Raw genomic sequence first — 212,500 nt, 5'->3', positions numbered from 1 at the left:
TTTTTGATTATTTGACTTTTTTTTCAAATTTCAGTGTTACATCAGAAATATGACAGTAGCAAGTCTTCTACATACAAGGCCAATGGAACTGAATTTCACATCCAATATGGTTCTGGTAGTTTAGATGGATACCTTAGCGCCGACACTGTTTCTGTGAGTTGGTTTTATATTTTCCTCAATGAATTTTAAATGCTAATGGATTGAAATTGAGACAATACCTACCCCTAATAGGACGAGCTGTTAGGCAAGGTCAGATATAGACGGCATTGTTCTGGTTAGGATAACTGGTGATGAAATACAAGCTGTACTTGGCCAAGTGAAAGCTAATGCCCGTGGTTTGGAAATGAGCCTCACCACCTCCAAAAAACCAGTCCTGTCATCGCTAATCAATCCAGACACCTAGTGGCCACTTATATTAGTTGGGATCAATCTGGAAGAGGTGCTTTAATTTATTTGCATTGGTACAACCATTGTACCATCTGGGGTTAATTCGAATTATTATGCTTAGGAACTACAAGGTCTTTCTTTGTTGATCTTGAGTGGTCACTAGTATTGGTGAGAAATCCTAATTTCTACTAAAGGGCATATGTATGTGCGGGCGATTCTTCTATATGGCTGCGAAATGTGTCCAATGAAAGCAGTTGATCTGCAGGTTAGATACATTTTATTATTCTTCTTAAATATCAAGAGTTTGTGCATCAAATTTTCTCTTTATTCCTATCGAATTATACTGGAACATTTTATCCTATTCCTAAACTAATATATATATATAAACAACATTTCATCGTATTCCTAAACTAATATACATATAAACATTTCATCGTATTCCTAAACTAATATATATAAACATTTCATCCTATTCCTAAACTAATATATATAATATTTTAACCATCTTGTAATTCTTCTCTTAAATCAACCAGTTGCAAATTTAGATGCTTTTTTTATTTACCTCCTCTTTTAACAATGAAATCAAAGCACAGTAATATCCTTTTCAATTATTTTGAGTAACTTTTCAGTAGATATATAACCTTTAGTACTAACTCAATTAATCAAAACTATCCATGTGGGGTCGCAGAAATACCTGTTTTAGGACTCTGGCGTGGGGCTAACCCTCTTGGTGCTGATGAACCCATAGATCTACTTGGGTCATCCATCCAGGAGAAGAAAAACTCTGAAGTTAAACCTGTACTACTGACCTCATATGTCTTGGCACTAAAAGGGGAGGGAGGCCTCTTAATCCTGGTTGACGATTTTCCTAGAGCTGGTGACTTGAAAAAAAATTACCAGATTGCAAACCTAAACTGCTTAATGAGTAGATAGGCTCTGCCTATCGCCCTACTTTCATACTCTTTTTTTGTTTATTAGCCAGGCGCAGAGGTGCGATCTTAGGGACTCCACATAAACATCCAATGGTTGATCTTGTTTCTTGACTAGGGCAATGAACACCGTTCCCTACTCTACAGGAGCCCTAACTCTTTGGTAGCACTAGGAGTGGCTGCTGCATCATCAGTTGAATAATATCAGGATGATTGTAGTGGCATGAAAGGGATCCTGCACCCATCTCCGGTGGGCTTTCCTGAGGCCACAATCTTGTAGACGAAAAGTTGGCTGATGGTCTACTTGTGTTGCATGTTTGGTATTCCACACAATCACGTTGTCCAGCACCTCTCACCCTAAACTGAAACTTTTAAATAAAATGGCAGTTCAATCAAACATTACGATTAAACCAGGCGTAAACTCAAACAAAACCTATCTGCCTCCTTCCTTGAAACTTGCATTCACGAATATCCACGGGCTTAGAACTAACTTAGATGATATTATTAAATCTTTTCTCCCAGCAAACACCCCGGATATCGTAGGATTAAGTGAGACTAACCTACACTTCTCCATCCCCTCTAACTACTTTATCATGCCTGGTTATCTCCCATTTTGCCGTAAGGACTTAGATATATGCATGAACTTGAAGTCTATATTCGAAACACCGTCCCCTTGACTAGAGGATTAAAATTAGAATCAGAAGACCAGGGCGTTAACTACTTATATTTTCTCTACTGCTCTCCTCAACCCAGGACTGTACCCTAATCAACCTAGTCTCTGACTGCATAGATACAGCATTGATACTAGTGCATGAATTTGGTGACTTTAATGTCCGCCACAGTAATTAGCTTTGTTTCTCTACTTACACAAATGCAGCTGACAGCATAACATACAGCTTCTCTGTATCCCATTCCCTATCACAGACAGTTATGTTTCCAACACGTTTCCCAGATCAGCAAGATCAACAAGCCTCTGTTCTTGATCTATTTCTGACCACATGTCCTGATTGTGTAACTAATGCCCATAGTCCACTTGGGAATGCTGATCATGCTGTGATAATGGTAGGAATCACCTTAAACTCTCTACCCTAAGCTGAAGAGCCATTACTCAAAACAACAAGGTACTATAAGAAGGCTGACTGGGAAGGCATCAAAGATGTCCCATGGCGAAATATCTTTTCTCTTTCTGCAGTGCACAAGGAGACCACTGAATGGTTTAAAGTGGCAATTGAAGTACATGTGCCCACATGAAAATTCTATAACAAACCCACTCTCCCCAGTGGTTTACTTCTACATGCGCAGCTGCCATTGCTCAAAGGTAGCATGCATACTGCAGATTTATTCAATGTAAGTCCAGTACTAACAAACAATAATTCATAGAAGCTAGAGGTAATTGTAAGAAAGAAATAACAACAGTTAAGAGAGAATACACTGAAACCACCAGAAAACGCATTGAAGCACAGAAATTAGGAACTTGTGATTTCTGGAAAATCTCGTACAACAGTCTAATAAATAATGAGCAATCAATAATTCCCCCACTATCCAACAATCATGAGGTTGTTTGCATGGCAACCGAGAAGGCTAACATGCTTGCAAGTTAGTTTGCCTAAAAAACTCTACAATGGACCTAGCAAACCACTCCCTCCCTGATTTTTCTTTGCGGACAGGCACCACACTAAATGATCTGAAAATTACCTCTTCTCAAGTGCATATCATAAAAAACAATGACACCTCAAAAGCTTGGCGACTCCATCTCATCCTAGCTATACCATTAAAAAATGCTCCACTGAGATTGGTCTAGTTCTCTCCAAACTTTTTAATAATTGCCTTAATGAATCTTGCTTTCCTGACTGTTTGAAAACTACTTCTGTGGTACCAGTTTACAAGAATTTTGGCAAAAAACTTACCCATTAAATTATCGCCCCCATTAGCCTCCTCCCTCTTTTTGCCAAAATATTTGAGTCCATAATTAATCAAGCTCTAGTCCACCACCTTACAGTTGCTAAACTTCTGCTGGCTAACAATATGGATTTAGGTAAGCCCGTTTTATTGCAGATATCCTAAATGTATATACCATACACTGGACAAAGCAGGAGAAGGTAGAGCAGTAGCCCTAAATATATCTAAGGCTTTAGATAGGGTATGGCATATATATATATATATATATATATATATATATATATAAGGCGAATGCGCACACGCATTTTTTGCATGTCTCGAAAAGGCTTTTTTCGCCGACAGTCCCGGGGGGGGGGGGAGGTACTATCACTTAGAACTGTTTATATAGCCCTTAGATAATATGTACTATTTGTGAACGTGCATCGCGTCTAGATTTAGTTACATTGACTTTTACAAAATTCTTGCTATTTCAGCTGGCCTCGTGTGTATGTTCGGCCTTTTTATATAAAAGCGAAACTGATCTGAAGCAAAGGTGTGGTTCTCAGCTTTCATGCCGGGAACATCCAGAAAGCAATCAGCTTTTCATCAATGTGGAGAGAAACCCCTTATGCCAGACGATTGCTATTCAATTGGACACTCCTTTCTGAAACATTTTTTAGTGGGGGGGGTGAAAATACTTTTTAAATACTTTTTATTTTTTTAAATAGTCTAATAGTTGTTTTTTTCTTTATAATAGAAATTTAACAAAATTTCAATATATTAAACATTGTAGTATCCAATACACAATATTTCCAAATAAATTGTTTTATTCATAAAATTTTTCTAACCAGTCAAGCAAAATTAGAAATTCTGCCAAAATCTAAGCAGTTGAAAATAACCTGAACTTTTTTTTTCTTTTTTTTTTATAAACATTGCTTGTCAATTTCCGATTTCAAAACTGGAACAATCTATTTGATAAATAGATTGTTTCTTTTTAACCAAAAAATTATAGAAAATTAATTTAGTAAATGATTTTTAACTGTTTCTTTTTTGCTTATTATACATTTTGCTGTCCAATTTCTTAGGTTGGATCTATTGCTGTAAAAGGACAAACCTTTGCTGAGGCGACCGCTCAACCTGGTATGGTTTTCGTTGCTGCTAAATTTGATGGTATCCTTGGTATGGGTTATGACACTATCTCCGTCGATCGTGTAGAGCCTGTCTTCTATTCAATGCTTGATCAGAAAGTTGTTGACACTCCCGTCTTCTCCTTCTACCTTAACCGGTAAGTTTCACTTCTCGATCAAAAAAAAAAAACACACACACACACACATACACGTATATATATTATTCGGCGTTTAAACATTTTAAATTAAAGCAAATTACTGTTGAATCTCTGTAAATTTCTATTACAAAAAGGATTATCAGGTTGGATAGAATATGGAATCTATGAAATCTAAAAAAAACAAAAACAAATGCAAGTTTCTTAGTTCATTGGTTGGTCAGAATCCGGTAATGATTTGTCAGAGGCATTGCTATTTAGGTCTTGGATAATCCAACCAATTTAATTTTATATATTAGATATATACATTATTAGAGGAAAACAACAAAACAAATTGTAGATAATTACAACTCCCTGCTTTGTTTATTAAAACTATCCAGAATTTTTTACTTTTTAGAAACTTGCTTTAATTATATTTTTTTTCTATTGGGAATGAGAATCTTTGTCGGATATACCTCTTATCAGTCATTTACGATATTTAGAAGAAACAAAGAATCATTATATATATAAGATTAAGTTTATAAGCCAAAAGCTTCTGTAAACTTGGAGTTAGTATTTATATAGTAATCCCAACCAAATAAAAAAAAAGCTCAATATCAATTTCATTTGCTAATATCTTTCCTCTGATGAGAATGCATTTCTTTGGGTTAAGGAAATTTCAACATATCTTATTTGAGTATCCTGTCTGACAATAAATTCATGTAAAATATATTTTTACACTCTTAAATTTGTGTGTGTGTGTTTTTTTTTTTTTTTTTTTTTTTTTTTGTGTGAGTGAGATAGATAGATATGGTTATAACAATGCAGGGAACCGGGTGTTAAAATGATGTATGAACAAACAAGAGGTACCTACTCCTTTTCCATTCTGGTTTTTACGATTTTTTTTTTTTTTTTAAACATTTCATTTGGCCCCTCTCTTTCTGAAAAAAGAGAGTATATTCTCGAAATATCAAAGACTGTTATCATCTCCGTTATTTTAAACAGTAAGTCTATTTTACTGCTTTGTATCTATGATCTGAAAAATAAATGGATATATGAATATATAAAAAAATACAAGCTCTACAAGATCCTCTTTCGTTTGCCCATTTTTGTCCATCACATCATTTTTACACCTGGTTCTCTGCATTGCTATAGCCTTCTTATACTCGTCCATTTTTATTTACCAGCAATGCTTTTAGCAAACTACTTTATATAATCTATCTCAGTGGGTGTATAATTGTTCTATTCAGCTTTCTAATTTCTATCAACATCTATTATTATTATATTTTAATTTTCAAAAATGTCTTCAGTTTAATCTTCAGGGTTAGGAAGCAATTGAAATTCAGAGTATCTTGCTTAATTTGGGGTGGGGTTTGACTTTTTCAGCTGTAATTTGGAAAGAAAACACTAATTTTAATGTATTCCTTCTAGAAATGACTCAATATTTTATTTTTACCATTTCTTAAGCTAATCTTTAAACTGGATGGGGAGGGGAAGAAACTCTGTAAAGGTGAGTTTAATCATGCTCTGGAGGCCTGCTTAATTTTATTTGGGTGGCTCTCTAAATGGGAGCAAAAAAATATAATAGTATTACATAATAGTATAATATTATATACATAAATATTCAGTATTACATTTGGTAAGTGGTATGTAGTAATCCATACATTATTTTCAATACATTAGAACAGATGTGCATTTTAAAATAAATGTTACACACAACTAAAAAAATTTTTTTTGTCTTATGGCATGCCGGGTACTCCTTTTAAAACGTTACTTTATTTACGTTTCTGGGGTGTTTAGATGAGGATTGGTTATTCATATTATTTGGATTCATCGGACTACTGTTCTCATCTTGAGTGTCATTTTTACAATGTTTCGGTCGATGTAACCTCCAACCTTCTTCAGGTGCATTTTGTCGAACTTGGGAATGTTTCTGTCAAACTTGGGAATTTGGATGGAATTTCTAACGTGAAATAAATATGGGGTCTCGTTCGAAATTACATCCAAATTCCTAAGTTTGACAAGATACACCTGAAGAAGGTTGGAGGTTACATCAACCAAAACATTGTGAAAATGACACTAAAGATGAGAACAGTAGTCTGATGAATTCAAATACTATGAAACTGTATTTTTAATTCAAAATTTTTTGTTTTAACTATTCATTTGTGATATATATGTGTTCATTTGTGATATATATGTTCATTTGTGATATATATGTTCATTTGTGATATATATGCATTAAAAAAAAAAAAAAATGTTTAATATTTAAAAACAGTTTTGAGCCACTCTACTATATAGCAAATATTATTCAGATCTAGAATCCATGTTTAGCCATTTTGAATTTGAGGAGAATAACCGGAGCAAACGCGAGTAAGTCACATCTAAGTCAATAGTCTGAAAATATAAAACAGTTTTTGATGGTCCTGGATATGACCTTAAACTATATCCAGTGGTGAGGCCCCATCTTGCGGGCTTTGGGGAGTGTGGAGCCACCCACTAATTGCCATTGCTCTCAGGTCCACTCTGACCCGGAGTGGTAGTACCTGTTAGGGTCCCAACTATGGGTTAAATAGAAACCAACTTAAAAACAACAAATATATTCTATTAAAAATTTCACAAAGAACTTACATTTTTTCTTTTTTATAAATGCATGCTTTTTTTTTTTTTTTTTTTTTTTTTTTTTCTTGAGGGTGCTATTTGGGTCCCTCCTTACACCTAGCATGCGTTCCAAAATTTATGATTGGTTAATTAATTTAGGAGTGAATTCTGTGCATACAGATATGTATATATATTTGATTTAAATCATTCAAATCGATTGTTTACAACTGTTTCAAGGCAGTGTTTATTTTAAGTTGTACAATGAAACATAAATTCTTTTTAAATGCAGAACCATCTTCAGAACCATTTTCGTAGGTGCTCTAAACAAAAAAAAAAATAAAAGCTGGCACAATCAATATCCATATACCAAAAATTCAAATTTTGCTAGAAATAAAAATCACTACAGATTCATTGTCAATTTTGTCAGTAAATACTGTTTATTAAAATGAATTCCACAACAAAATTTACCATATTGTTTATCAAAGATATTTTGGAGATAAGGATTGGTTATTTGTATTATTTGAATTCTTCAGACTACTGTTCTCATCTTTTAGTGTTATTTTCACAACATTTCAGTCAATGTAACCCCAAACTTTCTTCAGGTGTATCAAGGTCGGAGGGTATATTGACTGAAATGCAAGGACCCATGGCATAGTAGTTAGAGTACTCAATTGTAAAAGTGACCTTCTCCTGAAAGTTCAATTCTCAGTATTGATGAGTGAAAAATACAATTGCTAATTACGTAGGACATCTATTCAGTCATGGTGGGCAGAACAAGAGCATGTTATCCCCATGAAGTAAAGGATTCCATTTGAATTTCTGTATAAATTCTAGAGTTAGACAAGCATTCCAGAGTTCGACAACATACACCTGAAGATCTGAGGTTACATCCACCGAAACGTGAAAATCACACTCAAAATAAGAACATTAGTCCGATGAATCCAAATAATATGAATACAATTTGTCACTGCATTTATGTAGCCATTCAATATCAAGCAATAAAGATATAAACAAATACTGAAAAATCTAATGAAAATGTTTGAAAATATTGCTTAGAAGATTCAAGATATTGAAGGACGAATCATCTGAAATTGTTTTTGGATAATATTTTTTAAGATGTTTTTCTTTCTCTCCAGTAATCCAAGTGGAAAAGAAGGTGGTGAATTGATCCTTGGAGGTTCCGATCCCAAACACTATAGTGGAAACTTCACCTACCTGCCTGTCACACGTAAAGGTTATTGGCAAATCAAGATGGACAAGTAAGTTTTTTTTAAGTATTATTTAAATACTAGCAGGACCTCATGGAATTTCCTAATTTACTGTTTCATTATATTCCTTTTGAAATGATGTTTGTTGGAGTCAATACTATCTGAATAAAAAAAGTGACTCTTTCATAAAGATAGTTATTGTTAGGTAAATGTTTTTTGTTTTTTTTAATAAAAATAATGTTTTATGTTTATTGTAGCAATTTAATATTTGTGAAATAAATATTCTGAGTTGTTGCGCTAAAATAATTGTCAGCTAAATACTAAAATCAATGAAACTAATGTTACATTTTGAAATATATTTAAAGTTGTTGTTTTAGTCAACGTGATCGAATTTTTGGAATTTAGATTTTCAAATGAATAAAGTAAAAAATGTTTAACTTGAGGAAATCAAATTGTCTGATCAAAAATCATAACTAATCTGTTTTTTTTTTTTTTTTTAAATGCATGTGTGAAAGGTGATAACATATGACCATGAAATGCTTTAGCATATTATTAAGTACTTGTTTAGTTTAATCAAGACATTAAAAAATGAAAATATTGAAAAAAGAATTATATTGTATGTGGTCGTTGTGGAATTAAGTTATTAAAAAAAATCACTTAATTTGATCAAGTAGCGTTTTCTTTTTCTTTATTTTCTTAGAGGAAAACCAAACTTTAATGAGATTTATCTTGTCGCGGCCATTTTGCTTATTTCGTGAACGACGAGCGGGTGCCTTTAAACGAAAAAGGGATTAAAAAAGGACAGAAACTCTGTGAAAGAAAATATTTATCTTGATATTTTTTCTGCCCATGTTTCAAAATAATCTTGTCAAATTTTGACAAACTTTAAGCGGTGATTGGAGTTATCTCCCCATGGTGCCCCCTCTCCTTATCTGCAAAATAAACAAGATGGCCGCAACACAATCGATCTCATTAAAACACCTTTTTAAACTAAAAGTAGACAACTCCTACAGTGAGTATCTTCCTTGCTGATTTTTATTTTTAGATTAAAAAATGTTTCATATTAGTAATTGGCAAACTGGATTATGTAATATTTGAAATAAATTGTAATTAAATGTTATTATATTGCCAACAACACAGTACAACAATAACAAATGAAAATTGGCCAATTAGAAGCAAAGTTTGATTTTTCAGCTTAAATTTTATTTGGTTGGACCAGACTTTGAAAATAAAATGGACTAGAAATTGAATGGAAGTTTTGCTTTTTTGTGAAATTAAATTCATCATTGTATCATTCAAGATTCTGGCAGTGTTGTGTTTAAAACAGCTTATGTTTTTTTTTTTTATTATTTATTTTTTTTTTTATTAATTTATTTATTTATTCTTTTTTAATCTTTTTTTATACTTATTTTCTTGTCCAGAGTCAATGTTAATGGTCAGACCTTCTGTGATGGTGGTTGCAATGCCATTGCTGATACGGGAACCTCTTTGATTGCTGGACCCGTTAAAGAAGTTACCAAACTTAACACGGCTATTGGAGCTCACCCACTTCCTGGAGGCGAAGTAAGTCCCTCCCATTATATATTAAACCATGTTATTTGTACGTTGTTAAATTTAAAGTAGGCAACTTGGATTATATTCTTCAAATTAAAATGATTTTTTTTATGTAGTTATTTAAAAATGCTTTATATTAGCAGTCGTGTAATCCGGACTAATTTTTTAAAGTCGTAACAACAAAACATGTTATTATATTTTATGGCTAAGGATATGGTAACACAATAACTAGTTTGTCGAAACAATTTGATTTGTCAGCTGAAATACTATTTAGGCCTGATTTTGAAAAACTAAGATGACTTCATAAATAAAATAATGCCATGGTAATAAATTTATATATAAAAAAAAAACTAAAATAGATTTTTATTTTTAGGAGATTTTTCAAAAATGTCTCATATTAGCACTTCTCTGGATCAGATGAAGTAATTTCCAAAAATAAATTGTAATGTAGGCATCTCCAAACTGTTGTGTAGAACGTCCTCATTATATATATTAACAAGCTACATCGTCATTTCATGTATTTACTATAGTCTGGGTTGATTTCTGCAGAAATTAATGAATAAATAAAATGTACAATAAAAAAAATGGATAAAAACAATATAACACTTACCTTTTGTTAAACAAATAGATTTTTAATAATGAACTACACAGAATATAAAATTAATTTTAACCTGTTCTGTTGATACATGTATCTAAAGATGCTGTTGCTTACATGCCTCTGTACTTTTTTGGAAAAAAAGGCGCAAAATTTGATTATCACCCTCTGTCATTTTAAATAATCAAATCCAAAGGATTTTTTTTTTTTTTCCCCCCCCTCAAGAGTCATATATTATGAATATATCTTTTATTGGAAACCTCTTATATAAAAAAATCTGTAAACTTCATATCGTGTAATATTTGAATTTAATATCATTTAAAGTTTTTTTAAAATAATTATTTTTTTAGAATTCTGTTTTTTTTTTTTTTTTTTTTTTTTTTTAATTCAAATAATTATATTACAGAAAAAAAAATTATCAGGAAAGTGTTTATTTTTTTTACATAATAATACTGATTTTATGTCAAATTTTATTTACAACTTTAAGTGAAAAAAAGTAACCGAATTATATATATATATATATATATATATATATATATATATATATATATATATATATATATATAAAATAAACTATTTTTGAATTATTTGATATTTTCAGGTTCAAAAAAATGTTGAAATTTTTATCGACCTACATTTATTTTGTTTAGTTTTTGTAACCTGAAATATTGGAAGTAGAACACCTAAAAAAAAATTCCTCTAATATGTTTAACAAAACTTTTATGTAAGTTTATTTAATGATGAATAAATATCGAAAATTTCAGGAAAATATGACTATTTGATTTTTTGCTAGATTTTTAAAACCTGGGTATGTCTACGGCTTAAAAAATGTCATTACATAGGTTGTTTTAAAGTGTCGATAATGTAAACACGATTTTTGTCTCGCATTTTCATTATTTTTGTATGATGTAAAAAAATTGTTTTTAAATATCAGTTTATTTGAAGCTTCTTCTTTTAAGTGGTAAAAAGTTAGGATGATAATATTAAATTAGTTACATTATGTTACATAGGGGGGTGTTAAAACTGGCACGCGTTGGAGGTACCTATTGTAATGACGTACATTGTATTTAATTTTATTGCCAATAACATGGTACAATGATAACTAAATAGTCGAAAGCAAAATTTGATTTGTCAGCTGAAATTCTACTTGGGTCTGATTTTTACAAAAAACAAAGATGACCTCATAAATGAAAGATCATATTGTCATATTGTCATAAAATTTGTACAAGATTTTAGTATTTCTTTTGTATATTCTTTATTGCAGTATGTTGTTGACTGTAGCAGCATCCCCAAATTACCGAATGTGGACTTTGTTCTTGGAGGAAAAGTTTTCACTCTGAAACCCAGTGAATATGTCCTTACAGTGAGTTTATTTATTTTTAAAATTATTTTTATTTTATTTTTTAAGTCTTACTTTTAATAAGTTCTATAGTTAAAGAATGAGCTTACAATCTTTGGGGAGTTCCACTTGCTGGAATACAGATGACACGCATGGGAAAAGTAGATTGGTTCAATTTTAGCTATGTATTATAGCACCAACCAACCCGACTTAGCTCCAATCTATCTTTCTCCTTTGTAAAATATTCAAAACAAAAATTCGTCTAACTACAACCACTGCAAATATTTTTCCTTTGTATACCTAAAATGAAATGAACTTCCATGAGCAAAGTTTCTTTCCAAGAACTATCCATCTGTAGAATACAATACCACAGAGCTGATAGACAAATTCTAGTTGAGCCATCTAAAATGATAAAATTGTACGTGGTTTCAACCATCGTTATCAATCCTCACGGTGTAGTCTTGACATCTACCTGATAAACTCATTTACGAATAATGTAGTGCAACCACACGTATAGAACATGATCCCAATCTTATACGATTGATTTTCTACAGGTTATCTGTTGCTAAGGTCGCTGGAAAAATGGTTGCATCATTCTACTGCTCTGGATGCAATCCTCTGCCTGTGTTAGAGCCAAGTTCATCCTAAAATTAAGTACTGTTGTCCCATCCGGCCAGGAGTTGCTCAGAGCATCCTCTCCTTCCTTGACAATTCAAAACAGGCCTCAAAACTTAGTAGGTTTTCCTCCTCCCTGCAACCTCTTTCCTACAGAAGAGACATTGCAAGCCTGTCTCTGCGCTATTATTATTTTCATGGCAGGTGCTTGTCTGAACTTTAAGCTATGGTACACCCTTCACCCCCTCGCCAAACTGTTACAAAAAACACTCGGCTATTTACAACTACTATCACCCCCCCCCACACACACACTTTTGATCTGTGCTTAAATCTAAACACAGATTCCATGAACAAAGCTTCTTTTCTAAAACTGCTTGCTTGTGGAACTATTCTGCTGGGCTGCTTTCCAGTTGACTACAACATGGTCCTCTTTTAGTCCAATGTAAACAAGTTCTTGTTGAGCCACCCTCTCGAATAATCAAATTCTATCCAATTTCCACCACTAACGATTACTATGCTAATGTCTTTGTGACGACTGTACACTTATTAACCCATATCCTCGAGTGGCTTTTGGGCGTTCATAAGTGGTGATTCCTCTGTAAATACAACAAAAAAAAAACCTTTTTTGTTTTTTTTTTTTGTTTTTTTTTTTACATGGGGGGTCACCACTTATCAAGACCCGAAGGCCACTCAGGGATAAGGGTTATTGCGTGTATGGTAATCAATGAGATAGTATTGTAGTAATCATTAGTATTAGGAGTTTTGATAGTGTCTTACTTAAGGGGGCGGTTTGTCAGGAGTTTGTTTATGTTGGACTTGAAGACGTCCGAGTTGTAGTCAGGTGGGAAACCGGCGAGCGGCAGAGTTCCACTGACGTGCAGTTTTAAGAAAGAAGCTTTGCTCATGGAATCTATGTTCGGATTTAGGCACAAATAAAGAGTGGGGAAAATTATTGACAGTAGTTTCAGCCAGACGGGTGTTTCTCATGAAAGATTGGCGAGGGGAGGGGGGATTGGAGCTCAGACGAGCACCTGCCATGGAAATAACGATAAAACAAAGACAGGCTCGCAACGTCTCTCCTGTGGGAGAGAGGTTGCAGGGAAGAGAAAAGGGCATCCCCCACTAAACCACGAAGTCTATTTTGTACTCTGTCAAGGATAGGCTGTTTTTAGCAGCTCCTGCCCAGATGTGGCAGCAGTACTCCATCCTTGGACGTACTTGGCTTTTATACAGATAGAGAATTGCATCATTAGTGAGATATCTTCTGGAGCGGTAGAAGGATCCCACCATTTTCCCAGCGTCCCTAGCAACAGATTTGATGTACGTGTTCCATTTCAGATCAGGAGTAAAGGTCAAACCCAGAAGCTTGTCAAAACATGGAGCCTCCCCAAGACGAGAGCCATCCATTTCAATTGATGCCAGATGGGGATCAGAGCGTTGATGATGTAAAGATAAAAGCTTGGTTTTAGATGCATTAAAAGTGACCAGCCACCTCTTCTTCCATTTTACCACGCGCTCAAGATCAGAGGAGAGAGAATTAGAGAGAACTTTGTCATTTACGGCCTTTGATGTGTTGCCATAGATTGTTGTGTCATCAGCATAGATGTCAACGAATGATTTAAGTATGTGTTTTGGGAGATCATTGATGTAGATCAGGAAGAGAGTTATGCCCAGGATGGACCCCTGAGGGGCTCCAGCATTAATACTGTAGGCCTCTGATTTCTGCCCATCAACCACTACTCTTATGAACCTATCAGAGAGAAATGATTTAATGATTGAGAAAACATTCCAGTAATACTGTAGCTGGAAATCTTGTGAAGTAGGCCTTTATGCCATACCTTATCAAAGGCCTTCGATATGTCAAGAGCAATTGCCCTGGAAAGGAAACCTTTGTCAAGAGATTCACTAATCCTATGTGATATAACCGTACATGTACATTTTTTTCCCTGCCGATAGGTCACAAATGAGTAGCTAAACTAGAATATATTGTTTTTAATTTTCCAACCTTATTTCCTTTAAAATAATTTAGGTGCTTGTCCAAAATTCCCCCTATAAATAAAATAAACATCTGTACCTGTGATGGAAACTAAATTTGTTTAAAATTAATTTTCTTTAAAGCTACTAGATTAATTTACATGATTTTTGATGTATGTTTTCCATCACAAGTAAGTATATCACAAAATTTTCTTTAGTTTTGTTTTATTATAGGGAGAATTCTAAACATGGACCATGATTTTATGTCGTTATTAGTAGGTCTGTGACAAGAGAATATTCTTTTCATTGTTTTGACTCGAGTATATATCCGTTAATCTTATGTTTTATATAGACAGATGTGGTTCTCGGTTGATTAGCTGAGTCTGTGTCAATTATATACTCAAGAGTTAAAAGAATGTAAAGAATATGCTGTTGTCACAGCCCTAGTTATTAGTAACATTTACTTCTTTCCTTTTCATTTTTTTTAATTATTAACAATTTTGTTTTTAAATCTTTCAGATTAAGCAAATGGGAGAAACTATCTGTATGAGTGGCTTCATGGGAATTGATATCCCTCCTCCAGCCGGTCCTCTGTGGATCCTTGGGGATGTCTTTCTTGGACCAAACTATGCTGAATTTGATTTAGGAAATAACCGGGTGGGATTTGCTAAAACCAGACCTTAAGCTGAAGACTTTTCGATTTAACAAAAAAAAAAAAAAATAATAATTATTTAAAAAAAATAAAAAAATAAATAAAAATAAAAAACAAAAACAAAAATAAAACATCCAAAATATTTCTTACCCCAATGTCCGGCAGAGCTTGCAACACTTTCTTGCATGATTTACGCATGCATTTCATGGATTGTGTCTTAGAATGGGATTAACTCTAATCACTTAATCTTGTAACACTGAGGTAAAAAATAGATTTCTTTCGGTTTCATACTTTTTAGATTAGAGATTCTGCCGTAATCATCTGCAGATGCTTTGCTTTATATAAAAATGTTCTGTATATACTCACGTATCATGAGACTTTCTGAGATCTAATAGTTTTCCTATTAGGTCACACCATATACGTGATAAAAACTTTTTAGGCATATCAACTGGTCTAGAACTATTTACACATAAATTCAAGCAGCAAATCGACTAATAATCCAGTTTCACATGCGTTATAAATGTTTTATCGTATCACATATATTTTTCTAAACTTGTCTAATTAATAACGTACTGCAATTATGAAGTTAACAAATTAAGCTTTTATTATCATTGCTGCTGCTTAGCTTATCAGCAATTTACTTTTGCTGGTAAACTTTCATATCTTTATCTATTCTCCCATGTTTAGTGCAGTATTTTCGTTGGATACAACCCAAAATAACTCGAGACAAAAAAATTGAAAATCTGATGATTTGGGTAAATGGAAAAAAAAAAAAAAAAGGAATTGTCATAAGCTTGAGTGCCTTGCTAGAAAGAAATGATTAACAAGCTTGTTGTTTAAAGATTAGTGAGGGCAAATTCTTCAATAAGTGCATGAATTTAATAATCTTCAGCGTGACAAAACTAATGTATATATTGTGCGAAAGCTTATGCTTGAAAGTGTGTTTATAAAACCAAACAAAATAAATGGTCTTTCTGCAGAAACTTCCCCCCCTCCCCTGCTCTACCTCTTCAAATTTTACATTTCAAATCTGATATATATATATATATATAGCTATCTATGTATGTACCTGCTCAGAATGCAGTGAAATTAAACTTCTACAAAAAGAGAAATAAAATTTAGTTGCAAGAAAAACAATTCTTATATTCAATTAAAGATGTTATTTCCGCTAATGGTTTTGCAGAAAGTTTGTTTATTTAATCAACACTGTAATTTTTCTCATAGCAAAGTTTATGGCTAAACCACGTTAACACGCAGCTTCTCATCGCATTACCAAAGTTAAGTTCTATTTCTATGAGACTTTGAGCATAGAAAGGAGCTTGATTTCAAAAGCTATTTCTAACAATTGTAATTGGTGGAATTTTATGAGTCTGATTTCTCTTCAAGTGCCAGTTAATTCATTTACATTCCAATAAATTCTGCAGTCATCAATCTATAGTTTTAAGAACTGAGACTTTTTGCAACATTTCTCGTAAATCTAACTATTTTGTTTGAAATCAGATATATATATATATATATATATATATATATATATATAAATGTTTTATCTAGCCGGAAGTTTAGGTTTTGTTTGTTTGCAAATACTGTTAAACATTATACAAAAGAAATATTTTAGTTTTAAGGTAGACAATTCTTTATTTTCAATTACAAATGAGTTGTTCCCCTTGATGATTTTTGACTTTCCAGTCATAAACGACATGTTTCCATATAATCCAGGTTGAATGACTAAATTTTTTTAACTGTAGCAAAGTGATTTTTTTTTAATATATATTTCCAATAACATGGTGCAACAATGTCAGCTTAAATGCTATTTAGGTCCAACTTTTAAGATTTCGGAAGATGGCGTTTTATATTAGATATGTTAACATCAAATTATAACTGAACTTTATAGTCAAGTGACTTTGTCCAAGTTGAACTTGGATATGGTTCTCTTCAGTTGTAAGGTGGTCCACCCTCCCGGTCTGTATCTTTGAGAAAGGGGCCAGTTTATTGCTGAAGTGCCTCTATCAAGGAAAACACGTAGGGGCTGCTCAGGCATTTTGTACATCTTAGTGTGTTGGCTTCTCAAACTCACACCTGACAAGGAGGTAAATACTCGTGTTTTTAGTATCGCATTACCATACACACATCATTTATTTAAAATAATTTGTAAGAGACTGTTGGATGTTAAACTGGCCATAAAAGTGGGGAGGAGGACTGGTGTAAAAAAAAAAAAAAAAAAACTTGTAGCATGCATTGATGTTTGTACTTTTAATTTTTTTTTTCTCTCTCCTTCTCCCTTGTCTTGCAGTTGTGATGGTGTCTGCTTTTATTACTGCATTTTGTATTTGACCGGTGCAAACAATTTGCTCAGTCCTTCTTTAAAACTAATTTTCTTTCTTTGCATGATTTTTTTTTTCTCTCTCTCATATGGTCCTCCAAAAGAAATCAAATTTCCACAACAATATCAGATTGGAGTTCACACCATTTATTACACCAAAGAATTTTTTGTTTTTAATCAACTTGGTGCAAATTCATTAATTGAATATATATATATATATATATATGAGAAAGAGTTTTTAGTCTAATGGATACCCTCACATTTTATGTAATCTGCCATCTAGAGTTCAAATCCTATCAGATCTATTGTGGTCATTTAAGTTTTGATACTGTTTGGAAAGGTATGAATCCACAATCATTCATCCCCTCTCCAGCTATGGATAAAATGACAACTTGTATACAATGAATTGTTTACAGGGATGTTGTTTTGTGTGGTTTTTCTCACTAAATTTGTATCAAGCAACTAACATGACTCGAAGACTGGCCTTCTGTGATGAAGGGAAGGACGTGACTGACAAAGATCTGTGATGCTACTATTGCTAAATGGTCACTTTGATAATGACCACACATACAAAAAAAATGTCAAATTTTTTGCAGTAACTTTTTTTTTTCCCCCCCTTTTTTTTTTTATTTTAAAATAAGTTCTCGCATGAGAATCTATAGTTCATACGTGATCTGTCAAGTTAAATGGTGTGACCTCAAATTTGATGACTTTTGATGCAATTAGAATCACGGGTTCCATAATTTATGCATGTTTTGGCTTTTTATTTCAATTCCGGTGTTTTTGTTTGAAAAATATTTCTTAAGCATATCATTCTAAACTATATATATATATTTTTTTTTAATTATAAGACCAAGTAGATTTATAACTTTAGCCTCAAAACGGTTTGGTTGCGTTTTTGTATTAATAAAATTACATCCCTTAAAAATATTGATAATCTAATTTAATATATAATTTATAACCAAAGTTTTTTTTTACACAAGTAGACCCTCTGTCTCGTCCAAGAGATTGATAAAATATTTTTATATTTGATTCTGAAGAGACCATTAGTTTAAAGTCTTATCTAAGCCATCTAAAATGTTATAACTGCTTTTGTCCTGGAAAACTTTTGGATTCTTAATATCAATCATATCTTCTGTAAATAAATCAAGCGATAAACAATTATTTTGTAACAATTAGATTGTTTCTTTGATGATGGATTTGGAGGGGGGGATCAAAAAAGCAATGTATGACATTAAACTTTTTTTTTAATTTAATTGGGAATTTATTTTTTAAAAGTAATTCTGCTTTTATTATTTTGGGGTTTGTCAAAATTTCTTGCATTTTTTAAAAGGAGTTTTGGAGGGATTTTAATCAATTTCTTTGCTTTTGTATAAGCTTTTTCTACCTAATTTGCTTCTTTGTTTTTCCTGTCTTTTTACAGAAACTGATTAATTTTTCTACATTTTTTTTTAAGCAGATTACTTATACTTTTTTTGTTTTTAAACTAACATTTTTATTTAAAAATATTTTTATTTAAAAATATTTTTTCTGTCATTCTTCAGAGCTTTTACACTTTCTCTATTTAACAAAGCTGGAAACGTTACTGACTTAAGACTTTAGAAATTGATCAGTTTTTTGTACATGATTGCATTTTTTTTTTTTATAGCTTGATGTTGCATAGTGTTTATTTTCAAAGCTTGGATCTTGTGTGTGTGTATATATGCATGCAACTTGTATGATTTTTATTTTATAGCTTGATCTTGCATTTTCAAAGCTTGGATGTTATATATTTGCAGCTGATACAAGATGTTTCATGACTATACAAATGTGATAAAAACTTGCTAGAAGTTTCAAAATATGTTCACTTAAAGTTTTAATAATTCTGATCTCTCAAATGGTGATTTTTTTTTTTTGTTTAATAATATTTAGCTATAATTAGTATTGCTCTGTCTCCTCACAGGTATCACAAGCTGGACAAACTATTTGTTTGAGTGGTTTCATGGGTATTGATATCCCTCCCCCAGCCGGTCCTCTGTGGATTCTTGGAGATGTTTTTATTGGTAAATTTTATACAACATTTGATTTTGGCAAGAACCAAGTTGGTTTTGCTGTCGCCAAATAAATGGAGAGAGAGAGCTAAGAATAAAACGCATTTCCCATAGCACAAAATTCCTAAGATGTTAGAACCTCTGACATATTTCCTCCAAAAAAATTTTCCATTCCTCTCCCACTCTTAAATATTTACTAAAATAAAGATTTTTTTAAAAAAATATATATTTCGTTTTTTCTTTATTTTCAATTTTTCTTTTTCTTTTTTATGACCAAACAAAAAAAAATAACTTTAAAAAGAATATAATAACACCTTTTGGCCATATTCTTTTTTTTTTTTTTCACTTTATGGTTTTTAAAAGAAGTCTGTTTTTTAAGATGTCCTGTTAGCGCGGAAAACTAATCACACCATCTAAAATGTGTAGGCATATAATAAACTAGAATACTCATCCCAGCCGATAAAATTATCCTCCACTCCACTGTTATGCACCATTTTACGTCCTCATACAAAGATTAAAATTTAGATTAATAATAGTAAACTTGATGTATAGAATCTTTATTCTAATTTTACATTTTAGAAAATGTCTCAAATTTAAGTTTGTGGAATCTTGTTTGTCTAATGACTATTGATCAAATTTGATGCAAATCTGAAATATTTCAATTTTCAAATATGAGGTTGTTCTCATTTTTCCCCCCCCCAAAGCCCTTTTTATTAATCGATGTCTAATCGCTATTGTTAATATTGCAGAGAACATCTCTTTGCATAAAACTAAATGTAGCCCACTTTATCATCTTATGCCTAGCAGCTGTGTCCTATACATACAGATATACTTAATTTTATAGAGAAATTGTGCTTATTCAATACTAAAACTGTAAATTAAATTTGAAAAAAAAATTTTCTCATGCCCCCAAAGCACAGTGCCACTTGGACATAAGGGGCTACTATTTGGGACCAAATCTACAGGGATACTAGGTAGAGAGTTGAGCAACGAGATATCTGTTCACACTGGTTCTACATGTCAGTATAGTCAAAGAAGCAGGAAAAATACTAGTAAAATAGGCACAGATATGAAAGTTGGAGGTTGGCTTTTAGTGAAGCACCTATTAGATTGGAAACTCTTTTTTTGGATCCTTTCTAAGAGCCAGAGACTAGTAGCAGATGCAGCAGCCCAGATATGGGAGCAATACTCAATGAATGGTAATGGTAAAGATAGGATACTCTCTAGTGCGAGTAATTTTCTAGCATGGTAGAGAGAGCCCACTTTCTTTGCAGCAACCTTTGCAATGTCTCCAATGTATTTGCTCCAATTCATGTTGTAAGAAGTTTGAAGTAAGAGCTTTCAGGTAACATATTAGTCATGACAATTAGTGGTTGAAGGTTTCTTGTAATTATTAAAGGAAACAAGCTTCGTCTTGGCAGCATTGAATGTTATCATTCATTTACATTCTCATTTCACAAAACAACGGTTTTCCTCTAAGGTTTCAGCCATTGCCTTACATATGTCCATATGTGTTCATTAGTTTGCCCCCTTGTGTCTGTTATAGAGCATGGCATCGTCAGCAAATACACCCATCTGAAACAATTTTATCAGGGAGGTTATTTATGAATGAGGAATAATAAAGGTTCAAGGATCGCCCACTTATATTGTGTTTTTTACGTATGACCATCAAGAACAACCTAAATTTTTCTTTTGTGCAAGAACCTGAATTTTTCTTTTGTGCAAGAACCTGAATTTTTCTTTTGTGCAAGAACAATTTGAATTTTTCTTTTGTGCAAGAACAATTTGAATTTTTCTTTTGTGCAAGAACAATTTGAATTTTTCTTTTGTGCAAGAACAATTTGAATTTTTCTTTTGTGCAAGAAAAATTTGATTATATTAAGTAGTCGTCTAGTATTACCATATGCTTGAATTTCCATAGATATTTGTGCCAGATCCTGTCAAAGGTCTTAGATATATCTAGGATTACTTTTCTAGCCTTCCCCTGCCTTATTTAGTGCGTGGGATACATGCTCAGAGATTAGTTAGGATATCTGCAGTAGAATGATCTTGCCTAAATCCATACTATTGGTCGGAAAGAAGTTTAATATCTATGAGGTGGCTTGATTGATTTAGGAAATATTTATTTTGGTGGAGAGGTGGAGGTTAATACTGGATTAGTTCTTTCAGAGTTTTTGAAAACTGGCATCACAGAAGCAAATTGTTGAAAGGTTCAGAGAAATTTTTTTTTTTTTTTTTTTAAGTGTCTAGATTTTATGTGAGGAGTGATTTAGATTATAGTGTGGCTTCTGTCCGCAAAAGAAAATTTGGGAGGAAATGGAGTTGGATACTAACTGCTAGGCAAGGAGTTTAGCCTTCTCAGTTGCTGTGCAAACAACCTCATGGTTGTTGGATAGAAGGAGAATTGTTAACTGTCCATTATTTACTACACTTATACATTTTCCAGAAATTTATAGTTTCTAATGTCTGCAACTCTGATTTTGGCAAGGTCACTAAACCTTCTCTTGGCTATTTCATTCTTACAATTATTTCTACTTTTATCATCTATTTCTACTGGACATGTCTATAAGTCTGCTGAATGTATGCGGCTTTGAGCAATAGCAGTTGTAGAAGTGAACTATTGTGGAGAGTAGGGTTTGTTATAAAACTCTCCTGTGGGAACACTTGCTTCAATTGCTGCTTTGAACCATTCAGTAGCATCATTTGCACACTGTTCCACATTTCCTGGAGCATCTCTGATGGCTTCCCAGTTAGCCTTCTCAAAGGACCTCGGCATTTTGAGCAACAAGCTCTTCAACTTGGGAGTCGAAAGTTTAGTGTGATGCCTACCAATATCATGTGGTCAGAATTCCGAATGAGCTATGAACATCTGTTACACAATCTTTGAGAACTGGTCAAAAATAGGTCTAAAAGTGAGGCTTACTGATACTGTTTATCTGGGAAACGAGTCAGGAACATTACTGTCTGTGGCAGGCAATGAGATATAGAAAAGCTATCAGCTGCGTCTGTAACTAGAGAAGCCAATTACTTAGATGAACAAAGTCAAATAACTGCACTTGAGCACTAGTATCTAAGGAGAGTGCTGCATCTATGCTCACAGAGATATGGTTGATTAAGTTATAGTTCTGGATCAAGGAAGAACGGTAGAAAAAATATAAGTAATTTTATGTTGCAAGTTTAGTCTAAAGCGCATGGAGGCCTGGTCGTCTGATTCTAGTTTTGATTTTCTAGTCAAGGGAAGAATGTTATGTTACAAATATAGACTTCGCAAGTTCGTGCATGTGTTAGTTTTTACAAGTAGGATTTAAACATGTCAAGTTTGAAAGAGTTTTCATCGCTAAACATAGAAAATGAATGGAAGACATCCGAAAAAAAAACAAAAAAAAAAAAAACTGGTCAAATAGATTCTTTTATTTAAAACAAAACAAATTGTTAATTTCTGTTAAGGCTATCTATCCTCAATTCCAATTTTTTTTTTTTTTTTTACAAATCTGGCTGTACAGTTCGGCTACTACGATCCTCATTTTTCACAAAGTCTTTTAGCATGTTCATAACTTCATTGTCAAAGTATTCTGGCGTTGGTTTGGCACCTGTGAATAAGAAAAAAATCTTCTTGAAAAAAAAAAACTAAATTTGTTTACAGACTGTCCCTCCCTCTATAATAAAGATCAATGTGTATTTATTTTATCACAAAGCTGAGGTAGCCATGAAAAAATAGACATTGGTACTTCATTATTTTTAATTTGACAGCTGAATCAGTTCTTTATGTTAATCAAAATGTAGATTGTTACAAATGACAAGATTCTAATTTTTTTTTTATGTTGGTATACGTTCATATTTAAATAAATTTGGAAAAGTTTGTCTCCATAACACTGTCAACTCGAGGGGTCCCAGAAAATTTCTTTGAATGAGACTATTCTCTTGAGACGTTCCTGATGTGCACATCTGTCCTTTTTGCACTATTTTTATCAATCAAGTTAATCACTGAATACTTTACTTTGCTGCATTCTACAATGCCAGAATAATCACGTTGACACTGATATCCGTTAGATCACTAAAGTTAAGCAATGTTGAGCTTAGTTAATACTAAAATGGACCATTTGGGAATACCAGGTGCTGTATGTGCTCTCCGCTTCAACTGTTAAAATATAACAATTACGAAAGCACTTTGTCTGAATGCATGGGGGGGTCCATTTTACTTACCTTTCAACTTTGTGACAAGAAAACAAAAACACTTTGGTGTAGTTAAAAAAAAAAAAAAAAAAAAAAAAAAAAAAACCTGTCTATAATATAAATTTTCTTTTTAATTATACTTTATTTTTATCACCCAATGATGTCATTACTGGTGTGGTCCTGTCATCCATTCAAAGTGCTCCACATTGATGTTGATGGCCCAAAGCCACATTGTAGGCTGCTTAAAAACAGTGATTAGTTGATCATTTATATTTTGCAGTTATAAAATTTTTTTTTTTAATGATTAATAGAAAAAAAAAAAAATGGACCAACTGACCAGTTTTGCCCTCACTCGAACTGAATTGAATTTTATTCGTAATGGGGAAACTATACACACTAAAATAAAGCAGTGTTAAGATTTATTAAAGGCGAGTAAAAAAAAAAAAAAATGGCGGGAGGAGAGGCAATAAATATTTAAAATAAAGCTGCGTTATAATACAGATTGAAAGCCTCCAATCTTTGTAGTCATTTGTATGAAATCCATGGAGCTTGTGTATTGCAAGTTTTTAAACCCACTTCAGATATCATCTTTAGAAATGGATTATCAGACCATGTATTGAGTATTTTGTCATATTTGGGATGGTGAATCTGTATCCCATTTGAAGGTTCTTGATAAATTGTGAAAACATACCTGCAATCTGATTGGCCCGCTAGTCTCAGTCTTTTCTTCAAATACTACAATGGCATGTGTTCCTCAGAATTGTTTGATTTATTCCCTGCTCCCTTTGAGCTCACTTGAGTTGTTTGTCTAGAGGTTTCCACCAATTTGCCATTCTAACACCTCATTGTAATACAGCTTCCTTTTGCAGTCGCTTCTTTGTACTTAGTTTTCCTCCTACCTAGAACCTTGGTCTTTTCAAGACTAAAGTCTTGCGGTATAATTTGTCTTTGCGATAATCAACTTTTGTTCTTTTTAGCTCCTTACATCAAGTGGCTTCATGCAGTGTTTCGAGCGATTTCCACAAAAAAATAGAGGTGAAGATTGTATGCTATATTCCAGAGTGGGTCACATCAGAGATGCATATAGCAATAGAAAAATGTCCGCAGTTACAATGACAAAGGAGTGCAATAACGGGAAATATTTTTGTAGGTTTTTATAAGACCAGGTTTTGCTAGTACATATGGACAACAGACATCTGTAATAGAAATCTCACCTGTCTGTATGTCAGCCTAAAACTTTCGACAGAGGCGATGCATTTTCACGCAATCGGTATCGTTTTGAAGTTTGACCCTTCGGACAACAAATATCGAAAAATTGGCTAAAAACATTAATTCCTTCATCCTCAACTAGGCACTTTTCTACAGGGAGGGGAGGTCGCTTTTTTTTTTTGCTGATATTTTCAAAAGTCATCTCTTTTCGATTGACTAGCCTTAATTTAAACCTTCGGCACTTCCAGTTTGGTAATGGACGGAACAGCGAAGACTTTTTTTTTTTCACATTCTTTTCCTCCTTCGTGATATGGGTTCGAGCCTGCCTGCCTACTTCCACTTTTTTTTTTGCTCAACACACACTGCCAAACATCTGGGCACCAAGGCTAGTTAGTGGTATATGTTTGGCCAAAGGAAGAGGAGGGGTGCAGAAACCTGAAAATATCTCTAGCCAGAGTTGTCCGATATCCAAGAGATATTTTCTTTGTTTGATAAAATGTCTTATTTGATAGGGAAGTCATGCTGGGACTGGCCTTTGTGGAGGGAAAATAATTTTCCTAAATGGGTTTCAGATAAACTATTATGAATAGGACCATCTGTGTGGTTGTAATAGTGACTACCAAGAACAGAACTAGTCAAATACGAAGAGATCCCAAGAGAATGAAAGAGTTGAGCATTAGAGAGCAATTGAATTTCTGGAAAGATGCCAGGCAGTTGGCTTTTGGTGGTTCTCAAGTACAGATTGTCTTGTGTCGAGTTGGACTGGTGTTTTTTTTAGTTGGCCAAGATGAAAGAAATGCTCCCATTCTGCAAGTCAGTCATTCAACACCAAAAAAAAAAAAAAAAAAAATATCTGTTTATGAGCTCAATTCATGGTTTTGCTAGATCTGAGCATTCTTAGTTGCTGTTCTGACTAGATTGACGAACAAATTTGGATCGTGTAGTAGACGCATGACGATGGTGACACAGGAATAAAGAGGAATCGACCATAACACTAAAGTTCTTGGACTATGTCATCTCATCCATCTTCTAAATTAAGTGGCATATTGAGTGAAGAACCGACTGGAAAGTTGTTGCATTTGTTGACATTAAGAGACAATTTCTATAGGTTTAATCATTTTCAAACTTGGACGCATCTATAGAGAATTTTGAAATTACTTCTAGTGGCAATGATCTAGACATAATTGGCAAAACTATTTGGATCAAAACCAGAATAATTGTTTATGGCTATTTTGAGTATTTTTTTTTATATTTATGTACTAATAAGTTACCATCTATCAAGGCCAAAAGTCACTTGAGGATATAAGGGATAGATCATCAGTTAAATTTAAAACTCACCTTACACATCCATCATTTTTTGAAAATGATCAACGAAGCGAAATTTAATTGTTTATGAGGATGGTTTATGACAAATATTTGTCAACATTAGATTTGAAGACAACCATATTGTGGCCCACATTGAAAATCTCATAGTAACATGTTGCACAGATGAGAAGTTCTTTGAAAGAAACTCTGTTCATGGAAATTACATAGAAAACTGATAACTAAATCTATTTCTTTTTTCTCCAGATAAATTAGGCTAACCAATTCATGTCATTTAAAAGGTATTTCTTACCTACCTACACACAAGGTTATCCTGCATATACAGTAACTGTACATGTAATCTCTTATAAAGTAAAAATTCTCATCTATCAGAAAGATAGAGAGAGATAGGAAAAGAACAGACTAACCAGTAATCCAGTAATAAATATCCCAATCATTTGTCGGCTCATTGATGAGTTTATCATAGAGAGAGAGTTGAGTTTCGTTTAATTTGTCCAAGTATCGATCGGCAAAACAACTGTAAAACAAAGAAATTCACATGTAAATATTTTACGAAATTAATGCATTGCTTAGATTTCGATTTATTAACAACAACAGCAACAACAAAAAGGAAACATTCAATTCACAAATCATGCAAATATCGTTCCAATAATCATAGGAGCAACCGGACTCATGAAAAAAGAATTCTAAAAATGACATGGCAAATAAACTCAGTGAACCAAGAGCAGTAAAAATAAAAACGATTGCGTTTAAAGAATACTAAAATAAAATCTCAGTTGGAGTCTCTGAAAAAGCAGATGAATGTTTGGCATCCAGGAGGATGCCCCATCCCAACAAAAAGATAAAAAATTTGAAAAAAAAAAAAAAAAAAGTTACCTCCACCTATCAACTATATTAAGATTTAAACTGCTTATGTTTTTTTTTTTAATTCTATGACAGTTGAATGTATTGAAATACTGTGTGTGTGTGTGTGTGTATATATATATATATATATATATATATATATATATATATATATATATATATTAAGTAAAGTAATTTTCAATTTAAAAATTAAAAAAAAAAATTTTTTAAATTTAAAAATCAAATTTTAATTAAATTAAGGAACAACAACAAAGTCAATTATCTGTACGATCGTTTCGGAAATCCGTGCTTTTTATTTGTGGTATACATGAAGTTATGTAGAACAATTATATATATTTTTTTTTGTTAAGCACGGTCTCTTCATCAGCAAATTTAGGAGGATTTTTATTGAATTTAAAAGACACCATAAATAAACCTAGCATTAAAAGTAAGGCAGATGAATCTTTTAGTTTTTCTTTTTTTGAAATCAGGAACTGTGTTTAAAGTAGTCATTTAGATGTTTGCTATAGCTTTTTATTTTATTGAATAATTCAATAATTAGTGATGATAGTAATGATTTTAATAAATTTAGTGATGATAGTAATGATTTTAATAAATTTAGTGATGATAGTAATGATTTTAATAAATTTAGTGATGATAGTAATGATTTTAATAAATTTAGTGATGATAGTAATGATTTTAATAAATTTAGTGATGATAGTAATAATTTTAATAAATTTAGTGATGATAGTAATAATTTTAATAAATTTAGTGATGATAGTAATAATTTTAATAAATTTAGTGATGATAGTAATAATTGTAATAAATTTAGTGATGATAGTAATAATTGTAATAAATTTAGTGATGATAGTAATGATTTTAATAAATTTAGTCTTTGTCTTGGAAATTGCCAATTCGTCAATCCAATTGATTGCTTGATTTAGTCAGGGACCCACTCTGGTGCATCGAGAGAAAGTTTTTTTTTTTTTTTTTTTAAACTTCTGCATGTCAGTACAGTCAGGGAAGAAGGAAGGGAATTCTAAAATCTAGCAGTCTGAGGAAGAAATTATTAGAGTAGAAGGCTTTCTTGTTGGGAGTAAGTACATCGAGGAGGGGTTACAAGTGTGATATATATATAGACACTATTGTCTCATTAATTAATGCTTAGTAAAGCCAATTCCATAGTCAGCATAATTATCCATTACACAGATCATGCACAAAGCTGTTCATTGTGTCTGAAAGCGGGTTGCTTTACCTGAGAAGAAGTCCGTTTTCCAGCATCCCTCTTTTCCGACTTTGATAAAGTAGACGAGCACGAGTTGACTCTGGAGTTTCATTTTGGTACTCTTTGTTTGGTGGGAGTGGAGCTGTCAATTCTTTTTCATTGGAAAAAGAGTCTCCTTCCCCGGAAGTAGTTGACAGTCTTGCTATTGAAAGTGGCCTTTGCTGTGAAAAATAAATATACACTTATAACAACATAGCATTAATGATAGCTTTAGTAGCATATTCTACTTCAAGCAATACCATATAGATTACAATCGTAAATATGGCAATAACATAATAAATAATGAAACACAAAAAAATGATAAAAATGAAAATAATGAAAAGAAAACAATAACACAAGAATATTGTATTCTATTTATCGACGATATCACTTTAACGTATATTTTGTATTTGCATGATTACCTGGAGTTGCCCAGGGGCATGATCAACAAAAATTTTAATAAATTTAGTAATGATAGTAATGATTTTAATAAATTAAGTGATGATAGTAATGATTTTAATAAATTAAGTGATGATAGTAATGATTTTAATAAATTTAGTAATGATAGTAATGATTTTAATAAATTTAGTAATGATTTTAATAAATTAAGTCATCATAGTAATGATTTTAATAAATTAAGTCATCATAGTAATGATTTTAATAAATTAAGTCATCATAGTAATGATTTTAATAAATTAAGTCATCATAGTAATGATTTTAATAAATTAAGTCATCATAGTAATGATTTTAATAAATTAAGTCATCATAGTAATGATTTTAATAAATTTAGTGATGATAGTAATGATTTTAATAAATTTAGTGATGATAGTAATGATTTTAATAAATTTAGTGATGATAGTAATGATTTTAATAAATTTAGTGATGATAGTAATGATTTTAATAAATTTAGTGATGATAGTAATGATTTTAATAAATTTAGTGATGATAGTAATGATTTTAATAAATTTAGTGATGATAGTAATGATTTTAATAAATTTAGTGATGATAGTAATGATTTTAATACATTTAGTGATCATAGTAATAATTTTAATAAATTTAGTGATGATAGTAATAATTTTAATAAATTTAGTGATGATAGTAATGATTTTAATAAATTTAGTTATTATAGTAATGATTTTAATAAATTTAGTGATGATAGTAATAATTTTAATAAATTAAGTGATGATAGTAATGATTTTAATAAATTAAGTGATGATAGTAATGATTTTAATAAATTTAGTGATCATAGTAATGATTTTAATAAATTTAGTGATCATAGTAATGATTTTAATACATTTAGTGATTATAGCAATGATTTTAATACATTTAGTGATGATTTTAATAACTGGAGGAAGTTTATTTTGATGGCTATTTCGATTGATCAGAATTTTGTTAACAGTGAGAAGCTAATGCTGGTGTGATTGCAAAAGTTAGGAGTGAGTAGAGAGTTCAGGAAATTTCTGCCATTACTAACCAGCAGAGAATTACCAGTATCAAGGAAGAGTCTATCAGACATACAAAGTGTGATGATGTATGGAAGTAAAACTTGGCTAGTAAACTTTTAGGACATGCATTGCATGAAAGGCGCTGCTTTGTCAACTAAGCTCCAACCCCTGTCTCATCACTGCAATGTTGCATCCCTCTGCCTGTTTTACATGTATTTTAATAGAATGTGCTCTGATGAACTCTTTTTACTTGTGCCCCCTCGACGTACATATCCACAACAAACCTGCTTAGCAACAAAATCTCACCCCTTCACTGTTGAGGTGCCTAAATGCCAGAAAGCTTTCTACTCTTTGCGGACGGACGCTACACTAAACGATCTAAAAATCACCCCTGCTATCATAAAAAATCTTGACACTTCAAAAGCATGTGGACCTGATCTCATCCCAGCTGTGCTATTAAAAAAGTGCTCAGCCGAAGTAGCTCCAGTTCTCTCCAAACTCTACAACAAATGCCTTAATGAATCCTGCTTTCCAGGCTGTTGGAAAACCGCTTCTGTGGTACCAATATTCAAGAATTCTGGCGAAAGAACTGACCCATCAAATTATCGCCCCATTAGCCTCCTCCCACTTTTCGCCAAAATATTTAAGACCATAATTAACCATGCTCTAGTCCGGCACCTTACAGATGCTAAACTTCTGACTGACAAACAATATGGATTTAGACAAGCCCGTTCCACAGCTGACATCCTAACTGTAATCTCTGAATGTATATACCATTCACTGGACAAAGCAGGGGAGGGCAGAGCGGTAGTTCTAGATATATCTAAGGCTTTTGACAGGGTATGGCACAAGAGTCTCCTCAGGAAAATTAAATCATACGGTATCACTAGTAGAATACTTAAGATAATTAGATCCTTCTTAGATAAGAGAAAAATCCAGGTTGTCCTCGACGGTCAAACATCTAAACAGTGTGATATAAATGCGGGAGTGCCTCAGGGGTCTATTCTTGGACCTCTATTGTTCCTAATATTTATTAATGACCTCTCCAACAAAACTGCCTCTGAGATGTCTATATATGCTGATGACACTACACTCTATAACAGTCACGACAGAAAAACAAATGAACACATATCTAAAGAAATGACAAAAACACTAGAGGATGACCTCCAATCTGTAGTGGAATGGGGACATAAATGGATGGTCACATTCAATGCTGCCAAGACTAAACTGGTTTCCTTCAATAACTACAAGAAACCTTCTCTGCCACCAATAGCAATGGCCAGTGACTCCCTGTCTGAGAGTACATCTTTCAAACTGCTTGGCCTAACGTTCACAGGAAACATGAGCTGGAACAATTATATTGAAAACATTGCCAGGGTCGCTGCAAAAAAGGTAGGCTCTCTCTACCGTGCTAGAAAACTATTGACACCTGAAAGTATCTGTATCTCTATAAGGCCACCATTCGCCCATGTATGGAGTATTGTTGTCACATCTGGGCTGGTGCGTCTACTACTAGTCTCTCGCTCCTAGACAAGGTTAAAAAAAGAGTCGCCAATCTCATAGGCCCTGAACTGGCATCTAAGCTTCAGCCTCTGTCCCATTGGCGAAACGTTGCATCCCTCTGCCTGTTCTACAAGTATTTTAATGGTGAATGCTCTGACGAACTGCAGACACTTGTGCCCCCACGATGCAGACACCCTCGACAAACCCGACAGGCAGCTAAATCCCACTCCCACACAGTAGAGATCCCTAGATGTAAAAGATCTTTCTACTCCAGTAGTTTCTTCCCCAGAATCGCTAGACTCTGGAATTCCATTCCAGGTCCCTGCTTCTCTAACTGTACTGACATGCAGAAGTTCAAGTGTAACGTGAACCGACATCTTGCTGCCCAAATCCCAACATAGTGCTCCAGTAGTTGCTGCCCTTGATAGTAGCCCCCTACACCAAAGTGGCAATGTGCCTTGTTTGGGGTGAAAATGTAATAAAAAAAATTTAAAAAAGAAATAAAAAAAAAACTCTAATAGCTTCTTCTCTCGAACAGCTAAACTTTGGAATTCCCTTCCTGCTACCTGCTTCCCTAACTGTACTGATATGCAGAAGTTCAAATGTAATGTAAACCAATATATTGTTAATCTTTCTTAGGCATGGTTCCAATTAGTAGTCGCTTATGTCCAAATGGATGGCGATACCTCTTGAGGAATAATATAAGAATATGATGTATGTGTAATGCAAGTCTAAAGATAAGACTAGATCTGATGACCTTGGAGAAAGATTAAATTTTGGACACAAGAACGTGTGTGAAAAATAGGAAATTTTGTTGGTATGATTGTGCAGATTAAATGGATGAGAATAGATGTAGAACAGTTGAGGTAACAAGGTCAGTTGGCAAGGCAAAGATCAATGTAAATATGGGGGTGATAAAAATGTACTTTAGAGAAAGAGGGATAAAGAAAGATCTAGTCGAAGATAGATTAGTTTGAAAGTCAATTTCTAAAAGCTGTCCAATACATGTCAGCATGTAAAATGGATGTTAAACTGAATATCCTTGTTTGGACTGAAAAAGATTTTTGAAAAAAAAAAAGTCAATTGGGCAAGAAAAACATCAGTGAACATAAGGATGGATTTGAGAAAAAAAAAAGATAAATAATGACCTGTCCAGAAATAGATTAGTTTGGAAGTCAATTTCTAAAAGCTGTCCAAGACATGCCAGCATGTAAATGGAGGTTATGGTTTTGTTACAAGTTAAGGAGTTAGCAGTGTTTCATAGAAAATGAAAATACTGCTGTCATGTCAATATACTAATCATATCTGCTCCAAATTTTGGACTGATTGTCAGGTCCGTCATGTCACCTAATCATACAGAGGAAAATTGGACAAGGGTGTGTGGCACAGGGCCAGCAAAATATCTACTAGTGTCGAATGCCATGTAAACTATCAGAGTATTTATTAGTTTTCCTATGAGGGTAGGTTTGTCAAGAGTGGTTTAATGGAAGCAAAGTATCTTTGACTATTTGGAGATTAAAATAAAAAAATTCTCAGCATAATTAAATCAACTCCTGCTATTCTTTTTCCGCAATATGAGATGTTCAATTTCGGAAAATGGTTTAATACATTTTCAGTCTTTGTTACAAAAGGAAAAAGGTTGAATTCATTCTAACTCAACCTTGTTATCACATTTTATCAGAATTAGTCTCACAACATAGGGTTTATATACTTGATAAAACAAAAAGGAATAGGCAGGGTGCCATTATAAGTTGATAACACCAGTAGATTAATTTGGATTATTACTTCTATTCATCTTCAGTGTTATTTTCACAATGTTTTAGTCGATGTAACCTCCAACCTTCTTCAGTTGTATCTTGTCAAACTTAGGAATGTTGCTCTTAAACTCCGGAATCTGCACAGAATTTCAAATGGAATCCTTTATTTTCTTCATGCGAGTAGCATGATCTTGTTCCGTTAGCCATGGCTGGACAGAGGTCCTAAGTAATTTGCAATTGTATTTTTCAGTCACATGCAACCTTCAAGATAACATCACTTTTACAACTGATTTTTCCAGATACTCTAACCATTGCGCCACGGCTCCTTGCGAAAATTCTAGTATGAATTTTATTTCTAGATGCAAATATCACTATTTATTACTTTAGAAACTATTAGAGTAGAAGGCTTTCTTACATCTAGGGATCTCTACTGTGTAGAGGTGGGACGTAACTGCTTATCGGGGGTATTTACGTTGCGGGGGTACAAAGGCTTGTAGTTTGTCGAAGCATCCACCATTAAAATACTTGTAAAACAGGCAAAGGGATGCAACATTTCGTCGATAGGACAGAGGCTGAAACTTAGGTTGGCGACTCTTTTGAACCCTGTCAAAGAGTGAGAAACTAGTAGCAGATGCACCAGCCCAAATGTGACAATACAGCATACATGCGTGAATAGTGGCCTTATAGAGGTATAGGATACTTTCAGGCATAAATAACTTTCTAGCACGGTAGAGAAAGCCCACCTTCTTCGCAGTAGCCTTGGCAATGCTCTCGATGTACCTGTTCCAACTAATGTTCCGTGTGAATGTTAAGCCGAGGAGTTTGAACGAAATACTTTCAGGTAATGTATCTTTAGCTATTGGTGGTTGAGAAGGTTTCTTGTAATTATTAAAGGAAACAAGCTTTGTCTTGGCAGCATAGAATGTTATCATCCATTTTTGATTTCATTCCACTACAGATTTGATGTCTTCTTTTAGGGTTTCCGCCATTGCCTTAGATATTTGTTGGTTCATTTTCCCCTTGTGCCTGTTATAGAGTGTGGGGTCATCAGCAAATATACCCATCTCAGACTATTTTATCAGGGAGGTCATTTATGAATGTCAGGAATAATAAAGCTCCAAGGATCGACCCCTGAGGTACACCTGCATTTATATCATATTGTTTAGACGTACGACCATCAGGGACTACCTCGATTTTTTTTTTTATTATATGATTTGCTATACTCAACTTTTCAATCTCTCTACGTACTATGGCTTTTTGGTGTTCTCTGAATCTTAGTTTTAGTAGACATGTCTAACCTTTGTAAAGTTTTCCACATCTACATGGGATCTCATCAAAAAAAGTAATACATGAAGTAGAGAATGAGAGTTTTATTTTTGACAAACAGAGTCGCCCAGCCTTGCCGATCATAAAATATGCTTAAACATATTTTAATTTATGCAGATTTCATATTTATTACCACACGTCTAATTCCCTATTGATTATTATATTGTACCTAATATAGAGTAGTGATTTCAAAAGTTTAAAAAAAAAAGAAAAATAACTTGGGGTGTCATCAGTTAGAATTGAAACCTAAACATTCAGTACTCCAACTGCATTCCCTCATTTAGCCCTTCAGTCGCATTCTATACCGTTTGAGCTAACCCGATAGATAGATAAGAAAGTTTTAAAATTAAACCATTTTTAACTATGATTAGTTTACGCATACACAAACAAACAGAAACATGTCGGCAAGTTGAAACGAACATTTTGCATGTCAACTTGCCGATATATTTCTGTTTTTTTTAGGGTAACAATTGTAAGAGAAAATAGATAAACAAGTAAAGTAAATTTTCTGGGAATGGAAAACTAAAAAGAAATGAGCAAATGAAATACAGACCCGAAAGGAGATTAAAATGATCCGAATTTATTTAAAAGAAAATAAAATGTTATGATTGATTTTCCAAAGCTCAGGTTTTAAAAACCTTTAAGGTAACATGAAATAAAAAAAAACAAAGAACAAATACAAAACAAAAAAAAACAATTCTTACTTTAAAGAAAGGCTGAAAGGAAAATAAAAATAAACAAAAAATAGAAAATAGTTCTTTCAAGTCTTTAAATTCAGTCTTTCAACAAAAAAGTTCTCTTCTCTTTTTTAGGAAAGAAAACATGCAAGACTGATTTGCAAAGTTCTTTCTAAGTTTTTTTTTCTTTCTTCTCCCCTGTCCGTTTTTTTTTTTACAAATAAAACTTTCAAAAGTTTTGTTTTTTTTAGTTTGGCTGTCTCTTCATAGTATGGAGTGTCTGAATGGAAATCCTTTTCTCTGAAAAAGGTTGTCTTTTTCTTCTGAAATGATATTCCCTTTTCTATGAAAAGGGTTGTCTTTTTCTTCTTCTGCTTCTTTAGAAATGATATTCCTTTTCTCTGAAACGGGTTGTCTTGCTATTTCTTCATCCGTCCGAACGGGGACAAAGAAAATAAATCACTGTTGACGAGTCTCTCATTCAACACTTTCGACAAAAATAAATTAAATGGTGTCAGTCTCTGCCACACTTTATCTTTTCAATAAATGGTGGATTTTAGAACAATTTCAACCACTCAATAAAGGCTCTCATTCTTAGTGAAGTGGCTGAGTGAATTTGTCAGTGGTCTCCACTCGATGGAATCCCAGAAACGAGACTTGCTCTCACAAAGTTTTGTCCGGAACTGATTTGAAAAAAGCGCAAGAAAAAGGGGTTTCTGGGTTTTTTTTAGAATAGCCAATCATCATCAAACAATGATGATGGAATACTACTAAGAAAAAGGAAAGACGCTAAACAAAGAGAGAAAGAAATGTCTGCAAGGAATTACATGACAAAAGAGAGAGAGAGAGAGAAAGAGAGAGAGAGTGACGCACGCTCGCACACACATTCGCCAGCTGAAAAGGCCTTTCAGGTACTAACGACTGCTAGACAATGAGGCCAAGATGAGAAGGGTTAACATGAATGCTACAGGCTAACCAAAACGGCTGACATTCCCCCACTTCTCTTTGCACTGCTGATGGCGACATCGATAAAAAAATAAGATTCCAACACAAGGTCCATTTCAGACACTGCAACTTCTTACCTCCCCATTCATATCCGTCTGTGATGGTACCCCTTCTTGTTCTACTGTATATCTGGCCGCATGCACTGCACTTCATTTTGCCTGCAATTAGTTTTTTTTTTTGGGCAAAAGTCGATCACACTTTCGGGCATCTGCAACTGCTACTCCAAGACTGAAAGATTAATTACCTCCATAATTTGCATGTAACAAGTGTTTTGCATGCAACAAGTGTTTTGCATGTAACAAGTGTTTTGCATGTAACAAGTGATATTTTTCTTTTGTTTTTTTTTCTCTTCCATATTTATCCAAAAAGTTGTTTGCTACTTGCATGTGCGCCGCCACCGCCTTGTAATTCGGCATGCTGCACTGTGATTGGCTGATCAACGTGTTACATCAGACAGCAAATAAACCCAAGCTGCTGCATAATCTGGCTGTTGACATGTTCCAGCCAAAGCCGAGTGAATGCTGAAATATGTCTGTTTTGCAATATGCACCAGTACCGTTTTTGTTAAGTCTTGGTACCATTTGCCATATTCTGGTTGTAATTAAATACTTTTGGATGTATGAAGCAAAACGAAAAATGAAAAGTTTCGTTTCATATTAAAAAAAATGAAAATAAATTAGTAAATATTTTGAATGAAACGAATTTAACCTTGCAAAATTCCACCACAGGTAGGTAAAGTTTGAGGTGTTATTCCGAAATGGCAGGCAATAGGGACTGCCAAAAGTCACCACAGAATTACCCCACCCTATATGTAACACGATGTAACTTTATAAATTAATATTATCAGTATAACTTTTGTATCATTTAAAAGAAGAAGGGCAAAATAAACCAATAATGATTAAAAAAATTTTTTTTCATCGAACGAAAATAATGAAATTGCAAGACGAAAATCGTGTTTACATAATTGGCGCTTTAAAATAACGTTCCCATGTAGTAGACATTCCAAACGTGAAAACATACCCGTATTTAATAAATCTAGCAAAAATCAACTAATCGTGAAATTTTCGATACTTATCCATTTTAGAAGTAAATTACATATAAAATGCAGTTTTCGTAAAATATACGAGGGGAAATATTTTTTTAGTGCGTGTCCCCCCCCCCATATTTATTTTTTTCGAAATTCGAACAAAATATATTTAAATCTATCGAAATTTCTATTTATTATGAAACATAAGAGTTCAAATAAGTAAAAAATATTTTTTAAAAATTTAAATACACATACACAATACAAAAATTTACCTTGAAGTTGCAATTAAAAAATTTATATAAACTTAATGTTTTTTTAAATAGCGTTTTTTCGAATTAATATATACTATAATCAGTTGAATTGCCAAGAAAAAGAAACTTCGTAAACATTAATTAAATTTTAAAAGATTAAAACGATTAAAATTCCATTATTTCAAAATATTCCGTTACAACATAGATTTTTAATTGTGTTTAAAAAAATTTTAAATATTAAGTTTTAATATAAACATGACTCTTGTCAGCTATTTTATCACCAGATTAAAACCAATTTGAAAATATTATTGCACAAATATCAGCATTTTGTAGACCCCCCCCCTCGTATTTTGTTTGTCTCTCTTTACCGAACAAAATATGGAACCCCGTAGGTAACCAAAAGAACATTCAGTAAAACCGTAAACTGTGTAAATCTTAAAACCTAACAAAATTATAACAAAGATTAATTATTAATTGCAGTTTGAAGATGATAAAGGTTTTAAAAAATCATTAAGTCGCTTCTGCTTTTCCATAGTTCGTATAGTTAACACAAATCTGACGTCACGGAAACATGCGGTCCAATCTTCACACTCGTTTAGCAGTCCCTCCCTAGCAGGCAAAAATCGATTCACAAGCGGTAAATAATTCCACCATTAGCAGGCAGATTATTAACGACAAGGCAAATGCCTGCATATCTCTAGCTGCCCTACTAGCGCTTTAAATTAGGGGGGGGGAATTCGGTCGCCTTCTAGTTCCTATTTACTTTGCCTCTCAACGAGGGCAGAGTTAGACACCAAGGTCGTTTTTTAACGTGGAGGAATTGTTGTGCGGATCCGGAGATGGCCTGTAAAAGTGAATTATCTCCCCTTTACCATGTTTTCTTCAAATTATTTCCCTTAAGGTTTTCATTTTAGGTTAAAAAAATTGAAAAAAAAAAGGTCAAAATTCAAGGAGTGTGATCATAAATAGATTAAATAAATTGCAAAATAAAACGTTAATATTAATTTATAAAGTTACATCGTGTTACATGTTCTTGTTAATCTTCAAATTGAATTGAATTTTTATGGTATCTTTTGCTCATCAAATTGTCAGGTGAAAGTTCAGAATAGTTAAGAAAACATCCAACTCCCTATGTTAAAAATAGCATTATTATTTCAGCACGATCTGTAAACTGCAGAAATACCAGCAATTTAACAAAATTAAAAACAAAGACGGAAAAATTAAGACACTACTTTAAAACATTAAAAAAAAAAAAAAAAAAATCCGTCACCAAGCATTTTTAAAATAAAAGCTAAAATTTCAAACATTCACTTAAAGTTAAGTTTTCAATATAAAACCATACATTTTAAAATTGAATTTTTATTTCAGGACAATACAGTTTCAAATCAACGTCATTGTTATCCAACATTTCGATGGAGCCAATGCGAAATATGTTATTCCAACAGTCCCTATACTACAATTGAACCAAGTTGCGTGCATAACAAATATATCATTAAACGTGATTACCAAGTAAAGTCAAACATAATTTATTTGGATTTGAATAATCTCTTCTTACAGACGACCTTGATACTTGCTATAAAAATATGCTAAGATTTCCAACATATAAAATGATTAAAATGCGTTTCCTGATTTATGTAATACGTTTTTAAAAGATAATTATGTGTTCAGAGTTTAAAATTTTAACAAGGTTAACATTTTAAATTTTAAAATAAATTTATAAATATTAATACTAATATTTATAGGGCAACCAATCCTATCCAGATGAAAATATACGAGATTGATCGGTGAAAGGGCGAAGTAAAAATTTTGCAAATCGCAATTTTCGGTGATTGGTGCCGTAATATTTTTTTAAAAAGTATTTTCAAGTTTTACGATATTTTTTTATTATTAAATTGTTAGGTGAAAGTACGGAATAGTTACAAAACACCTTCCCTAACCATGTTAAGAATAGATTTCTAAATAATAACGTTAATATTTCAGCACGGTAACATAAGTGCCTAAGTACCCAATTTTCAATATTTATTATTCGAACCTGGGATACAAAATAAAGATAATTATTTTTTAGGTGAAAGTGCACTGGGGGATCACCCCAAGACGGTCAACGTGCACTCACTGGTTGTTCAACCTACAAAGGGTGTTTATTCCGAAAGTCATTCTTAACATGGGAAGGTTGGGGGTGTTTATTCCGAAAGGCATTTTCTTATTTTCAACCTTTCCGTAATCAACTTCTTAAAGGTAAGTCTTCGGGTGGTCCCCCACCCCCAGTGTACTTTCACCAAAAACCGCAAATGTCAGATATAAATGGTTTGTACCTCTAAACGGAGCGAAAATAAAATAAAAATTCGCTAAAAAGTAAACAAATTTCGATATATTTTAAAATCACGTTCTTTTTCTTTTCTTAAATTATACTGCAAATAAAACTTTAATATTTATTTAATATTATATATAAATCTAAAATATTTTAGTTTATATAATGCTTAAAGGTTATGTAACTAAAATTACGTAGACATTCTGGCAAAAGTGTAGTGCGTGTATAATATATATATATATATATATATATATATATATATATATATATATATATATATATATACGTTTAGGAATAATCCTGAAATAAATTTCACTCTAAATAATTTAAGTGACTAAAACAGGAATTTATATTTTAAATATAATTTAGTTTTTGTTAGTTTCATGCGGTTCCGGTTCTCTTGGTAAACCCATAATGAAAACATTGCTCTGATAAACTTCTTTACAATGTGTTGATATTATTTATTCTATGCCATAACAATTAGAGAAGTTTCTTAAGTGTATCCTTGATATTTTTATACAATAGAAAAACCTACTTACAGGAAAATTGGAACTTTTAATTGCAGCAAGCCGAACGAAAAGCGACCTTGCAGCCATCTTGTAAACCAGTTCGTCTGCTCGTGTTTCCGCCGGAAGTCACGATCTCCTTTGGGAGAAGTTAGGAAAACCCACGTGTTAATGCTGTCATGGCGTCGTTGAAAGAGAAGCGAAATTTTCGCAAACGTCGTTGTTCTTCATCTTCCGAAAGCGACAGCGAAAATGAAGAGAAAACCATTGAAACAACGGAATTGGTGTAAGACGGTTTCATTTAAGAAATTTAAATGTGTTGATCTCAAGCCAGGGTTACTTGTTTATACATGTGAATGTAGAGGGACTACTACAATTTTTGTTTAGGTTTCTTTTTCATAGGATGTTAATTAAACGAAATGTAATTATCCCCCCCCCCGCTTTCTTGTACGTTTATGATTATTCTTCGCAAACTTTTATTATTGTATTATGGTTTTTATCATAAAAATAATTAAAATATAAACAATGTTTGATGTCATTTCGACATCAGCATTTTAATGATCGGTGCTTCTTCGTTATGAGAGGGAAAATCGAAATATTGAATTTCGATTGAAAGCAATGTTATCAAATAAATTGTCATGTCGAAATTAGTAACATGTCCAAATATTACGGAAAACGATAAAGTAGAAAATTAATTATTAATGAAAATAGTCTTCAAATAAAGTTCAAGTTATACATAAATAAACAGCATGAAGTCAGGGGAAGTAACTGCAGTCTGTCTTGTTACAACTAATAACGGATATCACCGTGGCTGATTTATGGAATCGTCAAAGTACATGTTTTATGTAATACAATAATATTTAACTAATTACGACATGACAATCAAGTTGATAACATTGCTTTTAGTTGAAATTGACATAAAAAGTAAGATAACATTAATTTTTGATGAAAATTGATTTTTTTTTTCGACTTTCGGTCTAATATCGAAAAAGCACGAAATTTTTATAGAGTCCAAATAAATGGGGCATGTTTGACTCTAATAACAGAAGAAAAAAAGATATGGGTAAAAAAAAAAAAAACAATACAACAAATAAATGTTACCAAAATGAAAAAAATGGAACACTTACATCAAATCTGTTGCCAAGTTCGCTGAAAAATGGTGGGATCATTCTGCTGCTCCAATAGATATCTCACTGCTGATGCAATTCTCTATCTGTATAGGAGCTAAGTACGTCCAACGATGCGAAATCTGTTACTACATCTGGGCAGGAGCTGCTAGAAAGATCTTAGCCTGCATTGGCAGAATTCAAAATAGACTTCGTAGCCTAGTTGGGGATGCCCTTTTCCCTTCCTTACAACCTCTTTCCCACAGAAGAGATGTTGTGAGCCTGTCTCTGTTTTATAGTTATTTTCATGGCATGTGCTCGTCTGAGCTCCAATCTATGGTTCCCCCTTGCCAAACTTTCATGAAAAACCCTCCTCTAGCTGAAACCACTATCAATCCATCACTCTTTATCTGTGCTTAAACCTAAACGTAGATTCCATGAACAAAGCTTCTTTCTTAGAACTGCACGCCCAAAGAACTCTCCTCCATTTTCCTGCTTTCCAGCTGACTACAATATGGTCATCTTCAAGTCTAACATAAACAAGTTCTTGATGAGCCATCCCTTTAAGTAATCCAATTTACTGAATTTCTACTACTTATGATTACTACGATATTGTCCCATTGACTACTTTATCCTTATGTGGCTTCTGGGCCTTGATAAGTGGTGACTCCTTTGTAAAAAAAAAAAAGAAGTAAGTTACACTTATACCTACCATGATAAGTTTATCTGTGTTTTAATATCCAGGGTGGAATGATAAAATTATTACTATAGAAAAGACAACATTATTCCATTTCCATTTGATGAAAAACGGTTTTATTTTTTTTTTTTTATAGACCATCTACTAATTGGCCAGTTGTGTACAAATTCCAAGAGTGATAGAAGCCTTCTATCATGTCTGAAAGTGACACAATATTCAATGAGCGAGATCGAAGATATGCCGCTGTGCAGCTCATGCTCTCTGCCCATCCAAGTTATGACAACAGGAGCCTTGTAAGCACTCTCAAAATGCATCGCTGGGTTGGCACAAATAACAGGGACATACCCAGGGTGATGAAAACAAAGTTTCCAGTCACGTTTATGGTCTTTGGTGTGGTTTCAAGTGAATGTCAGAATGTCACATCTTCGAAGTCGGTTTGAAAGTCAACATCAAAGTGTACCTGGATGTGCTGAAGAGTGTGGTGATCAGTGGCAGACCCTGGGTGTGGCAGCAGGACTTGGCGCCGGCCCACAAGTCCAAAGAGACCCAGGCTTGGCTTTAGAAGGAGTGCTATGACTTTGTACTCTTCTCTCACTGCCTCCCCTCCTCCCCCGACCTAAACCCGCTGGACTACTTTGTTTGGTCATACGTCGAGAACATCAACATGACCTCCCACAGCACCAAAGCCAGCCTGATCGCTGCCATCCGCCAAGTTTTTGCTGAACTCCTATTGGCACTTGTGGAAAAGTCATGCTCCTAGTTTCGGACCAGTATCAAGGCGGTGAGGCTGAAAACGGCTACATTGAATAGATGTCACCTCTACTCCATAATCAAGTTACCTGAATTGATTTTTTTTTTCAATTAAAGTTTTAAAACAAAACTGTAGTGTTGTTTTTTTTTAGGGTGACGACTTCTATTGTTCCACCCTGCATTTCAAAGCATTTTGTTTTTCAAGTCAAACAGTGTCTACTCTGTTCAGTTAGAAAAAACGAATATGGTTGCCATAAGCATTGCGCAAGGACCCTAGAAAAAAATGGAAATTAAACAAAATACTGGTATGAACACGTTAAATAAATGTCACCAATTGTGCAAAAATGTATCGTTCTACCATTCCAGTCATAGTATGAAAGAAGTTGCAATCTATCCTTACAAAGTTATTCAACCATTGCTTAAAGGAGAAATACTTACTATCTACTTGTAAAATATTCTGTCGATCTACCCAATATTGAAAAATACTAGGCAGACTGGTTTTCTCTATTTCAGTACAGGCTGATCCATCTCTTGTATATTCTGAGTATGTTGTTTGAATTTGTGATAAATCAAGACGTTTTAAATCTCTTTAACAAAAGCTATCTACTTAGTGACAAGTAGTGTAAAACGGTAATAGGCCTTTTGGCCAAGATCAAAGTGTAGTATCTGTTCTTCAGATGCTGCACTTAAGATAATTTGTACCAGTCAATGGAGGGGAAACCCTCTATACTGGGACATTTATTATTTTTGGTAACCAGAGTGCCCCCTTTTTGCCTACTTTTAGGGGAGCTGGTTTTTACCTCACATTAAAAACGGCCTTGTGCCTAATTTGCTCAGTGGGGGAGCAAATAAATACCATCTGTTCTTCAGATGCGGCACTTCCATTTCTCGTTCTCTTTCAGTGGAGGAGAAATCCTTCACGACTGAGACAATTTTTATTTTTGTACCTTTTCTCCACGTTAAAAAACGACCCTGGTGTCTAACTCTGTCCCGTGGGGAGGCATTGTAAATAGGTACTTAGTGACAAGCAATATGGATTTTGTCTTGCAAAATGAATTGCTGACACTAATATTAAGAAATCTATCATTGAGGGAAGGGAGAACTTTGTTTCAAAGGCAATAACTCTTCACCTTTGATTATGGTCTGGCACAAACACCATATCAACTTACTAGCTATGGAATATCCGGAAATGTTTTCAACTATTAAATCATTTCTCTATAAAAGATCTATAAAAGTAATGTTTAAATATGTGGGTATTTTCTGATAAACGGTTATTAAGCAAAAGTTTGCAACAATGGTTGTTGTGACTTATGGCGTAGGTAAGAAATAAACACCATGTCGGTCGGGTAACGTTAATAATAGTGTTGGGACGATTCCTAATTTTTATACGATTCCGATTCCGATTCCAGGAAAATATTGATTAACGATTCCGATACCAAGTACGATTCCGATTCCGATTCCTAGGGAATTTATTGTTTTGAAATATACCAGGTAGTTTTATACTTATGGTCGGTAGTTCCCAAATATGTTCCCTAACTTTGGAAGAGATATTTTATGTCTACACCGTCGTGTTTTGGTTTAAATAAAATTATTATATAGTAAACTAAACGGAAAAATTAGCAAAATTTATTTTAGAGAAAATTTATTTTACTTAATTGGAATACAGAAAAAAAACCTCAAAGAAAATAGAATTTATCCTTCAGAGAAAAAACAAATAAAATAGAATTTATATAACAGAACAAAAACAAGAAAATTAGAGAATAAATACACACGATTCATTATTTTGTCCTCATAATTAACAGATTTAATGAATTAAATAAAAAAATATAGCGGAAGAGAAAGAAAATATATACTAATTAAATATAAAAAAGATAAATATTTGATTTAATAATTTATAAATGAACGTGCGTAATGAAAAAAAAAAACAATATACCACGTGACATGGCGCCGTAGATACAAAATAACCTTTCCAAAGTTAACGACCATATATGAGAAATACCATTAATCGAAAGTTTTTGTGTTTTATACCAAAAGGTAGGTATAGCGAAAAGTTACAATTAAAGGAATTTCAAAAACGATTTTTTGTTTAGCTATTGATAGTTGTATTTGTGACGGCAGTTCTTCAGACCTCCATAATTCACAAGGAGTAGTTAACACCTATTATTTTTTCTTACTTTTTCATTGCTTTTACACGTTGTTTCTAACGTGAAGAATAAGTTTAGCCAAACTAATTTTGAAATAGGGTATATCAAAGGAACACATATAAAAATGATACCACTATAAAAAACAAATGAAATACTAGATAAAATTGAGCAAACATAATTACCAAAATTACAGAAAAAGATAAAAAAAAACAAACAAAAAATGGTGAAGTTTGTTGAGTGAAATGAATTATTGAAAGAAAATTAATTGAACTAATAGAAATGTTAAATAAAAAAATGTCACATTTCAATATTTTTTTAATAATTAAATTCTCAGGGTTGTCGAAATTAAAAATTAAGTGATTTTTTTTTATTAGACTTCTTTCGAAGCTTGTTACCTTGAAAAATACATTTAAAACCCAGTTTTTTTTTAAAATAAATTGAAAAATAAATGCAATTAAAAAAATTTAATTGATAATTGAAACTTTAAAAACATATTAAACATTGAAAAATTACTTATCTCACAAATTAACGTCCAATAAAGTAGATCCAGTCTTCATACAGGAATTTGGTTATAATAAATATATCTTTCCCAAACTTAAAAATTAAATCTTTTTTTTTTTTTTTTTTTTGAGAGAGAGAGAGTGCTTTAAAATCGCCGGGGAGTGCCGCCTAAAATTTTAAAGAAGTAAATTTTAGGAGTTTAGTGCCTTTCAAAGACGGTTATCATAATTTATTATCATCATTTAATTTCCTTTTTTTCCTCTCCCCCCCCCCCCACACCTTTCCACGTGGTTCAGTAGTTAACCAGTGCTCCTGTTGCTGTCAGTCAGCTATCTTTACCTAAGTTTTAATTTCTAGTTAAAAGAATTTTTCATGAATGGAATCAGCATTTTTAAAAATTATTTTTTTAGTTGTATATATTGTATTTACTCTTTGAAGTTAAGGAGGGTTAAAAAAAAAAAAAAAATGGTGACACCTAGATGGTGACGAAGGCAAAAAAAAAAAAAGAAAGACACTGCGATTTCGACCCTCACTAATAAAACTGCTCTGAGTGACTAGTTGGTAATTTTTTGTTCCTTTTCTTTTTTATTTTGCTCCTCCAATTTATTTGGATGCTTCATAGTTAAATGTTTTAACATGTTGGTTGTGGTGATGTTAGATGGTTTTATTCCTCGCGATATTTTAATTTGACAGACTTTGCAAATGGCTTTCAACTCATCATCTTCAAAAAGACTTTTTTTTGGACTTTGGGCCATATTAGAAAATTCAGTTTATCTGTAAACAAACAATTTACTATTAAATTTTGTTTTAAAGCTAGTCACTTATTTGGATAATTAATTGGAAATAATCCGCTAAAAAAGACAAAAAGAAAAAAATATAAAGGGATGGGGCGGTAAATTGTACCAACCGGTAGTTAACAAAAAAACTTATAGAATTTAATTTTTGAAACCAATGTATAAAAGTTTACATAATGAAATGCAAATATGCATTTTCGGGTTTGTATTACTGTACACATAGATTCGAAAAAGTTGTCAAAAAACAAATATATAACAAACAAATATTATCAAAGGCAAGATAAGTTACTTTTCTACCAAACTGGGTAATTTATTTTGTTTTTATTCAATGTAACATGTTTATTCAGCTCGAAAAACATGCAGTGTTTACCGATGTATTGGAAAATTCAAAATGGCGCCCGACACTCTCTTTAACATGGTAAGTTCGGGAAAAGGTGTTATAAATAATAAACTAGACCAAATACTATTAAAAAAACACCGAATATATGTCAAAATATGTCACGGTAACATATATTGAGCGAGATTCTAGCAGTATTTTGTATAGTTTATTATTTATAACATCTTTTCCTGAACTTCCCGTGTTAAAGAGAGTGTCGGGCGCCATTTTGAATTTTCCAATACATCGCTAAACACTGTATGCTTTTCGAGCTGAATAAACATGTTACATTGAATAAAAACCCGAAAAATATATCCAGTTAGGTAGAAAAATAACTTATCTTGCCTTTGATAACATTTATTTGTTATATATTTGTTTTTTGACAACTTTTTCGAATCTATGTGTACAGTAATACAAACCCGCATTTTCTTTTGAATTTTTTTTTTTTGGTTGACTGTGTTCAATTCACACATGGTTGATGCGGTTCAATATTGCTAAACTATAAGTCCTTAGTAAAATTCTATTTATAAATACTTTTTAAAATGAAATTATTTAATTAATCGTAAATATTATTTAGACATAAAAATTAATTGATTACAAAACCTTTTAAAAATATATATATTAATTTCTTTTTCGTTCGGCAAAAAACTGCGCAAAACACTTTTAATTTTCAATTTAAAATTCTAGAAAAAAGATTATATTATTCTGCTTTTAATATAATCAAATTCAGGGTTTTATCTTTCTGGAAAAAAAAAAAAAAATAATGGATTTTATTTCAATGAAATTAAAAAAAAAAACCTGACTGAATTGAATTAATTACCCTTAAATTAACGAAGGGGTTATTTAATAACTTTAGGTTTGGAAGAGATAGGTATGGGGTCGATTTTTTTTAAACTTCAAAAGAAACCGACTACTGTCAAAACTTTGCGAAATAATACGTGATCAATTTCATTTTAGAGATATTTCTTTCAAAAGCCTTCTTTTAAAAACAGAAAAAAAAAGTATATTGTTCTATTAAACCTTTTACTGTTTAAATAATTTGACTTTGCTCGTTTTATTTTAAGAAAATATAAGTTGAAAAAGCATTTTCATTCACTATTAGAAGATTTGTCAGTAAAAAAAAAGATAAGCGTTTTTTTTTATTTTTACTCGCAATGTAGAGCCCTGCATACTTCTTTTCAAGTTAACTCTTTTGTAGTTTTGATTACAATAGATCTGAATGAATGAACCTTGTAAGGGAGGGGCACTAAGCATTGCCCTGTTAATAATGAATTTCTTTGGTTTCTTTTTATTTCTCTCTTGCGGTTAGAAATATCAGGAATTTTTTTTCTTTTTTCATCAGACTAAAAGAATCGTAATGAAGGAATCGGAAAATTAAGGTATTTTTTAACGATGCGATTCCGATTCCGATACCTCCCAAAATACACGATTCTTACGATTAACGATTCCGATTCCGATTAATCGTCCCACCACTAGTTAATAAGGTCACAAGTCTTCTCGACATACAATACTGGACTGATAAAAAAAAACGTCCGTCCGTCTGCACAGTCAGACTTTTTATAATCAGCTTGAAGTGAACGTAACAACTATCAACAACAAAAAAAGAGTCTGCACTCTCACAAATATTTCTTTTTAGTTCCAGCTCTTCCGAGGGTGCTGGTAAGTGATATCAACCAATTCTTTTACGTAGAACGATATGTTTCCCGATAATAAAATTGATATGAGATAGGCAGAAACCCTATATAACATTCAGAACATTAATGCAACTCTTCACAACCACTGCAGAGAATTTTACTTTTATTCCTCTGTGTACCTGGAATCAGACGAAATTTCCATGAACAGAGTTTCTTTCCAAGAACTTCCCATCTTTGAAGCACATTGCAATGGGACTGCTTTACTGCAAACTACAACATGATCGTTTTCAAGTCGAATGTGAACAAATACTTATTAACCCATCTTAAGTGTTCAAATTTTGTCCTTTTCATTCATTTTTTTTTCTCAACCTTTTGTTGCATTGTTCTTTATTCAACGAACAAGAGAAAGAAGGATAAATAAAGACCTGGCCAGAGATAGGCTAATTTGGCAGTCAATTTCTAAAAGCTGTCCAAAATATGTTGGCATGTAAAGCAGATGTTACACCAAATATGTTGCAGAGACGAAAGGTTGAACTTTGATTCCTAGGCTTAAAAGAATTTTGATTCCAACTCCTAGAATTTCAAAAATCTGATTCTGACTCCTTATTTTAAATTCTTCCCATCTATTGGTTCTTCAGGGTTCTTAAAACATCTGACTTTTAGCATTCATGTTTGTCTCCTTCCCAAACCTTCGATGCCACATGTTGTTAGAAGATCTTAGGAGACAAATTTCATAAAATGATGTCAATCTATTAAGCATTTGTATGCAGTGTGGCAATGTATGGAAATGAAACATGGCTAATGAGAGTTGAGGCTATGCGTTGCATGGAAAGAAATGATATGTGAATGATGCAATGGATATTTAATGTGAATATTAAAGACAAGCTTAGAGTTGACAGAGGTAAAATATGGACAGTGTAGTGAGATGTGAGGAGAACAGGAGACTTTGATAGTTTGGCCACGTTGAAAGAATGGATAAGAGTTCTTGGGTTAGTAGCAGTTGAGATAGCAGGGTCTGTTCACAAGGGAAGGCCAAGGAAAAAAAATGGGAGGAAATGATAAGAATGGATTTTAGAGAAGAGGGATAATTAAAACCCTGGCCAGAGATAAGTTGGTTCGAACATATATGTCTATGAATCATTTAATACATGTCAGCATGTAAAACAGACAATCAACCGAATGTGGTGATGACTCCTTTGAAAGCAAACTTCTAATCGGAATATATAAGGTTCGACACCTACGATTAAAAAAAAAAAATTGAACTCTGGCTTTTGTTTAGAATTCCCCATCTCTATGAAAAAAATAAAAAATAAAGAACAATCTGTATGATGTATGTACCTGTGATGGAACAAAAATACCATACACCAAAAATTATGTAAATTGATTAAGTAATTTTATTTATATAATGAAAATCATTTTTAAGTGAATTTGAGTTTTTCCAATGTGCCTCTCCCTATATTAAGAATGACTTTCTAAAATCTTGAAAATTTGAATTTGTTAGCGTTATTTCCCCATGTTCCTTCAGACTGTTTTCAAGATGGTGTAGCGATATTGTTGCTGTTCATTTAGTCACAAAATTTGATTTTATTTAAAAATAAAACTATTTGATCAATTATAGTGATTTTTGGAATATGATATTTTCTTTCCCTCATCATACAGATTTTTCTTTATTTTTGTTTTTTGATGGAGAAAGGGGGAAGTTCTGGAGAAGCACTTATCTTCAAATATTGAAAGCGTCTGATTCTTCAGAGATTAAAAAATCTGATTCCAATTCCTCCCACAAGTTCCAATTCTGTGACACGTTGAAAGCAAATATTAGGAAACACTTTTACTAAACTAATAAAACCTTTTTTGTGTTCCATCTTAAAATCAATTTTTCAAAAATGTCTTTCTCTATTTTCCAGATATTCAGTTAATGATATCAAGAATTTACAAAAACTCCGAGAGAAACCAAAAGGTGTGAATGCCCTTAGTTTGGCATTTGGTAAGAAAACAAAGAAAGAAGAAACCGAACCTGTAAGTTGTGCTGAAACAAAATTTTCATGACGACCATATAATATGGGCCAGTTTGGTCACATCTATCTTTATTAAACATAAAATGAATCATTGTCTGTGTTGTTTGTTGTTTCATCTCGCTCTACATCCTGTGGCGTAATCACTGTTATCAATCTGATACTTTGATTAATACAAAATTTTGATTGAAAAGTAAACAAGACAATTTTTTTTCATTGCTCATCGACAAGAGTTGCTTCCCTTTATATATAAAAGATAAGATAGTTTTTGTTATAAAAAAAATGCTTTATATGGAAAAACTAACTTTGAAACTTTTCATGTTGATCCATTCTCGGCTTATCTGTCTTTCTCTCAGTCTCTATCCTCTCCTCTTGACTGGTTTGCTAGTCATCTTTTCTCAAATAATCACTCTGTTAAATTAGATATGTTTACATCATTTGACATCAGTTCTGCTGTCATTCTTTGTCATCTAATTTTCAATCACAGATTTTTGGGACAATTACATTTTGCAATCTACTGATGTCATGGACAAGGAATGTTTCTACTTTGCTATTTCTTTCCAAAATAATTCGTTTTTTTTTTTTTAATATTTATATCGACCTTAAATCTGACTGTTGACTTTCAGATTTTTAATCCGTGCCTCATTCCTAATAACGTCACAATCCTACAAAATTAAGACAATAAAAATTCTCATTTGATTTTATTTGAATGAATTTTAACGATCGAAGAATTAAATGTTTGATTCATAATTTTTTCCATTCTATGTTGCTTTCTTTTTCTCTTTCAGAGTGATCCTTTCAAAATGAAAACTGGTGGAATGATCGACATGAAAGTTTTAAAAAGTGGCACGTAAGTCAGTTTTGTTGAAGGTGAAAAATAGAAATTGATGACCAAAAAGGATGCAATTCTAAAACGAATAAAATCATTTATTGTTGTTTTCAATGTTATTGTTATTGTTATCAACATTGTGCTCGTAAAGTCTATAATCCACTAAGTTCGAAATGAATGATAAAACACATCACCCAGACTTGACTTAAGCCTTTGCAGACATTTTCTACCTCAACAGAAGGCTCCTCTCAAGATTAATGCTAACAAAATGGGAAAAAGTCTTGCTCTGAAGAAGACATTTTTGACCGTTGAAAGGCTCAGCTTATAGAAAAGTAATAATAATTATTGCATTAATTTTAAATTTGCATCATTTTTGACTTTCAATTTCTATTTTAAATATTCAAATATTCATATATATAAATTTGTGTTCCTGTCTGTCTGTTTATTTGTTCACAATTTGATTAATATATACAAAAGGCTAATTACTTTGTTATTTCATTCATTCCCACATATATATATATATATATATATATATATATATATATATATATATAATGATTCTTGCAAAATATACGATTAAGAGGTGACCTCATTTGCATATCATATTCAGGAAAATCGACTTCAATAAATAGCGGCGTATTAGTTATTGTTTATAGTGAGAGAATTGTTTTAAGTGTTCTATTTAAGTTTATTATTTAAATTTGATTTATATTGATAATATATCTAATTTAATTTATTTTTACCAACATCGATTTTTTTTTTATAAACCGGTTTGAGTTATTTCCCCTGGGCGCCAACTTTGTTCTTTTGTTTTTATTTTCTTTTTCGGCGGATATTAAAACTAAAAACGTTCAAGCATTATTTTTGGAATTAGTTTAAATAAAATCAATTCCGTGATTTCGCAATTAACGTTGTGGTCCAGTGGATTTTTATTTTAAAATAAACAATCCAATTCAACTACAATTCTTTATTTAAAACAAAAACAAAAAAAAAAACTTTCATTTACATTTTTTTATCAGTTTTTTTCTTCACATTTTTTTGACATCGTAATTGCTAATTGTTTTTTTTTTAATAACATGTCATAACTCATCATTTTTTTTTTACATCGTAATTGCTAATTGTTTTTTTTTAATAACATGTCATAACTCATCATTTTTTTTTGACATCGTAATTGCTAATTGTTTTTTTTTAATAACATGTCATAACTCATCATTTTGATAACATAAAAATGTGTATTTCGGTTAACACAAATTCTACTTTGGTATTTTGGAAACTGAACTATTTACAGTTTGTTTTCATTGCAACAAACCGTAAAGCAAATCTTTCTAGACTGAGGTAGCATAAAAGAAATTTGCGTAAACTGGAATATAGTCATAGAAAGGTGCTCAATATTTGGAGAATAGCTTCTCTTTTTATCCCTTCTGCCGAAATATCTGGTGGAGAGTTTGTCATATACTTTTTCTTTTTTCGGGGGTGGGGTGGGGTGGGGAATTACATTTTCGTGTTTTCATTCGTTCTTTTATTTTTGACATTTTTGTTGGGGTAACGATGAAGTTGATATGTAATAATGAAAAACTGCTCAATAATCTTAGTATAGAAGGTGTGGCAAAACCAAACTTCATGTCGACCCTGGCAATGCTGGGTATCCATGCTAGTATATATATATATATATATATATATATATATATATATATATATATATATATATATATATAAATATATATATATTTAACTTTTGTTGATTTAATTTGGAAAAAAAATATGGAGGAAACCTGTAGTTTGGATAGTTCTCTAAGACTGATTTTCACTGCAGATCAAAACTGAAAGACGTATATCCAATCTCTTGCACATCTAAATCATTCCAGAAAGTATTAAACTTCAGATGCAATCCTCTACTTATATAAGAATCAAATTTTCCTACAATGGAGTTCTATTGTCAAATTTTGTAAATTGCTGCTCGTAGCACTTATTTTTGTCTTGATAGAATTACAAAATTGACTTTAAAATCTAGTGGGAGGGGGATGATCTCTTCTCTATTTTTATTTCTGTGGTAGGTGTTCGACTGAGCTCAAATCTCTGGTTCCTCTTCATTAGACATATATTTTGTGTTGTTGAAATTTAGGGAAAAAAACCCTTTTGGAAACAAACGTTCATTAACTCACATTTAATGTAATAATAAATAAATAGCAAATGTATGCGGCGCCTGGTGAGGTGCTGTACAGCAGGGAGTGGGAAGAGGAGAGGGCAACAGGAGACGACGAAGGAAGCAGCTCCAAAAGGTTGCAGATCCCAGCACACCATCCGCCTTCCTGTGCCCATGTGGTAGAGACTTCCATTCCCGAATAGAGCTCTAGAGCCATGCTCAAAAATGTCCAAAGACAATCCGCTGAAACATCAAGGCGCATATCATTATCTCTCGAGATAGAAGATTGCTTGGGGAAAACAAACACATGACATTTGCTTCATTTTACAAATTTATCTCATCGAAATGTAAAGGGAGAAAACTCTGTTAAATTTATTTTTCCATTACAGGTTCATACTTTCATTTTTTTTTTTTTTTTCATTTTCATTGTTGATCCAGATTGCAACGTTTTTTTTTTTTTAAATTATTGACTTAAACTCTTTAGTAAATTATTGACTTTAACTTTTTAGTAAATTATTGACTTTAACTTTTTAGTAAATTATTGACTTAATCTCTTTAGTAAATTATTGATGATTAACTCATCTGACTGCAGGTCATCATAAATGTTTATTATTTGTTAAAAAAAACCCTCAGATTTTCTGCAATTTTTGTTTCTTTTTTAAATAAATTTATTTTATACATATTTATCAAAAATATACTTGCTTCAAATAGAAATATAAAATCACTTTTTCCTTGAATTTAGTTGAAAACGCATGTAAAAAAAACTAATAAAAGAATTTCTTTTTTTATTAATTTTTTATCTGATGCCAAATCACACAAGTAACAAGTTTTCGATTCCAAATATTGCATGCTTGTATTTTTGTTCTATCTGGTTTTAATGAAGGCATAAAGTCGTCACATGTTGCATTTATGCCTTACGCATTTGATGGTAGATTCAGTTCCCCACCTCATTGTATGCACATTTTCCACCCATTCTATGACAATTGTTAGTTGCTACAGCTCTATAAGTTGAACTCTGAGCAACTAATTTTGGAAATTTGCTTACATTCAATACACATTTGACATTTTGCTATTTCGATGTATTTTATGCTTATATTTTATACTTATATTTTATGCCAGTTGATATTCGTTATTCATTCTAATACATTATCAAAATTGAATTTTATTCAATTTTATATTGTTTGCTTTTTTTTTACAATTTCTTTTTCTGCAGGGCTTTACAAGGAGAAGATATAGAGTCGATTGGAACAGCTTTTGCTGCAGAGACCAACATCCGAGATGAAGATGCTGAAATGTAAATTTCTTTCTTTTCATTTTTCTTCCTAGACTTAAAATATTTAAATATAAAAAATAAAATATTTTTATACATTTAAGATTAAAGGGGTGGGTCAGTGGTGTGCATGGCGATGACCCTCAATTGCATGCGCCACAGACTCTAGTATAAGTCTTAGAACTGAGAAATATTGTGATAAAGGTAATTTGAACATGATTGGATGCCCAGAGCCACTATCCTCTCTACACACGAGTGAGGTGGGCATTATTATATCTGATTCAATAGAATTGACATTTTAGAGCTTATCAACACTATTATTTGTTTTTAATTATTATTGGAGAAGCCATGTTTTTTCTGGTACAGTATTTACCCTGGGGAAGAGGGTCATCTGGTTTCCCTTTTCAAGAAGAAAATTTCTAGGGAATATTACATTTACAAACTATTCTGAATCGCATGTATATTCTGGTCAAGGGAGATGATTTTAACAATGTTTTTGGAAAGTTTTTTTTTTAATTGTTGGGAAGTGTCACTGTCCTCCCATATACAGCACCTGATATTCCCAAATGGTCACCCATCTAGTACTGACCAGGTTCAATGCTGCTTAACTTCATTGGAGATTTTTTAGTATTCTCAGTTGTATTACGTCACATTGACTCGTTATGTTGAATTTGATGCTATTTTGTTGAGTACTTTTAGAGCCTATACATAACAAACTGACAAATAAAAACTGCTCAATAAATCTATATTCATTGTTATTTTAGGAGAAGGATAGAATGGATTATTACCTTACCCCAAGATTTAAAAGTGACCATTATATTAAATATTATTATAGAGTTGTGATTTCAAAAGTAAAAAAAAATATTTGGGTGCCATCAGCTAGAATTGAAACTGAAAGCAAAACTGTAGCATTCAAAGCTGGAGATGTTACCACTGCACCCATGTAATCAATTTTTTAAATATGTCGTTTTAAACACAAACAATATTACATACTTAATTGTCATATCAAAAATAGTAATATATCCAAAAATTACGAAAAAGCATCAAGTAGAAAGTTATTTATAGTTAAAAGTAAAATTGGGTAAAATCACATTTTCCTTAGATGGTATAAAGTAAACAGTAGGAGTCTACATGCAGGGGACATAATTCTGAAACGAATATTTTAGATTACTTGTTCATGGCTGCAATATTTGTTGTCTATAGCAATAGGCTTTATTTTATTAAAAACACAATAGCAGTTGTTCTATTTGATGAACTTTCATAATTTTTGGATATATTACTATTTTCGACGTGACAATAAAGTATGGAATATTGTTTTTGCTTAAAACAATATATTTAAAAAATCGATTTGTTGACTAAATCTTAACAAATGCCAAATTATCTGCCTTGCAAAATGGCGTTGAGAGCTCATCGATCACTGTTTAGCCATAAAATTAGATATTATTTTTTTTGAATAAAACTATTTAATCAATTTACATGCTTTTTTTGATGTACAACATTTTCTGTCAATCACGGATGCATACACCATAAAGATTTTTTTTAATTTTGGTATTTTTGTTTTTTTTTCATAGGACAGCGACTTCAACAAAAAAAAATGATTTATTTGTTTTTTTTTTTTATAATCCAGGTTGAAATATGTGGAAGAAGAATTGGCCAAAAAGAAGGGTCATCATACTTTTAGGACACAAGAGAAGTAAGTAAGCTTCTTTCCAACGACTACAAAGTTGTGGAACTCTCTTCCTGCTCCCTGTTTTCTTTCTACCTACAGCCTATAAGCATCTCCTGTCTTTACAATAATCATCTTCCATTCTTTAGCTGCTTACATCAAGTGGCTTCATGCCTTGTGATTTCCATTTTAAAAAAAATTTCTCTGTGGTATCAAGTTTTAATTGATTTTTTTTGTTTTCATCTCATCTCAATACACTTATGGGATCTGTCATATCATATCCAAATTAGAAAGATCTTCAGTTTCTGTAGCATTAACTGAACAAATGACACTTACCAACCTTCATGGCGGCAGGTTAGTGGATCTTTTCATTCGATGATAATGGCACCTGGTATTTCCAAGTGGCCACTTATTTAAGCACTCAAACATTCCTACAAGGATCTGTAACTATCTGCCTTGAAAGGAGAAGTGGTTTAACGCTTCATACTGATGTCTTTGGATTTTATTCAACATGAAAACTACAAAGGAAGAAATAGATGACATTCAAAATAAGGGACCAGACAATACATTTCCATGCAAAAGTAGATACAAAAAGAAAATGAACAAATTCAAAAAATGGGCAAATCATAATCACACCATTACCTTATTTGTTAGCAGTGATTTGAATAAGAAGGTATCCATCGATTTCATCCCATTTTCTGTTTGAAAAGTAAATTAGGGCAGCACAAACTCATGAAGAGGGTTAATTATCACGCTATTGAAACTATTCCAATAACTAGCTATTTATGCTAAATATATGATAAAAATGTATATCATAATAATAATAATAATAACTAGCGGGATCTGTGGAAATTCCACAGTGGACTTTTTCATATTTAATATATTGATGTTGGCATTCTGTGGATGTTCAGCTTAAATGGAGATGCTCTGATATTATTGTAGCTTTTTTGTTAAAACTGCAAAAGTATATATCTAAGCTAGCAGGGACGCCCAGCATAGCCTGGTCATAAAATATGCTTAAATATGATATTTTAATTTATGCAGATTTCGTATATATTACTATAATTTTCGATCCATTCTTATATATTACAAACTTGTGATTCCAAAAATAAAAACATATCCATATGGCTTTGGGGCATCAGCTTGAATTGAAACTGAAACCAAAACATATGAAGAAAAAAAAGAATGTATGTATATATAACTTGAGTTCCTTCAGCTATAATCGAAACTGAAACCAAAACTTATGAACAATTCTTGGTAAAATTATTTATTACAAGAAATGGAAAAGCATAACAATTAAACGACAGATATACTCGGAAGAAAAAAAAAATGTGACACACAAAATAACACACACGCTATCGCATTAATAAATAAATTAAAATATTTTATAATAATAATAATAATAATAATAACAATATATAAAAAGTTCATTTAGTGACCCATATACAATCTTTTCTTGATTCAGTTTTAGTCTTTGATGGCAACATCTCATACATCCATTACTATCTATGTAGTCTGGTCTAAATTATTGACATTAGCCAGGTTACATACGGTTATATCGCTTTACACATTCAAAAACGCATCTTTCTTCATCTTCCATGCTCTCTGGTGCCTAGGATACGCAAATATGTTATGAAGATGTGGCATGCTGTACATGTTAGGACTACTTGTAAAACTGAGTGCGCAAGATGCCCCTAGCTCATGTATCTCATATATATATATATAATGGACTCTCCCATCGATTTCGACGTATGAGGTTCCGCCAAAACAACTAAGTTGTTCTGGAAATCCACCACACAGATGATTTTTTTATAGTGGTGAAGGCTATGTGTAGAACCATCCACACTTTTTGGTATTACTGCTAAACTCTGTCGGAGTCTAGGCAACATGGTGAATATCATGGACACATTATTATTATTTTTTGTACATTTTAATATTTAGGAGTGTATCTATATAAAGTTAGTGACAGATATGCATTTTAGGTTGCCAAATAACCTCAAACTCTGGCACGACAAAAAGGGAAAAATATTCGTTACATCACCTATTAAACGTAAATTAGTTTCATTTTTTTATTTAATTAAAATTTAAATTGATTATGAATGTGTATCTGTTTTTTTATGCACTTGCGAAATTTTTTTTTTTATATAATTTTCAATAATTTTATCATTTAGGCATTGAAAATATAATGTATTTTATTTTTTCCTTTTGTTTTAAAAAAGAATTTCAATTTCATTTGGTTTCGTTTTTCTGTTTTTATCATTCCGTTTTTCAGAAAAATTCTAATTTTATTTGTTTTTATTTGTTTTGTTTTTTTAAATTCTAATTTTATTTGTTTTTATTCTGTTTTTTTATCCTTTCTTTATTGCACATTTTTCTTTTTTTTTTTACATTTTATTCGTTTTTAGTTTTTGCCATCAAAATGAATACTAATATTGTGGATGGAGTAATCAGTAATAAATTAAGGAAACAAAGTTAACCTTTTCATAATTATGTAGTTTATTAAATGAGTTTACATGATTAAGATATAAAACTTTTTTTTTTTAATTTATACATTTATTGGTTAAGATTAAGAAATAAAATAATAAATTGTTAGTTGCTATTAAGTGAAGAAAAAAAAAAGTGAAACTAATTTAGGTTTTAGATGGTCTAACTAACATTTTCCCCTTGTTGTCGTAAAAGGGTTAGAAGCTATTTTGCAACCTAAAATGCATATCTGCCAAGTTAGCTATATGTATATCTTTATATATATATATATATTGTTGTACAGAATAAATTCTGCAATTAATCAATTATAATAAATTTTGGAACACAGATGCTAGGTGTAATGGTGAAAAATAGCTATATTTAGTTTAATTTAGTTTTATGCAAAAGGAGGTGAAGCCCTTCATAAAAATTCTGATACCTCCGATTTTTGTGAAATTTTAACAATAGATATTAGATATCAATAAATATTGCTAAAATTCCAACTTCTTTGAATATTTGAGAGTTTTTTTAGGGAGTATAACATGGAAACAATCTCTAATTTGAAAATTAAAATATTTCAAATTTGCATTAAATTTGATCCATAGTTGTTTGATTGTTAGTTGGTTGTTTTTGTTTTACGGCATATCAACCCTTTTCGAGTTATTTAATGCCGAATTTAGTTATTTTGCAGGGGGGCAGTTGGCGTATTCTAATGCCCCACCGACAGGGGCGCATAGTTGTTTGAAAACATCATAAATAAATGCAATACACTCCGTTTAGTCTTAAGAGATAACGGATACCCTCTTTAAGGGTAGTTGTGCATGTAATTGTGGGGCAATCCCCCAACCACATCTCTCTTAAATCGGCACTGCTTGAATTCAGTGACAAGAAGAATTACAGGACGACCAGAAACAATGCCAAGATAAGTGGAGAGCACATACAGCACCTGGAATTCCTAAATGGTTACCCGTTTTAGTACTGACCGTCGATTCAGCATTGTTTAACTTTGGTAATCTAACGGGAACCAGTGCATCAACGTGAATAAATATTTGAAGATATTAGAAAACTTGAAGCATAGAAACTTTTACCAAAATTACTGGATTCGACATTAAAAAGGGTTGATATGCTGTAAAATATAAAAAAAAAAACAACCAAACCAAAGTTATTGCACATAATTAAACAAAATTCTCTGAATTTTAATTTGTTTGTTTTTTAAAACATTTAAGCTTAAACTTTAAAATTTAAACATTTTCTTGAATCAAAATTTATCATGTAAGGGATTTTAATTAGAATTGGAATAAGCATTCTAAACATCCAACTTGTGTTTATATCATATAAAATGTTTCCTTCATTTGTTGCAGAAATGTTCCTGCTGAAGATGCCCTCTACCAACTACCGGATAATCTGAAAGTTGAATCCTCAACAAAAAAGAGTGAAGACATGTTGTCCAACCAGATGCTATCAGGAATTCCCGAAATCGATTTGGGAATAGAGTAAGAAAATTGTGCTTTCCTTTCATCATGCGATTATATACCCATCAACATTGCTATTTATTAAGAGTATGCAGGAGTTATCTCCCTTTAACTATAATCTAAGTTATCTCCCCTGAACCATAGTAGCCAACGATAGAATGCACTTTGTATATTCCAAAACCAAAAAAATAATTCCAATCAGCATATCATTTTAACATCTTTCCTAGCATGATTCCATTAATAATCTTTTTTTTATTTGAGTTTGAAACAAAATCTTCTACAGCTGGTAGTAATGATAAAATAATAAATATATATTGTATTTAAAACTAAAATCTATACATCCCCTCCCCCCAAGTTTGGGTTTTACATTTGAGAAAACATCTGCACATTTACATGTGTCGGGAAATTGGAAAAAAATAACTTTATAGTTTAATATTTAGAGGTTTATAAAGAATCGAAATAGAAAATTTAGTACTGAATCGGGGAAAATATTACAATTATCCTATCACTAATATATATATATATATATATATATATATATATATATATATATATAAGGGAAAGAAAAGAAATCAAAACTGTAAATTAAAATTAACAATTAAATTTATTGTTCGACAGAATACTCCAAAAACAATTTTTTTGAAATTTCACGGAGTTTCAAAGAATGTTATTCTCGCTATTCTTCTCATCAGAGAAAAAAAAAGAAATTAGCAAATTATTATTATTATAGCAGAGCTTAAATTTGTTGGTTAAAGCATTAAATGAAACAGCAATTTATGATAGTTGGTCATAAATTGCAAAATAAAAAATATATCTATATAAGTTTATAGAAATAGTCAACAGTATATACCAACTTTATATGTCTCCCCTTATAAATATGGCAACTAATAAAATTATTTGTATTTATATATGAAAACTGAAAAAAAAAAAAAATTGTTTGTATGTTTATCAACAGTTAACACTTTATTCAAAGACTTTCTCAAGTTAAATAATTTGAAAGAAAAATATAGAAGTTAAAATTTGAAAATATGTTGTGCGTTTATGACATGGAAAGAATGTTTTTTTTTTATAATTTTTATTAAAAAAAAACCTAGAGATTAAAATTCAAATTATGTGATGCGTTTATGGTTTTCCTTTATCAGTTTTTATTGCTTTTGATTATTAATTAGTCGGCATCCAATTGTCTCTCCATTTTTTTATGCTTTTTCTGTCAGATTTATTTCAGGCTTGTAGTTTTTTTTATACTCCCAGGCATCTCACCATCTTAACATGCCCTTTTACTTGTTACAATTACATGTTCCTAGATATCAATATATTAGTGTTGGGCCGATTAATCGGAATCAGGAATCAGAAAAATCAACAAATTTGGGGGTATCAGAATCGGTATCGGAATCAAAAACATTAGTGCCTATTTTCCGATGCCAAAACGATTATTTTAATTGTCTTTTTTTTATTTGATTTTATTTTAAAAAAATCTTTCATTGCTGGTAATAATGATAAAATAATAAATATTTATTGATTTTAAAATACCAGTAAAATTAAAATCAATAGATCATCCTCCACAAGTATGAATTTACGTTTAGGAGAATATCTGCATATTTAGCATGTGTTTTTTTACAGAAATCAGGAAAAATAACAACTCTAGTTAAATATTTAGAGATTTATAAAGAATCAGAGTTTGTAATTATATTGGAATTGATAATTTACTACGGAATCGGTAATTGTATCGGAATCAAGAAAAATATTGGAATCGTCCCATCACTACTATATATATAAGAGATTATGGTTATAAAAAACAGATTTATTTTTAAACATTTCAAGAATGTGAGCAGTATTTACACCTACATTATCCGTGCATGTGTATTTGTTTCCACATCTAACAGGATTGTATTGTTTTCTTGAAACTTTTAACGAGTTGAGCTAAAATTTTGAACATTTACCATTCATCTTTCGAATTGCAGAGCCAAAATCAAGAATATCGAACACACGGAAGATGCGAAACAGAAACTGATTCAAGAAATGAGAAAAAAGAAAGACAGTGAAGTTTCAGAATTTGTCCCTACCAACATGGCCGTCAATTTTGTGCAGCATAATCGATGTAAGTCGCTTTGAAATTGCTTTCTAATCGATACTTATTTTTTTTTTTTACATAGGAGTCACCACTTATCAAGGCCCAAAAGCCACTTGAGGATAAGGGTTAATGAGTGTACGGTAGTCACTAAAGCAACAGCATATTAATAGTTAGTGGTGGAAATGGATTATTGAGGGAGGGCACACAACAAGAACTTGTTTACATTGAACTTGAAGACGACTATATTGTACTCAACTGGAAAGTAGGCCAACAGAACAAAGAGAGTTCCACAGGCGGGCAGTTCTAGGAAAGAAGCTTTGTTCATGGAATTTGCATTTAGATTTAGGCACAGATAGAGATTTGGAGAAACTGTTGATATCATAGTAGTTAGACAAGTGTTTTTTGTGAAAGTTTGGCAAGAGGGAACCATAGATTGAAGCTCAGACAAGAACATGAAAATAACAATAGAAAAGAGACAGACCTCTAGAACGTGACTTGGGAAATTGTTGATGAAAATAAAGAGAGTTGGATCTGGGATTGATCCCTGACCTCCACTGAATGGATGCAAAGAATGCTGGGACTTATTGCTGCTCAAATTCCAGTGAAGACCAATGGTTGTTGCCAGCAAGAAATCAATGGTAGACAGCTGTTGTGATAATGTAAAGTCATTTGCAAAGATTATCAAGACAGGTGGAGAGTTTTGAACATTTGGAGAGACTTGTTGTCACCCAGATTCTAGGGAACACCGCTAGATATTATGAGTGAGTAACCCCTGATGATGACCTGTATGAGAACTCTTACTGAATAATAAAAAGAAAAAGTAAAGAGACTCATTATGTTTAATTATGAGGAAATTTTCTTAATAGATATGACACAGTGCATGAATTTTAAAATAAAATCAAAGTAGAATAAATGTGACAGTGGTAGCTGAAACAATAATGTAACTTAACAGAAAGATACGGTAATAAAAAATAAAACGCATATTTGCTCTACAACAGTATTGAGCACTTTCTTCAGTTTTTATTAATTACCATTTCCACTAAATATATATATTAGTGTTAAGATGATTAATCAGAATCGGGAATCAAAAAAATCTGAACTTTTGGAGGTATCAGAGTCTGAAAAAGTTGTGCCTATTTTCTAATGCCAAAAATGATTCCATTAATAATCTTTTTTTATTTGATTTTGTTTGAAACAAAATCTTCCATTGCTGCTAGAAAAGAAAAAATAATCAATATTTATTAATTTTAGACTAAAAGTAAAAATAAAATCTATACATCACCCCTACCACCCTCAGTTGCACATTTAACACATGTCGGGAAATTGGGAAAAATAAAATCTTTATAGTTAAATATTTATTTATGTCGGGAAATTGGGAAAAATAAAATCTTTATAGTTAAATATTTAGAGATCTATAATGAATCAAACTAGGAAATTTAGTGCTGAATCGGGAAAAATATTGGAATTACATCACTAATATATATATATATATATATATATATATATATATATATACACACACATACACGCCAACTCTATATACACTCTTATCATTGATATTGTGTCTCCCTCTCCTTATAAATATAGCAACTAATAAAATTATTTGTATTTATATATGAAAACTGAAAACAGAAAACAACAAAAATTGTTTGTATGTTTATCAACATTTAACACTTTATTCAAAGACTTTCTCAAGATAAATAATTTGAAAGAAAAATATAAAAGTTAAAATTTGAAAATATGTAGTGCGTTTACGACCTTTGCCATAGATGGTCGTGTCATCAGCATAGATGTCAACGAATGATTTTAGTATGTGTTTTGGGAGATCATTGATGTAGATCAGGAAGAGAGTTGGGCCCAGTATGGACCCCTGAGAGACTCCAGCATTAATACTGTGGGCCTCTGATTTCTGCCCATCAACCACTACTCTTATGAGCCTATCTGAGAGAAATGACTTAATGATCGAGAAAACATTTCCAGTTATACCGTAGCTGGAAATCTTTGCCTTTATGCCAAACCTTATCGAAGGCCTTTGATATGTCGAGAGCAATTGCCCTAGAAAGGAAGCCTTTGTCGAGAGATTCGCTAATCCTATGAAATATAACCATTAGCGCATCTGCTGTAGATTTAGCAGAGCGGAAACCATATTGCGTGTCGCTAAGAAGGTTATTTCTGCTGAGGTGGTTGACTACTTCTCTATTTATTGTGGATTCCAGCAACTTACTCATGACACACAGGAGACTTATTGGTCTGTACTGAGAGGGGGATGACTTATCACCTGAATTCTTAAATACAGGGCATACTAATGAGGTTTTCCAGAGTGTTGGGAAGCACTTCTCTTTAAGGCAACGCTTAAACAGTTTGGTAAGTAAGGGGGCAAGTTCTGGTTGTAATTTTTTTAACACTATAATTGGAATACCGTCGGGACCAGTTGCTTTACTGGAGTCAAGGTTCTTGATTAGCTTGGCGACCTCACACACAGATATCAAATGTTTATTTAAATAATTTTAATTAAAACTAGCATTTCAGCCTGGCATTGCCCGGGTGTTTGGAGGTGTGTGCTGAGCAAAAAACAAAAAAAAAAAAAAAAAAAAAAAAAAAAGGTAAATTTTTTTAAATTTGACCCCTATTATGACCCCTTAACATTTATTGTTTTGGGTTCAAATCAAATCAAGTTATTAAGTTAGGTCAATGTTCAAGGAACCTATATCTAAAATTTCAAGTATTTAGACCCCAAATTGTGGGAGGAGTTTGGTAGAGTTCTCAAAGGTCAAATCGTTGAATTTTGACCCCTTTACAGCCAAATTTTTGGCCGAAAACCGATCACATCGATGTTCCCAAATTTCAGTACCCTATATATCAAATTTCGAGTCTGTAGATTGAAAATTGACAAAGTTATTGCGAAGGAAAATGTACACAGACACACAGACATATTCACTTTTATAGATATATAGATTTATCTTCACCTCATATATGTTTCTCTTAAAAGTTTAAGTAGGATTATTTATGAAAATAAAATATTCTTTAAAGAACATTATAAAAAAACTAATTTGGCTTGAAAACAATCGAAACTTCAGTTTTTACTTTTGTGATCATAATCTTTTCAGGAATACACACTTCAACAAAATATTTTTTTCTTTCTAAATAATATTGTTTTGTTTATAAATATTTTTTATTTCTTCAGTTACCATTGAAGAGAATGGACCACGACTCAAAAATGCCCCTTCAGCATTGAAACCAAAACTCTTAAGAGTTGGTGACGCAGAGAAAATTGGCAAAAAAGACTCTGAGAAAATCGGTAAGTATTTGGCCAGAGCTATAACCTTTCTATTTTAACATATAAAAGATTCAAGTATTTTTCCAAAAGAGTTTTATAAATAAAAACACATAGGGACATGTTAACACTGAAACGCTGGTCAGTCCATGTAGGTTCTTCATAATGCTTATATTAATCACTTATTTATAACAAACAAGAAAAATTGATGATGACAATAAAAATTGAATAAATTACAATATTTATAAATCCATGAAAAAAATCAAACAACAAATTAAAATAAGGAAAAATCCTTAATTCATGAATTCTCAAAGATGAGCTTTTTGCAGTGTGTGTGTGTATATATATTTTTTCAATTTGTCTTTATATAAGCAGTAATTTGTTGCTATTTACGAAAGTGGAATTAAAATAATGTTTTTTTTTTTAATTCTGCTTTTGTAAATAAGCGTTTGTTACATGAAGAGGTCTCTTGTTACTAAACACTAGAAGACCGAAACATGCTCATGACTGTGTAGCAACAAATTACTGCTTATGTAAAAACAAATTGAAAATGTAACTAGCTCTACTTTCGTATTGAGCACTCTTGTATTAACCTCGTTATATTTCATTGGTTACCCTACTTTTGAAAAATAGCAACTTCAAACTATATGTATATATATATATATATACATATATATATATATAGGGTCTTTGAGACAAATTTGACACTTTTTTCGGAAAGGAAGTTAAAATATCATATATAGGCTAATAATTGCTCTATTCTCAAAATTCAAAGTTCATCTCTTAGAGGTTCTTATGTTTCATCATAGCTCATTTGAGGAAGCTGCTCTAGGCCTTTATCACTGCTCATATCAAATAGAATCCGAACCATGGTGTTCTTCAAGAGACCAATTTGATCCTTGCGATCAGTTTGTCCTTGGTGTTTTTCCCAACTGCAACCTGCGCATAATAATTGTCTATGGGGTTGCAATCTGGAGGGCCAGATGTTGAGATTGGTAAAGTAAACCTGGTTTAGATTTCATAAGATTGAAGCAGGACATAGAAAAAAAAAATAGATTCATATTTCATCAGTGCCTAAATTACAAATCTTTATGTATAGAGTTGTGTTTCAAGGCCATGACAAACATAACTCATTACTAGGGCTGTGACAACAGCATATTCTTTTCATTCTTTTGACTCTCAAGTATATATCTTACACAGTAAGACACGGTCAATCAACTGAGAACCACATCAGTCTAAATAAAAACATAAAAGATATTAGCGGATATATACTCCAGAGTCAAAACAATAAAAAGAATATGCTGTTGTCACAGCCCTACAGCTCCAAGCAAACTACTTTATTGTTTGTAAAGAAAAAAAATGACAAGACATAATTGTTGAATTAAAAAAAAACATAATTAAATAAAAACATCCAAGGAACGATAACCCTTATTGAAAGAATTAGTTATTCACCTTAAATTTATATAAATAAAACGGTAGCTGTATGTATGCGTGTATGTTTGTCTAGATATTTAACCACTAAACTCTTAAGCTACTGGTCATATAACAGGAAATAGTAATCATGCATCACGGATAGTTTGTAACGAGTAAAATCTTTGTTAGGATGAATAATATGTACAAAAAAATGTTCATTTCAACTTTCCAGCATATTTCTATTACCTTTGTGCATACACAAATTCATTCAGGTCTTGAAGTGGTTTAATTTTAAATCTCTTATCTATCTGTTGATAGCTCAAATGGTAGGGGATGTGGTTGGAGCAGTAAATGTTTTGTTTTTGTTTCTAGCTGATGGCATTAAGTCATTTTTTTAAAGTTTGGAAATCAGTACTATATCTATCTAATATTCAATAGAGAATTGGCTTTGTAATAATAAATAAAAAATCTGCATGAATTATATTTAAGCATATTTAAGTTATGTACTCTATTTATCTCCTATATAATATTTTGATTGCAGAAATTTCCCTCTGGACTAAAATACCATAGGTTTGCAACAACATATGTCACATACAAATTTATTATGCTTAGATTATTAGCCACTATCTTATGTAACTTTAGAACAACATTTTAGATACATTTAGTCGTTATAATAAATCCTAGGAGCAACATCATCATAATCGCAACATTTTTAGACAAAGAAGTTCCTATTTTTCTTTCTAAATCCAAAGTCCTCACACCGCCCCCAGTCATCACCAGGAAAAAATATACACATTATAGCTATATTGTCTTGGCACCCTTTATAACTCATAGACATATAATTATTTTCCCATTTCCCAAATCGAAAATAATAATTTCTTCCTTCTAAAATTCTGGCAATTCTTATTGGCTGAGAGTTGAAAAATCGATTATTCTGGGTTACACACCTTATTACAAAAACAAATGCATCTAACCTTTAAAAATATGGCGGCTCTCTCTACACGAAGCAATCGTTTTATAAATATTAAACAAGATACAAAAATATTAACTGCTCATAATAAAAAAATTACGTATTATCACGCAACTACCCCTCTACAAACAAACAAGCAAACCCTGAAACAAAAGTGATGCAAAAGATTAATCTGCAGCAAACAGTATTAGATAAAAAATTTACTTTATTTTTCTAAAATAAAATTTAAAGAAATCAGTAAATATTTTATGAAGTAATATAGTTTATATATTTTTTTATAATACTAAAAACAAATTCAAAACAATAACATTTTATGTATTATTTTATGCAAAAAATTAATTAAAGGTAATATTAATTTTTTATAAAAGAATTAATAATAAAAAAGATAAAGAAATCAATAAATATTTCATAAAGTAATATATCTTCCTATATAACATTTTGACTGCAGAAATTCTCCTTTGGACCAAAGTATCGTAGGTTTGCAATAACAGATGCCACATACTAGTTCATATGTTTACGCTATTAGCCACTATCTTATGTAATTTTCAAACTTAATTTTAAACGCATTAAGAAGTCGTTATAATAAAATGCTATATTGCATCCTAGGAGCAACACCATCACAATCGAAACATCTATAGAGGATGAAATCCTTATTTTTCTCTATAAATATTTAATTCTCCAACTGCTACCAGTTGACACCAGGACCTATTCTACATTTTCCTACAATACTTACAATGCACCCATCGTAACTGGTTATTACTTACATACCCATAACATAATCTTAATCGATTCAAAAATAATAAATTCTCCTTTCTCAAATTCCACCCATTTTGATTGGCTGATATCTGACTATTTGCATATTCAGGAATCCACTTCTACAATAAATAAATGAACACTCTAGAAATTATACAATACGCCGTTGTTCTCTACAGAAAAATATCCTGCTAAAAAAAACTAACTAAATTAAACATTAACTAATTGACATCACTAAAACAACAAAATTAAACATAAATAAACGATTGTCATCGCTCTCTACAGATTCCGATCGTGCTGAAAAACGAAAAAAAAACAAAATTAAACATATTAACCGATTGGTGTCGTTCTATTCAGAAGACAATAACTTTGTTTATATAGTAGCTCCACCTCCACAATTTTCTTTAAGTTGATGACTTGCATAGGTTTTCGACGATGCTGATTATGAAAATCTCATTTAAGTTTGGCAGAAACAAGTAATTTTCGATGGTTGGGAGTGTCTATTCCGAAAGCTGTTCTAAACATGTGAAGGTTAAGGACCAACAACCATACTTTAATTTTTTACAAGGGGGTGGGGAGCAACGGTTAACAGGTCCTGCTAGTTTTTTTATAATACTAAAAACAATTTCAAACCAATAACATTTAATGTATTATTTTATACAAAAATTTATTAAGTATAATATGAATTTTTTATTGGATAGTGTTTGCTGCTGACTTCACCTTATCTTCTTCTCTGGTAACATGTTAAGATGATTTTCTTATCTGTTTGACCATGTCTAATTATCCAGCTAAATGGACAGCAGAAACTGGGAGTAAAAAAGGGCAGACAATTTGACTATAACTTATTTTTTTATTTAGGAATTTTTATTCAAAACAATTAAAAAACACAAAAACAAAGAATCTTTTTTAGATTGACACAATATTAAACATTGTATTTACAAAAAAAGGAAAATATAGATAAGTTATCTCCCTTACATTATCAACCTGTAATCGATTTATTGACATTATTATTTTGTAACTTAAATTTCAGGAATTAGGTAAGAAAATTTTTTTTCCAAATTAATTATTTCCTTTACTAAATAGTCAAACAAGAGTTTATGTGACCTTAAAAAACAAAACAACCTCTTCACTTCCTCCTTTGTATCAATATTAATGCATTAAGTCCAAGGTATCTAATGTTTTTACTATTAAGTTAGATTAGAATACATGAATTAGAAGGAAAAAGTTATTTACTTAATTTGGAAAGCAAAATATTGACACTCTTATAAATAAGACATTGGATACATATTTTAGAAGTCAAAAGGTTATAGCTTTAAAATAAAATTTATACACTACGGTAAGGAACAAAGCAGTTTTCAAAAAGAGTTCTGCTGCACTTTTAGCAATAAGTTAGCGGCTCACTATTGCAAGACTCGGGTCTGTATTACTGTACACATAGATTCGAAAAAGTTGTCAAAAAACAAATATAGAACAAATAAATGTTATCAAAGGCAAGATAAGTTACTTTTCTACCTAACTGGATATATTTTTTGTGTTTTTATTCAGTGTAACATGTTTATTCAGCTCGAAAAAAATGCAGTGTTTACCGATGTATTGGAAAATTCAAAATGGCAGCCGACTCTCTCTCGGAGAGGGTACGTTTGGGAAAAGGTATTATAAATAATAAACTAGACAAAATACTGTTAGAAAACAACCGAATATATGTCAACTTATGTCAGGGTAACATATATTGAGCGAATTTCTAACAGTATTTTGTCTAGTTTATTATTTATAATACCTTTTCCCAAACGTACCCTCTCCGAGAGAGAGTCGGCTGCCATTTTGAATTTTCCAATACATCGGTAAACACTGCATGTTTTTCGAGCTGAATAAACATGTTACACTGAATAAAAACAAAAAATATATCCAGTTAGATAGAAAAGTAACTTATCTTGCCTTTGATAACATTTATTTGTTCTATATTTGTTTTTTGACAACTTTTTCGAATCTATGTGTACAGTAATACAAACCCCAAGACTCCTTTATATGAGTTCATATATCATTGAACAAATAGAATTTTAGTAAATTTCACAAGAATTTTTAAGAAGGCTCCAACAACTCTTGGAGAGAAGTTGATGAATGTAGATGAATTTTATCCTTTCTTCAGAGTAATTTTGCAGTAGGCAGTATTATTATTATATATTATTGTACAGATTTTAAAAAGAAATTGTTTGGTGCTCTATTCATAGGATAGTGGGATCTAATTTGTTAAAAACATTTATCTTATTGTATAGGTTTCTTATTGAAGAGTTGTCTCCCCTTGTTTTCCAGCCCCAAGAACAGCAGTTGAACCCGAAGAGAAAGCTACTGATGATTTCCATTATGAACGATTCAAGAAACAGATGCGAAGATACTGAACGATGTGAATGACGAGCATCCATCTCTTTTTCAAATCATTTCAGTTGTGTCTTTGATACAACAGAGGCGCATTCAAAATTCATATTTTCCTTTCATCTTTGAAGCACAAATGGTCTGTTCAAAAAGTTCACCTAAGCCTTTTAAACTTTAAATCAAGTCAGAAATTACTTAGTTAGGAGTTTAGAGGCTTCGAAATTACTTTTAAGTTTGAACGGCTCAAGATATAATAAACCAGTGATTTTAAGTTATTACGGATTAAAAACTGGCTGATTAGTCTCCCATTGTGGAACTTCAAAATCCATAAATGCTTTCGATACGTTTAAACCAGTGAATAGGAAATAATTTCTGATTTGGATTAAAATTTAAAAAGCAAAAAGTAAAGTTATTTTGTACTGACGTTTCTAACTTTTTGAGATTAGGATTGGTTATTCGAATTATTTGGATTCATCGGACTACTGTTCTGATCTTGAGTGTTATTTTCACAACATTTCGGTCGATGTAACCTCCGACCTTCTTCAGGTGTATCTTGAACTTGGGAATGTTTTGGTTGAACTCTGGAATTTCAAACGGAACCCTTTATTTCATGGGGGTAGCATACTCTTGTTCCATCAGCCATGGCTAAGTAATTTGTAATTGTATTTTTTAGTCACTCACACTGAGAATTGAACCTTCAACCAGTACTCATACTTCTTGAAAAAAATCAATTGTAAAAGTGATATTTTCCTGAAGGTTGAAGTTTCAATTCTCAGTATGAGCGACTGAAAAATACAATTGCAAATTGCTTAGACTTCTATTCAATCCTGTCTGGCGGAACAAGAGCATGCTACTCGCGTGAAGTAAATAATAGGTTCTGTTTGAAATTCCATTCAAATTCCTGAGTTTGACAAAATACACCTGAAGAAGGTCAGAGGTTACATCGACCGAAACGTGAAAATCACACTCAAGATGAGAACAGTAGTTCGATGAATCCAAATAATATGAATTATTTTGTGTTACTAAATGAACAGAAACCATAAATCTTATCTCATCAAAAACAAAATTACAATCATTAATCATTTTTTATTAATGCATAAAAAATCATGTATTAAAATAAAAGATGAATTCATTTAATCTCTGGAATCCAGATAAAACCAAAATCTTTTTTTTTTTTTTCTTTTTTTTTTACATATCAGTTGAAATTTTGATGGCATAAAAAAATTCATTAAATACATAATTGCTGCTTGTTCAGAATTTCCTGTATATTTAAAAACTAAAAAAATCTGGGTATGATAGTTGTTCTTGTGACAGAAAGAAAGTATCATATTCCAAAAATCACAAATCTATCAAGTAGTTTCATTTTTTAAATAAAATCAAATTTTATAGAGCGACACTGTTTTAAAAACAGTCTCACAAAACAAAGGAGATGACTCAACATAATTAAAAATTTTTTTTATTTCATTTTCACCCCAAACAAGGCACAACACCACTTTGATGTAGGCTGCTACTACAAGGAACATAAGTTGCAGGAATACTCTGTAGGGAGTTGGGCAGCAAGATGTCTGTTCACATTACACTTGAACTTCTGCATGCCAGTACAGTTGGGAAAACAGGAACCTGGAAGGGAGTTCCAAAGTCTAGTAGTTCTGGGGAAGAAACTATTAGAGTAGAAGGCTTTCTTACATCAAGGGATCTCAACTGTGTAGGGGTGGGACTTTGCTGCTTGTCAGGTTTGACAGGGGTGTTTACGTCAAGGGGGTACAAGAACTTGTAGTTTGTCAGAGCATCCACCATTAAAATACTTGTAAAACAAGGGAGAGGGATGCAAGATTACATTGGTGGGACTAGATGGCAGTTCAGGACCTATAAGGTTGGCGATTCTTTTGAACCCTGTCCAGGAGTGAGAGACCAGAGTGAGATGCACCAGCCCAAATGTGACAACAATACTCCATACATGGGCGAATGGTGGCCTTGTAGAGGTACAGGATACTTTCAGGCATAAGTAACTTTCTAGCATGGTAGAGAGAACCTACCTTCTTCGCAGCAGCAATGCTCTTATTGTATCTGTTCCAACTCATATTCTCTGTGAACGTTTAGCTGAGGAGTTTAAACAAAGTACTTTCAGGTAATGTATCTTTAGCCATTGCTATTGGTGGTTGAGAAGGTTCCTTGTAATTATTGAAGGAAACAAGCTTAGTCTTGGCAGTATTGATGTGACAATTCATTTTTGTCCCCATTCCACTACATATTGGAGGTCTTCTAGTGTTTCTGTCATTTCTTTAGGTATGTGTTCATTCATTCTCCCTCCGTACCTGCTATAGAACGTGGTGTCATCAGCAAATATACCCATCTCAGAGACAATATTATCACGGAGGTCATTTATAAATACTTTGTTGTAATGCTTACGAATTCCTATTTCTACTTGATCAATTTATACGATTTTTGGAATACAATATTAATATTTTCTTTTTCTCATGGATACGTATTTATGCAGATTTTTCTTTATTTTCATTTATTTATTTTTTTTAAAATATAGGTCAAATTCTGAACAAGCTCCAAATAATTTGTACAATTATCTCCCTTTTCTTTTTTCTTTCTGAAAAACAAAACAAGCAAAAAAACAGCAAATAAGCAATAGCAAAGACAAAGTCCAACCATTCCTTACTGGTAGGGGTAGTGGCAACAGGTTAACAGGATTCTAGAAAAAGACAAATGTCAGACTTGCAACCACATATTCAGGAATTGAGGATAACAACATTGTATGGGGCATGTGCTGGATCAAACCTTCCCTGACTACATAAGTAACCACTTTGTCTTGTAGACATGACATAACAAATAGTTATAGCCAAGAAGAATGACTTTATGCAGACAAAATAAAATAAAAGAAAGCAGCAGCACAGAAGAAGTTTTATTTATTTTTTTCAAATTCATATCCCTTAAATTAATTAAACCAAAAGATGCCTAAGTTTTGGATTTAAATTCTTAAAAAACAAAAAAATAAAAAATAAATGCAAGTTTTGTTATTTAAGCAATTTTATTTATTTAATTATTTTTTGCTCCCGGATGTCAGACATTCACTCACTATCTCACATATTTCAACCAATTCTAATCATCTCCTTTAGTGCAATTGTTGTTATCTCTCTTGCACTTGGTTCACCAGGTATATTTACCAGTTAAATTTTGAAATTCTTGGTCATGAGTCCAGTTGCTCTTATAATTACTGGAATGATGGAGATCTTAAGATTCCCGTTTCTTTTCATATCATTCATAAGACCTTGGTATTTTGTTAATCTGTTTTTGGTGCTGTTTTACAATTTGTCATTATGCAGAGGGAGACAACTCTCGTTTACTAAGAAATTCATTCATTGTTTTCATCTCAAAATTTAGGACGTCCGATGCAAATGATATTTTTTATTGAATCAAAACATTAAAAAAAGAAAGCTGCAAGTAATTTTTTTTTATTAAATAAATTATGATATGCAAACAGAAACGACTCTCTTAATAGTTGCGTAAACATTTTGTTTTATTGATGTTATCAACTTTGTTAGATTTAAAAAAATCGTCACAACTTTTTTTTAATGTTTTGATTTGATAAAAAAAATATTGTAGCCTTGAGCGTCCTAAATTATGAGATAAAAGATGAAAAAATGAACGAATCTCTTAGTAAACGAGTTGTCGCCCTCTACATAATGACAAATTGTAAAACAGCACCCTGTTTCCTTGGAGCTCTGTTTAACTGCTGAAAAATTGGCCAAGCGAATGTAATTATTTTTAGAAAACAACCTTTTTTATTTTTATATAGGCATCACCACTTACCAAGGCCAAGAGATCACTCGAGGATAAGGGCTAAAGAGTGTACAGTAGTTAGTTGGACAATATAGTAATTTTGTTAACTTAAGTGGAATGGCTCAACAAGAACTTGTTTATGTTGGACTTGAAGACAATCATATTGTAGTCAGCTAGAAAGCAGGAAAACGGAAGACAGTTCCACAGGCATGCAGTTCTAAGAAAAAACACTTTGTTCATGGAATCTACATTTAGGTTAAGGCACAGATAACGAGTGGGGGACAATTACTGATAGTGTTTTCAACTAGATGAGTGTTTCTCGTGAAAGTTTGGTGAGGTGGGGACCATAGAAGCTTGTCAAAACATGGAGCCTCCTCAAGATGGGAGCCATTCAGTTCAAGTGATGCCAGATGGGGATCAGAGTGTTGATGATGTAAAGATAGGAGCTTGGTTTTAGATGCATTAAAAGTAACCAGCCACCTCTTTCCCCATTGTACCACGTGCTCAAGGTCAGAGGAGAGAGAATCAGAAAGAACTTGGTTGTTTACGGTCTTTGATGTGCTACCATAAATGTCTACGAATGATGTAAGGATGTGATTTGGAAGATCATTAATGTAGATCAGGAAGAGAGTTGGGCCCAGGATGGACCCGAGGGACTCCAGCATTAATACTGTGAACTTCTGATTCCTGCCCATCAACCTGGTTGAAAATTTAGGTTATAAACATAAATGGCAAGAACTGATGTCAATGGCGTAAACAATTGTTATTTAACATGAGTATGGATTCTATAGAAGCGATTCTAGCAGTTAGAGAGATCGTACAAATATACCAGCGATTGTTTATTGATTTGTGAAAGAAATCAATGAAAAATACCCCCCCCCCTATTTTGTTTAAATTCAGGGTCTGACAAGAAACGAAAAGGTAAGTTGGATTACGTCCCTTACATCATGAAGTGCAGACAAATCAACAAATCAATAAAATCGGTTTTCATAAAGTTTGCAGCATAACACAGCATGTATAAGTGGGTATTAATGAGGTTTTATTGCATGGAAATATTGAATGGTTCTGATATGTTAACTGATAGGAACATTATAAAAAGAATAGGATTCTTGCCGGCTTTATATGTAAAATTAAAAATAAAGAAAAATCTGCATCACGTACGTATCCGTGATGAAATGAAAATATCATATTCCAAAAATCACATAAATTGATCCAGTACTTTTATTTTTATAAAGAAAATCATTTTTAAGCGATTAATTGGAATTCGTAGGCATTACAACATAAATAATATAATTATTATCGTTTATAAGAAAATGATCTCCGAGTTATTGAATTGCTTGGATTTAAAAACCTAGTTATTTACAGTGCCAACACCACAATCAGCCATTCACCAAAGCAGCTACGAGAACTCAAACCACAGCATCTGACGATGAACAGCCAACCAGTGTGATAAAGGTACCACACAGACTTAAGGTTATGTATTTTTGTGCACTCTGAGCATTAAAATGGTAGTTCCAGTGACAAATAAGTGTCTGGTTACATTGACACAGACGAAGATAAAGGTGTAGCCATGGGGACTTGGGGTTAGCTACTGCATTTAGGGGCTAGAGACAGCCTTGTTACACTAATTGGTCCTGTGAAGCAGGATTGGGCAAACAGACTACACCACCAGGGTATGTGTCCATATGTTTATGGGTTGGCCCGGGGAACCATGATACATTAGCAAAACATTATTTTATCGAGACAAAACAAAATATAAAAGCAATCTAAGTATGTTTTTGTGTTAAATTTTTCTGTTCTAACTTGTTATTCTTATTCCTATATACGACAGCAAATTTTGCCAGAAATTCATGTTTGTCCATTAAACTCCAGCAATTAATTTACTTTTGTTATACTTTTAACATCTCTAAAACCAAGAAGCCAGTTCCTTTCCATCAACGATGTTTAGATCCTTGTTTTCCCCTCAATAAAAATGCATGGCTCTTTCCTTAAGAACGCTCCTTGCTTTGATAAGCTCCTACGACTAAGCTTTCACTCTGCATTTAAAATGGAAGAGTCACATGCAACATTTTGGTTGAGATGCAGGAAAAATATTAGAATCGTCCCATCCCTAAGATCTACTAACTCATCAATTATTTTAACGCGGCCATACCATCAAAGTCTACTTTTATACACGCATCTCTCTATGCTGTTTTGGCCGTTAAATGAGGAAATTACAGAAAATTTTACACAGGTGACATGTTTAACACGTCTAGACTATATTGGCGAATCCACTGTCTGCTTTGTGCAGATATGGTTTGAGTAAGAAATGATATAAGTACGTAAAGAGAGATAAAAAAAAGGGGCAAACTAAGTTATGTGTTCAATGTTTTGTCTTTATTATTCATCCAGAGGAAGTCTTACAATAAAGACAAAACGTTGATGAACACATAACTTGGTTTGTTCCTTTTTTTTTCATCTCTATCTCGTTGGAATACTATCTCCATCATTCTCATCATAACTATGTATGCAACGTGGGTTATGTCAAGCCTTTTGATCGACTGCATAAATAGTAGGTGAGAGATGTTGCCTTGTGTTGTTCAGCACGGAGGCCGGGACACTCACCACACTTGAAATACCAAAGCTGGATGAATTTTTAATCATGAAGCTCTTTTACTCCAGATCTAAAATGTAAGACATGCATCCAATATGTTGCGAAGATTTTTTTTTTTTTTTTTTTTTTTTTTACAGTGGTCACCACTTATCAAGGCCCGGAAGCCACTCAGGGATAAGGGTTATTGCAAGTACAGTACGTTAGTGTGGAGATTTGATGAAGTGTTTATTTAAGGGGGCAGTTCATTAGGAATTTGTTAACGTTGGACTTGAAGACATCCAAGTTGTAGTCAGGTGGGAAGCAGGCAGACGGAACAGAGTTCCACAGGCGTGGAGTTCTAAGAAAGAAGCTTTGTTCATGGAATCCACGTTTTGATTTAGGCACAGATAAAGAGTGGGGGAAATTTTTCACAGTGGATTCAGCTAGACGGGTGTTTTTCGTGAAAGATTGGCGAGGGGGACAAATAACGATAAAACAAGGATAGGCTTGCAACGTCTCTTCTGTGGGAGAGCGGTTGCAGGGTAGAGAAAAGTCTATTTTGTACTCTGTCAAGGCAGGATAGGTTACTGGAAAAATGATCAGATCATTCTATTGCTCCAGAAAGTACCTGACTCCTGATGCAATCCTCCACCTGTATAAAAGTCGGATACTTCCTCAGATGGAGAGATACTGCTGAGAGCATTTTTTATTGCTTAGACAGAGTACAAAATTGATATAGAAATCTAAGGGACAGAGGATAATCTTCTGTTTCTTAGAGGTTTTTTCTCATCAAAGAGACATTTCTAGTCGTTTTATAATCTGGCATTATTTTCATGGAAAGTGCCTGGCTAAGTTCCACCCTTATAAAACATTTAATGCAAGAACCTGTTTTGCCACCAAATGGAAAATAAATCCTAGTATCATGTTATTAACTTTCCAGAAAATACCAGTTAATCTTGCTGATTGTTGATTATTGTTGTTTAAATAGAAAGGATACGAACAGTTTTGTTCTGGAAAAATAAAAATATTTACATTAAATAGTTTTCCGGAATGTAACTTGATGGATGAAATGTTTTCTTTTCATTAAGAATGTTAAAACATAAACAAAGGTATGTGACAAAAACCCAGCAAGGATCTTTAGGCTATGTGTAGTGATGCTGTAATGAATTTTAGATGTACATGTAGGAAGTTAGTTAAGTCAGTCTGTAACAAGAGTTGGCAATTGGAGGTCAAGATAAACAGTCAGGAAATCGTGATTGCCTCAAGCAGGGGGAATCGATAATTAAGATGTAGAACTGAAGACCAGCATACCTTTATCAGTAGGGAAGCATCAGAAAAAGCGTCATCTGTAAATATCAAGCAAGACTTCTGTTGTAAAAATCTTCAGATTGCAGTTTTTTTTCCAAGGATTCATCAACGCGAGATAAACCAAATGGAAAATAGGCTTCCCTATTTTCTGATGTACACTCCATAGAATTGTATCCATGCTTTTGTTGTTATATGTGAACACGCACACATACACAAAAAAAAGACTGTCATAAAAATATGCATGATTAGAGACGATCAGGCGAAATACACAAACAGACGACACGTCAACAGTAAGTATAGACTCGTTTATACACGCGTTATATACATATCATATATGCATACGGTACATATACACTTTGACTGGCTATCCAACACCAGCACACACGAAATTTCCGTAAAAATAGCTTCTTTGCAACAAGCTTCCTATCCGTGTCACCGTACATCAGATGGTTATTTTCAAATCTAAGAATTCTTTTCATAACCCCCCCCCCCACACACACACACTTATTCAGACTTAGTTCATTCCATTAAACACAAGGTTCTTCATTTTTTAACTAGTAACCACTACATTTCGTTAATCATTATTCTCGAGTGGCCTTTAGCCTTAATAAATGTCGACTTATTAATACCAAAGCCATACACAAGATGAGTAATGTTTAAATTTAAGTGAAATTCAAGATAACTATAAAACTAGAAAGTTCAGAATCATTTTTCAGAATTTTTGAGATGAGGATTGTTTGGATTATCATTCTCATCTTGGAGATTATGAAAACCAATTTTTTTTTTGTAAACTGTCCAAGATTTTCTTTCAACTACTTACCATCTGTGGAACATACTATCGTCGGACTGGTTCCCTGCAGATTTCAGCATGATCATCTTCAAATCCAATAGTAGCCATTAACCCTTTGGGGGGTGAATAAAAAAAAATCTTAGTAAACTTAGATTTTGTTTCAACTGCTTCCTGCTTGTAGGACATCGTCATGGGACTGCTTCTCTACTGATTACAACATGGTTAACTTCAAATGTCCACACATTCCTTTCATAGACAGTCCCCATAAGTACTCAAGTTTAGTTCATTCCATTAATCATCATAAATCCCTTCATGAGGTTGTTCATCTTTCAACTAGTAATCACTCAATCTCATTAACCATTATCCTTGAGTGGCCTTCAGCCTTGGTAAGTGTTGATCCATTAGTACAAAAAGCAAAAAGACAAGCGTTTTCTTTTTATCTTTGAGTCAGCAGAAAATGCACTTATAGCAGCTATCATCCTTGTCAGATTGAGCCGACTTTCTCCTGAGCACGAACTGCATCTCAAACCATTGCAGTTCAGTTTTGACGATCCTAAGTCAGGTCGCAGGAAATGGCGATCCATTCTTGATTCAAGTGTCAAAGATCAACTACTTGTGCGACCAATAGTACTGCCAGGTTGTCCTTAATTATTGCTGCCTAGATCTTCAGCTGCCCACCGACACGTTTGTGCTAGCCAGGTAGAGATGGGGGGGGGGCAGGAGGGGGAAGAGAAAACCTTGCAAATGAGCTCTCCCATTGGTCAACAAGCTGCATATCCAAAACATGTCGTTGAAGAAAGACAGTTGGTAAGGGTGTAGGTTTAGTCTTCGGCTGAGAGTAGAAACCAGAATATGATCTTCACGGCGGCATAACGCTGCAAACAGTCATTGTCAAAGACTTCAAGTTTGTGCAAATCCGCCACTCTCATAAGCCATATCTCACAGCCATATAGAGAAGGATGGTTCTCACCATCGTCTCATACATCGATGCGCCTCTCTGTCCCATCCGCTCTATCCTAATTTTCATAGCAAGTGCTCATCTAAACTTCAATCTATGGTCCCTCCTTGCCAAACTTTCACAGAAAGCACTCACCTAGATACAGCCACTATCAACAATTTCTCCCACTCTCTATCTGTGCCTAAATCTAAATGCAGATTCCATGAACAAAGTTTCTTTCCTAGAACTGCTTGCCTGTGGAACACTGTTCCGCTGACGACAATACGGTCACCTTCAAGTCCAACGTAAACAAGTTCTTGTTGAGCTGTCCCCTTAAATAATCAAATCGTATTGGATTTCCACCACTAATAATTACTCCACTATTGTTCTGTATACTTGATCACTGTACACTCAGTAACCCTTATCCTTGAGTGGCATTCAGGCCTTGATAAGTGATGACTCCCTTGTGGAAAAAAATAGATACCACAAAGCCCGGTCTAATGAAATAGTGGTCTGAAAATGAATAGATCTCATAATTAAGAGTGAAATTCTGATGATTGTTATTTTAAGATTAATATGGGCTGCAGGGATACGATGTAGGGAGTTGAGCAGCAAGATGTCTGTTCATATTGCACTTGAACTTCTGCATGCCAGTACAGCTAGAAAGCAGGAATCCGGAAAGGAGTTTCAAAGCCTAGCCGTTCTAGGGAAGAAACTATTAGAGTAGAAGGCCTTCTTACATCTAGGGATTTCTGTGTAGAGGTGGAATTTTGCTGCTTGTCGAGTTTGTCAGAGGTATTTACATCGAGGGGATACAAGGGTTTGTAGTTCATTGGAGCATCCGCCATTAAAATACTTGTAGAACAGGCAGAGGGATGCAACATTTCGTCGATGGGACAGAGGCTGAAGCCTAAATGACAGTTCAGGACCTATCAGGTCGGCAACTCTTTTGAACCCTGTCCAGGAGAGAGAGACTAGCAGATGCACCAACCCAAATGTGGTAATACTCCATACATGGGCGAATCGTGGTTTTATAGAGGTACAGGATACTTTCAGGCGTAAGTAACTTTCTAGCACGGTAGAAATAGCCCACCTTCCTTGCAGCGGCCTTGGCAATGCTCTCATTGCATCTGTTCCAACTCATGTTCCCTATGAACGTCAAGCCGAGAAGTTTAAAAGTACTTTTAGGTAATGTATCTTTAGTCATAGCTATTAGTGGTAGAGAAGGTTTCTTGTAATTATTGAAGGAAACAAGCTTAGTCTTGGCAGTATTGAATGTGACCATCTATTTTTGTCCCCATTTCACTACAGATTGGAGGTCTTCCTTTAGTGTTTCTGCCATTGCCTTAGATATGTGTTCATTTGTTTTCCTCTCATGCCTGTTATAGAGCATGGGGCCATCAGTAAATATACCCATCTCAGAGATAATTTTAGTAGGGAGGTCATTTATGAATGTTAGGAATAATAAAGGTCCAAGGTCTGAGGTACACCCACATTTATATCATATTGTTTAGATGTACGACCAACGAGGACAACCTGGATTCTTCTCTTATTTAAGAAGAATTTAATTATGTTAAGTATTCGTCCAGTTACCGTATGATTTGATTTTCCCAAGAAGACCATCATGCCAAACCCTGTCAAAAGCCTTAGATATATTTAGGGCTACTGCTTTGCCCAGTGCATGGTATATATGTTCAGAGATTACAGTTAGGATATCTGCTGTAGAATGGGCTTACCTAAATCCATATTGTTGGTTCATCAAAAGTTTAGCAACTCTAAGGTGATGGACTAGAGCTTGATTAATTATGGACTCCAGTATTTTGGCAAAAAGCGGGAGGAAGCTAATGGGATAATAATTTAATAGGCCAGTTCTTTCGCCAGAATTCTTGTAAACTGGTACCACAGAAGCAGTTTTCCAGCAGCCAGGAAATCTTATATGTTAGAGTATCAATATCATGTAAGGATGGGATTCCAAATCACAGTCTTACATCATTCATAGACATTTATGCTGATGACACTACCATCTATAGTAGCGCATCTAAGACCGTAAACGACCAAGTTCTCTCCGATTCTCTCTCCTCTGATCTTGAGCAAGTGGTACAATGGGGAAAGAGGTGGCTTGTTACTTTTAATGCATCTAAAACCAAGCTCCTATCTTTACATCAACACTCTGACCCCCATCTGGCATCACTTGAAACGAATGGTTCTTGTCTTGGGGAGGCCTCATGTTTTGACAAGTTTCTGGGCTTGACCTTTACTCCTGATTTAAATGGAACACATACATTAAACCCGTTGCCATGGCCGCTGGAAAAATGGTGGGATCCTTCTATCGATCCAGTAGATATCTCACTGCTGATGCAATTCTCTATCTATATAAGAGCCAGGTACGTCCAAGGATGAAGTACTGTTGCCGCATCTTGGCAGGAGCTGCTACAAAGGACTTATCCTGCTTTGATAGAGTTCAAAATAGACTTTGTAGCCTCGTAGGAGATGTCTTTTTCTCTTCGCTTCAACCTCTTTTTCACAGAAGAGATGTTGCGAGTTTGTCTCTGCGTTACTGTTATTTTCATGGCAAGTGCTCGACTGAGCTCCAATCTATGCGCCCCCCCCCTTGCCAAACTTTCACAAGAAATACCCATCTAGCAGAAAACACTATCAAGAATTTCCCCCACTCTTTATCTGTGCCTAAACCTAAATGTAGATTCCATGAACAAAGCTTTCTTAGAACTGCACACCTATGGAATTGTCTTCCGTTTTCTTGGTTTCCAGCTGACTACAATATAGTTGTCTTCAAGTCTAACGTAAACAAGTTTTTGATGAGCCGTTCCATATAAGTTAATCAATTTACCGACTTTCCATTACTAATGATTACATTGGTTGCAGCTATTCATTAGCCTACAAAATGGCCAAACAACACAGAACAGCAAGACTCGGTCGTTGCATGCAAAGTTGGAGAAGGTTTTGGTGCAGAGAACACAAAGGAATATGGCAGAAACAGCATAAACACTTTCATTGATTTGTGGTTTAATGCCTGAAACAGAGGCACAGATAACCAGACGATGACATATCCTGATGCTGACTCCTGGATATTCACCAGAGCCCCGTTAGCCAGGTTCCGTGTGAGAACATATGTTTCAATTGCTGCTTTGAATCATTCAGTGGTTTCATTTGCACACCATTCTGCAGGAAGAGAAAAGATTTTTTCCCATGAAGCAGCTGATATCCCTGATGGCTTCCCAGTCAATTTGAATATCTATGTATCTCATATAGAGTTCGAGTGTTAGCCCCAGGTTGTGGGCCCTTGATTTCTGAGAAGTTCGACTGAAGTAAAAAAAAAAAAAAAAAAATAGAGAAATCAAGTTAACATCCATGTGCATTTATTTATCGAAAAACTTCTTCACATTGAGATTTGATCTTGATTGGCAAATACAAACATGCATCCTTGTATGCAAGACTATGTCAGGAAAAATGTTCGATTTGCACATTTGGGATTTCCACAAATGGAAATCTTTACGATTATTTAAACACTTCAGTTTTCTTGTTCAATTTTTTATGAAAAAATATGTCAGAAAAATGTTTAAGTTTTTTTTTTTTTTTTGGGGGGGGGGGGGGGTAATTATTCATGAAAATGTTTCATTTTTAATTAAAACGATATTTTTGTTTATCTTATGATTTATCTGCCTAAAAAAGCAATTTTTAGACCATTAAAAAATTTTTTTATATATATATCTTTGAAGCAGAGGTGATAGGTAAAAAAACGAATGCGAGCATTTTGTTTTGATAAGTCAGTCATGATTTTAGTTAAATGTAAAATTTGAACTATGAACAGTTTGTATAAGTTCTTATTTTAAGACTAGTTGAAAAAATGAAAAAAGAAAAAAAAAAATGGAGACCTAAACAACAAAAATATTACCTGGAGAAACTAGTTTGGATTTTGAAATATACTGCAATGATGATTGTTCCATATTGAGTAAAATGATTGTGAAAAGTAAAAAGGAGGGAACAAAGAAAAAGAAAAAAAAAAGGGGAGAAAAGAAAAGGAAAAGTAAAAGGAGAAAAAAGAGAAAGAGGAAAATGGAAGAATAAATAAAAAGTAAATAAAAATTAAAAAGGAAAGTAAAAAAGAAATGTAAAACAAAAAGAATAATTTATATATAAAAAAAAAAAATTTTTTTTTGTTTAGATCTATTTGGTTTTACGATCTCCAGAAATATGGGTCTTGCTGCATTTTTCGTATAAAATTATCGTACCATTTGTGCAAGACACTTGAAGGGATATACGTCTCCGTGGGAGACAGCGGAAGTTGGCTCGAGAAGGAAGAGACAAAGTTAAATAAATTCTCCACCATTTTCTTAGAGAATTCAACAAATGGTTCAAGATTTGAGACAGCTGCTGATGTTGCAGGCATTTGTTGCGACAGCTCGGCGAGTGGATCGACGGAGATTCCAATTTGTGCAATGTCTGTAGGTTGATTGGCCATCGTCTGGAACGGGTTCAGCGAGGAGTCAGCTAGAAAAGACGAAAGATATTGTCATTTTTCGGCAGAGTTTACATGAATTCTGAGTTTCTGAATTTTCTAAGGTGAGGATTTATAATTCATATTATTTGGATTGTTCTCACAACGTTTCAACCAATGCAACCTCCGACTCTTCTGGTGTCTCTTGTCGAACTCTAAAATCCTTCTGTCAAATTTGGAAATCCGAATAGAATTACAAATCAGAACCCTTTATTTGATCTACAAGTGCAGCATGCTCTCAATTGAAACTTTGACTTCCAGAAGAGGTTCACATACAACTGAATTTACTTAGTATTTTATCCGTTACGTTACGAGTACTCACAGACAATTCTCGTATAAATTTTGGGAGCCTATAATTTTTAGACATACAGCGTTACTACTTATCAGTTTAAATACGTTATTTTTGTTTTTCATGGTGACTTTATCTATTACAGGGTGGAACGATAAAGTCGCAGTCCTAAGGAAAACGATACCACAGCTTTATTTTAAAACTTTTATTGAAAAAAATCAATTCAGGTAACTTGATTATGTAGTAGAGCTGACATTTATTCAATCTAACCGCCTTCAGCCTCAATCACCATCTCTATACGGGTCTGGAACTGGGAACATGCCTTTTCCATAAATGCTGGCAGAAGCTCGTTGAATTCTTGGCAGATAGTGGCGATCAAGCTAGCTTTGATGTTGCGGAAGGTCATGTTGGTGATGTTCTCGACACATGACCAAACGAAATAGTCCAGTGGGTTCAGGTTGGGGGAGGGAAGTGAGAGAAGGGAACAAAGTCCTAGCACTCCTTCTGAAGCCAAGTCTGGGTCTCTTGACTTGTGGGCCGTGCCAAGTCTTGCTGCTACACCCAAGGTCTGCCAGTGGCCACTGGATTGCACCAGGGGATCACTACACTCATCAGCACATCCAAGTACACTTTGGTGTTGACTTTCAAGCCGACTTTGAAGATGTGAGGTAGCACGATGTGAACCTCATTTGAAATCACACCAAAGACCATAACCGTGGCCAGAAACTGTTTTCATCACCCTGGGCACATCCCTGTTATACGTGGCAATCCAACAATGCATTTTGAGGGTGCTGGCAATGGTCCTGTTGTTGGATCCTAACCTCCCCTGCCTTATCCAGTGCATGGTATATACGTTCAGAGATTACAGTTAAAATATCTGCAGTACTGATGGTCAGATAGACGTTTAGTAACTGTAAGGTGGTGGACTAGAGCTTGATTAATTATGGACTCAAATATTTTTGCGAAAAGAGAAAGGAAGCTAATGGGGCGATAATTTAATGGGTCATAGATAATCTTGGTTTCAACAGGTTTTCTGCTACCATGGAGCAATGGATTAACTAGATAAAGAAAAGCAGATGTCAGGAGGAGGAGGAGGAATAATCATAATAATAATCATAATAATAATAAAAACATTGCGAAAATAACACTAAAGATGAGAACAATAGTTCAAATAATCCAAATCATTAATCCTCATCTCAAAAGTTCAGAAGAAGAAATAATAATTCTGATTTTGTTTACAATGATGGCAGCAGCAGACATGGAACTGAAAAGGGATAGGATTAATTTCCAGAGAATTTCCCTTAATCCCGGCTTCAAACCAGGAGCCTAAAAGATCAAGGGGGGTATAATAATAGTAGTAGTAGTAGTAGTAATAGTCCATTTTTGTCCAAAGAAGATTAACATAGTTTGGACATTTTTCTTGGCTACCTGACACAAATTGTAAAGAAATCATAAAACATTTAATTGAAGGAATATTAAGATACCATCAAGATGGACTGACCAGATAAGGGTTAATACTAGTACGCCTCTCCTGACAGTTTGAATGACATAAGTGACAGTTTTGTTCTCAAGCATGTAGGAAAGCTCTCTAGAGTATTATATATTATGGCCAGACAACATTGGATGTCCTGGGGAAAGAGGTGAATGACCAATATTTGAACTATTGTGACAATGTTATGGAAATAAAATGTTTTATAACGGAAGAATGTTTTGATACAGGATTGGAATTTAATGTAGAAATAATTAAGCCAGAAATATGTAAAACAATAAAAAGTTTAGGAGGATGTTTAATAAAAAAAAAAGGACTGGAATGCTTGATTTTAATAAACAAAAATACATGACAAAAAAACAGGCAATGATTTTGGGTTATACATAAGTTAGCTTAAAATGTTTAGATGCAATAACGTATCTTTTTAAAAGAGGCTCTGTCAGTCAACCTTGTACTCATATAACAGAATTCACTCAAGGTGGATTGAATTGGCGTCAAACGATTTCATTATATCTTGTCGATTGGAAGACGAGTCTACAGCACACTTCAGCCATTTTCAGTTCTAGCGATAAATCCTAAACATGTGGCAGTCAGCTATCAGCTCCATGTCTGCTGCTGCCATCATTGTAACCCATGTTTCCAGTTTACCACCTCTGCACTTTCTCCAGCCAGTGGGTATGATGATAAAGGCCACCAACTCGCAGATAAGTTTCTCTAAATGCCAGTAAAGGATGTGTCCAAGTCAGTGAACTCTCTCGGTGATGCTGTTTTAGGTACAAATAAATTCATTAAGAGAAGAATTTTTTTTTCTGTATTTCCATATTAATAAATTCCCTCTTTTCTTTAGACAATAATCTAATTCTAACATGTTTTAGCATACAGTGTTTTACTAGTCTGGTAGAATGATATTTTATGCTGAATAAACATACTACACTCCCGCTCCCAGGAGGAAGTAATGTCTGGAAGATGATATGAACACACACATATACTCTTCCCCATACACATCCAAAGGAGACGGCAATGCTTGGGAGGATAGTATCATGACCACAGAACAGATGTATATTTGTTTATATTAAACTTGAAGACGACTATGCTGTAGTCAGCTGGGAAGCAGATTCGCGGTATCGTGTTCTACAGATGGGATGGTCTAGGAAAGAAATATTGTTTGTGAACGTTTTGTTTCTGGTATAAAAAGAATATATAAATATATAGCAGAGTCGTCTTCAAGTCTAATATAAACAAATCTGCATCTGTTCTGTGGTCATGATACTATCCTCCCAAGCATTACCTTCTCCTTTGGATATGTATGGAGAGGAGTATGTTCATACCTTATATATATGTGTGTGTCTATGTATGTATATATGTATGTGTGTGTATGTATATACGTATATATATTGTTTGTATGTATATGTATATATGCATGTATGTGTGCATGAGTGCATATTTATGTATGTGTATGTATATGTAGGTAAGTGTATGTATATATATGTGCATATGTGTACATATATTTGTATATGTGTATGTATGGATGTGTGTATGTATATATGTGTATTATGCATTGTGTGTGTATATGTGTGTATATATGCGTTTATATATATATATGCATGTATGCCAATGACCGTCTTGTGTATGTGTATTATGTATTGTGTATGTATGTATGCATATATGTGGGTTATATGTATGTGTATATATGCATGCATATATGTGGGTTATATGTATGTGTATATATGTATGCATGCATGTAATATATATACACACACACACACACACACACACACACACACACACACACACACACACACACACACACACACACACACACACACACACCAGTGACCGTCTTCAGTGTCATGCCTGTTTGAGCGCGTGAATTTTGCCGGCAGGACTAAAATTTTCGGCTCATGGACTTTCAGTACCTGAGGGAGTGGCACTTGTCTGACAAGACGTTGCAATCATCATATATAAGACAGAGAATGTGAGAGAAAGAAAGGAAAGTTTCTTTCTGTGGTTGTAGCTAGACAAGTTCTTGCTGTGAATGTTCTACAGGAGGGGGGTACCATGGATAACTCAGCTGAGCATGTCATGAACATAAGTAGAGAGACGTAAGCAACATCACTTCAGTGTAAAAGACTGTTAGGACAAGAAGAAATCATCTCCAACTAGACTGAAAAGTTGATTTTTTATTCTGTCAAGACAAGAAACAGTGATTATGTGGTAAATCTGATTCCATTGCACAAAACTATTGGACATGTGCCAAACTAGGTTTAGGAAATAATTATTTCATGACAGAGAAAACACCAACATTGCACGGCTCCCATTGGACGTCTACTGGGTTAAACTAAGTGGAAATGACGCCAACCTTCATGTGTTTTAATTGTTATTGACACATAGAAAGAAAAACAGACAAATAAAAATAAACAAACTTACTTGATTTAAGTTTGGACACTTTGAATATGGCACTGGGTTTGATGTTTGTGATGTGGCCAAGGAGAATCCAGTTTTGCCCCATTACACTCGGCCACGCAAAATATACTGAGGACAAAAAATAAATAAAAACACATTTCTGACAATCTTTCTCATCAAATATAAAATTCTCATCCTTTTTTTTTTTTTAATTATAAATAATAATTATAATTTTTTTTTAAATTATAAATAACAACATTAATAATTATACATTGTTTTTTTTTAATTATAAATAACAATATTAATAATTTTACAATTTTTTAAAAATTATGAATAATTATACATTTTTATAAAAATTATAAACAATAATAATTATACATTTTTGTTAAATTATAAATAACAACAATTATACATTTTTTTTAAATTATAAATAACAATTATACAGATAAATAAACACAAACTTTCTCTGATAATTTTATTTGAAAGATGATATGCAGTAGCTCAAAATTTGCATTTTTTGGAGATTATGACATGCTGAATGTTTTCACATTAAAATTTATTAAAAATTTTTTAAATGAGTAAATTATCAGACTCACTGGCATATTTCACATACGGCTGCTCTGTAAAATTAGTCAATACTTATATTGTACCCAATGTATAGTAAGGATTTGAAAATTAAAAAAAAAAAAAATTACTTGGGTGCAACCAGCTAGAATTGAAACCAAAACGTGTAGCTCTCCAGCATTATTCATTACTTGTTGAGCTAACAACAGATGGATATCATGTTTCTGAATTTTTGAGATGATGATTGGTTATTCGTATCACTCGCATTCTTCGAACCACTGTTCAAGATGAGAATAGTAATCTGAAGAATCCAAATAATACAGATGGATATCAAAACTAAAAATTAACCAACATTAATATATATTTGCGCATGCGTAGAGGAGCATTTTAGTTGAATTGCACCTGCCAAGTCCCAATTTTTTTTCTATTTTGACCTCTTAGCAGCTACTTTTACAAGTTAAAAACCAAATTGGACTTGTTCCACGGGTCCAAATCCTCTATATACTAAGTTTCAAGTCTATAAACCAAAAATTAACAGAGGAATTTGGTAGAGACTGTTCTACAGAGAGACAAGGTCACACACACAGTGCCTTAAATAAGTTTCCAGACTTTTTCATATGGGCACATTCATGGATAGTACACACATGAAACTATTCCCGTTCGAAATAATCTTCTTCGGCTGCAATGCACTTGTTGTACCATTCTAATAACTTCTGTAAGGCCCGATGGACGTCCTCTTGTGTGAGCATGTCAATGACCCTCATCATTGACTCATCTATTCAATCATCTCATAATAGCAGCCTCTAAGGTTTTCCTTGAGCTTAGTCACAGGGAGCAAAGTCTGGACTATAGAGAAGATGAGGAACTGTTTTGATGTCTTCGTCAAGTAGTCTGTGACAAGGGTGGAGTTGTGGACTGGTGTACTATCCTGGTGGAAACGCCGCTGACCCGATTTGAAGAGTGCTGACCTCTTCTGACAGAATCTCTTCCTGAACTCCCTTAAAACATCAACATAGTATTCCTTGTGGACTATCTGTCCAGTGGGAACCCAATGCATGTAGTGTTCTGACATCCTTACTCCTCTCATCATCCCACAGACTCCCTGCCTTCCTTGAATCTCTTATACCACTCAGTAACTGATGCTCGATTCATGCAAGATGGTCCAAAAGCAGTCTGAAGTATTCTATACGTTTCTGTGTAATTTTTTCCACGTTTAAAATAGAATTTTATTGCATATTGTTCTTCTAAAGTCTCCTCATGTCCAGACTGCATTTTCGAAATTGACCAACTGTGACAATCAGGCTTTAGTAGGTTGTATTCTAATTCCTGTTGTAGCTGTTCATTTGAACCTGAAATCATAAAAATTAATCAGTCACCTCATAAGATGCATAGTAATAACATACTGAATTTTCAAGAGTCTACGACAATTTTAAATGCCGATACAAAAAAAGTTTGGAAACTTATTTAAGGCATCTAGTATATATTTTCCCAAAACTTTCGGCCTTGATGGGGGGGGGGGAGATTAAAACCTGCTATGGTTTCAAATGATCTGAAATAACAGCAAGAGGTGACTTGATTCCAAATATTTCTCATGTTATATCTTCCCTTTTTTGGAAATACGGTACGATTATGAATATTTCCAGTATCAAATAATCCTTATACACTGTGAAATTTATGTATGAAAACCAAAGAGGGGAGATATAACATGAGAAATATTTGGAATGAGTCTCCCCTTGCTGTTATTTCAGATCATTGGAAACCATAGCAGCAAGTTTCAGTTTCCCTTCCATCAAGGCTAGATATTTTGTAATTCATATGCAAAACTAAGAAAACAAAATCACTATGATTGAAACATTTTATGGCTGCAAAAAAATGGCAAAAATAAGCTCTGGATGATCCCCTTAATGTGCGACCTTAAGAACAAATATCACATAGCCTACTACACAATTCAGGTCATTACAAGGGCTGTGACAACAGAATATTCTTTTCATTGTTTTGACTCGAGTATATATCAGTTAATATTTTATATAGAGTGATATGGTTCTCGGTTGATTAACAGAGTCAAACTTTGTCGGATATATACTCGAGTCAAAACAATGTAAAGAATATGCTATTGTCACAGCCCTAGTCATTACCTTTCCAACGAGCCTTCATTTGTTAAATTCTGATGAATAGTTGCTGAGATGGAACATAAAATTGCCAAAAAAAAAAAAAAAAAAAAAAAAAAAAAAAAAAAAAAAAAAGTGAAATATACATACTGGTAGCAAAATTGAATATTTAAATGCTCATATTTTTGGTTCTATGCGCCGAAACTACAAGAAAATTTGAAGGCTTTTTGAAGATTATAATTCTATTCTATGGTTAAAATACCATGATAACACCAAATTAAAAATTTAAAAAAAAAAAAAAGGCTTTCTGAATAACTTTAATTTGATAAATTTACAGATGTAGTGAAACGTACAAAGGTTGTTCAAAAAATAAAGCCTCCTATTTTCTTTTAACTCAAAAAGTTGAAGAGTTACAAAGATGAGAGTGATACCATTAAAACGAGTGACTTTTTGTGCTCGCCATTCTCAATGCACTTTTGCCAGGAATCCAACAATGCATCTCTGCTTCTGACATCCATAACAGAGATGGCTTTTTAGTCTCACACTGTCAATATCTGCAACAGAGTTGAAACTTTCAGGTCATGAATGCATAAGTTCAGTCATCACAACAATGCAATTTGCAATCCTCCTCTGATCCATTCAGATGGAATAAAAAAAAATTATCCTCAACTAAGAAAAGCTGAGGATAATAGTCTGCAATTAAAAATCAAAGAATTTCTTATTGTTTTTTTTTTATACTAAGTTATAAAATTAAATTAAGAATTACAAAAACAAAACCTTTTTATAACTTGAGTCTTAATTGACTGGTTCCTCTTCATCTTTTTTCAGAATTGAAGAGAATCGAGAATGAACCAAGAATTGAAGAGAATCGAGAATGAACCAAGAATTGAAGAGAATCGAGAATGAACCAAAAATTGAAGAGAATCGAGAATGAACCAAAAATTGAAGAGAATCGAGAATGAACCAAGAATTGAAGAGAATCGAGAATGAACCAAGAATTGAAGAGAATCGAGAATGAACCAAGAAGAACCAATGAGACATTTATGAGCATTTCATGTGAACTCTTGCAGGAGACATTCGTCATATCAGAAATAAGCAAATTCTTTCCTGCTACATTAAAAAAAATTGTCATTGATAACTTTATACAAATACTAGACTACCCGTCCCAGGACAGGTACAATTCTTCAAACAATTTTACACCACTTTTATGTCTCCTTACAAAAATTAAAATCAAAATATTATGATAATAAACCTTACGTCTAGAATTATTATAACATAATTTTGATTCCAGAAAATGTCTAAAATTTAAGGCTTATGCTTAAGGAATCTTAAGAAACTTAAATTCAAGGAATCTTGCTTAATTCATATCTGATAATTATGGACTAAAGAACTCAATGCAAATCTGAAATATCTAATTTTAAAATGGGAGGGTGCTCTCATATTATGTTTGCTAAAAGCCATTTAAAATATTCCAAAGAAATTGAAATATCAATTCATGTTTCATACTTATTGTTAAAATTTGACAAAATACAGAGGTATTTGAATTTTCATGAAAGGCTCCTAACCCATTTGCATAACAATTAAATATAGCTCATATTATGATCCCTTATGCCTAGCAGATGTGCGATACAAGTCATAATGGTCAATTAATTAATTTAGGAATGGATCCTGTCCATACAAATATATAAACATATATATATGCTTGACTTTATATAAATAGATATTAAAATCATTCAGAGTCCGGGCAGGCTGTCTACATAAAAATGAATCCAAATATAATTTTTTTTTTATTAATACATAAGAAAATCAAACTAGGTTTTATAATTGGAAATTTATAGTTTCGTGATTAAATAAGCAATATTTTATTATTCTTCAAAAATTAGATTGTTAAATTCGTCACACTTCTGTAGAAACTTACAACTCCAAATTCGCCCTAGTCTCTGAAAAAACAGGTCTTTCATTCAAACCAGCATATAATTAGATGCAACAGCCATCGTTTTGTTTGGTTTTTAAAAATTTTTTGCTCATGACTGGACCTGTTATACTGCACAGAATCAAAATTTTGTAGAAATTTGTATTATTTGCTTACGAATGGCCACCAGGCATTTAATCACAATTTTATTACAAATCAAATTTTGGACCCTGAGCTAAACACCCGCATCGGGAAAGCAGCAACAGCTATGGCCCGCCTGATTTAGAAAGCATGGAGTAACAATATGCTGACCATAAACACAAAGATGAGGATATATCAAGCCTGCGTTCGCAGCATATTACTCTACTGCAGTGAGACATGGGCCTTCTACATGCATCAAGAACGCAGACTAAATGCCTTCTATCGGCACAGTCTAAGAAAGATCTTAGGCATTATATGGCAGAACCGCATTCCGAACAAAGACGTTCTTGCCAAAGCAAATCTTCCAAGCATGTTTGCCCTCCCTTCCCAGAGATGTCTGCGCTGGTTAGGGCATGTCGTTCGCATGCAGGATGGCTGAATCTCCAAAGACATCATATATGGCGAGCTCTTGGCTGGCAGCAGACCAACTGGTAGATCACTCCTCAGATTTAGAGATGTGTACAAAAGAGACTGAAAATCCAGCAACATAAACCTTTGGCCTTGAATCCTATGCTTGCAGACCATGACTCCTAGCGAGTCAAAGTCAAAGTATGTGTCCGGCTGAGCGAGAAGAGGAGCGATGAACAGTAGGAGAAGAAGAGAGGCACACGCAAAAGGACAGCATAAGCAGCAGCATCGACTGCGGGAAGTGCAACAGAATTTGCCACTCCTGCATCAGTTTGTTCAGTCACAGCAACAGTTGCCACCACTCATGACAACCTTCAGGCGCGATTCTCCATCCTCTATCTAGACGGAAGGACGCCAACAACAACAACGTCATTTGCTTATATGTATAATGTAAATATCGAGTTTGCTACTAAACGGCCAACCAAGTAAAAACCTACTTGACGTAAACTAGATTAAAGGAATACCTTCGAGAAGTGTTTCATGATAACAGAACAGACACAGTACTTTCCCACCCAGATGAAAAGGAGGAAAATTTTACATTACACCTGAATCAGGGAATAATGCCTGGACGAATGATTTTATAACGAATGAACGTATATCCAGTAACCTTCAAAAGATAAAGTAATGTATAGGCAAATGCTTGGATGATAAGCAAATATATAGCACACCATGTACCGATTCAACTTGTTGAACATTGATAAATAATATAATACTATATCAATAGAAGAATAATATAGTTTTAGCTCAGCATTCGGAATTGGTTAAAAAGTGTACATTATTATAAATTATAGTACAGTTTTGAATTCAGATAGACATATACCAAACCTTCATTTCTAATACATTTGGATATTAATCAAATGCACTATATATTTTATCATATCACTTCCGCGTTCATTTTCATTTTGGCTTGAATATAATTTATAAATAGTTTATTTTAAAAAATATTTTTTAGTTTATTTACTATTTTTTCATAATTCGAGTGTTTAGAAATTCTGCCCAAATCCAAGTAATCAAAAAAATTTCAAAAGCGAAAGCCATCACCAAGTAAGCCATTTCTTTTTCACCATATAGACTAGCAGACCTACCCAACATTACCCATGTATTATATAAAAAAAAATATATATCAGTGGTGAATAAAAAAATATTGAATTTTAACCATTTGAAAATTTAATGGAAAAACCATGCCCAATTTCCATCCTTCCAATTCAAGATAAATTTGTTTCAATTTATTTTATTTATTAATTCAAAGATTTTATGAACAAAATCTATCATTCAACTAGAGTTTTAATCTAATAGACTAAGATATTTTAAAATCAATTTTCTTAAATTAAATTAAAAATGTCATGAGTCAGCATCACATTCATGTCTGTTTTAAATGCTGGTATCTATTTGCCTATCTTTGAAACATTGTTCTGCTGGTATGCTTCCCGATTGAATACAACATTGTAGCCTTCAAACCCAATATAGACAAGTTCCTGTTAAGCTGTCCCCATAAATAATCAAATTACCCAATTTAGACTATTAGTGATTACTACACCACCACCTTCCATTAATTAACCCTTATCCTCGGGTGGGCTTCAGGCCTTGATAAGTGGTGACTCCAAGTAAAAAAAAAAAAAAAAAAAAAAAAAAAATATTTTTCTCCACATCTGCGTTCTCACCCATCTCCATTGTTATGCACTGTTTGCACACAAACTGGTCATCATCTCTCAAGCAGTAATTCCACTGCACTTCTTGTGTACCTATTTACTATGCCTCCCCAATAGAACAGATACTACACTTTGATCTTGACCAAAAGGCCAATTCTTGTGTAGCCAATGCTTACAGAAACCACAAAACATTGAATTGCACCCGGTTCCCTTTCCACAAGCAAGGAAAATTTCCAACACGACAAATACTTATCACTTTGGTCTTGGTAATATTCACTTTCAGATTTTTTTTATTGCCATAGCATTCTTTCAAAGCTAAACAAGTCATCCATTGCTTCTAAATCATAAACATACAGCATCTCAAATGTTTCCAAACAAATTCAGTACAGAACCTGGATGTACTCCTATTTTAGCATTAAATCTGTAACTATTAGTGTTGTTAATTCTAACACGATTTTGAGTATTCTTGTATTTAGCTTGAACAACTTTCACAAACCAATTGTTTACCTCTTGTTTACACAAAACTCACCAGACAATTTCTTTTCGCTCTCTGTCAATTGCTTTCTTCAGAAAAAACAGCAAAATACAGGTTCTTTTTTTTTACCAAAATACTTCTCTTGAATTTTTCTCAGGATAAATATATCACCAGTGGTACTATGCTCAGGTATAAAACAAAACTGCATTTATATTTATCCGACTTCTTATAGAATAATTAGATTGAATCTTCCAAAGAAACGCATTTATTTACGTTATTTGTCCTACCTTCTAGCATCTAAATCTCCTACCTCCTACCATCTAAATCTCCTACCTCCTACCATCTAAATCTCCTACCTCCTAGCATCTAAATCTCCTACCTCCTAGCATCTAAATCTACCTCCTACCATCTAAATCTCCTACCTCCTACCATCTAAAGCATCTACGTCCTACTATAAACTCTAATGATCTAGAGAACTTATGTCTGTAGGCATGGTAACATGCAAACAAAGTAACATTATTAGAATTTTAGTTTTTAGTCGTATATGGATTTTGTGTTATATACCGTTTTATGATTATTATTGTTTATTATATTATACACATTAGATGAAATATCAAGTTGTTAAGCCTGAGCATTAAAAGATAGGATTTTTCTTAGAATAAAAATTCACAACTCACCAGCGCCACCAAAACCTTCTGGAAACGGTGTTTGTCCAGTTAGGAACACAACAACATGATTGATGCTGTCGGCATCCACGATATTAAACAAAAACTGATTCGCCGTTACTTGTTTATAATCGGTTTGGACCTGGAACACAGGAAAACACACCATTTGACATCTATCTTAATACAAAAGAAATGTAACAAAGGAATATACGAATTCCATACACGTTTTTGCATTTTTCAGATGAGAATTGATAATTTGTTTTATGCGAATTACTGTTCTCATTGTCCACACGAACTCGTACCATAATGAATGAAGTGTTAAATAATAATCAGTTTTAAGTGACAGTCTTCTAGAGGTTGAAGGTTCAGTCTTAAATGCGGGTGATACTAAGAATACAATTCTGAATTACTTCTTGAGAAGATGGTCTTCTTTTTTGGATGAGATATGGGTTTCGTTCTGTGTACTTCTAGGAAGTTTATGCTCCCAAGCTTTGCTTTCTTGCTTTGAGAAGGGATTAGTTTATTGCTAATCACCTGAGGCGCCTCCACCACGAAATGTCGATGGTGCTGCCCAGGCATTTTTTGGAGGCCAGAGTGCCTTTTTTTTTTTTTTTTACATAGGCTTCACCACTTATCAAGGCCCGGAGCCCACTTGAGGATAAAGGTTAATAATGAGTGTACAGTAGTCAATGAGATATAGTAATCGTTAATAGTGGAAATTTGATAAATTGGATTACTTAAGGGGACGGCTCATCAAGAACTTGTTCACATTGGACTTGAAGATGGCCAAATTGTAGTCAGCTGGAAAGCAGGTAAACGGAAGAGAGTTCCACAGGTGTGCAGTTCTAAGAAAGAAGCTTTGTTCATGGAATTTACATTTAGGTTTGGGTACAGATAAAGAGTGGGGGGAAATAATTGAATGTGGTTTTGGCTAGACGAGTGTTTTTTGTAAAAGTCAGGTCAGGGGGAACCATAGATTGGAGCTGAAATGAGAACTTGCCATGTAAATAACGATAAAGCAGAGACCCGCTTGATGTTTTCTGGTGTAATCGAACTGAACATTTATATATATATATGTAAAAATTTGAACTTTCATGAGATTAACTTTTTCTGTAGTTAGAAATCCTGAGTCTGTCTTCCTTTTCTGCCGTGTATGTGAAGCTATTTGCTTTTCAGCAGAATCAACACGGAGCTGAGACGCTGAGAACTATATGAAGGACTCCCGGAGAATAGATGATCATGACCAACAGTTTCTGTGAGGCCAGAGGTCAATTGCTGAGACCTTTTCACATTTGGTGCCGTGACCAGGATTCGATCAATGTTTAACGGACAATCTCAGCATATTTACCCGGCCTTACTCAGGGTTTTAGAAGATTTTAACCTCCCCAATGGGGAGCAGTATCACTCCTCAAGACGGTCACGTCATAGCTTGCAACGTCTCTTCTGTGGGAAAGAGGTTGCAGGGAAGAGAAAAGGGCATCTCCCACTAGGCTACAAAGTCTATTTTGAACTCTGTTAAGGCAGGATAAGCTGCTTCTAGTAGCTCCTCACCAGATGTGGCAACAGTACTCCATCCTTGGATGTACCTGGTTCTTATATAAGTAGAGAATTGCATCAGCAGTGAGATATCTTCTGGAGTGGTAGAAGGATCCCATCATTTTCCCAGCGTCCTTGGCAATGGATTTGATGTAAGTGTTCCATTTCAGATCAGGAGTAAAGGTTAGACCCAGAAGCTTATCAAAACATGGAGCTTCTCCAAGATGAGAACCGTTTTTTTCAAATTACACTTTCTGACCTTTGTGTAACATCATCCCACCATTGGAGGAAGATAAATATCCTTAAGATTTCTACCTAGTCATGGCCGACGAAATGAGAGCAAAGTATAGATTTGGATTAGATAGATGGTTTATTTTTAAATTCCGTACAGATTCTCAGAGTCTGATAAGATACACCTGAAGAAAGTTGAAAGTTATATCATGTGAAAAATTGGGATAATAGCATCTGGGATAAGGACAGTAGTTTGAATAATCCAAACAATACACATTATTTTGTAAAGTCCAGCTTTTAGATTAAGAGTATCTGTAAAAAAAAAAAAAATCACAGCTGATTCTATTTAATATTTTGGAAATTCCGTGGAAGATTACACAGTGTCATGCAAAAGTTTATGATTCAAAAACAACTACTGTTATGTGTTATTTATACAACAAGTCTCGAACTGGTAATGTGAGCTGTCGTCTAGATAAACTGCTGCGATCAAGGAATTGGTTGACTGTAACACTACATTAAATTTGGAACAGCTATTCTATATAGTAGCCTCCCCACAAGGTCAGTTTTTAACACAAGAAAAATCTATCTCTTAAAACGGGGCACTTTGGATTAGGAGCAAAAATAAAAATTGCCTTAGTTTAGAATTTCTTATATGTTCCTATTTGTGTATTTCTAGCACAGATTACTAAAACTTTTACTGCTAATAATACTTATGTCAAACAATATGATACTTTAAAAAATGAATAAGCAATAAAAAATATCACACAACCAAACATAAGAAAATGTTACCTTGAATTAAAAGGAAAAAAATTTGTTTACTTTTTTTAAATGTTAAAATGCTTTCATTTTATACTTTGTTTAATAAATGTTTACAATAAAAATGACAATAAAAAATAAATATATCAATAATTTTTTTTTTATTTCCCCAAATCTTGGCTTGTTAGTCTGAAAAAAAAAAAAATTGTTAATTTTTTAAAAAGATTTTCAAAAAAAAAAAAACGGCATGCTAGTTCATCTAAATTAAAATCTGTTGTGTCTTTTTGCTGTTGATATGAGAATCTTAGATTAATTGAATAACGTGCCTAAATATCACACAAACGGAGAATCAACAGCAGTTGTGCTTTGTTGTACATTTTTTGTTCCTTAATTTGTTGTATAAAATTAGTGAAACTCATATTTCATAGTGTAACCATTATTAATTACAGCACTTAGGCATTTCAGTAGTCCCCTACAAATCTTTTATATATTACTTTGCTAATCTTTGCTGCAGTGCTCAAGTTGTAAGGAACATTGAAATGATAGAATGGAGGATGAATGAAGCATATTTTAGAGAGATATTTACACAGGAGTTCACAACATTTGTTAAGCTTTTCTTTTTTTTCATTAAAAAGTCATCACTGATCAAGGTGAACAGGCCACTCAAGGATAAGGGTTAACAAGTTTTCCAGATGGATAGTGAGACAACACTGTAAGGATTGGTGATGACTAATTAAACTGGGCAGAATTCGATTATTTACAAGGATAGCTTTAAAAAAAGTTATTCTTTAACTTAAAATGACCGTGTTGTAGTCAGTTGGGAAGTAACCATGTGGGATTGTGTCCTATAGACAGCTTGAAACTAAGGTGGTTTTCTCAAAAAGACGATCGATTGTAGACTAACTGCAGAACTGTTGTCATAACTTGGATCAGTAGAGAGCAGGAGATGTACAGTGGCGAATCCCCAATCTTGCTTGTTGAACATTATGTCACTTTCAGACATGATAGAAGGCTTCTATCACTCTTGGGATTTGTACACAACCGCCAAACTAGTAGATGGTCTGCAAGAAAATAAAAACAGTTTTCATCAAACGGAAATGGAATCATGTCTTTTCTAGGGCGACAATTTTATCGTTCCACCCTGTACGTTTATATGTCAACTACATCAAATACATTTCCATGCCGACACTATCAATTTAGAGACTAGGGCATGGAATGATAAATGAAAAGTAGTAATCATGTCCTTGTACTATTGCAGTCTATTTATAATAGACTGGGGCCCTACAACAGATGGTGAGTAGGTTAGCTAGAAAAATGTACAAGTTACACAACTGAGATTCAGGTATTTTAGAATAAAATAGTTTTTAAACAAAAAGATAAAGATATAACAATAAAGGAATTTACAAACTAACAATAATAGAGCAAAGATAATAAATATTGACATCATATCTAAATGTCAAAGATGATGCAATTGTCTGGGGTCAGGAGAGGTTGGAGTTCTGTAGAATAAAGAAAGCAGTAGATTATATCGTAACAACAGAAATTGAATGAGAGAGAGTCAGAGAGCATAGGGAAATGGAACGCGACAGGCATTGACTAACGTAGTCTACTAGGTAATCCGAAAGTCGGTTCTGGGAACTTAAGTAAGACTAATCCAATGTAGCCCGAAGAAAGACTATCCAGCAACACAAAGGTTATGGCTAGTAATTATGTGTTTACTTCACATGTATCAAAATTGGAAAGGTCCTTTATTCCAGTGTCTCCAAGTAGAGTGCTGCCACAGAGGAAGCAGAGTGAAACAAAAGATATGTGGACTGGAGTTAGCAGTCTATTATAAAGAACTGTCTCACGCTCATATGCTTATTGTTTGTTGATATAGAAGAGCCTGACTTCCCCCCTCCCCCCGAGAATGGACTACTAAAGATGTTAGAAAGTGGTAATCGGAGGGAGGGGGTAAGTTAGTCTTCATACTACAGCATTAAGATACATTCAAGTGCCAATATCTTATTTTTTTTTACATCATACTGTTGTACAATAAACTTGTTATAATTTACTGTGTGTTGCGTCTCATTATTTTATACTGATCATATTACCCCAGGGATATATCATTTGTTTAAAAGTACTCTACCATCATCTTAATGTAAACATTTACTGTTGAACTGTTCTTTGTATTTATACATACATGATAAGACACACACGCGTATTGACACGTTGTACACACACTGACCATGAAGCATTATTTAATACATGCACAAAGACATGAGCATTGCTAAGTCTAATGTAAACAATCACAATGGTCACAAATCATTATTTTATACATATGTGTAAGGACATAACATTTTTTTTTGTTTTTCTTTTTACAGTGATCACCACTTATCAAGGCCCGGAAGCCACTCAGGGATAAGGGTTATTGCAAGTACATTACGTTGGTGTGGAGATTTGATGAAGTGTTTGATTAGGGGGGCGGTTCATTAGGAATTTGTTAACATTGGACTTGAACACATCCAAGTTGTAGTCCGGAGGGAAGCAGGCAGACGGAACAGAGTTCCACAGGCGTGCAGTTCTAAGAAAGAAGCTTTGTTCATGGAATCCACGTTTTGATTTAGGCACAGATATAGAGTGGGGGAAATTTTTCACAGTGGATTCAGCTAGACGGGTGTTTTTCGTGAAAGATTGGCGAGGGGGGACCAGGGATTGGAGTTCAGACGAGCACCTGCCATGAAAATAACGATAAAACAAGGATAGGCTCGCAACGTCTCTTCTGTGGGAGAGAGGTTGCAGGGTAGAGAAAAGGGCATCCCCCACTAAACCACGAAGTCTATTTTGTACTCTGTCAAGGCATGATAGGCTGTTTTTGGCAGCTCCTGCCCAGATATGGCAACAGTATTCCATCCTTGGACGTACTTGGCTTTTATATAGATAGATAATTGCATCAGTAGTGAGATATCTTCTGGAGCGGTAGAAGGATCCCACCATCTTTCCAGCGACCTTGGCAACAGACTTGATGTACGTGTTCCATTTCAGATCAGAAGTAAAGGTCAAACCCAGAAGCTTGTCAAAACACGGGGCCTCACCTAGACGAGAGCCATCCATCACAATTGATGCCAGATGGGGATCAGAGCGTTGATGATGTAAGGATAGGAGTTTGGTTTTGGATGCATTAAAGGTAACCAGCCACATCTTCCCCCACTGAACCACGCGCTTGAGATCAGAGGAGAGAGAATCAGAGAGAACTTTGTCATTTACAGCCTTTGATGTGTTGCCGTAGATGGTCGTGTCATCAGCATAGATGTCAACGAATGATTTAAGTATGTGTTTAGGGAGGTCATTGATGTAGATCAGGAAGAGAGTTGGGCCCAGGGATTGGAGTTCAGACGAGCACCTGCCATGAAAATAACGATAAAACAAGGATAGGCTCGCAACGTCTCTTCTGTGGGAGAGAGGTTGCAGGGTAGAGAAAAGGGCATCCCCCACTAAACCACGAAGTCTATTTTGTACTCTGTCAAGGCATGATAGGCTGTTTTTGGCAGCTCCTGCCCAGATATGGCAACAGTATTCCATCCTTGGACGTACTTGGCTTTTATATAGATAGATAATTGCATCAGTAGTGAGATATCTTCATAGATAGGATTGACTCCTGAGGGACTCCAGCATTTATATTGCAGGCCTCCGATTTTTGTCCATCTACCACTACTCTTATGAACCTATCGGAGAGAAATGATTTAATGATTGAGAAAACATTTCCAGTTATACTGTAGCTGGAAATCTTGTGAAGTAGACCCTTATGCCATACCTTGTCGAAGGCCTTTGATATGTCAAGAGCAATTGCCCTAGAAAGGAAGCCTTTGTCAAGAGATTCACTAATCCTGTGGGATATAACCGTCAGCACATCTGCGGTAGATCTTGCAGAGCGGAAACCATATTGTGTGTCACTAAGAAGGTTATTCCTGCTGAGGTGGTTGACTATTTCTCTATTTAATATGGATTCCAGCAACTTACTCATAACACACAGGAGACTTATTGGTCTGTACTGAGAGGGAGAGGACTTATCACCTGAATTCTTAAATACAGGGCAAACTGATGAGGTCTTCCAGGGGGTCGGAAAGCACTTCTCCTTAAGGCAGCGCTTAAATAGTTTCGTAAGTATGGGAGCAAGTTCTGGTTGAAGCTTTTTTAACACTATAATTGGGATGCCATCAGGGCCAGTTGCCTTCCTAGAATCTAGGTTCTTGATTAGCTTGGCGACCTCATGCACGGATATTTGTATGTTACCTAGCTTGTTCTGTGTTATAGGAGGAAATATGGGGAGTTGATGGCTTTCGTCGCATAGGGTAGATTAGCTGCAAAGTTCTTTGCAAATAGTTTGGCCTTGTCTGACGCTGTGAGATGACTTCTGGTCCATTGATAATGGTTGGGATAGAACGCACACTTCTGTTCAGGATCCTATTTGTTATTTGCCAAAACTGGTGGGATCCAAGCCGCTGATCAGCTACTTTGGATTTAACAGACTGGGCATATGATGGATATATAACAAATTAAAAGCAGTAAATAATCTGACAGAAATCAATTATTCTACGCAATAAACAATTTTACATTTAAGAGGAAAAAAAAAAACAAAACGAAAAAAAAAAACATTATATTAATTTTTTTTCCTGGATGATGTGATAGACCTTTCCAACTTCTGTCTGTTGCCATTTCACCTGGTCCTTTTTTTTTTAAAACTTTTTTTACCCCAAACTATTAGAGGCTACTATTTGGGACCATGTCTACAAAGCACTATGTAGGGAATTGAGAAGCAAAATGCCTGTTCATTTCATTTAAACTTCTATAGTTTAGTAGTTAGGAAGGCAGGAAACAGGAAATAAATTCTACAGTCCGAAGGAAGAAACTACTAGCATTACAAGTTTTTTCTAATAATTGTTATTTTATCAATTTGCATCAAAAGAGCTGTGTAAAAGATGCTCAAAACCGTTGGAATTATGCAAATATCATCAGTAGTTCAAAAGTTATGAGAATTTTATTGCCAAAATTTAGGCTTTTCCGTGGATATTTTTCTTTAGAATTTAGATTAAAGACCTCAACATTTCAAGAAATTTGGTAATTTCGCCACTATTTATTTATTTTTCAAGCTATTCTCATGAAACTTGGCACTCTTATGTAAAATTGTGTGCTCTTTCTGATTATGCAGTCAAATCTGATATATCTCTTTGCCATAAGCCATGAATTATAAATTAAGATGTACAAATTTCATTTTTTTAAACTGGCGCATGTTATCATACAGTAGGTGCCTATTTATGAACAAAACTAAGTATCATAGTGGCATTTAAATATAGCTTTATTGAGAGTAGGTATTTACCTGCCTCTCCACTAAAGGAGAGCTTAATCTTGGGTGTAGCCATTAAATACCTAAGAGCATTCATGGCCGGTATTTACTACTCCCCTGAAAGAAAAAAAAAATTGAGTTGATATGAATTAATCTCAGAAAAGCGCAAAGTTCAAGCAAAAAAGGCCACACATGCCAAACTTCTTTCCTTTTCGGATTAATGAATGCTCCCTCGAACGAACTGCGTACAACATCGGAGCCAATGCGTGCACACTGCACATCAACCAAAATAACAACTTGCTTAAATTATTTATTTTAAAAACATTAACCATTAAAGTTTTTTCATTTTAGAATTTCCGAGTTGTCAATTTGGTCTCAATTCGTTTTCCGGTACGCTCGATCTGACTTTTTGATCACCCGTCTGGTCTCCAGAACGTCTTCTGAACGTCGGCCATATTAGATATTCATCGTTAGTTATTTACACGAGACATACACATTTTAATCTTGATTTTCTCCAGTTCAGATGGGTGCAGTAAATAAACTTTTAACTCGAAATGACCCTTAATGTACTAATGTATAACATAAGGCACAGAAAAGAAACATTTATAATGCGTACATAGCTTTATTTTCTCATATAACCACAATACGCTTTGAAGGGATATTACTTTTTAAATAGTATTTTCAAGTTAAATTAAAGTTTTACGATATCTTTTCTTATAAATTGTTAGACGAAAGTACAGAATAGTTACAAAACGCCATTGATTCCCTCCCCATTTTAAGAATGGTTTCTAAATAAGGTAATTGTTTATTTTAATTCAACGCCGACCATTCTAGTTTGTGTTTTAAGGGGTTATTGAGGCTACTGATAACGAATCTAGCATTTAAACCCGTCGCAAATTTACCGTTTGCATGGTATTAATCCCTGGACCCCGAGACTAATTGCGTCATTTCACCGCCTTGATTAACGCTTTTCTTACATGATGCGGATACGCGCACACGCGTAGTAAAGTGACTTCACATCACGGGGGAATCTTTAGCGGACATTTGAAATAAAGTTAAAAAAATGTGGTTCATTTTTTTTTGTTACGTAGTTTTTAATGGATCTAAAAGATTAAGTTTTCACGGGCGGTTTACAAAAACATTCTTATTTTTCGTTCTTTTTTGGAGGGGGTATTCAATTATAGAAGTTATATAGTTTTTAACAGGTGCTTCTGCAGTTTAATTACACTACCGCCCCTCCAATGTAAACAGAATTTGTGTGAAATATTAAACGATTCTTCTGCTCGGTTAATGTCGGCGTTAAATAAACATTTTATTTACCATAAATAATAACGTGATTATTTCAGCACGGTTCAATCGGTATATAAGTACCGAATTAATCAACATTAAACACGATTGATTTTTTGTAATTTAATGCAACTGATGTTTTTCATTTCTTGAAGATTATAAATAAAATGTAACTTCAAAAAAAAAAAAAAAAAGTTAATTTCTTTAGAAAATAGTTAACAAAATAATAGAAGAGTATTTACACGTTTTACAATTAAACACAAAACAAGAATGCTTAAAAATAAAACTTCTTATATTTTCCAAACAAGAGAAAAATGTTTAGTAATATTTTAGATTTAACATAAATAAATAAACTTACTAATCGTCCGGCTACTACCACACCAAACATTTTGGGGGACTAAAAATAGGAGGATCGCCGTCAGAATAAAGTTTTTTTTTTAAGAACTATCCAGCATTCGAAGGAATTCTCGAGATTAAAAAAAAATAAACAGAAGCAGTTATTTATGGAAACAGGAAGTAGAAATCCCAACTTCCGGTCATGCACATGTTGCCAGTTTTTTTTTTGTTTTTTTACGACAACTTAAATTTATTAATATTTATTTAAATTTATACATTAAAAACAGAGAATAAATCAAAAGAAAATAAAATTACACTGTATCTTCATTTATTTATTTATTGTTCTTTAACAACTCTTACATAATGTTTACGACAATAACAAAGTTTTCATTGTTTAAATAAAAGATGGCGTTTAAAGCTTTTTAACTCAAACGATTAATCCAGTTTTGGGGTCTAATCTTAAATTGTACATAAACTAAAGGTTAGTGCTTTTGTTTCCTTCGTATCAATAAATGTGTTTGCTTCCATTATAGTTTAACGGTTATGTTGATTAAAAAGATTATTCTTTTTTGATTTGCGAGCACATTTTCTACCAATTTCGTTCATTCTTTAATAATTTGTTAAAAAAATTTGGGGTTTGTTTTACTGTACACATAGATTCGAAAAAGTTGTCACAAAACAAATATATAACAAATAAATGTCATCAAAGGCAAGATAAGTTACTTTTCTACCTAACTAGATGTTTTTAGTGTTTATATTTAATGTAACATGTTTATTCAGCTCGAAAAACAGTGTTTACCGATGTATAGGAAAATTAAAAATGGCAGCCAACTCTCTGTTTGAGGCGGTAAGTTTTGGAAAATGAGTTATAAATAAAAAACCAGACAAAATACTGTTAGACACTAGCTCAATATATGTTACTCACTGTGACATAGGCTGACATATATTCGGCGGGTTTTTAACAGTATTTTGACTGTTTTTTTTTTATTTATAACTCCTTTTCCCAAACTTACCGTCTCCGAGAGAGAGTCGGGTACTGGTCGCGGTAAGAGTTCCCTGCCGAACACCCTAAAAAAACAATGACTTCTCCCCGCGCAGCCGCAAAGGACATGTTTTAGTTGCCATAGTAACAACTTTTTATCGACATTGTTTTACTGTTTATGAATATTGAAATAAAATACATTACTACACAATAATATCTCACTTTTAATCACTTTTATCGACTTTTTAAAACTTTTTTTACTCTTTTTAAATGACAACGTTAATGTTTATGAATATTGAAATAAAATACATTACTAAACATTTATTAATATCTTTCTTTTTTTTTTACTGTTTATGTGTCAATTTTATCGACTTTTTCTTTTCTTATATTGAAATATTATATATATGAAATATTGAAATTATTCTTATATTGAATATTGAAATAAAATACATTACTACACATTTATTAATAATATCTTCTTGAATATTAAAATAATTTTCCAACTTTTTTCATTTCTATGTGTTTTTAGTTTTGTGTGTTGAATGAAACTTTTTTTTTTTCATTACAACAATAGTTATCGACCCCGGTTCTTTGGCTGACAAACGACATCTGTCGGCGGTTCTTGAAATTTACTTACCACAAAATGGTGATAGAATAATAAATTTACTTACGTTTAATCAATGTTATTTTCTTTTTTAAATAGCATTTTCTTTTTAAATGACGACGTTTTTACTGTTTATGAATATTAAAAGAAAAATAATTACTAAACATTTATTAATAAGAAAATGGGTGCTAGTGCAGTACTGCAGTAGTGCAGTGGCACTCCGCGCTATATTTTAAATCGTATTTCTAAGCTTAAAGTTTAATGTTTTTTTTCGTGCTGAAATAACGTTATTATTTAAAAAGCCATTCTTAACATGGGGAGGGTGCAAATTCGCCTAAAAAAGTAGAATCTCATTTTACGGAATTAGCTAAGAGTGTTAATTTACAATAACACCTATGGCACCATTGGCACTTCTGCATGTCAGTAACATGAAGCGAATGCGTGTAATTTAGTTTCAAGAACCGCCGACAGATGTCGTTTGTCAGCCAAAGAACCGGGGTCGATAACTATTGTTGTAATGAAAAAAAAAAAGTTTCATTCAACACACAAAACTAAAAACACATAGAAATGAAAAAAGTTGGGAAATTATTTTAATATTCATTTTAAGAAAATGCTATTAAAAAAGAAAAAGTCGATAAAAGTGAGACATAAACAGTAAAACAGTAAAAAAAAAAAAAAAAGATATTATTAATAAACGTGTAAAACGTAGTCATTTAAAACAGAAAAGAAAAAGTCGATAAAAGTGACACAAACAGTAAAACAGTAAAAAAAAAAAGAAGATATTATTAATATAAACAGTAAAACAATGTCGATAAAAAGTTGTTACTATGGCAACTAAAACATGTCCTTTGCGGCTGCGCGGGGAGAAGTCATTGTTTTTTGAGGGTGTTCGGCAGGGAACTCTTACCGCGACCAGTACCGAGAGTCGGCCGCCATTTTGAATTTTCCAATACATCGGTAAATACTGTATGTTTTTCGGGGTTTGTATTACTGTATACATAGATTCGAAAAAGTGGATATATTTTTTTGTGTTTTTATTCAATTTAACATGTTTATTCAGCTCGAAAAACATGCAGTGTTTACCGATGTATTGGAAAATTCAAAATGGCGCCCGACTCTCTATTTAACACGGTAAGTTTGGGAAAAGGTGTTATAAATAATAAACTAGACAAAATACTATTAAAAAACCACCGAATATATGTCAACTTATGTCACGGTAACATATATTGAGCGAATTTTTAACAGTATTCTGTCTAGTTTATTATTTATAACATTTTTTCCTGAACTTACCGTGTTAAAGAGAGAGTCGGACGCCATTTTGAATTTTCCAATACATTGGTAAACACTGTATGCTTTTCGAGCTGAATAAACATGTTAAATTGAATAAAAACACGAAAATTATATCCAGTTTGGTAGAAAAGTAACTTATCTTGCCTTTGATAACATTTATTTGTTATATATTTGTTTTTTGACAACTTTTTCGAATCTGTGTACAGTAAAACAAACCCTTTACTTTAACTACAACAGAACACCAACCAATAAAATTTTTTTTTTTTTTATAGGTTTTCGAGGTCAGTGACAATGAATCTGATATTCAAACCCGTCGCAAATTTACCGTTTGCATGGTATTAACCCCTGAACCCTCGTACTATTTTGTGCCAACTCACCGCCATCATTTATGCTATTCTTACATGATTCGTTCGCGCATGGACGCGCGTAGTAAGGTGACTTGTCACATCGCGAAAGAATTTTTAAGCAGACATTTGAAATAACAAGTTTTCAAAAACAACAGTGTGGTTCATTTTTCTGTGTTACGTAGTTTTTGATGCTTTTTAATTGATCTAAAAAAAATTAAGTTTTCACGAGCGATTTACAAAAGCATTTTTTTTTTTAGGGGGTTATTCAATTATAGAACTTGTACAACATTTAAGAAGTGCTTCTACAGTTTAATTTACCGTTTTTTCACCCCCCTCACCGTTTTACCGTAAGTAACCCCCAATGTAATGTGAAAAATAAAAGGGGTGGGGGTTAATGATTGCTCAAGAGAGGGAGAGCGGTGTGCACTTACCTTGCTTACTAACAAAAAAGAGATTGTCTTGCCTTCTCTGCCTTTTTAAAGCTTTTTTTTCCACAGGTCAGGTGACAGTTAAGCACATGACCTTTTGGTTATTTAAAGGGAGATTCTTCCCAGTGGTCAAGTTTTTTTCCAGATGCATTTGTGGCTGGTGCCAGAAGCTATTCTTTGATTACCTTAAGCTTTGCTGGGTAGCAATTGTTAACTAACTGTCACGTCGCGGAAGGGGGCAATTCTTTCGCAACTTAAGGTAGGTGCACATTGCTTCCTTTCCTCGACTGAGCAGTCATTGGATTTTAAGGGAAAATTAATTTTTTTTCACATTTTGCGAAAGAAACCTTTACTAACATGGATAGAAGCAAGGCAGATTTACAGAAAAGAATTTCTATGGACCAAAATCAGAATTATTCTGGAGATTGCTCACTTGGAAGATGAATTTTCCAGTAAATCATTTGCTGCATTGCAGAAATCTGTTACCGAATATTTGACTGAAGTTGGTATTTGTGTTAGCAAGATTCAGTTGTTATCTGAGGAGGAGGAGGAGGAGGAGGAGGAGGAGGAGGACTGGGTTCAAATTGAGAAAGAATCTCTGGCACGTACCCTGAGATTCACAAGGGAACTTGAGCAACTCGTATTAAAGTTCCTCCCTACTACGTCTGAGTCCATAAGTTCTGCTCCATGTTCCCCTGGAATTGAAAGAGGTGCGTCTTTTATCGTGAAGCCGCCTCAGCTTCAGATTACTGGGCCTACCTTTGATGGGTTGGAGATGAGTTTCAGGAATTTCCTATCCAGATTTGAAAATTGTGTGGCCGGCATGGCTAACGATGCTAAAAGACTGAATTTCCTGAAATGTTCGCTGTCCGGTCAACTTTTGTTGCTCATCAATCATATAACTATTAACAATAGAAATTATGAAGTGGCCCTTTCTGTCCTGAAGAGCGAATACCTCGATGAGGATGAAATAATAGGCCACATATTCCAAGACATTTTGGACTTCACCTATAAACGAGATAGAAGTTATACCACTCTGACGAACTTCATTACCAAAGCAGCCTCTCTTCTGGCAGGGCTGGAAGGTTCATTTGGCTGTTCTTTCTCAAAGGACCATTCTTCGGGGGCTCGACTTATGGCGAAGATTCCTGTTTCCAAATTCCTCAGAGAGGTCCGAGGGGAGCTGATTCAAATTTCTGGGAAGAGAATCCCCACCTTGTCGTCCATTTTGCAGGATACTAGGGAAGCGGTTAAACGTCTTCTCATCAAGGGAGACGAGCTCCCTGGCTCCACCCTTAATACTAGTCGGGGGTCATTGGGGGATGTTTCAAGGCCAAGGCCTGGTCCCTCTCGAAGGGATTCTTCACTTCAGGCTAACTCTACTTGTCGCACTCCAGGTGGAAACTTCTCATGCCTCCCTCCTGTTTTGTGTGTTACCTTTGGCAAGGATGGCAACCAGGTTTCCGCCAACTGTTTGTTGGACACTGGCAGTGGCCGGATTTATCTGTCGGGTAAGGTGTTAGAACCCCTTGGTCCCTTAGCGTCCATTGGACTGGATTGCGAACTAAAATTGACTACCATACTTGGAGACTGTAATAGGCACTTTAGGGAAGTAAAATTGGAGGTGAGTGTTGGATCTCATTCTCCATATTCTCTTCCTGTACTAGTTCAGGAGGATCTGGATATATCTGTGCACATTGAGGAGTTAGATACTCTTTTAGATGGGTTCCAACGTCATAATTGCCCCCTGGCGGGTAGATTTGTGAGAGGCACAACCTTCATTCCAATTCATGGAATAGTTGGATTGGATTTTATTCAAAGCTTTGGAACTCTCCAACTGGTTCCTTGTTTGTATGGACAAGCCGTTATTACTCCAACAGGACTGGTTCCCTTTGGTGAAGCAGTTCCTTGATTTAGACCATTCTCTGGATGCGAATCCAGAGAGCCTTACATTCAATTCTGTTCTAGCATCAACAGCTGAAGTCAACCCCGCTCACCTTTGTTTCGTGCTGGAGTCACAGAGCAAGTACGAGGATCCACTTAGTGATTTTTTTCCCCGACAGTGACGTGCAAAGAGGGTTGGAGAAAATGTTTGGGGTGGAGTCACTGGGAATAAGAGAACAAGGATTAACAGATTATGATGAGCGGAAGATTGCGCTCTTCCAACAATCCATCTTGTTTAAAGATAACAAGTATTATGTTCAGTTGCCCTGGAAGGAAGATAAAATATCACGTGTCCCATCCAACCATGCTGTCGCCTTGCGCATATTAGAACATGTAGCGCGAAACCTGGAGAGGAAACAGCTTTACCAGGAATATCTGCAGGTTTTTCAGCAGCAAGAATGGGAGGGTATAATAGAGGAGATTTTTGTGCCTCCTCAGAGATTTAACGAATTTATTTGGATTCCGCATAGACCAGTTGTGAAATCGGACCCGACTACGACCACCAAAATTCGGCCAGTATTCAACTGCAGCCTCAAAGTTGGGGACTCTCCATTTTTGAATGAAGCTACTTACCAGGGAGTAAACTTAACAACTGACCTATTGGATTTGCTACTCACTTTCGGCTCCAATAATCATGTTGTGTTGGCAGACATCAAGAAGGCCTTTTTGATGATCCGCCTGAAGCTGGAATCGGATAAGAACAGGTTCTGTTTTTTTTTGAAGGACGGCGAACGACTACGTTGTTTTAGGTACAACACAATCATTTTTGGGTTTGCTTCCAGTCCATTTATTTTAAACTATGTTCTCCGGTATCATGCTGCACAGTTTCCTATGGATAACTGCAGATTTATGATGGAAAATCGTTTTTATGTGGATAATCTCATCATGTCTAGTGATAGTCCAGAGGAGCTGTGTGGATTATACACTCTCTCTCGGGAGCGGTTACATCAAGGAGGCTTCGAACAGCAGTCATGCAATTCTGACCATGCAGGAATTCGAAGCACGATGGAGGAGCATGGTACACTGAGTGTCCATGGCAGTGGTTGGGAAAAGGTACTTGGTTATCGGTACTGTCCTCTCTCTGACACCCTTCGATTGGCTGCAGTTAAGTGCAACCCTGATGCTTCTACTAAAAGACAAATTCTCAGGGAGACCGCAAGAGTCTATGATCCTTTATCGTTGTGCTTGCCCGTTTCATTGTGAGGTCGAATTCTGCTAAGTAGGCTTTGGGAGAAAGGATTAGGGTAGGATGTGCTGGTTCCACCTGAAATTTTTTCCTTCTGGAAGAAACTTTCTTCAGATCTTTCTGGATTGGGGACCATTTCCTTTCCCCGTAAGGCACTCAGTGAGAGTGAACCTGGCGAACTCTTCCTATTTTGTGACGCCTCACCGGAAGCCTATGCGTTCGCGGCATATGTTGTTCAGAAGTGTCGATCTTGTTTGGTATTTGCCAAAGCTAGGGTGGCTCCTTTGAAAAAGAAAACACTTCCTACTCTGGAGCTCATGGCTGTGTTCCTGGTCATAAAGTGCCTGCCTACAATTCTAAGAAACTTTGGAGGATTCACTCCTTCTGAAATTCACGTGGCCACAAATTCTCAAGTGGTCCTCTCTTGGCTTATCTCGGGGACCATCGCGAGCAAGAACCTGTTTGCCCGAAATAGGCTAAAGGATATCCAGCAGATGAGCGTTGAATTGGAAGCCACTCTCAACTTGTATCCCTCATTTCAGTACATTCTAACGGCAGAGAAACCCGCTGATTTGATCACAAGGGGAATGACGCTGGAAAAGTTCAAAACCTGCTTTCAATTCTGGTGCTATGGTCCAGGTTGGTTGAGTGGCGGCACCACTCCTTGGGCTACTCAAGACTTGCCGTGCCTCAACAAACACAGCCAAGGTATAGCTCGTGCGTCTTGGAATGCTGCGATCCTCCATGGAGAGGAACCACCTACTGTTCTGCCCCTGAAAAGGTTCTCTTCATTTAATAAACTCTTAAGAGTAACTTCCTTAGTCCTGAAATTTATCAATCGCTTGCGTCGGTTAGAAGTCGACAGTGAAAAACTGGCAGCAGTTTTGCTTATGCGGACGATGCAACGCCAGGTATATGCTGAGGAACTAGATTTTTTGCTAGATCCCTCGGGCAAGACGGTACCTGGGTTGGTGCGGAACCTTGATTTGTTTATTGATGATGAAGGTCTAATCAGGTCAGGTGGCAGAATTGGTAGATCTCTCCACTTTAACAGGGAGGTTAAACACCCTATTCTGTTGGCAAAGAGTCACCCGATTACCAAGCTTATCATAATGGATGCGCATGCTAGGTGCCAGCACTTAGGGATTGCATCCACTTTAGCGGAACTGAGACGTTGTGGTTACTGGGTGCCAAAAGGCAGATAGGCAGTGAAGACGATCCTTACTTTATGCGCACTGTGCCGAAGGTACAATGCCAGACAAGTCTTGCCACACAATGTAGCTAACCTGCCCGTATCCCGTATTGAACTGGAAGTTCCCTTCAAGCATACGGGAGTGGATTTCACTGATCACCTTTGGGTTAGGCAAGGTGGTAAGGAGGTGAAAATGTATCTACTGATCTTCACGTGTCTCAGTGTCAGAGCTATACACATCGAAATGGTACCTGACATGAGTGTGTTGGTCTTTCTGCAGGCATTGGTGCGGTTCACGAACCTGTATGGCATCCCGTCTACCATCTACAGTGATAATGCTAAAACTTTCGTAGGAGGCGGTCGATTGTTTAAAAGGTTGATGCTAAACCATGATTACCAACAGAAGTTTGGCTCCTGTTCTATCAAGTTCTACCCCATTCCACTTTACTCACCTTGGGTGGGAGGTGTTTGGGAGAGGAGTATCCAGACAATTAAGAATTGTCTTTACAAGGTGGTTGGTAGAGGTGAGATGGATTATTTTTCGTTACTTACCATCATATCGGATATCCAAAGAGCTATCAATAACCGCTCTCTGACTTATCGAGAATCTACAGAGAAAGAGTTAGAGGCAGTAACTCCTAACATGTTTTTGCGGCCTAATAAGAGTCCTGGGTTGCTTTTAGATCTGAACGATGAGGATTTTGCCTCCCACCTCCCACCCAGCCGAGAAAGGCTGCTGAGGACCATGCAGTTTTGGGACCAGTGCCTGGAGAGTTTCTGCACTCTGTGGTATAATGAGTACCTGTTGAGCCTCCGGGAAAAACCCCAGGGGCGTTCTAGAGTGCCCTTCCAAAACAGATAAAGGGTTGGAGATGTGGTATTGGTGAGGAGCCCACATAAGCCTCGGCCGTTTTGGGTTCTTGGGATCATTTTAGAGATGTTTTACGGAGACGATAGGGTAGTCAGGTCAGCCAGGGTAAAAGAGGGGGGGTGATGCGGTGCGTATTCACTCGTTAGAAAACCTATTCCCCCTTGAATTATCCTTAAGTGGAGAGGATCAAGATGGATCCATACCTGCATCTGTTGATAGGCCTGAGGATGGGATTAACGTTATTCCTTCTGAATCAACACCTGCCAAGGAAGTAATTTGGCTTTGTCCTATATGCGGTTCTCCACAAGGTGATCAGGACATGATCTGTTGCGACGGATGTGATGACTGGTGTCACTTCCAGTGTGTGGGAATCGAGTCTCCACCTCCTGCCAGACAGAAATGGTATTGTCCAAGTTGTGCACCTCGGAGACGGCGGCGAGGTAGACCTAGCCTCCTTCCTGAATAATTAGTAACCAACAAAAAAGAGATTGTCTTGCCTTCTCTGCCTTCTTAAAGCTTTTTTTTCCACAGGTCAGGTGACAGTTAATCACATGACCTTTTGGTTATTTAAAGGGAGATTCTTCCCAGTGGTCAAGTTTTTTTCCAGATGCATTTGTGGCTGGTGCCAGAAGCTATTCTTTGATTACCTAAGCTTTGCTGGCTAGCAATTGTTAACTAACTGTCACATTGCGGAAGGGGGCAATTCTTCCGCAACTTAAGGTAGGTGACATTGCTTCCTTTCCTCGACTGAGCAGTCATTGGATTTTAAGGGAAAATTAATTTTTTTCACAGTAAACAGAATTTTTGTGAAAAATTAAACAGTTCTTCTGCTCAAACTGCAGAAGCACCTCTTAAATATTGTACAAGTTTTTAAATGTTGTATAAGTTTTATAATTGAATAACCCGCCCCCCCCCCTGCAAAATAAAAAACGAAAAATAAAAATGTTTTTGTAAATCGCTTGTGAAAACTAAATTGTTTTTAGATCAATTAAAAAGCATCAAAAACTACCTAACACAGAAAAATGAACCACATTGTTGTTTTTGAAAACTTTCTTATTTCAAATGTCTGCTTAAAAATTCTTCCATGATGTGACAAGTCACATTCAGGGGTTAATATCATGCAAACAGTAAATTTGCGACGGGTTTGAATATCAGATTCGTTGTCACCGACCCCGAAAACCTTTAAAAAAAACAAATTTTATTGGTTGGTGTTCTGTTGTAGTTAAAGTAAACATTTACCCTGTTTTTAATAATAAAAATATGTTTCATGAAAACCTTTCCCATTTTCATTAATTAAATCAAAACATTTCCAATTAAACAATTACGGATATATATTCTCTTTCACTTTCTTTACTTTTTTTTCATAATTTTTTTTTTATTTATTGCCTTCTTTGGCCATAGTTTAAAATACTGATTTCTCTCTCGGATTCCAATGGCAGGTGCCTGAAAAAATGGCGTCTCCAATTTCGGCGATAAACTGTAGAAGTTCCAAAAATGTTTATTTACTTTGAAACAAAAGTTGAAACGAGAAAAATGGTTCACAATTGGCGATTATCCAAAGAATCCCGATAATAGCTCAAAAATCGAAAATTAAAAAAATACTGGTAGAAACCCGAAAAAAAAAAAAAAAAGACTTCAAAATTTTCGTCTTTCACTATTTGGTAGAAGTCCAGAATAGTTAACAATCATAAAAAACAAAACATAATTCATAACAAACATAGTCAAATTCTCTATCAATCCATATACTTTTAATGTGTGTAAATTGTAAGATAAACATTTTTTTTATTTCAGAATTTTATTTTTATGTTCCTGTACCAATAAGGCATATGGAAACAAAATGGCTGCCAAGATGGTGACTTCAATTATGCTCCCAAAAAATAGTAAAAAAATTATTTACCCTATCACCAACCCTAGGTTCGAGTGGCAAACCCTTCTAAAATCACACAAAATCGCCTAAATTTAATAAAATTGAGTGATAATTTTAGTTACCATGTTGCTTTTTTATGTGTCAATAAGGCATAAAAATCGGAATAAAATTTTTAAATAAAAGTTTTTGTATGTTAAAAGCATACAAGACTGCAGAGAATTTAATTCTATTGCAGTTACAATAAATTTGTTCTTTCCATTTATTTTTATGGGTTTTTAACTGTTAACTATTCTGTACTTTATCCTACTTTTATGCACTATATATATATTTTTTTTTATCAAACTTGGCTTTTATTTTTGTATTTAAAAAACATTTTGTTTACCATTTTCATTATTTAAAATGTGAACTATTGCAAATTTTTGTTGTAGCTAAAATCCTTCAAAATGGCTACCCTGGAACTGGACCCATTATTCACAAAGGCTCTGAAACTGTTACATTCGAAAAGCAAAGATTCTGAGTACCAACTGCGGCTAATGGTTGAAGATGTCATTGGTCAAAGGAAAGGTCATCCAGTATGTATTAATTACTGGTAATTTGATACATTTCAAAACTAAGAGACAGGAAGTTATTTGCATAAATGAAATAACATACAAAAAATTTAAAGTTATGTTGTGAGATTTTTAAAAGCTTGACCTGAATAGCATTTAAATTGACATATCAAAATTTGATTCTAACTAGCCAATTTTCATTTGTTATTATTGTGCCATGTTATTGATACTATAATAACATACTTTGCTATAGATTATTTACAAAAATTATGTAGTGCTGAACGGATTGTTATATGAAAACCAGTGATGGGACGATTCTAATATTTTTCCTCATTCCGATACAATTACCAATTCCGATTCTTTATAAATCTCTAAATATTTAACTATAAAGTTAGTCATTTTTACCCTGATTACCGTAAAAACACATGTTAAATGTGCATATATTTTCCTAAACGTAAAAATACACTTATCGGGGACCATCTATCAATTTTAACTTTACTAGTGATTTACAATCAATAAATATCTATTATTTTATCGTTATTACCAGCAATAGAAGGTTTTGTTTTAAACGAAATAAAATGAAAAAGACAAAAGAATCGTTTTAGCATTGGGAAATCAGTACAATTATTTCCGATTCTGATACTGATTCCGATTAATTGTTCCAACACTAATGAGAACACTTTTAAATAATGATCGGAAAATCAAAATTAGCAAGAACTCGTATTATAATTGAATATAAAGAGTTGTCTCCCTTACAATTAAAATTTTATTTCTTCATTTTCTGTATGAGATTAAAAGTTGTGCAAACAAATATAAAAATGAAATACTAAAATGCATTCACTGACCAGTGCCGACTGTTACGTTCTACATCTTGTGTCATACATGTAGCAACTAAGTCACCATAATCATTCTTGTTGTAGCGGTGTAGAAAAATTGATCAGGAGGGAATTCAGAAAGTCTCTGAATTCTGTTTGATCACCTGGGTAGATCACTCTTAGTTTTAAAACCTGCACACTACTACGAAGTGATGATCCTTCGTGCGCCTTCCTAATAGGAAGCAGTGGGTAGTCACAAACCGTATCAGAACAAGACACTGTAGAAAACACACATAGGTGGAATCAAATAAACTCCCCAATCTGTCCAAAATGCAAGAATCCCCTTCCCTCAGAACATAGACCATTTGATCCTATACTGTCCAATCATCCGACTGGAAGGATGCTATGCGTTAACCCATCTATCTGAAGACATTTTCTCAGACTGGTATAAAAATAGCAGTATAGAGGTCTAACCCATACAATACTACTACTACTACTACTACTACTACTACTACTAATGTAATGATTACAGAAATATTAAAGTTCACAAATTGATATTTATATTTGGGTGTTGGTTGTTCCTCTTCTACGTGACGCTACTGTGATCCTCCAGAGAAAGGGAAAATGTTGTCCTGCAATTAAAGCTTCTTTCAAACGTTGAAAAAAATTTACTTGAGACAAAATTGATAGGAGAGAACAAGACCTTTATTCAGTGTTATTCATTCCAAATCACTGACCATTGGGGAAGACAGACAGATTGAAAATCACTAATTCGTTAAATCTTATCAACCCTTGTCCTTACTCATCTAACTCCAATGTGTCCTTTCAATCTCCCTCTTTCTTTGAGTCATGTGATGTCATATTCGTTTCTTGCACATTACTGCAGCTTAAGCTTCATGGACATGAAATAATGGACCAATAACTTTAATCAAGGAGAAGGATTCTTAGCCATGACAAGCCCAATACTTCAGGAAGAGACCAGACTATTTATCATTTCATCATTAATACCAGCCATGGAAAATTAAATTTTACACAAAAACAAAGAAATGAAAATAATAAAAAGAATCGTTTTGGGCATTGGAAAATAGGTACCAATTTTTCCGATTCTGATACCACCACTTTTCTCATTCCGTTTAATCATCCTAACACTAGTAACTATGTGTATCTACCTGGTGTTTGATATTGAGAAGGTAGATTCACCAGTGTATAATTTAATTTGTTGAGAACAGGAAATGGAATTGCTGAGAAGTTAGCTGAAGTCAACTTGATTATCCAGAATTAAAAATTCTTTAGGCTGCATTTCTTTGCATGTCTTTTAAAATGAGTCACAACTTATCAAGCCCAAAAGCTACTCAAGAATAAGAGTGTCATGTGGCTGGTGAGACAGCACCGTGATGATTGGTAATGATGAAAATGAATCAGAATTTAATTATTTAAGAGGACAAATCAACAAGAACTTGTTTACATTGGACTTGAAAATGACCACACTATAATCAGCCATGAATAATGCTGCAGTATTGTGTTCCACGGCTGCGTAGTTCTAGCAAAGAAACTTTGCTTAAGCCAAGAGTGAAGGCTCCACAAGGGGATATTCCCATGTCAGTAGGGTGGAAACTATTTTCTAACTGTCTGGTCCACAGCTGTAGTCTGATCTCCCCTTTCTGAAACCCTCACTCTTGGCTCAGAAGCACCCTGGGTCCAGTGGAAAACATTCAACTGCCTAAGAACAGGAACGAAGCAATCAAAAGTTGCTATGGCTAGATGGGGTTAAAAAACAGACCTAACCATCTGCGAATGTGGAGAGGATGACCACGATAAAACACTACCATCTACAACTCAACTAGTGGAGCTTGAGAGAGTGTGAAGAGTATCACAGAAATGCCTAAGGTTGTGTAAGAAAATGAGAAACTGTCATATGAGCAAATGCTCTATTGTTATTTTCATGGCAGACGTTCAGTTGAGCTTTAATCTACCCCCCCCCCCTAAAATATTTACAAGAAGCACACGTCTAGCTACAACCATTGTCAACAATTTCCCCTATTCTCTATCTCTCTATCTGTGCCTAAAACTCACCTTAAAGTCTTTGAGAAAAGTTTTTTTTCCTAGAACTACTTATCTGTGGAACACAATACTGAAGTATTACTTCCTGACTGACTATGACATGATCATATTCAAGTCCAATGTGAACAAGTTCTTGTTGATCTGTCCTCTTAAATAATTAAATTCTGATTAATTTTCACCATTACCAATCATCACCAGCCAACTGACACTCTTATTCTCGAGTGGCTTTTAATCTTGATAAGTAGTGACTCATTAAAAAAAAAAGAGAGACATGCAAAGAAGAGCAGCCTAAACAATTTTTAACTCTGGATAATCAAGTTGACCTCAGCTAACTTCTCAGCAGTTCAATTTCCTGTTGTTCTCAACTCACTAAATTATACACTAGTAAATCTACCTTCTGAATATCTAACGCCAGGTAGATACACATAGTTACTAGTGTTAGGATGATTAAACGGAATCAGGAATCAAAAAATATCGGCACTTTTGAGAGTATCAGAAAAATTGTACCTGGTATCTTTAGTTTTTAAAAATCGGCTCATTAGAACTGGAGTTATGACCATTCAAAGTATAAAAAAATGTGTGGTTCACGGGATATTTGGTCTTAAGTCAGTCCTATTCAAATTAGCTTGTGACTGAAAATGGTAGGAAATTTGCTCAAGTTACAGACTAACCCATCTTTAAAAAGCTTCATATCTTTTTAAGATATTATAATGACATTTTAAACATGAAGGTTCAGTTGGCGTTATTTACAACCATCTCACTTGGTAACTTATGGACTAATTAGCATATTCCAGTTTCATTTTAACAGCTTTAAGTAGAAACATAAAAACAGCTAAGAAAATGGTAAATAAGGCTTTATCATCATAGGAAGTATTATTTTGATGGATATTATCATTTGCCATTATAACATCTTGAAAAATCTAAGATGGCTACTAGGAAAACCAAGATGGTGACTGGGAAGTCCAAAATGGCCACCACTAGCTTGTAGCATATCAAATGAAAGGAAATTTTGTACAGATTACAATTATAATGTTTTTAAGTACATTAAACTAATTAGGATAATTAAATTTCATTTTAACGGCTTCAAGTTACCGTGACAATTATCGGGTGAGTTTCTACCATTATTTTGTATGATTTTTTATTTTTAAGTCATTGTTGAGACTTCAAAAGACATCATGGCCATTTTTTCTTGTTCTCATGCAATGCTCGACATTACTTTTTTTTTTAACAGAATAAACATTTACAACACCAAAAATTTATCGAGGTAGGTAGAAGAGTAACTTGCCTTTGGTAACATTTATTTGTTACATATTTGTTTTTTGACAACTTTTTCATACCTCTGTGGATTGTAAAACAAACCCAATAAAAGTTATTCTTTTACTTAACCGGTTTGTGTATTTTAACTCAATTAAAAGTATGGTCATTGTTGTTATTCTTTTTCAAAGAATTCATTTTTTTTAAATATTCTTTTCCTTTCCATAATTAAAACTTGTGTTTTCTAAATAACTAGCGGGGGGGGGGGGTACCCGGCGATGCCCGGGTGTCTTGAGGTAAATCAAAACTCGGGGGTGGGGGTGGGGTTAAATAATAAAAAAAAATGTTTTGGTAGGTGAGTGTATGAGGATTGAACCCGTACCCTTGAGTTGGAAATTAATGTGTGAAAAAAAAAACAGTGCTACGTTAACCATTGAGCCACGGCGACAGACAACGTTAAGCAGGTTATTTAACTATAAAAACAGGCGTGCGCAATAAAAGTTAACTCTGCTGCTTTCATTTGACCTAATTAAGAAGGTCAAATAGAAGTCACGCAGTGTTTGGGTTTGTTTACCCAAATTTAACTGTTTCTTACCCCAACAGATGTTGGGGAGGGGGAAAGCAGTCCAGATTGAATAGCAACTGTCTGATCAAAGCTGATTGCTTCTGGACGTTTTTCCCGGCGCAATGCCAAAGACGTCGTTTGAGTTTAGTTTCACTTTATTTGTACTAAAAAGCCCAATCAACACGCGAGAAGCCAAAATAGCAATAATTTTGTAAAAATTGACGTAAATAAATCTATACGCTACGCGTTTTCCTAATTCCTAGATATTATTATATAGGACCTATATACACAGTTTTAAGCGATAGTAACGACCCCGGAAGCATGTGCGAGAAAAGCCTTTTTAAGACATACACTAAATGGTCACACACATTTTGCCTTTTATATATATAATAAAAATAAAATGAATACTGTATGTTCGTAAGTTAGTTGATGAACACTTGTTTACAGATTTTTGTGCGCATCACGGCACACAACAATTCTCATATTTATATGCGTTTGTTACTATTTTTATTGATTTGTGCATAAAAAATTTCTATCTAATTCTTTTCAAATTTTAAGACAAAAGAAATTAATATATTCTCTATTAATAGCATTACAAGCATATGCTGTATTTTCGTGGACATTGGCAATGTTATATACCTAATGTGCTTCAACAACTTACATCTTTTTTATTAGTGGGTCAATTTTTAAAAGAATTATATTGCTGGAAAGAGAATAGAATAAGCATTCCAATGATGTTAATTTATTTTTCTCTTATGCGTTCAATATTTTTATGCTCCAAGTTAAAAATGAAAAAAACGGTAAAAAATGACAACAAAAAGGGAAACTGTTTGTTCAATGTTTATATTTTATACGTTAGGTTTGGATATACATGCGCAGAGTCAAATTTGATTGGATATGGCTGAAATTTTACAGGCTATGTAAGCATAGAAGTCCATCTTTACTGGACTTTGATTTATATTTTTATGACCACAGGAAGCAAAGTTACGACCAAGCAAAGTTGATGAAGAATATTTCAAAATTGATAAGATAAATCGGCATATATCATCCAGTTTCATATAGATAATAGTTTCAGAATTATTTTCATGTATAATATGTAAATATTTGATAATTATTAATTATGCGGAAATTTCTTTAAAATATTATCTTTTATAGAAATTCAAATCTGCTTAACAGGGAAAATGGCTTGCTATGCGCTAATGTGCTCAGCTAACTAAAGTCAGCGCATTAACAAGTTTCGTTTGTATTCTCTTAAAAATAAAAAAACTGTTTTTTTTTGCTTTCAAAACGAAAGCAGAAAAATCAGTTTCATTTTTTTATTCTGAGTTTGTCAATTTAAAAAAAATTATTTTCAAGTTTTTCAAATTTGATTTCCAAACAATACTATTTTGTTGTTTTTAACGCTTTTAGTACAACGTTAAAAAACAGCAAAATGTACAAAACACATGCGTTTCTGTTATCATGCTATTTATAACTTCTTACTTGTACTTAAGGTAGAATTGTGGTTTTTAGTAGTCAAAAAAAAAACACAAAAAAAGCAAATATATAACAAATAAAAGGTACTTGTGCACTTATGTTACCATGCTGAAATAATAACGTCATTATTTAAAAACCCATTCTTAACATGGGAAAGGAAAGGTGTTTTGTTAACTATTCTGTACTTTCACCTAACAATTAAATAAAAAAAGATATCGTGAAACTTGAATTTATTTTTAACTTATTGTCAAGACCATTTTTTTGAATCTGTAAAGCAAATACATTTTCTTTTTAACTGAGGATATCTAAATAATAATAATAACAGTAATAATAATAATAATTAGGTGGTTTGATAAAGAATTTTATTGTGATGCATTTTGTAAATTTTTACCTTGTTTCCACCTTAACATTTTTCTTTAAAATGACTACCTTTTAAGGTTTTCGGGTATGCTGAAAACGAATATCGCATTTAAATATCCGCAAATAAGTAGCTTTCTGGATATTAAGCAATGTCATTTCTTACGTTATTGCTGGTGGCCATCTTGGTACGCACGTTTACACATAGTTTCTCGGGGTTGCATTTGCGTGCTTGCACGTACCAAGATGGCCACCAGTGATGACATAAGAAATGACATTGCTTAATATCCGGAAAACTACTTATTTGCAGAAAATTTAAATGCGATATTCGTTTTCAGCATACCCTAAAACCTATAAAAGTAATCATTTGAAATGTTAAGGTGGAAACAAGGTAAAAAATTACCGTTTTATTTCTTTGTTTACATAGTTGAATTTTCAGTAAAAGAACAGAATAGAAATGACAAAAATTACCATCAAGTGGTGAATATATAGTTGTTGCTTATCAGGATTCCTGGTATCCTGGTACTGTGAAAGCTAGATCGAGGATTCATGTAGACTACGATTTATGGTTGCATCTCAGAAAATAGGGGTATATTTTGAACCAGATAGAGAGGATTTACAAAATTGAAAATTGGACTGGTTCCAAAATGCATAAGTTCTGGTTGACTATGGGAATTTCGATCTTTTACAGAAATCTAAAATCTATATGAAAAATTTTCTTCGATTTATTTCTTCCATTAATTCATATCTACTCAATTTGTTTTTTCTTTGAGGGAAGCAGTAAATACCGGCTATGAATGCTTTTTAGGCATTCAATGGCTACACTCAGATTAAGCTCTCCTTTGGTGAGGAGGTACGGAAATGCCTATTCTCAATGAAGCTATATTTAAATACCACTATAATACTTAGTTCTATTCATGAATAGACACCCACTGTATGATACCTTGCGCCAGTTTAAAAAAAATTGAAATTTGTATATCTAAATTTATAATTCATGGCTTATGGTAAAGAGATACATCAGATTTGACTGTATAATCAGAAAGAGCACACAATTTTACACTAGAGTACCAAGTTTAATGAGAATAGCTTGAAAAATAAATAAATGGTGGCAAATTACCAAATTTCTTGAGATGTTGAAGTCCGTAATTTAGCCTACTTTTTCTAAAGAAAATGTCCACGGAAAAGCCTAAATTTTGGCACTTAAAATTCTCATAACTTTTGAACTACTGATGTTTTTTGCATAATTCAAACGGTTTTAAGCATCTTTTAATACCTCTTTTCATGCAAGTTGATAAAATACCAATTATCTAAAAAGAAAACATCAACTTGTAATGCTACTATTAAATAGCGTTTGAACATAGTTTCTATCTTTAATTATCTTTGTATTACATAGCATTAATTTGAGATGTTGTATTTGCAACTTGAAAGTCAAGACCCCCCTCCCCCCAAAAAACAATGTTCATTGTCGGTTATTCTTTTTCAAAAAAATATTCTTTTCCTATCCATAATTAAAACTTATGTTTTCTAAAAAATAACAAAAATAAAATGAATACTTTATGTTTGTAAGTTAATCGACGAACGCTTTGTTTAGATTTTTTTTTGTGCGCATCTCGGCACAATAAAATTCTCATGTTTACGAGGGGCGTGCAATAAGTTGTGGACTGGAGCGTTGTCCTACAGGAGGAGGGTACCTTTGCTGATCTTGCTCCGCCTCTTGATTTTGATAGCTTGCCTTAATTTCCTCAAAAGTGAAGCATAATAGGGTCCTGTAATTATGGTACTCTTTGCCAGGAAATCTGTCATCACTACTCCGTCCTGGTCCCAGAAGACTGTCAGGGCTGCACCCTTGCCTTCTTTAGAGGTGGTGAGTCCAAGTGCTTCTACTGCATTGACTGGGCTTTGGTCTTTGGATCATAGTGATTGACCCAGGTTTCATCCTGTGTAATCAGTCTTTTGAAAAACTTCGACTCATCTTCTTGGTACATCTCCAAGCACTCAATGTGTTCTCGCTTCTGGAATGGTGTGAGCAACCTGGGAATCCATCTGGCAGACACCTTATTCATATGCAAATGGTCATGAATGATAGTTTCCACAGACCTTGTACTAATCTTGACATCTTGGGCTATTTGGCGAATAGTAATGCGCCGATCTTCCAAAATGGCAGCCTCAACTTGACGGACAGATGCCTCATCAATGGCAGAAGTGGGGGAGGGGCGACCAGGTCTGGGAGCTGTTTCCATAAACTTACGGCCATGTTTGAATTCATGATGCCAGCGTTTTACAAGGTCATATGATGGGGCATTATCACCATAAGTTTCTTTTATTTCATCAAAATTCTCCTCTGGTGTGCGTCCTTTCAAATACAAAAACTGGATCACTGCTCGACATTCAACAGGCTCCATTCCACACCTGACTCAGTTCAAACAGAAACCACAATTAGTTCAGAGCTGTAATTTGCCACATAACCCATAGAGATATAAATCATTGCACATAACAATTTTCAGCTAGATCAGACAACTGGAAGTGGGTGAGGGGCATTACTTATTGCACACCCCTCGTATATGCAATTGCCACCACTTCTGTCGATTTGTGCATAATAAGTTTTTATCCAATTCTTTTCAAATTTTAGGACAGAACAAATTAATAAATTCGCTATTCAATAGCATTTGAACAGTTTCTATCTTTATTTATCTTTGTATTACAAAGTGTTAACTTTCAGATGTTGTATTTGTGACTTGATAACCAAAAACAACACAAAAAAAAAACAATGTTCATTGTCGGTTATTCTTTTTCAAAAAATATTCTTTTCCTTTCCATAATTAAAACTTGTGTTTTCTAAATAATAAAAATACTGTAAGTTAGTTGATGAACACTTGTTTACAGATTTTTTTGTGCACGTCACAACGCACAAAAATTCTCATATTTATATGCATTTGTCATTATTTATATCGACTTGTGCATAAGTTTTTATCCAATTCTTTTCAAATTTTAAGACAAAAGAAATATATTCGCTACTAAATAGCGTTCGGACACAGTTTGTATCTTTATTTATATTTGTACTACAAAGTGTCAACTTTGAGATATTCTAACTTTTGACTGGAAAGACGTACATTTTGTGTTCAAATTCTGTAGCAAAATCAGTTCTTTTCCCTGATTAGCTTAAACAACTAGAAACGTCATCAGTGGGTACAACTTCCGCTTCAAGTATTTATGTGAACACACCCCGACCGCTTATTTGCAAAAAAGCGATCTACGACCAGCGGGCATGCTATGCTGGCATGTTTCATCATTAATAGTCGGATTTAAATAGCGATTTCTTTGAATATACAAATCACAACAAAAATATTAAAATATCAGTTTTAAGTAAATTTTATTGTAAATCCAGTTATATAAGGTTTATTTTGATGGAGAAATGTACTTATTACTGATTTAAAGACTGAGTGTCAAATTAAGTAATAGTGTACGTCTTGTCCAGCGCTGAATGTTATGGTGTCTGATATTGCTAACGTAAAAGTAGTCAGCAAACTGACAAACTGACAGATAAACCATTTCCATGTTTTTTTATTTTGTCTAAACTGTGTATTGCAGGTGAAACATGATCTCAGTGAGAGTTCGTCGGAACCAAAGAAACAGAGATTGGATCTCTTTGCTGCAATGGAGAAAGAAGAAAAGTCCAGTAAAGAGAAAGAGAGAGAGCGAGAGAAAGAAAAAGAAAAGGAAAAACCTCGGAAAGAGCGAGACGTAAAAGAAAAAGATGATAAAGAACGTAGAGAGAAAATATCAGAGAAAGCGGCTGTCACTGAGAAGGCAGCGGAAAAGTCATCGACCAAAGATCGGGAAAGCCAAGATTCAAGTGATGACAACATAGACACGGATGGATTTGCAGTCGACCTTGGAATTGCATGCAACGTTTGCAAGTGAGTACTAAATAATAACTGTTAAATTTTTTAGATGAGGATTGTATTATTTTGATTATTTTTCAGACTAATGTTCTCATCTTGGATGTTATTCTCACTATATTTATCGGATGGTGTAACTTTTAAACTTCTTCAGATGCCTCTTGTCCAATTTGTGAATGTTGGGCTTGAGAATTTATACAGAATTTCAAAATGAACCCTTTATTTAATCCTAAGAGGGGCAGATTGTTCTCGTTCTATCAGCCATGAATGGGTAAATGTCTTAAGTACTTTTTATTTTATTCTTAGTTAGTTTCACCTTCTACTTCCAAAAGACTGTCACTTAAAGCTGGTTTTATGTAAGACTTTTATCCATTGCACCACGTGTTTGCCTGTTGAATAATTGAATGTTTGGAATTTTTTAGGTGTACATTGATAATTTGGATTATTTGGACTATTATTCATCTTGGATGCTATTCTCTCTTTTATTTAATCTATTGGGTAGATTGATCTCTCATTTTTTTTTTACAAAGGAGTTACCGTTTATCAAGGCCTGAAGGCCACTCGAGGATAAGGGTTAATGGTATATACTAGTCAATAGGATTATAGCGTAGTAATCATAAGTAGTGGAAATTTTGTAAATTGGATTACTTAGGGGGGACGGTTCATCAAGAACTTGTTTACATTGGACTTGAAGACAATCAAATTGTAGTCAGCTGGAAAGCAGGCAAACAGAAGAGAGTTCCACAGGCACGCAGTTCTAAGAAAGAAGCTTTGTTCATGGAATCTATGTTTAGGTTTAGGTACAGAGTGGGGGAGATTATTGATTGTGGTTTTGGCTAGAAGAGTGTTTTTCGTGAAAGTTTGGCGAGGTGGGGGACCATAGATTGAAGCTCAGATGAGCACTTGCCATGAAAATAAATATAAAGCAGAGACAGGCTCACAATGTCTCTTCTGTGGGAAAGAGATTACAGGGAAAAGAAAAGGGGATCCCCCACTAAGCTACGAAGTCTATTGTTAATCAATCTTTTTGATGATTGCATAAGTGAAAATGTGAAAAAACATTTAAAATGAGAATAGTAGTTCAAATGATCTGAATTAAAGAATTGTGTTTGAAGGTCAGGACAATGTAGTTCGCTAAAAGAACACAGTTGGATATGAGATGACGTAAACATAATCGAAAATTATTGCAAAATTTCAGTACTTTTCAATTATTAATCGAGTTGTACATATTTTTGGTCCCCAATTTATCGTAGAGGAACCTATATTTTCAGTGGCACCCATGCGTCCGTTAGTCAGGACTATTGCCAGATAACCATCCATTAGTTTTTCCTGAAATTATGCCACAAATTGTATTTTGTTAAATAGATGTGCACAGTAAAAGTATTTTTGTTTTATAAAAATTCCTGTTGCACCCCCAGGGGCTCAAAAGAGGTCAAAAATGCCCCAAATGACCAAAACTGACACATTTTGCCCCATAACTTTTGATCCATCAATTAGATTTTTTTAAAACTTGGCCAAAATGTGAAGCCTATTGTTCTTAATATAAATCCAGTATGGGTGATCCTGGCAAAATTCTGGTTCACGTCCCAGGGGACTTTCAGTGCTAAAAACGCCTCTTTTTGTGACTCTTTTTTCATATTTCTCAACAAAAACTTGATATGTTTGACTATATAGAGGTTTTTCATGGTAGTCAACTCAAATATACATGTGTTAAGGCCTGAAACTGCACCGTTATCCATTTATACTGGAATTCGGCATTCCCAGGGGCTCAAAAGAGGTCAAAAATGTTCCAAAATGACACTTTTGCCCTATAGCATTTGATCCATCCATTAGATTTTCCTGAAACTTGGCCAAAATGTGGAGGCCATTGTTCTTAATATAAATTCAGTCTGGATGATCCGGGCAAAATTCTGGTTCGCATCTCTCTGGGATTTTAGGGCTAAAAAACATGCTTTTTTGTAGCTCTTTTTTCATATTACTCAAGAACTTGATATGTATGTCTATATAGTGGTTTTCCATGGAATTCAAATATACATGTCTTAAGGCGTAAATTCAAATATACATGTCTGAAGGCATGAAACTGCATCATTTGTTCATTTTCACTGGGATTCGGCATTCCCAGGAGCTCAAAAGGGGTCACAAATGCCCCAAAATTGCAAAAAATTACACTTTTTACCCCATAACTTTTGCCCCATCCATTAGATTTTTCTGAAACTTGGCGAAAATGTGAAGGCAACGTTAGCCCTTCACATTCCTCACATTCATCATTTCTTCACTATTTTTTGTGGCGTCATCTCACATGCAGCACAAGAGGGGGACCACGCACACGTGGCTTGTTTTCTTCTTTCTGAAGATTTCCTTTGAAAATTGAAAGAACATAACATCATCGATACCATCCTAATTTAACATCCTGACATTTGTAAATGAATAAATAATAATTGAAAATTATTAAATTTTTCAATATTATCATTTATTCTCTTTACCTCGATTCATATGCAACATTGTTTTTCCACCAAAATGCATTGTCATAGCTTTCAAACACAATTCCTTACACACTATACACAATGCTTCAAACAAACTATAACATCCTAATATAAATTATTAATCCTCATCTCAAATATTCCAAAACTTTGTAACTTTTTACTCCATAGATTTTGGTAATGAATGTCTATTATAATTAAAGTTTTAATTAAGGAAAGTAGAAATTGGATCTTAGGTTTATTTTTGGCAGCCATGTAACTTTCAATTCCCTTATTTTGTCCTTTAGTACTCATATTCAAGGAGTGATGTTTCTGACAAAGAGGGAATAATTGCTGTTTTTTGGGTCAGAATCTATTCCATCTAACACTAGTACTATTTTTTTTAGCTTTTTATACCAAAGGTCGCTAGAAAAATGATGGGATCCTGCTAAGAGCCAGGTACGTCCAAGGATGGAGTATTGCTGTCACATCTGAGCAGGAGCTGCAAGGAAGACCTTATCCTTCCTTGACAGAGTTCAGAATAGACTTCATAGCTTAGTGGGGGATGCCCTTTTCTCTTTCCTGCAGCCTCTTTCTCACAGAAGAGATGTTGCAAGACTCTCTCTGTTTTATCGTTATTTTCATGACAAGTGTTCGTCTGAGCTCCACTCTATGGTCCCCATTTACTAAACATTCATGATAAATACTCATTTAGCTGTAAACACTATCAATAATTTCCCTGCACTCTTTATCTGTGCCTAAACCTAAACATAGATTCTATGAACAAAGTTTCTTTCTTAGAACTTGCACACCTGTGAAACTCTCTTCCGTTTACCTGCTTTCCAGCTGACTACAATATGGCTGTCTTCAAGTCCAATGTAAACAAGTTCTTGATGAGCCGTTCCCCTTAAGTAATCCAATTTACCAAATTTTCACTTGTAATGATTACTATTGTATTGTCCTTTTGCCCACTGTATACTCATTGACCCTTATCCTTGAGTGGTCTCTGGACCTTGATAAGTGGTGATTCCTTTGTAAAAAAAAAAAAAAAAAAAATTGACCTGAGTCATTGTTTACAGCAATTTACATGAAAATAATTGCCTACAAAGAATGGTTTCAAAAACTAAATCTGTCATCACTTGAGCAATGAAGGATGTGATGACGACTAAATTCTCGCATACAGCATCATCAATGAAAATGTTGATTTACCATGAGAGGAGTTTTTCATCCCAAGACCAAGTTGTGGTCTCTGCATCATTTTTGTTTCAACAAAGAAAGATAGCATTCTCTGTCCATGTTTCTGCTTCCTCAAACAACCTGTCAGAGGAGGCTGTGATGATGTCTATCATATTGAGTGTTAAAATCACCTTGAACAAACATTCAGATGATATATAGATGCAACGTCTTCTGTCTTTTATTATATTTCTTGCTACACGTTGTTAATAAAATTGATTGATTGAATTTATATAATAGTGCAATTATCAAATAACTGTTTTCTAGGAAGAATGTGTTAGGGTGAACAGTATAGTTCAGTTGCTGGAATCTTTGTTAAACTCAGGAATCTATGTGAAATTTTGAACTGAACACAAGGTAGGTTATTCTTGTTCCTTTAGATATGACTGGGTAAAATCTTAAATAAATACCTTTTTTTTATTCTTAATTAGTATTGCTTGTAATAAGGTTTGAACACTCAACCTCCAGAAAGCAGTTGTGCAAATAGTACAAATGATATAACATTAAATGTATTTCAAAATTTGTTTTTTTATCTAATTCTAATATTATTTTTTTTATCTAATTTTAAGATTTTTTTTATCTAATTTTAAGATTTTTTTTATCTAATTTTAAGATTTTTTTTATCTAATTCTAATATTTTTTATCTAATTCTAATATTTTTTATCTAATTCTAATATTTTTTATCTAATTCTAATATTTTTTATCTAATTCTAATATTATTTTTTTATTTAATTCTAATATTTTTTTTATCTAATTCTAATATTTTTTTTCTCTAATTCTAATATTATTTTTTTATCTAATTTTAATATTTTTTTATCTAATTCTAATATTTTTATCTAATTCTAATATTATTTTTTATCTAATTCTAATATTATTTTTTATCTAATTCTAATATTTTTTATATAATTATAATATTATTTCTTTTTATCTGATTCTAATATTATTTTTTTTTTTATCTAATTCTAATATTATTTTTTTTTATCTAATTCTAATATTATTTTTTCAAATCTTCTGACTATAAACATCTCTGATTTTTCAGACAATTTGATGTGACTTCTGGAAACCAATTAATTGAATGTCAAGAATGCCATAACTTGTATCATCAGGTATAGATTGTTTTCACTTTTAGTTTCATATTTTGCCTCATTCTCCCCCTCTTCATCTTCTTTCTCACTCGATCTTTCTCCCTCTTTTTCTTCTCTTTTTCTTATCATGTATACCAAAACAAAATTTTATTCTTATTATAGCAAAAACTTTTAATGTGTGCACATTTTTGCACTTTAATCTAGTTTGGTTTGTGATGTCTATTATTATAATTAATTTCCGTATTTTAAGAAAACATTTCAATCATTTGTGTGTGTGTGTTTTTATATGTCCGCTAAAACCTTTTGTATTGTTTCGGCATAGACATAGTATCATAAGAAAAAGTTATCTCTTGGGTAAATAATATCGAAAAATTAGAAAAAAATAGTCAATTATTTCATGTAGAAATGTTTTATATGAAGGAAGGGTCATGTAAAAATCTTCGCTACGACGCTGAATCTTAAACACGCATGCGCAAACGTGAGTTTCTAATGTTCTTTTTAAATAGATAAATTTACAATGTAATAGCGTTGTTAGAATCTTAGTCTAATGGATAGGGTGCTCGCTTACAAATTCTCGCCCGCCATGCGTCATTTTTCTTTTTTCCTTTTTTTTTGCTTACAAAATTTTGCTTTTGGTTTCGCTTCTGGCTGGTGCCACCCAAGTCCCGTTTTATTGTTTTTTACGATCGAGCAACCCCCCTTGTTGTCACAATAGTTTTTACCTTCCCCATCCTCCTCTGTCACAATTTTTTTTTTTCCCCTTCCGACTCCGCTGGTATTTCAATAAAAGATAATGTCATATATTTGAATATCATAAGTTATCTCCCTTGTCTTGTAATTATTTTATCAGAATGAATTTTAATATCAGATCAACTTTATTTATTTACTACCTAACCCGGCCCAGTAATACCTGGAATTATCTGATTGCAGTCAATGAATACTTGCCTGTTTGACAACTCTATTTTTGTAGTTATTTAAATTTCAATTCTTTACATGTATATTTGTCATCAGAAATATTCATAACAAGAACACCAGTTGTAAGATTGCATACTTGCGTCTGACAACATAAGGATGGGTCAAACTCTTGGTGTTACTTCTCCACTTATATGAAGTTACGCCATGGAAATGTTGATAACAAAAATTACTTGATCACAATGAAATTTTGCATGTTATTGTTATCAAAGAGCATTAAATCAATGTATCAAATTTGTAAAACTAAAAAATTTTAAATTTCAGCAAAAATGTCAACGATGACTGAATCTTTGAAGTCAATAGTTAAGGTCATATAAAGTATGAGATTTAAGCTAAGTAGCGAGTCTCTATGAAGAACAGTTATTGTCAAAAGTATACACGCACAACATCGGAATTGTATATTCTATTAATATATAGTCTTAAAATCATAAAAACAAGGAGTTTTTGATTTTAGTCACTGTTTGATCATTTCTTAGCTCACACGTGTGTTATTTACTTGTTTTATTTATAATTAAAAAAAAGAAGAAAGAAATGCGAACGGAGGCATTTAATTCATCTTTACTCTGTATTGGTTTCTGATTGTTTACGGGACTTCAATACCTAAATAATTACGAGAATAAAATGCAAGGGAGATAACTTATGATATTAAAATATACATGACATCATCTTTTATTCAAATTCAAATATCTTATATTCAGTACCCTCCCACCTGCATCTCTTCAAAAGTTTGCATTGCGCATTTATATTGTATTTCTCTTAGTCTGTCCATTCTATTTTTTTCTCAGAATCTGCTGGGCTGATCTGACTGAAATTTGTACCTTTGTTTCGATAAGGTGCAGCAAACTAGATATGGCATCCATTCGATGAATAGTTAAGAATTAATAGAGATTAGAATTTAATGCAAAATTGAGACAAATATAATTATATTCAACCGTCAGTTTAGTGTTAAATACTCATTCTAAGCCGATTTTGCCTGCTTTTAATGGGCTAAAAAGTTTAGTTTTGTTTATATTTCAACTAGTGATGGGATGGTTCCAATATTTCTCTTAATTTGGATGCAATTATCGATTTTGTTTGAAATTCTGGATTCCGATACAATTACTTATTTGGATTCTTTAACAAAGTTTCAATATTTAGTTGTATAGCTGTTGTTGTTAATCCGTGAAATGTGGGCATACATTTTTGTAAATAAACATGTAGGAGAAGGTGTATGTTAAACAAGTCCATCAGTTATAGTCAGCTGATGTACTTCCTAATGTTTGGCATGGCTGCTACTGGAAGTGGTGACAAGTCAAATCAGTTCCTTCACTTTTATTGTTCTTCAGTTTTTCTGTGAATTGATTTACTGAAATAAAATATGAGAAAAGGATGTTAATAAGAAAACATGTGGATGAAATTATAAAAAAAATTTTTTTTTTAATTTTAAAGATAAAAGTTTTTATTTGATTTTATATATAATAATTATATATTTATGAAGGTATAAAAATAAAATTATTGAAATAAAAACAATAAATGAAATTATTGCAATCAAAATAATACAATTTCAAACATTATAAAAAACCGTATTCAAAATATAATATTTCCAAAATAGTTTAAAAAGATTTTGAAAAGTGTTTTCAGCAATTCTTTAAAAAAAAAGCTGAAAAAGTGTTTTCAATAATTCTTAAAAAAAAACAAAACAAACTAATTTCAATAAGTTATAAGTAAAATAAGACGAAAAAAACTTTCCAATGATTTTTAAATAAAAAAGAATTATCTGAAAAACAATATAAATATTAAAAGAATACATGCACAGGAGAAATATAGGCATGAGAAAAAAAATGAAGGAACTGATTTGCCTTATCACCACCTCTGATAGCAGCCATGCCAGAAGTTAGGAATTATGTTAGCTGACTATAACTAGTTCATCTTAACTTTTTTGTCTCAAATGTTTTACCCATAATTGATTGAAAATAATAATTACATCTATATTTTTCACTATCGCCAATTTTCCCAATTTATCCACTTGTGTCATTTTTATGTGCCATTTTTTCTTGTGCCCTTTTTACTATGCCATTGTTTCTGGTGTCATTTCTATGTAAATTTGTTATGATCTATACATTTTAATTTTACTAGTAGTTTAAAAACAGTATTTGTCATTTTATCATCAATGCTAGTGATGAAAAATTATGTTTTAAATGACCCAAGGAATTAAAAAATTAATTTTCAGAATCGGCAAATCAGCACAACCTTATCTTAATCTGACACCGATACCAATACGCCCAAAAGTTCTAATTTTTCTGATTTTGATTAATTGAGCTTCCACTAATTTCAATATGTCTTCAATATAGGTGTTTCTTTTCTTAGAGGCAGCCAAACTTTAAATTGACAACTCTATTTTCTTTAATCGCAGATTTGGCAACTATCGATCATAAATGCCAAAAATTAATCTTTGGAATGAATCATAGATTTGTATGATAAAAATAGTTTTTTTTCTGTGATTGATTTTAATTTAAAGTTTACAGTCTCTCTAAAAATACATCCTCCTGCAAAACATTCACAGCAAAATCTCATTTACTGCAAATAATTTTCATTTCTTTGTTTGTGTACCTAAATTAAAATGGACCTTTAATGAGCAAACTCTGTGGAACACATTACCTCTGGGCTGCTTCTCAGTTGACTATAATATGGTTGTTTTCAAGTCAAATTTTAATAAATTGATAATCCGATTCTGCCCAATTTCGGTCATCATTACCAATCCTCACAGTGTTGTCTCACTATCCATATGATGCACTCATTAACCTTTGTCCTCGAGTGGCCCTTGGGCCTTGATAAGCAGTGACATGTGAGAAGATAAAAACAAAACAAAAACAGTGACAGAAAATATCAAAAGAATGGGTTACTTTCATACACATGAGAGAAAGACAGATCTGTTTGCTATTCGTTTGTTATTCAAATACTAAATATTATTCATGAAATTTACCTTACAATGAATATTTTTTTATTTTAATCTTTTTAAAGTTTTATAAAAATTGTGTAATAATTATTATATTTACTTTATAAGAACAAAAAATATTTTTTTCACTTTTCAATTAACTGAATTATCATCGTAACAACAGAAATAATATAGTTTTCATTGAAAAAATTTTCCAGCGTTTGTATGAAAAAAAAAAAATCAAGAAATTTTTGTTCAGCATCTCCTGGCATTTCACGTAAATTACCCAGAAAATTCCAACGATAGATTAAAGTAGGAAAATGTCTTGTGCTTTTTGTTTTGGTTTTGCAGAATAAAAATAATGAAATAGTATTCGCTGCAGTAGTTGACAGTTTGGAAATTAATTTATATTTTCTTGATATGACGCATGTTGTTGTTTATTTTTCTTTTCCCACATGAACACGTAATATTAATCTGCATAAGTGTTACGAGAAAAGGTCCCCTGTTCTTGTAAGTAAGTAAAAATGAGATAGGATAGTCCGAGAATTTGAACCTGGGAAGCTAGGTTTGGAATTAAGATTCATAACATGGACCGAGGAGTCCTGGCCGTTCGCGAGTCGTAGAGGCCACCTCTGACTAACCCCGAAGGCGAAGCGAAAGCGAAAGAGCGTGTAGGAGGGCGTCGATCGGGAGAGGTGTCGTGGCGAAGTCGTCCGGGGGTCGTCGGGGGTGTAGTCGGTCTCGTGCCGTCGTCTTCCCTCGCCTCACCCGCATCCGAGCCGTGCCCGATCCCGATAAGAACACGTGAGTTGGGCACATGCTTGGACATGGAAAGAACGAGACACGAAAGCATGTCCAGGTCATGTGATTGATCTGTATGTTGGCCATGTGATCGATCTGTACGTTAGTCATGTGATCGATCTGTACGTTGGTCATGTGATCAATCTGTACGTTGGTCATGTGATCGATCTGTACGTTGGCCATGTGATCGATCTGCACGTTGGCCATGTGATCGATCTGCACGTTGGCCATGTGATCGATCTGCACGTTGGCCATGTGATCGATCTGCACGTTGGTCATGTGATCGATCTGTACGTTGGTCATGTGATCGATCTGTACGTTGGTCATGTGATCGATCTGCACGTTGGCCATGTGATGATGTCATGGCTAAGAGATGAATTCTCAATAAAATTGGAGTTTTAGTGAGACAAAGAGATAGTGCCAGGGCAGCGTCGAGACAGAGTCGACAGGAAGGTCAGACAGAGCTGACATTGGGGAGAAGGAACCCCCTTTAGAGGCGAAAGGTTAGAAGTTGAAATCATGTAGGACTTTGAATTCCTTGATGTGAAATCATTGACCGGTTAAGAAATAAAGGACGTCATTATTTTGTAACTGCCGTCTTGTGTTGGTCATTCTACAAACAAAGGTATTGTGAAACTTTGTGTATAAACCCATCTAAGTAATGTGTCTCTATCGTCTTAAGAATGTGTCTCCCTCAGCTATCATAAATAATGACTGTTCCTCCTTGGTTAGAAGAACTGATCCCTCGTCTCTAAATATATGTTATAGAACATTCACAAACTGTATAAATGTCATCTCTATCTATATCTATCCCTCATCTTAATGTATTACATGTCTCCATCTGTATTAAAAATGTATCCTCTTTATATATACTGATCTGTCACTATCTCTAATATGAACACTCAACAAATATATAACATCCGTCCCTTACAAATATAACCCCTATATAACATAAGTACTGAAAAGTAATATTAATGCGTTTTGTTTTTGATTGGCCAGAAAAAAAAAACAAGTAAAAAAACATGACTGATCACTTATATTGTAATTGATCCCCCCCTCCCTTAAAAAAATGAAGCTTTCTGACCTAAAGATTTTTTGATGTCGTGGCAATGTTAAGGAACACCTTGTTTGATATGCCTTATCTGTTAATAAATCAAACCTGAAAAAAAGTAAAAGAAAAAAACACAAACAAAAGTTCATCAAATTTCATCTTTTGAGTTATGAACATTAAGGTTTCATGATGTTAATAGTTTTGTATAAAGATTATAGAAGTATACATAGAGGTATACATTTAGATAAGCTATGCACTGAGGAATTCTTGGAATGTGACAACTCCTAAAAGAGAAACAAAAACTGTGAGAAATATGTAGAAATATAAATGCTTTTCAACTTTCTTGACTGGATTAATTTGGTTTCGCTTATTCTCATTTTTGTATTATCATTTCTTACGAATGTTATGTCGTTTTCGTACCTGATATTTTTAACCCAATATTTTTTAAATTAGCAGGACCTGTGGAAATTCCATGGTATGAAAACTAAATATATTTAGTTAACAAATATGTTTTGATAAAGCTGATATTTTTCTGGATAGTGTAAAAAATTAGTTTTATGGGCAGTAAGAACAATAGCACACAGAAAATATGAGTTTATTAACATTTCTATAAAAATAGTGTACATTGTGTTTTAAATATGGAACTGATTCAAACAAGATAGATTAATAAGTACTAATAAATATTCCCAGAAATTAATGTTGTGCTACATATTTATATGCAAATAATAAACTCACGTTTTAAGATACATTCTTTAATTTACTCGCTCAGTCCAGCACCTCTTAGTAGACAATGCTCTTTTTTGCCCTGTTTCTTTCAAATTTTCCCTTTTTATGTAACTTTTCGCTGACTACTTTAGGGGATTTACAAAATGATTTTTTTTTTAACAATTTAACCCACTGTGTGAAGGATCTACGTTTTTAGGTGATTATATGTAGCTTTACAACCTTGCCACTTGGACTTATGGTAAATAGACTGAAGTGTTTACCGATACACAAGTGTATTTCTAGGTGGTTCCGATTTCTGAACATCCGAGAAAGTTCAGTAGCATGGCCTTGATAGCCTATATGATGACGGAGTTTGATGCATGATTCCTGGTATTCTTTACTACACCAGTGGTCCATAGGTATACAAACAAAATAAAAAATAATAATAAAAATAAACACAAAAACAAAGGAAGCAACTCAAACTCTCCAAGGAAATACAGATACTACGGGCCACAGTTTGCATCGGCGTTAGATTTCCTGCTCTTTTTCTGCTTGCTGTCTCCTGAAAGAAATCAACTCAAATAGATGGCATTTGTTTGATATTTGATTCGTATGAATTTTGTACGGATACAAATTCCGTAAGCAACGAATAAAATAAACTCTAGTCATAATTCTTGTTTTTATAAAGATTAATTATTAAATAGACTCTTGATTACAATATTTGCTATTTTACAGAAAAGTTAAATAAAAAAATATATGCAATGTTCCTTTTTTTTTACCAATGCAGAATGTGTGAACAGTTCACTCAGAAAAAACAAAAACGTTTGTGACAACTGATTGTCCCTGTTTCTTTCTTTTCCTTCCTCTCTCTCTCTCTCGGTCAGTGAGTGGAGGGGTGTAGCATGGGTGGAGGGATGCTCAAACTCAACTCAATTCAACTGCCAAAAACACACTCTGCACATCTTCTTATGAGAAGTTGAGGAGGTGAGTTTGACATGGTCTGGGTTTTCATTCAGCCAATCCATCTTCATAGCGTCAAAATTGAATTCACCCTGATTGGCCAATTTGTAAAAATCACTTGTGCATATTAATTAGGTAATTTTCCATCATAAGTTTCTCACACGGGCAAACTCTGAAACCTTGACCTCAGGTTCACATCTGCCTTGACAAAAACTCAAAGCGATAATTCACTACTATCTTTTGAAATACATAGTTTGATTAGTGAAACATTATTAGTATCAAAATATTATTATCAATCTCAAATTCGCTCAGCTGAAGTTATTTTTCCTTCTTTTGGTTTGAGTCACCAATCAAACATGAAATTAGCAAGACAACTAAGAATTTCCCGGGATTGTTCACATCATAAAGCTCTAATTCAGTTCTATTTTAATTGTTACTGATGTAATTTTCAACCATCACAGGTGGTTGGGTTACAATAGCAGCAACAAAAAAAATTAATGAACTACTCTAAAAAGCTCAATAAGCCCAAAATGATGAATCATTTTACATTATATTTATATACCAAACTGAACCCCATTCTAGATTCTAAAATTAGTATTTTTTTTCTTTTTTTCACACAATTTTTTTAGGGTCTTCACATGTAATCATTTAAAAAAAAAAATAGAATCTTATATTTGGAGGTGGAAGGGGTGATTTAGCAGAAGGTGTTAATCAATAAATTTACCCAAAAGAACATTTCTTTTTGTTATTTTTTTTTTTAAGATAGAGAAAATAACCATGTTGAAACATTAGTTTCTGAAGTTAAGCAACATTGAGCCTGGTCAATACTAAATGAGTGACCATTTGGTAATATAACGATGTCGGTACCGATACCTGCAGCATTCCCACCATTACAACCACACCGGGTACCGGGGCGTCCTTAACCTCGTCGGATTCCACCCGATGTGGCAGGTGTCCTTCTGATCGTACCTTGTCTCGTTACAAGTTGGCCTATTGATCATCCTTATCCACTGTGTTTTCATGGAAGGGCGCTTTTCCTCTCGATCGAATCATCTTTCTTTTCATATGTAGGTAGTCTCCGGGTACATCAATCACTCCGCTGGTCCTTGCGGCTTGCTGAAAAATCAACAAACAGAACTCCGGGTTATAACAGTAACAAACTATTTATTGTTTTCATTACTCATAACAACTACTGTCTTATTTGAGGTGACTGGCTATAGCAGTAAATGATGTAAGACCAGACCAGTAAAGTCACAGTTCACATTAACACAGGCTAGTTCCCATGATAACATCAGGCCCTGAAGGGCTCCCAAATTGGGAGCGCTTGACTAGCCCAGCCGTTCGGTTTGCTGGCTATGATTCTTCTCTGTTTAGAATTCCTCCCTATTTGCACTGAGGTGTTTCTACTTATCAAATTAGGGGTGATTAGTCACTCCAAGTCGAACAATGCTTGGCAGCGACCCTCAACCCCCCCGACCCCCACCCTAAGCTGTCAGCTTAAGATACCTGGGTTTCTTTCATATCGCTCAACAGAGGGTTTAAAAACAACCTTTCCGTTGTTAACAGATATATAACAGCAATAAGATAAGAACAATTATCATTTGTTTTTCTCTTTCTGACAAAATCCTATAGACATTTCTGTTTAAAACAACATCAAACCATCATCATCATTAGAATTCAGCCGTGCGAATTCCTCTGAATTCGTGTCAACTAACAAGGTCACTCGGCATTGCCCGGTTCCCATCGGGTCACAGTAATATTAGGTACTGTATGTGCTTTCTGCTTATGTAAGAGACCCAAAATGAAAAAGGATGGAATACTGTTGCCACATCTGGGCAGGAGCTGCTAGAAAGGACTTGTCCTACCTTGATAGAGTTCAAAATAGACTTCATAGCCTCGTAGGAGATGTCCTTTTCTGCAACCTCTATCTCACAGAAGAGATGTTGCGAGTTTGTCTCTGATGTATCGTTATTTTCATGGAAAGTGTTCAACTGAGCTTCAGTCTATGGTCCCCTCCTCGCCAAACTTTCACACGAAACACTCGTCTAGCTGAAAACACTATCAATAATTCCCCACACTCTTTATCTGTGCCTAAACCTAAATGTAGATTCCATGAACAAAACTTCTTTCTTAGAACTGCACGCCTATGGAATTGTCTTCCATTTTCCTGCTTTCCGGCTGACTACAATATAGTTGACTTCAAGTCTAATGTAAATAAGTTCTTGATGAGCCGTTCCATATAAGTTAACAAATTTACCGAATTTTCATTACTAATGATTACTATATTGTCCAATTGACTACTGTACATGTTCAAATATATATGTAACATATATTGTTGTACAGCTTATTTTGCGTGTATGTATAAATATGTGAATATACACTTGGAGAGTATGTTTGATGTGTGTAGGTGTATGCGTTATATATGTACGTATGCATAGCAGACTGTGTGGTCCTCGATATTAGTATAGATATAGTCAAAAAGTTTTACCATTGATAAGAAAAGCGATAATGCTAAATATACCAATGCCATTGATGCTAAGAAATAAAAGTTTTTATTACAATCAGTGAAGAGTTACTTGAAAGCATTAAGTGTTAATATAACTAAAAAAAAAAATTTGAAAAATAGGGATTCAAAATACTTGTTCAAACTGACCAACCTTTTTCCTCTAATTTCATTTCTTCTTTACCCCATCTGTCTCCTTCCCTTTTAACGTCAATTTGTTTGTAATTCCCCTTTTCTTTAGTAAAATTAGATAAAAAAAAACCTTCCATATATAAAAACATGTTCTTGATTGACCTTGATAATTAATTTTGGCCTGATAATGTGGTTTTTCTGAAAAGAAGCATTGCTAGAACATGTATGTACATATGTAACTAACAATGTTGGTACTAGTGCACTTATCGATTCTTGCTGAAATAATAACCTTATTATTTAGAAAGCCATTCTAAACATGGGGAGGGGAGGGTGTTTTGTACCTATTCTGTACTTAACCTTACAATTTAGTAAAAACATATCATAAAACTTAAAAATACTATTTAAAACAGTGCGGATCAATAAGTGCACTAGCATCATAATGTTGGTATAAATAAACATACTATATATATATATATATATATATATATATATATATATATATATGTTCCATCGTGCAAGTACAAAACTCGAATAAGAGAAAAGGAAGTCATTCCCCCACACTTTCATTCTATTTTGATGAAATGTTTTTTCTTTTCTTTCTGCTTTTTATATCGAATGATAGGTTTTGTACTTTCTTTTCTATATTTCATATTTATTATCTTCAGCAAACATCTTCAATGCTCAACACTTGGTCTCTTTATTTTAATGGCAAGCCATCTATTCATATATATATATATATGTATACATATGTATGTATGTATGTATGTATGTATATATATATATATATATATATATATATATATATATATATATATATATATATATATATATTGCAATCAGCATATATATATATGTATGTATGTATATATGTTGCAATCATCATATATATATATATATATATATATATATATATATATATATATATATATATATTATTAATATTTTTTAACCAAAATGTTTATGTATTAAAATTCCGATAATGTTCATATACCAATAAAATCAAAATCAAAATTAATTGACTCGCTCAATTAATTTTCATAATTATTAGTTTTCATAATCGAACATGCATATAATATTTGCACAAAATCAAGAAAATCAAATATTTTTTTTTTTTTTTTACAAAGGCATCACCACATTATCAAGGCCCAGAGGCCACTCAAGGATAAGGGTTAAAGAGTGTACAGTAGAAATTGGTCAATATAGTAATCATTAGTAATGAAAATTTGGTAAATTTAATAACTTATATGGAACGGCTCATCAAGAACTTATTTACTTTAGACTTGAACACAACCATATTGTAGTCAGCCAGAAAGCAGGAAAACGGAAGACAATTCCACAGGCGTGCAGTTCTAAGAAAGAAGCTTTGTTCATGGAATCTACGTTTAGGTTTAGGCACAGATAAAGAGTGGGGGAAATTATTGATAGTGTTTACAGCTAGACGAGTGTTTCTTGTGAAAGTTTGGCGAGGGGGGACCATAGATTGAAGCTCAGTTGAACACTTTCCATGAAAATAACGATACATCAGAGACAAACTCGCAACATCTATTCTGTGAGATAGAGGTTGCATGGAGGAGAAAAGGACATCTCCTACGAGGCTACGAAGTCTATTTTGAACTCTATCAAGGCAGGACAAGTCCTTTCTAGCAGCTCCTGCCCAGATGTGGCAACAGTATTCCATCCTTGGACATACCTGGCTCTTATATAGGTAGAGAATAGCATCAGCAGTGAGATATCTACTGGATCGATAGAAAGATCCCACCATTTTTCCAGAAAATAAGAACATCATATTGTGTATTTCCTTATGCGTTATAATTGTTTCATAACTACTTGGACAAATTTAAATATTATATCATTTAAAAATATTCCAAAAATAGTTACTTTTCAGACAGCAAAATACATTTGTTATACGTATATGAATATATTCATAACCCTATTTTAAGGGATCAAGCAGTTGGACTCGCCTCTTTCGCATTATTTTAATTTAATTTTTAATTCTTTTGATTGCCTTTGAATTGTGTAATTGTCCCACTTTTATATTTCTACTTTTTATATGATACTTCAACGGTTCCCTATTTTTATATTCATTTAATATTTTAATTTTTTCTTTTAATTTTATAATTATATTTTCCTCTCCAATTTACTTTATTTCATTGATTTATTCCCCAAATCGTAATCTACACCTTTAAATTCTGGTCTATATTTATATGTTCAACTATTCTTTTTTCAATTTTTCATAGTCTTGTATAAATGTTTATTTACTTGTTACAATATACTTGTTGATTTTTTTCCTTCACATGTTATTTCTTAAGAAGGAACTATAATTAAAAGGTTTATTTTAATAATACTAATTAAAATTATATTTTATCCCATACTGATTGTGTCAATAATTTAAATTTTTAATTTATCTTTTCAAGTTTTATTCTTATTAGGTATCCCAAACCAAAATTTTATTTTCATTATATCTAAAAAAAAATAATGTGGTCATATAGAATTTTGTAAACCATAAACAAAAGAACCAAATTTATTTTTGTTAGCTCAATTAGCCATCAAGTTATGATCGTTCAAAGTTTGTCAGAAGGTTGAAAATTAGCTATCATGGTCTAAAAACCAAATTTTATAGTATATAACTAAAAATGTAAGCTACTAACAAGTGAAAAATCCTCATTTTTTACAAGCATTGAAAAACTTTCAACTTAAAAGACAAGTAAACAAGTAAGATATTTTATAGGCAGAGGTCTTACTACAATTCCTTTCTTTATTGATTTTCTCTCAGAATTCTTTCATAAGTTTCTGCTATGGTAGATATTTAAAGAACACTTCAAATCCTACCATCACTTGAAACTGGCGTTACCTCAAAGCCCCATCTGTAAACAAATGCTGACTGCCTGTGTAATGTCATCTGACAAAGGCCATCGAAAAAAAATCTTTTCGACCTTTGGTTTGCAATAAAAATTTTGTTACAGCAATGGATGCAGATAACTTCCATGACTTGGCCAATGTAAAAGTTGGTGCCATAGTAGACAGCAATCCATTTTTTCATAGTTATTTCCGGAAGTAATTAACATTTAGTTTAATTTTTTTGTTATTTATTTCATACTTCGGCCATAGTTTAAAATACTGATTTCTCCTTCGGATTTTAACGACAGGTGCGTGAAAAAAGATGGCATCTCCATTTTAGGAAATAAACTGTAGAAGAACCGCCTCAGGAATTATTAAATAAACAAAATAAATGATTTTTACAGTGAAATTAATTTTTTCATTTACGCGCTACGTGCATATAACTTAATTATATTTTCAGTTTTTTTTTTTTTAACTAATGTACAGTGTAATTAAAAAATAATTTAACAAAATCTTCAAATTTATCAAAAACTCCCGATAGAACATAAACCAAAAATTGCACATTTTTACGTGAAATTAATTTTTTTATTTACACATGACTTGTTGCACGTAACTTAAAACTTAGCTATATTTTGTTAATTTTTTTAAGTAATGTAAATGTACAGTCTATTAAAAAAATAACAAAATGTTAGATATATCAAAAATGTCCGACAGAACATAAGTAAACAAAAAAATGAGGCACATTTTTTAAAATGAAAAAATAAAAATTCCGTCACAGTCACACGCAACTAAATGTTTTTTTGATTTAAAATGTACCCAGTTTAATTTTTAAAAGATAATTTAATAATACTGTAAGTTTATCCAACCGAAAGAAAATAAAACAAAGAACATATGAAAGTTTGAAAGAAGATATAGAAAATAAACTGACATTATTTTTTAAATTGTAAATTTTCATTTCTTTTATTGACGCACTAAAAATATTATTTTAAACAATAACTTTCTATAACTTTTAAATAAACAAAAACTCGCCTAAGAATGTTGATATTAGTGAAACAAGTTTGATTACATTTTCATTCCGGCGTGTGGCTCGTTCATGCTGACAGTTGATTTTCGTGATGATACTTCTTACTTCGGTCATTTGGCATTAAGTTGTAAATCTCAATGTGTAGGTACATTCACTTTTATTAGTGGCACTCCTTGATTTATGAGCGTAGTAATATGACACCAACAGATTATTAAAGAGGAGATATTTCTCTACAAAATGGTGCCATTTTCGAAATTTTTTCAATTGAATTTATTTCACTGAAGTTTTCAAGTTGGATTTTTTTAATGAAAAACATTTAAACCCTTTTTTAAGCTCACCATATTGATAAGTGACCTTTTTTCTTTAAAATGGTACTATTTTTTTGTACGTAGAGACTCACAATATCGCGCGCACCAAATTTGAAAAACATCAACATTTTTTTGTGTAAAAAATAAAGCAGCGTTCACCAAAATTAGTGACATAACTTGAAGTAACCTGGATAAAAAACTATTAAAGACACAAGAAAAAGAATTATATATCTATAAAACAAAAAGATTAAATTTTATTTAAATCAAAACTTTATCAAAATAACCCAAAAAAATAAACGAGATATCGCAAGTTGAAGTTAAGGGAAATTTAACTTTATTTACCAGTTTTCGCATCCTAAAGAGGCTATTTGGGATACCTACTATAACCACCCCCTACCTATTCTTATCTAGCTATTTTATTTTTTTAAATCTTTACTATTCATTATCATTCATAATACCGTATGATGTAAGGGGGATAACTCTATTTTGCCAATATTTATTGATTCATAATTTTATCGATATTCCATGTATTCTTACTTTAATATTTTGACTTTAGTATTTATTTATTTGCTTGATTTTAAACTTATAGTTCTAACATTATCCCCTTTATATCAATCTAGGTTCAATTTCCCACTTAGTTTGCTTCAAATTTATATTTTGATTAAATCCTGTATTCCATCATAATCTGTTCGTCTCCATATCTTGCAATTTTTTAATGTTTGATTCTTTTTTTTTCCTCTTGTGTTATTAAAATTTCTCGGATGTTAGTTTATTACCAATAACGATTATTAAATTTAAATTTAATTCCGTTTCCCTTATTTAGATTATAATTAGTTTAGTTTCTATATGCTAATTCGATGACCTATTAATTTATTTATTGTATCATCCTAAAATCTTTATATACAATTTAACATTCTCGTAGAAATACGAAAGTGGGACAATTACGCAATTCGAAGGCAATCAAAAAAATAAAATTAAAATAATTCCAACGAGATGAGTCTACCTGCTTGATCCCTTAAAATAGGGATTATAAATATATTCATATATGTATAACAAGCACATTTTGCTGTCTGAAGAGTAGCTATTTTTGGAATATTTTTAAATGATATAATATTTAAATTTGGCGAAGTAGTTATGAAACAATTGTAACACATAAGGAAATACACAATGTGATGTTCTTGTTTTATATTTGTTATCTTGATTTTGCGAATGTATATATATATATATATATATATATATATATATATATACACACACACACACACACACACACACACACACACACACACACACACAAATAAAATATCCGAATCTAATAGCTGGAAAATCATTAAATAAACAAATCTATGTTCAAACTTGAATAATAATTTTGTTTGTTCTTTTATATATATTCTTTATATGTTTCTTGTATATGTATATATTAAAGTGAAATATGTATGTTATATGTTTAAAAGTCAAATTACAACACAAAGATTATGTAAAATAAATAACCATTTATTTATTTAAAATTAATAATGTCAACGAGATGTTTTCCTCCGAATATTTTTTCTTTTTTCTTTTTCATGCCATGATATTATTAAAAAAAAAGAATTTAGTATTAAAAACTCAGTGTGTTTTTCTTCAACGGCGATATTTTTTTTATTCAAATATTCGAGAAAGAGCATGTTGGTGCACCTGGTATGAAATAATTAGGTTGTATTCTCCATGATATAAGCATTGTTTAAATTTTAAAGTGAAATATGGAATGAGTACGAAATATACTAATGGCAAGTAAGCTACACAGAAACGTTTGTTTCATTCCAAGGGAAATGGTCTAAGCTCTACTTATGTATTGAGCACTATTGAAGTAAATACTATGTATATAAATATATATATATATATATATATATATATATATATATACATATATATAAAAGATTAACAGTATAGTTATAATCTAAGATCCAAATATTTATTTTTCATGCAAAACAGCTCCTCTAGCATGTTAAAATTCAGTACATATTTTCCAGATCCGTTTTGTTATGCAGAAACAAACGGTTATTATTGTGTCAATACCGTCTCTTTTTTTACATATACTCTTCAAAACACTTTAATTCATACGTTGAATAAAACCTATCTAGCTTTACAATATTAATAAAGATGGCTGCCAGAACACGCACACAATTTTCAGTTTTCTATGAATTTGTTTTCTTGCAGCATTATATTGTCATGCAGTTTTGCTATCTAAGGAAAGAATTTCCAATTTTTCTAAAGAGTATATGCACGAAAAGAGACGGCATTGACATAATAACTATTTAATAATAATTAATATAATATATATATAATAACTATTTGTTTCTGGATAACAAAACGGATTTGTAAAAAATGTACCAAAATTTTAATATGCTGGAAGAGCTGTTTTGCTATTTGGATCTTGGAATGTAACTGTATTGTTAGTCTTTTATATATGCTTCGTTGCTATATTCAACATACATAAAGCTTGTAAACTAAAAGGATTGTTATATGCAAAGAGTGAAATATAATTGAAAAAAACATATTTTACCAAAACAACATATATACAAATGTACACATTCTGTGAAAAATTACAAAACTTTACTCTTCACCAGTGTTTGTACTGCTATTCATATAAAAAGTTAGTTTGAAACGGTTTGCCATTTTTTTTTCTTTTACTGCATTGATTGAGACATTATATTAATATTAGTAGTGCAAACACTGGCAATGCATAATTTTTGCAAGTTTCGTTGGATGTGGTCAAATAAACAACTGCAGAAATACGAGGCAATTATTTTTGTTTATTTTATTGCAATTCCATGAGTTAGACAATTTTAAAGGAAGCGCACACAGCTCTGGGAAGATCACCTCCAAATGAATCCACTTGTGAGTCAAGGCAGCTGCAGATCATATTGCCAATGATTTTCTGTTCGTTTTCTTTGATTATATTTCCCGAATGTTGGCAATTGCGACCTTAAAAGAAAAGCAGAAAACCATGTATATAGCATCATCATCATCGTCATCAGTTTAATGTTCATTTTATATGTTGGCATGTATTAGACATACAACAACACAACGAAAGTGTAAAAATCATGTATATAGCATCATCATCATCATCATCATCATCACCATCTTCGTCATCAACAGTTTAATGTTTAGTTTACATGTTGACATGTGTTAGACGGCTTTTAGAAATTGATTTCTATGCTAAAAGAAAATTTTCTCATATATGTATATGGGAACGTTTAAAAAGGTTAACATTTATTATATATTATGTATAAATAAATAAGTACGTCCAAAGATGGAGTCCTGCTGCCATATCTGAGCAGGAGCTGCTAAAAACAGCCTATCCTGCCTTGACAGAGTACAAAATAGACTTTGTGGCTTAGTGGGGGATGCCCTTTTCTCTTCCCTGCAGCCTCTCTCCCACAGGAGACGTTGTGAGCCTGTCTTTTATTGTTATTTTCATGGCAAGTGCTCGTCTGAGCTCCAATCACTGGTCTCCCTCGCCGATCTTTCACGAAAAACACCTGTCTGGCTGAAACCACTGTCAGTAATTTTCCCCACTCTTTATCTGTGCCTTAATCCAAGCGTAGATTCCATGAGCAGAGCTTCTTTCTTAGAAGTGCAGGACTGTGGAACTCTCTTCTGTTTGCCTGTTTCCCACCTGACTACAACTTGGATGTCTTCAAGTCCAACATAAACAAATTCCTGATGAACCGATCTCTTAAATAAGACACTTTATCAAATCTCCAATACTAACGATTACTATGATAATATCCCATTGATTACTGTACATGCAATAACCCTTATCCCTGAGTGGCTCCCGGGCCTTGATAAGTGGTGACCTCCATGTAAAAAAAAAAGTGATAGCAGTGTGGAGAGACATGGAAAAAAGCACCCACTGTAGAGACACACTGGCATTTGAACCTGGACACAAAATATAAGATGAAAGTAAGATTAATGCAAATTTTGGCGCTATCAGGATTTGAGTGTCAGCACGAAAAGGTGTTTTTTTTTTTTTAATTTGTGTGTGGGGAAAAATGATATTTTGTGAACAAGATATTGTTTTGAAAAAGAATAATAATAAAAAGAAAAATAAGAAGAGAAAAGTATGATTGTTGCTCGGGAAAAAAAACTGAGACGTAAAAAAATTGCAACACTGATAGACCTTTTTTTTTCTGCTTTCAAACTATTCCCACAGTTATTATGGCGAAGATACATATCTGGAGGGAGATGCATTGACCCTTTACTTGGAGATGGATGAGAGTGACCAACTGGACATCAATAAGACAGAGTCCCAGTTAAGAGGCATTCATGGATGGCACATTTCCAGCCTATAAGAAGTTAACCATGTTTAGATAGGCTGGTGAGCAGGTGAACGTTTATGCAAACAACAGAAAGTTGGTTGAATTGGCTTTGAAGGAGTTGGTCTGGAAAAGTTTGCAAAACTGGTTTTTGTTGCAAGATTCCTGATGTCATCTCCATCAAACTCCAGGAGGCACCAACAATTGAGACTTTGATCATGGGAGACCTAATAGCAATAGCAAGGGTATTGACCAGGGACCAAAGCCACCATGTGATCACAGCCATGAGTCCATCCAGTAATAGATCTGTCGTTCCTATCAGGAGCAGCCCTGGCACCAGTGTAAACTATTACAAATGTAGCCACAAGGGTCACATAGCAAAAAGTCTGTTGAAGATTTGGAACTCATTGCTACCGATGTGGCAAGGTGTGACATTCAGTCTGGGTCTGTGCAGGAAATGAACACAGGGACGAAGCATCAGTTGACAAAGATGTCATGCCTGCTTCTCAAGTCAAGGAACATTTGGCTCGATTTGGACTAGAATGTTAGCACCTGGAAGGGCTGGGTGATGGTACAGGCGTGCTGGGATTGGTGGTCTCAAAGGAGCATGGTGTCAAGTGAGGAGAAATCCCTAATATCATCACATGTCGAACTGTATTCTCTTTGTGTGGAAGGCTTGTTGGGCACTTCCCGGTATGTGTGTGGTTCTGTGTAGTATGTGGGGTGTTCAAGAGGAGAGTTAGTGCAATTAGAAACGGCTGAGATGATAAGGTGACAGACTCCTTACTCCAATGTATGTGTGAGACTGGATTCAGTGAAGCAGAATGATTCAGCTTGTGGGGACTGGTGTGTGGACAGCTGGAAACTGAATACATGGGTCGATGTTAGGGTGCTAGCAACTATGGTTGCATTGGAAAGACATGGGACAGTGTTGGAAGATGCTTGTTCATTGCAACCCAAGAACAATACACAGTATATTAATCTGGCTGAACTAGATGCTGTGTTGAAAGAAATTAACTTGACACTTCAGTAGAAAGCCAAGGTGTTGCATGTAAAAACAGACTCTGCATGTGTATGCAACTGAGTGTCGGACACTCTCAGTAGGAAAGTTCAAGTTCACTCCAAGGCAGCCAGTAAGATGTTCATTAGGAGATGATCAAGCACACTGAAGAAACTGATAAATTAATACAAGCTCTCAGTAGATGTGACGTTGGTTGCGTCAATTCGCAATATGGCTGAGCAATTGACATGCCACAGTAGTGGTTCAATACCATGAAGAAGGACAGGGGAGCCCCTGATTGGTGCAGTGCATGTAACCCTAATTGGTGCAGTGCATTCACAGAAACAGTGGACACCCAGGAGTGTGACATACCACTTATTCTGCCAGAAGAGATTTCCTTGCGACAACGAAAGCAACAATCAAGTTGGCTATATAAATGTGTAAAGAATGTCAATCTATACATCCAGTACAAGTTCACTGGGAGAAGGGAAAGTTAGAAGGGAGTTGTGATTGGCAATGATTAGGGATGGACACTAAGCACTAAGATGCTTACCATTTCCTATTACAGATTGTGATCCGTTGCAGGTTTCAGTGTAAAGGCAGTTAGCATGGCAGTACTCAACAAGTGTGATTTGTAAACTGGAAGTTGTTTTTAAGATCATGGCTCACCACAGGAGCTACTCACGAATAATGACGCAGCTTTCCACAGCAAAGAATTCAGGACATTTGCAGACAAAGGGGGCATGAACCTGAGATTTCATTGCACATATGTCCTGGCCAGGAATGGGATAGTCGAGCAGTGCCACTATACTGTAAAACGAATCGCAGCCAGAATACACTGTATCATACAAGAGGTTCTACTGGTACAATGTGGTCTCAAAAACAATGAGCTCTATTTGACTATGCCAGCCTATGCCATTTACAGTAATAAGGTCCAGGTGAAGTGAGTTGATGTTATGCCACCATCGGCAGGGCCTGAGCACAGTCCCTATCACGTTGAAGACTGCATTTGGGTGAAGATACCGAAGTGTTTCTGTACGACAAAGTTTGGTCAGGGTCGGTTAGTCAAAATGATTAGTCCATAGTCCATCCTAGTGAATAGGATATCCTGACATGTAAAGGACCTGTGCATCCCTATAGTGGCATTACATTAGAAGATTCTGATAGCATAACATCTTTAGAGAATGGGTCAGAGAGTTTAGTATACAATGACGAAACAGAGCCAGACGATTTTCACAAGGCGGAAATAGAAGCGCATGCTCCTGATGAAGCCTGCAGCTCTGAAGAAGCCCCTTTTGTATGAAGGAGTACCCAACAAAAACAGGCGCCTCTGGGATGTTGCCGATGTGATCATGAGATCAGGAAGGTGTGAGATAACGGTATGGAGAGACATGTCAATAAACACCCAAGGTTGGCATGTGGACGCAGTAGAGATGCACTGACATTTAAACCTGTAACCTGTTCCACATAAAAAGTAAGACAAAAATAAGAGGAAATAATGTAAATTTTGGCGCGGTTCAAGTGTCAGCATGAAAAGACGTTTCTTTTTGTAGGAGGGGAAAAAACTATCTCATGCACAAGGGAGTTTGCAGTGAAGAAGAAGGGAAATGTAAGAAAATTGCAATACTAACAAACATTCTATTTTCAATAAGTTTATAAATAAGTGAAAAAAAAAGGTGTTTACACCAAATACCAAAAGATATGATACAATATTGGAGGGCAGGTTTATGTGGAGGATATGTCATCTATACTAATAGGGTGGGTAGAGATTGAGTTAACAGCTTTAGTTAAGATCTGTAATAATTTCTTGAATTTTATAGAGGGAGTTTAGTTTTCACAGCAAATCAACCACAGTGGATCATTCTATTCCAGATCTCTACCATGCTAGAAAGTTACTTATGCCTGAAAGTATTCTGTACCTCTACAAGCCCACCATTCGTCCATGTATGGAGTACTGCTGTCACATTTGGGCTAGTGCATCTGCTACTAGTCTCTCACTCCTGGAGAGTTGCCAACCTGATAGGTCCTGAACTGTTATCTAAGCTTCAACCTCTGTCCCATCAATGAAATTTTGCATCCCTCTGCCTATTTTACAAGTATTTTAATGGTGGATACTCCGACAAACTACAAGCCCTTGCACCCCCTTGACGTAAATACCTCCAACAAACCTGACAAGCAGCAAAGTCCCACCCTACACAATTGAGATCTCTCGATGTAAGAAAGCCTTCTACTCTAATAGTTTCTTCCTCAGAACTGTTAGACTTTGGAATTCCCTTCTGGGTTCCTGCTTCACCGACTGTACTGAAATGCAGAAGTTCAAGTGTAATGTGAACAAACATCTTGCTGTTCAACTCCATAGTATCCCTGCAACTTATGTCCCTGATAGTAGCCCCCTACATCAAATGACATTGTACCTTGTTTGGAGTGAAAATGCAATTACAAAAAAGATATAGTTTTAAAATAAGTAGTTTATCTGTAGAAAAATTTAATAGCTCACTTAGTGATATTGCGGTCAGCATGATTTCTATTAGTGCTTGTTCTACAAGAGTTGAAAATAATCAGATTTTTTTTAAAATACTTTATTATTTAATGGTATTTTATTGAATAGCCGTGCAAGTTTTTTTGCGTGATAGCTTTTCTTGTGAATGTTTTTATATTTTTGGCAGTCAATCAGTATGTAACTGACTGAGAGTAATTCATAGCAGCTGGTACACCACAGCATTGTTTCTTCTTTAAGCAGGTAGGCATGAATTAAGTATGTGTGTCCAATTTTAATTCTACTTAATATGATAGCTTGTCTTCGATTGAGTAGTGGTTATGTGATTTCCAGTTTAATTGTGGGTTGATGTTTATAGTTGTTATTTGGAAACATGTACTTTGCCATTTTCTTATGTTGGATTTGCTTCTTGTTTTGTTATTTGTAAATGGGAGTTTAAGAGTTGTTATTGTCATTTTAATAACTTATTTTGCAAGTGTATTGGCCATTTAATTTCCTTTAATGCCCACATGGCTAGGAATCCATGCTAAAATTGCTGCTTTGCTGTGGTCTTTTAGATATTGGTATATTTTATTTCTAATATCTCTTGTATGGGTGGTTTTCATTTCCTTCTTCGATTGCTGCCAGGCTGGATAGAGAATCTGAGAATATTATGTGTTTGTCTATCTCTAAGTTCTTGATCATGCCCAGTGCCATTTTAACTGCTTGGAGTTCAGCTGTATAGATGGATATGTTGTTTGGTTATTTGATTTGTTGGTGGTTATTTATATTAGTGTCTACTGCTTCTGTTCCGTCTATGGTTTTGGACCCAGCAGTGTAGAAGGCATTGTGGTCTGAGTATTTATCTCTAAGTTTATTGAACCTATTTTTGGCAGATGCAGTTGTTGGTTGCATTTTATTTTGTTGAGTTAATGTAAAATGTCAGGTTTGGTCCAAAATGTAAATTGCTCATTGTGAGTGGTGAAATATTGTTGAGAAGTAATATATATTTAGGGTATTATATGTAGGTTTCTAAGAAGTCGTAACCTACTATGCATACACTTAATTAAAGTTTCTTGTTTTTTACTTAGACACTTACCTCACTCACTAAATCTAATTATTTCTGTCTTTTCATTAAAACATAGTTAACTCGATATATTATCAGATCTATAAGCATTAGTTTTTCTAATTATATTCCATTTAACTATTGGTATTTGATTATTTTTGGTTAGGTTCCAGTGATGTATGGAAAGTGAAGTTTTATTTGAATAATTAAAATTGTTAAAAGAGCATTTATGACTAGTGTATCTTTCTTGGAAGGAAAGTCGCGATTTCTACATAGTATTTGTTTTTGATTGTAATTGTAGTTTTGTAAACTATGGAGGTTGATAAGCATTTCTGCTGTGGTGGACATTATGTTTTTGTTAATGCAGTTGCATGCTTTAGTGTCTGTACTTTTATTAGAGTTAGGATTAGTATTATTGTTTAATATTTTATTATTGTGGTTTTTAATTATTTTTTCTCAGTTGTCACTAAGTTATTGGTATTTTTATGAAAATTAGTATAGAGGATATTGTTAGGAGGGAAATCGAGGTTAATTAAATTTAAAAATCTTTTACCTAGTTTGGTCTTAACCATTTGATTAAATGGAGGTGTGAACCAAATAATTTTTCTCTTTCTTACACACACACACATATGTAGATGTTATTTGTTTTTGCTTTTGCGATACTTTTTTGAATGACTTATACAAAAGCACATTTTTACCTAAATGCAAGTTAAGAATAATTTTCCCTTTGACCAATTTGGTACCCCCAAATGGGGAGCGGCATATGTATTTTTTAAAATATAATTATCCACTGACACATGTTTCGTCATCTACGACTCAACAGAGTGGCTGAATCTAGCGAGATTCGAAATCAGGTTGTGTGTTCGAATCTCACTAGATTCAGTCACGCTGATGAGTCGTAGACGATGAAACCTGTGTCAGTGGATAATTATATTTAAAAAATTATAGCATAATCATGTTGACCAAAGTTAAACAACATTGAGCCTAGTCAGTACCAGATAGGTTATCATTTGGGAATCTCAGGTGCTGTATGTATGAGTATGTCGACACCTCTCTGCAAGAACTTAATGTTGTCATTTTCCTTTCTGGGATATACATGTGACTGGGAACCGCTTGTGAAATTAATATTCTCTTAACATTTACTCCTTTAGAGGAAGCCAGTTCAGTGGCCGGCATATTACTTTTTTAGTTATGTCATTAGATGATGGTTTAATACATTTGAATTGGGTATGTTTATAATAACCACTATCTTTTAATACTTTGTTATAAAAAGTTTTATGTGCATTGAAGATTTCTTTATTAACAAAGTTGTTGCTAATTCTTCTTTAAATCAATATAGGAATATGTTAAATTATAGTTTTTTGATGATTCGAGAATAGGTATACATAGATTGGGTTCGCATTGTCTTTATTATAAGGCTTGTATGTTCCTTTATTTGAGTTAAGTTTATAACGTGTAACAGAAGCATTACATGTTATGTTAAATTGTTTTATGTATTAAATGTTACCAAACATCTCTATGAAAGGCTATCTTTGTTTGACATGTCTGTTCTGATTAAGTTTATAATTACAACTTTAGTAATCAAATTTTGTTCATTCTGTTAATCGTTTTCAATCTTCTCATAATATACTTCATCATTCAACTGCTGGTCCTCAAACAAATCCAACCAATATGAATAAATATTTGAAGATATAAAAACTTGAAGTATAAAGACTTACTAAAATGGCTGGATTCAGCATTAAATAAAATGGGTTGATATACATTGAAACGAAACACCCAAATCAAACTGCCAATCCATCCATCTCATTAACCTTTGTTCTTAAATAGCTTTTGACCTTTATAATTGGTGACTCATTTGTAAAATAAATAATTTTTTTTTATTCAGTTTTCACCTCCAATAAGGCACAGTGCCACTTTGAAGTAGGGGGTTACTATCAGGGACATATTTTGCAGAGGTATTATGAAGGGAGATGAGTAGCAAGATGTCTGTTCACATTACACTTAAGCTTCTGCATATCAGTACAGTTGGGAAAGCAGAATCCGCGAAGGGAGTTCCAAAGTCTAGCAGTTCTAGGGAAGAAACTATAGGAGTAGAAGGCTTTCTTACGCCTAGGGATCTCTACTGAAGGGGTGGGATTTAGCTGCTTGTCGGGTTTGTCAGGAGTATTCACATTGAGGGGGTACAAGTGCTTGTAGTTCGTCAGAACATTCACCATTAAAGTACTTGTAAAACAGTCAGAGGGATGCAACATTTCGTCAATGGGACAGAGGCTGATAATAAAAATTTAAAAAATTAAAAATTAAAAAAAAATAATAATAAAAATAATCTAAATTACAGAAAAAAAAACTAAGCAGTCTACTTAATATTATAATTTGAGACGCTTCAGTTTAAGATAAAATCAGAGTAAAAATACTTGTACCCAGCTGAGGTTTGAACTCATAAGCTCTACATTTAAGTACAAAATACTAACCAATTAAGCCAACAAATTAGTTGTTTATCACACTGTTGAATGTTGGTTAAAAATAGCAGTGGCATTCTTTCCGTATTCCCTTTTTCTCTGTCAGCCCAAAACAATGAAAGAAACTAAAACAAAAAAGACCTATGAACACTTTCTTTCATTTTTACCAGTGACAATTCAAATATGTTAGCAACCTTCATGTGAGCTCTCATTTAAGTACCTGATTTTAAAGAAAAAGAAAAGCAGTGCCAACAACAGAATCAATCGATCGCAAATGTTGTACAGTTTTGATTTATACAAAATTACGATTTACAATATTGGTTTGCTATTAAATAATGCACAAAGGTTTCATATGCCATGAAAACAATTGATTAATCATTTACAATGCGGTAAAGCTGTTTGAATTGTTTTGGTCTCATATTAGTTTTCTTCCAAAGCTAACACAAACATGTGCTCTCATTGATTTTTTTTTGGTTCATCAAAATATCAATTCAAATCAGTACATGATACACTTTTCAAATCTTAAAGTGTAACTGTGTCCTTGGAAAAGATTTAATTCATGTTTATCTAAGAATAAAACTGACTTAACCAGTTTAGGTATTTACGTGGAGAGAAGCCTGAATTTGTTTTTGTTTTGCTTTTTTTGTTAATGATTTCTAAACTTTTGAAAATTGATAAATATTCTAATTTGTTGAAGTTATAGTTTTACAAGCAGGTCGGCTAACTGGTCACTTTTCTACAAGGAGGGGTCGCTTTTTTTACTGATATTTTCAAAAGTCATCCCTTCTTTTCGATTGACTAGTCTTAACCTTCGCCACTTCCAGTTAGGCATTGGACGCAACAGCAAAGACATCATGTTTTTTTTTCACATTCTTTTCTTCCTTCACAGTACAGGTTAAAGCCTGCCGTGCTACTCCCACTTTTTTTTTTTTTTTTTTTCCTCAACACACACCCCAAACACCCGGGCAACGCCGGGCACCCAGGCTAGTTATATAGAAAAATGATTTTATAAAATTAACAGTAGGTTCTCTACAGTGCAATGTAGACTACAATGTATTGTTAACTAAGTCACTGTAAGAGGCATGTCAGCTTCCTCCTGGTGAACTGTGGTAGGTTCCCAATTAAAGTAGCCAATCAATCGATTTTATTGAAAAAAGGCGATTTCACCGATTTCAGTGACAATAAAAATATCGGTGCATGAAACAGTTGTTGATCATCATTCAATCCCGGGCAACGTCATACTATAAATCAAATTTATTCTTATCACTACCTTCTATATTTTGCTTGACATTTCAGGACTCTACAGACAAATTTACATTTAACAACTAAATCTTTTTGTTTACTAGCCAAACTCATGCAATATTATTTCACTCTAATGTTATGAATAAAACAGCTCCACAAGTTTTGTTTTATTTTCTAATTCTCTAAGACAATACAGACAAAATTTATGGGAGGAAATTCAGAAATTCCAAGAACAATTACATTCAGTTGTATTGTTACCTGCAAATATGACTAAGAATAATTCAAATCAACTAAAAAATACAAGTTTGAAATCTAATCAGTTTTAATATCAGTTACTAAACTTGAAACAACAACTTCATCATTGCATTACATTCACTTCCATTTGTCACCTGTCAAACTTTGAAATAGGTCATTTATAAATATCCAGTAAACTTACCGAGAAAATGTTTTTGCAATGATAATTATGTTTATCAATGTTTCCATATTTAAAAAAAAAAACGACTTCAAAGTTTTTAAAACTGATACCACATGTATATATTATTTAATTGGAATTCATTATTGAGATGAATATTATTTGTTAATTTATTTTATTGCGGACTATTATCCTCATCTTTCTTAGATGTTGTTTCACGACGTTTCAGCCAACTATTCCTCTGGCCTTTGTCAGGTAGTAACTGCGACGGGATAGGAACTCCGAATCTTCTAACTGCATTCTCAGCAATTACTGGCATCCATAGTTGTTGTCGTCTCACCACATTTTGGCCAAGTAAGCCTCTCAAAAAAGAGTATATTGTTTTATTTTAAAAAAAAAGATAAAAAAGAGTATATTGTTTTATTTTTAAAAAAAGATAAAAAAGAGTATATTGTTTTATTAAAAAAAAGATTAAGAAATATATTGTTTTATTAAAAAAAGATAAAGAAAAGGAGTATGTTGTTCTTTAAACCTTTTATTGTTTCAATAATTTGATTTTGCTCATTTTATTTAAAAAATAATAATAAAGGTTGAAAAGACATTTTTAACTCAGTAATAAGCTTTGGAAGATTGTCAGTGAAAAAAGAAAACACACACACAATCGCCAATCAATAAGCATTTTATTATTTCTAGTCGCTACGGGGAAAAATCACTTGCAAAATAAATCCCTGCATTTTCCTGCGAACCAGACCTGCTACCTCAACTGTTCTGCATCTACTGTACCCCAAAACTCTCATCCATTCTTTCAAGAAAGAAAAATGCACTTACCATTTGGACACGTTTTGCAACAAGCTCCAGGGAGTGCAACAGAATCTACACACTTTGGGTCCCAACATTCTTCCATATAGCACCTTGGTTCCTCATCAACTGCATGGCATATGCAGTATTCACAGTTGGTCCTTCGAAATGTCTGACCGAGAGTTCTATTTCGGCAACCTTGAGGGCCTTGCTTGAGATCCTGGACAAAAGGTAATGCATTTGTGCACACAAAGTAGCTAGAATTGACCACTAAGGCAACCAGAAACAATAACAAATCAACTATTGATAACCGCAGCTGTTTTCTCATACTGCAGGTATTTATTGGTGTGACTATCTGATGGATCACTGCTTTCCGTATGCCTTTTAATAATAGAAATAACAAGAAGGGATTTATAAACAACGGAGGACAGCTGGTTCGTTTTCATTTGTCCTGTAACAGCAGACATGCAATTGATTGGATTGTGAAATGATTGATTTAATTTTGTATGAATTCTCACATCTCTTTGAAAGGCTCTCTCTCTCTCTCTCTGTCTATTCGTCTGTCACACTTAAGTATAAGATATAATTTGCATCATTAAATAGCCACATCAAATGTAAACATCTTATTTTAAAAGAACATATTCCGTCTGTCACAAATGCAGCAAAAAAATAAAATAAAATGCTTCGTCAGTGTTAATACATAATCATATAAAATAATGTCAGAATTAATGAAGTTAAAGAAATAAGAAAGAAAACGTTAAAGCTAGCATTTTCATTGGTCCGTCATGCATAAGTTTGAAATAGTATTTTTGTTGGTTTGTCATGTATAAGTTTAGAATTGCATTTTGGTCTGTCATATTTAAAATAGCTTTTTTAGTCAGTTTGTCATGCATAAGTTTTAAATAGCATTTTCATTGGTCTGTCATGCCCAGTTTGAAATAGCATTTTTATTCCTCTGTCACACTTTAGTTTTGAAACAGCATCTTTTTTTTTTTCAAATTTTTTTTTTACAAAGTGATCACCACTTATCAAGGCCCGGAAGCCACTCGGGGATAAGAGTTATTGCGTGTGCAGTACGTTAGTGTTGAGATTTGATAAAGTGTCTTATGTAAGGGGGTGGTTCATCAGGAATTTGTTTATGTTGGACTTGAAGACATCCAAGTTGTAGTCAGGTGGGAAAAAGGCAAACGGAACAGGGTTCCACAGGCATGCACTTCTAAGAAAGAAACTTTGTTCATGGAATCTACGTTTTGGTTTTGGCACAGATAAAAAGTAGGGAAAAGTTTTGACAGGGGTTTCAGCTAGACGAGTGTTTTTTGTGAAAGATTGGCGAGAGGGGACTAGGGATTGGAGCTCAGACGCGCACTTGTCATGGAAGTAACAATTTCTGCATAAGTTTGAAATAGCATTTTCATTAAATTTGCAATAGAGCGTGCCCAACCTCCCAAAAATATAGCTCCTAGAATCATTAATGAAATTTTCAACTTTTTCTTCAATTAAATTATATTTGGTATCAATAAACTTCAGTCTGTACCTTACTTCATCCAACAAAATTTAGTTATAAATGTCCAATACGTCTTTATTTTATTGCCACAAAATAATACATGGGGAGCACTTTAGTGATCATTTCATCAGTACAAGATGTGATCATGAATGGGCTTCACACTCTCTAGACCATACCCCCTCTCCAATTTTTATCCGTGGGGTTATCTCAAAGATAATGTTTATCAAAATATTCCCAAACTATTTCTGAATTGACACGAGCCATCACAGATCAAATTAGGGCAATGCAAAGAGAGGCGGAGTATGTGATAGTTGACAAATGTTGCATCTTGTATTCAGATGTGCTTGTGATACTATCGACGTTAGGAAGTAAAAAGAAAAGAGAAAAAAAAAATTTAACAAAAAAAGGAGAAAACAGGTTTATTAGCAAAACAATAAGGAGGAGTTGTTCACTAAGGTACACAAAGGAAGAAAAAATAGGATTGTTAATCAAGGTATGGCGATTTTCAGAACAAAGGATCGTTCAATCTAATTTAGAAATAGTTTTAGGAGTGGGGATGAGTCTTGCAACAGCTTGCAACAGTTGGGGACAGCTTACGGACAGTCTTGAGTTTGTGACGGTTGAGGACAGTTTTAAATTGAAGATAGTTGCAAATTTGACACAGTTGAAGGCAGGTTATGGCTTGGACCAAATCGAGATAGCTTAAAAAGATTGAGATGAACTGACATCATCTGACCGACACAGCCTCGACAGAATGTAGATTTCGAACTTGGCGTGTAAAAGGTTGATGGTGTCACACACAGAGGATGCAACTGATATTTGCAGAATGTATTGGAGTGTGTGTATTTTTTCTTTTAGACTTGTGAACCCGTGTGTTTCCTCTCCCCTGCCCCCCCTTCAGCAGCTGACAATATGAGAAACAGTAATATGGCCAGAAGAGAATACAAAGTAGAAGAAGACCCAGAAAGCAGTATTGGGATCAGCGGCGTTAGTTGTTGAGTGGCAGACCATGTGGTTCTATCACATCCTTATCATTGAAGTGATAAAACAAATACTGTTGCATATTCATGACTGGATCTTAGTGGACAAGTTAGGCATAGACTAAAGCTTATTTATACCAAATATGGTTCCATGTATGACATTTTTTTTTGGGGGGGGGGGAGGGGTTAGGTGTATATCTCTGACCATCTTTTTTATTTATCCTTCTTTCTCCCAAGTCCATTGTTATGGCTTCCTTCCAAGTTTTATTTGGACTTTTCTCTTAAATTGAACCTGTACCTGAACATCTGCATCTGTTACACAGTGCTACATCTACTAACCCAACAACTGAAATTATTTCATAAATCTATCATTTGAAATAACATTTTTGTTGATCTGTCGTTCAAGTTTGAAATAGTTGTTCTTCAGTCTGTGTCAGTTGAATGGATATATCGTAAGAATATTCATTGTTGTTTATTTTGGAAATTTCTTAAAGAGTTCTGTCGCAACTATTTTTGCTTGTTTGACTAATAAGTTCAAATAAGAAGCAAAGTTGAAGTTGGTGGGAATCGGAGGGAGTCAGTTGAACTCCTAAGTTTGGTATTTTGGAATTCTAGGGATCCAAGTCTGATATTTTTGAATTCTAACAACATGAGTCAGATATTTTTAAATTTTGGGGGCTTGGGTCAGATATTTTAATAGTCTGGACCAGGATATTTTGAGAATTCTATGAGCCTGAGCCAAGGTATTTTTTTAATTTTCTGAGCCTGAACCAAGGTATTTTTTTAATTTTCTGAGCTTGAGCCGAGGTATTTTTGAATTCTATGACTTTGAGCTGAGGTATTTTTGAATTCTATGACTTTGAGCTGAGGTATTTTTGAATTCTATGACTTTGAGCTGAGGTATTTTTGAATTCTATGACTTTGAGCTGAGGTATTTTTGAATTCTATGACTTTGAGCTGAGGTATTTTTGAATTCTATGACTTTGAGCTGAGGTATTTTTGAATTCTATGACTTTGAGCTGAGGCATTTTTGAATTCTATGAGACTGAGATGGATAACTCCACATACTCATTACAGTATATTCTTTTCCTTGTTTAGACTCTCAGGTATATATCCATTGATATCTTATATGTTTTTATGTACAGTGATGTGGTTCTAAGTTGATTAATTGTCTCTGTGTAGGATATATACTCGAGAGTAAAAACAATGAAAAGAATATTCTGTTGTCCTAGCCCTACTCATTACATACTTGAATTTTATTTTGCTGCAACTATTTTTCTGTCATAAAATAATTATTGCTTATACTCTGTTTTCTATGCATCTTTTTGTTTGCTTTTAATTATTATAAATTGTGCGATTGTATTTATTCAGTAACGACTGTGTTATCGTTAAATGTTGGTTGATAGTTTCAACAAAATAAATATTATTTATGTTATTACAAAGATAATTCATGAAAATATTTATTTTTTGGATAACGAATAATTGATAGCAAAAAGTTTTTTTAATGATTTTTAAAATAATTTTTTCCTTTTTTATGACTTTTTTGTTCAAATCAGGATAAATTAGTTTTTTTTGATATAATAAATCGAAGCTAGCAAATGTTTTCTTAACTGATATTGGCTGCTGTGATTTAATTAGACAGTTTTTTGGCACCTTTCAGCGTTTTACATAAATTGCCTGGAAAATTCCAACAGTAGTATGGTCCTTATTCTGCATAAGTGTTAGATACAGCAGGGCAATGCCGAAGGTATTGCTAGTCAACGATTGTTATGATTGTTGTAATATTTGTAAAAATAGAGTGTTATCATAGAATAAATATTTACAGAGAAAATTATTTGTGTTAGGATGTTTTAAAATTAAGGAATGTAGAACAAACAAATAATTTAAGTGGGTTGACCTCTGGGGTCCGACATGGTTTTGCGTAAAGGTCATTTTAGAGTGATGTGGAATTAGGTAGACGTTTGGAAAAGATATATTTTTTGAACATTCAAGAATCAGGGGTAGGAAAGAACGGATCGATTTGGACAGTGATGGCTCCCATTCAAGGACCAGTGTCAATTTTCCAATGGGGAAACATCAGTAATAAAAGTTGCTGAAAACATGACATGATATTTGTTGATTTATTGAGATTCATTGTAGCTCCCCGCAAGAATCCTTCAACAAGATCAGGGATGGCAAAGGTATGTTTCTCTGTTTGGCCCGATGTTACAACCTCCGAGAACTGTTATTTGTCCCTTTTCTTACATGTCTGTTGTTTAAAATGTATCTGTTGTCGTAGGTTTTTATACCACTAGATGATGCACGAGTTTAGACACACGGGCATAATATATACATCCCGTTCATGTGATATAGAATGAATATCGCATATTCACTCTGGTGCCGTAATATAGAACTCTCCAAGACCACAACATGAGTACGATTTACTCTCACTCTGATTCTTCAACTTTAACAATAGCATTTATTGCTCCCGATTACCCTAATGCAGGGTCACTTTTTCTAGTTTATTTCTCTACTACAGTCGGCTGTTTTTGTGATCCAATCTATTTTGTCTCTTGCAGGAATGCCACAAACCCCCTGTTACTGGCCAGGATGTTAACGACCCTCGATTTGTGTGGTACTGTACGAGATGTGTAAAGAATTTGGAGAAAATGGTAAGTGTCTTTTGATTCTAACTATTTGGTGGGATTGTATGTGTGTGGCATGGGTGTACTTGTGTGTGTGTGTGTGTGTGTGTGTATAGCATGTCCATGTGTACACGTTTGTTTGTGTGGTGTGTCTGTCTGTATGTGTCTATGTGTGTGTGGGGGTGTCTGTTGATGTGTGCGTATGTTGTTGAATTTGTAACGTTTCAAAAAAAAAAAAAAGCAATGCAAACAAAGCTTAGCACACAGTCTTTTCACACAAGCGTGTGCTTCTGCGTTTTCAACAAATGCGTACTTGCTTCACACGTATTGGTTTTGCTAGTGAGCAATCAGGAAACACAATCAATTAATAAAAGTCTTTTTTGTGGTCTTTATTCTTTTTAGTATTGCTTTCCATGTGTGTGTGTGTGTGGTCAACATAATCTCTACTTACTGGCATAGGGTCCTGATATGATTCTGCTCTGCTAATACTTTTAATTTTTTTTAGCAAAAAACCAAAAAAGTGGGCAAAGCAAATTTATCCTCACCCTATCGTTTTTAAAAAGGCAAACAAGAGCAGATATTTATGTGTTTATTTCATTTGCGTGTTTTATGAAAAAATGCAATTTCAAACATATGTGTTATAAATGGCTGAATATTGTCTTCCTTAGCACATCTAATAAATTATCATTCTCCTCACCGTGTTATCCAATCTTCAATGCTTGTCCGAAACTATCTCTACAATGAAAAATTCAAAAAGAAAAAATTCTATGATGCACATACCCATGACAGGAAAGAAAATATTGTTTATCAAAAATCATGTAAATTGAACAAGTGGTTTTATTTTTAAATAAGAAAATTAAATTTTATGGCAAAATGATATGGAACAACCTTGTGATGTCATCTTGAAAACAGTCTGAAAGAGCAAGGGAGATAACTCCAAATAATTCTAACTTTTGTAAAATTTTAGAGAGCCATTCTTAAGGAAAGGAGGCATTGGAAAAAACTCCAAATGGCTCAAAAATAATCTTCTTATAAAAATAAAACTATTTGATCAATTTATGTGATTTTTAATGTACAATATTTTCTTTCGGTCATAGTGATGTGGATGATACAGATTTTTCTTTACTTTTGTTTTTTCATGCATTGGGTTGGTGGGGGGGGGTAGTTCTAGACAAGCACTTCAGGTCAAGTAAAGGGTGGGGTAGAGCAACTTGCTCATTTAAATTTGGTGCCTAATCCAAATAAGCAGGTTGCTCTGCTCCACGCTATACTCCTTGATAATCAAGAGGTTACCTGGAACAAACACTTGCTTTCTATCAAATTTACATTCATATCCAATGGTTCTTTTATTAAGGACTGATGTTGTTGCTTTTAGGATTGCTGTTTGTAAAGTTCATTTACCAGTAATTGTGTCTAGTTTTAATTTTAAAATTTGATTAAACCAGCTTCCCCTACCACAACTGGTATAATGTTCATTTTTTTCAGGAATCACATTGTTTTCAAGTAATTTTCGAGGTTCTTGTATTTTTTCATGTCACCTTCTAATTAAAGCACTTGATTGAGGTAAAAAATTAAGCTTTAACAATTAAAAGAAACCTTCTCAACCACTGATTACCATGATTAATAATACACCACCTGAGAGCTCTTTATTCAACCTCCTCGGATTAACATTTACAGGCAGCATGAGTTGGAACAAATACATTGAAGACATTGCCAAAGCTACTGCAAAGAAGGTAGGCTCTCTCTACCTTGCTAGAAAATTATTTACACCTGACGGTATCTTTTATCTCTACAAAACCACCATTTGCCCATGAATAGAGCATTGTTGCCACATAGGCTGGTGGATCTACCACTAGTATCGCCATCTTTGACGGTCTAAAAAAGAATCTTTAATCTAATTGGCCCCACACTACCATTGTGGCAATGTGGCATTGCTATGCCTGTTTTACAAGTATTTCAATAAAATGTGCTCTGACAAACTCATAGCACTTGTGACTGGTCGATATACATACTCCTGACAAACCTGACAAGGAGTAAAATCCTACTCCTTCACTGTGGGTGTCCCTAAATGCTAGAAAACCTTATACTCTTATAGTTTCTTCTCTCAAACAACCGCATTTTGAAATTTCCTCCCAGTTCCTTGCTTCCATGACTATATGCAGAAATTTAAATGTAATGTAAACAGATATATTACTATTTAGCTTTATGCACAGTGTCTCTGTTAACATCATCCCAAATAGGTCTAAGTGGCAATATGTCTTGTTTGTGACGAATAAGATGATTATGAAGATGATGATAGTAATAATAATAAAAAATAATTAAATAATAATAATAACATAGTAATAATAATAAAATGACAATAATATAATTAATAATTATAATAATAAAAATGATAATAACAATAATTATAAGAATGATAATAATAATATTAATAATAAAAATAATAATAAGATTAATAATAATATTTATGATAATAATTATAATTAGAATAATGATAATAATATGATTAATAATATTAATAATTAGAATAATGATAATAATAATTATGATAATGATAATAATATTAATAACAATTAAACGACAGTCACTCCAATGTAAGTGTGGCACACAAATGAATAACACACACTATCCTATTAATATATAGATAATAATAAAAGAATGATAATAATTATAATAAAATAATAATAATGATGAGAATAATAATAATTATAATAAAATAATAATAATGATGAGAATGATAATAATTATAATAAAATAATAATAATGATGAGAATAATAATAATTATAATAAAATAATAATAATGATGAGAATAATAATAATTATAATAAAATAATAATAATGATGAGAATAATAATAATTATAATAAAATAATAATAATGATGAGAATGATAATAATTATAATAAAATAATAATAATGATGAGAATAATAATAATTATAATAAAATAATAATAATGATGAGAATAATAATAATTATAATAAAATAATAATAATGATGAGAATGATAATAATTATAATAAAATAATAATAATGATGAGAATAATAATAATTATAATAAAATAATAATGATGAGAATAATAATAATTATAATAAAATAATAATAATAATGATGAGAATAATAATAATTATAATAAAATAATAATGATGAGAATAATAATAATTATAATAAAATAATAATAATGATGAGAATAATAATAATTATAATAAAATAATAATAATGATGAGAATAATAATAATTATAATAAAATAATAATAATGATGATGAGAATAATAATAATTATAATAAAATAATAATAATGATGAGAATAATAATAATTATAATAAAATAATAATAATGATGATGAGAATAATAATAATTATAATAAAATAATAATAATGATGAGAATAATAATAATTATAATAAAATAATAATAATGATGAGAATAATAATAATTATAATAAAATAATAATAATGATGAGAATAATAATAATTATAATAAAATAATAATGATGATGAGAATAATAATAATTATAATAAAATAATAATAATGATGAGAATAATAATAATTATAATAAAATAATAATAATGATGAGAATAATAATAATTATAATAAAATAATAATAATGATGAGAATGATAATAATTATAATAAAATAATAATAATGATGAGAATAATAATAATTATAATAAAATAATAAAAATGATGAGAATAATAATAATTATAATAAAATAATAATAATGATGAGAATAATAATAATTATAATAAAATAATAATAATGATGAGAATAATAATAATTATAAAAAAATAATAATAATGATGAGAATAATAATAATTATAATAAAATAATAATAATGATGATGAGAATAATAATAATTATAATAAAATAATAATAATGATGAGAATAATAATAATTATAATAAAATAATAATAATGATGAGAATAATAATAATTATAATAAAATAATAATAATGATGAGAATAATAATAATTATAATAAAATAATAATAATGATGATGAGAATAATAATAATTATAATAAAATAATAATAATGATGAGAATAATAATAATTATAATAAAATAATAATAATGATGAGAATAATACTAATTATAATAAAATAATAATAATGGAGAGAATGATAATAATTATAATTAAATAATAATAATGATGAGAATAATAATAATTATAATAAAATAATAATAATGATGAGAATAATAATAATTATAATAAAATAATAATAATGATGAGGATAATAATAATTATAAAAAAATAATAATAATGATGATGAGCATAATAATAATTATAATAAAATAATAATAATGATGAGAATGATAATAATTATAATAAAATAATAATAATGATGAGAATAATAATAATTATAATACAATAATAATGATGAGAATAATAATAATTATAATAAAATAATAATAATAATGATGAGAATAATAATAATTATAATAAAATAATAATGATGAGAATAATAATAATTATAATAAAATAATAACAATGATGAGAATGATAATAATTATAATAAAATAATAATAATGATGAGAATAATAATAATTATAATAAAATAATAATAATGATGAGAATAATAATAATTATAATAAAATAATAATAATGATGAGGATGATAATAATTATAATAAAATAATAATAATGATGTGAATAATAATAATTATAATACAATAATAATGATGAGAATAATAATAATTATAATAAAATAATAATAATAATGATGAGAATAATAATAATTATAATAAAATAATAATGATGAGAATAATAATAATTATAATAAAATAATAACAATGATTAGAATGATAATAATTATAATAAAATAATAATGATGAGAATAATAATAATTATAATAAAATAATAATAATGATGAGAATAATAATAATTATAATAAAATAATAATAATGATGAGAATGATAATAATTATAATAAAATAATAATAATGATGAGAATAATAATAATTATAATAAAATAATAATAATGATGATGAGAATAATAATAATTATAATAAAATAATAATGATGAGAATAATAATAATTATAATAAAATAATAATAATGATGAGAATAATAATAATTATAATAAAATAATAATAATGATGAGAATGATAATAATTATAATAAAATAATAATAATGATGAGAATGATAATAATTATAATAAAATAATAATAATGATGAGAATAATAATAATTATAATAAAATAATAAAAATGATGAGAATAATAATAATTATAATAAAATAATAATAATGATGAGAATAATAATAATTATAATAAAATAATAATAATGATGAGAATAATAATAATTATAATAAAATAATAATAATGATGAGAATAATAATAATTATAATAAAATAATAATAATGATGATGAGAATAATAATAATTATAATAAAATAATAATAATGATGAGAATAATAATAATTATAATAAAATAATAATAATGATGATGAGAATAATAATAATTATAATAAAATAATAATGATGAGAATAATAATAATTATAATAAAATCATAATAATGATGAGAATAATAATAATTATAATAAAATAATAATAATGATGAGAATAATAATAATTATAATAAAATAATAATAATGATGAGAATAATAATAATTATAATAAAATAATAATAATGATGAGAATAATACTAATTATAATAAAATAATAATAATGGTGAGAATGATAATAATTATAATTAAATAATAATAATGATGAGAATAATAATAATTATAATAAAATAATAATAATGATGAGAATAATAATAATTATAATAAAATAATAATAATGATGAGAATGATAATAATTATAATAAAATAATAATAATGATGAGAATAATAATAATTATAATAAAAAAATAATAATGATGAGAATAATAATAATTATAATAAAATAATAATAATGATGAGAATAATAATAATTATAATAAAATAATAATAATGATGAGAATAATAATAATTATAATAAAATAATAATAATGATGAGAATAATAATAATTATAATAAAATAATAATAATGATAAGGATAATAATAATTATAAAAAAATAATAATAATGATGATGAGCATAATAATAATTATAATGAGAATAATAATAATTATAATAAAATAATAATAATGATGAGAATAATAATAATTATAATAAAATAATAATAATGATGAGAATAATAATAATTATAATAAAATAATAATAATGATGAGAATGATAATAATTATAATAAAATAATAATAATGATGAGAATAATAATAATTATAATAAAATAATAATAATGATGAGAATAATAATAATTATATAAAAATAATAATAATGATGAGAATGATAATAATTATAATAAAATAATAATAATGATGAGAATAATAATAATTATAATAAAATAATAATAATGATGATGAGAATAATAATAATGATGAGAATAATAATAATTATAATAAAATAATAATAATGATGAGAATAATAATAATTATAATAAAATAATAATAATGATGAGAATAATAATAATTATAATAAAATAATAATAATGATGAGAATAATAATAATTATAATAAAATATTAATAATGATGATGAGAATAATAATAATTATAATAAAATAATAATAATGATGAGAATAATAATAATTATAATAAAATAATAATAATGATGATGAGAATAATAATAATTATAATAAAATAATTATAATGATGAGAATAATAATAATTATAATAAAATAATAATAATGATGAGAATAATTATAATTATAATAAAATAATAATAATGATGAGAATAATAATAATTATAATAAAATAATAATGATGAGAATAATAATAATTATAATAAAATAATAATAATGATGAGAATAATAATAATTATAATAAAATAATAATAATGATGATGAGAATAATAATAATTATAATAAAATAATAATAATGATGAGAATAATAATAATTATAATAAAATAATAATAATGATGAGAATAATACTAATTATAATAAAATAATAATAATGGTGAGAATGATAATAATTATAATTAAATAATAATAATGATGAGAATAATAATAATTATAATAAAATAATAATAATGATGAGAATAATAATAATTATAATAAAATAATAATAATGATGAGAATAATCATAATTATAATAAAATAATAATAATGATGAGAATAATAATAATTATAAATAAATAATAATGATGAGAATAATAATAATTATAATAAAATAATAATAATGATGAGAATAATAATAATTATAATAAAATAATAATGATTATGAGAATAATAATAATTATAATAAAATAATAATAATGATGAGAATAATAATAATTATAATAAAATAATAATAATGATGAGAATAATAATAATTATAATAAAATAATAATAATGATGAGAATAATAATAATTATAATAAAATAATAATAATGATGAGAATGATAATAATTATAATAAAATAATAATAATGATGAGAATAATAATAATTATAATAAAATAATAATAATGATGAGAATAATAATAATTATATAAAAATAATAATAATGATGAGAATAATAATAATTATAATAAAATAATAATAATGATGAGAATAATAATAATTATAATAAAATAATAATAATGATGAGAATAATAATAATAATAATAAAATAATAATAATGATGAGAATAATAATAATTATAATAAAATAATAATAATGATGAGAATGATAATAATTATAATAAAATAATAATAATGATGAGAATAATAATAATTATAAAAAAATAATAATAATGATGAGAATAATAGTAATTATAATAAAATAATAATAATGATGAGAATAATACTAATTATAATAAAATAATAATAATGATGATGAGAATTATAATAATTATAATAAAATAATAATAATGATGAGAATAATAATAATTATAATAAAATAATAATAGTGATGAGAATGATAATAATTATAATAAAATAATAATAATGATGAGAATAATAATAATTATAATAAAATAATAATAATGATGAGAATAATAATAATTATAATAAAATAATAATAATGATGAGAATAATAATAATTATAATAAAATAATAATAATGATGAGAATAATAATAATTATAATAAAATAATAATAATGATGAGAATAATAATAATTATAATAAAATAATCATAATGATGAGAATAATCATAATTATAATAAAATAATAATAATGATGAGAATAATAATAATTATAAATAAATAATAATGATGAGAATAATAATAATTATAATAAAATAATAATAATGATGAGAATAATAATAATAATAAAAAAAAAATAATAATGATGATGAGAATAATAATAATTATAATAAAATAATAATAATGATGAGAATAATAATAATTATAATAAAATAATAATAATGATGAGAATAATAATAATTATAATAAAATAATAATAATGATGAGAATAATAATAATTATAATAAAATAATAATAATGATGAGAATGATAATACTTATAATAAAATAATAATAATGATGAGAATAATAATAATTATAATAAAATAATTATAATGATGAGAATAATAATAATTATATAAAAATAATAATAATGATGAGAATAATAATAATTATAATAAAATAATAATAATGATGAGAATAATAATAATTATAATAAAATAATAATAATGATGAGAATAATAATAATAATAATAAAATAATAATAATGATGAGAATAATAATAATTATAATAAAATAATAATAATGATGAGAATGATAATAATTATAATAAAATAATAATAATGATGAGAATAATAATAATTATAAAAAAATAATAATAATGATGAGAATAATAGTAATTATAATAAAATAATAATAATGATGAGAATAATAATAATTATAATAAAATAATAATAATGATGATGAGAATTATAATAATTATAATAAAATAATAATAATGATGAGAATAATAATAATTATAATAAAATAATAATAATTATGAGAAGAATAATAATTATAATAAAATAATAATAATGATGAGAATAATAATAATTATAATAAAATAATAATAATGATGAGAATAATAATAATTATAATAAAATAATAATAATGATGAGAATAATCATAATTATAATAAAATAATAATAATGATTAGAATAATAATAATTATAATAAAATAATAATAATGATGAGAATAATAATAATTGTAATAAAATATTGATAATGATGAGAATAATAATAATTATAATAAAATAATAATAATGATGATGAGAATAATAATAATTATAATAAAATAATAATAATGATGAGAATAATAATAATTATAATAAAATAATAGTAATGATGAGAATAATAATAATTATAATAAAATAATAATAATGATGAGAATAATAATAATTATAATAAAATAATAATAATGATGAGAATAATAATAATTATATAAAACTAATAATAATGATGAGAATAATAATAATTATAATAAAATAATAATAATGATGAGAATAATAATAATAATAATAAAATAATAATAATGATGAGAATAATAATAATTATAAAATAATAATAATGATGAGAATAATAATAATTATAATAAAATAATAATAATGATGAGAATGATAATAATTATAATAAAATAATAATAATGATGAGAATAATAATAATTATAAAAAAATAATAATAATGATGAGAATAATATTAATTATAATAAAATAATAATAATGATGAGAATAATAATAATTATAATAAAATAATAATAATGATGATGAGAATTATAATAATTATAATAAAATAATAATAATGATGAGAATAATAATAATTATAATAAAATAATAATAATTATGAGAAGAATAATAATTATAATAAAATAATAATAATGATGAGAATAATAATAATTATAATAAAATAATAATAATGATGAGAATAATAATAATTATAATAAAATAATAATAATTATGAGAATAATCATAATTATAATAAAATAATAATAATGATGAGAATAATAATAATAATTATAATAAAATAATAATAATGATGAGAATAATAATAATTATAATAAAATAATAATAATGATGGGAATAATAATAATTATAATAAAATAATAATAATGATGAGAATAATAATAATTATAATAAAATAATAATAATGATGAGAATAATAATAATTATAATAAAATAATAATAATGATGAGAATAATAATAATTATAATAAAATAATAATAATGATGAGAATGATAATAATTATAATAAAATAATAATAATGATGAGAATAATAATAATTATAATAAAATAATAATAATGATGATGAGAATAATAATAATTATAATAAAATAATAATAATGATAAGAAAAATAATAATAATGATGATGAGAATAATAATAATTATAATAAAATAATAATAACGATGAGAATAATAATAATTATAATAAAATAATAATAATGATGAGAATAATAATAATTATAATAAAATAATAATAATGATGAGAATAATAATAATTATAATAAAATAATAATAATGATGATGAGAATAATAATAATTATAATAAAATAATAATAATGATGAGAATAATAATAATTATAATAAAATAATAATAATGATGAGAATAATAATAATTATAATAAAATAATAATGATGATGAGAATAATAATAATTATAATAAAATAATAATAATGATGAGAATAATAATAATTATAATAAAATAATAATAATAATGATGATGAGAATAATAATAATTATATAAAAATAATAATAATTATGAGAATAATAATAATTATAATAAAATAATAATAATGATGAGAATAATAATAATTATAATAAAATAATAATAATGATGAGAATAATAATAATAATAATAATAAAATAATAATAATGATGAGAATAATAATAATTATAATAAAATAATAATAATGATGAGAATGATAATAATTATAATAAAATAATAATAATGATGAGAATAATAATAATTATAAAAAAATAATAATAATGATGAGAATAATAGTAATTATAATAAAATAATAATAATGATGAGAATAATAATAATTATAATAAAATAATAATGATGATGAGAATTATAATAATTATAATAAAATAATAATAATGATGAGAATAATAATAATTATAATAAAATAATAATAATTATGAGAAGAATAATAAATATAATAAAATAATAATAATGATGAGAATAATAATAATTATAATAAAATAATAATAATGATGAGAATAATAATAATTATAATAAAATAATAATAATGATGAGAATAATCATAATTATAATAAAATAATAATAATGATTAGAATAATAATAATTATAATAAAATAATAATAATGATGAGAATAATAATAATTGTAATAAAATATTGATAATGATGAGAATAATAATAATTATAATAAAATAATAATGATGATGAGAATAATAATAATTATAATAAAATAATAATAATGATGAGAATAATAATAATTATAATTAAATAATAGTAATGATGAGAATAATAATAATTATAATAAAATAATAATAATGATGAGAATAATAATAATTATAATAAAATAATAATAATGATGAGAATAATAATAATTATATAAAAATAATAATAATGATGAGAATAATAATAATTAGAATAAAATAATAATAATGATGAGAATAATAATAATAATAATAAAATAATAATAATGATGAGAATAATAATAATAATAATAAAATAATAATAATGATGAGAATAATAATAATTATAATAAAATAATAATAATGATGAGAATGATAATAATTATAATAAAATAATAATAATGATGAGAATAATAATAATTATAAAAAAATAATAATAATGATGAGAATAATATTAATTATAATAAAATAATAATAATGATGAGAATAATAATAATTATAATAAAATAATAATAATGATGATGAGAATTATAATAATTATAATAAAATAATAATAATGATGAGAATAATAATAATTATAATAAAATAATAATAATTATGAGAAGAATAATAATTATAATAAAATAATAATAATGATGAGAATAATAATAATTATAATAAAATAATAATAATGATGAGAATAATAATAATTATAATAAAATAATAATAATTATGAGAATAATCATAATTATAATAAAATAATAATAATGATTAGAATAATAATAATTATAATAAAATAATAATAATGATGAGAATAATAATAATTGTAATAAAATATTGATAATGATGAGAATAATAATAATTATAATAAAATAATAATAATGATGATGAGAATAATAATAATTATAATAAAATAATAATAATGATGAGAATAATAATAATTATAATAAAATAATAATAATGATGAGAATAATAATAATAATTATAATAAAATGATAATAATGATGAGAATAATAATAATTATAATAAAATAATAATAATGATGGGAATAATAATAATTATAATAAAATAATAATAATGATGAGAATAATAATAATTATAATAAAATAATAATAATGATGTGAATAATAATAATTATAATAAAATAATAATAATGATGAGAATAATAATAATTATAATAAAATAATAATAATGATGAGAATGATAATAATTATAATAAAATAATAATAATGATGAGAATAATAATAATTATAATAAAATAATAATAATGATGATGAGAATAATAATAATTATAATAAAATAATAATAATGATAAGAAAAATAATAATAATGATGATGAGAATAATAATAATTATAATAAAATAATAATAACGATGAGAATAATAATAATTATAATAAAATAATAATAATGATGAGAATAATAATAATTATAATAAAATAATAATAATGATGAGAATAATAATAATTATAATAAAATAATAATAATGATGATGAGAATAATAATAATTATAATAAAATAATAATAATGATGAGAATAATAATAATTATAATAAAATAATAATAATGATGAGAATAATAATAATTATAATAAAATAATAATGATGATGAGAATAATAATAATTATAATAAAATAATAATAATGATGAGAATAATAATAATTATAATAAAATAATAATAATAATGATGATGAGAATAATAATAATTATATAAAAATAATAATAATGATGAGAATAATAATAATTATAATAAAATAATAATGATGAGAATAATAATAATTATAATAAAATAATAATAATGATGAGAATAATAATAATTATAATAAAATAATAATAATGATGAGAATAATAATAATTATAATAAAATAATAATAATTATGAGAATAATAATAATTATAATAAAATAATAATAATGATGAGAATAATAATAATTATAATAAAATAATAATAATGATGATGAGAATAATAATAATTATAATAAAATAATAATAATGATGAGAATGATAATAATTATAATAAAATAATAATAATAATGATGAGAATAATAATAATTATAATAAAATAATAATAATAATGATGAGAATAATAATAATTATAATAAAATAATAATAATGATGAGAATAATAATAATTATAATAAAATAATAATAATGATGAGAATAATAATAATTATAATAAAATAATAATAATGGTGAGAATGATAATAATTATAATAAAATAATAATAATGATGAGAATAATAATAATCATAATAAAATAATAATGAGAATAATAATAATTATAATAAAATAATAATAATGATGAGAATAATAATAATTATAATAAAATAATAATAATGATGAGAATAATAATAATTATAATAAAATAATAATAATGATGAGAATAATAATAATTATAATAAAATAATAATAATGATGAGAATAATAATAATTATAATAAAATAATAATAATGATGATGAGAATAATAATAATTATAATAAAATAATAATAATGATGAGAATAATAATAATTATAATAAAAAAATAATAATGATGAGAATAATAATAATTATAATAAAATAATAATAATGATGAGAATAATAATAATTATAATAAAATAATAATAATGATGAGAATAATAATAATTATAATAAAATAATAATAATGATGATGAGAATAATAATAATTATAATAAAATAATAATAATGATGAGAATAATAATAATTATAATAAAATAATAATAATGATGATGAGAATAATAATAATTATAATAAAATAATAATAATGATGAGAATAATAATAATTATAATAAAATAATAATAATGATGAGAATAATAATAATTATAATAAAATAATAATAATGATGATGAGAATAATAATAATTATAATAAAATTATAATAATGATGAGAATTATAATAATTATAATAAAATAATAATAATTATGAGAATAATAATAATTATAATAAAATTATAATAATGATGAGAATAATAATAATTATAATAAAATAATAATAATGATGAGAATAATAATAATTATAATAAAATAATAATGATGATGAGAATAATAATAATTATAATAAAATAATAATAATGATGAGAATAATAATAATTATAATAAAATAATAATGATGATGAGAATAATAATAATTATAATAAAATAATAATAATGATGAGAATAATAATAATTATAATAAAATAATAATAATAATGATGATGAGAATAATAATAATTATATAAAAATAATAATAATGATGAGAATAATAATAATTATAATAAAATAATAATGATGAGAATAATAATAATTATAATAAAATAATAATAATGATGAGAATAATAATAATTATAATAAAATAATAATAATGATGAGAATAATAATAATTATAATAAAATAATAATAATGATGATGAGAATAATAATAATTATAATAAAATAATAATAATAATGATGAGAATAATAATAATTATAATAAAATAATAATAATAATGATGAGAATAATAATAATTATAATAAAATAATAATAATAATGATGAGAATAATAATAATTATAATAAAATAATAATAATGATGAGAATAATAATAATTATAATAATAATGATGAGAATAATAATAATTATAATAAAATAATAATAATGGTGAGAATGATAATAATTATAATAAAATAATAATAATGATGAGAATAATAATAATCATAATAAAATAATAATGAGAATAATAATAATTATAATAAAATAATAATAATGATGAGAATAATAATAATTATAATAAAATAATAATAATGATGAGAATAATAATAATTATAATAAAATAATAATAATGATGAGAATAATTATAATTATAATAAAATAATAATAATGATGAGAATAATAATAATTATTATAAAATAATAATAATGATGAGAATAATAATAATTATAATAAAATAATAATAATGATGAGAATAATAATAATTATAATAAAATAATAATAATGATGAGAATAATAATAATTATAATAAAATAATAATAATGATGAGAATAATAATAATTATAATAAAATAATAATAATGATGAGAATAATAATAATTATAATAAAATAATAATAATGATGAGAATAATAATAATTATAATAAAATAATAATAATGATGAGAATAATAATAATTATAATAAAATAATAATAATGATGAGAATAATAATAATTATAATAAAATAATAATAATGATGAGAATAATAATAATTATAATAAAATAATAATAATGATGAGAATAATAATGATTATAATAAAATAATAATAATGATGAGAATAATAATAATTATAATAAAATAATAATAATGATGAGAATAATAATAATTATAATAAAATAATAATAATGATGAGAATAATAATAATTATAATAAAATAATAATAATGATGAGAATAATAATAATTATAATAAAATAATAATAATGATGAGAATAATAATAATTATAATAAAATAATAATAATGATGAGAATAATTATAATTATAATAAAATAATAATAATGATGAGAATAATAATAATTATAATAAAATAATAATAATGATGAGAATAATAATAATTATAATAAAATAATAATAATGAGGAGAATAATAATAATTATAATAAAATAATAATAATGATGAGAATAATAATAATTATAATAAAATAATAATAATGATGAGAATAATAATAATTATAATAAAATAATAATAATGATGAGAATAATAATAATTATAATAAAATAATAATAATGATGAGAATAATAATAATTATAATAAAATAATAATAATGATGAGAATAATAATAATTATAATAAAATAATAATAATGATGAGAATAATAATAATTATAATAAAATAATAATAATGATGAGAATGATAATAATTATAATAAAATAATAATAATGATGAGAATAATAATAATTATAATAAAATTATAATAATGATGAGAATAATAATAATAATAATTATAATAAAATAATAATAATGATGAGAATAATAATAATTATAATAAAATAATAATAATGATGAGAATAATAATAATTATAATAAAATAATAATAATGATGAGAATAATAATAATTATAATAAAATAATAATAATGATGAGAATAATAATAATTATAATAAAATAATAATAATGATGAGAATAATAATAATTATAATAAAATAATAATAATGATGAGAATAATAATAATTATAATAAAATAATAATAATGATGAGAATAATAATAATTATAATAAAATAATAATAATGATGAGAATAATAATAATTATAATAAAATAATAATAATGATGAGAATAATAATAATTATAATAATAATAATAATGATGAGAATAATAATAATTATAATAAAATAATAATAATGATGAGAATAATAATAATTATAATATAATAATAATAATGATGAGAATAATAATAATTATAATAAAATAATAATAATGATGAGAATAATAATAATTATAATAAAATAATAATAATGATGAGAATAATAATAATTATAATATAATAATAATGATGAGAATAATAATAATTATAATAAAATAATAATAATGATGAGAATGATAATAATTATAATAAAATAATAATAATGATGAGAATAATAATAATTATAATAAAATTATAATAATGATGAGAATAATAATAATAATAATTATAATAAAATAATAATAATGATGAGAATAATAATAATTATAATAAAATAATAATAATGATGAGAATGATAATAATTATAATAAAATAATAATAATGATGAGAATAATAATAATTATAATAAAATTATAATAATGATGAGAATAATAATAATAATAATTATAATAAAATAATAATAATGATGAGAATAATAATAATTATAATAAAATAATAATAATGATGAGAATAATAATAATAATAATTATAATAAAATAATAATAATGATGAGAATAATAATAATTATAATAAAATAATAATAATGATGAGAATAATAATAATTATAATAAAATAATAATAATGATGAGAATAATAATAATTATAATAAAATAATAATAATGATGAGAATAATAATAATTATAATAAAATAATAATAATGATGAGAATAATAATAATTATAATAAAATAATAATAATGATGAGAATAATAATAATTATAATAAAATAATAATAATGATGAGAATAATAATAATTATAATAATAATAATAATGATGAGAATAATAATAATTATAATAAAATAATAATAATGATGAGAATAATAATAATTATAATAAAATTATAATAATGATGAGAATAATAATAATAATAATTATAATAAAATAATAATAATGATGAGAATGATAATAATTATAATAAAATAATAATAATGATGAGAATAATAATAATTATAATAAAATTATAATAATGATGAGAATAATAATAATAATAATTATAATAATAATAATAATGATGAGAATAATAATAATTATAATAAAATAATAATAATGATGAGAATAATAATAATTATAATAAAATAATAATAATGATGATAATAATAATAATTATAATAAAATAATAATAATGATGAGAATAATAATAATTATAATAAAATAATAATAATGATGAGAATAATAATAATTATAATAAAATAATAATAATGATGAGAATAATAATAATTATAATAATAATAATAATGATGAGAATAATAATAATTATAATAAAATAATAATAATGATGAGAATAATAATAATTATAATAAAATTATAATAATGATGAGAATAATAATAATAATAATTATAATAAAATAATAATAATGATGAGAATGATAATAATTATAATAAAATAATAATAATGATGAGAATAATAATAATTATAATAAAATTATAATAATGATGAGAATAATAATAATAATAATTATAATAATAATAATAATGATGAGAATAATAATAATTATAATAAAATAATAATAATGATGAGAATAATAATAATTATAATAAAATAATAATAATGATGATAATAATAATTATAATAAAATAATAATAATGATGAGAATAATAATAATTATAATAAAATAATAATAATGATGAGAATAATAATTATAATAAAATAATAATAATTATAATAAAATAATAATAATGATGAGAATAATAATAATAACAACCCTTTAATGCCTAGAAAAAAATGACCTAAATGTGTACACCTCCAGTATCCAACAACCAGGCGGTCACATGCACGGCAACCAAAAAGATGGAACTGCTTGCCTGGCGATTCGTCTCCAACTCCATCTTAAAACCAACAAATAACTCCCTCCCAAATTTCCTTATGCGGACTGAAGCCACACTAGCTGATATAAAAATCACCTCTTCTCATGTTCGTGATATCATGAAAATCTAAACACCTCCAAGGTATGTGGGCCTGATCTTACCCCTGCTATACTAATTAAGAAATCCTCAACTGGGCTAATCCTCATACTTTCCAAGCTCTACAATAAATGCCTTGCTGAATCTTGCTTCCCTAATAGCTGAAAGATGGCCTCTGTGGTACCAGTGTACAAGAATTCTGGTGAAAGGACTCACCCTCTCAATCATCGGCCTATCAGTCTCCTCCCCCTCTTCGCTAAAATCTTTGAAACCTTAATTAATCAAGCACTAGTCCACCACCTCGCAAAAGCAAATCTCTGCGACAAACAGTATGGATTTAGGCAATGTCATTCTACTGCAGATATTTTAACAGTCATCTCTGAACCATGTACACAAAGCTGTATCCCTTGATATATCCAAGGCCTTTGACAAAGTTTGGCATAAAGGGCTGCTAATGAAAATTAAATCGTACGGTATAACCGGACATATACTAAATATAATTAGATCCTTCTTAGACAATAGGATCATCCAGGTTGCCATTGATAGATGTACATCCAAGTAGTATAACATTAATGTGGGAGTGCCTCAGGGATTAATCCTTGGACCACTATTATTCCTGATATTCATAAATTACCTCCCTGATAATATTGTGTCAAAGATTGGGTATATTTGCTGATGATACAACGCTCTATGACATGTATGAGGGAAAAACAGATATACATAAGTCTAAGACAATGGTAGAATTGTTAGAAAATGACCTCCAGACTATAGTAGAATGGGTCCACAAATCGATGGTAACATTTAATGCCAGTAAGTTGCCCTCTTTTAACAATTACAAGACACCTCTCCAACCACCAATATCCATGACAAATAACACTCTACTTGAGAATTCTTCCTTCAAACTCCTTGGCACAAAATTCATGTGAGCAATATGAACTGGAACAAATACATTGCAAAGGCTGCTGCAAAGAAGGTAGATTCCCTCTATCGAGCTAGAAAACTACTCACACTTGAGAGTATCCTGTACATCTTCAAGGCCACCATTCGCATACCATGCATGGAGCATTGTTACCACATCTGAGCTGGTGCATCTACCATTAGTCTCTCCCTCTTGGATAGGGTCCAAAAAAGAGTTTTGAATCTAATAGGTGCCACTTTCTCAACTAAGCTCCAACCTCTGTCCCATCGCCACAATGTTGCATCTCTGTGCTTGTTTTACAAGTATTTTAATGGAATGTGCTCTGATGAACTTGTTACACTTGTGCTCTCTCGACGTACATATCCCCGACAAACCCGCTTAGCAACAAAATCTCACCCCTTCATTGTTGAGGTCCCTAAATGCCAGAAAGCTCTCTACTCGAATAGTTTCTTCCCTTGAACAGCTAGACTTTGGAATTCCCTTCCTGCTACCTGCTGACCTTGCTGTACTGATATGCAGAAGTTTAAATGTAATGTAAACCAACATCTTGTTAATCTTTTCTAGGCATAGTCCCAAATAGTATCCCTTTACGTCCAAGTGGCAATATGCCTTGGTAGGTGTAAACGTGAATCAAAAAAACAAAACAAAAAACTCAATTTCTTAAAGCGGTCCAACACATGCCAACATGTAAGATGGATATAAAACCAGATATGATGCAGATTCTATTTCAACTGACCTATGGTTGGTTTTATATGGGTTGGTTTCCACATTCAAGAGTTTTTCTTAATATTTTAGCTGTTTTCATTATTGCTGTGTGTTGCATGGTTTTATTATTGCTTTTGTTTTTGTTCTTAAAATTATTATGTTTTGTTTTTTTGTGCATGTTTTGTGATGCCTAATAATCATTTGGAACTTTTTTTTTTATTCATTGTCAGTTGAATTATTTTGTTTTTGATGATTGGATTTCTTAATTTTTTTTCTGCGTTTTAATCAATCAGTTTTCATAATTTAATTTTGTAAAGGTTTTCGCTGGACATTTACCAACTGAAATGAATGACATTTCTAAAAAAGAATTTACACTAATTTATTCTTCGTCATGAACCATAAAAACACGGTAACCCACACCTCTGACTCCCTGTTTCCCCAACTGTACGAACATACAGAAATTTAAATGTAATGTGAAGAAACATCATGCTGCACAACCCTCCACTTAAGTGCCCACAATAACCCCTTATGTCTCAGAGGCGATATACCTTGTTTAGGGTAAAAAAAAAAGTAAAAAAGAAAGCATAATTTATAATATTATAGATTTCTCCATCTCTCCTGAATAATACAGCTTGTCTAGTTTAATTGAATAGAGCTATCACAGCTAAAATCTGAACAATACCGAAAGAAGGATTATGTAAGAGTTCTGAAGAATTTTGCGCATCGTATCTAGGTGTATCTATAATCGAATGGTGATTGAAGAACAAGACTGTTGGACATTGATGACTAAAACTTGGTGGGCAAGTCAGACATAAACTGAAGTGTATTTGTACCAAATATGATTGGATTATAATTTTTATTATTGATTCCATGTATTCATGCATCAGTGTTATCTTGCCAAACCGATGACAATTTTGTTAGCTGTAATAAAAAGTCATATGAGATGTTTCTCACATTATTCAATTAATTCAACTCAAGATCTTAGAAGATTAATGATTTATTCACCATGATCGTCCAGTAAGTTGTAAGGTCACTGGGGTAGGGTGAGAAAAGGAGAAAAAGACTTCAGTTTTTAAGCACATGGCTTTAATTATTATTGCCCACCTTGGTGAGAACTCTAACGATTAGACAATGGTTGGTTGACAAAAATGTTAAACATGAATTACTTCAATAAAATACAAATTCTTATTCTGTTCATGTTTGATTTTTATTAAACATGCTTACTGTTGTATCATGTTGAAATATTGATTTCTGTTGAATTACTGAAGTTAAGCAACATAAAGTCTGGTCAGTCCTTAGATGGATGACCGTTTTGGAATACTGGATGCTGTAAGTGGTTTTAAAGTTACCCTTGGGCAAGGTTTGATTTCTATCCCATCCCTAACTATAGATAAAATAGTAGAGCAGTCTAGACTCACTTCTTTGGTTCAGGAGGACAAATGAACCATAATACTGGACTTTTTTATTTTACTTTATTAAGCAGTAGAAATTAAAGGTTTCAAAATTCATTAAAAATTTTAAAGAGATATGATATAAAACGCATCAGCTATTTTTAATGTTTTAATCATAGATTGATGCGCACCTTTACTGTTGTGACATTTACAAGGGCCGTTCCAAAAGTAATACTTCCTATTTTTTATTCTATCTGAATGGATCAAAAAAGTCGCAAATCATATTGTTATGATGACTGAACTTATATGCATTCATGACCTGAAAGCTTCATCTCTCTATTGCAGATATTGATGGTGTGAGTGACTAAGAAATGAACCCCTGCCATGGACATGTGTCAGAAACAGAAATGTGTCATTGAATTTCTGGCAAAAGTGCATTTTGACAATGGTGGTGATTATCTAGAAAAATAAATTCTGGAGCACAAAAGATCGCTTGTTTTAATGGTACCACTCCCGTCTTTGTAGCTCTTCAACTTTTTGAGTAAAAAAAAATAGGAGGCTTTATTTTTGGAATAACCCTCATACAGGCATTTTTTAAACCTTTTAATAATGCTGTATAGCAACCAAACTCTGGGGACTCTTCACGTTGGCAGTTATTTGTATAATACAATTTTTGGCAATTAACAGTTCAATATTTATAACTCAAAATCATACTGTGTTCTTTGTTGCTTGTTGTCATGCATCGGTGCTGTTCTGCTCTCAAGTGATGACACTGCAACTGCAATGTGAATCAATTTCAGCACATGATATTAATTATGTTAATTACAAAATCTTTTTGAAGAGGAATTCATTTATTCAATTTGTTACATTGCTGCAAAGTCATGGGGCAGGGGAGGGGGAGATGGAAAGAAGAAAACATATATATATATACATATATATATATATATATATATATATAGATATGTAAGCCCATGGTTTAGATATGTTCACATCTGGTTAGTGTATTTTAGTGGTGACTTGGTTGTTTTCTTTTATGGCATATCAACCCTTTTCCAGTAATTTAATATAATTGATAATTTTGGAAAAACTGTTTTTATATTTAAGTTGTTTCTATCTTCAAATATTTCTTCATGGTGTTTGGTTTGGTTGTTTTGTTTTACAGCATATCAACCCTTTACCTTTTCAGGTTCAGATATTTCGGTAAAAGTTTTTATGCTTCAAGTTATTTATATCTTCAAATATTTATTCATGGAGTTTGGTTTGGTTGTTTTGTAGAATGTGATTGAGTTTTGCAAAGAAAAAAAAGGAAAAAACGATAACATCTATTTTTGGCGCATTTAAGTCAGGAAGCTAATATTTTCAAAGAGCATTATCTACTAGCACCAAATAGCACATTTTAGGATCCGTTTTTTCGGTCCAAAGTTTCTATGCCAACTCACAACTTCATATTTTCAAACCAATCATCCAATGTTACTTCCACCAGTTTGTAGTTTCCAAACAGGATCGCTTTACTTGAAAGGTCAACAGATAGACCTTGTTGACCCCTTTGTCCCTAATACATCCTGTTTATAACTTATGTTGTTAATTTCTCCTGATGAGTATTTTTCAACAAAATAAACTCTAGCTGATGTAATCATAAATACCCAACAATAATAGATAAAAAAAAACGATTGAGATGTGTTTATGAGAGATGTGAGACCTTTACCTCTGCTTTATTGTAAATTAGAAATTTTGTTTTTTTTTAATTCAGAAAAGGCGATTTTTTAAAATTATTTTGTTTAGGTATTTTTTTTTTTTTAGCGAAGACTATTTTCTGCCAAATTGCTAGAGGTTTATGTCCTGTTTTTTTCGCTCCTCTTATCTCCGATTGAGAAGTAGTGGGGGATAACTTCACAGGTTGTGCAATTATCTCGATTTCAGTTTTTATTTACCAACTCTTAGGCTTAGTTTACTATCGCAACACTTCAAAAGTAAGAATTAAAGTTTAAAAGGCAAAACAGACAAATATGTTGGTGCGTTTGTGATCCTAAACCAAAGAAAAACATTTTCAAGCTCATCTGTCGTATCAAGAAATCAAAATTATACGATTATTGTTTTTTTTTTTTTATTTCTGAGAGCAAAAAGATGGCAGTCTGTTGAAACACAGATAGAAAAATCTGAGCTACTGAGCGTTTTCTCTCTTCAATCTTTGTTTCAGGCCACGAAAGCCACTAAACCAATCAAGTCGTCGTCAACAGAGAATAGTAAGTCATCTTCTCTCTCGTCGTCGTCGTCATCATCATCATCATCATCGTCAGGTGGAAGCAAATCAAGTCGTTCTGACTCTTTAGATATTTTCCCTTTCCGTCGGACGGAAGCCAAAGTAAGTAACACAAATCTTTTCCATTTGAAACAACAGAATTTGCTGGATCTCAATAAACAGACAATATATGCATGTATTTTTATTCTTTTGTTAATTTTTTTTCTCTTTTTCTACCTAATTGTCATAATTGTGTGTATCTACTAACTCTGCCTTCTCCTCCTCCTACCAAGTTACTAATTAATAATAATGAAACTTTTTTCTTTTGTTTTTATTACAGTTTTGTGAGGTTAAATATTTTATCTTTATTTGCTTTTGTTTAAATGTAAAATCTTTTTTTATTAATCTGGTCAAATTAGATTTTTTTTGTATGGAAATCGCTCCAGACAAAGCATAAAGTCATTTGATGTAAGAAATATAACAGAGAAGAAAGTAGAATAATAAAGAGGAGAGGAAGTTAGAATCATTTCTAAACAAGGTAGTCTTTTAACTTCTACCATCTTTGGCAACAATTCAATGGCCAATAAAGATCAAGATCTTGCAGATTCTTTCTCCCCCAACCTGGAGTGTGTAGTGCAATGGGGTAAAAAAAATGGTTTATTTTATCCTAAAATGAACTTAAAATTACAATATTAGTATTATGCAGGTTGGTTTGCTTTACTTTTTTTTTTCATAATCTTGTCAAGCTGTCTTGTTAATATATATAATATACACTGCTTCCTGGCTGACTATAACACGGTTGTCTTCAAAACTAATGTAAATAAATTCCTAATGAGTTGTACACTTAGATAATCTAGCCCTACCCAAACTCCACCATTTTGTCTCACCATTTACCTAACACTTAACCCTTATTTTTGAATGGCCTCTGGCCCTTGATAAGTGATGACCAACCAAGTAAAAAAACGAACAAAAATAATGGTGATAAATGAAGTTGCCAAATCATCTGACATAAAACAGAAACATTAGCAAAAATAATGATGGAAACACCCATCCACTCCAGAGATCCCTCCAGGGACACAATATCCATGCACTCCACGACACTTGCAATATTCTGATAGTAGTAGTAATAGAAGTAGTTTCTCCATCAGCATTCGCTAAAGAATGCTGATGGAGAAACTACTTCTGAGTTTAGTCTCTTGTACGATCATCCAGGAAATGCTGTTCAAAAAAAGCACTATTATTTCATCCTCTCCCAAGGATAATTAACTACCTTCATAATATGTCAGTTATCAGACAAAACTAGCCTGAAAGAAACTCCACAACCAACAATCAATCCCCAGAACTCTAAACAAATCAGTCAATTTGTTTATTTCAAAACTATAAGATAGTAGCTCTGGTTGATCTATAGATTCTACTATTGAACTAATTAGATACTTACAGTATTTCTAAATATATACTGATCTAAATCTACTTTCACTTTTCATTGTATATTTAGGGTGGCAGTATTTATTTAACTGTCCATTTTCTTCCTCAGTCTTATATAAGACTTCATTTTTTTCCACACATACACATATATATATAATGTTTAACTATTACCAGTTAATAAATTTGAAATATACATTTTGAAAAGTTTGTTCTCATATTGAATAAATGTTCTTTGACGAAGATATATAAAGATAAAAGTAATATTTTGAATAAATCAATGTACAAAACTTTTTGGAAGTTGTGATTTCTGACAAATTAACTTTGCTTTATGATACTATTATTTTTTGTAGATCCCTTCAAGCAGCTTGGCAGCAAAACCTTTGAGTGGTCTGGTCAGTCTTGCCGCTAATTTGTCAGGGAAGACCACATCTGACGTTCTATCCAAGTCTTCGCTGACCAAGTCCGAACAGACCAAGCACAGTTCATCGTCGAAGGAAAGCAAATCATCCTCTTCTAAAGCAGATTCGTCAGACAAGAGCTTGTTCGCTGCAGCACTCACCATGGGTTCCAAGAGCTCATCCAAATCAAAAACTTCCAGTGGCATACAAATGGCCAATGCTGATAAGCGCTTGCAGATGATGAAGAAGAAAGCCGCGGCCAAACTACAAGAAAAGCGAGCATTATTGAAATAACTTGTGGATGCACAATGATGTACAATTATTGTATGTTTTTAAGATTAACGATTAATAAAACAATCAAATACATCTTTGAAAACATTATTTTGTACGGTTCATATGAAATTTTAGAAAACTAATGTTAAAAAATATTTTAGTAAATAATTAAAATAATTTTTTTTTTTGTTTTTCATTTTTCTTAGACTTTAGGTGTAACTCCTACATATATAAGCACTTGAGTTTTGTGCTGAATGGTATCGGTAATGATGTTATGGCTTATATCCTGGGCAGTTTCAGGTTTTCCAAGATCATACTTCTCTCACGAAGCCGACCTCATCAGGTCTGATCAGACTCTGGTGCACCCTCCTTCTGTGGCATGTAATGTGACACTGACTTATATCTCTTCCCAGTCATGCTTTGTCCTCTGTATAGATGGGGTACACTTTGGATGAGTACATGTTGTTCAGATAAGGTGATTAAAACTGCGCTGTAGGAAACTCTTACCCCTCCCGCAAGAGACTACGTTTTCCTTTTATTTCCACAGTTAAATATGCCTGTAAATTATCGTTGTGAAGAAATAAATTTAATAACTAAAATTCGCATTCTGAAAAAAAATTAATGTACAAAGCTAACATTAAATGTATTTGTAAGTTTTTCAATGAAAGAAAAATAAAAAACTCAAATTAACATTCCCCTGCCGCAAAAGATTGAAATTAAGTATACGTGTAAACTACAGTTAAAATACATATTTATGCAGATATACATGTACATATATTTTGTTTCAAATTTGCTTATTGTAATTCCTGAAGATTCTTCCTCTCAATAAAAAAAAAAAAAAAAATGATGTTTAATGGAATTGCGTTTTGTTTAAAATATAAGTTTGGGTGTTAGAGAAAGAAAAAAATGAAAAAGCAAAAACTGAAGAAAAAAACAATAGTTGTGCACTTTTGGAACTGTGCTGGAATAATAATGTTATTATTTTGAAAGCCATTCTTAACATGGGGAAGAGAGGGTGTTTTGTAAGTATTCTGTGCTTCCACCTAACAATTTAATAAAAAAAAAAAGATATCGTAAAAACTTGAATTTAACCTGAAAAAACTATTTAAAAAATGGCGTGTTACCAAAAATGGATAAGCACTGAAAAAACATGTATGAAGCGAGAATTTTCCTGCCCGAAAAAAAGACACCTTATAAAAGGATAAGTCCAGTGTTATTGACATTTGTTGTCAATCTGAAATAGATATGTGTGTGAATGTTAAAAATATACACAAAACAAAGTTCTGATGTTTATTGTCCAGTTTGATGCCGGATCCTCTGTTAAGTATGATCAGATTTAAAGTACATAAATCATCTTTGAACACCACTGTTATTTAATCAGAAAAAAAAATATGTACTTTGTAACAATCGCAGAACTTTGAAAAACATCTTTTGACAGAGTCGCATTTCGATGTTGTCATTGAAATAGTTATAAACTCTTAGAATCTTTCTGTTTTTGTGACGACTGCAATAGCTTCGACCTTAACCTAACCCGACCCAACCTGATTTGAAGTAATATTCACCCTCCAAATATACCTTCTCCACATAAAATTCCTCATCCATTGTCATTGTCTTACACTTCTTGCACACAAACTCGTTATCATCTTCCAGTCATCTCACCTGTAACTCCACTACACTTGTTGTGTAAGCGATGCTTACGAATACTGCAAAAAATTGAATCATACCCAACTTCCTTCTCACAAATTGAGCAGGGGAACTTTGTAAACACGTGTTACATAGCATGTTTTGCTAATACATATGAATGGTAGGCGTGCAGTTGTTAGATGTTTGGCCAAGGGAAGAGTGAGAAAACAAAGAACTGAAAATATCTCTGGGCAGAGTCAGACCACCCTAGAGATATTCTCTTTGTTTGGAAAAACTAAGACCCTGGAAACTGGCAGGTATCACCTTCAGTTGATGTCTCCAGCAATGACCACTAAAGGTCAGAATCAGTCAATGGTGAAAAGATTTCAGGAGATGGACAGAGTGAAAGGTCAGTAAGAAGAGGAGGAAAAGACAATGGTAATTGAACATTTGGAGCAGACAGTTTTCTGGAGAGCTACTGAACAGTTCGGCTGCTGCTCTTCTCCGAGCAGGTTAGATCCTTTAGAGCTCTCAATAAAGGACTGCAATCATCAGGTAGCCCAATTGTCTTTGTGATCGAAACATGATCAACAACACAAGAGTAAATCAGTTAAGGTGTGTGTGTGTGTGATACCATTGAGAATCATAGAAGTAGGAATGATCCCCCTGATCTATTTTGGTCGTATCAGTCTCCGGCAATTTTCCTCTCGGCCTGATCTACTATCACCTGGCTTTGACTCCAATCTCTTTGATCTCCCTCGGAACAGCTCTTAACTGTTTAAGCATTCAATTAGACTCCCATCAAGTCTAAGTGCCCAACTCACTACTGTAAAGCCCCTTGCCAATCTTTAGTGGCATAAAACTCATTGTCAGTTCTAAAGTATCTACAAACCAAATCTAAATATGTCTACATCCATTGTTCCATGTTTTTTTTTTTGTTAGTCATTTGTCAGATTCTAATTTAAACCCTACCTGTAGCTCTCTTTTGTCTGCGTTAAGAAACAAATTCATATCTATTGTCTATTGATAAATCCTATTTCGTATTTCTTTTGGTACCTGCTAAGCCTACATCCTTTTCTCTCCTACTTCCTAGTACTTGGGAGGTCAGGGGGTCAACTATAATATCACACATGGATCCTATGTGCATTGGTTTAGTCAGGCTAGTATTTGATGCTGCAAGTTTGTCATTCAACTAAGTAGACAGGTGTGATACTGTTATGTAATAGGTAGAACAGAATAAATTATCTTATATCTATCTATCTAACTTTGTAGTTATTTATCTATCGATCTCGCTATCTATCCATCTCGATCTATCTAACTGGAGAGGTAGACAAGGGATGGATATGATGAATATTTATAAAACCTGTCAAAATATGAAAATCTCGATCATAGACAAAGTTTACTGGAAGTTCTAGTCAGCTGATCGGATCTACATGTGAGTTGCATGATCAGGTTAGCTGGAGATCATTGAAAAGTTGGAACTTGGGATTGAAGTAGAGTGGTTGGGCTTTACAGTTGTCTCTCCTCCCCTCTTGGGAGGGAGTGACGTTTCTCTCAATGTAGACTGCTAAGCTCACAAGCCCATTTTCATCTGTGCGACATCCTGGAAAGTGGAATAAAAACTAATATGAAAAGCAATCATCGTCTTGGAGTCAATGTGTTTTGTCCAAAAGGTTCCAGCCCCCTCCAGAACAATATGATGTCAGGATGGACCAGGTTCAGTGAGCAGAGAAGATAAAGGTATGTCGAAGATACGTATATGACCCACACGCACGCATATGAACATTAGATGATCACAAAACATGAAATGAGTTCAGAAAGTGAAGAACCACTAATAGACATTTAGTAACACATTTAGGATACGTCACAAACAAACACGAAACGTATACATCTGTTTACGTGAGTGTTGTTCATGTTAGATTATGCAAAATTTTGGTGCCGTTTTTGGTACACTATTATATAACGTGATACTATGAAGATGACCTAGGTCACTAAGTGCTGAGAGGGGGGGGCATAATAGACAAGTATGAAATGACTTACAATGAACAAAGAGTAGGAAATGCCAAACAATGAATCTAGGTATTTTTAGATTGGACAAATGACAACAGAAATCTACAGAACAGATAAAGAGAATCAATGACACTTGATGGGGGGTGGGGGGTGGAGATCAATGAGATGCCTAGAGAGGGAAGAGCAGCTTCCAGTTAGTTTGGGTAGGAGATTTGAGATCACGACGCCAGGTAGTCAGTTTATAGCTGAGAGTGGTTGACAATGCATGTACACTTTTTAGAGCTGACAACGAGACAGAAATCGAGAGAGAATTGCTGATGGAGGAACATAACACCGATAGAATACGGAGAAGACACACACTCACAATCCAACCATCAGATATCTGTGAAACATTGGTGTTGTGTTTTTCCTGTGTTTTATTTTAAATTTCTACTTGTGGACTGACATTGGTCCTCATCGACAGTCACCAGTGAGAAAATGACGATATAGCCATAAGATGTTGAATGAAAAATCCACATCACATAACGTTTGGGATCGGCAGTCTGTTGGTGGTCACACAGGTGAAACTTGTAATCTTCAAAAATAATGAAGTATCTATTATTTGTATATAAGCAGGATTTCTATTTTTTCTTGATATGAGAACTCTTTGTTACAGTGCTGACTGGATGGATCAACAAACAACCTTGGCCTGGACACAATATGTAGGATGATCACGACAGTGCACGAACGCACGCAAATACTCTCAACTCTTTTTTGAGTACCACACTCATTGATGATCACTTTAGTCTTGGTAATATTTATTCTGAGACTTTTCTTTTCCATTGCATTCCTCCAAGTCTTTAACTTAACAAGTAAGCTTTCGATTGTTTCACATGCAAGTACTAAATCATCATCGTACATCATCTCTTTCGAGCAAAGCCATACAGAACTTCCTAAGAAATTCTTCTTAGACACAAATCAATAGCAATGAACTTAGTACAGAACTCTAAAATGTTCTTTTACCTTTATATTAAAGTTGGTTTGTTTGCAAACTCTGGTAACTTGCATCCCACACTGACATGGATTCCTCAGGTAGTGACAAGGAAACTATTTAATCATCAAAAGCCATTGCTTTGTGAGTTCATATGAATTGCAGATGTTGCAGTTGTTAGATGTTTGGCTGAGGAAAGAAAGTTCATTGTTTAATGGAAATATACCACTGAGTTTAGCTTTGTGAGAGAAACAATGCCCAGAAACCAGCTGAATGTTATTTTCAGTGAACGTCTCCTCTGGACAACTGAACAAAGGCCTTTCAGTCAGTCAGACCCCAGAGGAGGAGGAGGAGAAGGAGTAGGAGGAAAAAAAGTGGGAGTTGAATGTTGAAAAGCAAGCAGTTGGTTCTGTTTAGTGCTACTGGACAGTAGAGTCAGTGTGTTTATCAGAGCATGGGTAGGTCCCTTGAGGGCTCTTGGCTAAAACACTGTAATGGGTCTTATGTGTGAGTTTTGTTGAGCAAAGATCTGCAGGTCCACCATTCAACCTTAATGAAGCGAATACCACTTATTCAAAACAATAAAAATTCTAAAATAGGATTGTTAATCAATGTTTGACGCTAACTGGGTTAAAAGATTGGACATAAAGGTCAATATATTTAGAGTTAGTTTATGGACAGTTTTAGGAGTGGCAGTCACTTTTGTGACAGTTTATGACAGTTAGGGATAGTTTACAGACAGTCTTGAGTTTGTGACAGTTGAGGACAGGTGAATGCAGAGTAGATTCAGATGAGCTGACATTAACTGATGAACATGGCCTATATTTTCTCTTGTGTTGTTTATTTCTTATAGTTGTGAACTCATGTTTGCCTCATTGGCAGTCACAAATGTGAGAGACGATGACATGGCCATTAGAAAAGATGAAAGAGAAGAAATCCATGGTGCACAGTGACGGAGTCGGCAATCGTTTCCGAGTGGGACAGCACATAGTTGCAGATTGCTATGAAAACTTTCAAAGGTTAAAATAAAGTCACTCAATTTGCTTTTTAGGAATTGGAGTAAGTTTTTTTTTTATGATAGAGCATCTGTGTTTGGAGTTTAAAAGTTTGCCAGACGCTGACGCTCACATTAAAAGGGTGTATTCAAAGCTATAGGGCTTTGTTCACAGCCTAATATAATGAAGCCATAATTTTGGTTGATAATATGATAAAGTGTATTTTTCAAAGATACCTTTTTGAGCACTTGCTGTGAAAATAACAATAAAGTAGGGACAGGATTGCAATGTCTTTTCTGGGAAAAAAGTGGTTGAAGGGTGAAGAAAAGAACATCACCTACTAGATTTCGAAACCATTTTTGAACTTTGTGAAGACAGGATAGAGTACTACAGGCAACTCCTCCTCAGATGTAGCAACAGTACTCCATTTTAAGGCGTATTTGGCCCTTATACATGTAGAGGCTTTTGTTGGAAGTGAAATACCTTCTGGAGCAATAGAATGACGCAACCATTTTTCCTGTGACCTTGACAACATAAGTAAGTCTTTCATTTCAGGTCAAGGCTGAAGATCAGTCCCAGGAGCTTGTCGAAACAGGGCATTTCTTTGAGACGAGAGCCATTCATGTGTGACGAAGTGGGGATCAGAGTGTTGGTAGTAAAAAGATAGAAGTTTGATTTTGGATGCATTGAAACTAATCAACCAACTTTTGCCCGATTGCACCACGTGCTCAAAGTTGAAGGAGGGAGCCTCTTAGAGTCCATGTTAAGCCATTGTTAACATGGGGGCAAAAAGAGGGTATTTCAACGTTACGCGTTGAAAGTTATTTTCGATTTAAAAAATATTTCTTGATTTAATGTATTTCATGCTTTCATTAAAACTTGTCATCTTCTGACAGCGTATTGGTTAATCGCTTCGGCATTTTTCGGCTGCTTATATAACTTGCCAGAAGATGCTGATGCAAATTTGCCGGAAACCGGATCGTATATTTATTAAGTACCAGTTGTTTAATGACTTTCAAGCTGAAACTCTTCAATTTTGGGCGTTGCAAGAATTCTGTCATTTACTTTTTTTGTTTTGTTTTTCTTTTATAAAAATTTACATTATTTTAAAACTGACTTGTCTTTCAATTGTCTTGAAAGTATTTTTCTCTCCTTTGTTCAAGTTTTTGTGCCATAAAAACGCACCATTATTCTTGTAAACACTACAATAGTCATAAACTCTTTAGTTTCTCAGTGGATTTTGATAAACAGAAAAAAACACATTTGTTTAAGTTATCATGTCAAATTTGACTTAATAAATGATTACGGGTGTGGCTACATTGTTTTTGTTGCCCTATGAAACTATGGCAATTAAAAACAATCACAACTGCGATATTTGGGGGTTTCATGTTTTTGATAATTCACACCAGTGTTTCGAAGTTATAGATTTGTGAGATTCTTCTATGTATTCTTAGTAAAACGAAAATCATTGCAGAAAATGAAAAACAAAATTTCTTTAAATACATCAACAAAATGATTTACTAAAGTGAAAGAAAGTTGGCCAGTGTCTGCATGAGGGAAATGAAGAGCTGAAAGTTCTTTAGGGAGTTGGGTTCGTGCTTTTCGGGCACTTCCCTAATAAAATAAATAATTCAACACAAGCTACTGAATAAACGAACAAACAACTTCGTAAAACTTAACAAGGAAAAGGTTTATTGAAGCAAGTCGGGATAAGATACCAAAAAGATATAACTAGGATAAAACTTGCCTGCCTTTGCCCGGTAGTTATTTCTAAGTAGAAATCGTCGATACCGTTGTAGGCAGAGAGAAAGAGTGAGGAAAGAGGTCCGCTCCCTTTTGCGTCTGGCTGGAAAAGGAAGAGTTTTTCTCGGCCGGAACGGAAGCAGTTAGAGTCCCTGCGCTATGCCTCTGATTGGTCAGTATGTGCCATATCGCACAGTCAGGGGGAGGCACTGACGCACAAGAAAAATAGTTCTATTTGTTTCAGCTCCAGAAATCTATCAGCAATTATCTACATCGTCAAGCAGAGACAAGAGGTAAAGAGAAGGGATGGCCCCTTCTGCTGATGATGATTACCATTAGTTCTTCAAGGGGACATGAAATTAATACGCCTTACAATCTGATTGGTCAGTGTGTAGCCATATAGCTTAGCAGGGAGATTTATTCATGCGAGAAAATAAGTCTTTATTTATGACTGCTGCAAAGTCAAATTCGAAGGTTTTTGAAAAAAACATACATAAGGAGGGAGTTGATGTTGGAGTAGTTTTGCTTACATTCTTTTTGTAAAATTTTTATTTTTCTAAAACATTTATTCAACCCCAAAGCAGGGCATATTGAGAACGTTAATTAAATATTTTAAAGCATCCATTAAACGACTAGAATTAAAAATCGAAAAACGTAGATATTGAAATACAGTTAATAGCCACGAATTCGATGAATAAACTCACCATGTCTAATTTATGTAATGCCGAGTTTAGTAATTGTCTGTATTTTTGAGATGAGGTGTTTTCATTGATTGAGATTGTCGGACTGACTTCCTCATCTTGGTTGTTATCGTCACAACGTTTCGGCCGTTTTGCCCTCCGGCCTTCATCAGGTGTTTTGTATCGAACGGGGGAACCGTTTGTTAGGAGTCTCGAACCCAACCCTTTATTATTATTATGGGGGTACCGTGTTCGGACTCCAGCTAGGAGATAAGAAAGGAAAGAAAATACTTTATTAAGAAGTTGAACTAAACACATTTACAAAAAAGTAGGTGTTTACTACAAGTCCATGTTAATGTAATATGCACACCCCTATGTTCCGTGTACCTTCTTTTATAGTTTTGACTTACCGGAAATTATATCATGCGAGTCACGTCACAACAGTAAGAATTACTGACTTTTAGATGAATTATGGATCAAAGCTATTTGAGAATGCATAATTTTTCGTAGAAATTGGAATGTGTTTAGATGAACTAACGCAGCATCACGTCCAATTTGTAGAGTGTGCGCGAGCCTTTTCTAGTCTCACACAAAAACATGCGTTCACATCTCTAGCCATATTTCTTGTCATATACATGCGCGCACACGTACACACACGTAGATATATTCACGTTCACGTACATACATTCACATTCACATTCACGTGCATATACACACACGCTAACGTACACACATGTACGCACACATACGCGCACACGTATGCACACATGGAAAACGTCACTTCCCCTTTAAAAGAAATCCACACATGCGCAAAAGACCACTGGAAACAACCATAAAAGCAAGAGCAATAAGCAGCTTCTTTCTTTTCGGACCAGCTTCCGACCTGAACAGTCGATGGACCAACCGCGCGCCCGTGCGCCTCACACCACCTGCTACTATGTGGGGTAAAGGCTAACAGATAGTAGGTACACTTTATACGCTTTCTCTCTCCATAAGCTGGATTGACTTTCTTTCTCTCTCTATACACAACTTGTGCCAGAGAACACCTCCGCGTATCTGACTGCTAACATGGCGCGCAGCTTAACTGATATCAACCCTCTCTCTCTTTCCATTTCTACATGCCGGACTGCCATTTCTCGTTTCTCTACTCCATTTCCTTTTCTTGCCACGCGCGAACAAACGTTAGTCACCCGAACGTGAGATGAACACGCATTTCCTTTTCTTTCTATACCACCAGTCCTCCAACAAACGATGGTGACACCCGAACGCGGACATGAACACGTGTTATACATAAAACATTCATTTTTCAGCAGAAAATAAACGACATGTTTATATTATCCAGCAATTTAGTTTTGTTTCCTTCTTTCCATTCGTTTCATTATTTTCTTTTGTAGCGAGTTAGGATATTTATATCCTGCCTCGAAACAAGTGACGTTTTCAAATGAGTTAACGCACCATATCCAATTTGTTGAGTGACGATTACTCTTCATCTCAGTGTTTTGTGATTTATCGAAGAAAAGATCACTTAGAAAAAAAATGATCCGATGTTTTTTTTTTTTAATACAAAAGGTAATCTTTTTTATATTTATAAAACGCATATCCAGTTAAAAGAAAGTCCTGTAGACTTACGTAAGATTCGAACTTGGGTATTGACATAATAAAGACAGCTGCAATAATAAGACCTTTTTGTTAACCAATCAGGTGCATCTATTAGCATACGAACGAACCTGAAAAATCACGACAACTTTTAATAGTATGTAGATTGTCCTGTAACAACTACATACTTAGTCGATTTAATTAACATAACAGAACACAGCAGTGTACATAAGTACCAGATTGAAATTAATTATACATACTATATTGATTATTTTATTTTGCAATGCACAGTAATACGGTTAAGTGTATTAGTTTAGCTAAGAAATTGATTCGAGTTTAAAGTGTACATTAAACAAAAAGAATAAGAAACGTATTTACTTTTCTGTATGCTTCTTGAATTTACTTGCTTAGTTATGCTTTTTTTTTAACTACGACAATATTTGAAGATTCACGAAAGATGTTTATTTCAATCAATCATCGTAGGGTCGAATGGATATGTATACGGGTGGAACGATCAAAGTTGACGCCTTGAAGAAAACAACACTACAGATTTATTTTAAAACTTTTATTAAAAACATCAAAAGATACATTACAATAATATAACAAAGCTACCATAAAAATAACATATTCCAACAATCTAAAAAACATATCACTAAAAAGATATATTACAACAATATAACAAAGCTACCATTAAAATAACACATTACAACAATGTAACAAAGCTACCATTAAAATAACACATTAAAACACTATATCAAAGATACCATTAAAAGATACATTACAAAAATATAACAAAGCTACCATTAAAAGAACACAATACAACAATATAACAAAGCTACCATTAAAATGACACATTACAACACTATATCAAAGATACCATTAAAAGATATATTACAACAATATAACGAAGCTACCATAAAAATAACAGATTACAACAATATAACAAAGCTAGCATTAAAATAACACAATACAAAAATATGACACATGTACCATTAAAATAACACATTACAACACTATATCAAAGATACCACTAAAAAGATGCATTACAACAATATAACAAAGCTACCATTAAAATAATACATTAAAACACTATATCAAAGATATCACTAAGTATACATTACAACAATATAACAAGCTACAATTAAAATAACAAATTACAAGACTATATCAAAGATACCACTAAAAAGATACATTACAACAATATGACAAAGCTAACTTAAAAATAACATATGAAAGCACTATATCAAGTTGTTATATCGTAGATTATATGAATAACAAGTCATTACTGGGGTTGTACAGAAAGGGTTTATTTAGGTAAAAAGGTACACACATTTCTAAGCGTCCATTGACAGCTTAGTACTAAATCCTGTCTCCCACGTGAGGAGAGTTTGCTTGTCTTTTTATAGACGTAACAGTCCATTAATTTGAGGGGTGTTGGATCAGTCCATTATATCACCTTCCTCCCAAGCTAAATTCTTCCCTAGAATTTCGCTTCATCATTTTTTTCTTTTCTGACTTTGTCCAAAAAATTCAGTTCTTTTTCTTTTTCTGTCACTTCTCCTTAAAATTTGCGTTTGCGAATTTTTGGATTTTGGAGAGTGACTTGTATTTTCAGTTACTGGTGCTTCCTTTTTTGGAGGCTCTATGTGAAAAATGTCATACAGTACTTCCATCGGTACTTCATTGTTTTTAACTATTTCAATATATCGGGGTCTGAGTTGGTTTATATGTTTTTTGTGGGAAAATGTCTGACCTTTTATAATGTAGACCATTCTTCCAATTCTTTTTGAGATTATGCCTTCTTCCCAAAAACTCTTCCCTGCCCGATAATTGTTGAAAAAAACTTTATCGCCGTCCTTGTATATCTTGTATCGTACATTATCTTTTACACATTTTTTTACTTTTTTACTCGGAATTAACCGGTCGAACACAGAGCGCACTTTTCTGGCAAACATTATTTCCGTTGGGGATAAATTTGCATTTGTATTCGGATTAGGCGTTATCCTGTACACTGCTAAAAATTTCTGAAGACTTTTTTCTTCAGTGTCGATGTTATCGTTCTTTTTTAACGCTCGTTTAAACGTATCGACAAATCTTTCAGCTTGTCCGTTAGATCGAGGGCTAAAAGTTGGTGTTGTGATATGTTCTATGGCCAGTGACTCACAGTAGATCTTAACAATTGTTTTTGGTACGCCAAAACGCCCAAACATCTCGTCCAACGCCTTTATTGTGTTTGCCGCTGTAGGATGTTTGAATTTAAAAATTTCTGGCCATTTCGACATGCTATCTACTATTACCAGGTAATAATATCCTTTTAGAGATCCTGCGTAATCTATATGGATCCGCGTCCATGGTATATCTGTTTTAGGCCAAGGTTGCGTCTTAGTGGGCGGCGCTTTTGCTGCTAGTTGGCAACCCTTACATAATTTTATCATTTTTCTATGTCCTGATCCATTCCAGGCAAGTACGTATATGCTCTCATTAGTGCTTTCATTCTGGAGATTCCAGGATTTCCCATGTGGAATTCTTTTAAAATTCTCTTCTGTAATACTTGAGGTATTACCACTCTATCTGCGTACATTAGAGTTTCATCGCACTTTGAAAATGGAAAAACTGTTAATCCTTTCCTCTTCTTTTCTTTTTGTCCCACTTGTTTTTTCATCTTGTTAATGTATTCATCTGTTCTTGCTGCTTTCTTTATTTCCTCAAGTGTTACCGGAAGTTCCCTAACAGTATTTATTAATATATCTGTTAGTTCATTTTCTTCTTTTAGTGCATCTATAACAGTTTCTTCAAGTAATTCAGTTTTATTTGGGATCAACCTGGACAAACCATCTGCGTGTGCAATTTTGCTGGATGCTAGGTGTTTCATTTTAAAATTGTAGTTTAACAGAATCATGCTCCATCTTTGTAACCTATTAGCCGTATGAGTAGGAACTCCTTTTTTGGAACCAAAAATCGATAACAAAGGTTTGTGGTCCGTTTCCAAGATAAAAAAATCTTCCATGGATGAACCTATGAAATTTCCTCATGGCATATACAATTGCCAGACCTTCTTTTTCTATCTGACTATAATTTTTTTCTGCGCGTAGCAAAACCCTTGAGGCATGAATAATTGGTTTAATCGATCCATCTTTGAGTCTGTGTAGTAGCACAGCACCTAAACCGTATTCGCTCGCATCTGCTGCTACAATTAATTCTTTTTTCGGATCGTATTGAGCTAGTGCTAAATCCGATAACAGACATTTTTTAATCTTTAGGAATGCTTCATCACATTCTTTTGTCCAGAGCCATTTTTTATTCTTTTTCAATAATTCGTTTAAAGGTGCTCTTAGTTCATGCATATTTGGGATATAAGAATTATAATAATCTGCTAGTCCCCAAAATGACTGTAGCTGCACTATATTTTCTGTATGCTTTGTATGCTACGGTTTTGCTTTCCTTTGTGGGAAAATTATGAGAATTAGCAGCGAACCGGATGTTAACGCATCCACCATGAGAGACAAAATGAAAAATCGTCTTTTGCACATGGTCTCACGCATCGCTTCCGCTTGGGAAGAAAAAAATAAGATAACCACAAAATAGTTATCGACCAATGGCAGAGCTCCGCGCCTAAAATAAACACCTCAAATATCACAGTCACTGGGAGCCGGTTTGCCACTATAAAACGAGGGATCTTAGGGAACCAGAGGAGAGAGGAGGAAAAAGAAGACGAAGACGCCGGGCTGCTAGCTGCTGATGAAAGAAGTCACTCGCTTTCCAGTTACAAGCCAGGACACGCATCACCGACAGCAGGATGACCGGCCTACCCTAACCACATTCATCGTCCAAAAGATAAGTTACGTTTACAAACATTCATTCCTTATCAATTCATACATACCTACAAACGTTTTACGAACATTCATTCCTTGTCAATTCATACATACCTACAAACATTTTACGAACATTCATTCCTTGTCAATTCATACATACCTACAAACGTTTTACGAACATTAATTCCTTGTCAATTCATGCATACCTACAAACATTTTACGAACATTCATTCCTTGTCAATTCATACATACCTACAAACATTTTACAAACATTCATTCCTTGTCAATTCATACATAACTACAAACGTTTTACGAACATTCATTCCTTGTTAAATCGTACATACCTGCAAACATTCTAAGAACATTTCACCGTAATACAAACTGTCAAATATCTCCATCGGACAATCCATTCTTCGTTAAATCACATTCCATCTTACGAACACTTTGCCTCTTCTAATACAAACTGTTAGTAGTAAATAAAATCGGCTCTCAACCTTCAATATTTGTCTGCCTTTAATTATATGGAGCCAGAATCTACATACTTCCAACGTTGTTCATTTCATGTATTTTTTGTTGTGACCTCTATGGCGTCCTTCCTACCCCTAATCCTTTCATAAAAACCGAGGCCATACCTTCATTGAATGATTTATGTTATGAAAATGATACATATGGACGTAAGGCTCACCGTATCGTATGAACATTACTTTTGGAAAATATCAAGTGGATCATAATAACAGCATGAAATCTCGTATCCAAGAATTACTTACAAAAGTTTCAGATTATTTTGCTCCACCCTGTATAAAAAGTGTGATTAAGGATGCTACCACCCACGTATGAACTGGAATGCGTCTGGAGTATCCGTCATATTTTAATTTGATAGTTCTTTACAGACACACCCTGGGAAATGTTTCATCTTCAATGTCGTCTAAATGTGTATTGGATCAAAAAAAAAAAAAAAAAAAAGAAAAAAACGTGGGCATTCATCTCAAAAAGAAACGAGCGAAATGTAATATCTATGACTTTGATAGAATGACAAAATAAAATGTCGAGTTTGTTCTGTCGAATATAACCTCATGTTCGCATGCGCAAACAAATGGTTTTACTACTGATTTTCTGTCGATTTATGTACGACTAATCTACGAACAATTGCTGCTGCTGCTGCTTGACTAGTTTAGTTATTCAAGCAAATTGTGACAACAGAAACTGATGATTCTAAAATCTTCAAAAATTATTTTTTTTTAACGTTTGGGGAAATATAAAGTTATAAGAATCAATTGAACCTTTAAAAAATTCAATAGTTTATTTTTGGTAAAAATCTTTTAAGGTTTTGCCAAAATAATTTCTCGATGTTTTAGATATTTCTCCTTAAGTCTGAAAAAAAAAATCAAAGAAAAAACTTGTTCATTGTTTTACAAAGATTTTAAACAAACAAACAAACAAACAAATAAATACCAATGCCCGCTGTATTATTTGGATTCTTCGGACTACTGTTCTCATCTTGAGTGCCATTTTCACAACATGTCGGCCGATGTAACCTCCGACCTTCTTCATGTGTATCTTATTGAACTCATAAATCTTTATGCCAAAACTCAGGAATCTGCACAAAATTTCGAACAACGGAACCCTTTATTTAATGTACGAGGGTAGCATATTCTCGTTCTGCCAGCACTGGCTTGATAGAAGCCATAAGTAATTCGCAATTGTATTTTGAGTGCCGCCTGTAGTGTGGATTGAACCTTCAACCTCCAGAAGAGTGTAACTTTATAACTGAATTTTATCAAGTAATATATTCACTACCCCACAGGTCTTTGCGGACAATAGCTTGAACAATCCAAATAACACGAATAATCATTCGTCATCTCAAAAAATCAAGAAACGTAACCATGACAATTCGTCTACATTAACATCGGTTATTTCTTATTCATTTTTTAGGCTTAAAAAGCGAGAGTTTATTTTTTTGCAAATGTCTTTCGACGTTTTTAGAATAAGTAGTTGTCCATCGTCACAGTTTGCTTGAATGGCGTGCATAGAGAAGCAGCAGGAGCAGTTATCATACCTCGTCGTATGTTAGTCATGCCTAAATCGGCCTGTGGCGTACCACAACTATTACTACTGCTGCTACTGTGGAAATACTTTTCCTCTTTTTCTTCCCAAATCAAGAACAGACACACGTGGCCTACTAGCAGTGTCAGAAATCGCCATTAAAATGCGTGATAAAAACTTGAATAATTCGACCTCCTATCTTTCGAAGCTTATAACCACTTGGAAAATGTAATTCAGACCCTAATTTTTTTTAATTAACGGAGCAACGACCAAAATTAAAAAAAAAATAACAGGTTTAATAGCAAATTATGCAATATTTGTTTTTTTAAATCGGTTTTCTTTTAAAAAAAATTAAAGAATATCAACGAATTTTAAGTTAACGAATATAAAATTATATATAAATTTAAAAAAATTACTTACCTATAAAAATACTATTCAATGGGTACTTCAATTCTTCATTGTTAAGAATTTATCCATATTTATATTTTTCATATTCCGTATCCTTTTTAAATGAAATACTTTTTTAAGCGAGTATTAAAAAATACTGCGACATGAGATGCTTCCCAACTGGAATAAAGGGAGACAAACGCCGCCTTTTCTTCAAGTTAAGAACTTCGGTGGCTTTAAGCGCCAGAATTAATCTCCCTTTCTATTGCTGGCTGTAAACAAAAGTTAGTAAATATGGGCCATTGTAACATGGAAAATGATCCCATATCACTCTACCGATTTTTGATTTATTTTTATACTCTTAAAGAAATACATGAGTTTTTAATTTAATATATTTTATTTCTTCTTTATCGAGTGATTTTTTTTTAAATATCTAAAAAAAATTAAATGAAATAGGAAAAATTATCGTAATTCTACGAAATTTTCTGGACAATATAATAAGATTATAAAGTTTCACACACACACACACACACACACACACACACACACACACACACACAAATATGCCACATTCAGCAAATAAGTAATACGTTTATATTTTCCTTTTTTTCTATCTGATTTAACTTAAAAAATAAAGCAATACTTATATTATTTAAATGGAATTCATTGAGATGAGTATTTTTTATTAATTTTTTATTCATTGCAGTCTATTATCCTCACCTTTTCTTAGTGGTTTCATGACGTTTCGGCCAACTATTCCTCTGGCCTTCATCAGGTGGTAACCGCGACAGATAGGAACTCTGAATCTCTTGATTGCATTCACTGCAATTACTGCCTTCTGTAGTTGGCCCGTGGCGCAGTTGATAGAGACGTTAAATCTCTACGGTTCCAGATGAGAATTGTCTGAAGATAGCGGTTTCAATCCTACCTAAAGCCGGCCAGAGGCTTACTTGGCTTGGATATTTAAAACTAGCTGGCAGCCCGATCGTACAATATGCTAAAACATGAAATTTCAATTTATGCAGATTGTGTATGTATTATTATAGAATCAATCCTCTATTGATTATTATATATTATGACGAATAATTTGCCTGGTGGACTAATTTGCAAAATAATGATAATAATAATAATTTTGATTTTGGTTATCAACGTCTCCCTGAAAAGAGATGGAATTCATTTTCAGAGAATTTTCCTCAATCCCGGCTCCAAAGATCAAGAGTTTTCCTAAGGATGTTGGTGGTACCTACAATAGCAGAGGTCTGAAGGCCACCTAAAACATCGAGGATTTGTAGTTTTTCAGTTGTCCTTCCAGACGATTTGATACTACTCCTAGCATACCAACTATGACCGGAATTATTTGTATTTTAACCCCACGTATAGGCTTTATCTCCAAGACCAATGTAGCATAAGTGTTCCCCTTCTCATTCTCCTTCTCTCTCACATTTCTGTCCCAGAGTGTTGAGAAGTTACAATCCGCTAGTTTTTTGAGACTTTGTCAATGACGACCAAATCCAGACGATTATGTTCCAATTGCTTGGTCGTTATGACACTTTTGTCCCACCATACCTCTACATTGCCATCCTCACTTGTTCTCACTTCATTAGGCACCCTCTCAAACCACTTTCTAGCGCACTTCTACCCAACCTTCTTACCCCCCCCCCCCCAATATATCTGGAGTCCCATGCGATTGTGTCTCTTGCGGTACTCTCTTTGGGCTAATCCACTACACCCTGCTGCAAGGTGTGCAATTGACTCTGAGGTCTTACACCTCCGGCATTCTGCAGCAATTTCGTCTCCTAGAACCACTTTTTTGAACAGCCATGTTCCTTGTGCCTGCTCTTGTGCTGCACAAACAAAAGCTTCAGTACTCTTAGCCAGATACCCAGCTCTAAGCCATTGCCATGATCTTTCATCAGCCATTTCTGCTATATCTTGAAAGAACTTTCCATGCATTTTCTTCCTAGCCAGTTCCTCTGCCCTTTCTTTATCCATACATTTCACACAACCAGTCTTGGTCTCACATACCTCCACTTCATTGGCCATAACCTTAAGCATCCACCCCTCACTTCTAACCACATGGTCCTTCAATGACATCTCCTCAGTTCTAACACAATCTTTTACACTTTTCAATCCTCTCCCACCGTCTTTCCTCTTTTGATACAGCCTCGCTATTGCTATGCTACTTCGAATGTGGACTATACTAAACATTGCTAAAACTTTTCTTGTTTTGATATCCATGGCATGCAACTCCTAGTCAGACCATTCTAAAATTCCTTCACTGTATCTCAAAACACTGACTGCCCACGCTTTCACCACTTTCATTAGGTTTTCTCCATACAATTTCGACTTTGCAATTAGTTTCACTCTTCTAAGATACTCCTTCCTGAATTTTTCCTACATTTCTCTGTTCATGATGTCTATACACTCCAACACTCCCAAATACTTATACCCTGTATCTTCTATTTCTTTCATAATTTCTCCATTTTGCAGCACTATTCCATTCAAATGAACCTTTACTCCCCTTTTCATCACCAGCACTGCACATTTACTAATCCCAAACTCCATCCCTATGTCCCTACGAGCTCTACCAGTCTCTCCATTTCCTTCTCATTCCTACCTAATATCTCCAAATTATCCATAAACAGTAGGTGGTTGAGGCGTCTGCCAACAGATATAAAGTTATACCCCAGTCTCTCTCTTTAAGAGGATGCTCAGTGGCATCATTATCATTACAAAAAGAAGTGAAGATAACAAATCTCCTTGGAATATTCCACGTTTAATGCCAATCTGCCCCAGCACCTCTCTGTTTGCTGTCAGCACCGTTTTCCATTGAGCCATACTTGTCTCCAAAAGCCCTATCACATTCCCAGCATCAATCATCATCAATAGTGTTTCATGGATTCATGAATGAGGAACCATATCGTAAGTCTTTCTGTAATCGATCCATGCTACACCCAGATTCCTCTTCTTCCTTTTTGCATCCTGCATTACTGCCTTATCAATCATTAGTTGCTCCTTGGTACCCCTCGAGCCTTTCTGATACCCTTTCTGTTCATCAAAGAAAAAACCATTACTTAAAAGATGTCCATAAACTTTTTCTGCAAAAATTCCAGTTAACAGTTTCCACATTAGTGATAGACATGTAATTGGTCTGTAATTGCTGGCATCGGTTCCCTTTGCAGTATCTTTCCAAATCAGTGTCGTCCTTCCCTTAACAAGCCAATCAGGGATATGTCCCGACTCTACAACCTTTTGCAGGGCAGCAGCTATAGGTGAATAAAGGCATCGAAACTGTTTGAACCAGAATCCCATCACTCCATCCGGGCCAGGTGCCTTCCAGTTTGCCATCCTTCATATGCCAGCCTTTACGTCGTCAATGGTTATCTCAACGTTCTTCATCTGCTGCATTCCTGATAGCTTTGCTCTGATCTCTCCCAACTAGCTAGTGTGGGGTATATGGTTTAAAAAAAAACGTACGGGGCGTATCTGCATTGCTCTTTGGGAAAGAAGAAGGAAAGGATGGCTAGCTCATTTATATACATGAAGGGCATTTTGGGAAGGCAGGGCATGATGGGAGAAGCTATTTTTTTCCCTGTCTCTTCCTTTTTTTTCTAGATGGGAGGATATAAAAGCTGGGAAAAATCCCCTGGAGATGACAAAAAGAAAAGAGTCGTGAACATCTTCTCTTAAAGTATTTCGTGTTGATGACGTTCAGATTGTGCGGTGTGACATTGGTGGCGAGAGGCCAGGTGTGGTCGATTGGAAAAGAAGAGAGCAGAAACGTGCTGTTGTCGAGCGAGTGACTTACTCCTTCCCGAACCCCAGAACCGAATCCTGATGGTAACCCTAGAAGCTATTTCAGCGTATCAAACAAGTTAACATGGCTGACTGGAGACTCACAACTCAGATGTTGAGACCCTTTACTGGGGAGGGTAACCTAATTAAGTGGCTGGAAAAATTAAAGATGGTGGCAAGGTTGCAAAAAATTGAAGATGTAGTCACCTTGCTGCCGCTCTACTTAGAGGGGGAAGCCCTCACTATTTACCAGCAGATGCGCAATGAAGATAAGGGAGATCTTGCCTCAGTGGAGCAAAGACCGAAATTGGCTTTCGGTGAGAGTCCATTTGAAGCACTCGGCAAGCTTGCAAGTTTGAGGTGGACTGGCCAGTCTGTTGACGTCTTTGCTGCGGAGATCAGAAGACTGGCAGGATTGGCTGGTTATGTGGGGAGGAGCCTGGAGATGACGGTAAAGCTATACCTAGCGAACGGCTTCCCAGAAGAAATCTCTGTGAACATGCAGAGAATCACTGAGATCAATATGATGGAAGTGGACGATCTCTTGGTCCACGCCAGAGTCCTAGTCAAGAATGTCAAGGGCCCAATCGTGACTGCAGCTGTGAGTGGAAATAAGTGCACGAGGCCCCACTTGAATGATGAGACAGGCAGCGAGGCGACAGGAGGGGAGATCTGCCATCAAGTGCTTCCGGTGCCAGGGTCCTCACCTGCTCAAGGACTGCATCATCACTTCTCCATACATTTGCTCTTCCACTGGCTCTATTGTCCCAGAGTCATTGATCTCATCTGCCTTAGCTCTTTTAAACTCCTTCTCATCACTTCCCCTAACCATTGGATTCCATCCAGTTGCTCACCTCACATCATCGTTTACATTTCCTTTCTGCACTTCCACACTCTCAGTGCTTTCATCAGAGCTAGTTTCATCAATTTTACTTTCATTATTCATTTCATTCCTAACCATCCGTTCAATCTCTTCTCTTGCAATCACTGAAAGTAGGTTGTTATTTTTAATTTGTTTTAACTCAGATACCAAACTTGCGACACTTCTAGATCCTCCTCCTATAGATTCCCACTCTTATTTCACTTTTCGAATATATCCACCAGATTTGGTACTTCCATTTCTTACAAAGCATTCCCACAGTACTCTTCTTTCCCCATCCGCCATTGTTTTTTGACATTCCTGTTTCAACTCTCTTCGTGTCTTGGGACCCTCTCTGCCAATTCTCACTACCCCTACATCCAC

General features: G+C 32.0%; 9 protein-coding genes across 12 annotated transcripts in view; 6 read left to right on the top strand and 3 right to left on the bottom strand.

Moving 5' to 3' along the window:
• LOC145292874 (lysosomal aspartic protease-like) overlaps positions 1-19,564 on the top strand; it is a 45,330-nt gene extending 25,766 nt beyond the window's left edge. The window contains exons 4-9 of one of the 2 annotated variants that reach the window (XM_080138990.1): positions 35-153; positions 4,280-4,479; positions 8,190-8,312; positions 9,683-9,824; positions 11,675-11,773; positions 19,253-19,564. In XM_080138990.1, the coding sequence (XP_079995116.1) occupies positions 35-153; positions 4,280-4,479; positions 8,190-8,312; positions 9,683-9,824; positions 11,675-11,773; positions 19,253-19,414 (845 nt within the window). In that variant the 3' untranslated portion in view covers positions 19,415-19,564. Of the gene's footprint in view, positions 1-34; positions 154-4,279; positions 4,480-8,189; positions 8,313-9,682; positions 9,825-11,674; positions 11,774-14,857; positions 15,277-19,252 lie in introns of those variants that run through there. The other variant, XM_080138989.1, reaches the window with a different exon arrangement.
• Positions 19,565-22,730: 3,166 nt separating this feature from the next.
• On the bottom strand, positions 22,731-40,129 carry LOC145292877 (succinate dehydrogenase assembly factor 2, mitochondrial-like). Its single transcript, XM_080138994.1, has 4 exons — positions 39,991-40,129; positions 28,144-28,334; positions 26,453-26,562; positions 22,731-22,930 (listed from the first exon to the last, which is right to left on the bottom strand). The coding sequence occupies exons 1-4, from the start codon at positions 40,045-40,047 to the stop codon at positions 22,824-22,826; spliced, it is 465 nt and encodes a 154-aa protein (XP_079995120.1). The 5' UTR covers positions 40,048-40,129; the 3' UTR covers positions 22,731-22,823.
• Positions 40,118-71,828, top strand: LOC145292875 (splicing factor C9orf78-like). The gene is made up of 9 exons (XM_080138992.1): positions 40,118-40,243; positions 49,864-49,975; positions 50,760-50,821; positions 54,157-54,237; positions 55,841-55,906; positions 59,704-59,835; positions 61,776-61,912; positions 65,070-65,183; positions 70,606-71,828. Exons 1-9 carry the CDS (start codon positions 40,137-40,139, stop codon positions 70,689-70,691), a joined length of 897 nt encoding a protein of 298 aa, XP_079995118.1. The 5' UTR covers positions 40,118-40,136; the 3' UTR covers positions 70,692-71,828.
• Positions 71,829-83,421: 11,593 nt separating this feature from the next.
• Positions 83,422-106,396, bottom strand: LOC145292876 (protein Hikeshi-like). Its single transcript, XM_080138993.1, has 4 exons — positions 106,232-106,396; positions 96,753-96,882; positions 88,783-88,887; positions 83,422-84,570 (listed from the first exon to the last, which is right to left on the bottom strand). Exons 1-4 carry the CDS (start codon positions 106,259-106,261, stop codon positions 84,257-84,259), a joined length of 579 nt encoding a protein of 192 aa, XP_079995119.1. The 5' UTR covers positions 106,262-106,396; the 3' UTR covers positions 83,422-84,256.
• Positions 106,397-106,582: 186 nt separating this feature from the next.
• Positions 106,583-191,706, top strand: LOC145292872 (integrator complex subunit 12-like). 3 transcript variants are annotated; one of them, XM_080138984.1, is made up of 7 exons: positions 106,583-106,690; positions 117,349-117,492; positions 127,585-127,913; positions 132,627-132,693; positions 165,674-165,766; positions 189,466-189,630; positions 191,283-191,706. In XM_080138984.1, the coding sequence occupies exons 2-7, from the start codon at positions 117,364-117,366 to the stop codon at positions 191,622-191,624; spliced, it is 1,125 nt and encodes a 374-aa protein (XP_079995110.1). In that variant the 5' UTR covers positions 106,583-106,690; positions 117,349-117,363; the 3' UTR covers positions 191,625-191,706. The 3 variants fall into 3 exon arrangements, with proteins under 3 accessions (XP_079995110.1, XP_079995113.1, XP_079995111.1); XM_080138985.1 differs by lacking the exon at positions 106,583-106,690 and adding an exon at positions 115,872-116,280; XM_080138987.1 differs by lacking the exon at positions 189,466-189,630.
• Positions 111,949-113,007, top strand: LOC145293334 (uncharacterized). Its single transcript, XM_080139977.1, has one exon. The coding sequence runs from the start codon at positions 111,949-111,951 to the stop codon at positions 113,005-113,007; it is 1,059 nt and encodes a 352-aa protein (XP_079996103.1).
• On the top strand, positions 113,308-114,195 carry LOC145293333 (uncharacterized). Its single transcript, XM_080139976.1, has one exon. The coding sequence runs from the start codon at positions 113,308-113,310 to the stop codon at positions 114,193-114,195; it is 888 nt and encodes a 295-aa protein (XP_079996102.1).
• LOC145293332 (uncharacterized) lies at positions 114,427-115,044 on the top strand. The gene has a single exon (XM_080139975.1). It carries the CDS (start codon positions 114,427-114,429, stop codon positions 115,042-115,044), a length of 618 nt encoding a protein of 205 aa, XP_079996101.1.
• LOC145292873 (uncharacterized) lies at positions 149,653-161,034 on the bottom strand. The gene is made up of 2 exons (XM_080138988.1): positions 160,662-161,034; positions 149,653-149,844 (listed from the first exon to the last, which is right to left on the bottom strand). The coding sequence occupies exons 1-2, from the start codon at positions 160,957-160,959 to the stop codon at positions 149,696-149,698; spliced, it is 447 nt and encodes a 148-aa protein (XP_079995114.1). The 5' UTR covers positions 160,960-161,034; the 3' UTR covers positions 149,653-149,695.
• Positions 191,707-212,500: the final 20,794 nt, after the last annotated feature.

Source organism: Euprymna scolopes, chromosome 14 (genome assembly GCF_053919585.1).
Source record: "Euprymna scolopes isolate OS-2025 chromosome 14, ASM5391958v1, whole genome shotgun sequence".
NCBI lineage: Eukaryota > Metazoa > Mollusca > Cephalopoda > Sepiida > Sepiolidae > Euprymna > Euprymna scolopes.
The sequence above is the reverse complement of the archived record's forward strand: the minus strand, read 5'-3'. Positions and strand labels throughout refer to the sequence as shown.

Coding starts and splice junctions, on each gene's coding strand:
- LOC145292877 (XM_080138994.1), bottom strand. CDS start 40,047: ATGGCTGCAAGGTCGCTTTTCGTTCGGCTTGCTGCAATTAAAAGTTCC. Junction 28,335..39,990: donor TTAAAAGTTCCAATTTTCCT/GTAAGTAGGTTT, acceptor TATTTTTCACAG/CAAAGGCCACTTTCAATAGC. Junction 26,563..28,143: donor GAAAACGGACTTCTTCTCAG/GTAAAGCAACCC, acceptor TTTGTTTTACAG/TTGTTTTGCCGATCGATACT.
- LOC145292875 (XM_080138992.1), top strand. CDS start 40,137: ATGGCGTCGTTGAAAGAGAAGCGAAATTTTCGCAAACGTCGTTGTTCT. Junction 40,244..49,863: donor ATTGAAACAACGGAATTGGT/GTAAGACGGTTT, acceptor TCTATTTTCCAG/ATATTCAGTTAATGATATCA. Junction 61,913..65,069: donor TTTTGTGCAGCATAATCGAT/GTAAGTCGCTTT, acceptor TTATTTCTTCAG/TTACCATTGAAGAGAATGGA.
- LOC145292876 (XM_080138993.1), bottom strand. CDS start 106,261: ATGTTTGGTGTGGTAGTAGCCGGACGATTA. Junction 88,888..96,752: donor AGAAGGTTTTGGTGGCGCTG/GTGAGTTGTGAA, acceptor TTTTGTCCTCAG/TATATTTTGCGTGGCCGAGT. Junction 84,571..88,782: donor AGTGTCCAAACTTAAATCAA/GTAAGTTTGTTT, acceptor CGTCTTTTCTAG/CTGACTCCTCGCTGAACCCG.
- LOC145293334 (XM_080139977.1), top strand. CDS start 111,949: ATGTTTGGGGTGGAGTCACTGGGAATAAGAGAACAAGGATTAACAGAT.
- LOC145293333 (XM_080139976.1), top strand. CDS start 113,308: ATGGCTGTGTTCCTGGTCATAAAGTGCCTGCCTACAATTCTAAGAAAC.
- LOC145293332 (XM_080139975.1), top strand. CDS start 114,427: ATGGTACCTGACATGAGTGTGTTGGTCTTTCTGCAGGCATTGGTGCGG.
- LOC145292872 (XM_080138984.1), top strand. CDS start 117,364: ATGGCTACCCTGGAACTGGACCCATTATTCACAAAGGCTCTGAAACTG. Junction 117,493..127,584: donor GTCAAAGGAAAGGTCATCCA/GTATGTATTAAT, acceptor TGTGTATTGCAG/GTGAAACATGATCTCAGTGA. Junction 165,767..189,465: donor TAAAGAATTTGGAGAAAATG/GTAAGTGTCTTT, acceptor TCTTTGTTTCAG/GCCACGAAAGCCACTAAACC.
- LOC145292873 (XM_080138988.1), bottom strand. CDS start 160,959: ATGAGAAAACAGCTGCGGTTATCAATAGTTGATTTGTTATTGTTTCTG. Junction 149,845..160,661: donor TTGCAAAACGTGTCCAAATG/GTAAGTGCATTT, acceptor TTTTCTTTTAAG/GTCGCAATTGCCAACATTCG.